Source organism: Bufo gargarizans, chromosome 1 (assembly GCF_014858855.1).
Source record: "Bufo gargarizans isolate SCDJY-AF-19 chromosome 1, ASM1485885v1, whole genome shotgun sequence".
NCBI classification, from domain to species: Eukaryota; Metazoa; Chordata; class Amphibia; order Anura; family Bufonidae; genus Bufo; species Bufo gargarizans.
In genome coordinates this window covers 488444617-488732974 of record NC_058080.1, presented here as the reverse complement: position 1 = coordinate 488732974, position 288358 = coordinate 488444617, and the positions used below count along the sequence as shown (strand labels likewise).

Sequence of the window (288358 nt, the reverse complement as noted above, 5' to 3'; positions counted from 1 at the left end):
GAAAGGGTTAAAAGCAGAGTGTGCCTGGCGTGCATTCTGTACCTGCGCTCCCTGGACTTTGTGTGGCTGTCATGGCCCATAACAGGTAGGAACTAGTGTTAGGGACCACTCATAGAGGCGACCTTGACGTGGTGAGTGGCTTATTATGCTTTGGCCAAAATGTACACTAATGCCTCATTCAACATCCAGCATGGAGGCAGGGCAGAGTGCGGGTTGCAGAGTGCCATTGCATTTGTGTTTTTGCATTTGTATGTGTATTTCGCCATAGCAATGTGCACCTGCATACAGGGTTGTGCTGACTGAACCCCCCCCCCCCCCCCCCCACATCATTCATACTTAGTTACATAGTTCTATTACTGATTCAGTTACTGTACACTATGGCCAACAGACAGTTGACTAGCCCCTCAAAAGGAATGGGCAGTGGTAAAAATGTTGCTGTAGCCGGCACAAGTAGCAGAAGAAGGGGTAGTGGTAGCAGCAGCCACAGCAACGGGCCAAAGCTGCCACTGTCATCCAGCGGTTGTGCTTTGACCAACAATCCAGCTGTACTGGAATGGTTGACTCGCTGTTCAACATCATCTCAGCTGACAACAGATACACAGAGCCAGGAATCAGTGGATTCCTCTGACATGGCACTTTGTTGGCATGGCCCAGGAACAACCTCTGTGTCCTCACCTGTCAAATAGGTACGGGTCCCTCCTCCTAGCAATATGCCCCCATTGTCTTAGATGGGAATATCCCTTTAATCTGTTCTTTTATACACTTACTGTGCGTCAGACTCATTGTCAACAGGCCGTCTAATATATAGGCGGCATTCAAGCTTAGTAACATAGTTATATTACTGATTCAGTTACTGTACACTATGGCCAACAGACAGTTCACTAGGCCCTTAAAAGGAACAGGCAGTGGTAAAAATTTTGCTGTAGCTGGCACAAGTAGCAGAAGAAGGGGTGGTGGTAGCAGCAGCCACAGCAACGGGCCAAAGCTGCCACTGTCATCCAGCGGTTGTGCTTTGACCAACAATCCGGCTGTACTGGAATGGTTGACTTGTTGTTCAACATCATCTCAGTTGACAACAGATACACACAGCCAGGAATCAGTGGGTTCTTCTGACATGACACTTCGTTGGCATGGCCCAGGAACAACCTCTGTGCCTTCACCTGTCCTGCAACTTCTTTCTTTTGCTGCTCCTTCTGCTTGGAAAGTAATGCATGCTGTCATCTCAGCTTAGGGTCCATTTACACATCTGCAAAATGGATCCGGATCCATTCCGCAACGTTGCGGAACGGATCCGGACCCATTCATTTTCAATGAGTCCGGAAAAGATGCGCACAGCAGTGTGCTGTCCGCATCTGCACCTCCGTTCTGCAAAAAATAGAACATGTCCTATTCTTGTCCGCAGACAGAAAAGAAAAGGCATTTCTATTAAATGCCAGCCATGTGCAGTCCGCAAAATGAAGAACGCACATGGCCAGTGTCCGTGTTTTGCTGATACGCAATTTGCGGACCGCAAAACACTTGCGGACGTGTGAATGGACCCTTAGTGAGGACAGTCAGCAGCTACAGGCCAGCAGAGACTTGGAGGAGAGGTCTGTCGGTGATGCGTCAGGGATGCATCTATGCGCACATGTTCAATCTGGTTGTCACCTGGTTCCTGAAGTCTTCCACCTAACTGCAAGACATCTTGAAAATGTCAAGGAAACTGTGCATGCACTTCAGTAGTATATGTCAATCTGAAGTCAGGTTCCAAACCCGGTACCAAACCCGACTTCGGATTGCTATTTTAAAATGTTTTTAAAGACGCAGATGTGATTACTGAATTAATTCACCGAAGACTTGCTCGACTTTGGATGAGACAAATTTTGGCTACACAGAGGCAATACATTTTAATGCTGTGTGTGGAGACAGCATTAAAACCGAAGTTTTTGAACAAATCGAATCCGAAGCTCGATTCGCTCAATACTACACTCTTACTACACTCATACTACACTCAGCCACTCTTACAGTGCAAAAGACGCCATCCTTGAACAGCAAAGGCAGAATGGTGTTCATCTATAGCGCCTCATATGCCTCATATGCATATGGGGGGAATGATGGCAGTTGCCCCAGGCGCCAAATTGCAGGGGGGGGCAGGCAGCAGGCACTTCAATGAGGGCCACAGGAGCCTATGGCTCCCATCTCCTCCATTCTGCCTTATAGGCTTCAGGACTAGGCAACTGTTTGTGACAGCCTGTGCGTGGCCTAGCTTGCATGGCGTGAGGAAGCAAGAGTGGAGAGCTCCTCCAGAATCCTGAATTTAAACTCCTGCACACCCAGCAAGTGTATACTGGCCAAATATACTCTTCTAAAGCACCTGGACCCTGGGGTCCAGAATAGAGGAAGGCCCGGCGATATAATGCAGAAACCGGAGCCCCGACAGAGAAGGGGAGAGACTCTGTGGAGAGAGCGGCGCTGCTTGGGCAGCCTAAATCGGACAGCGCGAAGTACAGTGAGGTACCTGACAGGGGCACCTTAACGGTGATACTGCCAGGAGTACTTCTAGAGACGGGGAGGTCGGCAGCAAAGCGGGGAGTCCAGAAGCGCCGGAGTGAGTGGACACACGTAGTGGGCGCCATCTTGGTGGCAGAAAGTGACTGGTGCTGTGACCCTATATCAGTGGGGAAGAAAGGCTGCAGTGTGGTGGAGAGTGAAGAAAGATCCATCATAGCCCCCTACAGGAAGAGAGATCTCCAGGTTGCAATCCCTACAATCTTCAGAGGTTCCGCTCCTGTACTGCCAAGGGTGAGACCTCCTGGGGCAGTTCCACCTGGGAGACATGCTATCTTAGACAAAAGGACTGGTGAAGGCTAAGCCACTGGGGTGTCCTCATACCAGCACAGTTTCATACACTTTATTCTCTGCTGCTGTAATACAGTCCTAGAGTCTGGCATATCTAGATAATATCCTGAAGATTGACACTTAAAATTAATTGTTGTGCCGCAAGAGCCTTGATTGTTGAGAAGTTGAATCTTTTTATGTTGTTCTCTTTATCTTACTTTCCATCTTGCTGTTGAACAAAACAAGCAATGCAACAGCTCACTGCAAACCAAATAAAGTACAAAATTGAATCATGATATCAAATGCTGAACTAATAAGTTAGAGATACTTGGCAAATCGTTTTGTACAAAATTATTTGAGCCCGTCTGCCGAACGTTAAGGCAATCTCTAGTTAGACGGGTTCCTAACACTAAATATACCTGTTATGTGCCATATCGGCTATCATATAATTCAGAAAGTGTAGGTTCCACTTACATGCTGGATCCGCCTGAATTTCTGTCTGAATGACAGTGGACGGTTTTACCAGTGGAGAGTGGCTGTCATGAGGCTATGGAACATTACTGGAAAGAGAATAAGGGGTCGATGAACCCTCTGTTATAATAGGACGCTTTTAAGTCAGTGATAAAGGGGGCGTTAATCCATGCGATAGCATATTATAGGAAGGAATCATGCATAAAGCGGACTAAGTTAGAGACAGCAGTGTTGGAAAAAGAGCAGGAGTTTTCAAAGGACCCGAGTAGTGGGAAGCAGCGCGATTGGTTTGAAGCACAACGCCTACTCTGCCTACATCTTACTAATTATACTCAAAAGAAACTCCTGGCTCAAAGGCAAACTATCTTCTCAGGCGGGGATAAGAATAGTAGGGCTTTAGCGTATTTGGCCAAATTGGAAACCCCCCGAACGGTGGTTGCTGGAGTTATGTCTGACCAAGGTGTACTATTGATAGAGCCTCGAGATGTGTGTCCCCAATTTGCTTCCTATTATGCTGATTTATATGCCTCGAAAGTCACATGTTCTCAAGGGGATATATCCCTCTTTTTGTCTGGGACTAAACTCCCTACACAGCAAAAATAAGGGGACCCTGGTGGTGCACATCACGGAGTCTGAGATCGAACTTACTATTAGATCCTTAGCAGCGAGGAAGTCTCTGGTTTTCCGGCTGAATGGTACAAGTTATTCTCAAAGGAGCATGGTACCAGACTTAGGAAGCTCTTTGATTATGCATTTGAGCATGACTCCCTACCTCCTTCTTTTTCAGAAGCGACAATAGTGGTGATCCCAAAACCGGGTAGACCTCCAGACCAATGTAGCTCCTACCGACCTATCTCGCTCCCGAATCTCAACGTTAAGATTGTTGCAAAAATACTGGTGTGCGATTGAGGAGGGTATCCTTTCCTTTGTGGGGGTGGACCAGTCAGGGTTTATGCCAGGGAACACTACTGGTATAAATTTGAGACGTTTGTACGCTAATTTACATGTCAGTCATGATAATCGGGGTATGAGAGTACTAGCTTCATTAGATAATGAGAAAGCCTTTGATTTAGTGGAATGGGAGTTTATGTGGGGCGACATATGAACGGATGTGTTTTCCTACGGAATTTACGGCTACTTTATAGGTCCCCCACAGCAAGGGTCAAAGTAAATGGATATGTCTCGGACTCCTTCCCTCTGGGAAGCAGCACCAGGCAGGGCTACCCCCTTTCTCCCTTGTTGTTTGCGCTGATAATGGAACCCTTATCCGTGCTCATATCCTCCAACTCGTATATAGAAGGTTGTGAAGTGGCTGGCATTACAGAAAACTCTCTTTATATGCGGACAACATGTTGGTATACTTAGCGAACACAGAGAATTCCTTAGATGCACTCTTAGATACTGTAGACAAATTTGGTAGTTTCTCGGGTATTCGGGTGAACTGGGCCAAATCGAGTCTTTGCCTAATTTACGATTTTGATCCAGTTCACATCTCTCCAATATCCAAACTTCAAGTAAAATTATTAAACAATATTGGTCACAAAATACACAAAGATTTACGTTCACATATAGTGATCCTATGTGAAAAGAGTACCCTAAAATAACGTACCCACTCAGTGTACATCAACATACACGAACCAAAGATAAACTGAGACTAAACAGGTTTTTGTAGCAAAAAATGGATAAATAAAAATAGATGTAATACATCGGATAAAAAAAGTGGACTACACCTGAGGGGATATAACACAATAAACCAGTAGGTGGATGACAATAAAAAACAACCACAATTGGCTGAAATACACACTAGGTACACTGATGTATACAAAAATCACACAAATTTGCAAGTCATATCAAAGTGCAAGTGCATATCTCTGTAAACATGAAGGAAATAACCATCAATACCCTGGAATGGGGCCGTAAGCAGAGATGTATACATACATATAAGTTAGTCACTTAAATGGCCGTGTCCACTGTGAACACAAACTCTATAACAAAGGGATCGCAACATGTAAACTTATATGTATGTATACATCTCTGCTTATGGCCCAATTCTAGGGTATTGATGGTTATTTCCTTCATTTTTACAGAGATATGCACTTGCACTTTGATACGACTTGGATATTTGTGTGATTTTTGTATACATCAGTGTACCTAGTGTGTATTTCAGCCAATTGTGGTTGTTTTTTTTTTTATTGTCCTTCACCTACTGGTTTATTGTGTTATGCCCCCTCAGGTGTAGTCCACTTTTTTTATCCGATGTATTACATCAAATATTTTATGACAATTATTCAATAAAGTATATCTATATTTTACTACAAAAATCAGTTTAGTCTCAGTTTATCTTTGGTTCGTCCAAACTTCAAGTAGTAGAGCAGTTTAAATATTTAGGGATTAATATGCACAGGAAGGCTGCAAAATTCTACCAACTTAATGTCATTCCCACCATGCAATATATCACCAAGAAAATTGAAGCATGGGAAAACCTGCCATTAACCCTGATAGGTCGTATTAACATTATAAAGATGATTCTCCTCCCTAAACTATTATATCTTGTGTGTTTTCGCTCTGGTAGACAGGATTAGCGGATGCAGTATAGAGGCAACAACAAGTTCTTTGGATCAAACAGCTCAGTCTTTTATTCACACTTTAGGCAAGTGACAAAACAATTAGTCACTAAACAAATAAAAAGTCGCCTTGCGGTGTTGGTGGTAATTCACACCATGTGGCAATTCTGCCTCAAAGAGTCTTTGACCATAGCAGCACCAACCTGTTTTCACGCCATACAGGTAGCAAGCCTTCATCCAGACACAATGCTCTCAGATCACAACATAAAGACCTGGATTCTGAGCCCATCTGCCTATTTAAGGACAGTCAGGTGCTGCCAAAACCCGGACTGGTACTTCAAATCCGGTCCGGTATTTTACCTCACCTGGCTGTAAATCAGCCCAGCAGCACATGCTGGGAGGAAAATACAATTTTTTCCAGACAAAACCTCTCACTGTGTCACATACCCCCCTTTCCTTTGTTCAACCCTGAGGGGGTGAACACACGCCAGACAGTGTACCCGGGACGGGGCATCCACGTTTCCCTGTGCCCTGTGTTCCACCGAAAACATAAAGTTTTGTAGGGAGAGAAACCATCGGGTGACCCGGGCATTTCTGTCCTTGGCCTGGCTCATCCACTTGAGAGGGGAGGGGTCAGTCACCAGGTGGAATTTTCTCCCCAATAAATAATAGCGGAGAGATTCTAGTGCCCAATTGATAGCCAGGCACTCTCTCTTCACTATACTATACTGGGTCTCGGCTGGGGTGAGCTTACGGCTGAGGAAGACAACGGGATGCTCCTCCCCGTTGACTTCCTGAGACAGTACAGCACTGAGGCCTACTTCGGAGGCATCGGTCTCTACTATAAACTCCCTTTTGAAGTCGGGCATCACCAAAACCAGGGACGACTTCAAAGCAGAGAAAGCCTCTTCCACCCGATCATCCCAGCGAACCATCATTGACTTGTGTCCCATCGAGGGTCCTGCAAGGGCGTGGCTAGAGTATCAAAGTGGGGAACAAACCTCATGTAATAGCCCACCATTCCCAGGAATTACTTTATTTGCCTAGTGGTGACAGATCAGGGCCAATTCCGTATCGCCTATATTTTGTTCATTGGGGTTTGATAACTCCACGCCCAATGACATACCCCAGTTACTTAGTCTCTTCTAACCCTATCGCACACTTTTTTGGGTTAGCGGTTAGGCCAGCTTTCCGAAGGGAGTCCACTACAGCCTGCATTTTGGGTAGGTGACTTTCCCAGTAGTTACTGTCGATGGCAATATCGTCCAGGTAAGATGAAGCGTACCAACAATGGGGACGAATCACAATGTCCATTAGTCGCTGAAAAGTGGCAGGGGCGCCATGCAGACCAAAGGGTAAGACCTTATATTGATAAAGCCCCTGATCTCCCCCCTTTCGGGAGGTCCAAAACGGAAAAATACCGGGCTTGTCCTAACCTCTCGATGAGTTTATCCACCCGGGGCATGGGATACGCATCGAATTTGGAAACCTTGTTAAGTTTTCGAAAAGTCGTTACAAAACCGCAACGCCCCATCTGGCATGGGTATCAATACTATAAGACTGGCCCCCTCACTTTTTGAATCCTTAATGACGTCTAGCTGCAAAATTTGCTGCACCTCCTCCGATATGGATTGTCGCCGAGCCTCGGGTACCCGGTATGGTTTTAATCTGACTTTTGCCTGAGGCTCAGTGACAATGTCATGCTGGATTATGGAAGTGCGTCCAGGGAGGTCCGAGAACACATCCGTGTTCCGACTAACGAACTCCCTGGCCTCCTGAGTTTGTTTAGAGGAGAGGCTGTCCGCAATTTTTACTGTGGCAGTCGCCTCTCTTGCATCAGACAGAGGGGCCGGTACCTCTTCTTATAGAAAACCCAGCCACGGGCTGTCTTCTATACAGGTTTCCCTATCCTTTCCATGGTTTGAGTAAATTCACATGGCAAACCTGCTCCGGCTTTCACCGCCCTGGCTGGTGTACCTTGTAGTTTACATCTCCAATTTTCTCGAGTACTTTGTAGGGCCCCTGCCACCTAGCCAGGAACTTACTATCCATGGTCGGCACCAGAACCAAAACCCGATCACATGGGTTAAAGATTCAGACCCGAGCCTGCCTTATATATACCTGACTCTGGGCTTGCTGAGCTGCCTCCATAAGCTCCCTAACAAGAGGCAACACTGTCTCTATCTGATCTTGCATCTGGGTAACGTACTCAATTACACTTTTATGTGGGGTGGGTTGTTGTTCCCACGCCTCTTTGGCCACGTCCAAGAGACCGCAAGGGTGTCTGCCATATAGCAGTTTGAAGGGCGACATGAGATAGGGAAGAAAAAGGTCCAAGTCCTTCCCATCTTTAGCCACCACCCTTTTCAACATATTTTTTAATGTTTGGTCAAACCTTTCTACCACGTCTGTTTGCAGATGGTAAACAGACATCCGTAGCTGTTTTATGTGCAGCAACTCACAGAGTTCCCTCATCACCTTGGACATAAAAGGTTGGTCAGAACCTCTTTAAGTAGTCCTACTTGGGAAAACATCTCCATTAATTCCTTAGCTATGAGTTTGGCCGAGGTATGTCGCATTGTCACTGCCTCCGGGTACCGAATGGCATAGTCTAGAACAGGCATGTCCAAACTGCGGCCCTCCAGCTGTTGCAAAACTACAACTCCCAGCATGCCTGGATAGCTTACAACTATTAGGGCATGCTGGGAGTTGTAGTTTTGCAACAGCTGGAGGGCCACAGTTTGGATATGCCTGGTCTAGAATGACTAAGATGTGTTGATGCCCTCAGATGGACTTTGGTACTGGGCCTATGAGGTCCATAGCTATTCGGTCAAACGGTATTTCGATAATCAGGAGAGGTACTAGGGGACTACGGAAATGTGGCTGGGGGCTAGTTATCTGGCAGGGAGTGCAAAAGCTACAAACCTCTTCCATTTCTTTGAATATGCTGGCCCTGTAAAACCGCTGTAGAATACGATCCTGAGTTTTCTGCAGCCCCAGGTGACCCCCGAGAACATGTTGGTGGGCTAGATCTAACACAAGCTTGTGATAAGCCCTGGGCACCACCAACTGTTCAATAGGCTCAGCCCGTAGTTGGTTTACCCGATACAACATATCCTGATGAACCACAAAACGGGGAAACACTGACTCTGCCCCAGGTTGCTGTGGTTCACCATCTACTATTAACACATTTTCCCAGGCGCGGCATAGGGTTGGGTCCCGACGTTGGGCGGTACCAAAATTATGCCTGGAGACATTGAGGTCTGCCAATTCAGGACACGGCGGCAAGTCCTCCACGTCTCCCACCATCACACTTAGCGGGTTTGTCTCCCCCTCTTTCACCGAAGTGGCGGTCACTTCTTTCGCTGGCCCTTCGGTCTCAGGTTCTCAGGGCTCTGGTCTCCCCCCTGAGCCGGGCCACTCTGCTAGGGTTACCCCTGTCTCATGGGTATCAGTCACTCTCATAGCAGGCCACAGTGCCAGGAAGCCCATTAGACGGCCATGCTCTACATGTGTCCGACCCCATGGAATATCTATTTTTATATAAAGTGGATGTATCGCTTTGTCCCTGTGTTGTAGTCTGTGTGTGAGACATGATTTTGTCCCCATTGACACAAATAGGCTGAACGGTGAGGTTCGTTGACAGGACCTTCCAGGTGGTTGCATCTACATGTGTGCAGAGGACCTTGCGCCCAACACGTGACCATCATGTGACTTGATGACACATTATGCACGTGACTTATGGCAGCGCGATGACGTCATGGACATGCGCACTGCGATTGGCCAGACACCGAGGTGGATGTGAATATGTCTAGCGCTATTGGACGATGTCTTATATGTTTCAGGTACACATTTATATCATTATATGTTTTAGATGGCCTGATTACTTAAGAGGCTGCTTTTAATAGTACTGATGCATTGAGTGGGCTGAGCCTCCTAACGATTGGCTCCAATATGTTGTGGGAGTGGTCACATATATGTATTTAACATTGCCAGTTTTTACCTTTTGTATACTTGACAAAGGCTACAGCTTAGCCGAAACTTTGTACTTTGTTTGTGTGTGCACTCAAGGCTTCCATTAAAAGACGCACTGGATATGCTGCTGTGACTTCCATTTTTCATTGCTGTTCCTGGACTGCTGTGGATCTGCTGTCCTATTGCGGCTGTTGCATTCTGGTTCTGGTCTAAAGGTCCGGTTGTGCTGCTCTTCCATTTTTGTTTGTGCAGGAAGCCCGGGAAGTCTCTCCCTATTATGAGTTCATAATGTAGATTTGTGGCGACAGCCACCTCGTGGGTCCATCTACTGGCCACCGTAGTTAGAGACACCAGTGCAGTGAGGTAGTCTTTTAAGTCTCCATGGATGCACCCCGAATTTCTGGCCAGTATATTCAGGGGACTGCACCAGGGTAGCCCTTACTAGGGTCACCAGACCCCCTGAGTCCAGCAGAGCCCCCGCCGGAGTGTCTCCCACTTCCACCTGGCACAAATGATCTAGAGACTCTGGGGTACCTGTTGCACACAGCCTCCTGGCATATAGTGACTGACGGTACCATAGTTAGTGTCCATGGGCTCAACCTGATGGGGACAGTCCGCCTTTACATGGCCAGGCTCCTGACACTGCCAGCAGACTATCAGAGCCAGGTCTGCCATGGGTACTTCCCGGGCAGGTTTTATTGGTTCAAATCTCTGGGCCTGGGGTGGATATTTCCGAGGTTTGCCGACCCCCCTCCCGACAAAACCCTCCTTTAGATTCCTGGTAGCTTTATAGCGGTCCACCTATTGGCTACATATTGGCTAACAGACAATCCAGCATAGCAGTGGGACTCAGCACATCAGGCTGTAGCCATTTTTGCAAGAGGTGAAGTAAGTTATAATACTGGGGTCTTACAGGTTCAGTTGGGTTAAACCCTCATTGATGCACCCACTGGGCCCGGACCAACACATTCACCCCCAGTCTTGCCAGAATCTCACCCTTGACATTCTGGTAGTCTGCCACTTGATCGTCCAGCAAGTCGAAATACACCCGCTGGGAATCGGATGCCAGGAACGGAGCGACGACCTCAGCCCACTGGTCACGGGGTAGCTTTTCCCTGATGGCCACTTTCTTGTACATTGCCAGGTAGGTTTCGATGTCGTCTGCGGGGGTCATCTTAGGAATCGCGGCATTAACAATATTTTGATGTCGCTTGTTCCGAGTGGCAGGCTTTTCTTATTGTACAATTAACCTTGTACTGAGATATTGATGCTGCTCAATGGACATACTAGACTCAATGTACTGATTTGACTGCCTGTTTTATTGTTCTTGGAGTTGTTGTATGCTCTTTGATTCTTCAATAAAAAGATACGATTGAAATAATAATAATACAGAGGGGGCAATAATAATAATACAGAGGGGTCAATATAATAATACAGAGGGGGCCATAATAATAATATATATGGGGTAATATAATAATAATACAGACGGGGTAATCATAATAATAATAATAATAATAATAATAATAATAATAATGAGGGGGCCATAATAATAATAATAAAACAGAGGGGCCATAACAATAATACAGAGGGGATCATAATAATAATAATACAGAAGGGGCCATAATAATACAGAGGGGTTATTATATATTATAATAATACAGAAGGCATTATACATATGGGTACTACGGGGGGGGGTCTTTTATCTAGTGGCACTGCAGGGGGCATTATAACTACATGGGGCACTGCAGCAAGTCTTTATAAATACTTGGACCACTATAGGAGGTATTTTAACTACTACATACATTATACATTTATTACTACTACGGACTCCTATAGGGGTATCTTATTTATACTAGGGGTTCTATGGGGGCATTATTATTGAGCACATATTAATGGGGTTGCTATTGGAGGTACTGTAGGGCAGTGTTCCTCAACTCCGGTCCTCAGGGCCCAACCATCTATGATTTGAGAATATCCCACAGAATGAATACCTGTGGTAAGTTCTGATGCATTGACACTAATTATATCACCTGCCCAATACTATGGAAATCCTGAAAACATGAAAAGCATCACCGGCAGGACTAAAGTTGAGGAGCACTGCTGTAGGGAATGCTATTACCATTGAGGACAGTTTGGGAGCATTTTATTATGGGGGACTATCTGTCTGGCTCTTCTGGGGAGTTAGCTCTACTCTGGGGGTCATTCACACAAGTATCATCGGCAGACACCAAGTTTCAGGTCCAAACATAGCTTTATTTGGCACCTCAGCACACCAAACATAAATTATAAAAAATAAACACCTGCCCAGCTGGGCTGTAACTAAACATATAATAACCTGACTCACCTAAAGGACCGATCACACGGTCATAACACGCGGCTTTCCCAGCCCAATGTCCATCAGCCTCCTGGCTGTACAGAGCACCGTTCACACATGGTCTAAAGTCCAGTGCCTTTATGGTGGAGTGTGGCCCAGTAGTCATCCCGACTCCGGCCTTGTGACCACTTGCGTCCAAGAGTCACGGCGTCCCCCAACAATCCGGCTAGCACCTATCTCCGTGGCCCCTCAGCCAGCCCAGCTGAGACCACTCTTCCAGAGCCTCCTGCAGTGCTGCGTTTCCCAAAGACTCTGTCTCCTTCCCTAGACTGGAAGCCACACCAAAGTCCAGCAACAGGATTAAATACCATCCCTGGACATGGGCATATTCCAAATTCCACGACTGGACCATGGGGAACAGGCACCCACCCAACACATTGCCTGTTCCCAGTAAAAGCCCGCCCCGGACTAGCTGGAGCCAGCTAAGCCAAGTAGCTTGGTGTCCACCAACTAGCTTAGTGGCCACCTATATCTAGGGCCTTTACTCCACCAAGGGCAGGCCCCTTTGTGACACGCTCCTGGTGCAAATCATCCGTTTTTCATGCTTCCCCAGGACTTTACTGCACCCATCACTATTCACATTGTCACACTCTACACAGTATTGGGGGTAGCGGCAGGATGACAGTGTTGAGGCACTAGGAGGGGGAGGATGATAGTAAAGTTAGGAATCCAAAAATTCTGCTGACACAGATCGATAACATCCTCTCCCTGCAGCAGAAGCTCCACCAACACAAGCAGCTCCACGGTCATGTCCCTTATTTGATGCTCTCCTCATTCTTTGAGGGCACCCACAAAATTAACAGACTAATTAACTATACTATTACAGTGTGACGGATGCAAAGGAGGTGCTTTGCGCCCCAGAAAATGGGTTTATGTCACTGACAGAATTAACAGACTGATTAACTATACTATTACAGTGTAACCCCCCACACCCAGACGAAGGTTCGCCGGGGTTGGCGCCATCCCGGAGGAGGCACATTTTGGGTAATTGATCCTGTCTCTGTAATTTCTAGTACTGTTTTTAATTGCACTAACAAATCTATGCTCCTGCTGGAGGATCAGGAAAATAGAAGCTGCAGGAAGAATGTAAGAATCCGCAGTATTCCTGAGGCCAATGATAAAGAAGATACGGCTGCAGTAGTGCAGCGTTTGTTTGCTGATCTATTAGGAAATGAAAGAGCAGATGCTATTATTATCGAGAGAGCGCATAGAGCCCTACGCTCCAAACCAGCACCTACTGAGCGACCTAGACACATCATCAGTGACCTCTTGTCATTCTGCGGCACAGCGGACATTTTAGCCAGAGCAAGAGAGCTAGGTGAAACACAGTTCGAGGGCACTAACGTACAAATCTTCCAAGATCTGGCACCATCCACCTTGCAGAAGAGGAGACTCCTGAAACCCCCCACAGACAAGCTCAGAGCCGAGGGGCTGTTCCCTTTTGGGCTTCTCATCATCCAAGGTGGCTGACCGTCAGGACACCAGAAGACTTACCATCAATCTGGGACTCCCTTCACTTTTCGCCAATGGACATCACATCATGGCTGCCACTGCCGGAAGGTCCAGTTTTCCATAATCTTTCACTGTCCTCCGTGTGGGAAGTGTCCAAGAAGCAGAGAACACTGAAAACCTGGAGGAATGCACCAAGAGATAATATGACTTGAGCCCACTACTAACCACGTGAGGGCCTTATCTGAAGTGCCGTTGATCTTTTTTGATGCTCACCTTTCTTTTCCCACAGCCTTTTTCTTTTATTGTTCAATCTTTCTATACATTACTTGTGGAATTGTATACACAGGGAGATACATTTATTATTTTTATTAATGGGCTTTTGGGATGGGGGTCTGATCGATCAGGCTACTTATGCTACATCATTGGCAAAAAAAAATGAATATACCTTATGAAATTTATACGCCCCCAAATAATAACACGGTGAAATGGCTGAGGGAGACGTTAGGTATTATATCTCTCTTTGCTTCAGGTCTTATTATTTTGGGCGGCGATCTCAATCTTACATTAAACCCGGTTGTAGATTCCTCTTCTCGGGAATCAGCAATCTTTTATAAAGCCTTGGGGGAGATCCAACGCCTTTTGCAGGATCTTCACCTGTGTGATATCTGGCGCACCCTCAATGCTGATGTCAGAGACTACACCTTTTACTCTAACCCACACAAATACTATCAAAGATTGGATTATTTTCTGATCAGCAGCAGTTGTCTTCCTCTGGTGTTAAAGCTGAGATACAAAACATTACTATTTCAGATCATGCTCCCAAAAATTTTACACTGGAGCTCCCAGATCTACCCAAAAGGATGTGGACGTGGAGACTTAATCCAACTCTGATAGACTTCCCAGATAGAGTTCAAGCATTCTCTGAGAAAATACGAAAGTATTTCGCAGAAAATAATTCTTTGCAAATACAAAAATCAGCTATATGGGAAGCCCACAAGGCGGTGATTAGGGACGAGTTCATAGTGTTAGCCTCCTTTTTTTAAAAACAGCTCTCCTCCCAGATCAGTTCCCTCCTCCAAAGCATAGCCAGATTAGAAAAAGCACACGAAAGAACTTTAGCAATACAGGAATACATACTTACTAAACTACGAAATTCCCTTAAAGACCTACTAAACACTAGAGCGGCCAAAGCTTATATGATGATTAAGCATAAACACTATGCACATGGTGGGAAAGGAAAGAAGATCATATCTGCCCTTATAAAGAAAAGAATAGAACAAACGCATACAAAATCCATAAAAATGGCATCTGGAAAAATAAGCTCTGACACACCAGATATTGCCTCCGCGTTTACCACATACTACCAGTCTTTATATAATATAAGGAAGGGAGAGACCCAAACAGACCTTATGGAAATATCCTCCCTCATTGAAAAATTTCTAGATTCTCTACACCTCCCCGCCCTGGAAAATGAGGACATCCTAGCCCTCACAGCCCCAATGCAATTAGATGAAATAAAACAGCACTTTTTTCCACTCCATCTGGGAAAAGTCCCGGACCAGATGGTTTACCCATCTCATATTATAAAAGATTCTTTCCCACACTAGGTCCTCACATTGTACATCATTTCAACGCACTATGGGAAGTAGCACTGCCTGCCAAACAGTCTTTGGAAGCGCATATAGTGGTGCTTCCCAAACTGGGCAAAGATCCAGAAGAAACAACCAGCTACAGGCCTATATCACTATTAAATGCAGATACCAAACTCTGGGCCAAAATACTGGCCTTGTGCATTGCCCCTTTGCTTAAAAAAGAGAGAGGGTACGGTTATACAGGCCATAGAACTTGCCAACCGCACAGGTACCAGTCTGATGCTCCTCAGTACGGATGCTGAAAAAAGGCGTTTGATAGGGTAGATTGGTGATTCATGGAACTAACGCTACAGAAAATTTGGATTCCCGCCTTCCCTTATCAAAGCAATAATGTCCCTTTACTCATCTCCCTATGCCAGAGTTCGGGTAGATGGTATCCTCTCCCCAACTTTTAGTATAAAAAATGGCACAAGGCAAGGTTGCCCTTTGTCCCCCTCTTTGTTCATCTTATGCCTTGAGACTTTAGCATAAGCCATCAGGCAGGATGCTACTATCCAGGGACTGACCATAGGATCCTTCACACACTCTGTCGCAGATTTTTCTGATGACATGTTACTTTTCATAAGGAACCAATCTAGTGCATTCCAGGCCCTTTTAAACCTATTCGATAGATTTTGCTCACTGTCGAACTTCAAAATTAGCTTCTCAAAGTGCTCGGCGTTAGCAAAAAATCTGTCTCGGTCGGTAAAAGAAGAACTATCCCAAACATACCCCTTCCGATGGCCCCAAACACATCTGTCCTACCTGGGCATCAACATTACTCCCAAAACGGACGCAGGAAGCAAAAACTTACTGAAAACCTATATAACAACGAAACTATTATATCTCATGCAAACGGCTCCGATCCATGTCCCATCAAATTTCTTTGCCTCAATTAAAAAACTATTCTCTGCGTTCGTCTGGAAAAACTCCCGTCCTCGCCTGTCATATAGACTTTTGACTTTGCCCAAGAATAAGGGAGGATTTGTTCTCCCGGATATCGCAAACTACTATAGGGCGATCCAACTACACAAACATATAGAACTACTTAATCCCCACACTAACAAACTAGGTGTCAATATATCTTCTCGGCTTCCATCTGCATCAGAGATGTCTAACTTGTGGAAAACCCCTAGTATACCTCAGCCACCCCCTATTTAGGGGAGTGCTCCACACGTGGCAAAACTTAGCTACTTCTCTAAAATTACTAGACCCCTTTCCTTACATATCTCAAGCCAAACTATTACCTTATTTAATGTGGTTTGATTACAAAGATGACCTGAGGGTTTGGTCCACACTGTGTACTACTCCCATCAAAGACTTATTAATAGGCAATTTGATCCCCCTGTTAGATAAGATTAATGACACTTATAGCTCAAAACCCTGGTTCGAAAGCCACTATGGACATTTCCGTAAAGTATGTTCCTTATTACTAGGAAACCAGACAACATGTAAACCTCAAACATGGTATGAAAAATTGTTAGTCTCCACATCACAACGTAAAGGCCTCATTTCCTTTCTATACAAAAAGATACTAGACAACTACGCTGTAACTGAGCCTAACTACCTCGTACAATGGGAAAAAGAACTGGGCATAGTCTTCTCAGACTCTGACACTAAACAGATCCTCCAAAACTTACATGGCATTTCCAAATGCGTGCGGATTCAGGAAAACGCTTTTAAAATAGTCACCAGATGGTACGGCACCCCTGTGATAATACATAAAATGAACCCGTTAACTTCAGCAGAATGCTGGAAATGTCATGGAACCCAAAGTTCCATGCGTCACATGTGGTGGGACTGCCCTCGTATATCTGTATTTTGGGAGGGAATTACAGCAGCAATTAATCAGATATGCGGTTCCTCTATCACACTCACTCCATCCCTGGTATTACTTAATAAACCGGAGCAAGATTTTCCTCTCAAAAAACTCCATCTTCAACCAATGCTCATAATGGCAGCCAAATTATTGATTCCCAAATATTGGATAAGTGAGCAACCCCCCTCGATATCTAATTGGGTAGTAAAAAAGCAGGAAATCTGTAGAATAGAGGAACTTAGCAGTTGGTCATCACTTTCGCACAATAAATTCTGGTTAACATGGTCACCCTGGCTGAAATGGTACTCAACTTACTCACAGTGAACTGGCCTAGATCCAGTGATCCAGTGTTCCGGGCTCAATGTTTGCTCTTTTCTCTATTGTGTCTCGCATATTATGTGATTATCCTGTAAGCTCCATGCTTACCTGGACATTAAGTTTTCAAAGTACTGTAAGCTTTATATGTAAGAATTTTCTATTCAAAAGCTTGACATGTGCATGATCTTCATTCTCATGTGACTTTGTTTCCTGTTATTTGATTATTTTCCTTGGTATTGACGTCCTTTGCTGTCTAAACAAAGATTTGCAAAAAAGAAATAACAGACTGATTAACTATACTATTACAGTGTGATGGATGCAAAGGAGGTGTTTTCCACCCCCAAAAATTAACAGAATTAACAGCCAGATTAAGTATTGTTTTTCTGTGTCACGGAAGCAAAAGAGGTGTTTTGCACACACAAAAAAATGGCTATAGGTCACCGACAGAATTAACACCCAGATTAAAGCCTCATGCACACGGCCGTTGTGCAGCCGTTCCGTGCATTGGGGACCGCAATTGCGGTCCCCAATGCACGGGTAACATCCGTGCAGCGGGCCGTACCCATTCAACTTGAATGGGTCCGTGGTCTGTCATATTTATTTGCGGTGCGGAACAACAGAAAGAAACACCACGCAAGCACTCGTTGTGCTTCTGGTGTTCCGTGACTCAGTTTCGCATCTCCAGAATTGCGGATACCGTGGATTGCCGACCGCCGTTTGCGGGCCGCAATACGGCCACGGCCGTGTGCATGAGGCCTAAGTATTGTATTTCTGTGTCAATGGTTCAAAGGAGGTGTATTGCACCCACAAAAAATGGCTACAGGTCACCCACAGAATTGAAAGCCTGATTAAGTATTGTATTTCCGTGTCACTGGTGCAAAGGAGGTGAATTTCACCCACCAAAAATGCCTTCAGGTCACCCACAGACTTAACAGCCACATTGAAAGCCTAACACTGTCCCTCACCGCAACATTATCCTGTCCTTATACTAGATAGGGACATGCTGGCCGGCCAATCACAGCCATGCCAATACTAGGAATAATTGAGATGGCTTCAAAGGGCCCACAGCTTAAAAGCTTGTTGATTGGCTGCGCTGCAGACTTTCAACAAGCTTTATTTTTCACCCGAACACCCGAACCAGAACACAGACTTTCACGCCAAAGTCTGAACATTACGGTATAGGATCGCTCATCCCTACTTTCCAATACTGATTAAATACTGATACAAAAAAAACTGACCAAATACTGACACGTGTAATAGAGACCATTAGAGTCCTACATGCAGGACTTCTCTTCCATCTGAATAAAACTGATTTCAGACGCAAATTGCCAAAACCCACACAGTGTGCTGTCTGCATTTTTTGCGGACCCATTGAAATGAATGGGTCTGCATCCTATCCCCCCAAAAAACGGAACGGATAAGGAACAAAATACGTTTGTGTGCATGTAGCCTAACAGAAGGGATTTAAAAGCATGCTTTTCCACTGCTACAATAAGGATTAAAAGAACCTTTTTTCATCTCCTTATTTTGTTCCAATAGTCATTGGGGCGCCTGAAGGGGCGCGTAGTGTTTTTTTTTTCCACTTTACTGAAGGCGTCTGTATGCTTTTTTTTTGTTTAGCTCGAGGTTAGCTAGGAATATGTGCACGCATCGCAGCAGTGAGCAGGTGTAATTAAAGCTCCTCTATCCCCTTTCACTTCAATGAGGAGCAGATGGAGTGTAACTGCTTCTTCCCATTGAATAACACATGCTTGCCACTGCGCTGTCGCAGTTCATAGGCGCAATCCATTCTTTTTAAACAGCTGATCAGTGGGGTAGCCACTCCTGGACCCCGGGCAATCAGATTTTGATGACCTATCCTGAGGATAGGTCATCAATATAGGAAACTGGCCAACCCCTTTGACTGAAGAAATGCCTAATTGAAAGAAAGGATTTGCCATTTTTGGGATATACCTTATCCTATATAGGTCTACAAATGGGTCCTAAAGAAGAATCCACAGATTCAGTGGTCTTTAGAGATTCCTGGGTTTTGCCAATTATTACAGTCCCACCTTCTCTGCTCTTACAACCTATTTTTCCTGGAATTTAATGCATCTTGCATAGGCGTTGAAGCTGTACTATCTCAGTCTATCCTCTTCGAACTTCTCAAAAAAAAAATCCTGCAGAGAAGAATTTTTCTGTCAAAGATGATCTTTTGCAGTCAAACTCACCTTATAAAAATGGTGCTATCCGGAGGCAGCTAAATTTCCTATAGCCATTTATACTGACCATATGATTCTTGAGTATTTGAAATCAGTCCACAGATTTAAAAGGATTATTCAACCATTTGTTGCTGATGACATGTCTGCTGGATAGGTCACCAATCAGCTGTTTGAGAAGGCCTGGTGCTCCTATAAGCACTGTGGCCTTCTTTTTGCTTACCCTAGGCCAGTGATGTCACATCTATCATCATGTGGCCTAGGCGTAGCTCATCACCTTCACGTCATCAATTACAAATGGTTGAATAACCCCTTTAACCCTTGTAAATCTTGTTGAGTGCTCTTCTTTTCTGTTTTTGACTTCATCCTCATCTAATGACCGGCAGGGAAGAACCATAGAGGGAACGCTCTATCTAGGTCATTTTATTCCTCTGATGCCTCTGAAGAGTCTCCAGCTAACATAATTGCTCCAGGTTCCATTCTTGTAGCAATTGATATGTCTCCTGACAGTTTCACCAGACGATGATCTCTGGTTCCTGAGGGCCTTTGCCATGAAGTATTGTTGCGGGCGTACTCTCCCTTACATGTTGTTCATCTCGAAGTTAAACATACTGCAGAACTACTTTTCTGCTGTTATTGGTGGCCAAAGTGGTGACAAAATGTAAAGGAATTTATAGCAACATGTACTCGGTTTAAGGCTTCTGGCAGTCACTTCTTGGTCCTCAACCCATTTCTCTAGAATGCTAGTCCAAGTTATCTATAGATGTATAGATAACAAGATGGTATGCTTCCTTCCGCTATCTTGTCTACCTCCTGCTCTACAATTGGCTTTAGTTTTTGTTATCATGGGCTCTCTTCCCAGATTGTTTAGGATTGGACAGTTCAATTTGTCTCAAAGTTCTGGATTGCTGTCTGTAAATAGTTGAAAATGTCCCAGGACTTCTCTTCTGCATATCACCCTCAGAGTAATAGACACACAGAGAAAAAGAAGCAATCCATGGAAAAATATCTCCGATTTTTTCTAATGTCCATCAAAACCATTGGCCTGATCTAATCTTTTGGTTACAATTTGCTCATAACATATACCCTGCTGACAAAGTCTGATGTGGCCATCAATGACAAACAATAGTGTTCAGTGATGAAAGTACGGTAGGTTCTGCCTTGGTACTAATGATGGCAACCATGGCCAGCTCTATTACCAGGTCTCTCCCCCACTGAGAATATCTGGGACTGGATTGGGTGATGGATCTCCCAAGCACAACAGCCAAGAACCACCTTGACTAAACTATGGGTCCAAGTTGAAAGACCTTGAAATGACATACTACAGGACGATATCCAGCATCTGTATGGCTGAAGATGACACCGAGCATTAATGTGACCCTGACTTAATATATACCCTTCTGCAGAACCCAAAATAAAGGGAGCACCACCTTGGTTTTGTGATCATTGACCAAGCACCCCTAGCAGTTTACACTTTTTCAGTCTCAGCACCATCGCTTTAATTTATCAGGTGTTCTTCTTTCATTTTCTGATAGTGTCTATGGACTGAAGTTCAAATGAATTTATCTTCAGATGCAGCCAAGGCAAAGAAAAAATGCATAGATGTCCTATTCCCAATCTCTCTCTGGGTCATAGAGTTTCCCTCTGTACTAAAAACATACTCTGATCCGAACACAATAAATTTCCTCCAAGATTTATTGGTCCCTTCAAAGTAGGAAATATCCTCTTAATCTCAAGATGCCTAAAAGCTTTCATATCTAGGTCCATTACCTTCTGGTGCTCAATAAATTCTTAAATTCAAATTTTTTGCAGGATTCAAACACGGAGTACAAAATCAACCAAATCTTGCATTGCAAAAAGATTATTTGTAGGTTACTTTATTTGATTAGAAAGGATATGGTCATGAAGATAAAAGTTGTGCAATGTGCACCTAAAAAGGACATTAAAACACCAATTTGTTTTGCTTGCAATTACTGCAACTCTGATACATTAGTCATGCCACTACATGGGAGAAATATGTTTAGAAAACATGGTTGGAACACAATTTAAAAGTTGTATCTGCCCTTAATACTTTCTCTCCTGATTCAACCCTGAAGTTGGCTTCAAAACTCCATCAAAAGACATATACAAAAAGATTGCAGCTACTATAGGGAACACGGTTGACTCATATCCAAAGTTGTGGCAACCCTGGCTGCCCTCCTCCTACTCATCTCACAGGCTACCATATTTGACATTATAGGAATTGAGGGGGGGGGGGGGCAGGTTCTGATCTTTTACCTGCATCACTTATGTAAACTGTGGGTTGTACAGTCAGGTCCATAAATATTAGGACATCAACATAATTCTAACATTTTTGGCTCTTTACACCACCACAATGGATTTCAAATGAAACGAACAGGATGTGCTTTAACTGCAGAGAGTCAGCTTTAATTTGAAATTGATATTTACATCCAAATCAGGTGAACGGTGTAGAAATTACAACAGTTTGTATATGTTCCTCCCACTTTTTAATGGATCAAAATGAATGGGACAATTGGCTTCTCAGCTGTTCCATGGCCAGGTGTGTGTTATTTCCTGATTATCCCAATTACAATGAGCAGATAAAGGGTCCAGAGTTCATTTCAAGTGTGCTATTTGCATTTGGAATCTGTTGCTGTCAACTCTCAGGATGAGATCCAAAGAGCTGTCACTATCAGTGAACCAAGCCATCATTAGGCTGAAATAACAAAACAAACCCATCAGAGTGATAGCAAAAACAGTAGGCGTGGCTAAAACAACTCACCGGTGAGCTCAGCAACACCAAAAGACTTGGAAGACCACGGAAAACAACTGTGGTGGATGAGCAAAGAATTCTTTCCCTGGTGAAGAAAACACCCTTCACAACAGTTGGCCAGATCAAGAACACTCTCCTGGGGGTAGGTTATGTCTGTCAAAGTCAACAATCAAGAGAAGACTTCACCAAAGTGAATACAGAGGGTTCACCACAAGATGTAAACCATTGGTGAGCCTCAAAAACAGGAAGGCCAGATTAGAGTTTTCCAAACGACATCTAAAAAAGCCTTCACAGTTCTGGAACAACATCCTATGGACAGATGAGACCAAGATCAACTTGCACCAGAGTGATGGGAAGAGAAGAGTTTGGAGAAGGAAAGGAACTGCTAATGATCTTAAGCATACTACCTCATTAGTGAAGCATGGTGGTGGTAATGTCATGGCGTGGGCATATATGGCTGCCAATGGAACTGGTTCTCTTGTATTTATTGATGATGTGACTGCTGACAAAAGCAGCAGGATGAATTCTGAAGTGTTTCGGGCAATATTATCTGCTCATATTCAGCCAAATGCTTCAGAACTCATTGGACGGCGCTTCACAGTGCAGATGGACAATGACCCAAAGCATACTGCAAAAGCAACCAAAGAGTTTTATAAGGGAAAGCAGTGGAATGTTATGCAATGGCCAAGTTAATCACCTGACCTGAATCCGATTGAGCATGCATTTCACTTGCTGAAGACAAAACTGAAGGGAAAATGCCCCAAGAACAAGCAGGAACTGAAGACTGTTGCAGGAGAGGCCTGGCAGAGCATCACCAGGGATGAAACCCAACGTCTGGTAATGTCTATGCTTTCTAAACTTCAGGCTGTAATTGACTGCAAAGGATTTGTAACCAAGTATTAAAAAGTTTGATTTATGATTATTATTCTGTCCCATTACTTTTGGTTCCTTAACAAGTGTGAGGCACATATGCAAACTGTTGTAATTCCTACACCGTTCAGGATGTAAATACCCTCAAATTAAAACTGACTGAAGTTAAAGCACATCTTGTTTGTTTAATTTCAAATCCATTGTGGTGGTGTATAGAGCCAAAAATGTTAGAATTATGTTGATGTCCCAATATTTATGGACCTGACTATGTACTTACCCTCTCCGGCTGCCCGGCATATGTACATTTATATTTAACTGACATAATCCCCAAAGTCATGCTCTTCATGGAATATCTTCATGTTTGATGTTTTTTTTGTTTTGTGCTTTGATTGACTGTGCATTGATGTGTCTGCCATCAGCCACTTTCTGCGTAAGGCTTTTCATTTTGGCACTGTCTTTGGTTGTGTTCTCCATAATCTGTTCAATCCTGCAATAAAATCATTTTGAAACTAAAATTCCAGCAATAAGCCTTAATGTGTAGCAGCACCCTAACAGTTGTGATTGCAAAAAGGATCACAGGTACAGGTGGTTACTGACAGCTATATATATGCCTTAGGCCTCATGCACATGGCCATGGCCATATTTTGGTCCACAAAGAACAGGTCTATCCCTCTTGTGTGCATTCTGCATTTTTCTCACTCCCATCAATAGAAAGGACGATTCTTATCTGCCATTTAAATAAGAATAGGACATGTTCTATAATTTTCAGAACGGCCATACGGATCTGCAAAATATAAGGATGTGTGTGCATGGCCTCATATAAAAGAATGGATCAGTGTGCTATCTACAAAAATGCAAATGAGACATGGATGAAAAATACCGTCATGTGCATGAGGCCCTAGAGAAAGGCAGGCATATTTCTTTACCATTTCTGCTTGCTTTGTACTAAGAGTTCATTGAGAACTTTATAAATTTCTGTGTAAAGTGTAAATTGAGGTAGTACTGTGTAAATTGTGTAAATTGAGGTAGTACATCAGTCACCTGGGGGTGGGGGGTGACTGGGACAGGAGAATTTTGTGCGAAGAGGCTCAGTGGATATATTGTCTTAGAACGGTGAGCCCACTTGCACTAAATTAATAGATCTCCTTTGGCAGTTTTTTATGAATCTCTCTCTAGTAGCCCACACTCAGCCTTATGTATTTAATTTTTATCTGAAAAGGTACCCTGATATAATTTTATTTTATTTTTATCAGCAAATTATCCAACCGTGAATTGTTCTCTATATTTGTATCTATGAATAGAGTTGAGCGAACACCTGGATGTTCGGGTTCGAGAAGTTCGGCCGAACATCCCGGAAATGTTCGGGTTCGGGATCCGAACCCGATCCGAACTTCGTCCCGAACCCGAACCCCATTGAAGTCAATGGGGACCCGAACTTTTCGGCACTAAAAAGGCTGTAAAACAGCCCAGGAAAGAGCTAGAGGGCTGCAAAAGGCAGCAACATGTAGGTAAATCCCCTGCAAACAAATGTGGATAGGGAAATGAATTAAAATAAAAATTAAATAAATAAAAATTAACCAAAATCAATTGGAGAGAGGTTCCATAGCAGAGAATCTGGCTTCCCGTCACCCACCACTGGAACAGTCCATTCTCAGATATTTAGGCCCCGGCACCCAGGCAGAGGAGAGAGGTCCCGTAACAGAGAATCTGTCTTCATGTCAGCAGAGAATTAGTCTGCATGTCATAGCAGAGAATGAGGCTTCACGTCAGCCACCACTGCAACAGTCCATTGGCATATATTTAGGCCCAGCACACACACAGGCAGAGGAGAGAGGTCCCGTAACAGACAATCTGGCTTCATGTCAGCAGAGAATCAGTCTGCATGTCATAGCAGAGAATCAGGCTTCACGTCAGCCACCACTGCAACAGTCCATTGTCATAAATTTAGGCCCAGCACCCAGGCAGAGGAGAGAGGTCCCGTAACAGAGAATCTGGCTTCATGTCAGCAGAGAATCAGTCTTCATATCATAGCAGAGAATCAGGCTTCACGTCACCCACCACTGTAAGAGTCAATTTTCATAAATTTAGGCCCAGAACCCAGGCAGAGGAGAAAGGTCCCGTAACAGACAATCTGGCTTCATGTCAGCAGAGAATCAGTCTTCATATCATAGCAGAGAATCAGGCTTCACGTCACCCACCACTGTAAGAGTCAATTTTCATAAATTTAGGCCCAGAACCCAGGCAGAGGAGAAAGGTCCCGTAACAGACAATCTGGCTTCATGTCAGCAGAGAATCAGTCTTCATATCATAGCAGAGAATCAGGCTTCACGTCACCCACCACTGTAAGAGTCAATTTTCATAAATTTAGGCCCAGAACCCAGGCAGAGGAGAAAGGTCCCGTAACAGACAATCTGGCTTCATGTCAGCAGAGAATCAGTCTTCATATCATAGCAGAGAATCAGGCTTCACGTCACCCACCACTGTAAGAGTCAATTTTCATAAATTTAGGCCCAGAACCCAGGCAGAGGAGAAAGGTCCCGTAACAGACAATCTGGCTTCATGTCAGCAGAGAATCAGTCTTCATATCATAGCAGAGAATCAGGCTTCACGTCACCCACCACTGTAAGAGTCAATTTTCATAAATTTAGGCCCAGAACCCAGGCAGAGGAGAAAGGTCCCGTAACAGACAATCTGGCTTCATGTCAGCAGAGAATCAGTCTTCATATCATAGCAGAGAATCAGGCTTCACGTCACCCACCACTGTAAGAGTCAATTTTCATAAATTTAGGCCCAGAACCCAGGCAGAGGAGAAAGGTCCCGTAACAGACAATCTGGCTTCATGTCAGCAGAGAATCAGTCTTCATATCATAGCAGAGAATCAGGCTTCACGTCACCCACCACTGTAAGAGTCAATTTTCATAAATTTAGGCCCAGAACCCAGGTAGAGGAGAAAGGTCCCGTAACAGACAATCTGGCTTCATGACAGCAGAGAATCAGTCTGCATGTCATAGCAGAGAATCAGGCTTCACGTCAGCCACCACTGCAACAGTCCATTGTCATAAATTTAGGCCCAGCACCCAGGCAGAGGAGAGAGGTCCCGTAACAGAGGATCTGGCTTCATGTCAGCAGAGAATCAGTCTGCATGTCATAGCAGAGAATGAGGCTTCACGTCAGCCACCACTGCAACAGTCCATTGGCATATATTTAGGCCCAGCACACACACAGGCAGAGGAGAGAGGTCCCGTAACAGACAATCTGGCTTCATGTCAGCAGAGAATTAGTCTGCATGTCATAGCAGAGAATGAGGCTTCACGTCACCCACCACTGCAACAGTCCATTGGCATATATTCAGGCCCAGCACCCAGGCAGAGGAGAGAGGTCCCGTAACAGAGGATCTGGCTTCATGTCAGCAGAGAATCAGTCTGCATGTCATAGCAGAGAATGAGGCTTCACGTCAGCCACCACTGCAACAGTCCATTGTCATAAATTTAGGCCCAGCACCCAGGCAGAGGAGAGAGGTCCCGTAAAAGAGGATCTGGCTTCATGTCAGCAGAGAATCAGTCTGCATGTCATAGCAGAGAATCAGGCTTCACGTCAGCCACCACTGCAACAGTCCATTGTCATAAATTTAGGCCCAGCACCCAGGCAGAGGAGAGAGGTCCCGTAAAAGAGGATCTGGCTTCATGTCAGCAGAGAATCAGTCTGCATGTCATAGCAGAGAATCAGGCTTCACGTCAGCCACCACTGCAACAGTCCATTGTCATAAATTTAGGCCCAGCACCCAGGCAGAGGAGAGAGGTCCCGTAACAGAGGATCTGGCTTCATGTCAGCAGAGAATCAGTCTGCATGTCATAGCAGAGAATCAGGCTTCACGTCAGCCACCACTGCAACAGTCCATTGTCATAAATTTAGGCCCAGCACCCAGGCAGAGGAGAGAGGTCCCGTAACAGACAATCTGGCTTCATGTCAGCAGAGAATTAGTCTGCATGTCATAGCAGAGAATCAGGCTTCATGTCAGCCACCACTGCAACAGTCCATTGGCATATATTTAGGCCTAGCACACAGGCAGAGGAGAGGTTCATTCAACTTTGGGTAGCATCGCAATATAATGGTAAAATGAAAATAAAAATAGGATTGAATGAGGAAGTGCCCTGGAGTCCAATAATATATGGTTAAGGGGAGGTAGTTAATGTCTAATCTGGACAAGGGACGGACAGGTCCTGTGGGATCCATGCCTGGTTCATTTTTATGAACGTCAGCTTGTCCACATTGGCTGTAGACAGGCGGCTGCGTTTGTCTGTAATGACGCCCCCTGCCGTGCTGAATACACGTTCAGACAAAACGCTGGCTGCCGGGCAGGCCAGCACCTCCAAGGCATAAAAGGCTAGCTCTGGCCACGTGGACAATTTAGAGACCCAGAAGTTGAATGGGGCCGAACCATCAGTCAGTACGTGGAGGGGTGTGCACACGTACTGTTCCACCATGTTAGTGAAATGTTGCCTCCTGCTAACACGTTGCGTATCAGGTGGTGGTGCAGTTAGCTGTGGCGTGTTGACAAAAGTTTTCCACATCTCTGCCATGCTAACCCTGCCCTCAGAGGAGCTGGCCGTGACACAGCTGCCTTGGCGACCTCTTGCTCCTCCTCTGCCTTGGCCTTGGGCTTCCACTTGTTCCCCTGTGACATTTGGGAATGCTCTCAGTAGCGCGTCTACCAACGTGCGCTTGTACTCGCGCATCTTCCTATCACGCTCCAGTGCAGGAAGTAAGGTGGGCACATTGTCTTTGTAGCGTGGATCCAGCAGGGTGGCAACCCAGTAGTCCGCACAGGTTAAAATGTGGGCAACTCTGCTGTCGTTGCGCAGGCACTGCAGCATGTAGTCGCTCATGTGTGCCAGGCTGCCCAGGGGTAAGGACAAGCTGTCCTCTGTGGGAGGCGTATCGTCATCGTCCTGCCTTTCCCCCCAGCCACGCACCAGTGATGGACCCGAGCTGCGTTGGGTGCCACCCCGCTGTGACCATGCTTCATCCTCATCCTCCTCCACCTCCTCCTCATCCTCGTCCTCCTCGTCCTCCAGTAGTGGGCCCTGGCTGGCCACATTTGTACCTGGCCTCTGCTGTTGCAAAAAACCTCCCTCTGAGTCACTTCGAAGAGACTGGCCTGAAAGTGCTAAAAATGACCCCTCTTCCTCATCCTCCTCCTCCTCCTCCTGGGCCACCTCCTGTTCCATCATCGCCCTAAGTGTTTTCTCAAGGAGACATAGAAGTGGTATTGTAACGCTGATAACGGTGTCATCGCCACTGGCCATGTTGGTGGAGTACTCGAAACAGCGCAACAGGGCACACAGGTCTCGCATGGAGGCCCAGTCATTGGTGGTGAAGTGGTGCTGTTCTGTAGTGCGACTGACCCGTGCGTGCTGCAGCTGAAACTCCACTATGGCCTGCTGCTGCTCGCACAGTCTGTCCAGCATGTGCAAGGTGGAGTTCCACCTGGTGGGCACGTCGCATATGAGGCGGTGAGCGGGAAGGCCGAAGTTACGCTGTAGCGCAGACAGGCGAGCAGCGGCAGGATGTGAACGCCGGAAGCGCGAACAGACGGCCCGCACTTTATGCAGCAGCTCTGACATGTCGGGGTAGTTGTGAATGAACTTCTGCACCACCAAATTCAGCACATGCGCCAAGCAAGGGATGTGCGTCAAATTGGCTAGTCCCAGAGCTGCAACGAGATTTCGCCCATTATCACACACCACCAGGCCGGGCTTGAGGCTCACCGGCAGCAACCACTCGTCGGTCTGTTGTTCAATACCCCGCCACAACTCCTGTGCGGTGTGGGGCCTGTCCCCCAAACATATGAGTTTCAGAATGGCCTGCTGACGTTTACCCCGGGCTGTGCTGAAGTTGGTGGTGAAGGTGTGTGGCTGACTGGATGAGCAGGTGGAAGAAGAGGAGGAGGAAGCCGAGAAGGAGGAGGTGGCAACAGGAGGCAAAGAATGTTGCCCTGCGATCCTTGGCGGCGGCAGGACGTGCGCCAAACAGCTCTCCGCCTGGGGCCCAGCTGCCACTACATTTACCCAGTGTGCAGTTAGGGAGATATAGCGTCCCTGGCCGTGCTTACTGGTCCACGTATCTGTGGTTAGGTGGACCTTGCTACAGATGGCGTTGCGCAGTGCACACTTGATTTTATCGGATACTTGGTTGTGCAGGGAAGGCACGGCTCTCTTGGAGAAGTAGTGCCGGCTGGGAACAACATACTGTGGGACAGCAAGCGACATGAGCTGTTTGAAGCTGTCTGTGTCCACCAGCCTAAATGACAGCATTTCATAGGCCAGTAGTTTAGAAATGCTGGCATTCAGGGCCAGGGATCGAGGGTGGCTAGGTGGGAATTTACGCTTTCTATCAAATGTTTGTGAGATGGAGAGCTGAACGCTGGCGTGTGACATGGTTGAGACGCTTGGTGACGGAGGTGGTGGTGGTGGTGTTGGTGGTACATCCCCTGTTTGCTGGGCGGCAGGTGCCAACGTTCCTCCAGAGGCGGAGGAAGAGGCCGAGGCGGCAGCAGCAGAAGAGGCCGAGGCGGCAGCAGCAGAAGAGGTAGCAGGGGGAGCCTGAGTGACTTCCTTGGTTTTAAGGTGTTTACTCCACTGCAGTTCATGCTTTGCATGCAGGTGCCTGGTCATGCAGGTTGTGCTCAGGTTCAGAACGTTAATGCCTCGCTTCAGGCTCTGATGGCACAGCGTGCAAACCACTCGGGTCTTGTCGTCAGCACATTGTTTGAAGAAGTGCCATGCCAGGGAACTCCTTGAAGCTGCCTTTGGGGTGCTCGGTCCCAGATGGCGGCGGTCAGTAGCAGGCGGAGTCTCTTGGCGGCGGGTGTTCTGCTTTTGCCCACTGCTCCCTCTTTTGCTACGCTGTTGGCTCGGTCTCACCACTGCCTCTTCCTCCGAACTGTGAAAGTCAGTGGCACGACCTTCATTCCATGTGGGGTCTAGGACCTCATCGTCCCCTGCATCGTCTTCCACCCAGTCTTGATCCCTGACCTCCTGTTCAGTCTGCACACTGCAGAAAGACGCAGCAGTTGGCACCTGTGTTTCGTCATCATCAGAGACATGCTGAGGTGGTATTCCCATGTCCTCATCATCAGGAAACATAAGTGGTTGTGCGTCAGTGCATTCTATGTCTTTCACCGCTGGGGAAGGGCTAGGTGGATGCCCTTGGGAAACCCTGCCAGCGGAGTCTTCAAACAGCATAAGAGACTGCTGCATAACTTGAGGCTGAGACAGTTTCCCTGGTATGCATGGGGGTGATGTGACAGACTGATGGGGTTGGTTTTCAGGCGCCATCTGTGCGCTTTCTGCAGAAGACTGGGTGGGAGATAATGTGAACGTGCTGGATCCACTGTCGGCCACCCAATTGACTAATGCCTGTACCTGCTCAGGCCTTACCATCCTTAGAACGGCATTGGGCCCCACCATATATCGCTGTAAATTCTGGCGGCTACTGGGACCTGAGGTAGTTGGTACACTAGGACGTGTGGATGTGGCAGAACGGCCACGTCCTCTCCCAGCACCAGAGGGTCCACTAACACCACCACGACCATGTCCACGTCCGCGTCCCTTACTAGATGTTTTTCTCATTGTTATGGTTCACCACAACAACAAATATATTATTTGGCCCAATGTATTGTATTCAAATTCAGCGGGATATAAATTTGAGGCCTAGTATTTAGGCGCTGGGTGACCGGTATGGATTTAGTGACAGAATTAGACTTGGAAATGCACAGAAGCGTGTGTGTGAAGTTATTCTGAATGACCCAATGTGCACCTTGAATATTATATACCCTTTTTGGGATAGATTTCAAATAGCTCTGATATAGCAGGAACCACTAAATTATGAAATTGCTAAATTGGGAATTGTACTTCAACCCAGAACAAAAAATGTGCTTTGACGGGCACTAAATAACTTTCCCAGCTACAACAGGACAGCGGTAACGAGAGATTTAGAGGGATTTAAATTTGAGGCCTAGTATTTAGGCGCTGGGTGACAGGTATGGGTTTAGTGACAGAATTAGACTTGGAAATACACAGTAGCGGGTGTGTGTGAAGTTATTCTGAATGACCCAATGTGCACCTTCAATATTATATACCCTTTTTGGGATAGATTTCAAATAGCTCTGATATAGCAGGAACCACTAAATTATGAAATTGCTAAATTGGGAATTGTACTTCAACCCAGAACAAAAAATGTGCTTTGACGGACACTAAATATCTTGCCCAGCAACAACAGTACAGCGGTAACGAGAGATTTAGCGGGATATAAATTTGAGGCCTAGTATTTAGGCGCTGGGTCACCGGTATGGATTTAGTGACAGAATTAGACTTGGAAATGCACAGAAGCGTGTGTGTGAAGTTATTCTGAATGACCCTATGTGCACCTTCAATATTATATACCCTTTTAGGGATAGATTTCAAATAGCTCTGATATAGCAGAAACCACTAAATTATGAAATTGCTAAATTGGGAATTGTACTTCAACCCAGAACAAAAAATGTGCTTTGACGGACACTAAATATCTTGCCCAGCAACAACAGTACAGCGGTGGGTAACGAGAGATTTAGAGGGATTTAAATTTGAGGCCTAGTATTTAGGCGCTGGGTCACCGGTATGGATTTAGTGACAGAATTAGACTTGGAAATGCACAGAAGCGTGTGTGTGAAGTTATTCTGAATGACCCTATGTGCACCTTCAATATTATATACCCTTTTAGGGATAGATTTCAAATAGCTCTGATATAGCAGAAACCACTAAATTATGAAATTGCTAAATTGGGAATTGTACTTCAACCCAGAACAAAAAATGTGCTTTGACGGACACTAAATATCTTGCCCAGCAACAACAGTACAGCGGTAACGAGAGATTTAGAGGGATTTAAATTTGAGGCCTAGTATTTAGGCGCTGGGTGACAGGTATGGGTTTAGTGACAGAATTAGACTTGGAAATACACAGTAGCGGGTGTGTGTGAAGTTATTCTGAATGACCCTATGTGCACCTTCAATATTAAATACCCTTTTAGGGATAGATTTCAAATAGCTCTGATATAGCAGAAACCACTAAATTATGAAATTGCTAAATTGGGAATTGTACTTCAACCCAGAACAAAAAATGTGCTTTGACGGACACTAAATATCTTGCCCAGCAACAACAGTACAGCGGTGGGTAACGAGAGATTTAGAGGGATTTAAATTTGAGGCCTAGTATTTAGGCGCTGGGTCACCGGTATGGATTTAGTGACAGAATTAGACTTGGAAATGCACAGAAGCGTGTGTGTGAAGTTATTCTGAATGACCCAATGTGCACCTTCAATATTATATACCCTTTTAGGGATAGATTTCAAATAGCTCTGATATAGCAGAAACCACTAAATTATGAAATTGCTAAATTGGGAATTGTACTTCAACCCAGAACAAAAAATGTGCTTTGACGGACACTAAATATCTTGCCCAGCAACAACAGTACAGCGGTAACGAGAGATTTAGAGGGATTTAAATTTGAGGCCTAGTATTTAGGCGCTGGGTGACAGGTATGGGTTTAGTGACAGAATTAGACTTGGAAATACACAGTAGCGGGTGTGTGTGAAGTTATTCTGAATGACCCTATGTGCACCTTCAATATTATATACCCTTTTAGGGATAGATTTCAAATAGCTCTGATATAGCAGAAACCACTAAATTATGAAATTGCTAAATTGGGAATTGTACTTCAACCCAGAACAAAAAATGTGCTTTGACGGACACTAAATATCTTGCCCAGCAACAACAGTACAGCGGTGGGTAACGAGAGATTTAGAGGGATTTAAATTTGAGGCCTAGTATTTAGGCGCTGGGTCACCGGTATGGATTTAGTGACAGAATTAGACTTGGAAATGCACAGAAGCGTGTGTGTGAAGTTATTCTGAATGACCCAATGTGCACCTTCAATATTATATACCCTTTTAGGGATAGATTTCAAATAGCTCTGATATAGCAGAAACCACTAAATTATGAAATTGCTAAATTGGGAATTGTACTTCAACCCAGAACAAAAAATGTGCTTTGACGGACACTAAATATCTTGCCCAGCAACAACAGTACAGCGGTAACGAGAGATTTAGAGGGATTTAAATTTGAGGCCTAGTATTTAGGCGCTGGGTGACAGGTATGGGTTTAGTGACAGAATTAGACTTGGAAATACACAGTAGCGGGTGTGTGTGAAGTTATTCTGAATGACCCAATGTGCACCTTCAATATTATATACCCTTTTTGGGATAGATTTCAAATAGCTCTGATATAGCAGGAACCACTAAATTATGAAATTGCTAAATTGGGAATTGTACTTCAACCCAGAACAAAAAATGTGCTTTGACGGACACTAAATATCTTGCCCAGCAACAACAGTACAGCGGTAACGAGAGATTTAGCGGGATATAAATTTGAGGCCTAGTATTTAGGCGCTGGGTCACCGGTATGGATTTAGTGACAGAATTAGACTTGGAAATGCACAGAAGCGTGTGTGTGAAGTTATTCTGAATGACCCTATGTGCACCTTCAATATTATATACCCTTTTAGGGATAGATTTCAAATAGCTCTGATATAGCAGAAACCACTAAATTATGAAATTGCTAAATTGGGAATTGTACTTCAACCCAGAACAAAAAATGTGCTTTGACGGACACTAAATATCTTGCCCAGCAACAACAGTACAGCGGTGGGTAACGAGAGATTTAGAGGGATTTAAATTTGAGGCCTAGTATTTAGGCGCTGGGTGACAGGTATGGGTTTAGTGACAGAATTAGACTTGGAAATACACAGTAGCGGGTGTGTGTGAAGTTATTCTGAATGACCCAATGTGCACCTTCAATATTATATACCCTTTTAGGGATAGATTCCAAATAGCTCTGATATAGCAGGAACCACTAAATTATGAAATTGCTAAATTGGGAATTGTACTTCAACCCAGAACAAAAAATGTGCTTTGACGGACACTAAATATCTTGCCCAGCAACAACAGTACAGCGGTAACGAGAGATTTAGAGGGATTTAAATTTGAGGCCTAGTATTTAGGCGCTGGGTGACAGGTATGGGTTTAGTGACAGAATTAGACTTGGAAATACACAGTAGCGGGTGTGTGTGAAGTTATTCTGAATGACCCAATGTGCACCTTCAATATTATATACCCTTTTAGGGATAGATTCCAAATAGCTCTGATATAGCAGGAACCACTAAATTATGAAATTGCTAAATTGGGAATTGTACTTCAACCCAGAACAAAAAATGTGCTTTGACGGACACTAAATATCTTGCCCAGCAACAACAGTACAGCGGTAACGAGAGATTTAGAGGGATTTAAATTTGAGGCCTAGTATTTAGGCGCTGGGTGACAGGTATGGGTTTAGTGACAGAATTAGACTGGGATATGGCCAAAAAATAAACAGACTATTGCTGGTTAAATGCACTTGGTGTGACAGCTTCACCCTGATGTAGGCTTTAGCCAAAAAACAACCACACCATTGAGGGTTAAATGCACTTGGTGACAGGCGCAGCTTGCCCCTGATTTTGTATATGGCCAAAAAATGAACAGACTATTGCTGGTTAAATGCACTTGGTGTCACAGCTTCACCCTGATGTAGGCTTTAGCCAAAAAACAACCACACCATTGAGGGTTAAATGCACTTGGTGACAGGCGCAGCTTGCCCCTGATTTTGTATATGGCCAAAAAATGAACAGACTATTGCTGGTTAAATGCACTTGGTGTGACAGCTTCACCCTGATGTAGGCTTTAGCCAAAAAACAACCACACCATTGAGGGTTAAATGCACTTGGTCGCAGCTTGTGCTGGCGCACCACAAGACACAAAATGGCCGCCGATCACCCCAGAAAAATGAGACTGACAAACGGTCTGTGCAGCCTAAAAACAGTGAGCAATTGAGGATCAGCAGCTCAATGATCCACAGCTGCAGATCGATCAGTTAATCAAGTCCTTTGGAGGAGTTAATCTGCCTAATCTCGCCCTACTGTCGCAGCCGCAACCTCTCCCTACGCTAATCAGAGCAGAGTGACGGGCGGCGCTATGTGACTCCAGCTTAAATAGAGGCTGGGTCACATGGTGCTCTGGCCAATCACAGCCATGCCAATAGTAGGCATGGCTGTGATGGCCTCTTGGGGCAAGTAGTATGACGCTTGTTGATTGGCTGCTTTGCAGCCTTTCAAAAAGCGCCAAGAAAGCGTCACAAAAGCGCCAAGAAAGCGACGAACACCGAACCCGAACCCGGACTTTTACGAAAATGTCCGGGTTCGGGTCCGTGTCACGGACACCCCAAAATTCGGTACGAACCCGAACTATACAGTTCGAGTTCGCTCATCCCTATCTATGAATACATTTCTGGGACTCTGTGAATATCATATAATATGATTTCACAGAATTATATCATTTGCACCCAATTATTCACCCTTTCTTTAGCACCTTACACTTGCCAGGCAACAGGAGTGCTCCATTGACCTATGCACATTAGTACAGGTGCAGTTATGTAATTGAACACTTGATCCAGCTTCAAGCCGGCTTTGCGTTCCACCTTGCAACGCATGTACCTTTCCTCATGGTGACGTAATTTCCGGCAGTATACCGATATCTATTAAAATGAGTATCTATTTCTGGGGAGTTATAGTAATATAGAACCCTGCTTTCTTATCAGTGCGAACACCTTATATTTGTATCTTAACCTACTGGAGTTCAGCTTATTCAGATCCACTAAGGCTACTTTCACACTAGCGTTCGTCGGTCCGCTCGTGAGCTCCGTTTGAAGGGGCTCACGAGCGGACCCGAACGCAGCCGTCCAGCCCTGACGCAGTCTGAATGGAGCGGATCCGCTCAGACTGCATCAGTCTGGCGGCGTTCAGCCTCCGCTCCGCTCGCCTCCGCACGGACAGGCGGACAGCTGAACGCTGCTTGCAGCGTTCGGGTGTCCGTCTGGCCGTGCGGATCCGTCCAGACTTACAATGTAAGGTTACTTTCACACTAGCGTTCGTCGGTCCGCTCGTGAGCTCCGTTTGAAGGGGCTCACGAGCGGACCCGAACGCAGCCGTCCAGCCCTGATGCAGTCTGAATGGAGCGGATCCGCTCAGACTGCATCAGTCTGGCGGCGTTCAGCCTCCGCTCCGCTCGCCTCCGCACGGACAGGCGGACAGCTGAACGCTGCTTGCAGCGTTCGGGTGTCCGCCTGGCCGTGCGGAGGCGTGCGGATCCGTCCAGACTTACAATGCAAGTCAATGGGGACGGATCCGTTTGAAGATGCCACAATATGGCTCAATCTTCAGGCGGATCCGTCCCCCATTGACTTTACATTGAAAGTCTGGACGGATCCGTACGAGGCTATTTTCACACTTAGCTGTTATATGCTAAAATAATGCAGACGGATCCGTTCTGAACGGAGCCTCCGTCTGCATTATTATGATCGGATCCGTTCAGAACGGATCCGATCGAACGCTAGTGTGAAAGTAGCCTTACATTGCAGTGATGTCACTTCCGGTACACGTTCCAAAGACCGGAGGTTACGCATGTGAGCGCCGGAAGTGACGTCACACATTTTGCGATCCTCAGTTTTAGCGCTCCTTTCACAAGAGCCAGTATTTATTGCACCGCCTGAGCCTTACTCAGTGCGCCATCATTCATCAAGATGCCACTATCTTGTTTCAAATATCACACCTTGGTCCCCTGTAAGGGGTTGTCTGACAGAGAATATTCTACAGTTTTCAAACCAGCACCTGGATCTGAATACTTTTGTAATCACATGTAATTAAAAATGTTGTATAGCCACCGAGTTATTCAATTAGGCTACTTTCACACTAGCGTTCGGGGCTCCGCTTGTGAGTTCCGTTTGAAGGCTCTCACAAGCGGCCCCGAATGGATCCGTACAGCCCTAATGCATTCTGAGTGGATGCGTATCCGCTCAGAATGCATCAGTATGGCTCCATTTGTCCTCCGCTCCGCTCAGCAGGCGGACACCCGAACGCTGCTTGCAGCATTCGGGTGTCCGCCTGGCCGTGCAGAGGCAAACGGATCCGTCCAGACTTACAATGTAAGACAATGGGGACGGATCTGTTTGAAGTTGACACAATATGGCTAAATTTTCAAACGGATCCGTCCCCATTGACTTTCAATGTAAAGTCTGGACGGATCCGTCTGAGCAACTTTCACACTTAGAATTTTTTCTAAACTATAATGCAGACGGATCCATTCTGAACGGATCCCATCGTCTGCATTATAGGAGCGGATCCGTCTGTGCAGACACCAGACGGATCCGCTCTGAACGCAAGTGTGAAAGTAGCCTAAAATGTATCTGTATCGTGCCACTTAATTTTTAATTTTTTTGACCGCCTCATTAAGAAGGCCACACATGCTCAGTTTCATCCTTCAACTACCTCCTGAGCTGTGATAGGCAGAACATGGACACGCCCCCTTAACTGCAGCAGAAAAGACACTCCCCTTAAGCGGTCAGCTTGATATAAATCTAGCAGAACAATGAATGGGGAAATCTCTTGTTCTAGTTTTGTTAGAAAGGTATTGTCATGGACTATATGATGTCTGATTTTCATTTTTTACATTATTCATGGGATAACCCTTTGAAGAACCAATACATTGGGGAAACGCGTTGGAACAAGCTCACTACAAATCAATCAATTCCTAATTTTTAGGGCATTATAGGTTACAAGATAGGGTTTAGCCACCGATAAGTGGGGTCGCCCCTTTCGGGGCGGGTGCTCTGCTTTCAGGCAGGGGTAGCCACAGGGATTAATTAGGGATATATTTTTCCCAATCCCGACCCCACTTTGCTAAACCCCACCTTTTGTTTGAGATCATCAAACTGTAAGTAAAGCTATTTATTGTCTCTGTATAATAGTACTACCAGATATACACTGAACAATACTACGTATTATTATGTATGCTTCAAGTTGAATAGGCCCGGCCTGCTGCACAGATGTTGCCCGTGCATTGGGGATCGCAATTGAGGTCCCCGATGCACGGAACGGCCGCACAACGGCCAGTGTGCATCAGGCCTTATTTATTGGGGGGTGATTTGTTCCTTTTATAATCATGCAAAAAAGTAAATGTTACGTTTTAGAGGGATTATATTTTTCCCAGTTATATTTACTACTGTGTAAAGTTCACCAAAAATTATGTCATGAGCTTGGTGTTGGTGCATTTATTTATGTACCGTACTTTTTGCCCCATAAGGTGCACCTAGGTTTTAGAGGAGGATAATAAGAAAATATTTTTCAATAGACCTCAAATCAGACCACCAATCAGGCCCCCAATGTTAATTAGACTCTCAATCAGAACACCAATGTTAATAAGACCCTCAATTGGACCTCAGATCAGACCCCCAATGTTAAAAAGACCCCAATAAGTCCTCAGATCAGACACACAATCAGACCTCAGCTCAGACTCCAATGTGAATGACCCCCAATCAGACCTCAGATAAGAGCCCCAATATAAATGAGACCCCCATTCAGACCTCAGATGAGACCCCCATACCCATATGAGCCCCAGCCTCATATCAGCACCCAGTCCCCAGCCTCAGATCACATGCACCATGCAGCCCTCCCATGGCCGATCATGTTTTATTGGAATTGCCAAGTGGTGTTGTGCAACCTTAATAGTCTCTGTCTGTCACGGTGCTCCTACCTGGAAACAGTCACCCTCCAGGGTTAGGCTCCAAAGCAATAAAGGGGAGAGTAATGAGGTGGAGAATAAGTCAAGTCCAGACTTAAGGAAAGTTCAACAGCTTTACTTGAATCAACTTGCAGCCATACAATATTCTGCCTTTCTCTTGGTCCCAGCAGGTTTTGGGGTAAATTGGCAGGAAAACTTGAATATCCTGCTTTAACTCTCTGCTGTGCTAAACTCAGCATTTTTCTAGTAGCTGGACTTTAGGCCTGGTCTGATACCTTCAGAGTGGGGTGCCTTTGACTGTTGACTATAGTTCGGGTTCGTACCGAATTTTGGGGTGTCCGTGACACGGACACGGACCCGAACCCGGACATTTTCGTAAAAGTCCGGGTTCGGGTTCGGTGTTCGTCGCTTTCTTGGCGCTTTTGTGACGCTTTCTTGGCGCTTTTTGAAAGGCTGCAAAGCAGCCAATCAACAAGCGTCATACTACTTGCCCCAAGAGGCCATCACAGCCATGCCTACTATTGGCATGGCTGTGATTGGCCAGAGCACCATGTGACCCAGCCTCTATTTAAGCTGGAGTCACATAGCGCCGCCCGTCACTCTGCTCTGATTAGCGTAGGGAGAGGTTGCGGCTGCGACAGTAGGGCGAGATTAGGCAGATTAACTCCTCCAAAGGACTTGATTATTGATCGATCTGCAGCTGTGGGTCATTGAGCTGCTGATACTCAATTGCTCACTGTTTTTAGGCTGCCCAGACCGTTTGTCAGTCACATTTTTCTGGGGTGATCGGCGGCCATTTTGTGTCTTGTGGTGCGCCAGCACAAGCTGCGACCAAGTGCATTTAACCCTCAATGGTGTGGTTGTTTTTTGGCTAAAGCCTACATCAGGGTGAAGCTGTCACACCAAGTGCATTTAACCAGCAATAGTCTGTTTATTTTTTGGCCATATACTACATCAGGGGCAAGCTGCGCCTGTCACCAAGTGCATTTAACCCTCAATGGTGTGGTTGTTTTTTGGCTAAAGCCTACATCAGGGTGAAGCTGTCACACCAAGTGCATTTAACCAGCAATAGTCTGTTTATTTTTTGGCCATATACTACATCAGGGGCAAGCTGCACCCGTCACCAAGTGCATTTAACCAGCAATAGTCTGTTCATTTTTTGGCCATATACTAAATCAGGGGCAAGCTGCACCCGTCACCAAGTGCATTTAACCAGCAATAGTCTGTTCATTTTTTGGCCATATACTACATCAGGGGCAAGCTGCGCCCGTCACCAAGTGCATTTAACCCTCAGTAGTGTGGTTGGTCAAGCTATCACACCAAGTGCATTTAACCAGCAATAGTCTGTTCATTTTTTGGCCATATACTAAATCAGGGGCAAGCTGCGCCCGTCACCAAGTGCATTTAACCAGCAATAGTGTGGTTATTTTTTGGCCATATCCCAGTCTAATTCTGTCACTAAATCCATACCGGTCACCCAGCGCCTAAATACTAGGCCTCAAATTTATATCCCACTAAATCTGTCGTTACCGCTGTACTGTTGTGGCTGGGCAAGTTATTTAGTGTCCGTCAAAGCACATTTTTTGTTCAGGGTTGAAATACAATTCCCAATTTAGCAATTTCATAATTTAGTGGTTTCTGCTATATCAGAGCTATTTGAAATCTATCCCTAAAAGGGTATATAATATTCAAGGTGCACATAGGGTCATTCAGAATAACTTCACACAGACGCTACTGTGCATTTCCAAGTCTAATTCTGTTAGTAAATCCATACCGGTCACCCAGCGCCTAAATACTAGGCCTCAAATTTATATCCCGCTAAATCTGTCGTTACCGCTGTACTGTTGTGGCTGGGAAAGTTATTTAGTGTCCGTCAAAGCACATTTTTTGTTCTGGGTTGAAATACAATTCCCAATTTAGCAATTTCATAATTTAGTGGTTTCTGCTATATCAGAGCTATTTGAAATCTATCCCTAAAAGGGTATATAATATTCAAGGTGCACATAGGGTCATTCAGAATAACTTCACACACACGCTACTGTGCATTTCCAAGTCTAATTCTGTTAGTAAATCCATACCGGTCACCCAGCGCCTAAATACTAGGCCTCAAATTTATATCCCGCTAAATCTCTCGTTACCACTGTCCTGTTGTGGCTGGGAAAGTTATTTAGTGTCCGTCAAAGCACATTTTTTGTTCTGGGTTGAAATACAATTCCCAATTTAGCAATTTCATAATTTAGTGGTTCCTGCTATATCAGAGCTATTTGAAATCTATCCCTAAAAGGGTATATAATATTCAAGGTGCACATAGGGTCATTCAGAATAACTTCACACACACGCTACTGTGCATTTCCAAGTCTAATTCTGTTAGTAAATCCATACCGGTCACCCAGCGCCTAAATACTAGGCCTCAAATTTATATCCCGCTAAATCTCTCGTTACCGCTGTCCTGTTGTGGCTGGGAAAGTTATTTAGTGTCCGTCAAAGCACATTTTTTGTTCTGGGTTGAAATACAATTCCCAATTTAGCAATTTCATAATTTAGTGGTTTCTGCTATATCAGAGCTATTTGAAATCTATCCCTAAAAGGGTATATAATATTCAAGGTGCACATAGGGTCATTCAGAATAACTTCACACACACGCTACTGTGCATTTCCAAGTCTAATTCTGTTAGTAAATCCATACCGGTCACCCAGCGCCTAAATACTAGGCCTCAAATTTATATCCCGCTAAATCTCTCGTTACCGCTGTCCTGTTGTGGCTGGGAAAGTTATTTAGTGTCCGTCAAAGCACATTTTTTGTTCTGGGTTGAAATACAATTCCCAATTTAGCAATTTCATAATTTAGTGGTTTCTGCTATATCAGAGCTATTTGAAATCTATCCCTAAAAGGGTATATAATATTCAAGGTGCACATAGGGTCATTCAGAATAACTTCACACACACGCTACTGTGCATTTCCAAGTCCAATTCTGTTAGTAAATCCATACCGGTCACCCAGCGCCTAAATACTAGGCCTCAAATTTATATCCCGCTGAATTTGAATACAATACATTGGGCCAAATAATATTTTTGTTGTTGTGGTGAACCATAACAATGAGGAAAACATCTAGTAAGGGACGCGGACGTGGACATGGTCGTGGTGGTGTTAGTGGACCCTCTGGTGCTGGGAGAGGACGTGGCCGTTCTGCCACATCCACACGTCCTAGTGTACCAACTACCTCAGGTCCCAGTAGCCGCCAGAATTTACAGCGATATATGGTGGGGCCCAATGCCGTTCTAAGGATGGTAAGGCCTGAGCAGGTACAGGCATTAGTCAATTGGGTGGCCGACAGTGGATCCAGCACGTTCACATTATCTCCCACCCAGTCTTCTGCAGAAAGCGCACAGATGGCGCCTGAAAACCAACCCCATCAGTCTGTCACATCACCCCCATGCATAACAGGGAAACTGTCTCAGCCTCAAGTTATGCAGCAGTCTCTTATGCTGTTTGAAGACTCCGCTGGCAGGGTTTCCCAAGGGCATCCACCTAGCCCTTCCCCAGCGGTGAAAGACATAGAATGCACTGACGCACAACCACTTATGTTTCCTGATGATGAGGACATGGGAATACCACCTCAGCATGTCTCTGATGATGACGAAACACAGGTGCCAACTGCTGCGTCTTTCTGCAGTGACTGAACAGGAGGTCAGGGATCAAGACTGGGTGGAAGACGATGCAGGGGACGATGAGGTCCTAGACCCCACATGGAATGAAGGTCGTGCCACTGACTTTCACAGTTCGGAGGAAGAGGCAGTGGTGAGACCGAGCCAACAGCGTAGCAAAAGAGGGAGCAGTGGGCAAAAGCAGAACACCCGCCGCCAAGAGACTCCGCCTGCTACTGACCGCCACCATCTGGGACCGAGCACCCCAAAGGCAGCTTCAAGGAGTTCCCTGGCATGGCACTTCTTCAAACAATGTGCTGACGACAAGACCCGAGTGGTTTGCACGCTGTGCCATCAGAGCCTGAAGCGAGGCATTAACGTTCTGAACCTGAGCACAACCTGCATGACCAGGCACCTGCATGCAAAGCATGAACTGCAGTGGAGTAAACACCTTAAAACCAAGGAAGTCACTCAGGCTCCCCCTGCTACCTCTTCTGCTGCTGCCGCCTCGGCCTCTTCTGCTGCTGCCGCCTCGGCCTCTTCCTCCGCCTCTGGAGGAACGTTGGCACCTGCCGCCCAGCAAACAGGGGATGTACCACCAACACCACCTCCGTCACCAAGCGTCTCAACCATGTCACACGGCAGCGTTCAGCTCTCCATCTCACAAACATTTGAGAGAAAGCGTAAATTCCCACCTAGCCACCCTCGATCCCTGGCCCTGAATGCCAGCATTTCTAAACTACTGGCCTATGAAATGCTGTCATTTAGGCTGGTGGACACAGACAGCTTCAAACAGCTCATGTCGCTTGCTGTCCCACAGTATGTTGTTCCCAGCCGCCACTACTTCTCCAAGAGAGCCGTGCCTTCCCTGCACAACCAAGTATCCGATAAAATCAAGTGTGCACTGCGCAACGCCATCTGTAGCAAGGTCCACCTAACCACAGATACGTGGACCAGTAAGCACGGCCAGGGACGCTATATCTCCCTAACTGCACACTGGGTAAATGTAGTGGCAGCTGGGCCCCAGGCGGAGAGCTGTTTGGCGCACGTCCTTCCGCCGCCAAGGATCGCAGGGCAACATTCTTTGCCTCCTGTTGCCACCTCCTCCTTCTCGGCTTCCTCCTCCTCTTCTTCCACCTGCTCATCCAGTCAGCCACACACCTTCACCACCAACTTCAGCACAGCCCGGGGTAAACGTCAGCAGGCCATTCTGAAACTCATATGTTTGGGGGACAGGCCCCACACCGCACAGGAGTTGTGGCGGGGTATAGAACAACAGACCGACGAGTGGTTGCTGCCGGTGAGCCTCAAGCCCGGCCTGGTGGTGTGTGATAATGGGCGAAATCTCGTTGCAGCTCTGGGACTAGCCAATTTGACGCACATCCCTTGCTTGGCGCATGTGCTGAATTTGGTGGTGCAGAAGTTCATACACAACTACCCCGACATGTCAGAGCTGCTGCATAAAGTGCGGGCCGTCTGTTCGCGCTTCCGGCGTTCACATCCTGCTGCTGCTCGCCTGTCTGCGCTACAGCGTAACTTCGGCCTTCCCGCTCACCGCCTCATATGCGACGTGCCCACCAGGTGGAACTCCACCTTGCACATGCTGGACAGACTGTGCGAGCAGCAGCAGGCCATAGTGGAGTTTCAGCTGCAGCACGCACGGGTCAGTCGCACTACAGAACAGCACCACTTCACCACCAATGACTGGGCCTCCATGCGAGACCTGTGTGCCCTGTTGCGCTGTTTCGAGTACTCCACCAACATGGCCAGTGGCGATGACGCCGTTATCAGCGTTACAATACCACTTCTATGTCTCCTTGAGAAAACACTTAGGGCGATGATGGAAGAGGAGGTGGCCCAGGAGGAGGAGGAGGAGGAGGAGGAGGGGTCATTTTTAGCACTTTCAGGCCAGTCTCTTCGAAGTGACTCAGAGGGAGGTTTTTGGCAACAGCAGAGGCCAGGTACAAATGTGGCCAGCCAGGGCCCACTACTGGAGGACGAGGAGGACGAGGATGAGGAGGAGGTGGAGGAGGATGAAGATGAAGCATGGTCACAGCGCGGTGGCACCCAACGCAGCTCGGGTCCATCACTGGTGCGTGGCTGGGGGGAAAGGCAGGACGATGACGATACGCCTCCCACAGAGGACAGCTTGTCCTTACCCCTGGGCAGCCTGGCACACATGAGCGACTACATGCTGCAGTGCCTGCGCAACGACAGCAGAGTTGCCCACATTTTAACCTGTGCGGACTACTGGGTTGCCACCCTGCTGGATCCACGCTACAAAGACAATGTGCCCACCTTACTTCCTGCACTGGAGCGTGATAGGAAGATGCGCGAGTACAAGCGCACGTTGGTAGACGCGCTACTGAGAGCATTCCCAAATGTCACAGGGGAACAAGTGGAAGCCCAAGGCCAAAGCAGAGGAGGAGCAAGAGGTCGCCAAGGCAGCTGTGTCAATGCCAGCTCCTCTGAGGGCAGGGTTAGCATGGCAGAGATGTGGAAAACTTTTGTCAACAAGCCACAGCTAACTGCACCACCACCTGATACGCAACGTGTTAGCAGGAGGCAACATTTCACTAACATGGTGGAACAGTACATGTGCACACCCCTCCACGTACTGACTGATGGTTCGGCCCCATTCAACTTCTGGGTCTCTAAATTGTCCACGTGGCCAGAGCTAGCCTTTTATGCCTTGGAGGTGCTGGCCTGCCCGGCGGCCAGCGTTTTGTCTGAACGTGTATTCAGCACGGCAGGGGGTGTCATTACAGACAAACGCAGCCGCCTGTCTACAGCCAATGTGGACAAGCTGACGTTCATAAAAATGAACCAGGCATGGATCCCACAGGATCTGTCCGTCCCTTGTCCAGATTAGACATTAACTACCTCCCCTTAACCATATATTATTGGACTCCAGGGCACTTCCTCATTCAATCCTATTTTTATTTTCATTTTACCATTATATTGCGAGGCTACCCAAAGTTGAATGAACCTCTCCTCTGTCTGGGTGCCGGGGCCTAAATATATGCCAATGGACTGTTCCAATGTTGGGTGACGTGAAGCCTGATTCTCTGCTATGACATGCAGACTGATTCTCTGCTGACATGAAGCCAGATCCTCTGTTACGGGACCTCTCTCCTCTGCCTGGGTGCTGGGCCTAAATTTATGAAAATGGACTCTTACAGTGGTGGGTGACGTGAAGCCTGATTCTCTGTTATGATATGAAGACTGATTCTCTGCTGACATGAAGCCAGATTGTCTGTTATGGGACCTCTCTCCTCTGCCTGGGTGCTGGGCCTAAATATATGCCAATGGACTGTTGCAGTGGTGGCTGACGTGAAGCCTCATTCTCTGCTATGACATGCAGACTAATTCTCTGCTGACATGAAGCCAGATTGTCTGTTACGGGACCTCTCTCCTCTGCCTGGGTGCTGGGCCTAAATATATGCCAATGGACTGTTGCAGTGGTGGCTGACGTGATGCCTCATTCTCTGCTATGACATGCAGACTAATTCTCTGCTGACATGAAGCCAGATTCTCTGTTACGGGACCTCTCTCCTCTGCCTGGGTTCCGGGGCCTAAATATCTGAGAATGGACTGTTCCAGTGGTGGGTGACGGGAAGCCAGATTCTCTGCTATGGGACCTCTCTCCAATTGATTTTGGTTAATTTTTATTTATTTAATTTTTATTTTAATTCATTTCCCTATCCACATTTCTTTGCAGGGGATTTACCTACATGTTGCTGCCTTTTGCAGCCCTCTAGCCCTTTCCTGGGCTGTTTTACAGCCTTTTTAGTGGCGAAAAGTTCGGGTCCCCATTGACTTCAATGGGGTTCGGGTTCGGGACGAAGTTCGGATCGGGTTCGGATCCCGAACCCGAACATTTTCGGGAAGTTCGGCCGAACTTCTCGAACCCGAACATCCAGGTGTTCGCTCAACTCTACTGTTGACCCCCTCGTAATACTCTGTCTCTTAATCTGTAAGGAGTCATGGTGCTCTAAGAGCTGCTTCCCTCTGGAGAGACTCCTGGTGCAGGAGAGGTAACCTTCCACTCACTGCTACATATTGACACATCTGCTATCAACCCTAGCATCCACTAAGACTGACTAAATACTTCCTACAGCCCCTCCCTTGGTAGGAACTAGCCCACTTCTGCCCAACAGGGGGGAGAATGGAATGGTAAGTTCCATTCTATCTAAAGATCTCTCTCTCACTCTGTCAGATACACACCGCCATCTGCTGGACAAGCAGGCGCATTACATGAAATACAACGAATAACAGTTACATAGCAATAATAGGAATGCACAGTGTAAAGGACCTGGAATAAATGCAAAGATTACATTATTGTTAGCATTTAGACACAGTAGCAGTGTGTAGCTTAGGGTATGTTCCAGGGTTCCCTTTTAAAGTTAGAGTACTGCTATATACTACTTTCTGTTATCATATACACAAGCTGAACTAGCAATGGCTACCTACAGGTCTCTGCCCTTGTGAGTAGGGTGTCTTCTTTACTGTTTCCGTCTCGGTATAACCAGAGAACCAAAAGACTGCACCAAGCAAACATTTATTACATGACATGGCCGTATATGGAACATGCATTGTATTCCCTCCACGATACACAGAAGGCCCACAAATAGAAGGGTGGCTTCATGCTGTAATCCCATCCCAGCACCAAGCTCTAATCATGCTTTACGCTTCGTCACCTTGATGACTAAACTGGTAGCTTTTCACATTTTCCCTAAGGCAGTGCACCATGCTATAAGGCATCTAGAACTAGGAGGAGAAACTGGCCCAACTTCCATAGCTCCTGAGCCTCTCTTAACTCACAATTTTAGCAGAGATTGCTTGCGACTCTACCACACTTAATCCCAGAGACACAGGACATACTGGCTCCTTCCCCTCCCAAGTCTGTGGAGAGAAAAAGGTTAAAGGGATTCTGTCACCAGGTTTGGGGCTATAGAGATACAGATATGCACGGCTAGATCGCCGCTAGCATGTCCGCAATATATGTGACCTATAGGGCTGTGTGGTTTTAATTTCTTTAAAAAAAGGATTTTATAGATATGTAAATGAGTGTTGAATGTGTCCAAGGGGCTGTGCGAACCTTACTTGTGCCCAGCCACGCCCACCTGCGAAGGAGCCCAGCACCGCCTATGTCTCCTCCTTTCATCAACGATAGATAGCCGCGAGCTCGCGCATGTGCTGTGACGGTATAGTGTTCCTTCCCTGTGCTGGCATCAGCCTCAGGGAAAGAACGGCGCATCGCGGGATTACGGCTATCTATCGTTGATGAAAGGAGGAGACATAGGCGGTGCTGGGCTCCTTCGCAGGCGGGCGTGGCTGGGCACAAGTAAGGTTCGTACAGCCCCTTGGACACATTCAACACTCATTTACATATCTATAAAATCCTTTTTTTAAAGAAATTAAAACCACACAGCCCTATAGGACACATATATTGCGGACATGCTAGCGGCGATCTAGCCGTGCATATCCGTATCTCTATAGCCCCAAACCTGGTGACAGAATCCCTTTAATGGCATATGCAAACCATACAATATAATACCTGGGCTTTCTACACTGACACAAGGAAAAGTGGGATCATTAGTATTTTTGAGTCCTCAGAGGCAGTCCATATGAGCAAAGAAGCAAGGGTGTTAACTGCATTATTTTTACCAAAGTCTACTCAAAAGTGCATCAAAAATCACATTGTTGTCAAAAAGAGTCCATACAATGGGCTTAGGTGCTTAAAAGTTGCAACACAGTAAAACGTTAGTTCCAAAAAATAGTATAACCATATGGAAGGCTCCCGACCTGTGGATGGAAGGTGCTAACAAAAACACAGGTGAGGCTCCCACTATGGATCTCCTGAGTTAGTTCAAAGTTACAATTCACAGAAATATCATTAGATTTTTAGTGAGAACCTTTTAGGCAGGTGGAGTTCCCACTTAACCTGAGAGGGGGGGGGGGGGGATTTGGCGCTGTTGAGCGCACCTGGGAGACAGTTTTTAGCAGATGGGCAAAGTCCTAACAAAACATGACCCTCACCCTCTGGGTGAAGACCAACAAGGGCAACAAAACAGAAAATGGGCCAACCAGTTCTCACCCTTTACATTTAGTCTATGTAGTAACTCCAAATGTCCTTAATCCCTGCTTATTGTAGAATGAGCAGCTCTTTAGAGCAAGAAGGACTTGAAGTCCTTCTTGCTGCTGGAGCTTCTGAATGACATAAGGGGTCTCTCTTTCCCCTTGCCAGCAATGGATGCTGCAGATGTAGAGGTCCACTGCCAACTAGTGGACACTCCGTGTGTGCACAGGCTGCGAAACTGGAGAGAACAGCAGCAGAGACCTTTTCTTGGTGGTGCCTGATCCTCCTGCTGGAACAGGGGGGCCTAAGGACCTCTGGCTGCAGCGGTGGTTGCAAAAGGGCCTCTGGGGGCCTGGGGAAATGGGGTCCTCCATGTCCTGCGGACGGCATCTTCCAGGGCAGCTGGTAGCGCATGATAGTCAGGCAGTAGGAGAAGGCTGTGGTCAGCTTGGAACATAGGTGGTGGGGGCCCGGGATCAAAACCTCTGGCCGTGGCTTCTTCTGGAAACATAGGATGCCCTTGGTGGTTTCTTGCAGAAAGCATACTTGGGACAATTCTCCTAGTTCCTCCTGCCAAACTTCGGATGCCAAAGCTGGAACCAGGTGCTGGGATAGCAGGGTCACCCCGGAAGCAAAGCGGCCCATTGCAGAGCCCATGGGGGTGTATGCCATTCGATCTTGCGCATAGAGGCTGTGTTGGGCCTGGGGTATGTAGGTCCACTTGATGGATCTGCGGCCTACAAACAGCTCCTCTTTGGTCTCATCATCCATGAGAAAGCCACTCCCCCGCTCTACGGAGAACCAGATGATGGTCCCCAGGTGACATCTGAGCTGCGGATTGCCCTGCTATGGATGGTCCAGTACTTGTATGAGCCATTCTTCAATAGCATTCTTATATTCCCAACTGGCTTTGGCGTTGGCCACAATGTAGGCTGAGACATCAGGGTTCAGACGGGTGGTGGGTACTGCAACTCCGGCCGGCGGAGTGGATGCTCCTGCTGCCTCTGCCGGTATGGCGGACACTCCTGGTTCTCCAGGGCATCCTGGATTTTAGTAAATGCCTCTTCTACTTTGTGCTCGTAGCCCCACATCATTTCACACCAGTTGGGTTGCAGCTGACGCGCAGAGTCTTTGCTGCCCATTCTTGAGCTGGGCAGATCCCTCTCTTCCTGCACTAGCTGGATGAAAACAACATACGCCATACATGGCCAAGTGTTCAATTAACCCGCCTTGTACCGGCACACACCTGATGGCTGATGGCACAGTTTTGCCCGGAATAACAGCAATTAAGTCATTTTTCAGGGGTCTGCAATTACTGTAGGCCTTCAAGTAGCAACAAGATAAAAAAGGAACATCCTGTTCGTGACACCAATTGCAACGTGCCACCCCCCAGGCCGATCGTGTCCCAGGTTTATAGGAATTGCCAAGTGGTGAGGCGCGGCCTTAATAGTCTGTGTCACGGTGCTCCTACCTGGATACCATTGCGCCCCAGGGTTAGGCTCCAAAGCAATAAAGGGAAGAGTAATGGTGGAGGTGGAGAAGTCGGGTCCAGAATTAGATAAAGTTCAAAAGCTTTACAAGTTTTTAACTTGCATCCAGACAATATTCAGTCTTTCACTTGGTCCCAGCAGGTTTTGGGGTAAATAGGCAGGCAAATTAATATTCTGCTTTATTTCTCTGCTGTGCTAAACTCTGCTTCTGTCTAGTAGCTGGACTGTAGAACTTGTGTGATACCTTTAGAGTGGGGTGCCTTCAGCTACTGACCCCCTCATGATACTCTGTCTCTTAATCTGTAAGGAGTCATAGTGCTCTATGAGCGGCTTCCCTCTGGAGAGACTCCTGGTGTCTGAGGGGGAACCTTCCCCTCACTGCTACATCTTGACTCGTCTGCTTCCAATACTAGCATCCACTAAGACTGACTAAACACTTCCTGCAGCCCCTCCCTTGGTAGGAAGCAGGACTAGCCCACTTCTGCCCAACAGGGGGGGGGGGGGGAGAATGGAATGGTAAGTCCATTCTAAAGATATCTCTCTCACTCTGCCAGATACACATCGCCACCTGTTGGACAACCAGGCACATTACATGAAATACAACGAATACCAGTTACATAGCAATAATAGGAATGCACAGTGTGAAGGACCTGGAATAAATACAAAGATTACATTATTGTTAGCATTTAGACACAGTAGCAGGGCGTAGGAGTGGTAGTACCACTCTGGGGTACTACACACATAATAAAAAAATCCACTTACCTATCCTGTTCCGGAAGCTGCAGCTCCTCACTGTCAGCGCTCTTCTTCTTCCTGCCGTTAGCTGTGCTGTGACCCAATACGTACAGCGTGAGGTCACAAAACCCCCTTACACTGCCACGGTACGCTGTGCAGCCACAGTATAGCAGAGAGCAGAGCACCAGGAAGCGGCGAGTACAGAGCCCGTGGAGCACTGCATTTACCGCTTCCCGGTCCTCCAGTACTAATGCTTGGTTATATGCTTGGTTCTGGTGCTATATTTGCAAATTGCTGCTCAGAAACAATGAATCTGTATGAGGATGTATGTAAACCTCTACTGACGAGCAGGCAGTTATCAGGAAGGAACGGTTCCTTCCTGATAAATGCCTGCTCAGTTGGGCCATCAAAAATCCACCGTAAAAGGAAATTTGTCATTAGCGACCTTCCTATCCCAATGCTTACATGGACACATAGCTGTGGTTCACCTGATTAAAGAATGGTTTCTTTTATTGATCCGAGACTCGAGTTGAGTTTTGATACTTTTTCTTAATATGCCAGTTTGATACAATGGGGGAGTCATCATTGGTCTCATTGCTCCCAAGCTCCACTCATTTCTGTAGCCAGTGTTTGCCACTGCCTTACCCTGTCAATCAAAGCAGCCAGGGAGTGACTGCCTACGGAAATTATTGGAGCTTTGGTGCAACACGCGCAATGGTGACACCATTTCCATGTTAAGAAAAGATGATAACTCAGAAATGGAGCCTTGGATAAACAAAAGAAAAACAGCGTTTCAGTCAAGTGAACCACAGCTATGTGTCTATTCAAACAATTGGATAGGTACATTGATAGTGACAGATTCCATTTAAGTGAATTGGCTGTTAATGCCTATGATGCATATACAGGTCTATATGTATGTATTGGTTACAAAGTTACATAGTTGTTAAGGTTAGAAAAAGACAAAAGTCTATCAAGTACAACCTGTAATCCTGCTATATTGATCCACGGATCAATGTTAATCTTCCTTTTAAAAAGGGGTTGGGCCAAAGGGAAAGGGTGTGTGGAACAGGATTTCTATACATTGTCATAAGCCACAATGTTATTTTGAATTAAAAAGTAATCTAAACCTTTTTTGAAGCCATCTACTGTATTTGCTGTGACCAGCCCCTGTGGGAGATTGGAAAGAAAACAGTGGGGTTGCGCGAAAGCGCAAAAAAGGACCACAAAGGGGGCGCCAGTATCCCTAATGTCTAGGGTTATGATGGTGTAAAGCACAAAGGTAGAGGCTTATCTTTTTTATGGGTTATGTGTGTACACTCACCGGATATTGTAGTTGATTGGTATACAATAGGTTATTAGTAGTTAAGAATAAGATAACAATAGCGATAAAATATATATAATCAAGGTATAAGATCCAATAATGGGTTTTAAAAGCAAAAAATCAAAATTTGAGTGACTCACTTCACCCAGGAGGGTAATGTGGGATAAAGCTCAAGACACCCACATCACACCTCCTGCGCCTGGATCGCCAGTAGAATCTCAGAAACGAACAGTGATCACTCTGGAGTCCTTGTTCTTTCTTTCAGTCTTTTATTTCAAAGCCAGGGTGGGGGAGTGAGGAGCTCAACGCGTTTCGGGGCCTCTTAGTGGGTCCCCTTCATCAGGAGCAAAGATAATTACAACATGGTACACATAGGGTTTAAGTAGCAATGAAGGAGCAAAAAAAGACCGCCAAAACGGTTTGTAAATTCGTCACTTCCGGTGTCTCCATGCGTTCCACTGTGGAACGCACCGGAAATGACGTCCTGATAGTTACAGGGTTGATAATTTTTCTATAACTCGTTAGTGCAGGTGTCCCAATGCTAGCCCGTTATAAAAATAATCAGCACTGGGACACCCGTGAGGCTGGTGGAGGGTCTTGTTATGCCTCCTCACCGCTTCTCTGTAGTTCCCTGTGGGAGCGCTCGCGGTGGAACGCATATCGAACTTCCGGTGCGTTCCAGCCTGGAGCGCATCCGGACCGGAAGTCAGCCTCTAGTCTGAAGTATTAGTTTCATTGGGTTGTTAATAAAAAGTTAAACAGGTATATCTGGCGTCTAAGGATATAAATATAGATATTGAAGGGGCATATAAATTTTATATAGAATACATCTTTTTGCAAAAATATATAGCAGATATATCTAGTGTCTAAGGATACAGATATGTCGATTTTGTGTACAATCCATCTTTTTGCTAGGGTAACTTTGGGGATGGGGGAATCACATCGTGGAAATGTATCTGTGTTTGTGGATATAGTCTGCACCAATCATTAATATTATTAGAGGAATAAAGGGGAATTTTTATTTTATTTTTTTTATTTTTTTTATTTTTAAGGAGGAGATAAAATAAAAGGCAATTAAATAAATGGATTACATATTAAAGGATAGAAAGTTTTAAAAATATATAATATATAAAAATATAAGAAATATTATTAATAATACATTTTGGCTTAAAATGATCATAATAATAGAGAAAGATCGGAGATATGTACATATCGTAAAAATGTATAGAAATATAATAAAAATATATATATATGAATGTACATACCATAGATATTAACATGAAATGGTTTAAATTGATGTGTTGAAAACATATATTAAACACACATTCAAATATATATTAATAAATGATGTATTAGAGAAATATATTATATATAAAAAAAAAAAAAAATTATATAATAATTAAAGATTATATTATTATTATGTATATATGATTATGTTCATTTAGTAATTGGAATATTCTAGACATTCATTTAGGCCGAAGGGGGATAGAGTATTGAGTGTGAAGATCCAGTACATCTCTTTCCGGCATAACTGTTGATAAGATGAGGTAATGGTTTCTATAGGGGTGACTTTGAGGCCGGTTATGGAGCCCTCATGTTGTGTAGAAAAATGGCGAGATACGCTGTGTGTCGGGACCTTGCGTTTGATGTTGGACCTGTGTTCGCACATCCTTTCCCTAAGGGTCTGTGTGGTCCTACCCACATATTTTAAACCGCACGGGCATCTCAGAAGGTAGATGACATTTCTTGTCCCACAGTTTAAGTCTTGTTTTATTGTCCAAGGGCCTGAGGGGTCTCCAGTTTCGATAGTATTAGTGTTATGTGAGATCATCACACAGCATTTGCATTTTTTAATGTTGCATCTGAAGCACCCTTTTCTCGTTGGTAGTGGGAAAATTGTTTTTGTTGGAGCTTCCAGTTTGGGGCAGGATGGGGCGATAATATTTTTAATGGTTTTGGCCCTTCTGAATGTTATGGATGGTGCTTGGGGTAGTATATTTTTAAGGATGGGGTCCTTTAGTAGGATATACCAATGTTTCATAACTACCTTTCTGATATTAGGGTGGTCTTTATTATATCTGGTAATAAGATTGTATTGGTATCCTTTTGGATCTAATGTTTTTGTGGGTGGTGGGTTCAGAGCTTCTCTTTGGTCTGTTTTTAGGACCCTCTGGATTGATGCTTTAATTAAACTTTTCGGGTAGCCTTTTTCTAGGAAGCGTTCTTTTAGAATTCCAAGTTGTGTCCTCAGGATCTTTTCATTGGAGGAGTTCCTCTGAATTCTCTTCATCTGCCCGTATGGTATGTTCCTCTTCCATTTTGTATGGTGACAGCTAGAATATTCCAGATAGCTGTTGGCGTCAACTTTTTTAAAATGGGTGCTGGTTGTGATCTTGTTGGCGATGGTTTTGATATGTAGATCTAAAAACGTTGCTTCCTTGGAGTCAGATTCGTGTGTGAACTGAAGACCCCAGTCGTTTTGGTTTAGCACTGATATGAACGGATGTTAATTCTTCAATGGTCCCCCCCCCCAGATAAAAATGATGTCGTCGATATATCGACGGTAGAAGTGCACATCCTTATGGGATTGGAGACCTGAAGATTCTTCAAAAAGGACTACGAACAGATTTGCATAGGAGGGTGCAAATTTTGTGCCCATGGCAGTACCCCTAGTTTGGATATAGAAGGTTTCATTCAACAGGAAAAAATTGTGTTCTAAGATGAATTGTATTGAGTTTAAGATAAAATCTTTCTGAAGGGGGGGCATTTCGTGGTCTAGCTCAAGAAAATGTTTGATTGCGCGTAATCCTAAGTCATGACGGATGTTGCTATAAAGGGATGCCACGTCAAGGGTGACCCAGATATAGTGGTCCTCCCAAGATATATTGTTGAGGGTATTTATGAGATCTGTGGAGTCTCTCAAATAAGAGGGGAGTTTTTGTGCATATTTTTGTAAGAAGGTGTCAACATAAGCAGAAAGGTTTGATGTAAGGGAATTTATACCGGAGATAATTGGTCTACCAGGTGGGTTAATAAGGGTTTTGTGGATTTTGGGTAGAAAGTAAAAACGAGCAGTGGTGGGATGGTTGGGGGTGAGAAAAGTTTTTTCTTTTTTGTTTAAGATATTATGATTAGAACCAGAGTCTACAAGTTCAAGCAGTTTTTTCTTGAAGGTGGCCGTTGGGTCATTAGCTAGCACTTTATAATAGGTTGGGTCAGACAAGATTATTTTTGATTCCTGTATATAATATTCTAGGTCCATAATTACGACTCCCTCTCCTTTATCAGCGTTTTTTATTACGATGTCCCTATTCTTTTTGAGGTCCGTCAAAGCTCTTTTTTCTCGGGCATTGAGATTATTCCGACTATCTGAGGTAATGGTTGCTTTTGGGGTTTTGAGGTCATCTAGGACTATATTGAGGAAGCTCTCTAAGTGAGGGCCTCTACTTTGTAGGGGATAGAATAAGGATTTAGTCTTAAGACCAGATGGTATGTAGGCAGTGGTTTTATCTTCCGTTAGGGATGATACAGAAGGATCTTCTGTGGTGGGGGTGGTTGGCTGTATGGTAAGAATGGTATTGGTGGTATCCGATACTGCTGGTGGGTTTTCATTTCCTCCTGAACTGATCTCTTGGATTGCAAAATGTCTTTTGAGTGTTAGCTTTCGGATCCATTGATTGATGTCGACAAATAGTTCGAAAGGATCAGAGCTGTTTGTGGGGCAGAAGGAAAGTCCCTTACTGAGTAGGCCGAGTTCGGTTGGTTTGAGTTTGTATTTTGATAGATTGAATATTCCTCTAGTATCTTAGGTGTGTCGGTCTGTGGGTTAATGAGGGAATCTTTTAGTGTGTTAGGGACTGTGGGGTTGGGTCTGTCGTCATACTCATTAATGTATTGGGCGGTTTTAGTTTTCTTTTTTTGGGGGTGTTTGGTTCTACCCCCTCTGCATCCCCTGAATTGTTTTTTGCTCTTTTGCGGGATGCCGGGATCGGACTGAAGAAATGAGTGATCTTGAGATTTGGGGTGAGGGTGGGCATGGAGGGTAAGGGTCCTGTTGGAGTGAAGAAGGGGCTCAGGACTTGAAGACTTGATATTATCTGTCTGGCAGGTGGAGTGTGATTGTGGTCGTTCAATGAAGGTGAGATTCTCCCTAAAAAAGGGCTTTCGGAAAGGTTGGGGGGTAGGGCTAAAAAAAATTCTGATTGGGTGGTGGAGACTGAATGTGTTGAAATATCGTTTATAGAAAGTTTTGATCCAGTGGGGGTGGTAAAGGAGCGGGATTTGTTCTGTGGGGTGGGGGATGGTGTTTGACTTGGACTGGAACAGATGGGTTTGGAGGATGACCTTGGTGGAATGGGACTCTTATTGCGTAGGGCAGTAGAATCAGAGCAAGAGGGGCTACTATTTGGTGTGTGGACTGAGGGGGTTTTTCCCTTTGTATTTTGGCCTTTGGATTTCGGTCGACAGGAGGTGTCCTGTGTCAGGGTGGAGCCTCGGTGGAATTTTGGGGGAATTGCTGTCCTGGGTATCTGTTCTTGGTCTTTAACTGGTTGAGGGTGTGGAGTAGGGGTGTGAATGGGTCTTGATGGCCCATATTTATTGCTATTGTAAAAAACTCTGTTATGAGAAAATTGTTGTGTTGGCATGGAGGTGGGTCTGTAGTGGGACTCTAAGTGAGTTGATCTGGTGTAAGGATTTTTTGAGAGGGTAGGTACATTATTGGGAGCATGGGGGGAAGGGTGTTTTCTTTCCCAGGATCTGGTCTTGTTTAGATTATAGTCTCTGATGTCCCTGGAAAGTTTGTTGCATTTTCTAAGTACCTCATTGTATTCAAAGCGTCTAAGAGGGTCCCAGTGGGGATTTGTTCTCTCATTGGCCTTGAAATGCGGTCTGATTAGGGACCAGGTTTTGAGCTTTTGCCCCAGGTGCATACATGTGGCTTTCCTTTTGGCGATTAAAAGCCTCATGTATTGTTGTGAACATTTGTCACTTGTATTTATCCAATTTTTTACAAATTCTGGGTCATTTATAAAAGATGGTTTTATAGACAGTCTTAGGCCTCGGGGAATGATCCCCATAAATTCATAAATGTAGAGAAAATACCAGTCAATTTCGTTCTTTACAAAGTTCTTAATGGTGTCCAGTATCTCAAGGTCCTCTTTGGTGGTGTTCAATCTTCCGATTTCAGGTGTTGGGGGAAGTTGTTCCTCGATGGACTGCCAGGTACCACTGATTGTGTTTGGGGAGGGTAGCCTTAGTTCGGTTGTGGTGGGAAGTCTTCTAATTTCCTCGTCATTAAGCCATGGATATCTCTATCCAAATATGCCGAACCTATGTCAGCCGCTGCTCCTCTGGTCGGCCGTTGGTCACCCATCGGCCGAACAAATGTAAGTCAGAGACAGGGGAAGAAAAAAAGAGGGTTAGTCACCGGACCTTCAGGAGTGGTATAGTGGCAATATTACATCCCTGTCCCACGAGTCCATACCTCTTTTAATACAAGATAACATTCTGTTGGCCTTAGAGACAGCTGACTGGCATTGCATGCTGTTATTTAGTCTATGATCTACTAATACACCCAGATCCTTCTCAACAAGTGACTTTCCCAGTTTTACCCCCCTAGGACATATGCTGCATGCAGATTGTTAGCCCTCCAGGTACATAAATTTACATTTATCTATATTGAACCTTATTTGCCAAGTGGAGGCCCAATTAGTAAGTTTATCCAAGTCAGCTGGTAACTTATCAACAGCTTCCATACATAGACTGTACCATATTACAAAGTTTGGTGTCATCTACAAAAAAAAAAAAAAGGAACAGCACAACTAATCCCATCCACCATGTCAGGGATGCTCAACCTGCGGCCCTCCAGCTGTTTCAAAACTACAATTCCCAGCATGCCTGCACATATTACAGCTATTAGGGCATGCTGGGAGTTGTAGTTTTGCAACAGATGGAGGGCCACAGGTTGAGCATCCATGCTCTAGGTCATTAATGACTAAGTTCAATAATACCAGACCCAGCACATAACCTTGGGGGACACCACTTTGTCAGGTCCATAAATATTGGGACATTTACACAATTTTTGGATTTTAAATAAAACAAACAAGATGTGCTTTAACTGCAAACCGCCAGCTTTAATTTGAGGATATTTACATCAAAATGAGGTGAACGGTGTAGGAATTACAACAGTTTGCATATGTGCCTCCCACTTATTAAGGAACCAAAAGTAATGGGACAGAATAATAGTCATAAATCTAACTTTCACTTTTTAATACTTGGTTGCAAATCCTTTGCAGTCAATTACAGCCTGAAAGCATAGACATTACCAGACGTTGGGTTTCATCCCTGGTGATGCTCTGCCAGGCCTCTACTGCAACTGTCTTCAGTTCTTATTTGTTCTTGGGGCATTTTCCCTTCAGTTTTGTCTTCTGCAAGCGAAATACATGCTCAATCGGATTCAGGTCCAGTGATTTACTTGGCCATTGCATAACATTCCACTTATTTCCCTTAAAAAACTCTTTGGTTGCTTTTGCAGTATGCTTTGGGTCATTGTCCATCTGCACTGTGAAGCGCCGTCCAATGAGTTCTGAAGCATTTGGCTGAATATGAGCAGATATGGCCCAAAACACTTGAAAATTCATCCTGCTGCTTTTGTCAGCAGTCACATCATCAATAAATACAAGAGAACCAGTTCCATTGGCAGCCATACATGCCCACGCCATGACACTACCACCACCATGCTTCACTGATGAGGTGACATGCTTAGGATCAGGAGCAGTTTCTTTCCTTCTCCATACTATTCGCTTCCCATCACTCTGGTACAAGTTGATCTTGGTCTCATCTGTCCATAGGATGTTGTTCCAGAACTGTGAAGGTTTTTTTAGATGTCGTTTGGAAAACTGTAATCTGGCCTTCCTGTTTTTGAGGCTCACCAATGGTTTACATCTTGTGGTGAACCCTCTGTATTCACTCTGGGGAAGTCTTCTCTTGATTGTTGGCTTTGACACACATACACCTACCTCCTGGAGAGTTTTCTTGATCTGGCCAACTGTTGTGAAGGGTGTTTTCTTCACCAGGGAAAGAATTCTTCGGTCACCCACCACAGTTGTTTGCATTGTGCTTCTGGGTCTTTTGGTGTTGCTGAGCTCACCGATGCGTTCCTTCTTTTTAAGAATGTTCCAAACAGTTGTTTTGTCCACGCCTAATGTTTTTGCCATCTCTCTGATGGGTTTGTTTTGTTTTTTCAGCCTAATGATGGTTTGCTTTACTGATAGTAACAGCTCTTTGGATCTCATCTTGACAGTTGACAGCAACAGATTCCAAATGCAAATAGCACACTTGAAATGAACTCTGGACCTTTTATCTGCTCATTTCAATTGGGATAATGAGGGAATAACACACACCTGGCCATGAACCAGCTGAGAAACCAATTGTCCCATTACTTTTGGTTCCTTAACAAGTGGGAGGCACATATGCAAACTGTTGTAATTCCTACACCAATCACCTGATTTGGATGTAAATACCCTCAAATTAAAGCTGACAGTCTGCATTTAAAGCACATCTTGTTCGTTTCCTTTCAAATCCATTGTGGTGGTGTATAGAGCCAAAAATGTTAGAATTGTGTCGATGTCCCAATATTTATGGACCGGACTGTATAATCTGTGACCAGAGTAGAAGTCATTGATCTTGAAGCCAATTTTCAATCCAATTACAAATTATATTTTCTAGATCAATAGACCTCAATTTACCCATTAGGTGTCCGTGCGGTACAGTATCAAACAAATCTTTGCAAAGTCCAAAAACACAATAGACAGCCTTCCATTTGTCCAGGCTTCTACTCTCCTCCTCATAAAAACAAACCGGTTAGTTTGACAGCTTCTGTTCTTAGTAAAATCATGTTGGCTATCAATTATTATTTACTGTTACATAATCCTGTATGTAGTCCCATAGAAGGCCCTCAAACATTTTTCAACTATTGATGTTAAATAGGGATGAGCGAATTGACTTCGGATGAAACATCTAAAGTCGATTTGCATAAAAGTTCATTCGTACAGTATTAGAATGTATTGGCTCTGATGAGCCAAAGTTATTGCTTCACGAAGTCTCGCGAGACTTCACACAATAACTTCATAAATTCATTTGTACTGTAAATTTTTTTTCCCAAACTCGTGTTCGGTTCCAAGGTGCCACTTGGAACCGAACCAGAGTTCGAGAAATGTTTTTTTACAGTACTAATTAATTCATGAAGTTATTGCACAAAGTCTTGCGAGACTTCGCGAAGCAATAACTTTGTCTCATGGGAGTCAATACATTCTAATACTATACGGAGCTCCTGCTCTGTACAGTATTAGAACAATGTTTTATGCGAATCGACTTGGGATGTTTCATCCAAAGTCAATTCGCTCATCCCTAATGCTAAGCTTACTGTTCTGTAATTTCCTGGTGAAGACCTAGCCTTTTTGAAAATGGGCACCACATTCGCCTTTGCGCCAGTCTTTTGGTTCAATGCCTGTCATTAAAGATTATGTAAATATTATGAACAAAAGTAAAGCAATAAGTGAACTGAGCTCCTTTAGAACTCTAGGGTGTAATTCATCTGGACCTGGGGCCTTGTTCACTTTTTTTTAGCATCTTAAAGGGTTATTCCGGTTACCATAAATATAACTTATGTTTTAGACTAATTCATCATCGATAATTACCTAATTTAATGTAATTTTCATATATTTACTGTTCAGTAGTTATAAAAGTAGTTTTCTTCCTCTGCTACCCACTGTGTTTCTTCATAAATGAACCTGTAGTTCTGAGCCTTTGTTAGGTCGAGCATGCTCAGTGTGTTGCTATCAACACTCTAGTTAAATGTCTTGTGAAACAATGGGCATGTTAATGTGGTGGTGATTACTGAGCAGATGGGGCGTGACTGGACTGTATATTAGGCAGCCAATTAATAAACATCAACACTCATGAACAAGCACAAACTAACAGCAGGAAAGCTAGGGATTGTAGTCTTTAAAGTTTAGTGAGGGAAGATCAGGCACCATGATCCTCTCAGTGTGTTGCAGGCTCACACAGGAGTTAGACAAATGGATTGCAAGGTAAATTGAAACTCTAGTTATATGTATAGGTGTGGGTTCTGGTTGGGTCACAGCTTGCCGCCTTAATGCCGTTTTTCTAAAAATTAAGTTACTTTACCGGAATACCCATTTACGGACCATGTCTACAGTCAGCCAGTTATGTATGCTATTTGAGGTATTCACACCAATTATTTATAAGATGTTCTCTCTTCTTTTGTATATACAGATCTAAAAACGACATTTAGGAGCTCTGCCTTCTCTTGATCCCCAGTGACCAACACCCTGTTACCATCATTTAGTGGCCATAAATGCTCTGATCTTGTTTTTGTTTTTTACATTTATGTATTTCGGGTTGGTCTTACTTTCTTTGGCCACCTGTATTTGATTGTGTATTTTAGATGATTATTACCCCCTTACATAATTTATTTAGTTCTTTGTACTTTTTAAAGACTACAGCTGACCCCACATATTTATATTTATTAAAGGCCCTTTTTTGGTAATTTTTCCCTTTTTACACTATTTGTAAGCCATGTACGGTTTAATTTTATTTGCTTGTACTTGTCACCTCTAGGAATGTATTTAACAATATACTTATCCAAAGTAGATGTAAAGCACTCCTATTTAGCATGAGTGTCATTATGCGACAATAGTTGCTCCCAGTCTAATGTCCTGAGGTGCAGCGCTCAAACCTGGGAAATTCTCCTTTTTAAATTTTTTTGTGTTTTTGCCCTCCTGACCAGAGTTTGTTTTTTAAAGTTTAGTTAGAATATAATTATGTTGTGGTCACTGTTACCAAGGATTTCATGGACAGTTACATTTCTCACAAGCTGTTAGAAATTACTAGTCCAGAAGAGCATCACCTCTAGTAGGATCTTCTACAAACTGGCCCATAAAATTATCATGCAAATAGCTGAGGAATTTTCTCCCTCTTGCGCACAGATGCAGAACCATATTCCCAATCTATGTTTGGATAGTTAAAATCTCCCATTATCACTACTGTGACAGCCTGTGCCACCCGCTCCATTTGCACACAGTTGATCTTCTCCCTCCTCAGTGATATTGGTGGGTCAACATTCTCGCAAGACATACACCACCGCCTTTGCAGTTAGGCCTATCGTTTCTAAAGAGTACTCACACAAAACAATAGTTGATCTTGAGGAGACCAGCTACAAAAAAAAGCTCTAATGCTTAAGCATGTGGCAAGGGATAAAACCTAAGCCAGTTATCTATCCACAGACAGCTGTTTTGAGGTGTTGACCCTCATCGGTGTAGAGTAGGATTCTCGCTGACCATGAGCAATGCCTAGGGGACTACTCAAAGAAAATAATAGCTGATCTTGGGGAGACCAGCAACAAAAAAATACTGGGGAGCCTCATTTAAGAGTGTCAACACAGAAATCCAAAGTGCAAAGCTCCCTGTGAAACAGTAATATGCAAAATAACTGTGGAGCCCCAGTTATGGGTCTTCAACACAGTGAAAGCCAGATATCCCTCAAAAGGAAGGAAAACCAAGCAAAGGGGTTTCTCCGTTTTAGAGATCACCATATCCTCCATATTAAGTGGCCCCTATGTCAAGATTCAATTACAAGCCTTAAGCATGTGACAAGGGAAAAAACCTAAGCCAGTTATCTATGCACAAGCCTCTTTCACACGGCCGTTGTGCTCTCGTGGCCGTATTGCGGGCCGCATACGGCGGTTCCACAATACACAGGGAATCGGGATTGTGCATTTCGCATCACGGATGCGGACCTATTCACTTGAATGGGTCCGCAAATCCAGAGGTGCATGCGGAACGGAACCCCACGGAAGCACTTCCGTGGGGTTCCGATCCATGCTTCCGTTCCGCCAAAAAATAGAATTTGTTCTATCTTTTTGCAGAACGGACGCATCATGAACCCATTCAAGTTGAATGGATCTGTCCTGGCCGCCGCACAGATGTTGCCCGTGCATTGGGGACCGCAAATTACGGTCCCCAATGCACGTAACGGAACAACGGCCATGTGAAAGAGGCCACAGACAGCTGTTTTGGGGTGTTGCCCCTCTAAAGAGTGTAAAGCCTTGAGGATTTACAGTGCAATTATGAGAAGAGTACAACCACGTCTCAGCAACACCAACTACATCAATATGTTTCCCCAGTAATAATGCCTCTGGCTCTCCTTGCTAGACGTCTAGCATTTGTGAACATACAGTGCTGGCCATAATTATTCATACCCCTGGCAAATTTTGACTTAGTTACTTTTATTCAACCAGCAAGTAATTTTTTTGATGGGAAATAACATGGGTGTCTCCCAAAATATAATAAAACAATGTACAAGAGGCATTATTGTGGAAAAAAATTAATAATGCTCAGCTTTTATTTACATTTGAGCAAAAAATACAAGATGTTCCGCACTGTGGAAAATCTCAGAGGATGTGGTCGGAAGCCAAAAGTGACACCTGTGCTGGCCAGGAGGATAGTTAGAGAGGTGAAAAAGAATCCAAGGATCACTACCAAAGCCGTCCTGGTGAATCTGGGCTCTGCTGGTGGCAATGTCTCAAGGCAGACAATCCAACAGACACTGCACACTTCTGGGTTCCACGGATGCAGACCAAGCAGGACGCCACTTCTCCAGATAAGGCACACAAAAGCTCGCTTGGCCTTTGCAAAAGCTCATCTGGACAAAGACGACGACTTCTGGTCTCCTGTGTTATGGTCAGATGAAACAAAAATGTAATTGTTTTGTCACAATGATGTTTCCTTCATTTGGCGTAAAAAAGGAGAAGCCTTCAACCCAAAGAACACCATCCCCACTGTCAAACATGGTGGTGGGAACCTAATGCTTTGGGGGTGTTTTTCAGCCAATGGACCAGGGAACCTAATCACAGTAAACGGCACCATGAAAAAGGAGCAATACATGAGGATTCTCAACGACAACATCAGGCAGTCTGCAGCAAAACTTAGCCTTGGGCACCAGTGGACATTTCAGCATGACAATGACCCAAAACACTTCAGTATTTCTGAAACTGACACCCTAGCACCATCGCCCAACTTGGCAATTTTGCTTGGAAGCACAGAAAACAGATTGGCCTTCCACTTCTGGGATCCATTTCTACATTAACTCAGCTACTTGCCTGTTCCTGCTGATCCACCACCTGATCTCCAACTTCCATATCTACCCTAGTAACTGCTTGCTCAGTGAGCAGCCTGCTTCTCTCAAGATTGTCAAATCGCCCTCAGTGTTGCATTTTGCTCTTCCAGATCTCTAACGTGAGCTTCCAGATGGGCAACATGCTCACATCTTTCACAGCGGTATTCACAGTGGAACACCTGCTTCAATCGTGCATACATATAGACTGTGCACTGAAGGAAACTTCCAATGTTGCTAGCCATTATCCCAGTTATACATAACATTGAAAAAGTAGATTACTTACAGGCTCTTTATGCCTTTAGCTCCTTGCCTTAAACGCTTTAACTCCACTTATTCACAAGCCACTTAGTGCAGCAAGCCCAGTGAGAGCAAGCTCAGCACTCACACTCAGCACCAACACTCCAGTTCATTAACTAATGCAATTTAATGAGTGTTTTCAGTAGGTATGTATGCGGATGTATTTATATCTATAGTATACACCTGTGAATGTTCCTAGAATGTCCTGGAGGCTTGTGGAAAAACTAGAGACCTCCCAGACTCCTGGAAAAGTTGGCAAATCTTCTGCACTGCACATGGTCGGCTGCTTTATCCCAGAAAGCATTGCTCCATGAGCACTAATGTGGCACTGGGATACATCAATACCAGCAACCATACATGATGTGAAGGGCATGTGTCATGAAAGGGGCAGGGCCTGTACAAAAGGGGTGGTCTTGTGGAAAGAGATGTCCATGCATAAAAAAACAAAACAAAAAAAAAACCAGCACAATTCTTTAAACACTGCAATCAGTGTTGCCAAATATGATATGGTGTACACTATACGGAAGAAATCCTCCTTGTATACTATGGGTCTTATTTAGTATTCCCCAGTATGTGGTAGAAGGCCTCAAGTTAGCTCAGTGTCTCTAATAAATGACTGCTCCATACTCCTGGACAGTGATGTTCAGTTCGCAGACGAACACATGCAGGCTGCCATCTTGACTCACCTGTCCGGCGATGCACAGGTAAGCCCTTTCCTGTGCCAGGAGCCGGTCTGAAATCAAATGCGGTCACCGGGAGCAGGCACTTCCGAGAACAGCCACCGGGGGCCTTTATCGGGCTGCTCTCGGAACTGCCTGCTCCCGGTGACCGCATTTGATTTCAGACCGGCTCCCGGCACAGGTAAGGGATTACCTGTGCATCGCCGGACGGGTGAGTCAAGATGGCAGCCCGCATGTGTTCGTTGGCAAACACTGCGAACTGACCATCACTGCTCCTCGACCCTTAATCTGAGATGGAAGCTGGATCAAACAAGACCCATATCAGGTTTCATTTGGATATAAGGAGATTTTTATGGTACCCCCAATAAGTGAAAATATTAATAAACCAGCCTAACTATCCATGCGCGTGGGGCACCCTGACGTCACTCTGAAGAGCCCCGGGAGCTGCACGGACGGTAAGTATACTGCTCCCCCGCTCCCCACTACACTTTACCATGGCAAACAGGACTTTAGCGTCCTGGCAGCCATGGTAACCATTCAGAAAAAGCTAAATGTCGGATCCGGTAATGCGCCGAAATGACGTTTAGCTTAAGGCCGGATCTTAATGCCTTTCAATGGGCATTAATTTCGGATCCGGCCTTGCGGCAAGTGGTCAGGATTTTTGGCCGGAGCAAAAAGCGCAGCATGCTGCGGTATTTTCTCCGGCCAAAAAACGTTCTGGTCCTGAACTGAAGACATCCTGATGCATCCTTAACGGATTTCTCTCCATTCAGAATGCATTGGGATAATCCTGATCAGGATTTTTCCAGCATAGAGCCCCGACAACGGAACTCTATCCTGGAAAAGAAATACGCAAGTGTGAAAGAGCCCTTAGTAAATATGCTTATTGTCCCCTGACTGTGTTATGGTTGCAACATTCAAACTAAATCAGTTCCACTGAACCAAATTTAGATCAACATTCACTTCTATGGAGCTGTAAATGCAGTTTATTAGAACTGGGGGCGGGGGTGTTACAGTCATACTATAGATGCTAAATGTGTGTAAACTCCCCAGACCTTTTGGTAGGTAAATCTATTTAATAACATATAGGTACTGATCCAGACTTTGTGTGTGTGTGTGTGTGTGTGTGTGCTCCTTGCAATGTTATCTTATTCAAACTTTGAAACACAAACTAAATTTTGATTAGGGATTGATCTCATTTCATGGGAAATATTAGCTTACCTTGAAATCTTGGAGCATGCTATCAGTAGCAAAACAGTAGCTACGTACAAGCTATTCAACTCTACAGAAAATGTGTATCTTTGCACATTTTATGCCCAGGTATTATATATTCATAGGAATTGTGATGTAATGGAAATGGAACTTAGTACCTAAAGGCAATAGTCAGATTGGCCTAGATTTACTAATCCTATCTAATTTGCACACTGGGCACCCAGACAGATTCTTAAAATGGTACCTAAAACTTTGTTTAAACCATGAAGGGTCTGAAATGCTGCTCTGAGCACTCTGCACTTTTGGTTTTAATCCCCTCTGCTTGGCTGCCTGTACGCGTTGTGTACGGATTTCATATGCTTTTTATGGATTGGTAGGCTACTTGCTTAGACAGACAAGCAGAGACGATCAAAGATGCAGAACACTCACGGCAGTGCTTCTGTTCAAGTTTTTTTTCTGTATGATAAACATAGCACATATTTAGCATGCCTAGTTTATACCACCTATATGTAGGCGTTGGCATACATCAAGAACCTGTCCACATGCTCTAAAAATGTGTCCCCATGCACCAACGCGCAAAAATCTGCCCACCAAAAACATTAGACCATGCTACCCTAAATGATACCAGAAAATGATGTTCAGCAATAGGGCATCCATGTCTGACATGTGCAAAGTCTCCTAACCTACAATACTTTGTCTTTATGAACATATACAGTACAGACCAAAAGTTTGGACACACCTTCTCATTCAAAGAGTTTTCTTTATTTTCATGACAATGAAAATTGTAGATTCACACTGAAGGCATCAAAACTATGAATTAACACATGTGGAATTATATACATAACAAAAAAGTGTGAAACTGAAAATATGTCATCTTCTAGGTTCTTCAAAGTAGCCACCTTTTGCTTTGATAACTGCTTTGCACACTCTTGGCATTCTCTTGATGAGATGTGTTTTGATGCCTTCAGTGTGAATCTACAATTTTCATAGTCATGAAAATAAAGAAAACTCTTTGAATGAGAAGGTGTGTCCAAACTTTTGGTCTGTACTGTACGACAACCCATGGAAGACTTGATCATCCCATTTCATCATCCTCCTCCCTCGCCCTCAAATCTCTGGGACCAGGAGAGTAACTGGAACTTAGCCTTTTATTTGTATTGCATGACCCATATCTTTCTTATTATTGGTTACATGTTTATTGCTCAACAGTTTTGTTGTCTGAGGCTACTTTCACATTAGCGTTCGGGGTTCCGCTTGTGAGTTCCGTTTGAAGGCTCTCACAAGCGGCCCCGAACGGATCCGTCCAGCCCTAATGCACTCTGAGTGGATGCGGATCCGCTCAGAATGCATCAGTCTGGCACAGTTTGTCCTCCGCTCCGCTCAGCAGGGGGACACCCGAACGCTGCTTGCAACGTTTGGGTGTCCGCCTGGCCGTGCGGAGGCAAACGGATCCGTCCAGACTTACAATGTAAGTCAATGGGGACGGATCCGTTTGAAGTTGACACAATATGGCTCAATTTTCAAACGGATCCGTCCCCCATTGACTTTCAATGTAAAGTCAAAACGGATCCGTTTGCATTATCATGAACAAAAAAATAAAAAAATAAATTTTTTTTTGTTCATGGTAATGCAAACTGATCCGTTCTGAACAGATCTAAGCGTTTGCATTATAGGTGCGGATCTGTCTGTGCAGATACCAGACGGATCTGCACCTAAACGCAGGTGTGAAAGTAGCCTTACTCGTGGTCAACTTAATTCGCTTTATATATCATTGGATGCTTATACTCATTTACTTCCAACATACTCTGTGTTCATTTATCCATTGTAAAAAAATAAATAAATAAAAATTATCCATTGGATAAAAAATAACTTTACTGGACTGTGCAGGATACAAGAACGTGGTGTGCGGTGCTTTTATATCTTTTTTTTTCTCTAACATATATGCGAAAAGAAGGCATACAACGTGATGTTAACCCACCCCAAGTTGTTCTAATTTGCACCACTTTTTTTTTTTTTGCACCAGAATAGTGGATATCAGCTTCATAAATGTATCTAATTGACAGATGAAAGAGGTTCATGCCCACATTCTAGTTTAAAAACAGGAAATGTCAAGGATGTCTGCATAAGTCACTCTTTTTGGCGCATCTGAAAAATACATGCGTCAATGAGATGCACCAAATGCAGCGCACTTAACATAGTAAAGGTGGCCCACTGTGTGATTAGGTCAGACATGCATTCCTACAGGAAGAGGGAACCATCTATTCAAAATTAATGCTCAATTGTATAAAATGACCATGTAAAAATTGAAATTCATGACACACAGAAGGCATAATGCATCACTGTTTAATTTGATACTAAACAATTAAATAAAAAGTATAATTTCAAAGTTTAAGCCAAATTAACTAAAATTGAAAATAAAAATTAACAGATGCTTGATTATCGATTTGAAACGTTTACCACATTCCAACATCTGTCTTCTGTCTAGTTTAAGTTGTGGCAACATGACGACGTCCCAGAATAACATACTGAAAGCATAGCAAACCATGTAGTGCACATACATGACTGCATATGTGCCATAAAATTAACATATACATATATACACCCAGAAGCACAATTTGTGAATCTTTGGTTGGATGTATAGTTATAAAACATTTTTGAAACAATAATGGTCCGTGTTAATAAAAAGCAGAATTGGAGACATCTGTCCTTAAAGTCAAAAACATCATACAATGCAAACCACTGAATTCAATTTTATTAGGAGTGGCAAGATGCCATTAGTGATGCAATACCAGAAGGAAAGGAAGGAAGAGCTTTAGTTGTGTACAATGTACCACAGAAAGATAGTAAAAATGAGCAAAGCCACATCCTGCAGCCCTTGCATCCCATTTCTCCACATTTTAACTCATACCAATCCCAAAAAATAATATTTTTTTTTTTTACTTGCACATTTAGAGAAACATATGTACGTCACTCACTGAAGTGCTGTAAGGACCAGCAATGCAATTATATGCGCCCCTTCCCCCACACATTATATATCCTCAACACTGAGGCAACTGATGTGTGCCAGGAGAACCTAAAAAATTAACACTTGAACCCCAGCACATCAAGATAGCCTGCACTTAAAATGTGTATAGTAACCTACCCTCACCAATGCAGTACAGCGCATTCATTGTTATTTAAAATAAAAATAAAAAAACACTCATATTACAGTTTCCTTGTGCTAGCAATGGTCTAGGTTCCTATGCAGGGCATAAAAAAAAAAAATCACCCCATTTTGGCAATATTTTAAGGAAAAAAAAAAGTTTTTTGCCTACAATTTAGGTTTCAGGCACAAATATCAATTCTGGAGCTCTATAAGGCATGACTGTTAGATCTGGAAACACTGATACATTCTTAGTGGGAACCCCTGTGCATTAAATTATTAGTTTTGTGCAAGAGTTGGTTACCTACATAATAAACAGATAAAACAAACTGGAAGAGGGGGATTAAAAAGGAAAAAAAATAAAAAAAATCACTGGTCACTTTCTCGAAATTTGTTCGCTTTTTGGAAATCATTATAGCCCCAAGAACATCCAGAGATGTCAGTCTACTTTTTTGCAGTGATATATGTAGTTGAAAAATATGACATGTAACAAATCTCAGCCTCTGGGCCTGCTCTTTTAGGGTTCGGTTAGGAAATGTCTTTGCAGTTAGCACTTAGAACACAGCACTGTTTTCCTATCCTCAAGAAAGTTAACTGTAGAGAAATTGGTGCATAGAAATCTAACGACCCCTACCCCCCGAAACAAAAGCAACTACTGCAAAATTTTGTGAAGCTTCAGTGTCAATTTTCATTTATGTCACAGCATCATTGAAAAATAAAAGAAAAACAAATATATATTCATATTTTCACTGACTAGAAATTCAACATTGGTGACAATTATATACAATAGAAGTGTGCTAACACCTTGTAGAATATACTGTACGTATGTGATATACTTTATGTTACTGAAATACTTTTAGCAAAAAGTAATAGGTGTGCAACTAGGACCATGGAAAAAGTATATATTCGTTTTTATATTCTTTTTTCACGAGGATGTTTATACCCTTCTAAAAAATCAGGTCCTTCCAATGGATTGTGACAAGCTTCCAAACCTCTCAGGACTGAAAAGATGTTGAACCCCCACACTTGTGCTGGTAGGTAACCACTATACTATGTAATCCATTCACATTCTGTACATTAACAGAGTCCTCCAAATAGAAAGCTTTCATGTTGGCAATTAATGAACACTTCTCTTTTTATCTTTTTTTTTGTGTTTAGATATCCATTATAAACTGTACCCATATTTAGAAAGAGTTTAGATGACATCTGTTACCTGGGTACCAGAGCTATTGTTTATAGTCAATATTTAAATGGTGGGAAAGGAAAAAATATATAAAAATTAATCCCGACGGTAAACTAATAAAATGTACATTCTCCTTAAAAAACAAAAACAAAAAAAAGGAAACATATTTGAAATGTGAATAAGCTATAAGACATACAATACAATTACATAGATACATATTTATCAATACAGCACATTCAGTTTGCCAAAAACTAATGATTACAAAGCCAATATGGATGCTGCCATATATATATATATATATGTATAGAAATAGAGAGATGTATGTACAATGATTATAGCAATTATAATTGCACTATACCTACAAACAGTGTTTTTCTTCAACTATACTTGTTAAATTACATGTATATTCTTGGGGAGCAAAAAAAAAAAAAAAAAAAGTTATGGGGGGATTTTTGGGATAGAGAGTAGTAACATATAATCCATTTAATCCTTCCAGCTGTGGACATTTCCAAATGTCAGGACTGAATGGGTTAAACGTGAACATTCTGCATTCAGTGTTTTCTTAATTCTCAGCTCATCTCTGCATCCCTGAGGCAGTGGCTTCAGCATTCATGACCCTCTTCCACCCCCCACATGCTGCATAGCAATGAAACAAATGGCACAGCTGAGCACCCCCCCCCCCTCCATTTGAACAGCTTGCAAAAACTCCACAAACTGTATACTGCAAAAAATAAAATAAAAACAATAATAATAAAAAGTAGAAAACGGCAAAGCTGTGCAAAGGAAACTGTGGAAAGACATTATTCGGTGCATTTCATAATCATTAAGAACTAATACTTGGATTTCTTTTTTTTTTTCTTTTTTAATATTCTTTCTCATATAAATCACATAACAGCAGGTCTGAACATATTTAAAAAAAAAATCTTGGATTACTCTATTTTTATTTGTAACTGTTCTTATTAACAAGGTCAGGAAATGAGTGCACTTAAACTGTGTTGCAGGTCCTTCGAGGCTCACAGTAAGAGCTTCATTTCAAATAAAAATCCATATGGCACCTCACCTCAACATACAGGGCACCAAAAACATCTTTAAATACAAGGCTACCTGCGTAGGTAATTCATGCACAGACTGTTTGGCAAGTATAATGGAATACTAGGAATTAAAATACCTACTGTATGAAAGTGAAATGGCTTATTTGGCAGGCATCAGATGCAGTTGGAACCTAATCAGTCAGTTTTGGCATTTTAATGGTCTATGTACAGTACAAAAAAAAGAGCCAAATTTGGCAACTGGATATTGGTTTTGCACAAATTATTTAGTAAGCTCTATAACACCACCTTAAAAATCCTAAAAAAAGAAATGTATCGGTATAGTGGAACACACTGCACTAAGTTGGGGGGAGATGTAGTGTTCAGTGTTGAAATATCTCCAATGGTTTAATCCCCCTTCCCTTAAAAGAAAAAATGGCACGCTAAGTCCCCTCTCGTCTTCTTTTTTTTGCACACATAAGCACTCACCTATCTGCCATTTTGTCATCTCATTATGTGATAGCTGAAGAGTGAACTCATGTACCTACTGCTTAATGAGTTCATTGAATCTTACCTCAAAGTGACAAGACAGTACCAAAAACCAAATCTACTTTATACATGTTAATAATTTAAAAATCACAGTATCAATACTTTTTATCCTTCAAAAAGTATATAAATTAGCAAAGAAGATGGCTTGAATTTAATCATAAAAAAAAAAAAAAAAAAAAAAAAAGTTATGCCTAATTGTTTTCTTCTAATGTAGGTGGCTCAGAAAGGGATTCTTGAACGGGAAACTTTATGGTAATTTTAAAGTTGAAAAGGTTAAAATACTTTAAAGAAGGAGCCCAAGAGCATCCTGCTCTCTTCTGAAAAATTAAAAAGCAATACAAATTAAACAGGCCCTTGTGAGTGCACGACTTACAATTCAAAACAAAAGTCGTTTTTCTCCTACAAAATTGGTGCCGCCATGTTAGTGCAGCAGTTTTTCCTCTACATAGTTTAAATAAAATAATAATTACTACAAACTCTGTGATCATTCACAGAGCTCAGGACGGCAATAAATTAGTATTATGCAAATTGTTTCTTTTCTTCACTGGTAAGATAATACAGTCCTTTTTGCATTTCTTCAATGGCCCAAAAGGGGTTGGGAAAGCTAGCAGGCACAGTTAGACCAGGTTGTATTCCTTCAGGTTCAGCTGTAAGATAGTGTCCTTGACAGCAGCAAAGACAAAGCGAATGTTCTCCGTATCTGTGGCGCAGGTGAAATGAGAGTAGATTATTTTGTCACTGTCTGGATTCAGATCTACGAACATCTTTAAGATGAATTCTCTTGCTGCTTGTGCATCTCGCTGTGGTCCTTTGAAGATGGAAAAGGAGAAAAAGACAGAAAAATTAGGAATGATCAAATGGACCAACACAACTAGGGATGAGCGAATTGACTTCAGATGGAACATCCGAAGTCGATTCGCATAAAACTTTGTTAGAATACTGTACGGAGTAGCGCTCCGTACAGTATTAGAATGTATTGGCTCCGATGAGCTGAGGTCATTACTTCCAAGGTACCACTTGGAACTGAAACAGAGTTCGGTAAAGTTTTTTTTTTTTACAGTAAAAGTTAATTTTTGAATTTATTCCTCGAAGTAGCCAATACATTCTAATACTGTATTCTAACAACGTTTCATGTGATTCGCTCATCCCTAAACACAACCCATCCCACACATAAATGGGAGCCGAGTTGCAGTACCCGAGAATCATTCAGCTATTTTGCATTCCACGACCGGGCACTTCCGGCCGCTGGAACGCAACTTCCGGTTCCGATGCATTCCACGGCCGATGCGCATCCGGCGGGTGGAACGCACGGCGTCCCACATGTTTAGAACAGGTTCTGCCCACCGATTTGGGCGCGATCCTGCCTCTTTTTAAATAGGGCTTGTGGACACATAGTATTACACCCACTGTGAAGTGCTTTGGAGCATAGCTCCGTTTCTTCTGGCGTGACTACACCACTACTTTTTTTACTGTATCCACACTTTCTGCGGCACAGGTAAGGGATGGAAGGCCTTGTTCTTATATGTTCCTGTATGAAAAGTATATTATATGGAAATGTGGTTAGGTCTTTTGAGGATGTGAGAGTATAGGAGTCATTATGGTAGTATGCAGCCTTATTAAATACAGCTTTATTCCATTGAGACAAAATATGCACTAGATCCAGATATTGGGATTTGAAACTGGACATTTCTTCCTTAATATATGATTTCAAGTTGATATGACGCCTCTGCGAGACGTGTAATAGGTCGACACAGTCTTCACCTTATATGAAAAAGTGACTTCTGACTCCAGACGACCTCGGGATCCGGACAAGTGTATCCTACTAGATTCCATAGTGTCGACATCTGCATTTTATGTTATTTTCTTTTTTTTTTTCCTAGAACTATATGCTGTCAATTGAATATAGTATCTACATATGGCTTTATTATCATTTTTGTTATTTCTTAGTGTCTGAGGAAGGCTTTGCATAGCCGAAAACGTTTACACTTATTGCCGTATGTTGCTTTGCTTCGATTTGGAAACAAAATAAAAGAAAAACACAAAGAACATCACATTTATCTGCTGTGATCTTTGAAAAAATAGTACCCGAGAACTGCCACTACACAGTGTATGGAGCTGTGGTGTTCCAGCTCCATACACTGTTTACTTTGGGAACTCCTGCAGTTGCCACTAACAGCTGGTCATGGAGGGAGAGGGTTTGCCGGACGGCCACCCATCCTATCCATACTGATGAACTACTGATGACGCTATGAAATTTGTGTTTTTTGCAATGTTTTTTTTGACCCCTGTACATTTCAATATGCATTTTTCTCCTGTAGAAAAGTCTAATGGAGACACCTGAAAAGTACACCATACCCAGACCTGGCTGTGTTTTAAAAAAGGAATACGCAATCTAGCAAAAAAAAAACAAACACAAAAGTGATGGGTACAAAAATGCAGTTTGTAGCGAGTTTCATAATTTTGTATTGACTTACAGCTAACATCTGGTCATGCATTTTTCTACAAGAATGCCACGTTTCCTTCAGTCAGTAGGGGGTGTCGAGAGTTTGAACCCCATTTCATCTGATATTGATGGACTACCCTAACAATAGGCTATCAATACGCAAGTCCTAGAAAACCGCTTTAATTGAAATAGCTGTCCATCCTCTTAAAATATACAGTATACAAATATAAATTATTTTATGAACAGTAAATTAAATAAATCTACTCCCAAACACCAAAAAGAAAAAAAAAAGAAAAAATTACGCCTGATCTGAGTTTTCTCCGATGTCAGTGGACAGTTCTAGAGCCCTCATACTGCCACGGTTCAGGGCTGAGGGGGAAACTGTAGGTGGTCACTGAGGAATTGTGTTACGTGGTGCCCATCAAAATTTGTAATGGATGAACGAACAGGTTGTCAAATCTGCAATGGCTCTCTGATACAGGGGTGTGGGGCCTGATATATACCTGGAGAACACATAGTGCTGGTATTTGCAATCAGATAATATTTAGAATTCAGTGCAGCGAACACAAAATGGTAAACCTATAAAGCATCCACTTGGTCAAAGAGGTAAAGAGAATCTAGTCTTAATTTTCTTATAAGGATTAAAGAAGATGGAAGTGAACGAGTAGGTTGCTTGATTTTGATATGCCTTATATTTTATTACATAGGTGCTGTTATAAGGGAGGGGGCACACATACTGTCCAAATAACAGTATGTGCTTTAGAGCAGCTGTAATCACCCCAGCATAAGGAGCTGCATAGAAAACCATGTATTTATACACACACCCCCTCCCCTGCGCTACATATAGAGTCTGCAGCACGGCTATACATCTGTTATTCAGTCATAACGCCCTGTAACCATATAATAACTCAGTAACAACAAAGATAGATAAACCAGGAGCTTTTAAAAGAAACCTGTCGGGAGATTCAAGCTGCCCTCATCACAGGGCTTGAAAAAGAGTTGAGCAATGGGAGAAGTGTGCGCTGGCGGTTCATCTCGGGCTTACCCCTGCCAATCTAGATGAACAGGTCCCTACCCATCTGTGTAAAGTCAGCGGGGAGCAGCGCAGCAGACACTACTCCCACAAAAAGTTCTGAAAATGGCGACATACATTTACAATTGACAGTCCTAAAGTGGGAAGTAAAGATTTTGTCACTTATAATAATGAATTATTACCATCATACTCCGGAAAATAATCAACTAGATGGGAGTACATAATTTTCTCCTCAAGGAGATCTTTCTTGTTTAGAAAGAGGATGACTGAAGAATTCTGAAACCACGGATATGTGATAATCGTCCTAAATAGTGCTTTGCTCTCTTCCATCCGGTTCTGCAAGAACAAGTTAAAAACATATTAAGGATACTGAAGTGCAGCACATGGGTGAGGATGTCAAGACACAAGAAATCTCCCGGCTAATTCTTACATTTTCATAAACAGTAGCAACACTATTTCCACGTTAGGCTTGTTTCACACTTGCGTTCTTGTAATCCGGCATTGAGATCCGACAGAGGATCTCAATCCCGGAAAAAGACGATTCCATTTAGTCCTCATGCATTCTGAATGGAAAGAGATCTGTTCAGGATGCAGCAGGACGTCTTCCTTTTCGTAAGCATTCCGGTTTGCGTCCAGTCATAAAACCGGAAAAAAACAAAACTAAAACGGGTCACTAAAAACAATGTAAGTAAATGGTGACTGATCTTTTTTTTTTTTTAAAGGAGCCTAAAAGACCGGATCCATTTTTTTCGATTTGATTTCACACAACCACATCCTAACTGAACAGATGCATCCTGATGTGCAAAATCAGAGCGGATCTGTTTAATTTCCGGTATTGAGATCTTTTGCCAGTGGAACAGGCCTTGGATCCAGCAAAAACGCTTCTGTTACAATACAAACATCTGCATCCAATTGTATTATCTTTAACATACTCAAGACGGATCCGTCATGAACTCCATTGAAAGTCAATGGAGGACGGATCTGCTTTCTATTGTGGCAGATAAAACTTGCTTTGTGGGTAATGACAGATCCGTCTTGCTCCGCATCCCAGGACGGAAAGCAAAGTGCAACATGCTGCGATTTGCTCTCCGGTATGAGAACGGATCGGAATGCATTTTGAAGCACTCCGTTCTGCTCAGTTACGTTTTGTCTGCATTGACAATGAATGGGGACAAAACTGAAGCGTTTTTCTCTGGTATTGAGCCCCTATGACGGATCTCAATACTGGAAAATATTAACGCTAGTGTGAAAGTAGCTTTAGTCAATGGTGCCAGATTCGGGTTTTTTTTCGTTACAGGAAAAAACTGATCCGGCGCCCATTGACTTACAATGATTTTCATGCCTGATCAAGTTTGTTCAGTTTTGATTTAACAGAGCCATTAGGATGAATTAAATGGAAAGAATCCTTTGAATTCAGGTTTTGAGATCTTCTGCCGGATCTCGAAACCTGAATTAAAAAATCTCAGATGTGAAATCCATTCTACATGAAGTGGAAAGCTTTTAATCAAAGTGAATTTCACCCAGCTTTTCTTACTCTGAGCAACAGAAAAAAAAAACTATTCTAAAAGTAAGACAAAAACAAACCCCCCAAAAAAAACTAAAAAACTCAGCATATATTACACAAAGTGAGGGCTCTTTCACACTTGCGTTCTTTTCTTCCGGCATAGAGTTCCGTCGTCTGGGCTCTATGCCGGAAGAATCCTGATCAGTTTTATCCTAATGCATTCTGAATGGAGAGAAATACGTTCAGGATGTCTTCAGTTCCGGACCGGAACGTTTTTTGGCTGGAGAAAATACCGCAGCATGCTGCACTTCTTGCTCCGGCCAAAAATCCTGAACACTTGCCGCAAGGCCGGATCCGGAATTAATGCCCATTGAAAGGCATTAATCCGGATCCGGCCTTAAGCTAAACGTCGTTTCGGCGCATTGCCGGGTCCGATGTTTAGCTTTTTCTGAATGGTTACCATGGCTTAAAGGTATGTTCTGCAAAACATGGAAGTGGTCTGTGTGCATCCTGCACTTTTTTGGGGGTAAAACTACATATTCTTGTCCACAAAACAGACAAGAATAGGACATGTTCTATAAATTGCGGCTAGATGACATGCATGTGCTGTCTGTATTTTTTGCAGCTCCATAGAAATGGGTCTGTGTGCCTCCGCCCCCGGCCGCTGATTGACAGTTTTTTTCCAACTGAATTAGCTGCAAGGAGCTCATGAATATTCAGGACTCGCCAGCATGCGCTGGAGCTGTTCAATATAAGATTTTAACAAAATGGCAATTCTAGAAAGGGACAACGCATTTTGCTAAGGGGATCTGTCACTAGTTGTATACTAGATGTGTCTTTGTAATTGTAGGCTAATAATTTGCCATTTTATAAACAAAATGTGGCTTTTTTTTTTTACACTAAAGTGTTAAAATGAGACATGTAATTGTATTTGCAACTATCCATCTGTACTCAACTGATGTTGCAAACGCGACTCCTTGAAGGCCGATACGCAACATTTAATTGTTAAAATTGCAACTTTTTGAATAAAAGTCGCATCTATCTGCCGTGCGCCTTTTTAACAAATTACACTACCACTGAAGCAAGCTTAATCTAATGTTACATTTTGTGCCTTTTAACCTGAACATAAGTTGATAAATGTGGTATTATATACGCCAATTCTGTAGCCCTGCGCACTTTGACATTTAAAACACTTTTCTGGCATGTTTCATTCTTTCTGGTGAAAAATAAGGAAAACAGTTGATCTATTTGGCGCAAACCTAAATGCCATTATTTGTGACACATTTTAAACCATAATTCTGGCCCACTGATTGATAAATGTCCCCCACTGTTCTTGTTGAATGTCAATAAATTAAACTTTTAATGATTTACTTTAAAGCTGTAATTGTGTATATAACGTGTTATGAGGTCACTTATTGGGGTAAAGGTTGCTACATGATGTATTATGCAATGGCTCCCAAATAAAGTGACCCCTCCATTATATACAGTTAGGTCCATATATATTTGGATAGAGATAATCCACGGCACTCCAATATTTCTTTTTCTTTTTCAAGTTTATTTTAGGTACAAATTTTTTTTTTCAAAATGTCAATATATGACTATTGGCGCCAAAATCATAATATACATTATTTATAATTCATAAGCCATAGTATGTCCCATATATATTTGGACACCAACACAAATTTTGTTTTTATTAGCCATTTACTAAAACATTTTCAAGTTATAGTTATATAATGGACATAAAGTCCAGACTTTCTTTCATTTGAGGGTATTCACATTAAAATTTGATGAAGGGTTTAGGAGTTTCAGCTCCTTTACATGTGGCACCCTGTTTTTAAAAGGGACTAAAAGTAATTGGACAATTGACTCAAAGGCTGTTTCATAGGCATGTGTGGGCAATGCCTTCATTGTTTCATTCTGAATTAAGCACATAAAAGGCCTGGAGTTGATTTGAGGTGTGGTGCTTGCATTTTGAATATTTTGCTGAGAAGTAAACATGCGGTCAAAGGAGCTCTCCATGCAGGTGAAAACAAGCCATCCTTCATCTGCGAAAACAGAAAAACCATCTGAGAAATTGCTACACTATTAGGAGTGGCAAAATCTACAGTTTGGTACATCCTAAGAAAGAAAGAAAGCGCTGGTGACCTCTACAATGCAAAAAGACTTGGACGCCCAGGGAAGTGGTGGATGATCGCAGAATAATTACCATGGTGAAGAGAAACCTCTTCACAACAGCCAACCAAGTGAACAACACTCCAGGATATAGGCATATCAATATCCAAATCTACCATAAAGAGAAGACTGCATGAAAGTAAATACAGAGGCTTCACTGCACAGTGCAAGCAACTCATAAGCCTCAAGAATAAGAAGGCTAGATTGGACTTTGCTAAAAAAAAAAAAAAAAACATCTTAAAAAAACTGCACACTTCTGGAAGAACATTCTTTGGACAGATGTACCAGAAATCAACCTTCACCAGAATGATGGCAAGAGAAAAGTATGGTGAAGGAATGGTACAGCTGATGATCCAAAGCATACCACATCATCTGTAAAACACGGCTTAGGCATGCATGGCTGCCAGTGGCACTGGGTCCCTAGTGTTTATTGATGATGTGACACAGGATAGAAGCAGCCGGGTAAATTCTGCTCAAAACCAGCCAAACTGATTGGTTGGCGTTTCATAATACAGATGGACAATGACCCAAAACATATAGCCAAAGCAACCCTGGAGTTTATTAAAGCAAAGAAGTGGAATATTCTTGAATGGCCAAGTCAGTCATCTGATCTGAACCCAATAGAGCATTTCACTTGTTAAAGACTAAACAAACAGCAACTGAAAACCGCTGCAGTAAAGGCTTGGCAGAGCACTAAAAAGGAGGAAACACAGCGTCTGGTGATGTCCACGAGTTTAAGACTTCAAGCAGTCACAGCCAAAAAAAAGCTTTTCAACCAAGTATTAGAAAATTACATTTTATTTACAGTTGTTTAATGTGTCCAATTACTTTTGATCCCCTGAAATGAAGGGATTGAGTTTAAAAAAATGCTTTAGTTCCTCACATTTTTATGTAATCATGTTGTTCAACCCACTGAACTTCAACTGCATCTGAATTGTTTTGTTCAAAATCCATTGTGGTAATGTACAGAACAAAATTTCAAAACATTTTGTCTGCCCAAATATACATGGACCTAACGGCATATACTACATTTCTATTCTATAATGATAGTTTATTTTATTAATGATTAAAACCCCTTCCCGCAATATCACATGCATGTACGTTGGGGAATGTGGTGCCTTACCGCATCCTCACGTGCACTGCGCTGACAGGGGGCCGATGGTTGCAATGGCAGCCCCATAGGCATCGGGGCTTGCCAGCTACGGAAGCTTAGGAGATCCAGCCTGAGGGCTGAGTCTCATAGGCCAGTGTTTCCCAACCAGTGTGCCTCCAGCTGTTGCAAAACTACAACTCCCAGCATAACCGGACAGCTTGGCTGTCCGGCATGCTGGGAGTTGTAGTTTTGCAACAGCTGGAGGCACACTGGTTGGGAAACGCTGGCCTAGGCAACGGTCAGCATCTTACTGTGTAAGACACTGACAGTTCAATTCAGTATAAGGCTACTTTCACACTTGCGTTTGGTGCGGATCCGTTTGGTAATCCGGTATCTGCACAGACGGATCCGCACCTATAATGCAAACGATGGTATCCGTTCAGAACGGATCAGTCTGCACAACAGCTTTTTCAGATCAGAGTTTTCAAGATCGTGAAAACTCAGATCCGACAGTATACTCTAACACAGAGGCGTTCCCATGGTGATGGGGACGCTTCAAGTTAGAATATACTAAGAACTGTGTACATAACTGCCCACTGCTGCCTGGCAGCACCCGATCAGGTGGGTGTGATCCGCACAATTAACCCCACAGGCTCCGCACCTGAGGGGTTAATTGGCCAGACCCCCTCCCTCCCCAGTATTAAAAGCATTGGTGGCCAGTGCGGCCCCCCTCGTATTAGCATTGGTGGCCAGTGCAGCCCCCCCCCCCCCCCTGTATTAGCATTGGTGGCCAGTGCGGCCCCCCCACCTCCCTCCCCAGTATTAGCATTGGTGGCCAGTGCGGCCCCCCCCCCCTCCCTTCCTCCCCAGTATTAGCATTGGTGGCCAGTGTGGCACCTGAGGGGTTAATTGTGTGGCTCACAGCCCCCTGTAAGAGATCGGGTGGTGCCAGGCAGCAGGGGGCAGTTATGTACACAGTTTTTAGTATATTCTAACTTGAAGAGTCCCCATCACTATGGGAACGCCTCTGTGTTCGAATATACTGTCGGATCTGAGTTTTCACGATCTTACTCAAATACGATGGTATATTCTAACAGAGGCGTTCCCATGGTGATGGGGACGCTTCAAGTTAAAATATACCATCGGATTGGAGAAAACTCCGATCCGATGGTATATTAATAGGGACTCCTGACTTTACATTGAAAGTCAATGGGGGACGGATCCGTTTGCAATTGCACCATATTGTGTCAACGTCAAACGGATCCGTCCCCATTAACTTGCATTGTAAGTCAGGACGGATCAGTTTGGCTCCGCACGGCCAGGCGGACACCAAAACGCTGCAAGCCTGGTTTGGGTGTCGGTCTCCTGAGCGGAATGGAGGCGGAACGGAGCCAAACTGATGCATTCTGAATGGATACGCATCCATTCAGAATGCATTGGGGATGTACGGATCCGTTTGTGGCCACTTGTGGGAGCCTTCAAACGGATCTCACAAGCGAACTCCAAACGCAAGTGTGAAAGTAGCCTAATATAGAATGTATTGTACTGAACTGAAACAGAGAACAAACACTGAAAAGGTGAAGTCCCACAGTGGGACAAATATAAAAAGTAAAAAAAAGTGATAAAAAGGTTTGCATTATAGGTGCGGATCCGTCTGTGCAGATACCAAACGGATTCACACCTAACGCAGGTGTGAAAGTAGCCTAACCTGTCAGATGAACATTGTAAATAACAAAAAATAAAAACTGGGCCAATACAGCTATTTTTTGTTACCTTGCCTCACAAAAAGTGTAATAGAGCAACCAAAAATCATATGTATCCTAAAATAGTACCAACAAAGCTGCCACCTTATCCCATAGTTTCCAAAATGGGGTCATTTTTTGGCGTTTCTACTCTAGGGGTGCATCAGGGGGGTCTTCAAATGTGACATGCCCCTCCAAAAACCATATGGCATTCCTTTCCTTCTGCACCCTGCCGTGTGCCCGTACAGCAGTTTACGATCACAAATGGGGTGTTTCTGTAATCTACAGAATCAGGGTAATAAATATTGAGTTTTGTTTGGCTGTTTACCCTTGCATAGTTACTGGAAATGCAAAAAATTGAAAATCTGCCAAAAAAGTAAAATTCTGAAATTTCATCTCCATTTTCCTTTAATTCTTGTGGAACACCTAAAGAGTTAAAAAAAAAAGTTTGTAAAATAAGTTTTGAATACCTTGAGGGGTGTAATTTCTAAAATGGGGTAATTTTTGGGTGGTTTGTATTATGTAAGCCTCACAAAGTGACTTCAGACCTGAACTGGTCCTTAAAAAGTGGGTTTTGGAAATCTGAAAAATTTCAAGATTTGCTTCTAAACTAAGCCTTCTAACGTCCCCAAAAAAATAAAATGGCATTTAACAAAATAATCCAAACATAAAGTAGACATATAGGGAATGTAAAAGTAATAACTATTTTTGGAGAAAATACTGTCTATCATAAAAGTAGAGAAATTGGAATTTGAAAACTTTTTGTAAATTTGGTATTTTTTTTATAAATAAAAAAGAAATTTTTTGACTCAATTTTACCACTGTCGTTAAGTACAATATGTGACGAGAAAATCTCAGAATAGCTTGGATAAGATAAAGTGTTTTAAAGGGAACCTATCACCGGGATTTTGTGTATAGCGCCGAGGACATGGGTTACTAAATGGCCGCTAGCACATCCGCAATATCCAGTCCCCATAGCTCTGTGTGCTTTTATTGTGCATAAAAACCGATTTGATACATATGCAAATTAACCTGAGAGGAGTCCTGTACGTGAGACGAGTCAGGGACAGGACTCGTCTCAGGTTAATTTGCATATGTATAAAATCAGGTTTGTTACACAATAAAAGCACACAGAGCTATGGGGACTGGGTATTGCGGATGTGCTAGTAGTCATCTCGCAACCCATGTCCTCAGCTCTATACACAAAATACCAGTGACAGGTTCCCTTTAAAGTTATCACCACATAAAGTGACTAGCTTGGTCTTCAAGGGGTTAAAGGGGGATGTGCTTCTTAATAAATTAGTTGCATCTTTCGCTAGTGGAGTTTTCACTAAGACTAGTGCGGGTACGTCCATATTGTTTTATAGCAAAGATAATTTAAATGTACATATTCAACAGGGAGAAAAACACTGGAGCAGATTTGATGCTAGTGTGAATGGAGCCTGAAAAGGTGCTTACTTCTGCACACCACCAGTCTGGAGAGCTGTTTATTATACTGGATATTAGAGTAGAATGAGCATCCGGAGCCATAGCTGAATACTGAATAGCTGCAGTGTGTTTTCTGAACAAAAAGGATTACAATCAGACCTGCTAACATCAGGAAATCTCAGTGTTGCGTTCCAGGCTTCAGTAGATTTAGGTCTACATTGCAAACAGTTATAATAAGTGGAAAGTGCAAAAAGACAGATTGCATGGTAGCTACTGTATATGTTAGTTTAGGGTTACACAGCAATTTTGGCTGTGACTAGCTGCATGGTCAAACATATCGATAAAGCGCTGCTTGTATCGCAAGTTGGGCGTCATGCCCAAGATGATGCGACAACAGTTAGATATCACAACCTGCTGAATTTTGTGCGACTGTGTGTTGCGGCAACTTTCAAGTTACAAAGCAACTCCATTTAAGGTACTTTCACACTTGCGGAAGAGGATTCCGGCAGGCAGTTCTGTCGCCGGTACTGCCTGCCGGATTCGGCATCCCGGACGCAAAACACATGGCATTTGTCAGACGGATCCGGATCCGTCTGACAAATACATTGAAATACCGGATCTGTCTCTCCAGTGTCACCTGGAAAAACAGATCTGGTATACATTTTTTTCACAAATTGAGCCCCTGTGACGGAACTCAATACCAGAAAAGAAAAACGCTAGTGTGAAAGTACCCTTACTTTTATTAGCTGTGATGCAGACAAACAGTCAGGTCCATAAATATTGGAACATCGACACAATTATAACATTTTTGGCTCTATACACCACCACAATGGATTTGAAATGAAACGAACAAGATGTGCTTTACTGCAGACGGTCAGCTTTAATTTGAGGGTATTTACATCCAAATCAGGTGAACAGTGTAGGAATTACAACAGTTTGCATATGTGCCTCCCACTTGTTAAGGGACCAAAAGTAATGGGACAGAACAACAATCATAAATCAAACTTTCACTTTTTAATACTTGGTTGCAAATCCTTTGCAGTCTACAGCCTGAATTCTAGAATGCATAGACATCACCAGACGCTGGGTTTCATCCCTGGTGATGCTCTGCCAGACCTCTACGGCAACTGTCTTCAGTTCCTGCTTGTTCTTGGGGCATTTTCCTTTCAGTTTTGTCTTCAGCGAGTGAAATGCATGCTCAAATCGGATTCGGGTCAGGTGATTGACTTGGCCATTGCCTAACATTCCACTTCTTTCCCTTAAAAAAACTGGTTGCTTTTGCAGTATGCTTTGGGTCATTGTCCATCTGCACTGTGAAGCGTTGTCCAATGAGTTCCGAAGCATTTGGCTGAATATGAGCAGTTAATATTGCCCGAAACACTTCAGAATTCATCCTGCTGCTTTTGTCAGCAGTCACATCATCAATAAATACAAGAGAACCAGTTCCATTGGCAGCCATACATGCCCACGCCATGACACTACCACCACCATGCTTCACTGATGAGGTGGTCTGCTTAGGATCAGGAGCAGTTTCTTTCCTTCTCCATACTCTTCTCATCACTCTGGTACAAGTTGATCTTGGTCTCATCTGTCCATAGGATGTTGTTCCAGAACTGTGAAGTTTTTTTTTAGATGTCGTTTGGAAAACTCTAATCTGGCCTTCCTGTTTGTGTGGCTCACCAATGGTTTACATCTTGTGGTGAACCCTCTGTATTCACTCTGGTGAAGTCTTCTCTTGATTGTTGACTTTGACACACATACACCTACCTCCTGGAGAGTGTTCTTGATCTGGCCAACTGTTGTGAAGGGTGTTTGCTTCAGCAGGGAAAGAATTCTTCGGTCCACCACAGTTGTTTTCCATGGTCTTCAGGTTTTTGGTGTTGCTGAGCTCACCGATGCGTTCCTTCTTTTTAAGAATGTTCCAAACAGTTATTTTGGCCACGCCTAATGTTTTTGCTATCTCTCTGATGGGTTTGTTTAGTATTTTCAGCCTAATGATGGCTTGCTTCACTGATGGTGACAGCTCTTTGGATCTCATCTTAAGAGTTGACAGCAACAGATTCCAAATGTAAATAGCACACTTGAAATGAACTCTGGACCTTTTATCTGCTCATTGCAATTGGGATAATGAGGGAATAACACACACTTGGCCATGGAAGAGCTGAGAAGCCAATTGTCCTATTACTTTTGGTCCTTAACAAGTGCGAGGCACATATGCAAACTATTGTAATTCCTACATCGTTCACCTGATTTAGATGTAAATACCCTCAAATTAAAGCTGACAGTCTGCAGTTAAAGCACATCTTGTTAGTTTTGTTTCAAATCCATTGTGGTGGTGTATAGAGCCAAAAATGTTACAACTGTGTCGATGTCCCAATATTTATGGACCTGACTGTATGACACATGCCGTGGCTAAGGTCGCTGTGTAGACCTTGCTTTACATTTACAGATTACAAACTTTAACGTTAACAAGTGTTTAATACTGTCAATGCCAACAGATGGCTTCTTTCTCATCTCAGACATCTTTTATTTTACATGTGTTGCTTCAAAACAGGGAGTTGCAGTTTCCTAACAGACAAATGATCCCCAGACATGTCCGATTTCTTTTATGGTCTCTTTTTTTCAATTACAGTGACAATGGCAAAGAAGTGGTGTATCTAGGTCTTAAAAAATCTGCAAAAGTTACAGTACAGGGATGGCCAACCTGTGGCTCTCCAGCTGTTGTAAAACTACAACGCCCACCATGCCCTGCTGTAGGCTGATGGCAGTTTTGCGACAGCTGGAGAGCTTTGGGTGTATAAATATGTATAAAATTAAAAAAAAACAGAGTGCCCTTTTAAGCCTCTAAATGCCTCAGTTTTGATTTTCTAAATTCTTGGGAAGACCTGGCAATGCGTACGGTGCAAGTGCAATACAATAAGCTGTCCATAACATAATCTTATAAACTTTAAACGTTGTAATAGAAACCGTTCATTTGTTGCACAAAGTTCTACAGCTGAATGGGGCTTGCAGAAATCCATGCACATTCTGCATAAAAACCATTTACCTTTACTAGTAAAATCATGGCCTGCTAAGTAAAATGAGAGATCACTTGCCTCATTGTCAGACTCCACGAGCACCTGATCATATTCACTAAGGGCTACAAGGAACATTATGGAAGTGACATTTTCAAAGCAGTGGATCCACTTCCTCCTTTCTGATCGCTGCCCTCCTACATCCACCATTCTATAAAAAGAGAGCAATGGTTACTGGCCAGGGACAACATAGCTTTAATTTGCGTATGCACAGTTTAATTAACAGCAGGTGAAAATGTGATAAGGGCATATAGGAATACACTGAACAAAAACACTTTTGGTTTTGCTCCCATTTTGAATGAGCTGAACTCAAAGATCTGAAACATTTTCTACATACACAAAAGACCCATTACGCTCAAATATTGTTCACAAATTTGTGGATAAACAGAACTGTAAAGAAAGCAATAAATGACAAAAAGAAAGCATATAATTCACTGAAACAGGAGGGTAGCATGGAAGCACTGAAAAACTATAAGGAAAAAAATAGAACATGTAAAAAACAAATAAAAGCGGCCAAACTAGAGACCGAGAGATTAATTGCCAAAAGAGAGTAAAACTAACCCTAAAATGTTCTTCAATTATATAAATGTTAAAAAGTATAAATCTGAAGGTGTAGGTCCTTTAAAGAGTAATAAGGGGGAAGTCGCAGAGAGCGATGAGGAGAAAGCAAAGCTGTTAGGCCCCATGCACACGGCCGTGTTTCACAGCCGTGTGCGGGCCGTGGAACCGCGGCCTGGATCCCTCCTGAGAGCAGGAGCGCACGGAGTCACTGGTTGCTATGACGCCGTGCGCTCCTTGCTGCCGGCACAGTACAGTAATACACTGGTATAGATCATACCAGTGTATTACTGTATTGCGGCGGCAGCAGGGAGAGCACGGCGTCATAGCAACCAGTGAAACACGGCCGTGTGCATGGGGCCTTAAAGGGATTCTGTCACCTCTCATAACACAAATTCAGATTTTAAACCAGTCATGCTCCACAGATTACCTTGAATCGGCTTTGCTGTTCTATACTGTAATCCGTCGAGTAGTTTTGCAGAAAAACGACTTTTATAATTATGCTAATTAATCCGGAAGGTGCCCAGAGGGGCGTTATGTTCCACTTTGTGTGCCCAGTAACGCCCCCCCTGCAGTGCTCAAAACACCTTCCTCCTGAATCCCTAACCGCCCACAGCGTCTCATCCCTGGTTTAAAATCTGAATTTGTGTTATGAGAGGTGACAGGTCCCTTTAAATATTTTTTTCTCCAATGTATTCACTGAGGAAAATAAACTGTCAGATGACATGCAGAATGTAAAAATAAATTCCCCATTAAAAGTGTCCTGTCTGACCCAGGAAGAAGTACATCAGCGACTTAAAAAGATTAAAATAGACAAATCGCCAGGACCGGATGGCATACACCCCCGTATCCTAAAGGAATTAAGTAATGTCATAGCCAGACCCTTATTTCTGATATTTGCAGACTCTATACTGACAGGGAATGTCCCACAGGATTGGCGCATGGCAAATGTGGTGCCAACATTCAAAAAGGGTCCAAAAACAGAGCCTGGAAACTATAGACCGGTAAGTTTAACATCTGTTGTGGGTAAACTGTTTGAAGGTTTTCTGAGAGATGCTGCTATCTTAGAGCATCTCAATGAAAATAAGCAAATAACGCCATATCAGCATGGCTTCGTGAGGGATCGGTCATGTCAAACTAATTTAATCAGTTTCTATGAGGAGGTAAGTTCTAGACTTGACAGCGGTGAATCAATGGATGTCGTATATCTGGACTTCTCCAAAGCATTTGACACTGTACCACATAAAAGGTTAGTATATAAAATGAGAATGCTTGGACTGGGAGAAAACGTCTGTATGTGGGTAAGTAACTGGCTGAGTGATCGAAAACAGAGGGTGGTTATTAACGGTACACACTCAGAGTGGGTCACTGTCATTAGTGGGGTACCTCAGGGGTCAGTATTGGGCCCTATTCTCTTCAATATATTTATTAATGATCTCGTAGAAGGCTTGCATAGTAAAAGTATAATTTACACTGATGAGGACAGTATACTACTACAGAGGGATCTGGATAGATTGGAGGCTTGGGTAGATAAGTGGCAGATGAGGTTTAACACTGATAAATGTAAAGTTATGCACATGGGAAGGAAAAATGCAAGTCACCCGTACATACTAAATGGTAAAACACTCGGTAACACTGACATGGAAAAGGATCTAGGAATTTTAATAAACAGCAAACTAAGCTGCAAGAAACAGTGTCAGGCAGCTGCTGCCAAGGCCAATAAGATAATGGGTTGCATCAGATGGGGCACAGATTCCCGTGATAAGAACATAGTCCTACCACTTTACAAATTACTAGTCAAACCACACATGGAGTACCGTGTACAGTTCTGGGCTCCTGTAAACAAGGCAGACATAGCAGAGCTGGAGACGGTCCAGAGAAGGGCATCTAAAGTAATAACTGGAATGGGGCAACTACAGTACCCCGAAAGATTATTAATATTAGGGTTATTCACTTTAGAAAAAAGACGACTGAGGGGAGATCTAAGTATAAATATATCAGGGGTCAGTACAGAGATCACTCCCATCAGCTATTTATCCCCAGGACTGTGACGAGGGGACATCCTCTGCGTCTGGAGGAAAGAAGGTTTGTACACAAACATAGAAGAGGATTCTTTACGGTAAGAGAAGTGAGACTATGAAACTCATCCTGAGGAGGTGGTGATGGTGAGTACAATAAAAGGAATTCAAGAGGGGCCTGGATGTATTTCTGGAGTGTAATAATATTACAGGCTATAGCTACTAGAGAGGGGTCGTTGATCCAGGGAGTTATTCCGATTGCCTGATTGGAGTTGGGAGGAATTTTTTATTCCCCTAAAGTGGGGAAAATTGGCTTCTACCTCATAGTTTTTTTTTTTTGCCTTCCTCTGGATCAACTTGCAGGATGACAGGCCGAACTGGATGGACAAATGTCTTTTTTCGGCCTTATGTACTATGTTACTAGGTTAAATCTGTGTTAGTGAGCACTTCTTTGTCGAGATAATCCATCCCACCTCACAGGTGTGGCATATCAAGGTGCTGATTAGAGAGCATGAACATTGCACAGGTGTGCCTTAGACTGTCCACAATAAAAGGCCACTCTGAAATGTGCACCGTTTTGCCTTACTGGGGAAGGGGGGGAATTAGAAAACCAGTCAGTATCTTGTGTAGCCACCATTTGCCTCACGCAGTGCAACACATCTCCGTCGCATAGAGTTGATCAGGTTGTTGATTGTGGCCTGTGGAATGTTGGTCCACTCCTCTTCAATAGCTGTGCGAAGTTGCAGAATATTGGCAGGAACTGGAACACGATGTCGTATTAAGCAAACATGCTCAATGGGTGACATGTCCGGTGAGTATGCTGGCCATGCAAGAACTGGGATGTTTTCAGCTTCCAGGAATTGTGTACAGATCCTTGCAATATGGGGCCGTGCATTATCATGCTGCAACATGAGGGCAACATGAGGTGATTGTCGTGGATGAATGGCACAACAATGGCCCTCAAAATCTCGTCACGGTATCTCTGTGCATTCAAAATGACATCAATAAAAAGCATCCGTTTTCGTTGTCCATTACATACACCTGCCCATACCATAATACTATAACCCCACCGCCACCATGGGCCACTCGATTCACAATGTTGACGTCAGCAAACCGCTCACCCACACATGCTGTCTGCCATCTGCCCTGAACAGTGAAAACCAGGACTCATCCGTGAACAGAGCACCTCTCCAACGTGCCAGACCCCATCGAATGTGAGCATTTGCCCACTCAAGTCAGTTACGACGATGAACTGCGGTCAGGTCCAGACCCCGATGAGGACGACGAGCATGCAGATGAGCTTCCCTCAGACTGTTTCTGCAGACCGATTGTTGCTGCAGCTGTCCGCGTGGCTGGTCTCAGACGATCATGGAGTTGAACATGCTGGATGTGGAGGTCCTGGGCTGGTGTGGTTACACGTGGTCTGCGGTTGTGAGACCTGTTGGATGTGCTGCCAAATTCTCTGACACGCCTTTGGAGACTGCTTATGGTAGTGAAATTAACATGTATTGCACTGGCATCAGCTCTGGTAGACATTCCTGCAGTCAGCATGCCAATTGCATGCTCCCTCAAACGTTGCAACATCTGTGGCATTGTGCTGTGTGATCAAACTGCACATTTCAGAGTGGCCTTTTATTGTGGGCAGTCTAAGGCACACCTGTGCAATATTCATGCTGTCTAATCAGAGTTTTCTTTATTTTCATGACTCTGAAAATTGTAGATTCACACAGAAGGCATCAAAACTATGAATTAACACGTGGAATTATATACATAACAAAAAAGTGTGAAACTGAAAATATGTCATATTCTAGGTTCTTCAAAGTAGCCACCTTTTGCTTTGATTACTGCTTTACACACTCTTGGCATTCTCTTGATGAGCTTCAAGAGGTAGTCACCTGAAATGGTTTTCACTTCACAGGTGTGGCCTGTCAGGTTTAGTAAGTGGGATTTCTTGCCTTATAAATGGGGTTGGGACCATCAGTTGCGTTGTGGAGAAGTCAGGTGGATACACAGCTGATAGTCCTACTGAATAGACTGTTAGAATTTGTATTATGGCAAGAAAAAAGCAGCTAAGTAAAGAAAAACTAGTGGCCATCATAACTTTAAGAAATGAAGGTCAGTCAGTCCGAAAAATTGGGAAAACTTTGAAAGTGTCCCCAAGTGCAGTCACAAAAACCATCAAGCGCTACAAAGAAACTGGCTCACATGCGGACCGCCCCAGGAAAGGAAGACCAAAAATCACCTCTGCTGTGGAGGATAAGTTCATCAGAGTCACCAGCCTCAGAAATCGCAGGTTAACAGCAGCTCAGATTAGAGACCAGGTCAATGCCACACAGAGTTCTAGCAGCAGACACATCTCTAGAACAACTGTTAAGAGGAGACTGTGTGAATCAGGCCTTCATAATAGAATATCTGCTAGGAAACCACTGCTAAGGACAGGAAACAAGCAGAAGAGACTTGTTTGGGCTAAAGAACACAAGGAATAGACATTAGACCACTGGAAATCTGTGCTTTGGTCTGATGAGTCCAAATTTGAGATCTTTGGTTCCAACCACCGTGTCTTTGTGCGACGCAGAAAAGGTGAACGGATGAACTCCACATGCCTGGTTCCCACCGTGAAGCATGGAGGAGGTGTGATGGTGTGGGGGTGCTTTGCTGGTGACACTGTTGGGGATTTATTCCAAATTGAAAGCATACTGAACCAGCATGGCCACCACAGCATCTTGCAGCGGCATGCTATTTCATCCGGTTTGCATTTAGTTGGACCATCATTTATTTTTCAACAGGACAATGACCCCAAACACACCTCCAGGTTGTGTAAGGGCTATTTGACTATGAAGGATTGTGATGGGGTGCTGCGCCAGATTACCTGGCCTCCACAGGTCACCGGACCTGAACCCAATCGAGATGGTTTGGGGTGAGCTGGTAGAGTGAAGGCAAAAGGGCCAACAGGTGCTAAGCATCTCTGGGAACTCCTTCAAGACTGTTGGAAGACCATTTCAGGTAACTACCTCTTGAAGCTCATCAAGAGAATGCCAAGAGTGTGCAAAGCAGTAATCAAAGCAAAAGGTGGCTACTTTGAAGAACCTAGAACATGACATTTTCAGTTGTTTCACACTTTTTTGTTATGTATATAATTCTACATTAATTCATAGTTTTGAGGCCTTCAGTGTGAATCTACAATGTTCAGAGTCATGAAAATAAAGAAAACTCTTTGAATGAGAAGGTGTGTCCAAACTTTTGGTCTGTACTGTACAAATGTTATACTCTTTAGGCTCTGCTTAGGTCAGAAATTTAGCCACACACAACAGATTTTTTATGATTTTTTGTGTGCAAAATTCACATTGTGGCAGGCGTCTGCATTCAGATAATATGTGGGTATGGTGGTGTAAGGTGATTAGTCAAAACTGAAAATTGTTGGGGCAGTGAAAGGGCTAATTTTGATATGTTACCACAGCACTGCATTATGATCTGCATAGTGTCTGAAACATTTATTCACTTAAAGCTTTCCCCAAGTGTCTGCTGTATACTGTTAGTTTAATACTTATGTATTCTTTCAGAATTGGCAAGAAAGTTAAATAATTTATTAGATTTTTTTTGTAATAAAACTAGGCCTATGTAATAAAACACAGCAAAATAGTAAAAGACTAATAATGGAGTATAACAACACTTACTGCCGTTTTATGGATGCTGAAGTAGTGAGTATTTCTATACACGAATACATAAATTTCCTCCACTGTATAAATGTGTACACATAGATAGCTAGTAAGTCACTTTAAAGGGGTCCGATACCCGGCACCTGGGAAATAACATAATGGATGGAGCCAGACGCAGACAGCTCCATCTACTGTAAAGTGGTTGTACCAGGCTGTTGCAGCTCTGCTCCCATTCACCTGAATAGGAGTTAAGCTACAGCAACCCAGCACAAAGTAACTTAAGGGCCCTTTACATGGCGCCGACAATTGAACAAATTATTGCTAATTTGTGCAGCACAAAAGATCATAATTTCCCAGTGGCACAATCTGCTGCTGGGAAACAAGACAGTATGGGGAAGAACAATGGCATTAGCGATCACTCCTCCCCATACTGTGGAGGAGATCGGTGCATGTAAATGTACCAGTCTCCTCCGCCAGCGATCAGCAGATTGTCGGGAAGTAACTCTTCCTTCCCGACAATCTGCTTGTACATTGTCCCGTGTAAAGGGACCTTTATTAACATTACGTTATAAGAGATTAGCGTCAATGTTCTCATTTGTAAAGCATCACCTCCTTCTTTAATGGGATGAGCTGTATTTTTTTTAATGACATCACTTTGGGCTACATATATTGTATGGTATGGTATGATTAGAAAAAAAAAATATAGCAAATCCTCCGCTGTTTTTGGAGTTTTGTTTGTATAGCATTCATTGTGCAATATGTGACAAAATACTGTATTGAAGAGGCTAAACAGTCTTCTAATTCAGCTACATAAAAGAAGTTAAAGTGGTTGTCCAAGTTATTATTTGTGCAGCACCTAAGAGGTTAACTGCCACTGATCGCAGCTCCCAGCTATGCGATTCTACTGCCAGCACCCGCCTCCTGTCTTAAAGGTTATCATTGGTGGCACAGTGCACCCTCCCCCTCCCCTCTCCCCAGTATTAAAATCATTAGTGGCAGTGGCCACAGCGTCCCCTTCCCGCCTCGGTGGTGCAGTGGCAGCTTCTGATCGGAGCCCTAGCAGTGTAATCGCGGGGCTCCGATCGGTTACCATGGGAGCCAGGACAACGGAAACAAAAAATGGAACAATGGATATGTAAAAAACAGACCGACAAAGCCATACGGTCATGTGCAAGAGGCCGTAGTGTGAATAGGGCAAGGGATGACAAGATCCCAGGTTCTAGCCCCTAAGGGGGCTATATAGTTATTAAATAAAAAGTAAAAAAAAAGTTAAAAAAATAAATAAATAAAATAATAATAATAATAATAATAATAATAAGTATAAATCACTGCCTTTCCCAATTTGACATATAAAATATATAAACAATAAATAAACATATCGCATATCGCCACGTCCAAAAAGTCCAAACTATTAAAATAGAAAAAAAATATGCGGTGAACGCCCAAACAGAAAAAAAAAAAAGAAAAATTAAGGCTGCTTTCACACTAGCGTTCGCTGGTCCGCTCGTGAGCTCCGTTTGAAGGAGCTCACGAGCGGACCCGAACGCAGCCGTCCAGCCCTGATGCAGTCTGAATGGAGGCGGATCCGCTCAGACTGCATCAGTCTGGCGGCGTTCAGCCTCCACTCCGCTCGCCTCCGCACGGACAGGCGGACAGCTGAACGCTGCTTGCAGCGTTCGGGTGTCCGCCTGGCCGTGCGGAGGCGTGCGGATCCGTCCAGACTTTCAATGTAAGTCAATGGGGACGGATCCGTTTGAAGATGCCACAATGTGGCTCAATCTTCAAGCGGATCCGTCCCCCATTGACTTTACATTGAAAGTCTGGACGGATCCGTACTAGGCTATTTTCACACTTAGCTGTTCTATGCTAAAAATAATGCAGACGGATCCGTTCTGAACGGAGCCTCCGTCTGCATTATTATGATCGGATCCGTTCAGAACGGATCCGCCCGAACGCTAGTGTGAAAGTAGCCTAATACTGCGGGATTCACCTTTTTTTTTTTTAATGCAGAATCAACGCGGCGTTTTTGGTGTTTATTTTTTTCAGTGTGGTATTGAATGGTATCGAGTATCGCAATACTTTTTTATGGTATCGAATTCAAAAAAAAAAAATTGGTATCGCAACAACCCCAATTTAAACAAAAGTAATGCATTTTCTGTTGATTACCTTCTTCTACAGTGGCCCTCTGTCATATTTGACATCAGCTTCTTTGCCTGCTCTTAAGACGACCCGTGCCTCAGGAGGGGGCAGTTCTGCCCTGTACACGTAAGGTCACTGAAGCCTGATCTGTGGGCTGTGCTTGCTGGAGGGACAAGCCTTGCCCCCTGTGCACAGGTCATAACTACTGAGGTCAGCAGGCATGTCTAGTTCATTCAAAAGGCATCCTCATTGAGACTTACTTGCCAGCTGCCTGTGTATATGGGCCATAGGAACATCAGGACTGAGGTCCGAAAAGTGGGTGGAGCTTATTGACACAAAGCTAACCGCCCCCAGCCTCCCACAGCCTCTCATCCCTCTCCTCTCCCTCCCTCACGGCCGAACGAACTCTCGCACAGGCGCAGTACCCACTGAGGACTCAGTCAGCAGGGAAGAGCGAGCATCGGACGTCACTGGGCTCAGCGCATGCCCAGTGACGAGGATGAAGCTCCTGCCCTCAGTCTCCTGCAGATCGCACTGGCGCAGCCCTCAGTGGGTACTGCGCCTGTGCGAGAGTCCGTTCGGTGTGAGGGAGGGGGAGGAGAGGCTGTGGCAGGCTGGGGGCGGTTAGACAGTCGCAAGGAAGGCGGGCTGGGCACTGTAAGAGGGGCGTTACTGGGCTCACTAAGGGGAACAAAACGCCCCTCTGGGCACCTTCAGGGCTAATTTGCATAACAATAAAAGTCGCTTTTCACATAAACTACTGGACGGATTACAAGATAGAAGAACACAGCCTATTCAAGGTAAGCTGTGCTGCATGACTGCTTTAAAATCCGATTTTGGGTTAGGGGAGGTGACAGAATCCCTTTAAAGGAACACACTTGTCTAAACAGATACAATAGGAAAAGGCACTAAAAACTTTTTTTACATGCCATGCGCCAAATCTAAAACGTGCTTTATACACTTTATATGTCTCACTAGACGACTTTGAAGTAGGAAAAGGAGGTATGGCTAATTGGAGTTACAGATTGTGCACCAGATTTATTAATGATGTGCTTTATTATTTTGGAGCAAAATGTTAGTAAAATGTTAGCCAACCTAGAGCTGGCACAAGAAAGAAGTGTTTAAACATGTCTAGAAATATGTGCCAAATTTATCACAAGGCATAGAAAACTGTGATAAATTTGGCGTATTTTCTGCCTGGTCTAGTTTTATGCTGATTTTAGGAAAGTATTAATAAATCTGCACCAATGTGTTGCGCATATTGCAAGTTCAAAAGAGGACTCTTTGAACCAGAGTCCTTAAAAGGGGTATTCCCATCTTAGACAATGGGGGCATATCGCTAGAATATGCCTCCATTGTCTGATAGGTACGGGTCCCACAGCTGGGACCCGCACCTATATCGAGACTGGAGCGGGGAGCGCTGTGGCTGGAGGACCCCAGATTTCCCGGGGGCCGTCCACCACCAAGCGCTAATCCCCACCTCTCACATAGAAGTGAATGGGAGCGTGCCCCACATGCGCGGCCCATGCTCCCATTCATTTCTATGGGGCAGACGGCAATAGCCGAGCCAGCGCTCTGCTATTTTTGGCGGCCCCATAGAAATAAATGGGGACGGCTGTGCATGCGCAGTGCGCTCTCCTTCACTTTCGGGTCACCTTTCTCGATATAGGTGCGGGTCCCAGCGGTGGGACCCGAGCTTATAAGACAATGGGGGCATATCCTAGCGATATGCCCCCATTGTCTCAGATGAGAAAACTCCTTTAAGCGAGAACTACTTTAACCATAAAGGCTGCACAGACTTACACAGAAAGGCCTCTAAATTAAGAAACCACACTAGGAACTTCTAGTGATGATACCATTAATAACCAGGATTCTAGTCCACTAAGCAAATAGATAAGTTATGGGGCAATCTGTAAAATCAAGTGCAACCCCAACATAAAAAGGTCTGACAATACCCAAGCAATATTACTACTCTACCTGAAGATGACACTCTGTAAATCAAATGGGTATTCAATTATTCCTGTTGTGGGCACTCTGACCCTGAGCACATCTTGTTGGGAGGGTAGATATCCATAATCTGCGATACGGTCCAAGTCATTGAGATAACTATAAATGAAACACAGGACAGCAAACATTGCCATTATAAAGATCATTATGCAAAGCTGTAGTATATGTAAGTTATATAGATATTATAACATCATAATATGTTTCATAAGCCAGCAAGCTCCATCATAAATAGTTCAACTAGTCTCCAGCATAGAAGAGGTTATGTTCTTACAACGAGCATGCGACAGGCTAGTATGGAAATGTGACTTTTCACAAGAGCAGCAGTGTGAAACTATGTAGCCGTAATAAAATATAACGGCGAAGGGACTGTTGGATTACAACATTCCTGATCCTTTGTTCTCACAGAAGAAAAGTTGCAGCTAGAGATGTCTGGCTAGACTTATAGCCCGCTCCCTATTGAGAATACATGCATGCTTGATTCTGCCATATTATATGGTTGGCCAGTCCCACCAAATGTTGGGTGCAGCCAATGTTCTTCTAGTGTGTATGGCCACCTTGAGATTATAAGCAACGCAAAACCATTACTTACTATTTTGTAGAATCAGACAATTGATATTCCCGTCTCCGATCGTAGCACTCTTGTATGCCAGGGTCATTCCATAAATATTTTATTGCATCTACGTAAGGGTTCTCAAATGAGGACACCTTCTCTACATCAACTTCCCGAATTAACAGTGCATGTCCCTTTAAAAAAAAGAAAAGCATAGAGCATAGTAAGTAAATTAAAACCACAAAATATTTTTTAAAACTTTTCAAATGGATATTTCAGATTACACACTATGTCCAACGATCAAATTTGTGAAACAAGGCATCATAAATGAACTGAAAGCTCAAGACCTGAATTAAAACAGAGGCAATCTTATTCACGGGATATTTCTCTTATTCCAGCTGAGTCAAGTTTACTTGGAAGCAAAAGCTGGGCTGCAATACTAGATGTGACAAATACCACGCCTCGTGCCAGCTTGACGTCACCTACGTTGAGCTCACGAGACACAGTATGGTCACTTGTTACCAAAGCGTGATGTTATGCCCTCCAGACACCTCCTGTCCACGCAGGCACAGAGGCAACAAGCTGAGAGAGCCTTTTCAGTGCCGCAGTGAAAACAGCAACTCCTCAACACTGGAAATCTGCCACCAGCTTCTCGTTTGATAGAAGCCCGGTCCGCTAACGGGATTATATAGGGTGAGAAACCAACCCGCGGTAGCTTATAACTAGGCCGAAACATAGACGTGGGGATTCGTGATCGAGATACAAGATAGCACAAGATTAAATTATATATTTAATTGCCTTAAAGGCACACTAGATGACACAATATACAAAGAGAATATATACAGTGGTCTGAGGTTACAAATTCAGGTGATATAGGTAAAACAGGGTTAAGCAGAGCAAAAGTCAGTTACCGGGTAGATGAAAGTTCCTTTGGGTTATGAGGGTGGAAAAGTCCTTGGCTGCGGTCACGTGGGGGGAGTGATGTCAGCTGGTTCCCGGGCATCCTAGCATCAAGCCAGGACCACGTGGATGTTTGGCTTTGCCCCAGGATCACAAAAAGATAACCAAATTATGCCTGGGATGGACGGACAATTCATAATTCCTTATGAAATGTAGGTGCCAACATGTCTGGGAGGTATCATTGATCCTGGGGCTGAGACATCCTGCTGGGGGTTTTCCTGCAGGATTAGCTTGCCTCCAACATGTCCGTTTAAGGTGTGACTTTATATCCACCTGGGGCCTCCTTCAAGCCTTGACCCCTGAGGCTTTCTCCCTTGCTAACTGACAGCAGATGGCTGGGGGGTGAGAACATATTTTGCATGTACACTGACTGTGTACATGCTAAAAGGTGAATCAAATGACAATCAGGGCTGCCCGTAAATGATAATCCATATTCCTCACACTAGACATAACCCTTGGCCAAGAGTGGCATTTTCTAATCCTGGACAACCTCTTTAAAAAAAATGATTGTAGTTTCCCTTTAATCACATACCAGCAGTCTATATGTCAACATTCTATGTATTTCTTTTTTTTTGAAAAAAAGAAAAAAAAACTGGTGGGTGGTTTTCTGGATATCAAGTCATCTCTACTTCCTGTTTTGGCTCTTAAACTTCCTCCTTTGTTTGGACTTATAGCACTGAAGACAGCCTCATTTGACTTTCCCACTGACCAGAGAGGAAAGTGGGTGACCATTTCAGTAACACATATTACACTTTACCTAGGCTCATCAAGAGAACAAAAGCAATTATGTTATCCTAATTCTAATAACATACTATTTTACTAACAGGTACCATCTTTCTCTCGCAGCACCAGTAAACTAAAAATGGATTACCTAGCCACATAGTAATTTTATCTCTGTGCTGACTACTCAAAAAGGACAATATTTTATATTTAATTTTCAAAGGCATAGTGCTGCCAAAATTAAAAAAAAGCCAAAAGTTCTTAAAAATTTCATTTTCTATAAATATTAAATACTGCTTTCTAAAGACAGTGAGTGTCCCTTTAGCTTTTAGCTGTTGCACACATAGCTTATCGCTGTAGTCTAAGACTACTTTACTTACTAATCAGTAAAAAAAACATTACTATTTTTGGGCTAGGTCTAGCTATAAATCAGATTATCGTTATAATGGCCCACTTTATGTCTGTACTTTCATCCACGAGAGTGAAGGAAGAGGGAGGAACAGCTCTGATGCATACCTTTTGGTTCTCAAATAGTTAATACCCTTAATCACTTGTAATGGAATAAAAATCTCAATTTTTTTTTTTTAAATCTATTTATAATTTGGCATAGTGATTGTACCAGATCATTAAACATCCTGTACAAAAATGTAACTGATCACACTGCTGTTTTTCACTAGGACTACCTAGAAGCAAGGAAACGGGGAGGAAACATCATGGGGGATAGCAAAACTTTATCTTGGCAGGAAAGGAACATTTTTACACATGAAATATGTATGCAGATAAATACAGTGTTTAGATCTCAAAATCCAACTGGGTGGGAGTGGGGCACTCCTATTTAAAAACTGTCTTGGGGTATGACCACACATGGAGGGAAAATGCTGTAGATTTTCGGCAGCAGAATTGAACGCGAAAAATCTATAGTTTACAGTAGCATCCACACGCTGCGGAGTATTCACAATCGGATATGTACATAACCCTTTAATGAACCAGCCAATTTTTTCATGTGGGGACTTTTTTTTTGTGGGGCAAGTTATATATTTTTTTGAATGGCACCATTTAGTTTAGCATAGCTTGTATTGAAAAATTGTGTGTTGAAACTGGGGATTTGTTTTTACAGCATCCAAAGTGTGCTAAAAATGACATGATGACCTTATTTTGTGGGTGATTATGACTACAGAAATACCAAATGTATATACTTTTATTAGATTTTACTACTAAAAAATAAAAATCTTTGCATCATCATATTCTGAGAACCATAATATTTTTGTTTTACCTTTAGTCTACAGAGATAACTGAGGGATTGTTTTTGTAGCTGTAATTTTTACTGGTACCATTTTAGGGTTTATATGAGTTTTTCTTCACTTTTTATTTTTTAGGGGCAATGTGACCAAAAATGGCAAGTTGTGAATTTTTTATATTTTGTGTATGCTTTTTTATTTCATTTTTTTACTGTACCTTTTATTCTCCTTAGGGAACTTGTACATTAACTTTTGTGCCATAGCCTGCAATAGAATACTATTGCACTCTGACATTTTCACTGGCTGCCACTCATGCCTCGGGAACAGCTTTTCAGGCAGCTCACTATGACAGGCCTGGGAGCCTTCACAAGTCCCCAGGCAGTAATAGCAACCGACTGGAGCCCCAATCAGAGGACAAAGGGAGGCCCCTCCCTCTGTCTAACTGCTAAGATGCTAGAATTGCTATTGGACACAGCATCTGAGGGGTTAAATGACCGAGTCAGAGTCATCTCCAGTCTTCGGCATTGTGTATAGTAATACAGCCAGCACCCATGGAGTACAGAGAGGGATCACCTCAAGCCCATTCCATATCTGCCCCACCCACCCACCCACGATGACTATGTCAGTCATGGTTCGTTAAGGGCTTAAATCTGTAGCATGATAATATATTTTGTGGATATTTGGGTTTTTCATCCTTTTCAAATTTTTTTTTTTTTACTGTTCTAGGTGAACTTAGCTGCCATTAATGTCTGAAGATTTGGGCTTTACACCCAAAGCACTGTAGGATGAAATGTGCAGCAGTGGAAAACTTGGTAAGGAGGGCAAAAAGTTACCACTCGAAGAAGGACATAAAAGCATATGGCAGCAAACAAACAGGAACTATGACATAAATCTCCATGACAGCAATGTGCAAGAGGCAAGGGCAAAGTAAGGACACATCTGAGAATTTATTTAGCCAAGGAAGAAGTGCTGGATGCAATGGAGGGTTATATTTGTTTGGAAGCACCTAGATGCACAGATCCTAGACAGAGATAGAACTATAGATCTAATACTAGCACAGAATAGTCACAAGAGTGGAAAGGAGGTTCCTTTTACATGGGCAGATATATTGCCCATAAATAGCATTGACTATAATACAGTTATAGGTTGCAATTACTGTTTGCCTTTCTGTCGGGGGGTTCCAGTATTTTGCAGTCCAGGATAGTGTAGACTGTGGTAATGGGGTGAGGAGGCCAGGATATGTGGACTGTGCTACTGCTCCATGGATTTTATGTCATTCATTTAGACATTTGACTACAAAGAAACTTAGCTTTCTATGACCCACAGGACTTGTTAGTACAATGGATACACTTAGGATACATTCACATTGCCAAGCGAACTGAAGTCAATGGGACTATTCACAGCCAGTGGATATCAGCCGTTTAAAAAAAAAAAAAAAAAAAAAAAAAAAGAAGAGAGAGTTGTGCTATATTTGGCCGTTTTCACGGCCAGATGGACCCCACTGAAATCAACAGGCTTGTTTATAACAGCCAAACAATTTAGAGGAGCTCACCAGCAACCTACTGGAGCCCAGTCTTTCAGATACTAACTGAAAACCAAAGAATTTTGTAAAAACAATCAGACTGGCTCACAGTATTTTTGCATTTATTACACTTAATAAAATTACAATTAGTTACAATAACAGTTATAAAATAAGTGTAATAAATGCAAAAATACTGTGAGCCAGTCTGATTGTGTTTATAACAGCCATTTAGACAGGAATGCACCCATCTAACGGTCATTAAAAACAGGCATACTAGTGAAAAATGGCCTTTCAGGGGTTTAACCCCTTAAGGACCAGGCTCATTTTCACCTTAAGGACCAGGCCATTTTTTGCAAATCTGACCAGTGTCACTTTAAGTGCTCATAACTTTAAAACGCTTCGACTTACCCAGGCCGTTCTGAGATCGTTTTTTCGTCACATATTGTACTTCATGACACTGCTAAAATTGGGTCAAAAAAGGTAATTTTTTTGCATAAAAAAATACATTTTTTACCAAAAATTTAGAAAAATTAGCAAATTTCAAAGTTTCAGTTTCTCTACTTCTGTAATACATAGTAATACCCCCAAAAAATGTGATGACTTTACATTCCCCATATGTCTACTTCATGTTTGTAGCATTTTGGGAATGATATTTTATTTTTTGGGGATGTTACAAGGCTTAGAAGTTTAGAAGCAAATTTTGAAATTTTTGAGAAATCTTCAAAATCCCACTTTTTATGGACCAGTTCAGGTTTGAAGTCATATTGTGAGGCTTAGATAATAGAAACCTCCAAAAAATGACCCCATTCTAGAAACTACACCCCTCAAGGTATTCAAAACTGTTTTTTCAAACTTTATTAACCCTTTAGGTCTTCCACAAGAGTTAATGGCAGATGGAGAAACAATTTTGAAATTTCTATTTTTTGGAAAATTTTCCAATATAAACAATTTTTTCCAGGAGTAAAACAAGGGTTAACTGCCAAACAACACTCAAAATGGGTTGCCCTGATTTTGTAGTTTGCAAAAACACCCCATATGTGGTCGTAAACTACTGTTTGGCCGAACGGTAGCACATAGAAGGAGGGGAACACCATATGGGTTTTGGAAGGCAGATTTTGCAGGACTGGTTTTGTTTATACCATGTCCCATTTGAAGCCCCCTGTTGCACCTCTAGAATAGAAATTTCAAAAAAGGGACTCCATCTAAGAAAGTACACCCCTCAAGGTATTCAAAACTGGGTTTACAAACTTTGTTAACCCTTTAGGTGTTCCACAAGAGTTAATGGCAGATGGAGAAACTATTTTGAAATTTCTATTTTTTGGAAAATTTTCCAATATAATCAGCTTTTTCCAGGAGTAAAACAAGGGTTAACTGCCAAACAACACTCAAAATGGGTTGCCCTGATTCTGTAGTTTGCAGAAACACCCCATATGTGGTGGTAAACTACTATTTGGCTAAACGGCAGGACATAGAAGAAGGGGAGGAACGTCATATGGTTTTTGGAAGGCAGATTTTGCTGGACTGGTTTATTTACACCATGTACCCTTTCAAGCCCCCTGATGCCCCCCTAGAGTAGAAACTCCATAAAAGTGACCCCATCTAGGAAACTACGGGATAAGGTGGTTGTTGTTTTGGGACTATTTTTGGGGTAAATTTGATTTTTGGTTGCTCTATATTACTCTTTTTTGAGGCAATGTAACAAAAAAATTAAATTCGAAAATTGTTTCTACATTCGCTATTTAGTTTTGTGGAACACCTAAAGGGTTAACATAGTTTGTAAAGTAACTTTTGAATACCTTGAGGGGTGTAGTTTCTTAGATGGGGTCACTTTTTTGGAGTTTCTAGTCTAGGCTACATCAGGGGGGCTTCTAATGGGACATGGTGTAAAAAAACCAACTGTCCATCAAAATCTGCCTTCCAGAAACCGTATGGAGTTCCCTTCGTTCTATGCCCTGCCGTGCGGCTATATAGCCATTTACGACCACATATGGGGTGTTTCTGCAAACTACAGAATTGGGGCAATAAATGTTTAGTTTTGTTTGGCTGTTAACCCTTGCTTTATTACCGGCAAAATGGATTTAAATTTAAATTTTGCCCAAAAATAGGTGTTTTGGCACCGTTTTTATTTTATATTTTTAACACCGTTCATCCGAGGCGTTTGGTAAAAAGTTATTTTTATAGCGACGACTTTTACGCACGCGACGATGCCCAATATGTATGGCTCTCAGACTTTGGAGACACTAAGCAGGCATCCTAAAACTGCGGCCCTCCAGATGTTGTAAAACTACAATTCCCACCATGCCCTGATGATGGCTGTAGGTTGTCTGGGCATGCTGGGAGTTATGGTTTTACAACATCTGGAGGGCCGCAGTTTGAGGATGCCTGCACTAAAACTAATATTTTTTGGGGAAAGAAAAATTGTTTTCGTGTCTCCAAAGTCTGAGAGCCATAGTGGTTTATGTTCTCTAGTGAACTGTTGGGGATTATAAAAATTTAGTACTCCATGGAAGTGTGATACTCCCTGAAGCAATCGATAATGCAGAGGCCCGGATGATCGGGGCACGTGTCACATTGAGTGGTGGTGTCCTTCCGTATCCCCCTCTTGAGTACCTCGGGAACTGGACCCAAAAAAAGTGCAGAGTGTGTCACAAGAGGGGGATACGGAAGGACACCACCACTCAATGTGACACGTGCCCCGATCATCCGGGCCTCTGCATTATCGATTGCTTCAGGGAGTATCACACTTCCATGGAGTACTAAATTTTTATAATCCCCAACAGTTCACTAGAGAACATAAACCACTATGGCTCTCAGACTTTGGAGACACGAAAACAATTTTTCTTTCCCCAAAAAATATTAGTTTTAGTGCAGGCATCCTCAAACTGCGGCCCTCCAGATGTTGTAAAACCATAACTCCCAGCATGCCCAGACAACCTACAGCCATCATCAGGGCATGGTGGGAATTGTAGTTTTACAACATCTGGAGGGCCGCAGTTTTAGGATGCCTGCTTAGTGTCTCCAAAGTCTGAGAGCCATAGTGTTTTATGTTCTCTAGTGAACTGTTGGGGATTATAAAAATTTAGTACTCCATGGAAGTGTGATACTCCCTGAAGCAATCGATAATGCAGAGGCCCGGATGATCGGGGCACGTGTCACATTGAGTGGTGGTGTCCTTCCGTATCCCCCTCTTGTGACACATTCTGCACTTTTTTTGGGTCCAGTTCCCGAGGTACTCCGGCCTGCTCTTTCCCGGTCCGAAAAGATCAGGTCCTTGAGGACTGCCTCATAGAATTGGAGGAATGTCCCTGTGCTGCCAGCGCTTCGGGATAGTACAAAAGAGTTGTACATGGCAACCTGCACCAAGTAGACCGCAACTTTTTTTGTACCATGCCCGGGTTTTGCGCATGGCGTTATATGGCGTGAGGACTTGATCAGAGAGATCAACTCCTCCCATATACCGATTGTAGTCGACGATACAATCGGGCTTGAGGACCGTTGCCGCGGTACCTCGCACAGGGACTGGGGTGGTGCTGTTACCGTGGATTGTGGACAGCATAAGGACATCCCTCTTGTCCTTATACCTGACCAGCAACAGGTTTCCACTGGTAAGTGCACGGGTCTCACCCCTGGGGATAGGTACCTGGAGGGGGTAGGCAGGGAGGCCGCGTTGATTTTTCCGCACGGTCCCACAAGCGAACGTGGATCTGGCGGCAAGGGACCTGAACAAGGGAATGCTGGTATAAAAGTTATCCACGTACAAGTGGTAACCACTATCCAGCAGTGGGTACATAAGGTCCCACACGAGTTTCCCGCTAACACCCAGAGTGGGGGGACATTCTGGGGGTTGAATACGGGAATCTCGCCCCTCGTACACACGAAATTTGTAAGTGTACCCTGAGGTACTCTCACAAATTTTGTATAGCTTCACGCCATACCTCGCCCGCTTTGTGGGAATGTATTGGCGGAAACTGAGTCTCCCCTTGAACGCAACGAGAGACTCATCAACCGCGACCTCCCTTCCAGGTACGTAGGCCTGCTGAAATGTGGCCCCAAAGTGATCGATGACCGGCCGTATCTTATACAGCCGGTCATAGGCAGGATCACCTCGGGGTGGACATGCTGCATTATCGGAATAATGCAGACATTTCCGGATGGCCTCAAACCGGTGACGTGTCATGACCATACTGTACAGTGGGGTCTGGTACAGGACGTCCCCACTCCAGTATTGCCTGACACTGGGTTTTTGGACTAGACCCATATGCAGCACGAGGCCCCAAAATGTCCTCATTTCGGCTGCACTGACCGGCGTCCAGCCACCGGGTCTAGCCAAAACTGAGCCTGGGTTTTGAGCGACGAACTGTTGGGCGTACAGATTCGTCTGCTCCACCATCAAATTCACCAGTGGGTTACTGAAAAAAAAACTAAAAAAGTCTATTTCAGTAAACCCCACTGTGGGAATCTGGATTCCAGGATTGCCAGCGAAATCCGGAATCTCAGGCTCAAAGTCCACTGGGGGACACCAGCTAAGTTCATCGGCAGGGGGCTCCGGTGGACTTATTTGGTGGGCCGGGAAACCAGTACGAACCCCAGGGCGGCTCGTACTAGGGTGGGCCACAGGATCCCTAGCATGTGCGGCCCCTGGCTCCGCCTGGCGGCGTCTCCGCCGCCTTGGTGGCTCATCGTCATCCGATGATGATGAGGAGGATGCGGATGATAAAAGGAATGTGGGGTCATCCTCATCCTCACTGGGGCTCTTGGAGTCGGAGGCAATCTGGGCGTATGCCTCCTCGGCCGAGAACACCCGGCGGGCCATGGGTGTGTGTGCGTGTAGGTGTGCGTGTGTGGCAAACTTTATTATATGTGCGTGTGTGTGGGGGCAACGGGTGTTCGCGTACTAGAAAAGGCAAGAAAAAAAGGGCAAGTGATAGGAAAAAAAAAAAGTTAAAACTTGCTAATCAGCGGTACAACACTGATCAGCGGTGGGGCGGGCGATGCGGACAGTGGACGGACGCTAAAAAGTGCCGGCCAGTCAGCGCACGCAGAAAAAGTGGGGGGGGGGGGCAAGTGGCAGGGGGGGGTCGGGGTTAGGGTTAGATGGATAGATGGAAGTTTGGAATAAAAGTACTTTTTTTTTTTTTTTTTCCTAACTTACTTTTCCCTTCTTTCCCTGCCTAACGGTGCCTCTCCCTCACTGACCCTAACCTACCTGGGTGGCGATGGGTGCAGGAGGGTGATGGATGGCGATTAGGGGGACACAGGAGCTGGTGCTGGACGATGCTGCCGGGTGCTCGTGCAGAACAGGAAGAGGAGGGGAGAGAGGAGCGCAGGAAGTTTGAATCTCGCGCCTCTCTCCCCTGCACCAATCAGCACCCTGGACAGCAGTGTTCAGCACCAGGGCCAGCACCGCCTCCTCAAATCCTCGGACTGCGATTGGTGGTGTAAAATTACGCCACCGATCGCAGTCTTTTTCCGGTTCATCGGGTCACAGGACACCCGAATGGACCGGAAACGCAGAAAACCGCAGGTCTGAATTGACCTGCGGTTTTCTGCGATCGCCGATACGGGGGACCCCCCCCCCCCCTGCATTGTTACGGGATGCCGGCTGAATGATTTCACCTGAAATCCCGTTCCGATTAACCCCCGCGGCGCCGGAATTACATTTTTAAGTCAGGACGTACCGGTACGTCCTCGGTCCTTAAGGACTCGGGAAATAGGGCGTACCGGTACGTCCTATGTCCTTAAGGGGTTAAATAAAAAAAATATAAAAATTACCTCATCCACTTGCACACACAGAGACAGTCGCTCTTCACTTGATAAGGCCTCATGCACATGACCGTGGTGTGTTTTGCGGTACGCAAATCGTGGATCCGCAATTTGCGGAACGGCACGGACAGCCTTCAATATAAATGCCTATTCTTGTCCGCAAAGCGTGGACAAGAATAGGACATTTTATATTTTTTTAGCGGGGCCACGGAATGGAGCAACGGATGTGAACAGCACACTGAGTGCTGTCCGTATCTATTGCGGCCCCATTGAAGTGAATGGGTCCGCATCCGAGCCGCCGAAACGGCGTGTGCATGAGGCCTAAGGAAGGACCTGCCCTTCCACCCTGATCATGTTACCATAAGTTTTTTTTTGTTTTAGTTTTTTTCTTTACACAAGCACTAATGGACCATTATTAGTAATGGGAGCCATTAATAATCCTGGAGGGAAATAATGGGGGCGCACTATGGAGGTTTATGTGATGTCCAGGAGGCATTATGGTACTGGGAGGGTACTACAAAGGTTGTGATGTTAAAAAAAATAAAAAAGGCAATGAAATTGGATGCATAGTGCACAGTTTCCATGCTTAATCCACATCTCCATGAAAATACTGTGAAACCTGACATTATACACAGACTGCACAGATATTAATGACTTCTTTCTAAATACAAAACATGAAGATAATACGAACCATGCAGTTAAAAGGATGGTCAAAGTTATTTTTATTGATGACCTCAGGATAGGTCATCAATATCAGATTGGTGGGGGTCCAGCACCCCTGCCAATTTTTTACCTGCTCGCTGTCGACAGCGCAGCGGTAATCAGGTGTAATTACAAGAAGTAGTCCCAATTTTATAACAAGACACGGAGGCTTCGTATTGCTTTTCTCCTTCTTTACTGAAACCAACAGCAGCAAAGAATTAGCATAAAAAATTAGGGACAACCCCCAACAATCCCTCCCAATAGATAGTCCATAAATAGGTCCTCCTCTGAGATCTCATCCTCTTTCTTTGCTGCTGCCCACAGCAGATAAGTACCTCTCGTTTTACAGTTGTTTTAATTCCTTTAATTGGTCTTATAAGGGTTTATGTCCTTATATATGTATGGTTTACTCTATTGACCGCTATTATTGTCCCTGCGGTCGGTTTTATTCTATGATTTCGGTCCAATTGTGATTTTTTCCCACTCAGGTCTTATTGTATTGTTATTCATTCTTATTCATTGTTGTTTCATTGGTGTTTCATTGCGCCGCATCGCCGTTGCGGCACGTCTTCTATATTCCCATCCTGGTTGTTCCCCCCCCGCCCCTCCCCCTTCCACTTACTTCGGGCGCCATCTTCCTGCGGTCGTCAAGCCGTTCGCGCTTCTTGCCGCCCGAGGTCCCGCTCATCGCGGGATTTCGGGGGGCAGTTGCGGGGGAGGGCGGGGCGTACGCGCCTCGCGAGATTCGCGGGCACCATCTTACTCCACCCTGCGTCGCTACAGCGCTGGGTTTGGTCGCGGTTGCGACCATTTTAGCGCACCTTTTCGCAGCTTCTGTAGGAGGGGCGTGTCGGAGCTCCCTCCACCCCCTGGTTCAGTCGGCGCCATCTCGCTTCATCGTGTGACACGGTCGCTGTCCGCTCCTGTCTGCCTGGTATAGTTAGCTGCCATCGCTCTGTTCTGCCTCTACCAGGAGTGACTAACTCCTTCATCATGTCTCTCCCTGCCGATGTTCCCTCTGCCCTTGGGGATCCCCCCACTACTCCTGCCCTACTTCCTGCAGCTCCTAATGCCAGTCAGGCTGAGCCTCAAGGGATGGATTTGCAGCAGTCAATATCTGCAGCAATAGCTAATGCCATGGGAAATGTTTCTTCCATGATCTCCCAATCTATTTCCCAGGCACTTAGGGCGCAAAACCCTGTCACCACCCCACTGATCGATGCTACCCCAGCTACCTCCAGAATTGATTGTACCGATGGCTTAGCTCCATCAAAAGACGGCGTGCATAGGTCACGCAAGAGAGCCTGCCCGCGCCAGGCGGAAAAAGCGCGCCCCTGGAAATCGGCTCGGGCTCGTCCCGAACCCAGTTCCGACTCTGAAATTGAGTCTGAGGAGGAGGTTTTTGATGAAGATCAGTATAACTCTGATCTGGACCTTGAAGGGGTCCGGGTGGCTGACGAAATAGACCGGAATTCTTCCCCCCCCCCCTTCTAGTTTGGTTCCGGATGCTAACCTTCCAGGATCCAACCCCCTTACTGATCCGCAGGGCGAACCCCTGTTTGATCCAGACAACCTCCACCACCCAAGGTCGGCTGAATGGTTGCCTATTCCGCATGTGGCACAATACCTGGAGAATAGGGTTCGGAAACCTCTCTCTAAGGAGACCAGGAATAAGCTGAAGGCTGAATGCCCCCGTCCCTTAATCCCGAATAAAGTGGGCGAAACGCCCAACGTGGACCCTAAAATGGTCCAATTTCTTTCTAAGTCGGGTTTTAACCCCCGTAAGGGCCTAGACTCCGCTCTTAGAGCTTGCCAGGACAAGCTCTTGGACAGTCTAGGGCCCATGACAAAGATATTTGAATTGGCGGAAACCGCCAGGATTGAGGGTACGGCCATAGACCCAGAAGAGCTTAGTGGCTGGGCGCAACGCGCCATTTGTTTGATTGGAAACGTTAATACCTCGTTGTCCATTGAACGTAGGAAGGCATTGCTCATGAAAATTGAGCCCAAACTTACTAACATGGCCCTAACGGAAACGGGCAAGGAGGCTCAGGGGCTCCTGTTTGGCGATAGCTTTGTTAAAGATTTGGGTAAATTCGTAGGAGCATTTACTGCGCTTGATAAGGCGCAGAGTTCCATGCGTAGGGTCTTCCACGGGCGTGTCTCTAGCAGGGCCGGCAGTTTCAGGGGCCGACTGTCCGGCCGTGTCCATTTTCAGACGCGTGGAAACGCTCGAGGCTCCTATAACCAGAGATCACCATTCCAGGAACAAAGGCAACAGTCTTCCTTTTTCCCGTCCAGAGGTCAACAGTTTCGCTCCAGGGGATACAGAGGCAACCTTGGATCCAGACGTCCATTGGGTAAGTCCTCAAAACCTGTGTGTTTCTTCCAGCCATTACATCGGGGGCAGACTCCAACATTTTTTGGCCGATTGGAATCGGGTTACCTCCGATCCGTGGGTTCTGGCCACGATCCAAGGGTTTCGAATCGACCTTGTGGTTTCTCACCTGTCGCTGCCACATCCTCATCCGCTGATACTCTCGAGATCGGCCCAGTCTTGCTTAGACCGGGAACTGCATGCCCTGGCGGACAAAAGAGCAATAGAGAGAGCGCCTCCTCACTCCTTGGGGGTGGTCAGCAATATGTTTTTAGTGGAGAAGAAAGGCGGTCAGTTCCGTCCGGTGATAAACTTACGGAATCTGAACAGGTTTGTGTGTTACCGCCACTTCAAAATGGAAGGAATCCACCTGCTCAGGGACCTCTTACTGCCAGGCGACTGGATGGTCAAACTGGACCTGAAGGACGCTTATCTGACGGTCCCAGTGTCTCCACAGTCCAGGTCACTCCTCCAATTTTACTGGCACGATCTTCTATGGCAATTCACCTGCCTCCCGTTTGGCCTGTCGTCAGCCCCCTGGTGTTTCACCAAGTTAATGAGACCAGTGGTGGCTCGCCTGCGCAGCCAGGGTATCCGTCTAGTGATTTACCTGGACGATATCCTCTTTATGGCTCAATCCCCATCGGAACTGTTAACTCACCTACGGACTGCCATCTCTCTTATTACAGGTCTTGGATTCGTCATCAACACCGAGAAATCCTGCCTTCATCCGTCGAGATCAATGGAGTTCCTGGGTTTTGTGGTGAACTCCACCGAGCAGACCCTATGCCTCCCTGGAGCCAAAATCAGGTCTATACGCAAGGAACTTCGTCACGTCCTGAGACTCCCTCAGTTGTCCCTGCGTCACCTGGCGCGCGTCATTGGCCTTCTATCCTCATCGATTCAGGCGATTTTCCCGGCTCCCCTCTATTACCGGGCATTGCAGAGACTGAAGATCGCCCATTTACAAGCAGGTGCGTCTTATGCGGACATGGTGTCGTTGGATCGCGAGACAAGAGACGAGCTCACGTGGTGGATCTCCAATCTCGACGCGTGGAATGGCAAGGCCATCGTGGGTCCTCAGCCGGATCTGATTGTGGAGTCGGATGCCAGTCTTCTCGGCTGGGGTGCATACTGCAACGGGGTTTCCACCGGAGGACCGTGGTCAGGCAACGAGTCTCACCTCCACATAAACGCTCTGGAGCTGTTGGCGGGCTCCTTCGCCATCCGCAGTTTCACCAGCGACAGGATCTCGGCGTGTATCAGGCTCAGGATGGACAATGTGTCGGCCGTACGATATGTCAACGCCATGGGAGGTACCCACTCGTCAGTCCTTTCCCATCTAGCGAAGGACTTCTGGTCCTTTTGCCTGGACAAAGGCTTCACGGTAGTTGCGGAATACATCCCAGGACTACACAACACTTTCGCGGACTGGAGTTCTCGTCACTCATCGGACTTCAGCGACTGGAAGTTAGATCCGGCGGTATTCTCATCCATCGCATCGCTTTGGGGACCTCTCTCTATGGATCTTTTTGCTTCACGATGGAACGCCCAGCTCCCGCGTTTCTACAGTTGGAGGCCGGACCCTCTGTCGGTGGCCGTGGACGCCCTTCTTCAGGATTGGTCGGGTCAACTGACTTACGCATTCCCCCCTTTTGCGCTCATTCCTCGAGTGCTATCTCAGGTCCGTCGCCAGCTCGCGGACTTGGTGCTCATAGTTCCCTTCTGGCAGGCCCAGTCATGGTTCCCTCAACTCCTGGAGCTGTTGGTGGAGGACCCCCGTCTTCTTCCATCGTCCCCGGATCTTCTTCGCGGCCCTCTGGATCAGCTCCACCCGCTAGTGACGGACGAGTCTCTTCGCCTACTCGGGTGCAGAGTCTCAGGGAACGCTGGGGCGTCACAGGCTTATCGGGATCGGCTCGTGCCCTTCTGGAGAGCGCATGGGCCCCTGGCACCCGACGAGCGTACCAATCCGCCTGGAATCGTTGGTCTGGCTGGTGCATGGGGCGGAGTCTGGATCCCTCTTCAGCTCCTGTAACTGACATGATTGAGTTTTTGACATCACTTTACGACGAAGGCAAAGCTTATAGGTCCATTAATCTTTTTCGTTCAGCCATATCTTCTCGGCACCAAGGTTTTGCCGGTTGCCCGGCGGGGCAACATCCTTGGGTGTGTCGTCTTCTAAGGGGTTCTCGGTTATCTCGCCCACCTAGGCCACGTTTCTCTAGTTCTTGGGATGTTACGTTGGTTCTTCAATTTTTCTCTGGCTGGCCCCTCAACTCTCTTTTGTCTCTCCGGCAACTCTCGGCGAAACTGGTCACACTGCTGTGTTTGATCTCATGCAAGAGGGTTTCTGATGTTAGAGCTTTGGACTTCGATGCTCTCTCTTTTATTCCTAGCGGTGTCTTATTTAATATTTCTCGCCGCACAAAAACTAATATTCAATCGGTTTCTTACCTGGCCTTTCCTGAGAATCCAGCTCTTTGCCCTGTACAATGTTTAAAGGAATACTTGGATCGCACCACCCCCTTGCGTGCCCCTTCTAACCCGCAGTTGTTCATTTCTTTTCGCAAGCCTTTCCTTCCGGTTGCTAGTGTCACTCTTTCCCGATGGGTCAAGTGGATTCTTTCTCTGGCCGGAGTCGATACATCGATTTTCACGGCTCATTCGGTGAGGGGAGCTTCGGCTACCTCCATGACCAAGGCGGGTGCTCGTCTGGAGGATGTTTTACGTCTAGCTGATTGGTCTAGGGCTTCTACGTTTAGAGAGTTTTATTTCAGGCCACCTCCACATGCCTTTTCTGCGGTGATTTCGTCGCTTTAAACTTGCAATACGAAGCCTCCGTGTCTTGTTATAAAATTGCATGATTTTCCTATTTCATGACGTAAAGTCATGATTTTATTAAAGACACGGAGGCGAGTATTGCCCCCCCTTCTTTTGTTCCCTCCCTGTTGTTTCGCTTATGTGTTATAGCTAATTACCAGATGTTTGCATTACGTGATGTCTTGTGTTATTTATACTAGTATCTATTTATTGGGTTACCTGTGACCGCTATGGTTCTCCCTCATATCTGGTAAGTCTTTCGATTCGGAAGCTTCCTCCTATTATTTTATATTTTTTCTTTCCATAGGTTGACTCCCGATACGTACCTGCCTACCTTGCGGGGTTGCCAAGCAGTTTTGGAACCAGTTGGATTTGGTTTTTCGGTTGAACTTCGGCTCCAGTTCTCGGGTCGTATGCCAGGTTGAAGTTTCGGTGTGCTGTTCGGTCGGTTTTCAGGTGGTCCACATCAAAGAAAGAGGATGAGATCTCAGAGGAGGACCTATTTATGGACTATCTATTGGGAGGGATTGTTGGGGGTTGTCCCTAATTTTTTATGCTAATTCTTTGCTGCTGTTGGTTTCAGTAAAGAAGGAGAAAAGCAATACTCGCCTCCGTGTCTTTAATAAAATCATGACTTTACGTCATGAAATAGGAAAATCATGCAATTATTTCAATGGGATGGCTCATATCTATACAAGTGAATACTACAGTGCCGTCTCATTAACGTGAATGGGACAGCTTATAATTACTCCTGTACACCGCTGTGCAGTCGATGGCGAGCGGGTAAACAAAGAAAAGGAAGGCCAGCACAGGGCACACCTTCTCTTCAACCAGCTGATAGGCAGGGATGCCAGGTATCAGACTCCTGCCAATCTGATATTGATTACCTATCCTGAGCATAGGTCATCAATAAAAATAACTTGGACAACCCTTTAAACTGCATGGTTTATCATTTGCTCAGCATAATTAAATCCAGTTTCATTTGATATATTATATACAGTTATTGTACATTAATGTGGCACAGATTTAACAATATATCAACTATGACTAATAGCAACTGATTACAATCCAGCTGTATGTCTGGAACGTGTAGTACAATTCTCCTGAGGGGAGTTGAAATGGACCGTCTCTGTTTTCCAGAGCCTATGATGGTCACTCAAACTGTGGGATATATTGTTAAGGCTACTTTCACACTTGCGTTCAGAGCGGATCCGTCTGGTATCTGTACAGACGGATCCGCTCCTATAATGCAAAATATGGGATCCGTTCAGAACGGAACCGTTTGCATTATATTTCAGAAAAAAGTCTAAGTGTAATTTGTATTCAGACGGATCCGTCCAGACTTTACATTGAAAGTCAATGGGCGGCAGATTTGTTTGAAAATTGCACCATATTGTGTCACCTTTAAACAGATCCGCCCCCATTGTAACTCTGGACGGATCCGTTTGCCTCCGCACGGCCAGGCGGAGCCATGCTGATGCATTCTGAGTGGATCCGCATCCACTCAGAATGCGTTAGGGCTGGACGGATCCGTTCGGGGCCGCTTGCGAGAGCCTTCAAACGGAGCTCACAAGCAGAGCCCCGAACGCAAGTGTGAAAGTAGCCTTAAACTGGTCCTGGAGGAGGGGACACGTTGGTCCGCACATACCCCGCTTTGGCTCAATCCCCGACTTCCACATTTTCTGTAGTTCACTAATATGCAGATTTTGAAGAAGCATAGTATCCATACTTTAAATACATATTCGTGACAGAGGGTCCCTATGTTCCTTTCAGCAACTGCAGACCACTTATAATTTCCCCAGTAATGCGCTCTATAATTTATTATCAATTGAAACATGCTTTTCCAAGCACAATTTAGTGGCCCTGACCTCCTTCTCACAGCTCCGCTTATAGAGGCGCAGAATAAAGACTTTGGGAAACCACTGGCTGCTATTTACAGATCTACTATCCGGAGCCTCGCGCCCATGCAAGATACAATACCCTTCCCCTTAGGCTCCATTCACACGTTCGTAACGCATTTTGCGGATCCACGGATCTGCAAAACATGGACACCGGCAATGTGCGTTCCGCATTTTGCGGACCGCACTTCTAATAGAATATGCCTATTCTTGTCCGCAATTTTTTTTCGGGAATGGAATTGCGGACCCGGAAGTGCGGGTCCGCAATTCCGTATCCGGGCAGCACATCGTGCTTCCCCATAAAAATGAATGGGTCCGCAATTCAGTTTCACAAAAAGCGGAACAAAATTGCAGACGTGCGAATGGAGCCTTACTGTGGCTTTGCACACCTTGTTTAATTTATTACCGTACTCTACTCTAAAAAAAAAGTCATTTTGTATAATTGGAAACATCCGAAGAGACCAAACAAAAACACCTGGCTTAGAGGGGTGAATGTGGTGCTTCCACTGTATAAACGTACCTAATTGTCCAGAGGTGGCCCAGATAAATTTGACAAGGTTTGGGGACCTTGGTTGCGGGTTTCCCCCACTGGCCTGTGACCTATGACTCCCTGATCTCTTTTCTCAGACGGTTGTGCTCCCTTCCACCCCCACCCCACTTCCTCTTTATTTTCCTCCCTGTTTTCCTGTTATTTTATTTTACTTTTGTCATTTTTCAGACTTTCTTTCTATATGACTGTTGATAGCGGTCTGTTGATACAGATAAAATGTAAGTGATCTTCTATACCAGACACTGTCTTGGTGCCCATATATGCATTGTTTGGGCTGAGGGGAAAATAAAAAAGGTGGAAGAAACAGTTGTTACGTTTTTCCTTTTTTTTGCCAACTGTCATACTATCTGTGACTGTATATCAGACATGGCTGTACTTTATGCATATCCTATGTACTGTATGCATTTCATACTAGGTTTCTTTAAATAAACGTAAAAAATATTTATCAACTATATGATGACACAAAGAACACAATCATAACGAAAGAGCACAATGCTTCAGAAATGCTTTAGCTACTAAAATGAAATCTATTAATCCCTTTTATGCTAGGCACTAATGTTATCTACATTTTACTCTAGCAATTCTCTTGACACTACTGAAGGGTTGTGCTGGCTAGGACCTACAAAGTAAGGGTAAATTTAGTTTGTACAGTTTATCTTTGGAAAAGTGCCAGTCATCACTTTAAAACCAGCTTTAAGTGGTTGTTCAATAGTTTAGAAATATGAGCAATCAACGATATGGCAGAGTACACATAATTGCTTTTCCTGATGCCTTCCAAAGCCAGCTTTAGGCTTAAAGAGAGTCGTCACCACCATGGTCTGTTGGTACTGTAGGTCACTGCAGCTCTTGGTATTTTCAAATACCGGTATACCTTTCTGTCCCTATCTAGCCCCCCAAACAGGTTTTTATAGTCATCTTAACGAGGTGAAAAGAGCCTAAGTGGCTGTATTTATTGGTGCTGGAGCCCAGCTACTCCTGCTCTTCTTTCCACCATCTAGCCTCGGTGACGTCATCAAGAAGCCGTGGCAAATCTCACACAGACACACATCTTTATTTGTGACTAGGGATGAGTGAATCGACTTCGGAAGGAACATCTGAAGTTGATTCGCCAAAAACTTTGTTGTAATACTGTACAGAGCTCCTGCTCCGTACAGTATTAAAATGTATTGGCTCTGATGAGCCGAAGTTATTACTTCACAAAGTCTCTCGAGACTTCATGTAATAATTTAGTAAAGTATTACTGTAAAAAACCTTGGTACCGAACTCGGGTTACATTCTGCTGGCAATGACTTCAATAACTGAGCTGCACATACAGTTATTGAACCGTGGATTAGCTTTTAATGTGGCTTTTCATTTTCTGTTTGTTTTGGCTGTATAATTTGTTAAAAGAAAATTTTATTATAATAATGAAAAAACAAAAATGTGTTTGTCTGAATTACAGTTAGGTCCATATATATTTGGACAGACAACATTTTTGTTTTGTACATTACCACAATGGATTTTGAAGAAAACAATTCAGATGCAGTTGGAGTTCAGACTTTCAAGCTTTAATTCAGTGATTGCATAAAAATGTGAAGAACTAAAGCATATTTTAAACGCAATCCCTTCATTTCAGGGGCTCAAAAGTAATTGGACAAATTCAATTACTGTAAATAAAATGTTCATTTCTAGTACTTGGTTGAAAATGACTGGCTGTAGTCTTGAACTTATGGACATCACCAGACGCTGTGTTTCCTCCTTTTTAGTGCTCTGCCAGGCCTTTACTGCAGCAGTTTTCAGTTGCTGTTTGTTTGTGGGCTTTTCTGTCTAAGTTTAGTCTTTACAAGTGAAATGCATGCTATATTAGGTTCAGATCAGGGGACTGACTTGGCCATTCAAGAATATTCCATTTCTTTGCTTTAATAAACTCCTGGGTTGCTTTGGCTTTAAGTTTTGGGTCATTGTCCATCTGTATTATAAAACACCGACCAATCAGTTTGGCTGCATTTGAGCACACAGTATGTCTCTGAAAACCCCAGAATTCAACCGGCTTTTTTTGTCCTGTGTCACATCATCAATAAACACTATGGACCCAGTGCCACTGGCAGCCATGCATGCCTAAGCCATCACACTGCCTCTGCCCTGTTTTACAGATGATGTGGTATGCTTTGGATCATCAGCTGTACCATGCCTTCATCATACTTTTTTCTTTCCATCATTCTGGTAGAGGTTGATCTTGGTTTCATCTGTCCAAAGAATGCTCTTCCAGAAGTGTGCTGGTTTTTTTAAGATGTTTGTTTTTTAGCAAAGTCCAATCTAGACTTCTTATCCTTGAGGCTGATGAGTGGCTTGCACCGTGCAAAGAACCCTCTGTATTTACTTCCATGCAGTCTTCTCTTTATGGTAGATTTGGATATTGATACGCCTATATCCTGGAGAGTGTTGTTCACTTGGTTGGCTGTTGTGAAGAGGTTTCTCCTCATCATGGTAATTTTTCTGTGATCATCCACCACTGTTGTCTTCCATGGGCATCCAGGTCTTTTGCATTGTTGAGGTCACCAGTGCTTTCTTTCTCAGGAAGGTACCAAACTGTAGATTTTGCCACTCCTAATAGTGTAGCAATTTCTCAGATGTTTTTTTTCTGTTTTCGCAGATGAAGGATGGCTTGTTTCACCTGCATGGAGAGCTCCTTTGACCGCATGTTTACATCTCAGCTAAATATTCAAAATGCAAGCACCACACCTCAAATCAACTCCAGGCCTTATGTGCTTAATTGAGAATGAAACAATAATGATGGAATTGCCCACATCTGCCCATAAAACAGCCTTTGAGTCAATTGTCCAATTACTTTTGGTCCCTTTAAAAACAGGGTGCCACATGTAAAGGAGCTGAAACTCCTAAATCCTTCATCCAATTTTAATGTGGATATGCTCAAATGAAAACTAAAAGTCTGGACTTTATGTCCATTATATAACTTTATATGTTTTTAGTAAACAGGTAATAAAAAAATGTTTCGTGTCAGTGTCCTAATATATATGGACCTAACTGTATATTGAAACATTTTTGTACATTATGGCACAGTAATAAAGGCTGGATAAAGGCAAATAGAATTTGTGTGAAGTGAATTGCCAACATATCAGGCTCCATGGACCGTGGCACTAAATGGTAAATGTTGTCTCTTAAAAGGGGTATTCCCATCCTAGACAATGGGGGCATATCGCTAGGACCACCACTGGGACCCACACCTATATAGAGAACGGAGCGGGGAGCGCTGTAGCTGGAGGACCCCAGATTTCCAGGGGTCTGTCCACCATCAAGTGCTAATCCCCGCCTCTCCCATAGAAGTGAATGGGAGCATGTTGCGCATGCGCAGCCCATGCATTTCTATGGGCAAGACTGCAATAGCTGAGCCAGCGCTCTGCTATTTTTCGGCGGCCCCATAGAAATGAATGGAGGGCAGCTACGCATGCGCAGTGTGCTCTCAGTCACTTTTTAGGCTCCGTTCTCGATATAGGTGCGGGTCCCATATCCTAGCGATATGCCCCCATTGTCTGAGATGAGAAAACCCTTTTAAAGGAAATGGGCTATGAAATGTTTTTTTTTTTTATAGTTAAAACCAGATGGCAACACATTTCCTTTTTTTTTTTTTTTCTGATTGCAGATTTTTTTATTCTATTTTCTGAACATCATTATGGGGGCTGCTATCTTACCGGGACTGTTCTTAACAGCATTTAGAAAGCATTAAGGAAATTGCTTTACGGCAGCCACATGGCAATAGACACAATGGTCTGGAGGGGACCTCATTGACTTCTATAGGAGAGTTCTCTAGACATGCTGTGACCTGTGCAGAGATCATTGTACAAGGAAAGAATAGATAAGCTCTGACAATCACCTATTGTGAATGGTGGATCCAGTCTTATCTGCCATTCTAATCTTGCCTGTAATGAGATCACCTTTGTATACAGATAAGCAGGTAACTGCAGTAAAGGAATCTGTACAGACCAAGAAGTTGAGCCTCTTATTAGGCTTAGTGGCCAATGCGAAAACTGCAGGAATTTATGGTTTTGGTTTAAACATAGATATAAACATGGAAAATTAAAATAACATCAGCAAAAATTATTCAGGCCACATACACAGTCGACATCAGCACAGGTCCTGTTGCTACAAAAAGCTAAGATGAAGACAGAAGGAGATGCCGGCTACGCGAGCAAGTGGACTAAGGTGAGTTAAAATTATTTTTAATTTTTTTTTAACCCCTCCAGCACTATTTTACTATGCATTCTGTATTCAGAATGCTATTATTTTCCCTTATAACCATGTTATAAGGGAAAATAATACAATCTACAGAACACAGATCCCAAGCCCGAACTTCTGTGAAGAAGTTCGGGTTTGCGTACCAAACTCGCGCGATTTTTCTCACGCGAGTGCAAAACGCATTACAAAGTTTTGCACTCGCGCGGAAAAATCGTGGGTGTCCCCGCAACGCACCCGCACATTTTCCCGCAACGCCCGTGTGAAAGGGGCCTAAGACTTTTAAGTACTTCCCTGGCCCCCTAATTCTCCAGACTTGAACCCAATTGAGCATCTCAAATGTCGTGTTCACCTCCCCCTCGCACCCTCAAAACCAAAATTACGTCATCCTGTATAAGAGGTTGGTGGCAAGTAGACCATGAATGAAAAATATCAGGAGGAATGTAAAGACCAGCCATTCCAACAATGACTCAGGGATGAGCGCACAATAGCTCTGCAACACTTTCTGCATTTCATGCCCTCTGATACAGTCTACTTTAGATCGCTCATAGTCGTCATACACAAACAGGAATTTGGTTTCCCGGTGGAATAGCTGTATAATTAATTAGTCATCGCTGCATTGTGGATACGAGAGATGGATTAGAAAGGAAGTATAATTGACCACAGTATGTTCACAGTTTGTCCTTTCAGAAAGAAAGCATAAGTGAAGATTTTGCATGAAGTGCAGCATTTCCACTGGAAGAAAGCCAAAAAGGAATGGTTTTGATTTAATAAAAAGGGAGTGGTTCACCAAGAAAGAAATCAGAAAAACAATAGAGTCTGTAACAGAAGAATCCTATGTTTTTATCAAGCAGATGTCCTTCCTGATGTCCCTGCCACCAAACGCAACGATAACCCATAGCTAAAGCAGCCTGCAATGCCACAGCACATATGGCAGGGGACAATAAGAGGCAAAAATGTCTGCTAATTAATTCATAGGAAATGTAGTGAGAAACTATTCACAGTACAGTTTATTATTAACCCCTTCTACCCCGGGCCAGTTTTCACCCTCCTGCCCAGGCCATTTTTGGCAAATCTGACATGTATCACTTTATGTGGTAATAACTCTGGGACGCTTTTATTTATCCAAGCCATTCTGAGAATGTTTTCTTGTGACACATTGTACTTTATGATAGTCAGAAATTTAAGCCAATATATTTCACCTTTCTTTACGGAAAAAAACACCCAAATTTACCAAAAATTTAGAAATTCACAATTAAAAAAAATATATATTTCTCTGCTTTTAAAACAGAAAGTGATACCTCATAAAATATTTATTACTTAACATTCCCCATATGGCTACTTTATGTTGCAATCATTTTGTAAATGTCATTTTTTTTTTTAGGATGTTAGAAGCTTTAGAATTTTAGAAGCAATTCTTAAAATTTAAGTAAATTTCCAAAACTCACTTTTTAAAGGGACACTGACAGGCCCAATAACCATAATTAGCTATATATATGCATGCACAGGTCTTCTAATGTGCATTAAAAACATATAAGTATAACCCCTGTCCACCTTATGAATACAGTAAACTCATGTTTTATAACCTGAAGTAATCGCTTTTCTTCCTGCCCAAGGGGCGGCGTTTTAGCTCCACTTGCGCCCAGCCAGCCGCCCCCCAACCGCCGTTTTGAAGTGCCGCCCAGCTCATCAATATTCACTTCGCTGGGCGGCTTCTGCTGTCCCCGACCTTCCGAGATCCGGCGCATGCCCAATAGAAAGCTATGGGTGCCGGGCGCATGCGCAGAAGCTGAAAGAGAGTCCGATGGTCATGGTCAGATGCATGCTGCCTTAATTTATTCTTTTTATACCTCTGCTCGTTCGTGGCTTAGGAGTCACATGGATGGTCCCATCAGCGACTGATAGTCTTTCTCGTATGCTTAGTCATGCAGAACTACCAGTTACTGTATGGGACTGACCACATGACACTTGGGGTGCATTCACACGACCATATGTATTTTGCGGTCCGCAAAAAATACAGATGACGCATCTGTATTTTTTGCAGGCCCATTGTAACCAAGACTATTCTTGTCCACAAAACAGACAAGCATAGGACATGTTCTTTGTTTGTGGGGCTAAAAAATGGACATACAGATGTGGACAGCATGCTATGTGCTGTCTGCATTTTTTGGGGCCCCATTGAAAGGGTCCACATATGATCCGCAAAAAGAATTAAAAAAAATACTGTTCTTGTGAATGGGCCCTTAAGCACAGAGGCAGCAAATGTTTAAATAAATTGAAAGTCTCTGTATATCCTCTCCGGATACTGCTGCCTTCCCTCCAATAGAGATCTGGCTGCTACCTGGCAAATATACCTGAAATCGGTCAGACAAGAACTACAGCATGCAAGGTTTTTTTTTGTCAGGCCTATTCACGGCACACTCTGCTGGAACAGCCTGCCGGAGATGTGAAAATAGCCTTATACTGATTCTTTTCACATAAGGCCCTATTCACACAAGAGAGTTTTTTGTGAGGGTGGAATGCGTGAAGTGAACACATAGCACCCGCACTGAATTCACTCATTTCAATGGGTCTGTGTACATGAGCGTTGTTTTTCACACATCAGTTCTTCGTTGTGTGAAAATCGCTGCATGTTCTCTATTCTGCGTTTTTCACGCAGCCCTGGCCCCATAGAAGTCAATGGGGCTTCAGTGAAAAACGCATTGCATCTACAATCTGGATACAATGTTTTTTTAATAATGATTGCTAGGAGATATTGTTTGTAATTATTCAGTTTTTCTTTCATGTGCGTGAAAAACACATCAAAATTGCCCCGCCCCAAAAAAACAAACACTGAATGCAATTGCAGACAAAACTGACCGAACTTACTTAAGAAATCGCGCGAGTTGCACTGAACGCACCCTGAGAGAATCCGTAAAGCTTGTGTGAAAGAGGCCTAACACTATATATCAATCTGCTCAGCTCCTCCTGCACTTTCATGGTGAAAGGGGCTGTGCAGGTCAATATATATTAATGACCTAATGCTCAGGATAGATCAATATCTGATGGACAGGGGTCCGACAACTGGCGGCCCCGCTGGTCAGCTGTTTGAAGAGGAGGCAGTGCTCCATAAGAGCATAGCTTCCCCTTAATTACACTGCCCATCATCTACGTGCAGTGGCAGAGTAGGGTAATTACAAGGACTCGCTCCATTCATGTGATTACACTGCACCACTGAGGCGATAGGCAGTGTAATGAACAGGAAGTAGCACTCACATGGAGCGCCGTCTCCTCTTCAAACAGCGCATTGGTGTGGGTGCCAATCAATACTGCATGCACAACTCAAAAGCTTACAGGCTCATTATTTGTATTTCACAGTTCATGCCAGCAGGTGACAGCACTGCAATGTGATATAACAATTTCTGTACAGAATAATGGAGCAAATGATTCTATACAAGTTGCAATCTGATGACAGAAAGTTATGGTCCACTTGGGGACCTAAACAAAAGTATTAAAAAAAAAAAAAAAAATTCAAAATAAAAAGGAAAAAAAAATTTTTAAAGAAAAAAACAACATCATAGGCAACGCTGCGTGTTAAAATGTCCGTACTATTAAAATAATAAATAACATCTTTATGGTTAAAAGCGTAATGGAAAAAAATAAAAAATGGCCGATTCAGTTTTTTCATCAGTTTACATCCCAAAAAAGGTGATCAAATCTTGTATGCACCAAAACCAAAAACATTGTTTGCTGCCAGCACACCAGGATATGTATAACAGCAGTAATGACTGTTCATTCCCCATGCAGAGGAGATGACAGCTGTATGTAAATGCTGCTATCACACTCGCTCACGGTCAGGCAATTATCAGGAACATTTGATTTAGGGCTTATGCACATGACCGCGGCGTGTTTTGCGGATCCACAAAACATGGATGCCGGCTGTGTGCATTTCGCAATCTGCAGAGCAGAACGGACCATGCATTCCACATGTAATTCTGGAGCATCTATTCCTATGGCTCTATGTTGTACCATTCCTTTATTATTTCTACTAGAAGTTATGTATGAATTGCTATCAGTCTGCAGTAAGCGTACAGGGGGAGGTAACCAGTTGGGAGGGGTGTACCTGCACAGACTCACTCTATCCAATCAGTGCTGCCTGACTGTGCAGGTACACCCCCCCAACATGTTACCACTACTCTGTACCCTTACTGCAGACTGCTAGCAATTCATACATAACTTCTAGAAGGAGTAATAAAGGAATGGTACAACATAGAGCCATAAGAATAGATGCTCCAGAATTGTTATTACATGGGGAATACATGTAGCTATTAAAACAGGCATGTCAGGAGCGGCGAAAAGTCCTCTTTAACCCCTTAAGGACTTAGGACGTATCGGTACGGCATGGTTCCCGAGTCCTTAAGGACCCATGACGTACCGGTACGTCATGAGTTTAAAATAAGATTGCGGCGCCCCGGGGGTTAATCCGAACGGGATTTCGGCTGAAATCATTCAGCCGGCATCCTGTCACAACGCCGAGGGGGGTCATGTGACCCCCCGTATCGGCGATCGCAGCAAACCGCAGGTCAATTCAGACCTGCGGTTTGCTGCGCTTTTAGCCGATTCTGATCCCCGCGGTCTCTGACCGCGGGGATCAAACGTTAAAATGCCAGAAATTAAGTTTTTATTAACCCCCCCTGCACCCCTGAATGATATTATGTGGGCGGGTGGTGCAGGGGGGGTGTCGCAGGCGGTGCGGGAGGCGGGCGGTGCGGGAGGCGGGATCACGATCCCCCGCCCGCCTCCCCTTGAATAATCGTTGGCTTCTAGTGGGTATACCAGGGTGCCAGCACATTGCTGGCACCCTGGTATAAACGGCTGACATCGGTGATGCGATGTCAGCCGTTTAACCCTTTCCATACAGCGGTCCGTACGGACCGCTGTATGGAAAAGGTTAACAGGTCAGGGAGCTCCCTCCCTCTCCCATCGGGGGCTGCTGTGCCTTTGCAGCCCCCCGATGGGAGAGGGAGAGAGCTCCCAGGCAGCCCCCCGACAGACCCGTCCTTACCCTTCCCCGTCTGCGAAGTTCTGAACACTACTGAGCAGACGGGGAAGGTTCCCATGGCAACAGGACGCCTTCTCAGGCATCCTGCTGTCCATGGTGCTGAACAGATCTGTGCTGAAAGCAGAGATCTGTTCAGACAAAGTGGTAAGTAAAATACAGTACAGTACAATATATATTGTACAGTACTGTATTATACAGACATCAGACCCACTGGATCTTCAAGAACCAAGTGGGTCTGGGTCAAAAAAAATGTAAAAAAAAAGTGAAAAAAGTTAAGATAAAAAAAAAACATTTATCACTGAATAAAAAAAAAAAATAAAAAAAAAATACACTACACATATTAGGTATCGCCGCGTCCGTAACGACCTGATCTATAAAACGGTCATGTTACTTTCCCCGCACGGTGAACGCCATAAAAAAAAAAAAAAAAACTATGAGAAAATTTGAAATTTTGCCCACCTTACTTCCCAAAAAAGGTAATAAAAGTGATCAAAAAAGTCGCATTTACGCCAAAATAGTACCAATCAAACCGTCATCTCATCCCTGCAAAAATCATACCCTACCCAAGATAATCGCCCAAAAACTGAAAAAACTATGGCTCTTAGACTATGGAAACACTAAAACATGATTTTTTTTGTTTCAAAAATGAAATCATTGTGTAAAACTTAAAAAAAAAAAAAAAAGTATACATATTAGGTATCGACGCGTCCGTATCGACCAGCTCTATAAAAATATCACATGACCTAACCCCTCAGATGACCACCGTAAAAAATAATAATTTAAAAACGGTGTAAAAAAAGCCATTTTTTGCCATCTTACATCACAAAAAGTGTAATAGCAAGCGATCAAAAAGTCATATGCACCCCAAAATAGTGTCAATCAAACCGTCATCTCATCCCGCAAAAAATGAGACCCTACTTAAGATAATTGCCCAAAAACTGAAAAAACTATGGCTCTTAGACTATGGAGACACTAAAACATTTTTTTTGTTTTAAAAATGAAATCATTGTGTAAAACTTACATAAATAAAAAAAATTGTATACATATTAGGTATCGCCACGTCCGTGACAACCTGCTCTATAAAAATACCACATGATCTAACCTGTCAGATGAATTTTGTAAATAACAAAAAATAAAAAGGTGCCAAAAAATCTATTTCTTGTTACCTTGCCGCACAAAAAAGTGTAATATAGAGCAACCAAAAATCATATGTACCCTAAACTAGTACCAACAAAACTGCCACCCTATCCCGTAGTTTCTAAAATGGGGTCACTTTTATGGAGTTTCTACTCTAGGGGTGCATCAGGGGGGCTTCAAATGGGACATGGTGTCAAAAAACCAGTCCAGCAAAATCTGCCTTCCAAAAACCGTATGGCATTCCTTTCCTTCTGCGCCCTGCCGTGTGCCCGTACAGCGGTTTACGACCACATATGGGGTGTTTCTGTAAACTACAGAATCAGGGCCATAAATAATGAGTTTTTTTTGGGCTGTTAACCCTTGCTTTGTAACTGGAAAAAAAATATTAAAATGGAAAATCTGCCAAAAAAGTGAAATTTTGAAATTGTATCTCTATTTTCCATTAAATCTTGTGCAACACCTAAAGGGTTAACAAACTTTGTAAAATCAGTTTTGAATACCTTGAGGGGTGTAGTTTCTTAGATGGGGTCACTTTTATGGAGTTTCTACTCTAGGGGTGCATCAGGGGGGCTTCAAATGGGACATGGTGTCAAAAAACCAGTCCAGCAAAATCTGCCTTCCAAAAACCGTATGGCATTCCTTTCCTTCTGCGCCCTGCCGTGTGCCCGTACAGCGGTTTACGACCACATATGGGGAGTTTCTGTAAACTACAGAATCAGGGCCATAAATAATGAGTTTTTTTTGGCTGTTAACCCTTGCTTTGTAACTGGGAAAAAAATATTAAAATGGAAAATCTGCCCAAAAAGTGAAATTTTGAAATTGTATCTCTATTTTCCATTAAATCTTGTGCAACACCTAAAGGGTTAACAAAGTTTGTAAAATCAGTTTTGAATACCTTGAGGGGTGTAGTTTCTTAGATGGGGTCACTTTTATGGAGTTTCTACTCTAGAGGTGCATCAGGGGGGCTTCAAATGGGACATGGTGTCAAAAAACCAGTCCAGCAAAATCTGCCTTCCAAAAACCATACAGCGCACCTTTCCCTCTACGCCCTACTGTGTGCCCGTACAGTAGTTTACGGCCACATATGGGGTGTTTCTGTAAACGGCAGAGTCAGGGCAATAAAGATAAAGTCTTGTTTGACTGTTAACCCTTGCTTTGTTAGTAGAAAAAATGGGTTAAAATGGAAAATTAGGCAAAAAAATGAAATTCTCAAATTTCATCCCCATTTGCCAATAACTCTTGTGCAACACCTAAAGGGTTAACGAAGTTTGTAAAATCAGTTTTGAATACCTTGAGGGGTGTAGTTTATAGAATGGGGTCATTTTTGGGCAGTTTCTATTATGTAAGCCTCGCAAAGTGACTTCAGACCTGTAGTGGTCCCTAAAAATTGGGTTTTTGTAAATTTCTGAAAAATTTCAAGATTTGCTTCTAAACTTCTAAGCCTTGTAACATCCCCAAAAAATAAAATATCATTCCCAAAATGCTGCAAACATGAAGTAGACATATGGGGAATGTAAAGTCATTAACATTTTTGGGGGTATTGCTATGTATTACAGAAGTAGAGAAACTGAAACTTTGAAATTTGCAAATTTTTCAAAATTTTTGGTAAATATGGTATTTTTTTATCCAAAAAAATTAACTTTTTTGACCCAATTTTTGCAGTGTCATGAAGTACAATATGTGACGAAAAAACAATCTCAGAACGGCCTGGATAAGTCAAAGCGTTTTAAAGTTATCAGCACTTAAAGTGACACTGGTCAGATTTGCAAAAAATGGCCAAGTCCTTAAGGTGAAATAGGGCTGAGTCCTTAAGGGGTTAAGGACAGCGTTGGTAGCTAGCCAGTGTACAAGCTATATAGGTAACTAATACCATACAGGGGCTTCACAGGTCTCAGAAGATTGAGTATCCATTGTTGAACTGGTCATGAACTTTATCATACAATAATCTTGAGCCCGTTCTTGGCAGGTCTGATGCAACTAAAAATACACTACTGGAAAATGAAAGAACAACACTTGAAAAACTTAACGTTATTGAGCAGAGATTGACAAAGTATAAACTGCTAGTGGTGCTTGGTCAATGATAACACAACCAAGGAGCCTTTATTTTGGTTTCTGCAGCTGGGAATATGGTAAAGCAGGGTCAAATTAACCCCTTCCCGACTTCCTCTGTACACCAGGTGTTTAAAGATGGCGCCCACTCGTAACAGGGTGGGGGGTGTATTTTTGGAAGAAAAATTGAGGATTTGCAGTTTTTTCATTGCTTTACCTTCTAAAAATATGAATAAAAAGTGATCAATATGTCACACACTCCCACCCCCAAAATGGTATTAGTAAAAAGTAGATCTTCGTTCTGCAAAAAATGAGCCCTCAAACAGGTCCGGAGACACAAATATGAAAATGTTATGGCGATCAGAATAAGGCATTAAAACGCAAGAAAAACTATATAAATGTGGTATCGCCGTAATCATACTGACCGGGAGAATGAAGAGCACAGGTCAGTTTTAAAGCATAGTGAAACAAAACGCATAAAACTAAGGCTAAATTGTGTTTTATTCCAATTTGGCTCCATTTGGAATTTGTTTCCAGCTTCCCACCACATCCCATCCTATGCAATATTAAATAGTGCCATTATAAAGTACAATTTGTTCTCCAAAAAACTCATGCGGCTACGTGAACGTAAATACAAAAAAGTTATGGTTCAGGAAGGCAGGGAGTGAAAAACAAAAAGAAAAAAACATGGAAAATTGCTCAATCGGGAAGGGGTTAATACTGGGGATACAGGCTGCCATTCTGGAATGGTAACAGTCATACAGATGTTGTATATCCTCCTGTAGTGTCATTTCAGGCTCTTTCAAATTGGACCTGTAGTTCAGCCGAGGTGGTGGTTGGCTGCTGTGCATGGGAGATCTGTCACCTCATCCAGTCCCAGACATTGTCAAAGGGGGAGAGATCTGCTGATTGAGCTGGCGAGGGGAGCTCTTGAAGAGCATGTTGTGTAGTGCAGGCAGTGTGTGTGGGAGGGTGTCATCTTACTGCAAAACCACATCTCCTAAGGCCTCGTTCACACTTCAGTGTTTGGTCAGTGATTTCCATCAGTGATTTGTGAGCCAAAACCAGAAGTGGAGCCTCCACAGACATGAGGTAGAAGGGAAAGATCTGCTCCTGTTCTGTGTTTAGAGTTGCACCTGGTTTTGGCTCACAAATCACTGATGGAAATCACTGACCAAACACTGAAGTGTGAACGAGGCCTAAGTGAATCAAAAAAGGCAGAAGGAGTGGTTCCACAAGGCCCTGGGCGCACCAAAGTCTGGTCAATGTTCCCTCCACAAATACCACATGAGAATGGTCATGGCAGTAGGCGCTCTACAGTCCTCCTGCTAACTCTGATACGGCCATGATTCGTACCAAGGCAGAACCTGCTTTCATCACTGAACACTATTGCTTGCTACTGATGGCGGTATCGGATTTTGCAGGAGGATTGTAGAGCGCCAACTCACGTCATCCGTAGCACTAAGACACGCAGGACCAACATCAGGTGCCATGGTCTGTGGATGTCTGTTCTCATCTGGTATTCCTAGAGATAACATTGAAGAGCTAGAATCCGTTAGAAGATGTGGTGTTCCAACAAGATAATTACCATGCCACACAATGTACTCTTCAGGGCATCCAGCAGCTCCTCTGACCTGCTCTATTGCCAGATATCTCCCCATCAGAAATGTCTGGCGCTATGGATCTGCCATGCACAGCAGGCAACAACCACCTTGTCTGAACTACGGGCCACTGTAATACCACAGTGTGGTAGCCTGCGCGTGGTACTGAAGCTTTGTCCTATGCCATCCACTTTTAAAACCTGGATAACACCTTTAAAGCACCTTTATTTCTCAAACAGTTTTGCTCTTTGTGGACCTCACTAGGGTTGTTGCGGGTATCGAAATTTCGATACCCAATCGATACTTTTGTCCCGGTATCGATACGATACCGGGATTTCCGTTTTTTCGATACTGGGCTGCGCTTCTGCGCAGTCTAGTATCTCTGAACATGAGCGCGCTGCTATCGGCGCGCTCATGTTCTCTCTCAGCAGCACGGGGAGAAGGAAGCTGTCCTCCCTCCCCCTGTGCTGCTGCTGCCGCTGCCACCAATGAGAAGCGAGGGGCGGAGGAGGGGCGGCAATGAGAAGCGAGGGGCGGAGGAGGGGCAGCGCCGGCAATGAGAAGCGAGGGGCGGAGGAGGGGCAGCGCCGGCAATGAGAAGCGAGGGGCGGAGGAGGGGCGGCGCCGGCAATGAGAAGAGAGGGGCGGAGGAGGGGCAGCGCCGGCAATGAGAAGCGAGGGGCGGAGGAGGGGCAGCGCCGGCAATGAGAAGCGAGGGGCGGAGGAGGGGCGGCGCCGGCAATGAGAAGCGAGGGGCGGAGGAGGGGCGGCGCCGGCAATGAGAAGAGAGGGGCGGAGGAGGGGCAGCGCCGGCAATGAGAAGCGAGGGGCGGAGGAGGGGCGGCGCCGGCAATGAGAAGAGAGGGGCGGAGGAGGGGCGGGCGCACTGCGCCACCAATGATAGGATTATTTCAACACAGAGCTGCGCCCAGCGATGCCCCAGCACTCACCATTAGTCCTGGGCGCCGCTCCGTTCGCCTGCAGTGCCCCATTACTGTCTCCTCTCCTGCTCCACATGCTGCTGATTACTATCGGAGCGATGGGAGGAGACATCAGCTTCACTAGTAGGCGTTCCTTCTCCCTGCGCTGCGATTGGACAGCGCTACAGCCAGGGAGAAGGAACGCCCACTAGTGAATCTGATGTCTCCTCCCATCGCTCCGATAGTAATCAGCAGCATGTAGAGCAGGACAGGAGACAGTAATGGGGCACTGCAGGCGAACGGAGCGGCACCCAGGACTAATGGTGAGTGCTGGGACATTGCTGGGCGCCGCTCTGTGTGGCCTGATAGTGAAAGTCTGGACTCATATACAGTAGTCAGTCTTTAACACATACAGGAGGCGGGTGCCGGCAGCAGAATCGCATTGCCGGCACCCTGCCCCTGACAGGGAGCTCGCTGATCTGCCAGTACCCGCCTCCTGTATAAAGAGGTAGTTATCATTGCCCCCCCCCCCCCCCCCCCTCAACCCACCCATCCCATTAAAATCATTGGTGGCACAGTGTGCCGGCCCCTCTCAACCCCCCAGTATTAAAATCATTGGTGGCAGTGGCCACAGGGACCTCTTCCCCCCCCCCCCCCCCTCATTGGTGGTGCAGTGGCAGCTTCTGATCGGAGCCCCAGCTGTGTAAGCCTGGGGCTCCGATCGGTTACCATGGCAGCCAGGACGCTACAGAAGCCCTGGTTGCCATGGTAACATCCCTGATGCTGTGTGCACAGAGCAGCAGGGACAGTGTGGAGTCCTATTCACCCTAATAGAGATCTATCAGGCTGAATAGGAAAAGGGATGAAAGATCCCAGGTTCTAGCCCCTAAGGGGAAAATAGTCATTAAATAAAAAGTGTAAAAAAAACAAACAAAAAACACTAAAATATGAAGTATAAATCACCCCCTTTTCCCAATTTCACATATAAAATATTTAAATAATAAACATATTACATCGCCACGTCAGAAAAGTCCAAACTATTAAAATATATAAAAAAAAATCTAGGTGGTGAATGCCGGAACAGAAAAAATAAAATAAAAACTGCGCGATTCGCCATTTTTAAAAATGAGGAATGCACGTGGCTTTTTTTGTTTATTTTTTTCGCGTGGTATCGAATGGTATCGAGTATCGCAATACTTTTTCATGGTATCGAAACCGAATCAAAAAATTGGTATCGCAACAACTCTAGACCTCACTACACTAAATATGCAGCATGATGGTTTAGGGCCTAACATTGTTTAATTGCAGTTCAAGGTCCATGAGCAGCAACAACATGGACTTTTTGGTTAATTTTATCAACCAGCTCATCTCACAATACACAACGGCATCATCGGCTTACATACAGTTGCAAGAAAAAGTATGTGAACCCTTTAGAATTATATGTATTTCTGCACAAATTGGTCATAACATGTGATCAGATCTTCATCTAAGTCACAACAATAGACAATCACAGTCTGCTTAAACTAACACCCAAAGAATTTAATGTTACCATGTTTTCATTTAATACACCATGTAAAAATTTACAGTTCAGGTGGAAAAAGTATGTGAACCCCTAGACTAATGACATCTCCAAGAGCTAATTGGAGTGAGGTGTCGGCCAACTGGAGTCCAATCAATGAGATGAGATTGGAGGTGTTGGTTACAGCTGCCCTATAAAAAAAAAAAAAAAAAAACAAAAAAAACACACACCAGTTCTGGGTTTGCTTTTCACAAGAAACATTGCCTGATGTGAATGATGCCTCGCAAAAAAGAGCCCTCAGAAGACCTATGATTAAGTATTGTTAACTTGCATAAAGCTGGAAAGGGTTATAAAAGTATCTCCAAAAGCCTTGCTGTTCATCAGTCCACGGTAAGAGAAATTGTCTATAAATGGAGAAAGTTCAGCACTACTGCTACTTTACCTAGGAGTGGCCGTCTTGTAAAGATGACTGCAAGAGCACAGTGCAGACTGCTCAATGAGGTGAAGAAGAATCCTCGAGTGTCAGCTAAAGACTTACAAAAGTCTCTGGCATATGCCAACATCCCTGTTAGCGAATCTACGATACGTAAAACAATAAACACAAATGGATTTCATGGGAAGATACCACAGAGGAAGCCACTGCTGTCCAAAAAAAACATTGCTGCACGTTTACAGTTTGCACAAGAGCACCTGGATGTTCCACAGCAGTAATAGCAAAATATTCTGTGGACAGATGAAACCAAAGTTGAGTTGTTTGGAAGAAACACACAACACTATGTGTGGAGAAAAAGAGGCACAGCACACCAACATCAAAACCTCATCCCAACTGTGAAGTATGGTGGTGGGGGCATCATTGTTTGGGGCTGCTTTGCTGCGTCAGGGCCTGGACGGATTGCTACCATTGAAGGAAAAATGAATTCCCAAGTTTATCAAGACATTTTGCAGGAGAACTTAAGGCCATCTGTCCACCAGCTAAAGCTCAACAGAAAAGGAGTGTTGCAACAGGACAACGACCCAAAGCATAGAAGTAAATCAACAACAGAATGGCTTAAACAGAAGAAAATCTGCCTTCTGGAGTGGCCCAGTCAGAGTCCTGACCTCAACCCGATTGAGATGCTGTGGCATGACCTCAAGAAAGCAATTCACACCAGACGTCCCAAGAATATTGCTGAACTGAAACAGTTCTGTAAAGAGGAATGGTCAAAATTACTCCTGACCGTTGTGCACGTCTGATCTGCAACTACAGGAAATGTTTGGTTGAAGTTATTTCTGCCAAAGGAGGTTCAACCAGTTATTAAATCCAAGGGATCACATACTTTTTCCACCTGCACTGTGTATGTTTACATGGTGTGTTCAATAAAAACATGGTAACATTTAATTCTTTATGTGTTATTAGTTTAAGCAGACTGTGACTGTCTATTGTTGTGACTTAGATGAAGATCAGATCACATTTTATGACCAATTTGTGCAGAAATCCATACCATTCAAAAGGGTTCACATACTTTTTCTTGCAACTGTATATTATTAATGAGCAATATCACCGCCACAGTTCTGTCAATGGAATTCTTGATCTTTATAAACTTTAGGTCTTTAAATCTGTATTTTCTTTCCAAAATCACCACCACCCTCAATCTCACAAGGCAGCCAATACAAATTCCCATCTCCCTTAAAGATGCTTTTAGGGTGTGAGCAAATGCAATAGCTTGGGGATTTAGAAAAAAAACAAAAAACAAAACTCCAGCAGTAATATCCTCCCCATCTCCAGACAGATCCCTAGTCAGCAAAATGCAGCTGCTATCACTAACTGGACACTGCATATTTCCAAGATGGTGTCAAAATCTGGATGATAAAAACACTCCCAAGCCAAGAATCCTGGACTCTGATAAAGTCATTGCACTTTCAAGCCAATTATTTTTTAACAATGCCATTGTTCTTTTATACTTCTAAGCAACAAGCAGATAGAAATAGTCTACAAGCGTAGACTCATCGTGGTATTAAATGGGTTGTATGAGATCATTCAAAATCTCTGACAACCCATAGAATAGTTAAAAAGTTTTTTTGGTTTGTTTTTGTTTTATAAAGTGCCACTTGCATTTTGAAGATCTAGTGGGGCTGATGGCTGTACTATACTCTGCAATACTCATATTGTAAGGTATAGCACTGTCAGTTCTATGCCTAATGCCTCATTCACACATCAGTAACTTCCATCAGTGATTGTGAGCAAACTTCGGCACGCCAGCTGTTGTGAAACTACAACTCCCACCATGCTTGGCTGTTCTCACAACTCCCGCTCTGATTGGTCCTTTGCAGCAGCTCTCGTGTCTCCTCTGTCGGGAAGAACGGAGAGTCCGGTGTTGTGACACAAAGAGTTTTGGTGTAAGGGTATATCCAACTGCGGAAACTATCATGCAATCTGGATGCACAGTTACGCCCATATCGGTAACGGGTTAATTAACGAATTTTATGAATTTCTCCAAATGGTCCAAATGTGTTTTACAAGTCTTGATGAATCTTTAAAGGTTTAGAATACATTGACACTGGCAGAAAGGGTTTAGGCTACTTTCACACTTGCGCTTGATCGGATCTGTTCTGAACGGATCCGATCATATTAATGCAGACGGAGGCTCCGTTCAGTACAGATCCGTCTGCATTAATAACTTAGAAAAATTTCAAAGTCTGAAAGTAGCCCGAGTGGATCCGTTCAGACTTTCAATGTAAAGTCAATGGGGGACGGATCCGCTTGAAGATTGAGCCATATGGTGTCATCTTCAAGTGGATCCGTTCCCATTGGCTTACATTGTAAGTCTGGACGGATCCGCACGCCTCCGTACGGCCAGGCGGACACCCGAACGCTGCAAGCAGTTCAGCTGTCAGCTGTCCGCCTGGCCGTGCGGAGGCGAGCGGAGCGGAGGGCTGAACGCCGCCAGACTGCATCAGAGCTGGACGGAGGCGTTCGGGTTTGCTCGTGAGCTCCTTCAAACGGAGCTCACGAGCGGACCGACGAACGCAAGTGTGAAAGTAGCTTTAGTTATGCGGTAGAATGACACTGCAAAAATGAGTTTCAAATGAAAGTGGCTGCTTCCTAAATATTTTACACCCTAAAAAAGTACCAAGTACTATAATAGTAATCTAAGCAGGAAGACGAACGCTCAACTGTCACCATTTATCTCCTGCAGGAAACCACTCAATTAGTTACCATGTCTGTCACTACAGAGATAATGAACATTTCCTCCTAGTTCATTAAAAATACACATTCACAGACAAACGAAAAAATATTTTCTTCTAAATTCTTATCCACCTGTGGTGTCTATGGAAAAATGGATGACAAAATCTAAACCATTATTTAGATCAATTCTATAGCGTCACGGAATGGAAAAACATATGGAGAAGGGTGGGATGCCTCCGCTTTTATTATAACAAATGTTATGCAACTATTCTTCATGTATTGTATCTCGTTTATAAGACTACTCTGGTGACCACAATGTAATATCCATTAGGGTCCAATCCAGTCAACTGGCCACCAGAGTTCCAGTTATGTGAAGTTAACAATTAGATCGGTGGGGATCCTACCACTGCGACCCCCAATAGAGCAGCTGGTCAGGCATGAGTGCAGCCGCTCAGTTTATTTCTGTGGTAGTTACTCGAGTACAGCTCTCTGCTATGTCCATAAATCCCATAGAAATTAATGGAGCGGCTCTGTTCATTCTGTGTGTGACACTTCTCTGGAGATAGAGGCAGGTACCAGGGGTAGGATCCACATCTATCAGAACTTTGAGAGAGTGGCTTTCCAAAATTAATTAGCCTTTACAAAATTTCTGATACCTTCATAAATTATTTAATCTATTTGACCTTTATAGCTCCTATCTTCTGTTCTGACCTGTGGTCACATGACATGCAGATCTCTCTCATTTCCTGTGATGTTATGTCCATGGTCGTGTCAACAGGGCAGTAACTAGCTGGGTGGGAGGAGCTATAAACCGGTTAAGTGGTGTTAGAGGCGGTGCTGGAGCTGTGGCAGAGGAAGGAGAAGTGCATCATGGGTTTGGTTGGATATAGCAACAGGAAGTTCAAGATGGAAGCATGAGTAGATGTTTTCTTTTCGGGGGGCGGTCATAGCCATATGAATAGCTGCCAATTGAAAACAATACAGGGAGGATTCTGTGCAGCATGCCCGGCAGCTATTTGCACCAAATCCACACCAAATTCTGCCTTCAGAAAACATTGTGAAAATGGACCCTAATATAGTAATACCCCTGCTAGCCAAACAGAAGAAGTAGCTGATGGATGAATGGTTTTGCTCATGATATTTTTCACAATACGTCACAATAAATCACTAAAACATGAAGGTACAAAATGTAATATGTAAAAGACAAATAAAGACAGCCAAGCTGGAGACAGAGAGATTCATTTCCAAAGAGTAAAACTAACCCTAAAATGTTCTTCAAATTATATAAATATTAAAAAGTTTATAAGTGAAAGTGTTGGCCCTTTACGGAGTGATGAGGGAGGATTTGCAGAGAGCGTTGAGGAGAAAGCAAATCTATAATTTTTTTTCTCCACTGTATTCACTGAGGAAAATAAACTGTCAGATGAAATGCAGAATGTAAAAGTAAATTCCCCATTAAAAGTTCCCTGTCTGACCCATTCAAAAAGGGCTGAAAAGCAGAGCCTGGAAACGATAGGTCGGTAATTTGACATCTGTCGTGGGTAAACTGTTTAAAGGTTTTCTAAGAGATGCTATCTTGGAGTACCTCATTGAAAATAAGCGTATAACATGGTATCAGCATATCTTAATGGAGAATTGAACATCATACTAATTTAGGCTACTTTCACACTAGCGTTTTTTGCGGTTCCATCATAGATCTGGAAAAACGCTTCCATTACAATAATACAACCGCATGCATCCGTCATGAACGGATCTGGTTGTATTATGTCTTCTATAGCCATGACGGATACGTCATGAACAACATTGAAAGTCAGTGGGGGACGGATCCGCTTTCTATCATGTCAGAGAAAACAAGTAATGCATGTATGCATCTGTCATGAATGGATCCAGTTGTATTAGGTCTTATATAGCCATAACGGATCAGTCATGAACACCATTGAAAGTCAAATGGGGACAGATCCGTTTGGGGATGCAGTGCTATTCTGTCCGCGATGGGGATGCAACCAAACGGAACAGAATGCATTTTGGAGCATTCCGTTTCGTTCAGTTTTGTCCCCATTGACAATTAATGGGGACAAAACCAAAGCGTTTTCTTCCGCTATTGAGACCCTATGACTGATCTCAATAGCGGAATTGAAAACGCTAGTGTGAAAGTAGCCTAAATCAGTTTCTAGGAGAAGATAAGTTCTAGACTTGACAACAGCGAATCAATGGATGTCGTATATCTGGACTTCTCCAAAGCATTTGATACTGAACCACATAAAAAGAATGCTCGGACTGGGAGAAAATGTCTGTAAGTGGGTAAGTAACTGGCTGAGTGATAGAAAACAGAGTGGTACACACTCAGATTGGGTCACTGTCACTAGTGGAGTACCTCAGGGGTCAGTATTGGGCCCTATTCTCTTCAATATATTTATTAATGATCTTGTAGAAGGCTTGCATAGTAAAATGAAAAGTTTGGCAGCTGGATCTGGATAGATTGGAGGCTTGGGCAAATGAGGTTTCACACTGACAAATGTAAGGTTATGCACATGGGAAGGAAAAGTACAAGTCACCCGTACATACTAAATGGTAAAACACTGGGTAACACTGACATGGAAAAGGACCTAGGAATTTTTGTGAACAGCAAACTAAGGCTGCTTTCACACTAGCGTTCGGGTTTCCGTTCGTGAGCTCCGTTTGAAGGAGCTCACGAGCGGACCCGAACGCAGCCGTCCAGCCCTGATGCAGTCTGAATGGAGGCGGATCCGCTCAGACTGCATCAGTCTGGCGGCGTTCAGCCTCCGCTCCGCTCGCCTCCGCACGGACAGGCGGACAGCTGAACGCTGCTTGCAGCGTTCGGGTGTCCGCCTGGCCGTGCGGAGGCGTGCGGATCCGTCCAGACTTACAATGTAAGTCAATGGGGACGGATCCGTTTGAAGATGCCACAATGTGGCTCAATCTTCAAGCGGATCCGTCCCCCATTGACTTTACATTGAAAGTCTGGACGGATCCGTCCCAGGCTATTTTCACACTTAGCTTTTTTTAGCTAATATAATGCAGACGGATCCGTTCTGAACGGAGCCTCCGTCTGCATTATTATGGGCGGATCCGTTCAGAACGGATCCGCCCGAACGCTAGTGTGAAAGTAGCCTAAGGCCTCTTTCACACGGGAGTCTTATTTTTGGCCCGGATAAGAGGCGGGTGCGTTGCGGGATCACGCGCGATTTTTCTGCGCGAGTGCAAAACATTGTAATGCGTTTTGCACTCGCGTGAGAAAAATCGCGCATGTTTGGTACCCAAACCCGAACTTCTTGACAGAAGTTCGAGATTGATGTTCTGAAGATTGTATTATTTTCCCTTATATCATGGTTATAAGGGAAAATAATAGCATTCTGAATACAGAATGCATAGTACAATAGTGCTGGAGGGGTTTAAAAAAAAAAAAAAAAAAAAAAAAAAAAAGCCAACTCACCTTCTCCTCTTGATCGCGTAGTTCCCGGTCTGTCTACTTCTTTAACGATGAGCTGTGGGCTAAATGACCTGTGGTGACGCAAGATCACATGCTCCAATCATATGGTCCATCACCGTGGTGATGGAGCATGTGATCTGACTAGGGGTGCACCGAAATGAAAATTCTGGTCCGAAACCGAAACCGAAAATTCAGGATACCCCTTGACCGAAACCGAAACCGAAACTGCCGTTTTGCCCAAATACTTTTAAAAGACCCCCCACCCCATAACAGTGCCATCCACAGACCCCCCCACCTCATAACAGTGCCATCCACAGACCCCCACCCACCCCATAACAGTGCCATCCACAGACCCCCACCCACCCCATAACAGTGCCATCCACAGACCCCCACCCACCCCATAACAGTGCCATCCACAGACCCCCACCCCATAACAGTGCCATCCACAGACCCCCCCCCACCTCATAACAGTGCCATCCACAGACCCCCACCCACCCCATAACAGTGCCATCCACAGACCCCCCCCCCCCCAATTGTACAATTAATAGAAAATAGCGGGGATGGACTGGGAGGAGGAGCTGGGGGCCGGTGCGTTCACTGTGCTCCGGCCCCCAGCTCCAGTAGTTATAAAATGTTGTACAATTAATTCTATTCACGAGGCCCCCCTCTGCAGTATTACATTCAATACAGCCACTTCCTACTCACAGGGCTGTGCTGGCCGGCCGGGCAGAGGAGCGGCAGCGTCACGACTGACGTCATGTGCCCGGCCTACTTTCTGAATGAAGGAGGCGGCGCAGGCATGTGACGTCAGTCGTGATGCTGCCGCTCGTCTGCCCGGCCGGCCAGCACAGCCCTGTGAGTAGGAAGTGGCTGTATTGAATGTAATACTGCAGAGGGGGGCCTCGTGAATAGAATGCTTATTAATTGTACAACATTTTATAACTACTGGAGCTGGGGGCCGGAGCACAGTGAACGCACCGGCCCCCAGCTCCTCCCCGCTATTTCCGGCCGATATGTAAAAATATCGGCACAAACAGATTAGGTGCATTTTCGGCCGATATTTTCGGCCGCCGAAATTTCGGTGCACCCCTAGATCTGACGTCACCACAGGTCCTTTAGCCCACAGCTCATCATTCAAGAAGTAAAGAGACCGGGAACTACGCGATCAAGGGGAGAAGGTGAGTTAACTTAACCCCTCCAGCACTATTATACTATGCATTCTGTATTCAGAATGCTATTATTTTCCCTTATAACCATGTTATAAGGGAAAATAATACAGTGAATAGACTGTCACCTAGCAACCATGCGTGAAAATCGCAACGCATCCGCACTTGCTTGCGGATGCTACGCAATTTTCACGCAACCCCATTTCTATGGGGCCTGCGTTACGTGAAAAAACGCTGAATATAGAACATGCTGCGATTTTCACTCAATGCAGAAGTGATGCGTGAAAATCACCGCTCATGTGCACAGCCCCATAGAAATGAATGGGTCAGGATTCAGAGCGGGTGCAATACGTTCACCTCACGCATCACACCCGCACGGAAAACTCGCCTGTGTGAAAGGGGCCTAAGGCTACTTTCACACTCGAGTTTGGTGCGGCTCAGTCATGGAAGGATCCGTTCAGATAATACGACCGTCTGCATCCGTTCAGAACAGATCCGTTTGTATCATCTTTAACATAGCCAAGACGGATCCGTCTTGAACACCATTGAAAGTCAATGGGGGACGGATCAGTTTTCTATTGTGCCAGAGAAAACGGACCCGTCCCCATTGACTTACATTGGGGGTCATGCCGGATCAGTTTGGCTCAGTTTCATCAGACGGACGGATTTTCTTTGCCTTCCTCCGATTCAACTTGCAGGATAACAGGCTGAACTGGATAAACAGATGTCTTTTTTCAGCCTAAGGCTACTTTCACACTAGCGTTCGTCGGTCCGCTCGTGAGCTCCGTTTGAAGGGGCTCACGAGCGGACCCGAACGCAGCCGTCCAGCCCTGATGCAGTCTGAATGGAGCGGATCCGCTCAGACTGCATCAGTCTGGCCGCGTTCAGCCTCCGCTCCGCTCGCCTCCGCACGGACAGGCGGACAGCTGAACGCTGCTTGCAGCGTTCGGGTGTCCGCCTGGCCGTGCGGAGGCGTGCGGATCCGTGCGGATCCGTCCAGACTTACAATGTAAGTCAATGGGGACGGATCCGTTTGAAGATGCCACAATGTGGCTCAATCTTCAAGCGGATCCGTCCCCCATTGACTTTACATTGAAAGTCTGGACGGATCCGTCCGAGGCTATTTTCACACTTAGCTTTTTTTTTGCCATTTTAATGCAGACGGATCCGTTCTGAACGGAGCCTCCGTCTGCATTATTATGAGCGGATCCGTTCAGAACGGATCCGCCCGAACGCTAGTGTGAAAGTAGCCTAAGACTATGGGGGAGATTTATCAAACCAGGTGTAAAGTAGAACTGGCTTAGTTGCCCATAGCAACCAGTTTCCACTTTTCATTTTCTAAAAGGAGCTGTGAAAAAAGGAGGAATCTGATTGGCTGCTATGGACAACTAAGCCCGTTCTACTTTACAGCAGTTTGATGACTCTATGTTACAATGTGTTTTAGTCACAACCTGGTAATGCTTTTTTCTCCACATCACTGGGAGAGGGGTGTTACCAAGCAGCTACAGGAACTTTGGCTGACCAGTGCCCTACCCATACTGGCAGCACCTTTGTGGGCCTGTGTGTGAAGCAGGAACCATAGCCCTATTGAGAAATTGCTCATAAAAAGTTTCTTTATCTGCAGGGAAACATACCATCAGTATAAGGGCTCATGCACACGGCCGTTGTTTTGGTACGCATCCCAGCCGCAGTTTTGGCAGCTCGAATGAAGACCTATTCACTTCAACGGGGCCGCAAAAGATGCAGACAGCAATCAGTGTGCTGTCCGCATCAGTTGTTCCGTAAAAAATATAACATGTCCTATTCTTGTCCGCGCTTTGCGGACAAGAATAGGCAGTTATATTAAAGGCTGTCTGTGCCATTCCACAAAACCACATGGCACGGACGCCATCCATGTTTTGCGGATCCGCGATTTGCAGACCACAAAACACACAAGGGTCATGTGCATGTAGCCTAACGCTATCAGGAGGGGTTGTGTTTAGTGACTCTCCAGGTCTCAGAAACACGTGATAAAACCCATTTAGGTATACTGTGACCAAATTCTAATTTCCTGAATTTAATTAAGGGAAACTGTGCCCAAAAGCAAAGTTTGCCACGTGTGCCATTAAGGAGCTCCACGTCTTCATTTCAAACCTGTTGTATTTCTCGCTGCTTCTACCACCAGATACCAGGTCTGCCATACTGGGGCCGCTGCCTAGCAACACTGTGAATCCGTCCTGTGTGACAGACGCTTTCTCCTTGAATTAATGAGGATGAATCTGTGTCACTCGTCCAGGCACCAGGACGCCATGTATCACATTATTACATGGCTTCTTACACACAGGCTCTCCACAGGGGAGGACACAAACCAGCAGTCATGTCACACAGGCCTCATTCACACTGCATCCATTTTATCTATAGCCAAAACCATTGGTCAATTTTACATGCAGAATCATGTAATGCAAACATTTATACACCTGATATTTTTGCATCAGGCTCTGATTTTGGTTTAAAGGAAATGTGTCACCAAAAATGTTATCTGCCAGTTAAAACCAGATAGTAACACGCATCACTTTTTCTAATCTGCTTTTATTTGCCGATTGTAGATTTTTAAAATTCTATTCCCTCAACACGATTATGGGGGCGGACATCTTGCCTGAGCTGCATTTACACAGCATTAAATAAATTGCTTCACGGCAGCCCCATGGTCCATAGGCACAATGGTCAGGAGGGGACCTCATTGACTTCAATGGGACAGTTCTCTAGGCACGCTCTGATCTGTGCAGAGGTCATTGTACAAGGGAAGAACAGATAAGCTCTGCCAGTCATCTATTGTGGAAGGTGGATCCTGTCTTATCTATACACAGAGGTGATATCATTACAGGCAGGATTGGAATGACAGATAAGCAGGTAATCACAGTAAAGTGATCTGTACAGAATACTACAGACCAAGAAGTGGTGCTAATTATTAGACATAGTGGCCAGTGGAAAAACGGCAGGATTTTATCTTTTTTGATTAAATACCGTATATGGAATACATGGAAAATTAAAAAAATTCATAAAAAATATATTAAAAAATAAAAACCTGATATAAACATTTTCTGATGACACATTCCCTTTAAAAAAAAAATAGATGCAAAATACTGGTCAATATTTAAGAGTGAGTAAGGTCTCATAAAGAGCTCGTTATACTTCTAATCCCTTATATATTTATTTAGGAGAATACTGATGGGAGGATGAGCATACCTGGGGTAGACGCTGCTGCCACTAGGGTAGCATTGGATATGCCGAGCTTACGTGAAGCTGTATGTGGGGGATTTAGGAGATATTGGAGATATAAGAATATTACATTTAAGATTGTTGACTTATTTGAAGCACACAGAACGCTGGACTTTATGTATCGAAGTGCACCACATATATTTGGGATGACATTCATAGACACATTACAGGTAAAAGCAAACACTGCCCCAGATTTACCAATGCACTATTATCTGTCTAAAACATAGTGCAATTTAGCGCCCATACAATTTCTGGAACTTTTTCCAACTTGTCCAAAATGGAGGTGTGGCTTAGCAGGAAGGGTGGGGTTTCAGGTGGCCAAAATGATGCTACAGTTCTGGCATACAATTCTGTCTCAAAGTAAACCAACTAATAGTTGGTACAGAGTTAGACAAGTCACTGTCCCTGCATCAGATTTGTCATCCTTCCTGAGCCCCTGCGATAAGTCTGGTACAGGTCTAGACGGCCTGTCTAAAGGTCCCTTTACACGGGCCGATATACAAGCAGATTGTCGGGAAGGAAGCTTTCTACTGATCACTAGCGGAGGAGACCGGTGCAGTGATCTCCTCCACCTCCTACAGAGTATAGGAGGAGTGATCGCTAATGCCATGGCTCTTCCCCATACCGTCTCGTCGTTTCCAGGCAGATCATGTTCTCACAGCAATATCTGCTGTCAGGAAACAAGGATTCTTGTGCTCCACTAACAACACAATAACCCGATGAATGAGTGAGTGTTTTGCTCATCCATCGGGAAACTGGTGGTACATTTCCACCGCCAGATCATCGCTACTATGAATGCTCGTTAGCGTTGATCTTTTCAATTCTCAGCCCGTCTGAAGGGTCCTTAAGTGTACGCCATCTATACATCTAGTAAACCTGCCCCAGTGTATTTATCACCAAAGCTAATGTGGTATACTTACCTTGTTGTGTTCATATTTGTATGGAATTTTAAGGGTCTCCATTGCCTTGATCATAGCTTGCATTGCTGTGAATATGTTCTGGTACACAAGCTTAGTGAAGCCCCTCTTGTCTTCATCAGAGTAGCCAGATCCATGAATAATCCTCATTTGCTTGATAAATGTGCTTTTTCCACTTTCTCCAGTGCCTAAAGAACATAAAAGAAATACTTCATCAAAGTGAAATCACCTAGTACATAAATACGAATGTGCATTTCAGACAAATGGAGCCGCTGCCTTACAGAACAATAAGAGAATACAGAAGACACCTATCTGTATGTAGCCTTACCTGTGTATGCATACATATACACAAGCATCCGACTGCAACTTTGGGGAGCCTTCTGCCAGTCGTGCTCAATAGAATCGAGTAGGGGCCACTGTTCCATACTACACATTTTTACTAAATTGCAGACAATGTGTAACAGCATTTCTTGAATGTGTTACATGTACAAGGGGTGTAAATACAATCAGTAAATTACTGTATCATTTCTCATTAGAAAGTTGAAGATACACATTTCTTGACGTATAATATAAAAAATAATCAATGGAGGTAGACAAAAGAATACAGCTTGCAGACTTGAATGGGGTCCATGATCCACAACGGACGGTCAACAACGCAAAAAAAGTAAAAAAAGTAGAGCATGCACTTTTTCTGGAGGCACGGACAGAAACCCCAGGGAAGCAATCCGTAGTGCTTCTGTGCTTCCTTTTCACACCTTCCACTGAAGTGAATGGGTCCACATCCGTGATGCGGTGCACAAAGGCCGTTCCCTGTATATTATGGACCCGCTGTTTGCGGGCCACAATACAAGTACTGGCTGACAATGGTCGCATTCAGTGTGAATACTGCCATTGAATATGACCTGCACACAATCGAGCCTCCAACACAAGTTAATAAAATCTAGCTTACAGCCATTAAAACTGTCAATTTTTAATAGACTTTTTCGCTGATGCCTTTCTGAGAAACCGGATGTTAAAACTGCACCTTCAAAGTGTATGGGGGCTGCCAGTCCGTGAAAACAGACAAGATAGAACATGATTTACTGGGCGTAAAAAAAAATGCTGTGTGAATAACCGCATAGACAACCATTGGTCTTAAAACTGGTCTTAAAACGGATATGTGATGGCAGTTAAAAGAAAAAAAAAAATTTCACACCCCTGTTTTCACCTCGTGTGAATGTAGTCTTAGGCTACATGCACATGACAGTGAAAAATGGACGTGCGATGGCCATCACACATCCATTTTAAGACAAATGGTTGTCTATGGGGTTATTCACACAGCAGTTTTTTTGACAGCCAGTGAATAACGGACGTAAAAAAAATAAAAAAATAAAAAATAGAACAAGTTCTATCCTGGCCTTTTTACACTACCGACTGCCCCCATACTATTGAATGGGTTCGTTTTTAGCCTAAAGGTGGCCAAACACTTCAAAATAGGTTGACGGTAGAACAACCACTGAAAGAACAACAGTCTGGAAATTGCTACATCAAGGCAGCCGGACACATTTTAGTCCCTAAAGGCCTTTCCAGTCCTTCAAAGTGGTCATATGTGTTCAATGACACCGAAGGGGAAGAACTCTCCTGGAGGAAAGTCCAGGCAAAGGTCTGCAAATAAAGGACGCTACAATGTTTCTTTAGTGTAATGGTACAACACATGAATACAATAACAGTATAGTATATGGAATTGATTTGTGCTTATATCCAACATTATTGTTCTAAAAAAGCTATGCACCGATGAGGGGCAAAAAACCCCTAAACAGCTGCCTGCAGATTGATGTCTTTTCCTTGGGGGAAGAGATTCTGTTTCGACTTATATCCCAAATTATTTTTCCAGGGTCAAACAGTAACTTGTAGGGTAGCCATCCAATAGGTGGCACTAGAGAGCCAGCTTTTATCCACCTGGATAAAAGCCTAGGGTTGAGTCATACGGTCCATGTGTTGGCCGCATCTCCCTGACCGAAATTGACTGCATCATAGTGTTTTATGATAGTCAGCTCCCAACAGATTGCGAGGATGATCTTGTGAGTACAGTACATTAGACCGCACTTCCCGGACCAAGCACAATCACGTGAATCAGCCCAAAGACCTCCAATGCCAAATTACCAGTCTCCAGAAGGGGAAACTTAAAGGGATTGTCCAGTTTGAAGAGGAAACCAGACAAGTCAGGGGATCGATCTGTATTGAGAGACAGCATATATATTATTATGCAGAGAAAGGTAATACAAGCCACTTACTAATGTATTGTTATTATCCACATTTCTTCTTTTGCTGGCTTCATTTTTCCATCACATTATACACTGCTCGTTTCCATGGTTCCGAGCACCCTGCAATCCAGCATCGGTGGCCGTGCTTGCACACTAAAGGAAAAAGCATCTGCCTCTCTGGTGGTCAGGACCCTGGGAGCTCACATAGGCTGGTGCTTTTTCCTATAGTGTGCAAGCAGGGCCCACTCAGGTCTATGCTGAAGATCCCTGTACAGGGAATTTCTCCAGGGCTACTGAACAGTCAGGACTCTAATTCCCAGCTTAGGAGCCCCTGCTCTGACTCCATATATGGCTTTGTCCATATATGGAGTCAGTGCTATGAACAAGCATAATCAGCATGCTTGGGGACAGCCAAATAGCTTCTATTTCTGAAATGTTTCGGCCGGGATTTGAACTCAAAACTTTCTATATTAGAGGCAAGAACCGTAACCACTGAGCTATGAAGTGCAATGCTAAAAACTGTGCTAGAAAAACCTCATAGTAGTTTCTCTCGTATTAGGTATTCCTATACAGTAGAAGTATAATTTTATATTTTTTGGGGTAATTGTAAGAAAAAAAAAATGTATGGCACAAAATAAATGTGTAATAAAAAATAAATAAAAAAATTGTATATATTTCATCATACTTCTGATATATATGAATGCATAATATGTGGGATATTACTACTGAGGTTTTTAGCCATAATATATGTACAGCAGGTTAACATGAAGCTCTATAGACCAGTGGTTAAGATTCTTGACTTTAACCCTTTAAGGACCTCCACCCTACATGTACAGTGGAATTCCGGTCCCCAAACATGCATGTGCAGCGGTTGCCATAGCCGCCGGGTTTCTACTATTTTAAATATAAAGTAAGGCTGATCGCATACATTTTCCCTTTCGCAGATGCCGTGGTCACATTTGACCACGGCATCTGCACAGTCTGGAAGCGGAAGTTTCGCACTTCCGGTCTGGTAACAACCTTCCCCAGCTGAGATCAGGGAACCTGTTACATTGATCAAATAGGTTAAAGCCTCAAGCAGGCTTCGGTGCCTATTAGATGACTATACCAATACAGGCCAGCATTGTATTGGTATAGTGCAGGGATGGGCAAACTGCGGCTCTCCAGCTGTTGTAAAACTACAACTCCCAGTATGCCTAGTCTGCCTACACCTTTCAGCCTACAGCAGGGCATGATGGGATTTGTAGTTTTACAACAGCTGGAGGGCCTCAGTTTGCTCAGCCCTGGTATAGTGCAAAAGAAGTGTTCAATCAGTGAACACAATAGGCAAAATAGGAAATCTAATGATTGGCAGTTATTGTCACCCAAGGTGACTTACAAAAAGTAAAAAAAAGTTCAAGTCACCCCCCTTTTCTTAAAATAAAAATACTTAAATAAAAAACAAACATCATGGGCATCGCCGCGTGCAAAAATGCCCATACTATTAAAATATTACATTAATGGCATACGGCAAATGGCGTAACGGGAAAAAAAAAATATATAAAAAACAGCCCATTTGCCATTTTTTGGCACTTCAATAATTTTGTTTAATAAAAAAATGATCAAAAAGTAGCACACACTTTAAATTGGTATCACTGAAAAGAAGAGATTGTCCCGAAAAAACTAACCCTCACACAGCCCTGTACACATAACTACAAAAAAGTTATAGGGGCCAGAATATGGTTATAAAACAAATATTTTTTCCTCAAAAGGTTTAAAATATTTTTTTTTCAGTAATAAACCTTACTAACGTACTAACCTGGAGAATGAAGCTAACAGGTCAATTTTACCACATAGTATACAGTGTAAAATAAAATAAATATTTTTTATCAGAAGTGGCATTGCCCACTTATACGACTTTCTGGGAACAGGTGGAACATAAAACGAAATTTGTGGCACCTCCATTGAACTGACCTCTAAATCAGTACTGCTTTAGCTCGCCTCGAAAAATTGGCGTCCTTCCAGGTATAATCTTCCAACTATTCTCATTCAAGCAGCAAGACTGTTAATACCCCATAATTGGCTAAACACCTATCCTCCCTCAGTAGATGATTGATATAATAAAATTGACCAAGTCTATTCAATGGAGGAATTAGCCAGTTGGGCAAACAGATCACACTCCAAATTTGAGAAATTATGGAAGCCGTGGTCGGAGTTTAGGGCCAAAATGCCCGACTAGCCGAAGTGTGTAGCCTTGGGCGTTTGGAGACATACACCCCACCCCCAGGCACATTGAATAGTAGTGAACCCCCACTCCCCCCTCTAGCAGCAATATAGGTTCAGGTATAACATGCAAGACAAGTGTCAGTTGTTTGTGTCATTTCCAGTTCTCTTAATTTCTCTTCCCCGGTTACCCATAAGCCCAAAAGGTTGGTAGTTGCAAATGCTAAAGCTATGGCAGGTCTACTTCATTTAGGGGATTCTGAGTTGCTCATTTGCTTGCATATCCGATACAGCATCACATGTTCTACAGTATCTTAGATTATTTTCATCATTTAAGTCTTAAGCTGTAAGTTATAAAGGTTGGAATGACTTACCCCTATATTTTATGGATTCTACAATGTCTTTATGTCCTGCATTATGTATAATGTCTTGCACTACTATCCTTTTAATAAAAAGAGATTTAATATGATTTTTTTTTTAAATTGAGTTATTTCCCAATTCTACCCCATTTGGAATCTTTTTCCCGCTTCCTACTACATAGTATGCAACCTCAAATGGTGCAACTTGTCCCGCAAAAAAGAAGCCCTCAAAAAATGGAAAATCCCAGGGTCCTTAAGAGGTTAATGTAGAAGGCTGCGAGTTCGAATCCCAGCATAATCATTTAAAAAATAGGAGGCTAAATAAAACTTAAATAGGACACACCAACCTTTTTAATTTGTGTAACCATTATTTCTTTGTTGGGAAAGGTGGCAACAGAACCCCTGCTCCTCGGTAACCTCCATAACTTTTTTTTTATAGTTATGTCTACAGAGATGTGTGGGGACTCATTTGAGGGAAATTTGTCTTTTTTTTACAATACCATCGTGACAACGCTACTCCGATCAGATCGGCATAGGGTTGTTTTGATACCAAAATTTTGATTCGTTTTCGTCACCATAAAGTATTGCGATACTCAATACCACGCAAAAAAAAAAAAACACACCAAAAAAAGCTGCGTGCATTTTGCATATTATGAAATGTTCGGCCCATAATAGAGCAGTCCTATCCTATTTTTTGGGGTGACAAGGTGACTAAAAAATGGTGAATGCTCACCGCATAGGAGATATTTTTTAATAATTTAATAGTTTGGACAGCGCTATGTAATATGTTTATTTATTCTTTATATATTTTATATGTAAAATTGGGAAAGGGGGGATTTAAACTTAATATTTTAGGGTACTTTCACACTAGTGTTTTTCTTTTCCGGCATAGAGTTCCGTCCTAGGGGCTCAATATCGGAAAAGAACTGATCAGGCATATCCCCATGCATTCTGAATAGAGAGTAATCCGTTCAGGATGCATCAGGATGTCTTCAGTTCAGTCATTTTGACTGATCAGGCAAAAGAGAAAACTGCAGCATGCTACGGTTATATCTCCGGCGAAAAAAACCTAAAGATTTGCCTGAATGCCGGATCCAGCATTTTTCCCATAGGAATGTATCAGTGCCGGATCTGGCATTCAAAATACCAGAATGCACCCGCACTAAATCCAGACCCATTCCCTTCTATGGGGCTGTGCACATGAGCGGTGATTTTCACACATCACTTGTGCGTTGCGTGAAAATCGCAGCATGTTCTATGTTGTGCGTTTTTCACGCAACGCAGGCCCCATAGAAGCTAATGGGGCTGCGTGAAAATCGCAAGCAAGTGCGGATGCGGCTGATTTTCACTCATGGTTGCTAGGATGAAAGTCTATTCACTGTATTATTTTCCCTTACAACATGGTTCTAAGGGAAAATAATAGCATTCTTTAATACAGAATGCATAGTAGAAGGTCAATATAATAAACATTGGTGGCGCAGTGCCGCTCCCCCAACACCCCAGTATAATAAACATTGGTGGCGCGGTGTGCCCCCCTCAATATAATAAACATTGGTGGCGCAGTGCGCCCCCCCCCCCCAGTATAATAAACATTGGTAGCGCAGTGTGGCCCCTTCAATATAATAAACATTGGTGGCGCAGTGCGCACCCCCCCAACACCCCAGTATAATAAACATTGGTGGCGCAGTGCGCACCCCCCCAACACCCCAGTATAATAAACATTGGGGGGCGCAGTGTGCACCCCCCCCCCCCCCAACACCCCAGTATAATAAACATTGGTGGTGCAGTGTGCCCCCCTCAATATAATAAACACTGGTGGCGCAGTGCGCCCCCCCCCCCCCTCAATATAATGAGCATTGGTGGCGCAGTGGGCAGTGCCAATGAGGGTTAAAAAAAAAATAAAATTAACTCACCTCCTCCAATTGATCATCTCCTGTTCTTTCTTCATGAACTGTTAAGAGGAGACTGTGTGAATCAGGCCTTCATGGTAGAATATCTGCTAGGAAACCACTGCTAAGGACAGGCAACAAGCAGAAGAGACTTGTTTGGGCTAAAGAACACAAGGAATGGACATCAGACCAAAGCACAGATTTCCACTTGTCTAATGAGTCCAAATTTGAGATCTTTGGTTCCAACCACCGTGTCTTTGTGCGACGCAGAAAAGGTGAACGGATGGACGCTACATGCCTGGTTCCCACCATGAAGCATGGAGGAGGAGGTGTGATGGTGCTTTGCTAGTGACACTGTTGGGGATTTATTCAAAATTGAAGGCATACTGAACCAACATGGCTACCACAGCATCTTGCAGCGGCATGCTATTCCATCCGGTTTGCGTTTAGTTGGACCATCATTTATTTGTCAACAGGACAATGACCCCAAACACACCTCCAGGCTGTGTAAGGGCTATTTGAACATGAAGGAGAGTGATGGGGTGCTGCGCCAGATGACCTGGCCTCCACAGTCACCAGACCTGAACCCAATCGAGATGGTTTGGGGTGAGCTGGACCGCAGAGTGAAGGCAAAAGTGCCAACAAGTGCTAAGCATCTCTGGGAACTCCTTCAAGACTGTTGAAAGACCATTTCAGGAGACAACCTCTTGAGGCTCATCAAGAGAATGCCAAGAGTGTGCAAAGCAGTAATCAAAGCAAAAGGTGGCTACTTTGAAGAACCTAGAATATTACATATTTTCAGTTATGTATATAATTCCACATGTGTTAATTCATAGTTTTGATGCCTTCAGTGTGAATCTACAATTTTCATAGTCATGAAAATAAAGAAAACTCTTTGAATGAGAAGGTGTGTCCAAACTTTTGGTCTGTACTGTGTGTGTGTGTGTGTGTGTGTGTGTGTGTGTGTGTGTGTGTGTGTGTGTGTGTGTGTGTGTGTATATATATATATATATATATATATATATATATATATATATATCTCATAAATTTTTTTGGCCACCTTGCCTCACAAAAAACATAATATAGAGCGATTAAAAATCATATGTACCCCCAAAATAGTATCAATAAAACTGTCTCTTTATCCTGTAGTTTCCAAAATAGGGTCACTTTTTGATTGTTTCTACTGTAGGGTGCATCTGGGGGGCTTCAAATGGGATATGGAGTCTAAAAACCATACGGCGCTTCTTTTCTTCTGTGCCCTTACAGCAGTTTACGACCACGTATGGGGCGCTTCTGTAAACAGCAGAATCAGGGTAATAAATATTGAGTTTTGTTTGGCTGTTAACCCTCGATGTGTTAAAAAAAAATGGATAAAAATGGAAAATCTGCCAAAAAAATATTAATTTAGAAATGTTATCTCCATTTTCATTTATTTTATGTGGCATACCTAAAGTTAACAAAGTTTGTAAAATCAGTTTTGAGTAACTTGAGGGGTGTCGTTTCTACAAAGGTGTCATTTATGAGAGGTTTCTACTATGTAAGCTCCACAAAGTGTCTTCAGACCTCAACTGGTCCTTAAAAAGTGGGTTTTGGAAATTCTTAAAATGTTTAATTTTTAATTGCTTCTAAAAAGGCAAACGTACATAAAATAAAATAAAAATGACATTTACAAAATAAGGCCAACATAAAGTGGACGTATAGGGAATGTTAAGGAATAAAATTTTATGAGGTATCACTTTCTGTTTTAAAAACAGAGAAATTGAAATTTTGAAAATTGCAAATTTTTTCTTAATTTTTGGTAAATTTGGGATTTTTTCACAAATAAAGTTGAAATATATTGATTCAAATTTAGGACTGTCATGGAGTACAACGTGTCACGAGAAAACAATCTCAGAATGGCTTGGATAAGTAAAAGTGTTCCAAAGTTATTACCACAAAGTTACACGTCAGATTCTCAAAAATAAGCCTGGTCACGAAGGTGCAAAATGGCCTGGTTATTAAGGGGTTAATGACTTATCAGATTGCTAAATGCAGTGTTTGTATGATTTTTAGCAGTCTTCAAGCAGGAGACATAGCCACTGGTCAGGTATTATTCTGTGCATTTTTTTCAGCATTCCTATGTATTAAAGTGTAGCCAACCACTGTTTTGAGCAGAGTAAGAAAATACTGGCCAACATACGTCAGACACTTCTTTAGGATATATTTGTCTACAAAAGCCTATAGGCATGTTAGGGTACATGCTAAGTGCACTTTACAGTCATGCATGATATGTATATATTTGTATGCACACAGTACAGTAATCTATGGAATTATCCAATGCAGATTTCTGTAATATATTTTTTATTTCTTCCCTAAGGATATTTTCACACTTGCGGCAGAGGATCGCTGGAACTGCCCGCCAGATCCGGCAATACGGACGCAAACTGATGGCATTTGTCAGATGCATCAGGATCCTGATCCATATGACAAATGCATTGAACTGCCGAAGCAGTCTCTCTGGTGTCATCTGGAAAACAGGATCCAGCATTTATTTTTTTCAAATTTTTCCTCAGGCTGATGTTAAAAACTGAAACTTTAGCCAATGTAGTCCTGTCAGGAACACATCGGAGCCCTTTTGCACCACAGTCAAGGTATCTCAGTGTGGCATGGGTTCCTACCACTAGACTACCTACGGTGTGTGAACACGGTCTGAGAGGTGCCAAGATACAACTTACAGCCAAGTTCCCACATACCTCCATAGTGAAATCACTCAGCTAGTGGGAGAGATAAGGCTGTAAGCCCCACCTATAACAGGCCATGTGACACAGGCTACCAGGTGCACTGGTAACCTTCTAGTGCACCTGGGGTAGCCTGTGTCACATGGCCTGTTATAGGTGGGGCTTGCAGCCTTATCATCTGAGTACAGAACTGCCGCCTCTTTTACATCCATATACCCTAATAAGTAAATGAGGTTCTTTAAAACAAGCCCCCTTTAAATGAGCTATTAAACAGATAATGTAAGCGAAAATAAATGCAAATATCTTACACTTTAGCACGGAAGACAACCAAATATTTGCATAGTTGAAAATACTCCTCACTTCTCGTATTATTGCCATCGCAGTTGAGGCCGGGTTCACATCACCGTTTAGTTTTCCGTTGTTTTGATCCATCAGAAGAACAGAAAAAAAATATAGATCCTTTATTTTGACCATCCAGTATACCCACATTGCATCTGTTTTTGTCAGTTCCGTCTGAGATTATCTGTTACAGAGCTCAGCCCCGCCCAGGCCAGTTGATATTAGTCGTGACGTCAATGGGCCTGCGATAAACAGTGAGAAGGCTGTGCCGCCGGGTTTCGGACCCCCGCCGATCAGATGCTGATGATCTATCCAGAGGATAGATCATCAGTTTAAACAAACTCCAGAACCCCTTTAAAATATGTAAAACAGTTGAATCGTTTTTAAAAAATCTTAAGCACCTCACAATTCTTCTAAAGTAAATTTCTGGCATTATAACAATAGTTCTCTCCTAAACTGGAAAAAAAAATAAAAAAATCACTAAGACCAAACCCAACATTCTGTCCATTTATAGCTTCAGATTCCCAGCCAAGAGTCAACAAACAAGGGTTACCAGAGACTACAAAAGTTGCTCATATCTTTTGGAGTCACACAGCAGAAACGCTGGAGGAAGTATTAACAACTTATGTTCTTTAATATTTGAAAGCAGAAGAAGCTTTTCATGTCAAGATCTACAGATTACAGAAAAAACAAGGATTCCAGAAGGGTTTTTCTGCCAATATTACACAATCCGAAAATGCTAGCAGCTAGGCCTTTCATAAAATGGATCTACAATCCCCAGACCAGTGATAAATGGCACAAAATAGTAAGAAATTGTAAGTAAATGTTATACATAGCGAAGTGTGGGTTTTCTATTTGGCACTGTCCTCCTCGCCAGCATTACACATTTATTAGGCTTCAGCACAGTCTCTGTACGTGGTTAAAGACTACGAGGGAAATGGTAGTCTGAAGCAATGGCAACATACAACAAGTTACAATCTAAAATTCATTTCTGCGGACAGCACGTGTACCCACTGATTTAAATGTTTGTTCACACATCAGTATTTTTTTTATTGACCACTGGTCAGCAAAAAAAAATAAAAAATATTCTGAGACATGTACTACTTTGCTCCGTGATGTGGACCAAACACGCCTATTGAAGTTTGTGGGTCCATGAAAATCACATGACACAGTGGACATCAATGTTTGGTCGATCTTTCACTGACCACCGATAGGAGATGCTCTGGAAATTAATTTTCAGCAGTATCCTTGGAATACGTATGACTCACGGAGGGCAAAAAAACAGACAGGGACCAAACAGGGATCCTTCATGGACGTCAAATGGACAAGGAAATGTGAACGAGGCCAAAATGTGTAGGGTATAGCAACACAGTACCGTTTACTTGAAAAGGCCTGTGCTCCGTTTCCTGCACAGCAGCAAATAAATACTGTCTGACCACAACAGAAGATGTTGGGGGGGGGGGGTTCCTTTGGTTCCCCAGGAGATAAGGTGCTAACAGGAGGTGTCTGGCAACAGCTTACTTCCATCTCCCTATTCAGAACACATGCATGTGTAAGGAAAAGGTGGTGAAGAGAAGAGCTTGCATGTGTTGTGCATCGGAGGAGGGAAGAAAGTCGCTGCTAGACACTTCTGGCTGCAGCTTATCTCCATGAGAACAAAAGAATCAGGCAATTGGATTTCATCTGCCATCAGGAGGAAGTCTGGAGGCCTTCATACACATTAGAGGGTTGGCTGGTCCCACCGGAATCATCATATTTGGACTAAAATCTAATGAAAAACCCTAAAGGTGCATTTAGATGCTGAAAAGAGCAGCCTGTTGTCGGGAAGGAAGTGTTCCTTCCTGACAATCGTCTGCTCGTTAAGTGGAGGTGAAAAGCTGTGTTTACCCCTTGAACTTTTCCAAATTTTGTTCACGTTACACCAACAAACTTAATGATAGACCAACACAAAGCAGCAAGTATGTTTGAAGTGAAAAGAAAAAAGGATGCATGATTTTCAAAATTTGCAATAAATAAAAATCTGGAAAGTGTGGTGTCAATACTTTGTAGGACCACCTTCACTGCAATTACAACTACAAGTCTTTAGGGGGTTTTCTCTACCAGCTTTGCACATCTAGGAGGCTGACATTTTTTAAATTCTTTGCAAAATAGCTCAAGCTCAGTCAGATTGGATGGACAGCGTCTGTGAACAGCAATTTTCAAGTCTTGCCAAAGATTCTCAATGGGATTTAGATCTGGACTTTGACTGGGCCATTGTCATCCCAACTGTTTTATTCACATCTATACTGCTCAGTACTTCTGTATAATGCACTACATGCTGCTTCAGGATGAATGAGAGTTAGTTGCTGTCTCCCTGTGTACTCTATGGATAGACATGATAACCAGCTAGTATCCACTCACCAATTTAGAGAAAACTGAAAATTATAGATGCAGCATGCAAAGGTGAAAACTGCTAATAAATGCTAGATACCAATCATATAATGGTCAGATATAGTGCTATCACTCATATGTACACACAAATGGCAGCTTATTCTGAAAAGTATTCAGAAAGTTTAGGTACGTTTTAAAACACATTAATCCAGCAACTTAAAATGGACGTAGGGAATGAGGATATGAAATACTATCTTACTGAAGATTTATTCAAATGCAAGCATAAATAAAAGGATCCACTTCACATATGCTAACAGTTCTGTAAACAGAAGATTATTCAGTTCCATAGCATCCAGCCAACAACCACGAGACGCCCTTCAGCCTGAGTGACTGAAGAGGAACAGAAAAATGTCTTCAGTACAAGTTTAAATTCTTCATCTAAACACCATATTTAAATAGTCACTAAGGTCATTAAAAGCCAAGGATTTATGAGTGTCCTAAATTGTTGTTCTATTTAAAGGGGTTTTCGGAGACTAAATACTGATGACCTATCCTTTCCATTAGATTGCAAGGGTTCAGATCCCAGCACCCTTGTGGATCAGCTATTTGCAGGAGCCGAAGTTCGTTGAAACCAGACCCTTCTTGATCTGATATTGGTGACAAATCCCAAAGATAAGGAATCCATATTAAAGCCCTGGAAACCCACATTAATAATAGAAAAATCTCTAATAAACGTCCAAAACAAAACTGGAAAAATGTATTTAAAATGTAAGAAAAAATGTTTGCTGAAGAAACCAGAACTGTGCTCAACCCTCTAACTAAGGCCTCATGAACATGACCGTGCTGTGTTTTGCGGTCCGAAAATTGCGGATACGCAAAACACGGTTGCCGCCCGTGTGCATTCCGCAATTTGTGGAACGGAATGGGCGCCAATAATAGAAATGCTTATTCTTGTCCGCTAAATGGACAAGAATAAGATATGTTCTATTTTTTTTTTTGCGGGGCCACGGAAGGGAGCAACGGATGCGGACATATATATATATATATATATATATATATATATATATATATATATATATATATATATAGCAGTGCCATCCACAGATCCCCCACCCCATAATAGTGCCATCCACAGATGTCCCTCCCCATAAAAATGCCATTGACAGAACCCCCCATAACAGTGCGTCATTCACAGATCCCCCATAATAGTGTAATGCACAGACCACCATTAGTTCAAAACCCACCAAAAGCACACCTTTTGGTTAAATTTTTTCTTCTTATTATTTTCCTCCTCAAAAACTGCGTCTTATAGGGTGGAAAATACAGTAATTACAAATTTAGCCTAGCCACTGAGTTATTCATTAAAATGTACCTGTATAGTGCCACCTGGTGTTTTTTTATTTTTCTTATTTCTTTGACCTGCTCACTGAGAAGGTCGCACATGCTCAGTTTCATCTTTCAGCTGCCCCCTGAGCTGTGATAGGAAGAGCATGGACACGCCCCCTGAGCTGCAGCAGAAAATACACTGCCCTTGAGCTGTCAGCTTGATATAAACCTAGCAGAGCAAAGATTGTGAAGCTCTCTGGATCCATGTGAGGCACAGCGCTGGTTCTGGCTTTGTTAGAATGAGGCTGTCATGTAATGTGTGAGGTCCGATTTTAATTTTTTACATTAAATCATGGGATAACCCCTTTAATCATTTTGTGGACTAACTGACTTCGCACATTTGTATGTCCGTTCCGCAAAAGACAGAACATGTGCTGTACTTGTCTGGAAGATGCTTACAGTCATTTGAATGAGGCCTAAAATGGTGAGTTTTATAGGGAACAAAAGCAGAATATTCTAGGATCATACAATGGCTTTAATGAAAGCCATTTACTTAGTGTATCAAGCAGATTTCTAGAATGAGGTAATTTCTGGAATAGGAAAGTATAATTTTTTTCTCCTAGCCACGTTTCTAGTCACTTTAAAAGAGGTTGTCCAGCCTTTACCAAGTGATGGCCTATCTTCAGCTGATCAATGGGGTTCTGATGCATCACACCCCCGCCGATCAGCTGTTGGGGTGTAGCCAGAAGTCTACGCCAGAAATACACAGCTGCATCAACCTTGAAGTGAAGGGAGCGCTGCTCCCATTGTACATTTCTAATATTTTATTTTCAGTTGGTCATTATAGGGTACTGTGTGCAGAATGATGGGGAAAAACTTTTTTAAATTAATTTTAGACCACCACCACCACCACCACCACCAGGAAAACGTATTGCTATCGATTAGATAGTGACAAAGTACAAATTGCCAGTGGTACTTGGTAAATGATCACACAACCTAGGTGGTGCACCCTTTATTTAGGCTTCTACAGCAGGACATATTGTGAGGCAGGGTGGCATCATCCCTTGCTGCGATACAGGCTACCACTTTAACATGGTAACCGTCATACAGGAGCTGGATATCCTCCTGTAGTGTTATTTCAGACTCTTTCAGCTTGGACACATTTTTTTTCTACTGACCCACATTATGGGGGTTTTACTATTGGAAGCAATACAGGTGGGCAATGTTGCTTCTGCGGCATACTATGAGGGCATTAATACTACTGTGGGACATTATGGTGAGTGTCATTAGTACTGGGGCACTATAAGTGGCATTAGTACTACTGTGTTGAGAACCGCTAGGTTAAACCATAGGTCTCTTTATGATGACCCCATTCTCTTTACTATTTTTGGGACAAAAAATTATGATGTAGCCCAACCCTATGAAGCGGTGGGATACAGACTAAAGCCGGCTGTAGACCTGCCAGACCCGTTGGCCGAAATGCAGTCTCATCGAATTTTTAAAAAAATGTTTATTTTTTATTTAAAGACACCCACACACATTCAATGTAAGCCTACAAATTTTAACAGTCAGAAGTATAGGGAAAGAAGGACTAAGGCTCCATTCACATGTCCACAATTCCGTTCATTCATTTCTATGGGGCTGCACAATGTGCTGCCCGGATCAGGAAATGTGGAACGCACATTGCCGGTGTCCGTGTTTTGCAGATCCGTAAAACACACACATAGGTGTGTGAATGGAGCTTAAGGGTGCTGGATTTGAAAATGTCTGATCCTTTACTCCCAACAAGAGTCTGGCAGTGGTACATTCTCTATAACCTGAATATACACATGTATGAAGGTGACAGGAGGAATAGCTGCAGTTATTATAGCACCATTTATTCCGTGGTGCTCTACATATTACATATGGAAAAGGGGTACAGGTACAATATGCATGAGTGAGATCAAACTGGACTAAAGTGTATGAACACAGTCTTTTAGGCTCACAACTAACAATGCAACTAAACTACACAACCTGTAGATGTTACCTGCAGCCATGAACAACATTACCACGCTAACATTACCCATAGGAAGTTTAATAGAGAGCATAGTTTCCCTCTGAATAAATACTGAATCATTTGCTCGACAAAGCAGCAGCACGACTTAAGATGTCCATATATAGTAGTCTAAAATTCATCAAAATGGGACGATTTCCATCAAAACAATCAATCAGGTAAAATTTAAATGAGAGACTAAACGCATAAAAAATTGAAAGCAAGCTGCAACAGTTTTACTGAAGTCTCGCAGGCAGAGAAGAGCCCTTCTCTCCCCGTCTCCACCATCTTTGCTGAAGACAAAGACAAAACCGGAAATTTGGGGACCCCCACTGACTATAATTGAGACCTTAGGATCTACAGGAGGGGACCAGAGACGCTCCAAGGCAACAAGAACACCAGGGATAGGTGAAGATTGTAGTTTGCATTACTTTGTGGTCAGATCTTTTAGAATTTTAGCCTAAAAATTATAGGGGGGGGGGGGGGGGGGAGACCTATAGACCTATAAAAGCTATATACTGCATGCTCACTGTAATTGTATTGCTCTACAGAATTATGTTATGTCATTTTTAGGACAATGAATGCTGTAAAAACAAAAAACCCTAATAAAAGTGGCAATTTTTATTTTTTACTTTATCCCACAAAGAATTTTACAAGATATGGTAAGCTGAATGGAGCTAATAAAAGACAACTTGCACCTCAAAAAAACCTCTCGTACAGTATAGCTATGTGAACAGAAAAGTAAAAACATTATAGCTCTTGGTAGGCAGGGCGTAAAAACGTAAGACGACAAAATGAAAACTGGTCTAGTCCTGAGGGGGTTAAGAGGTTATCATCACCTAGGAATAATAATTTTACTTCAAAAGGTAAAAAGAAGTGTAATAAGATTCAAACAGTATATTCAAGTATGCTGCCCCCTTTGCAAGTTTTTCTGCTCCTTCTGTCCCAGCTTGTCAACAGCCGATTCGACAGGAGTCATGTGTGCCACTGCAGCCAATGACTGGCAGTAGTGAACTCTCCCCCATGTGTCATGTCATTGGGACACATCACTGCTGTGGCGAATCATAATTTGCAGCAACACACATAATTCCCATCAAACTAGATGTTGGTGCGCTGGGCAGGGAGCTGACGGAGCCGGAACCCAGCATCATGGAACAGGTAAGTATGCTTTGGTCCTTTAAACATAAAAGACTACATATAAAGTGAGGCAGACTGGCATCAGAACAGATGTAAAGTACATACTGTTATTACAGGGTAACAGGAGTACAGTAGACTGTCCCCGCAATCCATAAGACTAGTACTAGAAAGTGAGAATAACGAGCCTGGAAATCTAGATAAAGAGATGTCCCATACGGTGCTTGATGGCAATGGTGCAATCTGGCTTTTAGAAAAAAATCTTAACATTTTAAACATACAAAAATAAAAAGAAAAGAAAAGAAAAAGAATGGAAAGAGCATGATCTCATCATACACATATCCCATAATGGCACTTTACTACTGCAGTAAATATTCCATTTAGTCTTTGTTAGCAAGGAAACAAACTCCAGCACTGCCATTATGACATCATGGTTTCATCATTTATGAAGTCTCCTAAAAGCTTTCTAAAGAACTATAGAAAAGACTATAGGAAGGCGGTCTCAGAAGGCCGATTCCTTCAATGTCTCCTATATATAATTAGGCTGCATAGTAAATCAACCGTATAAACCTAACTCAAATATACAGAAGACGCAACAGAGCGCTATACTTAGTTTGCTTCTGAGCCATTTCTATGGACGTCAATCACAGGGGAGCCTAGCCTACACACAACCGGATTTTGCATCTGTGTGCTATCTGCATTTTATGTGGATAACACACTGACCTATTCATTTCCATGAAGCCATGCACAAATTTTTGGCAGATCAAAATGGCCAATCTACAAATTATACATGTTCTATATTGGTCCATATTGTGGACCAGGATAGTCCTTTTTATTTAAAAGAGTGAAAAAAATAAGTAATGCACAAGAAAAGTACCCATATTCTGTATCCATGAAACAGACATGGCTGTGTGCATGAAGTCATAATGTGAAAGATCAGTGCTGTCATTTGAAGGGAACGTAGCTGAGCTGCTTTCTTTGCACGCTTGTGGGGGCAGCCATCTTGCCGGAGCTGCTGCTGAGATGGGAATAGCAGCTCCATCGAATTTCATTACTACAGTCACAGTAAGAATGATAGAAACAAAACAGGTTATTTTCTGACAACACTTTATTCCTCATCCCTCAAGACAAATTGTTAGGGCCCTATTAGGCCGGACGATTTTCATAGTGGCCACTATAACTGCCCTGTCGATCTGGCTGTAAACAATGCTTGTTTGTCGTCTGATTCGCACCATTCATAAAGATAAAATATGCAGGATTACATTAACGCAGATTTTTTTTTTTTATCATTTGAGAGCAGGTTGAAAGACGGCAAACGAGAAGCACAAAAGACTTTCAAAAATGATGCCAACTAGTATGTCAGGAGAAGTCAGTTGACATTTTTTATCGGTTTGTATATACAAGAAAAAGGGCTGCAGAATGTCCCAGAAGCTGCATCTCCTTTATTCCCATTCAGATGTCTCCCTATGAATTGCAGTAGGGTTTTCACCAGGCTATCGCAGTCATTCATTGGAGCCCTGCAACGTTGGCAGATTACTGCAGGGTGGCGCCCCCGAAACGGAATACAAAAGACAAACAAAAAGGACATTATTTGAATCATGGCTGGGCGTGCATTTTCCTTTCTAAGGCTAGTTTCACTATCCAGCCTGCTAGAGACCCCACTGACTAGAATGGACCCAGTGGAGATTTGTATAATGCCCTTAGTGTTCTTTCCTTTTCCCCCCCTTATTTTTGAGATCAGTTAATGAGGTCTTCGTCATAAAACCTGTGTAGAAGAGCGTTAGCGGCAGCACATATCGCTGTGTAATCAGGGATCTGCTGCCGATAATGAATAGAACTGACTGAGGGAGGAATGACTGTGGTAGCGATCATTCCTTCCTATTCACTTTGCATCAGACTGTGTAATAGGCCAGTGCAAATGAGCACCGATGGACGTGATTATTGTTGATCGGCAATCATCCTGCTCAACATCGGGCAGTCTAATAGGGACCTTCATCCTAAAATTATTTGTGATTTTGCAGCACATGCCCTATTCTTGCTATGATGATCTGCTCCCTGACACTATACTGCTCAATGTCCCACAAAAAGTAATAAAAAAGGGAAATGGCCCCTGATAAAGTATTCCTAATACAAAAAGCTATGGGGACTGGGTATTGCAGATGCACTAGCGGCCATCTAGCAGCCCGTGTCCCCAGCTCTATGGCCAAAATCCCGGTGACAGGTTCCCTTTACGGTGGCCATACACATTAGCCTAAAGTTGATCAAAATGGACAATTTCAACCAAAACATAAGTTCGGCAGCTGAAATTTAGCAATGAACGATTGTTTTAGCCGACCCATGACAGACCATTATCGTGTGAAAAGAAGTCAGCTATGCTTTATAATTTCATCGGGCAGTTGGACGAAAAATCATTGGTTCAAAGATATACAGTCCTGATCAAAAGGGGGGGGGGGGGAATCATATTTTACATTGTTGAATCTTAACAAGGTTCCAAGTAGAGCTTCAACATGCAACAAGAAGAAATGGGAGTGAGACAAAACATTTTTTGAGAATTCAATTTAATTAACACGAATAAACAGGCTGTTTTTCAGCTGATCCAAAGTTTAGGACCAAATGCCTTTAAAAGGCCAAATCTGTGCAAAGATGTGGATTTATTGTCATTTTCTGTCAGGTAGTCACACGTTGTGATGGCAAAGGCAAAAAAAAAAATCTCCCTTTTTGAACGTGGTCGGTTTGTTGAACTGCATAAGCAGGGTCTCTCACAGCGCGCCATCGCTGCTGAGGTGGGATGCAGTAACACAGTCATTTGGAATTTCTTAAATGATCCTGAGGGTTATGGAGCAAAAAAGTCAAGTGGAAAACCCAAAAAAATTTCATCAGCACTGAGCCAGAGGATCCAATTGGCTGTCCGTCAAGACACTGGACGATCCTCGACCCAAATTAAGGCCCTTACTGGTGCTGACTGCAGCCCCATAACCATCAGACGGCATCTGAGACTGAAGGACTTCAAAAACAAAAAACGTCTTCAAAGACCTCGTCTCCTTGAACGCCACAGAACTGCTCGTTTGGACTTAGCAAGAGAGCACCAAACATTGGACATTCAAAGGGTGGAAGAAAGTTTTATTCTCTGATGAGAAAAATTTTAACCTTGATGGTCCTGATGGTTTCCAACGTTACTGGCATGACAAGCAGATCCCACCCGAGATGTTTTCTACGCGCCACAGTGGAGGGGGCGCCATAATGGTCTGGGGTGCTTTTTCCTTCAGTGGAACAATGGAGCTTCAGGAAGTGCAGGAGCGTCAAACGGCCGCTGGCTATGTCCAGATGTTGCAGGGAGCATTCCTCATGACTGAGGGCCCTCGTCTGTGTGGTAACTACTGGGTTATTTAACAGGACAATGCTACAGTACACAATGCATGCAGGACAAGGGACTTCTTCCAGGAGAAGAACATCACTCTCTTGGCCCATCCTGCGTGTTCCCCTGATCTAAATCCAATTGAGAACCTTTGGAGATGGATGGCAAGGGAAGTTTACAAAAATGGACAACAGTTCCAGACAGTAGATGGCCTTCGTGCGGCCGTCTTCACCACTTGGAGAAATGTTCCCACTCACCTCATGGAAACGCTTGCATCAAGCATGCCGAAACTAATTTTGGAAGTGATCAACAATAACAGCGGAGCTACTCATTACTGAGTTCATGTTTGGAAGTTGGATTTCATGTTTTTTTTGGGGGGGGGGGGGGGGGTGTTAAGATTTTTTGGGGAGGTGTGGTCCTAAACTTTTGATCAGCTGAAAAACAGCCTGTTTCAGTTTATTCGTTGTTTTCATTAAATTGAATGCTCAAAAAATGTTTTGTCCCACTCCCATTTTTTCTTGTTGCATGTTGAAGCTCTACTTGGAACCTTGTTAAGATCCAGCCATGCTAAATATGATTTTCCATTTTTCAAGTGGTCTTATAATTTTGATCAGGACTGTGTATATATATATATATTTTTTTTTTAAACCAAGCAGAACTAGAGACTACTAAATACATCAAATGAGTGGTGACACATTAGAGCAGGCATGCTCAACCTGCGGCCCTCCAGCTGTTGCAAAACTACAAGTCCCAGCATGCCCAAACAGCCTACAGCTATCAGGCTACAGCAGGGCATTGTGGGAGTTGTAGTTTTACAACAGCTGGAGGGCCGCAGGTTGAGCATGCCTGCATTAGAGGTATTACTTGTGAGATTTTCTAATGATCAGACAACAATGTAGAATAGGCATCCTGAGAAGGTTCACCACCACTGGTAGCTATTGCATTCTTGAACAGTACGATCTCTAATAGCCACTACTAACATGGGAAGTAGGGAGTGGACGAGAGGGAGGGGAACTGCTGTCCTTCATGTGAGTGTATCTGTACATAGACTTAGGCCTCATGCACACGACCGTTGTGTGCATCCGTGGCCGTTGTGCCGTTTTCCGTTTTTTTTCGCGGACCCATTGACTTTCAATGGGTCCGTGGAAAAATCGGAAAATGCACCGTTTGGCAGCCGCATCCGTGATCCGTTTTTCCTGGCCGTGAAAAAAATATGACCTGTCCTATTTTTTTCACGGCCAACGGTTCACGGACCCATTCAAGTCAATGGGTCCGTGAAAGAACACGGATGCACACAAGATTGGCATCCGTGTCCGTGATCCGTGGCCGTAGGTTGCTTTCATACAGACGGATCCGAAGATCCGTCTGCATAAAAGCTTTTTCTGATCTAAGTTTTCACTTCGTGAAAACTCATTTCCGACAGTATATTCTAACACAGAAGCGTTCCCATGGTGATGGGGACGCTTCAGGTTAGAATACACTGCAAACTTGGTACAAGACTGCCCCCTGCTGCCTGGCACCACCCGATCTCTTACAGGGGGATATGATAGCACAATTAACCCCTTCAGGTGCGGCACCTAAAGGGGTTAATTGTACTATCATATTCTCCTGTAAGAGATCAGGGCTGCCAGGCAGCAGGGGGCAGACCCCCCCCCTCCCCAGTTTGAATATCGTTGGTGGCACAGTGTGCGCCCACCATCGCCCCCCCCTTCCTCCCTCTATAGTTAAAAATCGTTGGTGGCACAGTGTGTGCCCACCATCGCCCCCCCCCCCTTCCTCCCTCTATAGTTAAAAATCGTTGGTGGCACAGTGTGCGCCCACCATCGCCCCCCCCCCCTCTCTCTATAGTAGTAACAACCATTGGTGGCAGTGTGCGGCCTCCCATCTCCCCCCCCCCCCCCCCATCATTGGTGGCAGCGGAGTTCCGATCGGAGTCCCAGTTTAATCGCTGGGGCTCCGATCTGTAACCATGGCAACCAGGAAGCTACTGTAGCCCTGGTTGCCATGGTTACTTAGCAATAGTACAATAGTAGAAGATTCATACTTACCTGCTTGCTGCTGCGATGTCTGTGACCGGCCGGGAGCTCCCCCTACTGGTAAGTGACAGTTCTTTAGCAATGCACCGCACAGACCTTTCACTTACCAGTAGGAGGAGCTCCCGGCCGGTCACAGACATCGCAGCAGCAAGCAGGTAAGTATGAATCTTCTACTATTGTACTATTGCTAAGTAACCATGGCAACCAGGGCTGCAGTAGCTTCCTGGTTGCCATGGTTACCGATCGGAGCCCCAGTGATTAAACTGGGACTCCGATTGGAACTCCGCTGCCACCAATGATGGGGGGGGGGGGGGGAATGGGAGGCCGCACACTGCCACCAATGGTTGTTACTACTATAGAGAGAGGGGGGGCCGATGATCTCTTACAGGAGAATATGATAGTACAATTAACCCCTTTAGGTGCCGCACCTGAAGGGGTTAATTGTGCCATCATATCCCCCTGTAAGAGATCGGGTGGTGCCAGGCAGCAGGGGACAGTCTTGTACCAAGTTTGCAGTGTATTCTAACCTGAAGCGTCCCCATCACCATGGGAACGCCTCTGTGTTAGAATATACTGTCGGGAATGAGTTTCACGATGTAGCTCATATCCGACAGTATATTCTAACGTAGAGGCGTTCCCATGGTGATGGGGACGCTTCAAGTTATGTTCGGGTGTCCGCCTGGCCGTGCGGAGGCAAGCGGATCCGTCCAGACTTATAATGTAAGTCAATGGGGACGGATCCGTTTGAAGATGACACACTGTGGCTCAATTTTCAAACGGATCCGTCCCCATTGACTTGCATTGTAATTCAGGACGGATCCGTTTGGCTCCGCACGGCCAGGCGGACAGCAAAACGACTTTTTTTTCATGTCCGTGGATCCTCCAAAAATCAAGGAAGACCCACGGACGAAAAAACGGTCACGGATCACGGACCCACGGACCGTGAAAAAAAACTGTCGTGTGCATGAGGCCTTAGGGTGATGGGACACAGCACTGTTTTAACATGCATTCAGGATGCAGTTTTTTATTGTAGCTAGCTGAAATTAATTAAATCATTCCTAATATGCAGAACACCAGGGGTCAACGAGGCTTCTGAACTGGCTAAATTGAAAACTGCATCCTGAGCACATGTCAGAACCGCACTGTGTGCCAGCACCCTTAGGCCTCGTTCACATTTCAGTTTTTCACTGATGTGTGTGGTCCACATTTTCTGCGGACAGCACACGTACCCATTTATTAAAATGTGTCTGTTCACGTTTATTTTTTTTTATTTTTTTTTTTAAACTGACCGTGGGTCAGTTAAAAAAAAATAAAAAAAATCAAGGGGACATGCACTACTCTGATCCATGATGCAGACCAAGCTAGGGTTGGGCGATATACCACGGTATTAGGAAACAGCGATATGGCGATATCGAAGTTTCCTAATAGCTGTATTTTGTGATGTCATAGAAGTGGCCATGTGCGCTGACCGCTTCAAAATATGCATCCTGTACTTTATTACATAGCTATAATATCCTGCTGTGCAATCACTAAACACTGCACTACATACATCGCGCTGTCACCTTGTACTGCACATCAAACTGGATGTCTGGGCTGGGTTGTAGTCATCCACCACTCCAGAATCCACTACAGCTCCACTGCCGCCATGTCCACAGCTCCCCTTAGGCCCCTTTCACACGAGCAAGGTTCCTGACCGTGTGCAATGCGTGACGTGATGTTCACGCATCAGTTCTGCATTGCATGAAAAATGCAGCATGTTCTATATTCAGCGTTTTTTCACGCAGCCCAGACCCCATAGAAGTGAATGGGGCAGCAAGTTCGGATGCAATGCGTTTTTCACTGATGGTTGCTAAGAGATGTAAACCCTCAGGTTTTTTTTATCACACGCGTGAAAAACTCATCAAAACGCATTGCACCCGTGCAGAAAAAAACTGAACAACTGAATGCAATCGCAGAAAAAACTGCGCGTTTCACTGATTGCACCCTGACGCATCGGGAGCCAATCAATCAGTCACGCTATTACTCCTGCCAGCTATAGTACATGATATTGCTCCAGCAGCTTTGTTATTGGCGTGGCATTCACAGCGTGTCCTGCACTGTAAATGGCAGGGGAAAGTCTATCATATAATGGTACAAAGACTTTTTTTTGGGGGGGGAAAGGGGGGGGGGGGGGGTGTTTATCGCATTATCAGTGATTTGTATTTTCTGACAGTTTAAAAGGGGTTGTCCCCTTGTCCTGAAGCTGCGGGCAACCTCTCATTTCTTCTTCAGTGTCAATGCAAGAAAATGGGTGAACATGTAATGCATGGTTTTGGGGAGTCCTACAAAATGGGAAATTCTATAACAGGGCTCCAGATGGCGCCAATGCGCCTTAGGCTAGTTTCACACTAGCGTTCGTCGGTCCGCTCGTGAGCTCCGTTTGAAGGAGCTCACGAGCGGACCCGAACGCCTCCGTCCAGCCCTGATGCAGTCTGAATGGAGCGGATCCGCTCAGACTGCATCAGTCTGGCGGCGTTCAGCCTCCGCTCCGCTCGCCTCCGCACGGCCAGGCGGACAGCTGAACGCTGCTTGCAGCGTTCAGCTGTCCGCCTGGCCGTGCGGAGGCGAGCGGATCCGTTCAGACTTACAATGTAAGTCAATGGGAATGGATCCGCTTGAAGATGACACCATATGGCTCAACCTTCAAGCGGATCCGTCCCCCATTGACTTTACATTGAAGGTCTGAACGGATCCGCTCAGGCATCTTGCGCACTTAGAAATTTTTCTAAGTTATTAATGCAGACGGATCCGTACTGAACGGAGCCTCCGTCTCCATTAATATGATCGGATCCGTTCAGAACGGATCCGATCAAGCGCTAGTGTGAAAGTAGCCTTAAAATTTGCAGATGGCGACAAGACTTTAGTCTTGTCGCCATTTGCGACTGTACCGCCGCGATCCTGCACAGCCTAAGTTCTCTTCAGTAGAACACTGCACAGTGTTCTACCACCAATGGGGAGATAGCAGGGAGGAGGAGGGGAGGAGCTATCGCCACTGCGCCACCAATGAACGTAAAACATAAGTATAGGCAGCGGTATCCCAGACCCAGCCTCAATAGCAGAGCATGCGATACACGGCAATTAACCCCTCAGGTGCCACAGATCGCATGCCCTGTTATTGAGGCCAGGTGCCAGGTCTGTGATACCGCTGCAGACAATTGTATAAATTAGTTAAAGAGGATCTTTCATGGGTCCAAAGAATATGAACTTAGTAGCAGCCTGCATAGAGCGGCGCCCAGGGATGTAAGTGCACTTACTATTAGTCCTGGGCGCCGCTCCGTTCACTCGCTGTGGCCCCCGGTATTTTCAACATTCGGAGCAAGGAGGGGGAGATGCCAGTGTTTCTCAGTCTCCATGACAGCAGCGCTGTCTACTAAGTTCATATTCTTTGGACCCACGAAAGGTCCTCTTTAATTACATTAATTGGTGATGCAGCCCAATTGGTGGCAGTGGCAGATTACACTGCTGGGGCTCAGATAGTTACCATGGCAGCCAGGACGCTACTGAATCCCTGGCTGCCATGTTCAGCTCCCTGCTGCTGTGTGCACAGAGCACAGGGCAGCAGGGAGATGTGTGAGATCCTACTCACCCTGATAGATCTCTATCAGGGTGAATAGCACAAGGGATGAAAAGATCCAGGTTCTAGTCCCTAAGGGAAGAAATGGTTATTAAATAAAAAGTAAAAAAAAATAAAAAAATAAAAATAAAAAATATATTAAAAAAGTTTAAGTGGCCCCCTCCCCAGTTCAACATATAAAATTTACAAACAATAAAGAATAAACATATTACATATCCCCACGTCCCAAAAAGTGTGAGCTATTAAAATATTAAAAATATTTCCGCTCTGAGAAAGCCGTAACAGAAAAAAAAAATATAAAAAAAATCTAAACCACGCAATTCGCCATTTTTAGTCACCTTGTCCCCCAGAAGATGTCCCTGGATGTGAGAGCTATGTGGTTTTCCCCTATATGTAGTGCTGGCTCACTACTGTGACCTAGGTCTCATCTTCTCAAAGTCTTTTTTTTTTTATTAAATGCATTTTAAATTTGGCGACTAAAAAAATTTAATTTGGCTCCTAAATTTTTTAGTTTAGGAGCCAATGGTTCCTGGTCATTTTTTTTTTGTCTGGAGCACTGTATAAGGGTTGTCCAAAGACTGTGGGGTCACTGTGACCGAGCAAGTAGGTTGGGATAGTGGGTCTGGGCAGTTTGGGGCTGCACGATCTCCGTTTATGTGTAATGGTAGTTGTAATCCTGACACAGCACAGTTCAAGCACACCAAAGTTAGATCACAGGGATCAATGGTGACAGTGACTGGTGACATCCTCCATGAACCCTGCGCAAAGACAACCTATGATGCCAATGTCAACAAGACCGAACGAAAACAAAAACTGCCCATAATCTGTAAATACAGCCGTATCCAGGAATTGAGAATTTTTCCAATAGGATAAAGAGGTTTCAACTGGGCGAATACAAAGATTTATTGAAGAAAACAAAGGATATGCTCATACTGTATGACGCAGAGACCCATCACCCGGCAGATTTCTGAGACTGATGAGGGCACAAGCATCCCTGAACACGTTGCTAAATAATGGATGCCAGCTATGTGAAGATACGGTGCAGTAATTGTACAAAGGAACTGAAAATGATCAGTTGCCAGGATTTGTTCCAAAGACACCTCCCCGCATAGCACATATAATGGATTAACTGTATTAGAACATTCAAGGTATTATGACATTCATAGCCGGATGGCATCTTTTTGTGCTTGCCAATTTAAATATTTATAACGAATGTCTCAAATAATTCAATTAGATTAAATTTAGAAATAAATGTCAATAAGCATTTGATAGAAACCCAATAGAAGAAAAAGTCCTAATTGATCCACCAAAATGACCATATTTATACAATATAAAATCCAGAGACCTTTCAAAATTGGCTGAGCCAGAGCCTTTTGATATACCGTATTTTTCGCCCCATAAGACGCACTTTCCCCCCCAAAAAATCGGGGGGAAATGCCCCTGCGTCTTATGGGGCGAATGCGGACAATTTAACATCGCTGGATGCGATGTAGCGTACGCTGGGGCCGGGGGAGGGACGGGAGGAGGAGCTGGGGGCCGGGAATAGCGGCGGGGCGGTGCAATCAATGTACTATAGCCCCGCCCCGCCGATATACTAATATTAAATGTCTTATTCGATTAAAATGTATTAGATATGCCCACTCACTCCTATATTGCTAATTGTACCTTAAATCCTATTCCTAGCTTCTGTAATGCAGGACGGGCGGGCGGCAGCGTGACTCCCTGATGTCACGTGCCTGCGCCGCCTACTTTATGAATGAAGCAGGCGGCGCAGGCAAGTGACGTCAGCGAGTGATGCGCCGGCCGCCCGGCCTGCATTACAGAAGCTAGGAATAGGATGTAAGGTACAATTAGCAATATAGGAGTGAGGGGGCATATCTAATACATTTTAATCGAATAAGACATGTAATATTAGCACTGGGGGCGGCAGAGGCGGGGGCGGCGGCGGGTGGGTGAGCTGATCTGTAGATGGCACAGTTAAGGGGGGGGGGGGGGGGTGTCTGTGGATGCCACTGTTATGGGCTGGGGGGCTGTGGATGCCACGGTTTTGGGCTGGGGGGCTGTGGATGGCACATATATAACAGTGCCATCCACAGATCCCCCCCTATAACAGTGCCATCCACAGATCCCCCCCTATAACAGTGCCATCCACAGATCCCCCCCTATAACAGTGCCATCCACAGATCCCCCCCTATAACAGTGCCATCCACAGATCCCCCCCCTGTAACAGTGTGTCAGTCATCCACAGATCCCCCCCCCTCATAACAGTGTCAGTCATCAACAGATCCCCCCCATAACAGTGTCCGTCATCCACAGATCCCCCCCATAACAGTGTCCGTCATCCACAGATCCCCCCATAACAGTGTCCGTCATCCACAGATCCCCCCATAACAGTGTCCGTCATCCACAGATCCCCCCATAACAGTGTCCGTCATCCACAGATCCCCCCATAACAGTGTCCGTCATCCACAGATCCCCCCCATAACAGTGTCCGTCATCCACAGATCCCCCCCATAACAGTGTCCGTCATCCACAGATCCCCCCATAACAGTGTCCGTCATCCACAGATCCCCCCATAACAGTGTCCGTCATCCACAGATCCTCCCCATAACAGTGTCCGTCATCCACAGATCCCCCCCATAACAGTGTCCGTCATCCACAGATCCCCCCCATAACGGTGTCCTTCACAGATCCCCAGTAATAGTGCCACCCACAGACCACCATTAGTTCCAAACCAACCAAAAGCTAAAAATAATTTTTTTCTTATTTTCCTCCCCAAAAACCTAGGTGCGTCTTATGGGCCGGTGCGTCTTATAGGGCGAAAAATACGGTAAGCCACAAGACTCAGAGAGGAAGATGGAAAACCACACTAATTGTTCAGGGGAAAATACAGACAAGAAAATATTCAGGACATATGGACAAAAAAAAAAGGGGAAAAAAAAAAGTTTTTCTTCATCTGATCTTTCTGAATATGCTGCATATATGAGTGATGAGTGACATCACTATATCTGGCCATTATATGACTTGTATACTGTAAAATCTTAGGCCGGGATCACATGTGACTGATTAGCTCCGGAGGCATGGACCCAAAGGCCCACAGAAGCGTTTCAAAGTGTTTCAGTGGACTTCCGATCCGTGCCTCTGCTCCGCAAAAAAGTATCTTTTGTCGTATTTTGCAGATCACGGACCCATTCAAGTCAACAAGTCTGCATCAGAGTGCACACAGCTAGTTGCCTGTATATTGTGCACCTGCCATCCACAATACGGCAAGGAGCCCTTAGTTTGTCCGAATGAGCCCTTAGGGTACAGCTACATGGCGACATTTTGTAAAATGTATTTCAACGGTGTCCCAATTCTATATTCTCACCAAAACACTCTCCATACTGTTTTCAATGGGAAATCCACTCTACTTTATACAATGTGGATATTTAGATTTTTCCATGTGCAGGAAAAAAAAATAATAAAAAAAAAATAATTGCATGTGCCTTCTTGACGTGGAAGATATCTGAAGATCAGCATTGGATTTCTGCCACAGATCCCAAGGCAAATGAATGCAGCATAGTCAATTTATATACAGATTGTCACCTCAGATTTTGTACTTTGTAGCAAATTTGCAGCAGGTTTTCTTTGTTCAATTTATTGACATGGCCTTAGGGCGAATTTACATGCAGAGTTTAGACATTTCTGCCATTGCCCCATTCATTTGACCCCTTCCTTTTTATTCATTTTTTTTATTGTTGCATTCCAAGAGCTGTAACTTAAAATCTTTCCGTCTATGTAGCCGAATAAGAGCTTGTTTTTTGTGAGACAAGTTGCAGTTTTTAATAGCACCATTTTGCGGTACACCGTACACATAACTTACCGATTCGATTTTAATAACTCTTTCTGCAAGGGGGATGGGGCAAAAAACAGCAATACAGCCACTCAGCTTTTACGTTATACATTTTTTCAGTGTTCATTTTTTGGCATAAATAACATTCCTTTATTTTCTGTGTCAGTACTTAAAAAATAAAAATAAATTTAGTTTTTTTTCCTACTTTTGCAAAAAAAAAAAAAAAGATACGTTTTTGCATCGCCGAATCCCAAGATCCATAACTTTTTTTTTTTTCCTTTTTCTTCCTATGGAGCTGTGTGAGGCCTTTTATACCAATGTGGGATACATAACACTTTAGCACGTTTATACCATTTTTTGTTAGCAAAAAAAACTACAATTCTGGCATTGTTTTTTGGTTTACAGCATTCATCATGCCAGATAAATTATATTATAAGGCCTCATGCACACGACCAGTTTTTTTGCGGCCCGCAAAAAAACAGAAGCCGCCCGCGTGCCTTCCGCAATTTGCGGAACGTAACGGGCGGTCTTCAATATAAATGCCTTTTCTTGTCCGCAAAGCGCGGACAAGAATAGGACATGTCTTTTTTTTTTTGCAGGGCCATGGCCCCATTGAATTGAATGGCGGCTCGGATGCGGACCCAAACAACGGCCATGTGCATGAGGCCTAACTGTGTAGTGAGAGTTGTTACGAACGTGGCGATACCAAATATATGAAGGTGTTTTTAGTCTTGCGATTTTTTAAAAATTGAATTTTCTATGGAAAAAGTAGTATTTTCTAACTTGGATTTTTCTTTCATAAAACTAACTTTTATTTTTACCACTTACCAGTCCCACAAGCAGACTATATCTCTCTATATCCCTCTGATTTCTCACATAGTACATTGCACTATACACTCACCTAAGGAATTATTAGGAACACCTGTTCTATTTCTCATTAATGCGATTATCTAGTCAACCAATCACATGGCAGTTGCTTCAATGCATGTAGGGTTGTGGTCCTGGTCAAGACAATCTCCTGAACTCCAAACTGAATGTCAGAATGGGAAAGAAAGGTGATTTAAGCAATTTTGAGCGTGGCATGGTTGTTGGTGCCAGACGGGCCGGTCTGAGTATTTCACAATCTGCTCAGTTACTGGGATTTTCACGCACAACCATTTCTAGGGTTTACAAAGAATGGTGTGAAAAGGGAAAAACATCCAGTATGCGGCAGTCCTGTGGGCGAAAATGCCTTGTTGATGCTAGAGGTCAGAGGAGAATGGGCCAACTGATTCAAGCTGATAGAAGAGCAACATTGACTGAAATAACCACTCGTTACAACTGAGGTATGCAGCAAAGCATTTGTGAAGCCACAACACGCACAACCTTGAGGCGAATGGGCTACAACAGCAGAAGACCCCACCGGGTACCACTCATCTCCACTACAAATAGGAAAAAGAGGCTACAATTTGCATGAGCTCACCAAAATTGGACTGTTGAAGACTGGAAAAATGTTGCCTGGTCTGATGAGTCTCGATTTCTGTTGAGACATTCAAATGGCAGAGTCCGAATCTGGCGTAAACAGAATGAGAACATGTATCTATCATGCCTTGTTACCACTGTGCAGGCTGGTGGTGGTGTAATGGTGTGGGGGGTGTTTTCTGGGCACACTTTAGGCCCCTTAGTGCCAATTGGCCATCGTTTAAATGCCACGTGCTACCAGTTCTGAAGGCAAAAGGGGGTCCACACCATATTAGTATGGTGTTCCTAATAATTCTTTAGGCGAGTGTATACTAATGGGCAGCGCTGATAGGCATACACTGCAGGCTTTCATTAGGCCTCCAGCTGCCATGTTCTACACCCACCAGGCATCCTCAAAATGCGGCCCTCCAGCTGTTGTAAAACTACAACTCCCACAATGCTCTGCTGTAGGCTGATACCTGTAGGCTGTTCGGGCATGCTGGGAGTTGTAGTTTTGCAACAGCTGGAGGGCCGCAAATTAAGGATACCTGCCATAGATGGTTTAGATAGCTCCCTCTCACTAAACCACTTAGATTCCATTTTCTCTCCTCGTTCAATTGATCAGTAGGGGGTCTCAGCACTCAGATCCCCAACTATCAAAGACTTTAATAGGTCACTATGCAGGTACACTTTAAAGTGTTCGGACCATTTTTTTTACCATTTTATTTTCCCATCAGGTAGTTGCTACCTGTGTGGGGTTTTTGGATGTGACAAAAAAGCAGTTTATTTTATTATACAAACAGTGAAACAGATAGGTCCCAAATGTGTGTCATGTCTCCAGCATCTCCTGCCAAGAAGCAGCAGCATCATCTTACCTAGGTTACAAAGCAATTCATTTTCTAAGAAAGTATCCATTAAAATGGCAGTGACCAAGCAAGAAATCAAGCAGAACCAAAAGAAAATAAGACTAAGCAACACGTAACGTCTGCTATGCTTCCTGTGAACGGTTAAAGTTGCTAGCATCGATCGCTGAAAACACAAGACAAATACTTTCTTGACAACAAAATGAAAGGATTTCGACTTCATGGCTTTGCTGTATTTAAACAGAATGGATTACCTCATCTGTGGGTGAAATTGGGATATAATGAAATATAAGATTCTAAGGCCTGACATTAATCATTTTAAATGCTAGATACTTGGTAAAATTTAGGCTAGCTTCACATATGTGTTTAAAGGGAAGCCGTCACCAGTTTTATGGTGTCCTAACTAAGAGCAATATAAACTACTGACAGCCAAATGCTGGGTCACTTTCTTTAATTGACTCAGCCGTTTTACTAAAATATTATCCTAAACAGCTCCAGCACATGCCAATAAGTCCCCATATTCATGAGCTCCTGGCTTTCCCTGCCCACCAGCCCCCGATTCATATGGCAAAAAACTGTGAATCAGGGCAGGGGGCTCATTGGCATGCGCTGGAGCTGTTAGAACCTAGCAGCAGACTGGTGACCGATTCACTTTACCCGATCTGGCAGGCATTTTTAGAAGTGGAACAGCCTGCTGGAGTTCACCAGATCCCGTCTAACCAGATACTGCATTCAATGCTGGACCCCAGTAATGGAATCTGGCATTATAGTCAATGGGGTCCAGCAGTGAACGGCAGTATCCAACTGAACTCCGGCAGGCTGTTCCTCTGCTGTGTCACGGCCTATGCTGTGTTTGGTGACACTTTCCTTCACTTGGTTGCCCGTGGCAACGTGTGGTGTTGTGTGCATGTGGTGGCAGTGTCTTAGCCCTATGGCTGACCCCCCAGGACATGATTGCCATGCATGCCGTTGCCCGCGGCAACAAGTGAAGTATGGGTTTATGTGTGTACTTCCCCTTTAAGTGGCCGTCTTCCCTTGCCTTGTGTTGGAAGGGTTAATTCCCTTCTGTGTGTGTGAATACTGGGTGTGTCCGTTGGGTGTGGCTACTTGGGCCTATAAAGCCTCAGTGTATATCTCTAGTCTGGGGGGTTCCCGTGTGATGTCTGTTGTGGACAGCAGCAGATGCACGTGGGTTCCAGGTTGTGTGTCTGTGGCAGGTAAGTGTGGTACTAGTCTCACTTACCTGTCATTGCCATATGTCTGTTCATGTTCCCCTTTCTATGTAGCTTGGCCAGTGAGACTCCTGTTCCTCCGTGTCTAGGAGGAACAGGTCGTCTTACCCTGCTCCTAGTCCAGGGCCACCCCGAGGGCTAGCAGGAATATCAGGTTCCGGAGTATGAGCCCTCCTACCTTCAGGGTTGGCTCATACGGATAGGAGACAGGGTCAGAATTAGGGATGTGTAGGAGGTGACCCGCTTCCCGATTCCTGTCCTGGCCTGGCATTGACCATCCGCCGCCTGATACCGCACGGCTGAGCGTTTTCCCCATCCTCAGCCGTGACATGCTGAAACAGCCTGCCAGATCAAGTAAACGCAGATGCAACACTAGAAGGGGTTGTCTCACTTCAGCAAATAGCATTTATTATGTAGAGAAAGTTAATACAAGGCACTTACTAATGTATTGTGATTGTCCATATTGCTTCCTTTCCTGGCTGGATTCATTTTTTCCCATCACATTATACACATTTCATATTCATGGTTACGACCACTTGCAATACAGCAGCGGTGGCCATGCTTGTACACTACTGCATAGGAAAAGGCGTCAGTCTCTCTAACTTGAAAGCAGGCGGCAAGGACCAGCACAACACTACACTCTTTTTGTCACACTGTTGTTGCCTATGTGCTTGGCTTAGCAGAAGCCCATGTGGGCAGCAGACTACAGCCCCCATCTTGCAATGCTGACATCTACTCAGGGTGGATTTGATTTAAATCAAAATGATTTAAATCACGATTTAAATCACTAGTCAGGAAGGCTTGATTTAAATCATAGTTTTCTACATAAAGACTAATTCTTGCTGGTATAACTTATAATATGCAAGTAAATGAAGATTTTTAGAATAACAACTTTTCATATTAGTTTGATTAGGTTGATTCTGTATTCATAGGTTTGTAGAAGTTAGGATTAAAGGGTCTTTTTCTCAACTCTGTCCATGTTATAACATTTTTGCTGTGAAGAAAAGGCATGTGATCTCTGCTGAGTCAAATACAGTTTTGAGAACTGCAAAAGTAAACCAAGCATCTGTGATAATATCTTGTAGGCAGAGAAACTGCCCAATAATCTTACAAAAACCTCTGGAAGAGCATGACATTGTAAATCGATTAATGGAAATTTTCTTTTAAATATTCTCTCCTCTTTTACCTTGTTGATTCCCTTTATGTATTTAAAAGTTTCTATCATATCCCCTCTGTCTCGTCTTTCTTCCAAATTTTATATTCTGCTCTTGGGTTTTTACGCCCCAGGTGCATTATCTTGCACTTAACATAAAACTTTAGTTACCAGATTTTTGACCATTCCTCTAGTTTTCCTAAGTCGTTTTCCATTTGGTGTATCCCTTCAGGAACATCAACCCTGTTTTAAATCTTTGTGTCATCAGCAAAAAGACACACCTTACCATCGAGGCCTTCTGCAATTTCACTGATAAAGATATTAAACAATATGGGTCCCAGAACAGATCCCTGAGGTACCCCACTGGTAACAAGACCATGGTCTGAATATACTCCATTGACTACAACCCTCTGTTGTCTGTCCCTCAGCCACTGCCTAATCCATTCAACAACATACAGCCTTATTCTACATAATTAAAAAACTAACCTTTATTTCATGATGTAATAACCTTTGGATGGTAATCTATTTTCCTCAAAAAGCATTATTTATATATCAAATTTAAATAAAAAAAATCTGATTTAAATGGAAAAAAAAGATTAAAAAAAAATGATTTAAATAAAATTTTATCATTGATTTTTATCCATCCTGCATCTACTCCAGGATGTTTTCCTCCCCCTGTATTCCCCTGACTGCTGAAGAGCATTTCAGATTGTGCTGCTGAGCCTATTGGATTAGTTTCCACTTACAGCCTCCTATAACTTCCTAGCGATGGAACTGCATGCTCGACCAGCAAGGTAGCTTATAGGTCTTAAAGGGGCTATCTACTAAAATTATACTGATGACCTATCCTCAGTAACCCGCCGATCATCTGTTAAAAGGGGCCAGGCAAACCGTGAGCGCTGCAGCCTTTTCCTTGACCATGAGACGTCACTATACATCGGTCACATGGCCTCGTTGCAGCTCAACCCCATTGAAGTGAATGGAGCTGAGGTGAAATACCAAGCACTAACCACTATACAACGTATGGCGCTGTCCTGGGAAAGCTGCTAGGAGGCCACAGCTCTGGTGAGCTCAACGGCTCCCTAAAGCAGCTGATCGATGGGGGTGCCGGTACTTGGACCCCCACTGATGTGATAATGATGACTGATCCTGAGGATAGGTTATCATTATCATTACCAGGATAACTCCATTAGCTCCAGTCGGTGAGCTATAAACATCACATTTTGGATCAGTAATTGAAAAGTGATTACATGGGTAACCACTGAAAATGGAACTATAAAAATGATTACATGGGTAACCACTGAAAATTGAATTATATACAGTATTCACAGTTTTTACTTTGGACCACAAACTTTCACTAGAAGCTGAGTTTTGTATACAAGAATAGCCCTTTGCATGTTGAAGTGAAGGGACTTCACAAAAATAACAATGGTGCAGGACTATACGACCTGTTGGTAAATCTAAGGAAATAAGGGCTCTTTCACACTTGCGTTGTTCTTTTCCGGCATAGAGTTCCGTCGTCGGGGATTATCCCAATGCATTCTGAAAGGAGAGAAATCCATTCAGGATGCATCAGGATGTCTTCAGTTCAGGACCGGAACGTTTTTTGGCCGGAGAAAATACCGCAGCATGCTGCGCTTTTTGCTCCGGCCAAAAATCCTGAACACTTGCAGCAAGGTCGGATCCAGAATTAATGCCCATTGAAAGGCATTAATCCGGATCCGGCCTTAAGCTAAACGTCGTTTCGGCACATTATCGGATCCGACGTTTAGCTTTTTCTGAATGGTTACCATGGCTGCCAGGACGCTAAAGTCCTGTTTGCCATGGTAAAGTTTAGTGGGGAGTGGGGGAGCAGTATACTTACCGTCCGTGCGGCTCCCGGGGCGCTTCAGAGTGACATCAGGGCGCCCCACGCGCATGGATGACGTGATCACATGGGGCGCTCTGATGTCATTCTGGAGCGCCCCGGGAGCCGCACGGATGGCAAGTATACTGCTCCCCACTGCTACTATGGCAGGACTTTAATAGCATCCTGGCTGCCATAGTAACACTGAACGCATTTTGAAGACTGATCAGTCTTCAAATGCTTTCAGTTCACTTGCGGTGTTACGGATCTGGCGGGCACTTCCGGCAAATGGAGTACACGACGGATCCGGACAAGGCAAGTGTGAAAGAGCCCTAAGAAAATATCAATATGTTCTTGAGAGAGAGGAGGAAGATAGTCCAAGTTATATGGCATTGCCAACAACTGCATCTTTTTTTACCCAAAAAGGGATTTACAATATTATAAACTTGAGGGGAGACATCCAGTATTTCTGTACACTCGGCAAGTGTTTCTTGATATACCCAAGGCTCTGTGTTCAAAGCATAGCATAAGTACAGTGAGAATTCCCCCTACAGACCTGGTATGTACTCCTTGGGGTACATGTACCGCAGGTTGAGAACCAAGTCTATATGCTTTCCACAATAATCTAATGTGGGGTAAAATAAATGCCCTTTTACGTTATAGGAGCATAGATCAGTTGTCTGGCATGTGTCCGTTGACGAGGTCAATTGTTTCCAAAAACAACCAGCAGAACTGCAAATGCAGCTCTGGAGTAGATTACAGGTCCGGGATCAGCAACCTCCGGCACTCCAGCTGTTCTGAAACTACAACTCCCAGCATGCACACTAACTCACACAGAAATGAATGGAGCATTCTGGAAGTTGTAGTTTCAGAACAGCTGGAGTGCCGGAGGTTGCTGATCCCCCTTATAGGTTGCAACACAGGATCAGAGCAAGAAAATAATGCTGAATATTTCCAAAGACACAACTATTTATGTAGATTGCATTGAACAAAGTGACCTTCAAGGTTAAAACATACCTTTAGGCCACCTGCGTACATTGCAGAATACATGCATACTTTTTCTGCGCCGATTCCCATGCAGAAAAACGCAGTGTAGTACAGTACCAGCAAACTGTATGAGATTACACAAATCTCATGTACTTTGCGTACTGACTTGCTGTGCGGACTTCCAAATCTGCAGCGTGTAAATTATGTTTGCGGTTTTAGCTATATTAAATGAAGGGTGAGAGGCGGCAAAACCAAATCTAATCCGCTGCAAAAACCGCTGTTAGATATTTTGGTGCATATGCACACATAAATCCTCACTGTTCAGTTTTTATTTTTTTTAATCCCTCCGCCCCAACCTGACGTTATTTACGCCGAGATGTCTAACCAACTCCCTACCGTTCCCACTGAAGTGAATGGGTCTGCATACGACCTACAAAAAAATGCAGATTGGATGCGGACTAAAAATACGTGTATGCGCATGAGCCCTTACTTAGTCACTACGCCATAAAATGATACCACTGGCAATTGAATTTTGCATCTAATGTTCTGTTGCTCAAGCCAAGTGATCACTTGAGAACCTCGCCTAGTCTCTTCCTTATTCCAAGACAAGAAAGGACATTTATTCACTTGGCTTTAGATTGCCATGTACATTTCACTGCCAAAGATCTGTGCCAAGTTTGCAATGAGGTGGTCTGAAAATTCTCGCCAGAAGGTTGATGCAAAACTAATACGTAACATACTGTGAAATACAGAAAATCTACGTAATAGACAGTCAGGTCCATAAATAAATATTGGGACATCGGACACAATTATAACATTTAGAAATAAAAATAAAACGGGCACTCAACAGCTGGTATGTCTATAGTAGAATATTTATATAGTAAAATTTGCAATAAAATATCACATAAAAATTATAAAACATATAAATATAGCATAATCATGAAAGCACTGCGCTTGGTTTAGCTTATCTGTGGTTAACAAGTACTGTTGGGGTTCAGAAAATTGCTTACATCAATAAATGCATTGTGATATTAATAAGTGACAATTTGTGAAACATAAATGAAAATATAAGAAAAATTAATCCTTGTGGGAAAAAGAAGAAAAGATAGATGGTGATGAACTGTGTCCATATAAAATTGTTGTAGCAACTTGTTTTAAGTCCAGTATTTGGTAACACTGCTGTAGCAGAGTGAAGATACAAATGTAGCAGCACACAGAGTCCGCACTCCAAGTACAAGGATATAGGTAATATTCGGGTTATTTGAATGGGGCGTCCCCCTCACTGTAAGCCCTCTTACCTTGACTTTCAAAGTGCTTGTTGCTGTGTATAGGGTACTTTGTAGCGCTCGGTTGTAGAACTTTTAAACTTCCCGCTTGTTGCTCTCCGGTCTCGGCGTTACCACGTGATGTTGATACGTGTCACCTTCCAGGAAGCAGCGTGCAGGGATCGCGTAGTCTCGCGATAATTCCAATCAGCTCCTCTATCGCTGGTATCAAGAAGCTTTTGTTCGCTGATAATATTGCCGATGATTTGTAAGTCTCTTTCCTCGGGTTCGGATGGGTAGTATATCACTCGCAGGACCAGCCAGACGCGTTTCGAGGGGTCTCCCTCTTCCTCAGTGGCTATAATGTTCCTCAGTGGCTATGATATAGCCACTGAGGAAGAGGGAGACCCCTCGAAACGCGTCTGGCTGGTCCTGCGAGTGATATACTACCCATCCGAACCCGAGGAAAGAGACTTACAAATCATCGGCAATATTATCAGCGAACAAAAGCTTCTTGATACCAGCGATAGAGGAGCTGATTGGAATTATCACGAGACTACGCGATCCCTGCACGCTGCTTCCTGGAAGGTGACACGTATCAACATCACGTGGTAACGCCGAGACCGGAGAGCAACAAGCGGGAAGTTTAAAAGTTCTACAACCGAGCGCTACAAAGTACCCTATACACAGCAACAAGCACTTTGAAAGTCAAGGTAAGAGGGTTTACAGTGAGGGGGACGCCCCATTCAAATAACCCGAATATTACCTATATCCTTGTACTTGGAGTGCGGACTCTGTGTGCTGCTACATTTGTATCTTCACTCTGCTACAGCAGTGTTACCAAATACTGGACTTAAAACAAGTTGCTACAACAATTTTATATGGACACAGTTCATCACCATCTATCTTTTCTTCTTTTTCCCACAAGGATTAATTTTTCTTATATTTTCATTTATGTTTCACAAATTGTCACTTATTAATATCACAATGCATTTATTGATGTAAGCAATTTTCTGAACCCCAACAGTACTTGTTAACCACAGATAAGCTAAACCAAGCGCAGTGCTTTCATGATTATGCTATATTTTATATGTTTTATAATTTTTATGTGATATTTTATTGCAAATTTTACTATATAAATATTCTACTATAGACATACCAGCTGTTGAGTGCCCGTTTTATTTTTATTTCTATTACGCAATTATTATATTGGATGATCAGGTGAAACATCCTCAAAACAGAGCACCTTGACCACACTAACAGACACGGGTGAGCCACGTTATATTTGTGTCTTTTAATTATAACATTTAGGCTCTATACTCCACCACAATGGATTTGAAATTAAATGAGTTTGCATATGTGCCTCCCACTTGTTAAGGAACCAAAAATAATCTGACAGTCTGTAGTTAAAGCACATCTTGTTCATTTCATCCATTGTGGTGGTGTGTAGAGCCAAAAATGTTAGAATTGTGTCGATGTCCCAATATTTATGGACCTGACGGTAACTGATATAGTACCCTTGTTTAAACCAGGACATATTACCCAGGTCACAAACAAACAAAAATTCCAATCCTTCAAGCAGAGTGCCATGTGAGATCACTAACCCTGGTTTCACACCTAGGCGTTTCTCAAACGCGCGTTTCTATGCGCGTTTTTGTCGCGCGTTTTTTTAATAGTGAACGCGCGTTTGACGTGCGTTTGGGTGATTGACAGCAGTGTTGTCCAAAGAGTCTATGGCCCAAACGCGCGTCAAACGCGCCAAAAAAAGCTCCTGTACTTGTTTGAGCGTCGGGCGTTTTACAGCGCGATCGTACGCGCTGTAAAACGCCCAGGTGAGAACCATTCCCATAGGGAATCATTGGTTTCTCTGTGTTGAGCGTTTTACAGCGCGTAGGAACGCGCTGTAAAACGCTCAGGTCTGAACTTAGGGTAACTCTGTACATTCCTGGGCACTGTCTGCCAAAGCACAGGAATTAACTCATATTAACATACAATGCATGGCGCTCTTCTGTGCCCTCTGCTTTACCCACAGCAGGAAGAACTAGAAGAGTTCACATATTACAGGCCTAGTGGCTAGTGCAAAAAGTATGGTTGTGAAAATGTGAAACAAAACAGCTTTAAGGCTACTTTCACACTAGCGTTCGTCGCTCCGCTCGTGAGCTCCGTTTGAAGGGGCTCACGAGCGAACCCGAACGCAGCCGTCCAGCCCTGATGCAGTCTGAATGGAGCGGATCCGCTCAGACTGCATCAGTCTGGCGGCGTTCAGCCTCCGCTCCGCTCACCTCCGCACGGACAGGCGGACAGCTGAACGCTGCTTGCAGCGTTCGGGTGTCCGCCTGGCCGTGCGGATCCGTCCAGACTTACAATGTAAGTCAATGGGGACGGATCCGTTTGAAGATGCCACAATGTGGCTCAATCTTCAAGCGGATCCGTCCCCCATTGACTTTACATTGAAAGTCTGGACGGATCCGTCCGAGGCTATTTTTTGCCATTTTCATGCAGACGGATCCGTTCTGAACGGAGCCTCCGTCTGCATTATTATGAGCGGATCCGTTCAGAACGGATCCGCCCGAACGCTAGTGTGAAAGTAGCCTTAGGGTACTTTCACACTTGCGGCAGTGTGATCCGGCGGGCAGTTCCGTCGTCGGAACTGCCCGCCGGATCCGCCGCTGACTGAAAGCCGGATCCGGATGCGGATCCGTCTCACAAAATGCATTGCAAGGACGGATCCGTCTCTCCCCTTGTCAGGCAGACCGACAGATCCATCTTGTACATTTTTACCGATCTGCGCATGCCGGAACGACGGATCCGGCATTCTGGTATTCTGAATGCCGGATCCGGCGCTAATACATTCCTATGGGAAAAAATGCCGGATCCGGCGTTCAGGCAAGTCTTCAGTTTTTTTTTCGCCGAAGATAAAACCGTAGCATGCTGCGGTTTTTTCTTTTGCCTGATCAGTCAAAACGACTGAACTGAAGACATCCTGATGCAAACTGAATGGATTACTCTCCATTCAGAATGCATGGGGATAAAACTGATCAGTTCTTTTCCGGTATAGAGCCCCAGTGACGGAACCCTATGCCGGAAAAGAAAAATGCAAGTGTGAAAGTAGCCTTAGGGCTCTTTCACACTTGCGTTCTTTTCTTCCGGCATAGAGTTCCGTCGTCGGGGCTCTATGCCGGAAGAATCCTGATCAGTTTTATCCTAATGCATTCTGAATGGAGTGAAATCCGTTCAGGATGCATCAGGATGTCTTCAGTTCCGGAACGGAACGTTTTTTGGCCGGAGAAAATACCGCAGCATGCTGCGCTTTTTGCTCCGGCCAAAAATCCTGAAGACTTTCCGCAAGGCCGGATCCTGAATTAATGCCCATTGAAAGGCATTGATCCGGATCCGGCCTTAAGCTAAACGTCGTTTCGGCGCATTGCCGGATCCGACGTTTAGCTTTTTCTGAATGGTTACCATGGCTCCCGGGACGCTAAAGTCCTGGCAGCCATGGTAAAGTGTAGCGGGGAGCGGGGGAGCAGCATACTTACCGTCCGTGCGGCTCCCGGGGCGCTCCAGAGTGACGTCAGGGCGCCCTACGCGCATGGATGACGTGATCACATGGCACGTCATCCATGCGCATGGGGCGCTCTGACGTCATTCTGGAGCGCCCCGGGAGCCGCACGGACTGCAAGTATACCGCTCCCCCGCTCCCCACTACTACTATGGCAACCAGGACTTTAATAGCGTCCTGGCTGCAATAGTAACACTGAAAGCATTTTGAAGACGGATCCGTCTTCAAATGCTTTCAGTACACTTGCGTTTTTCCGGATCCGGTGTGTAATTCCGGCAAGTGGAGTACACGCCGGACCTGGACAACGCAAGTGTGAAAGAGGCCTTACTTATTACCTTTAGTAATTTTCAAGAACCCATGGATCGCCCAGTGTAGCCAGGCTTCCCTTTCCCTGAAACTAACCCTGGGTTCACACCTGAGCGTTGCGCAAACGCGCGTTTTACGCGCGTTTTTGTAATAGTAAACGCGCGTTTGTGTCATTGACTGCAGTGTCCTATGGCCACAAACGCGCGTCAAAACGCCCCAAAGAAGCTCAAGTACTTGTTTGAGCGTCGGGCGTTTTACAGCTCGTTCGTACGCGCTGTAAAACGCCCAGGTGTGAACCATTCCCATAGGGAAGCATTGGATTTCATGTCTTGAGCGTTTTACAGCGCGTTTGAACGCGCTGTAAAACGCTCAGGTGTGAACCCAGGGTAAGGTTTTTTAGTAAGCCCTGCAGAGCAGTACATGACCAGTGACGCGATAAAGTGCCTGCCTGACCCAGTTCATTAGTAACTGCCTGCTGTATGAACACTGAGTCCTGTATGTAACTGACCAGACTCCCCGAAAGTCAACACTTTCTGTTGGTTCCTTCCCACAATTTCCTATGGCAGAATATGGAGTCAGATGATCAGTAACAGTGACAGTCAGTAAGATTTTGCAGTCCGACTCCATACGGAGGTTGGGGACTAAGGATTTTTAACATAAAACATATACAGGTGAAACTCGAAAAATTTGAATATCGTGCAAAGTTCATTTATTTCCGTAATCCAACTTAAAATGTGAAACTAACATACGAGATAGACTCACTACATGCAAAGTGAGATATTCCAAGCCTTTATTTGTTACAATTTGGATGATTATGGCTTACCGCTTATGAAACCCCAAAGTCACAATCTCAGGTACCTTTGCTCAGGGGGTATGGATTAATTAGCTGACTAGAGTGAGACACTGAGCCTAGAATATTGAACCAGACACCGGACCCGGAGATGAAGAGGAGCCGCGGCGCAGGAGAGGTGAGGAGTTTTATTTTATTTTATTCATCTGAGGTCTGATAGGGGTTAATAAAGTCAGTGAGAAGGGGGAGATGTTGTGGAAATTGGCATTTGGCACTAGTATATTATAAATGTAAATTATAAATTGACTACCAACTAAGGGCTTTATTTATAATTTACTGTACATTTATAATATACTAGTGCCAAATGCAAATTTCTACCACCTCAGTGACTACCAACTATAATATAGGTATAAATTATCTGCTATCGGCCTGAAAGTTCACCGATTATGGGTATCGGCTCAAAAAATAAATAAATATATCGGTCGATCCCTACTTTACATTACTCAATGTGACCTTCTCTAAACTTTTGAATGCACATGTCCAACTGTTCAGTGTTTCAGTACTCTTTTCACAGTACAGATGGAAGCTCTCATTGCTGGAGTGCAGGGAGCTGATGTCCTGTCACTCACTGCTCAGCTCCCCACACTCCTCCCTTCCTTCCTTCAGGCCGGCGGCGCTCTGAATGGTAGAGCAGGAAGACTTCTCACCGCTCCACCATTCAGTCTGCAGGCACAGATCAAGCTGCCAGCCTGTGTGGGCGGAGCCTGCAAATCTGTAAAAGCTCCGCCCACACAGTGCTGCAGAACAATCTGTGCCTGCACGGAAGAGAGGTATGCGAGCTTTCAGGAACTGGAGGGGGCACAGAGGGCATTACTATTATTGTGTTAGACAACTGTTCACATGGTGCATTACTGCGTGGTGGCCTTTGTTTTTGTGGTGCTGTGCTGGTGGGTTGGTGGGACCTAGTGCCATGGCTGGCATTGTCAGACAGCAGGGTTGCTGTTTGACTCTTGGGTCCCGCCGCCTACTAGGGCAGTGCCTCTGTCACCGCATTGTCGCTGCGCCTTTTTGTCAGAGTAGGTCCCACTCAAAGAGGCGACCTTGGTGTGGTGAGTGGGCTTATGCCTTTTGATCAAAATATACACGAATGCCTCTTGTACAGCATGCACTATGGGGGGGCTGTACACTTCAATATCGCGCTGAGAAGAGAGTTTAATTAGATAAAAGCATAGCATTGTGGATGTGCAAACAGTTCTGTTTTTCTCCCCCTGTTACAGAGGGCATTACTACTCTGGAGGGGGCACAGAGGGCCCTATTGTGTGGCCTAGTATCAGAGAACATGGCGCGTGCTTCTCTCAGCGTGCACCATATTCTCCTCAGCAGCACCGGGGAGAAGGAGTTTCTCTCCGCCTCCTCCCGTGTGCCGCTGCTGCAGTCACCAATAATAAGAAGAGAGAGGGGCGGAGGGGCCGTGGCCACTGCGCCACCAATGATGATAACTCCCCCATTAATACAAATATAGGCGGCATGTACCGGCAGCAGAATCACATAGCTGGCAGGTGCGGCACCTGAGGGGTTAACTGCAGCAGATCGCAGCGCCCTGTCATAGAGGTCGGAAGCCGGCTATGTGATTCTGCTTCCGGTACCCACCGCTTATATTTGTATTAATGGGCGAGTTATCATTGGTGGCGCAGTACGCTTTCCCCTAGTACTAAAAACATCGGTGGCGCAGTGCACCCCCCTTCAGCATTGAAATCATTGATGGCAGTGACCACAGGGTCCCTCCCCTCCTCCCTATTCATTGGTGGTGCAGTAGCAGCTTCTGATCGGAGTCTCAGCAGTGTAATCGCGGGGCTTCGATCGGTTACCATGGCAGCCAGGATGCTACTGAAGCCCTGGCTGCCATGGTTATCTCCCTGCTGCTGTGTGCACAAAGCACAGGACAACAGGGAGAGAGTGTGAGGTCCGCACCCCGACCATAGTGAGTGCGGAGATGAAAATTACTGTTGTCTTAATATTTGTCAAAAGTAGTTGTGTTTTTAACATGACGGTATTATAAAGACTTTTACATGAAATAATAGCCATGTTCTATTAGGGTTAATAGGACCTCACACTCTCTCCCTGTTGTCCTGTGCTTCTGGACGGGAGTGGCGGAGGACGGGAGTGGCGGAGGATTGGTAATGTTAGTAGCACATCTTTATTTTACAGCGCTCTAGTCCTCTCTGCACATTGCATGAGCACCCCGCTCATGCAATGCGCAGAGAGGACTAGAGCGCTGTAAAATAAAGATGTGCTACTAACATTACCAATCCTCCGCCACTCCCGTCCAGACCCTTCCCAGATTCCCCACCAGTCTCTGTACTGGCCATATTCCTGAGCTGCTGGTGGTCATATGGGAAGGATCGAGAAGTACACAGACCAGTGGGGAACTGGTAAAGTGTCTGAATTGGAACAGAATAACTTATATTAGACTCTCCTGGGCGATTTTCATACCATTTTAAATGGCCAGACAACACTTTTAGAGTACCCGCACACGAGAGCAAACTTCAAAACAGAAATTCTGTGCCGTGCAGATTTCTGTGCATTTCCACAACAAATACTGCAAGTGTAATTGCGATTTTTAGTTTGGATTTGATGCGGTTTTGCTGCATATCTCCCCCTTGCATTGAAATAGTTAAAATCTGGCCAAAAGATCAATTGACATGCTGCAGATTTCAAAATCTGCACAGTAGGTCAATTTCCACATTTAAAGGGGTTGTTATTGTATTTTCGCCGGCCCCATAGAATATGAATGGAGAGCGTCTGCGCAGTGTGCCCTCCTTTACTTGCGGGGCCCCGTTATTGATATAGGTGCAGGTCCCAGTGGTGGGACCCGCACCTATAAAACAATGGGGATATATCCTAGCGATATGCACCCATTGTCCATGATGAGACAACCCCTTCGAGAAAAAAAGCTAAGTGTGCATGAGATTTGTCTAATCCCACTCACTTTGCCGGTATGTTTTTGTGTGCCTATACACATGGCAGATTTTGTGGCAGAATATTCCACGACTGAAAATCAGTTCCATTCACCTTTATAGTACAATGGTGTTTTTGAGCTGAGGGTCTTTTCACACTGCATGCAGTGTGTTTAATATATGTGTCCATAAAGCTCTCAGTGCAAACGTCAAATGTAACCACAGGACGACACTGTACCAACGAAGGCCAAAGTGGTGTTTTTATTTATTTTTTAACTGCAGAGAATAGAGTAATGTGCATTTTCTATTCAGGCTTTGAGATCCGGCAGTTTTGTTCCCTGCAAGCTGTGGTTTTATGTCCGGTTATAAAAACCTAAAATAAAAAAAATAAAAATTGGCACCCATGGACATGTATCTAGTGACAGATCCGTTTTTTTTTACCGTATTGATTTCACACAACCGCATTCTAAAGGAACAGATGCATCCTGATGTGCAAAATTAAAATAGATCCTTTTAATTCCGGTACGTAGATCCTCTTCGGGGCTCCGCTTGTGAGTTCCGTTTGAAGGCTCTCAAGCGGCCCCGAACGGATCCGTACAGCCCTAATGCATTCTTAGTGGATGCGGATCCGCTCAGAATGCATCAGTGTCCTCCTGGCCGTGCGGAGGCAAACTGATCCGTCCAGACTTACAATGTAAGTCAATGGGGACGGATAAGTTTGAAGTTGACACAATATGGCTCAATTTCAAACGGATCCGTCCCCCATTGACTTTACATTGAAAGTCTGGACGGATCCGTCTGAGCAACTTTCACACTTAGAATTTTTTCTAAACTATAATGCAGACGGATCCGTTCTGAACGGATCCCATCGTCTGCATTATAGGAGCGGATCCGTCTGTGCAGACACCAGACGGATCCGCTCTGAACGCAAGTGTGAAAGTAGCCTTAAAGAGGACCTTTCATGGGTCCAGACTTGCTAAACTAAGTATCAGGGTATGTAGGGCATACAGAGCTTACTATTTTTTCTGGGCGCCGCTCCGTTCGCCTGCTGTGGCCCCCTTTAAATTCTCCCACCAGTACAGGAGGAGGAGACTGCCCTGTTTCTCAATGGGCGTCTCCTTCTCCCTGACTGTGGCGCTGTCCAATCACAGCAGAAAGCGTCACAGCCATGGAGATGGTGAGGTTTTTTTTTCTCCCTGGCTGTGACGCTCTCCGCTGCAATTGGACATGTCGTAGTTTTATTCCGGCCGTCTCTCGGCATGTTTGCTGTGCGTCCGCCGAAACTCCAGCCCGCCCCTATTATAGTCAACGGGGCCGGAGCGGTAGTCCGGGGGCACGTGTGCACTAGCGACAGCACAGATTCAACAGGCTGTTCACCCACCGGAAAAGCCTGCCAGACTTCCTTGCCGCTAGTGTGAAAGTAGCCTAAGCCAATGGTGCCTGATCAGTTTTGTTTTCTGTAACTAAAAACACGTATCAGGCGCCCATTGACCTACAATGATTTTTATGCCTGATCAGGTTTGTTACGTTTTGATTTAATAAAACCAGATCCGGCTGAAACTGAGCCACCAGGATGTAAGTCACAAAGCTAGAGGGCCATAATCTCGAGATGCGTGAGCTAGTGCATGCGCAGTGTCGGCATAGTGTTCCTTCCCTGTGCTGGCATCACCCTCAGGGAACAAACTGCGCATGCGCTAGCTCGCACATCGCGAGATTACGGCGCTCTAGCTTTGTTACGTCGTGGAGCAAGGAGATTCGGAGGATGCGGGGCGGTGCTGGGCTCCTTCACAGTGGGCGTGGCTGGCCTCAGAGTCAGAACGCTGGACTCATCTCTGAAGGATGGAGGAGACAGGCCTTATCTAAGGTTCATTTCCATATATATATAAAATCGTTTTTTTTACACAATAAAAGCACACAGAGCTATAGGGACTGGACATTGCAGATGTGCTAGCGGCGATCTAGCAACCCATGTCCTCAGCTCTATACCCAAAATCCAGGTGACAGATTCCCTTTAAATATTACAATCATTAGGAAAAATAAAATGGCCACCATTCTAGTAGTCCACACAAAACCTATCCTAATAACACAGGAGGACAAGTTAAAGAGCTTTGCCACCTTCCTCTCTTACTTGTCAGAGATTATAATCCTGAATAGAGTTTAATATGATCTTTCAGATGAATCTTTGTAGAAATGGAGTTCATTAGGAGACATGAAGTACAGAGAGGATAGTGGGGGTGTAGATAATGAGCAGCAGCTCTTGTATGCAGTCTGCATTACCACAGTCTGTCCTCTCTGTACTTCAGGTCTCCTCATGATCTCCATTCCTACAGAAATTCAGCTGAAGATCTTATCTGTATTCAGGATCATAATCCCTGACAAGCAGAGCAGAGAGGAGGGGAGGATGAGGCAGCTCTTTACCTCAGTGTTGCAAAGTAAGGCTACTTTCACACCTGCGTTATGTGCGGATCAGTCTGGTATCTGCACAGACGGATCCGCACCTATAAATGCAAATGATGGTAGCCGTTCAGTACGGACCCGTCTGCATACACTTAGTCAAAAAAGACTAAAAGTCTAAGTGCAAGTGAAACGGATTCGTCCTGACTTTCAATGTAAAGTCAATGGGGGGCGGATCCGTTTACAATTGCACCAATATTGTGTGTCAATGTAAACTGATCCGTCGCCATTGACTTACATTGTAAGTCAGGATGGATCCGTTTAGCTCTGCACAGCCAGGCAGCGTTTTTGTGTCCGCCTCCAGAGCGGAATGGAGGCGGAACGGAGACAAACTGATGCATTCTGACTGGATCCGCATCCATTCAGAATGCATTGGGGCTAAACTGATCCGTTTGGGCGGCTTGTGAGAGCCCTGAAACAGATCTCACAGGCGGACCCAGAAACGGCAGGGTGAAAGTAGCCTAACTTGTCATGCTGTGTGATTAGGACAGGTTTTGTGTGTACTAATAGGACGGTCGCCATTTTATTCCTCCTAATGATTGCTCCCTAGACAAAACGAGCGATTATAACTAATTAAAAGGTATTTGGGAATATATTTTATAATAAAGAAATATTTACGTATTTTAATTTTTTTAATTCCCAGATTAGCCCTTTAAGGAAACCTTAATATTTTAAGTAAATTTGAGAATGAATCTCACAAACAATTACCAATATTACAGCTAAATACTAGCAGTGCCTTCACATGCTGCAGATTTTGTGGCAGAAATTTCCGCAACTGAAAATCAGTTCCATTCGTTTAAAAAGGCAGCAAGAACATGGATTTCGGCAAGCCTCAGTCACTGAATTTTCTACCACAAAATCTGCAGTGTGTGAAGTCACCCTGAAGGTACAGGTCTGTGGTAGTAGAACATATAGAAAATGGTTAGTACTCGTGTGCCTCAGCTATTCAGGTAACCAAGTAAAATTATCATTTAGCCAGTTAGAACACTTTGCCGTGGTAAAGATGTCCAAGCAGCATTCTCCCCTCTCCGCAATCACAAGACATTTATGTAAGGTACCGCAGAGTTTGTGGTCATTACTACACAGCTCCATCCATTGTGTAACAGCTAAATCGGTGAGGGTGCGGGCCATTAGACGTTTGACTATCAGATACTAATTGATTAGATTTTTTTAAAGAATTCTGCCGCAATGTATCACATTTTGGGCCCTGCCCCTCCCCACCAGGGCCCTCTCTTCCTTTTCAGCAAGTCCGAAAAAAAAAAAAAAAAAGCTGCTTGCATCAAATTGGCCACTTTTTTTTTAAATCAAAGTCAGGACACAGACATATTAGTAAATGTGGGTCACTTAAGGGGTTGTGCAGCCAGAACATGAGACCTATCCTAAGGATAGATCATCAATATCTGATAGGTTGGGTCCGACTCCCGGCACCCCTGTCGATCAGCTGTGAGCGCTACTTCCTTTTCAAGATTACACTGTACCTCATCTCAGAAGCACACTGTAATTACAAGTGCTTGTTCCATTCATTTGAATGAAGCGTGTACTCATAATTGCACTGCGCCGCTGCCGCGAGCGAGACGACGCATAGTGCAATAAAAAGGAAGGAGTGCTAGTATGCAGCCCCGCCTCCTCTTCCAACAGCTTATCGGCAGGGGTACCAAGTCCCCGCTGATCTGATATCAATGGCCTATCCTAAGGAGCGAGCGTCACCTCCTCTCCAAACTGCTGATTTGCAGGGACATTAGGAGTCAGACCCCCACTGAGCATAGGTCATCAATATGTACTGCCTGCACAACCCCTTTACGTTCACAAGGGTTAGGTATCATAATAAGGCCTCTTTGAAATGGTGGTATGCGGCATCATTATTTTTAAGCCAAACCAAGGGTAGTTTCAAAATAAATTAAAAAAAAGGTATAAATTGTCTCATTTTTTCTTCTCTTTTTACGCTTCTTGTTTTGGCTTACAAATACTGCCCAAAGTACTGCCAACTTAAAGTGGCCTCAAGTTATGTTTAAGCCTTTGGCATATCTAACGTGGATATTTTTTAAAGAATCTGTAGCAAAAACCCAAGGATTAAACTCAGCGCAGAGTCTGTCTGCCCTGCTAAAGAACATGTTGTAGATTTTAAAATCTGAAGCCGCTTGGAAGTGGTATAAAACAATTCACTTGCATTAACTGTGACATGTTTGATTGAGTCTGTCAGGATTTAGGCTTCAAATTTGTGGCCTAAACAGTTCCCACTTAACTTTCCTCCCTATATAACCTCATGCAAGGTAAGGACAGTGCGCCCCTCCTCTAAGGTCTAAGAAAGAAAATACTAAAAGTAAACAGTTTACATCAGTGTCCAGGCTTCTGTCACTGACTTCATCAAAATACTGGCCACATTTTTTTGTCCAGTAAAATGACGGACTCCCGAATCAAGACTTGATGCAGAGTGCCGAATGGAGGACAGAGGGAGCTTCATCCCTCTAACTGCTTAGATGCTGCCTTTGCTATTGACCTTAGAATCTGGGGGGTTAAACTGCTGGGATCTGAGTTAACTCCAATCCTAGCAGTTAGTAAGAGCCACGAAGCTGCTGTATAATACAGCTGGCAACTGCAAACGATGGCGCAGGTAGGTCCAGTGCCTGAGGCCGGGCCATCACCATGATGTACTACTATCGCACAAAGCACTCTATGATAAAATAGTACATCACAGAGCCGGACAAAAAACATCTACTGGGAAATTGCTCATTGAAAGAAAATTTAATAGGTTACTAATAAAATAAAAATAAATTTTGAAGTAAAGTAATTCCCTAACCTATCTAGATTTGAGAAGCATGATCCAAACTAAGTACAGCTAAGGCTACTTTCACACTGGTGTTTTGGCTTTCGGTTTGAGATCCGTTCAGGGGTCTCACAAGCGGTCCAAAACGGATCAGTTTTGCCCTAATGCATTCTGAATGGAAAAGGATCCGCTCAGAATGCATCAGTTTGCCTCCGTTCCGTCTCCATTCCGCTTCGGGGGGCGGACACCAAAACGCTGCTTGCAGCGAAACTGAGCTAAACGGATCCGTTCTGACACACAATGTAAGTCAATTGGGACGGATCCGTTATTTTAAGACACAATCTGGCACAATAGAAAACGGATCCGTCCTCCATTGACTTTCAATGTTGTTCAAGACGGATCTGTTTTGGCCATGTTAAAGATAATACAAACGGATCTGTTCTGAACGGGTGGAGATGGTTGTATTACTTGAACGGATCGGTCTGTGCCGCTCAACAGACACCAATTACACACTGATCCTTTTAAGATAGATCATCAATATAAGGCCCGATGCACACAAACATATGTGTTTTGTGGTCCGCAAACCATACTGGCCACGTGCATGCTGCCATTTTTTTCCACCTCCTGTAGACAGAAGTGTTGAACTTAACCTCTTAAGGACATAGGGCGTACAGGTACGCCCTTGTGCCCTGGTACTTAAGGACACAGGGCGTACATGTACGCCCTGTGTATTTCTGATCACTGCCGTGCGGCTGGCAGTGATCGGAACCCGGTGCCTGCTCAAATCATTGAGCAGGCACCTAGGCTAAATGCGCGGGGGGGTCCCGTGACCCCCCCATGTCGGCGATCGCGGCAAACCGCAGGTCAATTCAGACCTGCGGTTTGCTGCGATTTCTGCAGTTTCTGATCCCCGCGGTCCCTGACCGCGGGGATCAGAAACTTTAGGATTCCAAAAATGTTCCTGCATCCCTCCCCCCTGCACCCCTAAGTTATTTGAGCACGGTGGGAGGTGCAGGGGGAGGGTTGCGGGCGGTGCGGGCGGTGCGGGAGGCGGGCGGTGCGGTAGGCGGGATCGCGATCCCCCGCCCGCCTCCCCTTGAATAATCGTTGGTTTCTAGTGGGTATACCAGGGTGCCAGCACATTGCTGGCACCCTGGTATAAACGGCTGACATCTGTGCTGCGATGTCAGCCATTTAACCCTTTCCATACCGCGGTCCGTACGGACCGCTGTATGGAAAAGGTTAACAGCGCAGGGAGCTCCCTCCCTCTCCCATCGGGGGGCTGCTGTGCCTTTGCAGCCCCCCGAATGGAGAGGGAGAGAGCTCCCAGGCAGCCCCCCCAGAGCCCCGTCCTTACCCTTCCCCGTCTGCGCAGTTCTGACCATAACTGAGCAGACGGGGAAGGTTCCCATGGCAACAGGACGCCTCTCAGGCGTCCTGCTGTCCATGGTGCTGAACAGATCTGTGCTGAAAGGCATAGATCTGTTCAGACAAAGTGTAAAATACAGTAAAGTACTATATATTGTACTGTACTGTATTATACAGACATCAGACCCACTGGATCTTCAAGAACCAAGTGGGTCTGGGTCAAAAAGAAAGTGAAAAAAAGTGAAAATAAAGTAAAAATCAAAAAACACATTTATCACTGATTAAAAATAAAAAAAATTAAATTCCCTACACATGTTTGGTATCGCCGCGTCCGTAACGACCTGATCTATAAAACGGTCATGTTACTTTACCCAAACGGTGAACGCCATAAAAATAAAAAATTAAAAACTATGATGAAATTGAAATTTTGCCCACCTTACTTCCCAAAAAAGTTAATAAAAGTGATCAAAAAAGTTGTATGTACTCCAAAATTGTAACAATCAAACCGTCATCTCATCCCGCAAAAATCATACCCTACCCAAGATAATCGCCCCAAAACTGAAAAAACTATGGCTCTTAGACTATGGAAACACTAAAACATGATTTTTTTTGTTTCAAAAATGAAATCATTGTGTAAAACTTACATAAATAAAAAAAAGTATACATATTAGGTATCGCCGCGTCCGTATCGACCGGCTCTATAAAAATATCACATGATCTAACCCCTCAGGTGACCACCGTAAAAAAAAAAAAAAAAAAAACGGTGTAAAAAAAGCAATTTTTTGTCATCTTACTTCACAAAAAGTGTAACAGCAAGCGATCAAAAAGTCATATGCACCCCAAAATAGTGCCAATAAAACCGTAATCTCATCCCGCAAAAAATGAGACCCTACTTGAGATAATCGCCCAAAAACTGAAAAAACTATGGCTCTTAGACTATGGAGACACTAAAACTTTTTTTTGTTTTAAAAATTAATTCATTGTGTAAAACTTACATAAATAAAAAAAATTGTATACATATTAGGTATCGCCGCATGCGTGACAACCTGCTCTATAAAATTACCACATGATCTAACCGGTCAGATGAATGTTGTAAATAACAAAAAAAAAAACGGTGCCAAAAAAGCTATTTCTTGTTACCTTGCCGCACAAAAAGTGTAATATAGAGCAACCAAAAATCATATGTACCCTAAACTAGTACCAACAAAACTGCCACCTTATCCCGTAGTTTCTAAAATGGGGTCACTTTTTTGGAGTTTCTACTCTAGGGGTGCATCAGGGGGGCTTCAAATGGGACATGGTGTCAATAAAACCAGTCCAGCAAAATCTGCCTTCCAAAAAACGTATGGCATTCCTTTCCTTCTGCGCCCTGCCGTGTGCCCGTACAGCAGTTTACGACCACATATGGGGTGTTTCTGTAAACTACAGAATCAGGGCCATAAATAATGAGTTTTGTTTTGCTGTTAACCCTTGCTTTGTAACTGGAAAAAAAATATTAAAATGGAAAATCTGCCAAAAAAGTGAAATTTTGAAATTGTATCTCTATTTTCCATTAAATCTTGTGCAACACCTAAAGGGTTAACAAACTTTGTAAAATCAGTTTTGAATACCTTGAGGGGTGTAGTTTCTTAGATGGGGTCACTTTTATGGAGTTTCTACTCTAGGGTTGCATCAGGGGGCTTCAAATGGGACATGGTGTAAAAAAAACAGTCCAGCAAAATCTGCCTTCCAAAAACCGTATGGCATTCCTTTCCTTCTGCGCCCTGCCGTGTGCCCGTACAGCAGTTTACGACCACATATGGGGTGTTTCTGTAAACTACAGAATCAGGGCCATAAATAATGAGTTTTGTTTTGCTGTTAACCCTTGCTTTGTAACTGGAAAAAAAATATTAAAATGGAAAATCTGCCAAAAAAGTGAAATTTTGAAATTGTATCTCTATTTTCCATTAAATCTTGTGCAACACCTAAAGGGTTAACAAACTTTGTAAAATCAGTTTTGAATACCTTGAGGGGTGTAGTTTCTTAGATGGGGGTCACTTTTATGGAGTTTCTACTCTAGGGTTGCATCAGGGGGGCTTCAAATGGGACATGGTGTCAAAAAAACAGTCCAGCAAAACCTGCCTTCCAAAAACCAAACGGCGCACCTTTCACTCTACGCCCCGCTGTGTGGCCGTACAGTAGTTTACGGCCACATATTGGGTGTTTCTGTAAACGGCAGAGTCAGGGCAATAAAGATACAGTCTTGTTTGGCTGTTAACCCTTGCTTTTTTAGTGGAAAAAAATTGGTTAAAATGGAAAATTAGGCAAAAAAATGAAATTCTCAAATTTCATCCCCATTTGCCAATAACTCTTGTGCAACACCTAAAGGGTTAATGAAGTTTGTAAAATCAGTTTTGAATACCTTGAGGGGTGTAGTTTCTTAGATGGGGTCACTTTTATGGAGTTTCTACTCTAGGGGTGCATCAGGGGGCTTCAAATGGGACATGGTGTCAAAAAAACAGTCCAGCAAAACCTGCCTTCCAAAAACCATATGGCGCACCTTTCACTCTACGCCCCGCTGTGTGGCCGTACAGTAGTTTACGGCCACATATAGGGTGTTTCTGTAAACGGCAGAGTCAGGGCAATAAAGATACAGTCTTGTTTGGCTGTTAACCCTTGCTTTGTTAGTGGAAAAAATGGGTTAAAATGGAAAATTAGCCAAAAAAATGAAATTCTCAAATTTCATCCCCATTTGCCAATAACTCTTGTGCAACACCTAAAGGGTTAACGAAGTTTGTAAAATCAGTTTTGAATACCTTGAGGGGTGTAGTTTATAGAATGGGGGCATTTTTGGGTGGTTTCTATTATGTAAGCCTCGCAAAGTGACTTCAGAGCTGTAGTGGTCCCTAAAAATTTGGTTTTTGTAAATTTCCGAAAAATTTCAAGATTTGCTTCTAAACTTCTAAGCCTTGTAACATCCCCAAAAAATAAAATATCATTCCCAAAATAATTCAAACATGAAGTAGACATATGGGGAATGTAAAGGCATCACAATTTTTAGGGGTATTACTATGTATTACAAAAGTAGAGAAACTGAAACTTTGAAATTTACAAATTTTTCCAAATTTTTGTTAAATTAGGTATTTTTTGGTGCAAAAAAAATATTTTTTTTACTTCATTTTACCAGTGTCATGAAGTACAATATGTGACAAAAAAACAATCTCAGAACGGCCTGGATAAGTCAAAGCGTTTTAAAGTTATCAGCACTTAAAGTGACTCTGGTCAGATTTGCAAAAAATGGCCTGGTCCTAAGGTGTAAAAAGGCTGTGTCCTTAAGGGGTTAAAGATCCACCAAATTTATCAAATCTGTATTGGAACAAATTATGGCAACACAGATTCCTGGAAAATTGACTTTTCATATTCCCCTTGTGATAAATCTTACCCTAAGGCCCTAATTATGAAGGGCAACATGTGCTACACCGCCCTTGAGGGGCCCTGCGCTGTCAGAGCAGGCATTTAATTTGGCAAGACCTAGTCATAAATTAAATGCCCCAAACTAAAATCTACCCCAGTTTGTTTCAGTCATTATTTATGCCAGCTCTCACCACGTCCACAGGAAACCGGTAAGGGCAGCATAAAAAAAAAAAAAAGTCACTTGCAACTAAATCTAGTCATTTTTGAAAATGTTGCCAAACTGGGTTTTTGGACTTTTTGACATGAAATCCAAGGAGTAGGAGCATGATAAATCTGCCCCTAAGTGGACAGACAGCCAAGACAATAATTTTCTATCATAGCCTAATTTTTTTCTACTAAAGTCTGAGAGAGATTTTACTGCCATATCCCGAGATTATCTGGCTCCTACAGTGTTGTGTCCTTGCTACGTGGCTTCACAACAGTGTCCTGATACCTTTGATTGGCAGAAATAAGGATATGACCCATCTAATCTTTGACTATAGAGAGTACCTAAGGCATGAATGTGTAGGTACAATGATTTGCAGTCTAAATAGCACAGTATTATATCCAGACTGGAAACGATGGGAGACGTCCTGGAAGAGACTAAAACTATGTTCTCCCTCCTAGTCTCTAGGCCTTGTTTTCTGGAAGTACATTACTGATGACTTCCCTCGGCATAGGTCATCGATATCTGATCAGTGGGGTCTGACTCTCAGCACCTCGATGATCAGCTGCTTGAAGAGGCAGTGGCGCTGCAGTGATCACCAGGCTTCTTCCTGAGCTAGTCAAGTCACGTTCATTGGTCACAGCCTATGTGCAGCACAGTCCCATTGAAGTGAATGGGCCTGGGCCGCTATACAATGTACAGAGCTGTGAGAAGCCTGTGAGAACAGCTGATGGGTGGCAGCCTTGGGATCAGATATTGATCACCCAGGTCAGAGGATAGATCATTAATATTGTACTCTCGGAAAAACCCTCATCTGAATATGAACACACAAGCTGCATAAGAACGGGGTCATACTTGTGTTATCATTTACAGCTTCCTGACGAATCCTAACATTTTACCGGTTAAAAGGAAGTATTTTTTTTTTTTTTTTACAAAGATGACAGAATCTGTGATGGAGTGTCACATAATAATAGAGAGCTAGTCAGCATGCCAAGTTAGGCCTGTTTCACACTTGAGTTGTTTTCCAGTATGGAAATCCAGCAGAGGATCTCAATATCGGAAGAAAAACGTTTCCGTTTAGTCCTCATGCATTCTGAATGGAAAGAGATCTGTTCAGGATGCAGCAGGGTGTCTTCTGTACCGTTTTGTGACCGGACACACAACCACTGCAGACTGCAGTTTTGTGTCCGGTCATAAAAACTAAAAAAAACAGAACCATCACTGAAAAAACAATGTAAGTCAATGGTGACGGATGCATTTTTTTTTTTTGGAGCCTAAAAAACGGATCCGTCAACCATTGAATTTCAATGTATTTACTGACGGATCAGTTTTCATTTCACACAACCGCATCCTGATGTGCAAAATCCTCTGTCGGATCTCAATACCGGAATTAACAACGCAAGTGTGAACGTAGACTTAAAAAGGGCATTCCCATCGCTAGTTATTTCCAGCAGTCCCCAAGCGGTGAATGGAGAGGTGGCCGTGCATGCTCAGTGAGATCTCCTTCACTTCGGGGGGCTCACTCTGGAGACCGGCGAGAGGCCCACTGCTATCTGACAATGATGGCATATCCTAGCGACATGCCGTCAGTGTCTGTGATGGGTGTAACCCTTTAATAACGAACACTAAGGGCTCATGCACACAACAGTATGGCTTTTTCAGTGTTTTGCGGTCCGTTTTTTAAGGATCCGTTGTGCTTCCGTTTTATCATATGCCATATACAGTATACAGTAATTACATAGAAAAAAATTGGGCTGGGCATAACCTTTTCAATAGATGGTTCAGCAAAAACAGAACGGATATGGAAGACATACGGATGCATTTCCATATGTGTTCTGTTTTTTTGCGGACCCATTGACTTGAATGGAGCCAAGCACCGTGATTTTCGGACAAGAATAGGACATGTTCTATCTTTTCACGGTACGGAAATACTGAAACACTTCAGTTTTTTTAGCTGAACCATTGAAATGAATGAATGGTTCAGTATATGTACCGCATACTAAACTAAAAAAACGGCCAGTATACTGAACGCAAAATACTGTCGTGTCCATGAGCCCTAAAACAGAGAAAAAAGCCTGCATGAGACCACGCCTCTTATAACAAAGTATATTCCTTATTCGATAATATTAGGAACACAGATAAAAGCATTTAAAGGGAACCTGTCACCGGGATTTTGGGTATAGAGCTGAGGACATGGGTTGCTAGATGGCCGCTAGCACATCCGCAATACCCAGTCACCATAGCTCTGTGTGCTTTTATTGTGTATAAAAACCGATTTGATACATATGCAAATTAACCTGAGATGAGTCCTGTCCCTGACTCATCTCACGTACAGGACTCATCTCTGGTTAATTTGCATATGTATCAAATAGTTTTTTTTACCCAATAAAAGCACACAGAGCTATACCCAAAATCCCGGTGACAGGATCCCTTTAATATTGATGACCTACCCTGTAAGAAGGGAAGGTGCTTGCTGCTGCACGTGCCTTCTCTTCATACAGCTGATCTGCAGGGGTGCCGGGTGTTGGACCCTAACCGATCTGATATTGAAAGCCTGGAGAACCCCTTCAATACAAGGCACTTTCTAATGTACTGTGATTGTCCATATTACCTCCTTTGCTGGCTTAATTCATTTCTCCATCACATTATCCACTGCTCGTTTCCATGGTTACAGACCACCCTGCATTCTAGTAACGGTGGCTGTGCTTGCACATTATAGGAAAAAGCACCAGCCTATATGCGCCCCCACGGTTCCCGCCACCAGAGAGGCCAGTGCCTTTTCCTATGTGTTAGCACGACCACAGCTGCTGGATTGCAGGGTTGTCGTAACCATGGAAACGAGCAGTGTATAATGTGATAGAAAAATGAATCCAGCCAGCAAAGGAGGCAATATGGACAATCACAATCCATTAGTAAGTGCCTCGTATTAACTTTCTCTACATGATCAATGCCAGTTGCTGAAGTGAGACAGCCCCTCTAAGGTAACATGCACAGGGCACTATAGTTTATGCCGATTTTCCAAGTGCATTTCTTAGCTTTTCCGCCTCAGCTACACTTGTTACTTGCAGGTTTTGACTTGGATTTGCCCCAGATCTCACCCAATAATTTGCAAAGAGTGAAATCTGCTTTTAAAATCCACATCACAAATCAATTTTAGCATGGAAACTTTCTGCACCATGGGCGTGTACATGAGATTTCGAAAATCGGATCTACTCAGCTGGTACTATATCACACTGCAGATTTTCCTCGCGAAAACCTGTGCATAATACGCACCGCGTGCGTGTGGCCTGACCGGTACGGCTCCTGACAGTTTAGGCTATAGGAGGTCCACTATAGAAGAGGGTAAGTTCTGCAGATACACCAGGCAGAAGGGTGCCATGTCTGACTACACTGCCTCTGCTTCTACACATTCCCTTGAAGTGCCCAGTCCATGCCACGGGCATAACACAAGTTGGGGACACACCAGGAGTCAGATTGTGATCTGAGCATGTTTAATGTGGCAGCGTATAACAAGGACATGATTTCATTACAGATGCTTCACTCCACAGCCAGGCCATGAAAGCGATGCATTAGCAGAGCATGCTCAGCTCCATTTTGATATTCATCCTCACTTAACGGCGCTTCCTTGCAGACCATCCATCTTTAATGCACACATGTATGTTACACACCAGCCCGGATCAATAGATCGGCCGCCGCATACAAAGCACTCCTAGATACACATCCTGGGGGTCCTCTACGTACAAAATACTGCACAATACAGCCACTGTGGCATCATACGCTTGGCATTGTGACACATCCTATATGAGCCAAGCACAACATTTCTTTCCTGGAGGTGCCATCTAAAACCACCCACAGTAAACTGGATGTCCGTATGTCTGTATACCAATAAGGGTCTATGGGATACATGAATCTGGATGGATGATGATGATCAGCCTCCACATCACACACAGGGCTGATGATCAGGGAAGCAGTTACCTTCCAGGATGGAGAGATGGATGGGGTGTGACTGTGTACACATCAGGCCTATGCCCAGCACTGACAGGGGGGCGTACTGTACATGTGGGCTGATGAATGGACACCCATGAGGCACACTCACCCAGCAGCAGCAGCTTCAGCTCCCGGCGGGCGTCCCTCTTGTCTCGGCGAAGCTGCCTCTCGATCTCGTCGTTGATCCTTCGAGCTTCCTTGGCCTCCTCGCTGAGGCAGCACGCCATGATGGACTCCAGAGTCATGTCTCCTGACTGCTGGTGGTGCTGGATAGAGACAGACCCCCACCCTGCAAGTCACAGCTTCTTCTCCTCGGATAAAAGGGAGGGGGGGAGACGGGCAGCTCTGGTGCCCCCGGTAACCGGCGGATCTGATGGCACCCTGAAGTGGGTGGGTGTTTGCTGCCGTTGCCCGTGCGCAGGGGGACACCTAACACCCGATCTGCTGTCACTCGCCCGCTCCAACTCCGCCTCCTCTCAGAACCATGCACCAAACAACATGGTGACATCCATGGGAAGGAGAGCGCTAGATCTCGGCAGACGTGCAGCGGGGCTGGTCCCGGCTCCCAGTGAGGCGCAAACCTGCTGCGGATGTTGGGAAGTACCCGGTAGTGAGGGAGCTAACAGCTTGCGCCCTTCCCCCTCTCACACATTATTTTCCTTCCTCCCGATCCTCTAGTCGCTTCACGTTGAGCGAGTTCGGTTTATTCCTGGGAAAATGCCCCTTTCATGCCCGCACACTGCCAGTGTATTGTCGGTGGCATTCACTGTGTCTGTCTCCAATCATTTCCCCTGCCAGCCTTTTCAATGGCTCTGCTCCCCGGGCGTGGTAAGGCAGAATATGGCGGACCTTCTCCCAGCGAACAGGAATAGACAGTTAGACAGGAGCGCAAATCCCAGGGAATATCACACGGCGACGGGTCTCACTCACTGTGCACGACTCTCACTGTCCCCCCTGCATCCTGTGGGCTTTGTGCCTGCCATGTCCTCCGCCGTGCCGTCTACTTCATACAAAGAGCGAGGTTTTTCGCTTTCGCCTAGTCCATGCATGTAATTCTATTACAACCAATTCACTGTTGGATCATATGACGTTGAGAAAGCGGGGAGGAGAAAGCTGCAAGTCAAGGGGAGGAAAAGAATCACTTCTGCTGCATTACAAGCCCTGCTCTCAGCATTATTAAGGAGACCTTTAGTCATTTTACTGGGTGCTGTCTCCTCAAAGTGCCGGCATGTTGGCGGGAAAATGCACCTCCTTATCTGTGACAGGATTTTCAGGAGGTTTAGCTATGTCATTTAGGCATACGTTCAGTATGGGTTGTGGGTCATTGGGAGTACACATTCCTCACAAGGTGACACCACAGGTAAAGCAGTTTCTGTACACATGTTCAAGGGGGGGAAATTATCTAAGTGAGGAGAGATAATCACATAAAATGTGCCCTGACAGTGCTTTCTGACTGAAAGGAAGAAGACCTTTCCTATAGAATTAGGGCAGCAAGTGACAAGTGTATTCTATCAGAGAACGTCTGAGGTAAAATGTCAGGGAAAAAGGTGAAAGCATAAGTGGTTGTATTACCTTTTTACTATACACTACTCGCAAAAATGGATATTTGGCTTTTGGGTGAAATTTACGGAAAACGTAAAAAGTTCACGCTACAGTGATAGTGTATTATGAAAGTAGGGCATTTAAGTAGAAGCATTCAATGGTGATTTCCACATCTGAAACAATTTATTGAAACAAAAGCCAACAACAGTGGTGGGTATACCCCCTCAAATATGTCAATGTCTCAAAAATTCTCATAGGGCCTTGAGCATCAATTACAGCTTGACAACGACGTCTCATGCTGTTCACAAGTCAACTTATTGTCTGCTGAGGCATGGCTTCCTACTCTTCTTGAAGGGTGGCCCTCAAGTCATGGAGGTTCTGGGGCTACAGAGTAACGAGTGTCTCTATACGGCGATTGGGATTCAGGTCTGGAGAAAGTGCAGGCCACTCCATTTGAGGTGCCCCAGTTTCCAGAAGCCGTTCCCTAATGATGCGACCTCGAATCACGAAATGTATTGGGCGATTCATGGCTCAAACACCTGTTGTGAATTTTGCTGTTAAAGGGATTCTGTCACCTCGTTTTAGCCTATAGTGATGCGGACATGCACGGCTAGATCGCCGCTAGCATGTCCGTAATATACCTGTCCTATAGCGCTGTGTCCTTTTATTGTGTTTAAAAAATGATTTTAGAGGTATGTAAATGAGCCTGGTAAGGAGCCCAAGGGGCTTTACTAACCTTCTTGAAGCCCAGCCACACCCTCCTGTGAAGGAGCCCAGCACTGTCTGTGTCCTCGGAATCTCCTCCTTGCTCACATGCGCAGTTTCTTCCCTGAGGCTGATGCCAGCACAGGGAAGGAACACTATGCCAACACAGCGCATGCGCGAGCTCGTGGCGATCTAACTGTGAGCAAGGAGGAGATTCGGAGGACACAGATGGTGCTGGGCTCCAAGAAGGTTAGTAAAGCCCCTTGGGCTACTTACCAGGCTCATTTACATATCTCTAAAATCATTTTTTAAACACAATAAAAGGACAAAGCGCTATGGGATAGGTATATTGCGGACATGCTAGCGGCGATCTAGCCATGCATGTCCGTTTTACTATAGGCTAAAACGAGGTGACAGATTCCCTTTAAGCTTCTTGTTAGAGAACAGCAAGATGTGCAAAAAGTACTGAGACACTGAACAGTTAAACATATGCATTCAAAAGTTTAGAGAAGGTCACATTAAATTCACCTGTAAAGGTTAGAGTGCATTTTAGTTTCATCCTGAAATTTCACCCACAAGCCAAATATCCCTAACTTTTTGGGAGTAGTGCACCTTTGTGTCATTTATGTTTTTTGTATTTTATATTTATTTTTTTAATGTGTAGCTCATAGTAGATTAAAAATAACAAAGGAGTTATACTTATTTCCTGAAACCCCAGGGCTACCATTCTGGGGCTGCTTCAGTCAACTCGACACACAGGAAAGGGCTATTCAGCCAATTACTGGCTGAGGTAGGGCACCGCTACTATCAGTGACTAAGTGGGCTTTTTCTGAATATAAAGCTGAGAGCATGAAATGGAAAAGAGTGGGAACCATAGCAGAGTCAGAATGGCAGCAGCAGAGAATTGGTGAGGTGTTTTTGTTTTTATAACCCACCATGAACCACACATAAAATGTAATATTGCTGGACAACCCAACTCCTTTTCCAACATTAAAGGGGTTGTCTCACTTCAATCAATGACATTTATCACGTAGACAAAGATAATACTGTTACGCTTCGGTGTGGGAGGGAAGCACCACACCGAGCATAGGAGGGAAGGGGGGCAGGGAATCAGGCCTGGAAACTAGGGAAGGAAAATGGACACCTCCTAGTGAAAATCCTGACTGACTACCAGTATGCATAGACCCCAAAGGTAGGTGAGTTCATATGCAGGAATACCTAGAGTCCTATCAAGCGCTATAGGACCCTGGTACTAATGGCAGGGACGAGACTACCTGTTCCTACAAAAGGAAGGACGAAAAGGAGTCTCTTTCAGGCCTAATACAAACAATAGGGAAATGCAACACAGAACCCAAACAAAAGTGAAGACTTAACTTCAAAGGAGCAATGGAAGCACCAGGAACTAAGCCGAGATCCAACCACAATCTATCCAAAGGTCCAAACAGAATCTACAAACCGCACAGCATTGTGGGAGAAGCAACTATAAATCGAAAAGGTTAAATTACCCTAATAGCCACACCTGGGGAAAGACGGTGTGGCAAGCACCCAAAACAGCACAGACGTCATTTGATCCAAACAGAAAACATGTCAGATCAAACCACTTGTTGCCAGTCTCACAATCTCCTGCCACTTGTTGCGGGAACGTCTGTTCAAGATGAAAAGCTACAGGATTAATCATGGCAGTGATCTTATATGGACCACTAAATCTTGAACCCAACTTCCAAGAAGATACCTTCAACTTAATGTTTCTTGTGGACAGCCACACAGAATCACCGACTCTTAGGTCTGGACATTTTATACGTTTCCTGTCAGCCACACATTTATACTTGTTGCCCATATTCATCAAGTTATCTTGAATTTTCTGCCATATAGATGACAATGATGACGAAAAACGTTCCACCTCAGGGATACCAGAAGTATCTGAACCAGAAAATGTGCCAAACTGTGGGTGAAACCCATATGCCCCAAAAAACAACGACTTCGCTATCTACGATTTATTTATGGCAAACTCTGCCAAAGACAAAAAAAACGAAGACCATACAAAACATCTCAAGTAAGTCTCCAGACTCTGACTAGTGCTCTCCTTCTGTCCGTTCAACTGAGGATGAAAAGCCGAAGAAAAGGACAGTTGTACCCCCAGTCGAGTACATAACGCTTTCCAGAATCTGGAGTCCCACAATCCGAGACCACGTCAGAGGGAATGCCATGGAGTTTCACAATGTTGTCAACCTCAGACCAAAGTCATAAAGACATTTTAGGGTGAGTGGTTCGCCTCCTTGCCGCAACAGCCGTTCGCATGCAAGGAGCCATTCCGATGCTGTATGGTGAAATCGTGTTGTTGGAGAGCTAGACTCCAACGCAGGAGTTTGTCATTCTCCCCGGAGACACGATTCAACCAGTGCAAGGGATTGTGATCAGTGATCACTGTAAACTTCTGGGCGTACAGGTACGGCTGGAGTTTTCCCAAGGCCCAAACTATGGCTAGGCACTCTTTCTCGATGGTGGCATAGGCCACCTCCCGGGGTAGTAACTTCCTGCTCAGGTATAGGACAGGATGCTCCTCCCCGGCCTGATCTACTTGGCTCAGCATGCTTCAGTGCCTGTAAGGCCTGCTCACAGTCTGGTGGGGTCCACGCCACCAACTTCGGCAATTTCTTCTTTCTCTGGAAATGCACCGGCGCTAGCACAATGAATATAACTGACGCTGCGGTACCGCAACGGTATCGCCACCGTTGGGAATCAAATAAATGATGTGTATAGTATGTATATAAAAGGTACTGCACGACGTATACCCCCTTGGTTTTCCCTGCCTCTCGGCACTACAAAGATCAGCAGTGTATATATACAGAAGCTCGCAGATTTTAGAATACCTTATCTTGGGTTTTTGTCTGCGAGGGCTGTTTCTCCTGCGTCTTTCTTGATTTTCTGGATCTTCTTTTTTTTCCCTTATTCTATAGTGCCGTTCGGGATGGGGAAAGGTATAGGGGGCTGGACCCTAGTAGTTATTAAAATATTTTACAGTTAATAGTACGTAGACTTCAGAGCTTGCCCCGGCCGGTGGCAAAGCTCGCTGTTTGAAAAAACCGCTTTCTCGCGCTCGCATGGAGCGCTGCGTGACGTCACGGCAGAAGCTACGGTAGGCTAGGAGGACCAGAGTTTCTCCAACGCATTTCGATTAGTTCGCTAATCTTCGTCAGGGATGCTGCTACTTGTACCTGATGCTACTTTTAAAGGTCCGTATCTCCTCCCTTCCTTAACCCCTTCATTCCTGGCATTCTAGTTTATTGAAAGGCGAATAATTCTATCTCTGAGTTTAGTCCAGAGGGTACCAGAGTGTTTAAATTAAATATCCACCTGCTTTCTGTTCTAGACATTTTTTTGATATAGGAGTATAAATATAGGGCGGCTCACTACGACCCAAAGAATGGAATAAGGTGCTCTATCCGAACGGAGCGTACCCAACGCTTGTATGTAAGGAGTTTTTAGGATAAGTAAAGGGATGGCACTCTAGTCATAGGTACTGCATAAAAAAGAATATTTTATTAGTGGGCTGGTATATGCCAGCTGTTGGAAAAAAGATATATAACTAGTAAAAGATACCGTTCTCCTAGAAGTATAAAATATGGACAATATAATATCAATTCACAGATTGTGGACTAAAAAGCAATAATGCATAAAACAGTAACAATGCATAAAAAGGAGTAGATTGCTGACATAAGTATGTGGCTCGTCTCCGTCAACTACTACGTGTATAAGTAGTGATGGATCCTAGGCAAAAAATGGCGTTCTCCTTTGAAGTAAAAAAATGTAGAACAGTAGAATAATAGTGTATACAGTACATACAATATATTAATGGTAGTATGAAAGGTGAGGTAGTATAAATCACATCTTGTCATATAAGGAACAAATATAGATGAGAGGTGGGGGCCCCCTTTTTTTTGAGGGAATTAGTGTCCGATCTGAATTTGCCCCCTTTGTTTCAGATGGGTATGAAGTTTCACCTCCGGTTGGTGATAATTTGTTTCCACAGTTGTCTCACAATAATGTTATGATAGAGTACTGCTGTTTTTAGCAGGTACGTTACCCTCCTGTAGATGAGATGTGGGTTGGTGAGCGGCTCCTGGCGGGCGAGTGGCGTCCACGTGTGTTCTTCCCGCTCAAAGACTTACTTCCTGCTTGCGGAGCTGTATGCTCGGCCCGTCTACTGCTGCGGCTGTGCGTGACTTATGGTGACGTCACCTGCGCTTACTGACTCTCCCGCTCAATTTTCATCGGCGTTACACGTGCTGTCCGATGGCGGGAATAAGAGGCTGCGGTTTTTTTCAAAAGTTAGGCGTGCTCCGGAGCTGTTGGAAGTTCGGATCCTTTTAATTTTAGCTAGCTTGGTATGGGTATGGCTACCTCAAGTTACCCCATACGCGTTTCGGAGCTCACTGCTCCATCAGTGGGAATGGGTAGCCTATTTTCTTTATCCTATATATGTGGTCTTGATTGGATCAATTAAGGTTCTGGGGGCGTGGTTATAGACCTCAATTAACGGTGTTAAGTGACATTAGTCCTGGAATTGTAAGTAGAATGGATGAGGTTCAGATGGAACAATGTGATACTTATGAGGAGACGGACAGGATACGGTCATATTGTGTCTCAATATTTCATTCATAATATTTGTAATTTAAGAATAAGAATAAAACAGAACGGAATAAAAATAGGATAAAAATAAAACGGAATAAAATTCATAAAATCTGTATAGTTCTGTGTGTGTCAATACATTTTCATATACATCTGGATATACATATATATCATCAATTTATCGGGAAGTCCATACGTTATAATAAGAAAGTGAAAGATGAATATAAATATAAAAATAAAAATAAGAACACTAGGTTGAGAATGTTCTCGACAATGTGGGATATATTATACTGGAGATAGATTATCAAGCAGTGTGGTTCCCTAGTTCCATATGTGTATAAAGAGGGGGATTGGGGATCTAGGGGTTCTTTAATAGGATGATTATTGTTTTTTGTTTTGTTTTTGTTGGGGAGACTTCTATCTGTATTGTGATATGTAACTGAGTTGTCACTTCAAATTAGAGGAGGATGTTGAGAGAGGAATAAGGGGGAGGAGCCCTCCCGGGAGGAGGGGTCGGAATGCTGGTAGACAGCCTGACTACGACTCCTGATCCCAGAGGGGGCACCCCACCCACATGTTCTATCTGTGGTATAGGTTAATATTCATAGAAACCCGAATATTTCCATTTCCGCGTTGAGTCCTTTTGGGATCATTGTGTTGAACTCGAATATTTTTCTAGACTCTGATCTGGACATTGCCGCTATATGGTTGCCTCCTCTCCATTGGCGTGTAATTTTAATTAAAGCTGCATAAGTGAGTGATGATGGGTCGCAGTTGTGTTTTTCTTTGTAATGTCTGGAAACAGAGTGTAACTCGTAACCTTTTTTGATGTTCGATATGTGCTCTGCTATTCTTGTTTTAAGGAGTCTTTTTGTGCGTCCAATGTATTGCTTGGAACAGGGACATTGCAGGACATAAATCACATTGCTGGAGTGGCATGAAAGATGTTCTCGAATATGATGTTCATGTGTGCTATTGGTTGCCTTTACGGTGGTTGTTTTTTTCGGAAAGTTTGTGATCTTACAACTGTAGCATTTTCCACATCTGAAGAAACCTTGCAATGTTAGCCAGCTTGGGTTGGGTTTAGTTGTTATCTTTTTTATTGTTGGTGCTACTTTAAGGCCGAGATTTGGGGCTCTAGTATATGTGATCTGCGGTTTGTCTGGTAGTAGTTGACCGATGATTTTGTCTCTCAGGATGTGATGCCAATGTTTCTGGATGCTCGTTTCTAGTTTCTTGTAGTGGGTATTGTATGGTAAGATGATTCGTGGGGTTTCTTCTTTTGTAGTCATGTTTGCTGTGGTTTGGTCAAAGAATGTTGTTCTTTCCATCGCCCTTACTTTATCTAGTGATTTATCTATTATTGTCTTTGGATAATTTTTGACTAGAAATTGCATCTTCAAACTCTCTGCTTCTATTTCGAATTGGCTGTCTAGTGTACAATTCCTCTTAAGTCTTCTGAATTGACTTGTCGGAATATTAAGTAGCCAGCTAGGGAGGTGACAACTTGAATGTAATATAAAATTGTTCTTCATCACTGGCTTTTGATAAGTGCAGCAGTGTATTTTATTGTCTGTTATTTGGATCAATAAATCGAGGAATTCTACTTGTGTTTCACTTATTTTTTTACTTCAAAGGAGAACGCCATTTTTTGCCTAGGATCCATCACTACTTATACACGTAGTAGTTGACGGAGACGAGCCACATACTTATGTCAGCAATCTACTCCTTTTTATGCATTGTTACTGTTTTATGCATTATTGCTTTTTAGTCCACAATCTGTGAATTGATATTATATTGTTCATATTTTATACTTCTAGGAGAACGGTATCTTTTACTAGTTATATATCTTTTTTCCAACAGCTGGCATATACCAGCCCACTAATAAAATATTCTTTTTTATGCAGTACCTATGACTAGAGTGCCATCCCTTTACTTATCCTAAAAATTTTTTGATATAGTCTCCTCCCCTTGTGTCTTTTTTAACCATTTCTATTCCGCAAACGATGGTGCCGCTATAATTTCCCCCATGTTTTTCTTTGTAGTGTCTAGAGAGTGGGTGACCCTCATATTTTCTTCCTATATTATAGATGTGTTCCCCTATTCTTTTGCTTATTGTTCTTTTTGTGCGTTTAGATATGTTTTTTTTTGCACGGGCATGTTATGGCATAACATAACAAAACTCTAAAGAAAGACCCCACAGAAGGGTTTAAAAAGGAATTAAGTGAACTGGTCAAGAAGGGGAGAACAGAAACCATTTTGAATACAAAAGAGGCCGAATACATAGAGACAAAACAACCAAGAATTGCCGCATTCTATCGCAACCCAAAGATACATAAAAGTATAACAGATCCCCCGGGAAGACCAATAGTATCAGGGGTGGAATGCCTGACAAGCAATCTATCTGAATATATAGACTGCTTTCTACAACCATGTGTAGAGCTACTACCAACACACTTGAAGGACACTCAACACATCCTGAACATCCTAAATCAGGTGAAATGGGAACCAAATTACATCCTAGGAACCTTGGATGTCAAATCCCTTCGTCGAAAACAAGAAAGGATGTGATGCAGTAAAAATGTGTCTACACAATCAGGGAATACTCGCAGACAAACAAATCAACTACATCGGCGAGTGCATCATGTTCATCCTAGAACGCAATTATTTTTTATTCGAGGACAAGTTTTATATGCAGCAGTGGGGCACCGCGATGGGGACGAGATTCGCACCGGGGTTCGCAAATATATATGTAGGCCAGTGGGAACATCAGGTCATATGTCCCCACGGCCAGCTCCGGTCGAATCTCGTCCTATGGAAACGTTTCATTGACGATATTATATTCATATGGGCGGGAGAAAAAGAAGAATTAAATTCATTTCTCAATAAAATAAACAAGAATGAATACCATTTGGAATTTACACCAATGTTCAGTACCAATACAATTAATTTTCTGGACCTCACCATCTACATAGAGGACGGCAACATACACACCAGGACATATAACAAACCAACAGATGCAAATAGCTTTATCTCCCGTGAGAGTTGTCACCTTCCACAGTGGCTGGAAAATATTCCAAAAGGGCAATTCATGAGAATCAAACGTAATTGTACAAAGGAAGACGAATATCAAGTAGAGGCAGACAAAATACAGAAAAAATTCGAAGAGAGAGGATACAACAAGGAAAAACTATCCATACAGAAAGAACTAGTAGGAAAACTCGACAGACAGGAGCTAATCAATAAAAAGAAGAAGAAAATAGATAATAATACAAAAATGGAAGTATTTGAAATGCCACCCATCATCACACAGTTCAACAGTCAAACAGGAATATTAAGGAGAATCATCAAAAAACATTGGGAAACCCTGAAGGAGGACAAAATAATAGGAGACCAAATCCCCAAAAAACCCAAATTCATCTACAGAAAAGCAAAAAATGTGGGAAGTATAGTAGCCCCCACAAATAAATGCCTGAGTAAGAAAAATCACAACCATACAACAATTGTAAACTCAGGACAGAAACCGCAGGGAGGTTTCTTCCCATGCGGTCATTGTGGTGTCTGTAGGAAATTAAAAATAAACAGAAAACTGCATACATACATGGAAATAAAAAATGAATGGACAGGGGACACAGAAACGTACAAAATAAAAGATCACATGACCTGTAGAAGCCAGGACGCAATATATGCCATAACATGCCCATGCAAAAAAACATATATAGGACGCACAAAAAGAACAATAAGCAAAAGAATAGGGGAACACATCTATAATATAGGAAGAAAATATGAGGGTCACCCACTCTCTAGACACTACAAAGAAAAACATGGGGGAAATTATAGCGGCACCATCGTTTGCGGAATAGAAATGGTTAAAAAAGACACAAGGGGAGGAGACTATATCAAAAAAATGTCTAGAACAGAAAGCAGGTGGATATTTAATTTAAACACTCTGGTACCCTCTGGACTAAACTCAGAGATAGAATTATTCGCCTTTCAATAAACTAGAATGCCAGGAATGAAGGGGTTAAGGAAGGGAGGAGATACGGACCTTAAAAAGTAGCATCAGGTACCAGTAGCAGCATCCCTGACGAAGATTAGCGAACTAATCGAAACGCGTTGGAGAAACTCTGGTCCTCCTAGCCTACCGTAGCTTCTGCCGTGACGTCACGCAGCGCTCCATGCGAGCGCGAGAAAGCGGTTTTTTCAAACAGCGAGCTTTGCCACCGGCCGGGGCAAGCTCTGAAGTCTACGTACTATTAACTAAAAAATATTTTAATAACTACTAGGGTCCAGCCCCCTATACCTTTCCCCATCCCGAACGGCACTATAGAATAAGGAAAAAAAAGAAGATCCAGAAAATCAAGAAAGACGCAGGAGAAACAGCCCTCGCAGACGAAAATCCAAGATAAGGTATTCTAAAATCTGCGAGCTTCTGTATATATACACTGCTTATCTTTGTAATTTCTTCTTTCTGGTGAGGTTGGTCAGAGGTTTGGCCAGGGTGCAGTAACCCTGGACAAATTTCCGGTAATATCCTGCCGTCCCCAGGAAAGATTGTACCTGCTTCTTGGTTGGGTGGGGGGGGCAGTGGGTGATGGCCTCTATTTTACCCGTGTCAGGGCTTCTCGCTCCCCACCCTATGTCCCAGGTACTGGACTTCTGTCATTCCTAGCTGACACTTGCTCGGTTTGACAGTCAGCCGAGCCCTCCGCAGGCTATCCAGCACACACGGCAGGCGCACTAGGTGTTCCTCCCAGGCGTTGCTGAATACCGCTATGTCGTCTAAGTAGGCGACAGCGAACTCCTCCTGTCCCTCCAGGAGTCCGTTCACCAGCCTCTGAAACGTGGCAGGGGAGTTCTTCATCCCGAATGGCATCACAGTGGATTCATACAGGCCAAAGGGGGTGATGAAGGCCGAAAGTTCCCAAGCCTCCAGCGTTAGGGGAATCTGCCAGTATCCCCGGTTGAGATCCATGATTGTCAGATAGCTGGCGCTGGCCAGTCTATCTAGCAAGTCATCAATCCTGGGCATGGGGTATGCGTCAGAGACGGTAATGGCATTAAGTTTCCTGTATTCTACACAGAACCGGGTTGACTTAACTTTTTTAGGGTCCAGAACCATCGGGGAGGCCCAGGCACTGCAGGATTTCTGGATAACTCCCAATCCCAGCATCTACTCAATTTCCTTTTTCATGTCAAGACCACTGCCTGATTGGGGGATGTGTGCCTGTGTCCACGTGGTGGGTCGTGAGGTGGGTCTTCCCTGGCTTGCCGGAGAAGGTGCTAGCATAATTCGCCAGCACCTCCCGGAGCTGGCTTCTCAGAGTAGGTGAAAGATCAGGGTTGATACTCCACCCAGCCCCGGCCTCCCTAGTGTCCTCAAGCAGGTTCCATAGAGGTTCCACTCCTCCCCCTCAGGCATGCTACGTACTGCCAGGACATGTGCTGGCCGTTCATGGTGTCTTTTTAGAATGTTTACATGGAAGGTTTTGTGTCCCCTCTTCCCCACGTCAACCACATAGTGGATCCTGTCCTTACACTGTACTATGGGGTAGGGGCCCTCCCATGCAGCCTGAAGTTTGTTTTGTCTCAGGGGAAGCAGCACATACACCTGGTCCCCCTCCTCGTAGGTCCTTTCCCTGGCATGGTGATCGTACCAGCGTTTCTGGGTACGTTGCCTCTGTGCCATGTTCTCTGCCACCTGTTTGACCAGGGACTCCATCTTAGCCCTGAATCGCAGCACATAGTCAACCACAGATTTGTCAGGGCTGACACTTGGGCCTTCCCAGGACTCCCTAATGAGGTCCAGGGGGCCCCTTTCCCGTCTCCCGTACAGGAGTTCAAAAGGTGAGAAACCTGTGGACTCCTGTAGCACCTCCCGGTAGGCAAAAAGCAAGGGGGGCAGATATCGTTCCCAGTCCCTACCCTGGGACTCCACAAATGTGTGCAGCATTTGTTTCAGGGTCCCGTTGAATCGCTCACACAGGCCATTGGTCTGCAGATAATATGGACTGGACACAATATGCTCCACCTGTATTTTTCTACAAAGGCCCTGCATAAGGTCAGACATGAACTGTGGGCCTTGGTCGGCCAGGAAGCCGACGCATGTGAAGATCCCCAGCAGGGCATCCGCGACTTTGTCTGCCCGGGTGGAGGACAATGCCACTGCCTCGGGGTATTGAGTGGCATAATTGACCACTGTCAGTATAAATCGTTTGCCCGTATTACTTGAGATAGCGAGGGGACCAGTGATGTCCACAGCCACTCTCTGGAAAGGTTCCTCAATTATGGGCAAAGGATTTAGCGGGGCACGGGACATGTCGCCCGTCTTGCCGACACGCTGGCAGGTGTCACAAGACCGACAGTACCGCTCTATGTCTGAGCTTATACAAGGCCAGTAGAAGTTATACAACAAACGGGACCTGGTCCTTTTAACTCCCACCAGCCAAAGGGATCTCGTGCGCCACACGCAGCAATAGTCCTCGGTATTGGGTAGGGACAATCGTCCGCCTGGAGACCGGATCACTTCCACTGTCACCGGGGAGTACCGCTTCCTGGTACAACTTACCATTTTCCCAGAAGACCCTGTGCGTAGCCCCCTCCGCTGGGTGGCTCTCAGCAGCACCTCTGAGTTGTACCAGGCTGGGGTCGCTCAGCAGTGTCTGTTCAAAAGCAGTTCCCCAGGAGTCAGACAACTGTCCCGTGGCAAACGTGGACAGCGGTCTGGGGCCTGCAACTGACGGATCCGTGGGGTCCGAACAGGCCGGAGAGACAGCTCCTACCTGCTCCGACCTGGATGGCCGGGCAGCTGTCGCTTTTGAAGCAATACGGGTGACCGCCAGAACAGACACATCCCCACACACAACATTTGCATTAGGTTCATTACCCACAGATACATTGCAAGTATTACCACATTCAGTGTCCTGGTTCCCTGAATCAGTACATGCCTCCCCAATTACCTAGGGGCCCTCTGCTGCAAATGTCCCAGAGAGTCGCTCCCACCCAAGTCAAGATTCCCCCGCCCAACCATTCCCGCATCGAGGGCAGGTTTCCTGGATTGTCCTGGAAGTCCAGAGGAGTCCTGTGTGGTACCAGGCGGTTACCTGGGCTCCCGAGTCCAACAGTCCAGTGGTGCACCGGTTGCCTACGGTAACGACTTGCAGATTGGGCGCTAGATCTCCTTCCCGATGAGGAAAACTCCAGGCTGCTTGCGGACAGGTGCACCAGATGGGTTGCTGGCTGGCCTGCCAGTTGATGATGATGTGGGGTTCCCCTTCCTTCCGGGCACTCACGGCTGAGGTGACCCGGCTTGTGGCACCGGTAGCAGGTCCGGACCTCCGCTGATGCTGGCTTGGTTCCGTCAGGTCGCTGGGCAGGCCTCTGGAAGGGTCGCTTGGCGGGAACAGACAAAGCTGGCCTGGAGGAAGAAGCACGGGCAGGGTTTCCTCCGAGATGTGACAGTGTCCTTGGAGGCACGAGTGCTGGGCAAAGCAAGGAATTCATCGGCTAACTCGGCCGCCTCTCGCGTACTCTTTGGCTTGTGTTTGCATACATGTACTTTTGCACCTCAGGGGGGCAATTGGAGACAAATTGTTCCCGGACTATCAGCCAGGGACTGCTTGGTGTCCTGGGTGAGGGGATCAGACCACTGTTTGAAGATGGTCTGCAATTTGCCAAGATAGTCCATAAATGTATCCTCAGGCCCTCTCCGTAGGGTACGGAATTTCAAACGGTATGTCTCTGGGGTAAGCATGTATTTGGCCAGGATAGCCTCTTTGATGGCCTTGTAACTAGCCCGCTCTGCAAAGGGTAGTCCATCAAGGGCATCTATGGCTTTGCCCTTCAGTGCAGACATAAGGTGTCCCGCCCACTGTTGCTCTGGCACTTGGTACTGATGGCAAGAGGTTTCAAAAGCATGCAGGAAGATGTCAATGTCACAGTTCTCAGACTCCATCATCGGCAGTTTTGGCTTGACCACAAGGGAGGGTCCTGTGGGGGCAGCAACCCGGTCTGGCCGCTGAAGCCGTAATTGCCAGTTCGTGACGTTGGTCAGGCTCACGCCGATGGTCTGTGGCATCCAGCAGCCGAAGATACAAGTCTGAGTTAGTGTGGAGTAGCTGGTCCATACCACTTGGGGAGGGCATACAAACAGAGCTATGCTCAGCTGGAGAACTGCAAGGCTCAGCAGGATGTCCGCTTCCCAGTTCATCATCCTCGGTCTGGGAGGGGTTATCCAACCCAGTGGCGTCTGAGTTTTCTCCATTCAATAACTCCTGGGCCCTCTGCATACTTCAGGTTTAAAGGCCCTGTGGTGCACTCATTGTTGCCAAATAAAAGAAAGGAAAGAAAACAAAAAGGGGGGCTGGGGTACACTCCCAGCTGCTATGTATGTATAAACCAAAAAATGCACTGTGTCTTTTTCTTAAAAAACGGTTAGGACACACTGGCGCACTAAGGAAGCTGCAGTCCCACTTAGCTGCCACCAATTCTGTCACGACCGCCCCCGCTTAATTCAGACTTACAACCGCCAGGACGCCCCAGCGGGGAGAAAAGCCCAACCGGGCGTGGACCGAGACAGGGGGGAGGTACAGAATTAACCAAACAGTCAATCCTGGACACCCCTTATTTTCTGCTACCACCACGTTCGTGAGGGAACGACTCTGTAATTGTAGGGTTAGGGGTTCGGACCACTCACAGATCAGCCCCGGTACCACGCTACAATCTAACACCAATCAAGTCACAACCCAGTTATGACTCTAATACCAGTCGACTATAAACAGGTAGGTCTCTTCAAGGCATAGTACTTTGTTGCAGTGGGGCTTAGAGCGACGAGAGAGAGACAATTTAACAGATACTAAAATATCTTTCTCGTGCATGGCATTGGGGGACACAGCACCATGGGTATATGCCCAGCTCACACTAGAAACAAAAAAGCGTTGGCTCCTCCCAGGTGGGCTATACCCCAATGCCAGAGCCGAGAGAGATCATTCTAGTTCTAGTGTCCGTAGGAGGCAGACATGACCTGCTTTATTTTATTTTTTTCGCAGGTCAGGTCATCCTGCTAATTTTTATTTTTTATTTTATTCCTTCTTTTTTCTCTGCAGGTTTCCGCCTGCTGCAGGGGTGGCTCCATCGTGTTCCACTTTAGTTTCCCCTCTGCGGGCGCGTACTCAGGTACCTGGCAGCCACCCAGTCCCCACTTAGAACTGCTTCCGCAGTGGAATTCCGGTGGTCCCATGGCTCTCGTGTTGAGTCCGCCGAGGGGGTGGTCATTGCTGCGCCTAAAGACTCCGGAAGGTAAGTAGAGATCCTGGATCCATTGCAGGGACCCTGTAGCCCCTTCCCCCCACCATGCCAGGGGCCCTTCCTCTCACCTCTTCCCCCCACCCCCAGGGGCCCATCCTCTCACCTCTTCCATGTGCCTCCTGCACTTCTCCAACCTCTTGGGGGCCATTTTGGAGCCTGGGCTCCCGCTGGAGGTCTTTTTTCGTCCGGTCCGTCATTTTTTGGGTCCGGCCCCTTTAAGTAGAGGTGCGCTCCTGACATGAGGCGCGATCCTGCAAGGGGGCAGCTTTCGGATAGGGGAGACTTTGCTTTCTTTTTAAGGAGTGCTCTCTGTCCACTCCGGTTTTTGGCATTACTTCCTTCCAGCCTGTACCTCTCGGCGCTGTGTCCCCCCCGCCCTGCGGCTGCCTCCGGATGCTCCCGCTATCGCGGGTGTCCGTTTTCCGGCAGCAAGTTTCCAAATTTAGGCCCCGGTTTTTCGGCCGACTAGTCCGCTGGTCACATGGGGCGGAGCTTCCTCTCCGCCCCCTTCTGGCTTCCCGGGCTTTTTTCTTTTACTCCCTCCCCTTTGTGGGAGGCGCTTTGCTTCCTCCAATCCCGTACCAGCGCGGGCTTCTAAGGGGGCGTTCTTTTTCCTGCCGGCTCCTCTGCAGTGCTCCGTTCGCCATCTTCCTGCTCTACCTGCGTTCGGTTCCTCTGTCTGGGACACAGCACCATCGGGTCCAGTAGGCAGCCTTTTGGCTGACTTCTTTTTTCCTTACAGGCTCCATCCTGCCATCATGTCTTCTTCTGGTCGGGACCCCACTCCCCTGCCGCGATTTCTACCCATTACGCATGTTCCCTGTGTAGTAGGAAGTTCCCATGCGGCCAGTCTAACTCCCTCTGCGCACAGTGCCTCAACCCCAGGGCCGCCCCAGGCCTCCCCTGCGGGCCCCTCCGTGTCGGTCCTTCCGGAATGGGCTGCTACCCTGTCCCAAGCCATAGGAAACCTGGCCAGCCTCTCCCAATCCTTGGCGCAGTCTCTGAACCGTCTGCCTGCCCAGATTGCTGCCGCCTCTAGCAGGGACTCCCCCACTGGGGACGTCCGTTCTCGTTCTGGCACGAGTTCCCGCAAGCGACCTCGTACGGTCTCTGCCGGGTCCCACTCCTCTTCAGCTACCCCGGATCACTCCCCGGATAGGTCTGAGACGGGTGAGATTTCATCTTCAGCTGCTTCCGCCACCCCTGGGGACTCTTCTGATTCTGAATCAGAGCGGTGCTCGGCGATTTCTGCGGCCATACAGGATCTTATTAAAGCCGTCCGGGACGCGCGCCATATACAGGACGACCCTTCTTCCACCTCCCAGGAGTCGGTGTCCTTCCGCCGTTCTAGGCGGTCCACTGTGGTGTTCCTGAATCACGAGGATCTTGACGCACTTCTAGCTAAGGAGTGGCGTCACCCTGATCGGCGCCTTCACCTTACCAAGGCCTCAGATGTCCTTTATCCCTTTTCTGAGGAATCCGTCAACCTCTGGACAGTTCCTCCTCAGGTAGACCCTCAGGTTGCTCGTCTGGCGAAAGCTACTACCCTTCCCCTGGCTGACGCGGCTTCCTTGTCGGATCCCGCTGACAAACGGGTCGACTCTTTGGCCAAGTCTGTTATCGTGGCAGCGGGTGCCGCCATCCATCCTGCGTTTGCCGCCTCTTGGGTAGCTAAGGCCTGCGCTATCTGGGCTAAACAGCTTGTCCGAGCCTTACCTCCAGACTCGTTCCAGGGGGATTTGGCGGTGCTTGCGTCTCAAATTTACCAGGCATCGAAGTTTCTTTGCAATGCCTCTATGGAATCGGCCCGCCGCTCCGGCCGTGCGGCCACTAACTCTGTGGCCATTCGCCGCACCATCTGGCTTCGTCCTTGGGCGGCGGATTCCGCCTCCAAGAAGGCTCTGATTTCCCTTCCCTTTCTTGGCGGAAAGCTCTTTGGGAAGCGTTTGGAGGAGCTCATCTCTGAGGCCACTGGCGGTAAGAGTTCTTTTCTTCCCCAGAACCAGCCACGCCGCCGTCGCTTCCCTGGTTCATCCTCTCGGGCGCAGTCCATTCGGGCCCCTCCTGCCCGATCAGACAAGAAGTCCACCAGGCCTTCCTTTAAGGCCAAGCCCTCTTGGCATGCAAAGCCCAAATGTAACGGTCGCGTACACACACACACACAGGGGGGGAGGGAAGTGACCACTGCGCATCACCCTTACCCCTGGCCCTGCCTACTTGCCTCGCCAGTCCTAATGATAGGGGACAACTGGACGGCAATCCCTAGCTTGAACTAAGTGCAGGGATGACAGACAGACAAACAACAGAACGTGAACGGACTGAGTCAATACCAGGAAAGCTACAAAGTACAAATGGAGCAAGCAGAGAATAGTCAGGAGAAGCCGGGGTCATAAATACCGCGGTCTCCCGATCCGGGTTCAGACGGACAACTCCACCGCCGTGGCCTATCTGAACCACCAAGGGGGCGCCAGGAGTGTGATGGCCCTAAAGGAGGCCTCTTATATCCTGAGGTGGGCAGAGAGGCATGTCCCCGTCCTCTCCGCCGTACACATTCCTGGGGTCGACAATTGGGCGGCAGACTTCTTCAGTCTCTCTACCCAGAAGTATTCCTCCAACTTTGTCACCGTTGGGGAACTCCGGACGTGGATCTCTTCGTGTCGCGCCTCAACCACAGGCTCCCGCACTATGTCGTGCGATCCAGGGACCCTCAGGCTCTCGCAGTCGACGCCCTAGTTCTGGTTTGGTCTCAGTTCGACCTTCTGTACCTATTTCCCCTCTTTCCTCTCCTGCCCTGAGTCCTCAAGCGTCTCAAGGAAGCCCGTGTTCCGGCGATCCTGGTGGCTCCGGGTTGGCCCCGCAGGGCGTGGTACGCAGATCTGGTGTTTCTGCTCGCCGACGTTCCGTGGCGACTTCCTCTGCGCCACAATCTCCTTTCTCAGGGCCCTCTGTTCCACCCGAATTTACCTCAGCTTCGTTTGACGGCGTGGCTGTTGAGACCGCGGTCCTGAAGGCCCGTGGACTCTCGGATTCGGTCATCCGGACAATGCTCCACGCTCGCAAACCCCAGTCGGCCCGCATCTACTACCGGACCTGGAGAGCGTACTTTGCCTGGTGCGAGTCCGGGCATTTTCGCCCTCTCCGTTTCTCCATCCCTAACATTCTGGCCTTTCTTCAGGCCGGTTTTGAGAAGGGTCTTCGCCTGGCTTCTCTCAGGGGGCAGATTTCGGCCCTATCGGTCCTCTTCCAGCGACCTGTGGCCTTGCGGGCTCAGGTGAGGACTTTTCTACAGGGTGTTGCCCGTTGGGCCCCTCCCTTCCGTTTCCCGGTGGAGCCGTGGGATCTGAATCTTGTCCTCCACGCCCTTCAGTCTTCGCCCTTCGAGCCCTTGGCAGAGATCTCTCTGTCGTTTGTCTCGTTTATGGTGGCCTTCCTCGTGGCCGTCACCTCCATCCGCCGGGTCTCCGAACTGGCGGCGCTTTCTTGCCGTTCGCCTTTCCTGGTGTTCCATCAGGATAAGGTGGTTTTGCGCCCAGTTCCCTCGTTTCATATTAGGTGGTCTCCTCGTTTCATATTAATGAGGAAATCGTCCTTCCTTCTTTATGCCCTTATCCTTCTCGCCCTAGGGAGAAATCCCTCCATTGCCTGGATGTTGTTCGGGCTCTTCGCCTGTATCTTCGCCTCACGGAACCCTTCCGTCGCTCGGACTCTCTTTTTGTGGTCCCGTCGGGCCCTCGTAAGGGTTTGCCTGCCTCCAAGGCCACCATCACTCGCTGGGTTCGGTCGGCCGTCAAGGAGGCCTATGTCGCTAAGGGCCGTGCTTCCCCTTCCAGGTTGACTGCTCATTAGACTAAGGCTGTTGGGGCTTCCTGGGCGGTGCGTCATCAGGCATCGGCTTCCCAGGTCTGCAGGGCCGCCACCTGGGCGTCTGTTGACACTTTCTCTAAGTTTTACCATATTCATTCCCTGGCTTCTGCTGACGCCAGCCTGGGGCGCAAGGTTCTGCAAACAGCTGTGCTTTAAATTGGCGGCATGGTGTTTTTTCTTCCCTCCCTCTGGGACTGCTTTTGGACGTCCCATGGTGCTGTGACCCCCAATGCCATGCACGAGAAAAAAGGGATTTTTTGTACTCACCGTAAAATCCTTTTCTCGTAGTAGGCATTGGGGGACACAGGTCCCACCCTTTTTGAGTTTCTTCTTGTTTGTGGTCCCGTCGTTGCCTGCGTGGTCGTCGGGTCTCCCCAGTTGAAGATTTCTTGGCTTTCAGTTTTTCTTTTTGGTTCAGATGTGGTGTTCCTACTGCTTTTGTACCGACTGATCTCTCTAGGCTCTGGCAGAGGGGTATAGCCCACCTGGGAGGAGCCAACACTTTTTTGTTTCTAGTGTCAGCCTCCTAGTGGCAGCTGGGCATATACCCATGGTTCTGTGTCCCCCAATGCCTACTACGAGAAAAAGATTTTACGGTGAGTACAAAAAATCCCTTTTTTACTTTCTGTAACACAATAGTGAAACAAACAATGCATACCAAAATTTACAGAAAATAATACAATAGCAAGCTGGAGAGCATGTATAAAATAAACAGGGATAAAAAGAGAAATTACTATCTTGGACCTTGCCTATGCAAAATCCAGGCACAAACTTACGTTCCAATGGGCAGCCTATCAGCGGTGTGACCACAGGGCAAAAAAGCACTCTTTTTCCTTGTACAGGAATTTTTATGCCCCATATTCTGGGAGTGGCAGGGGTTTGGCCCAGCCAGTCACTGAACAGGGGATGCTATTCAGTGGGTGTTTCCTAAGGCAGATCTGCTTCGCCTCACTGCCGCCCCTGGGCAGAGTTTTCCCATCTTTACCAAAAGGGCCTATAATTTCGCCTGCGCAATAGTTATGGAAAATCGGGCACTTGGGCTGGATTCCCCATGAATTTATGAACAATTTCATGGGTGACATGCCACCCCTCTGCCTTACAGGAGACCGGTACCCCGTTTCTCATATGAGGGGGGCCCTAGCTCTGTCATGTCTGGGTTCTGTCTGCTCCCCTCGATACAAGCTTTGTTTTGAGGGGGCTCCCATGCCGGTACACAAATTCCGTCCTGAGTTATGGCCAAATATGTTTTCCTGGGTAACTAAAAGATTGGCTCCCAGGCGCTCCCTGCAGATACCACATGCCATTCCTTTGAAGTGGACAGTGGAGGGGAGTGGGGAATGAGCATTCGTTCACCCTGGGTGACTATCAAAGCAGTTGGGAGACACATGTCGAAGGGTTTCCTTCGATGCTACACTGAACGTGTAGTCTAGGTGTCGATTCTCTCCTTTGAAACTTGCCCCGAGTGTGAGATACTCTCAGCAGGGGGTAATACAGGGAGTGCAGAATTATTAGGCAAATGAGTATTTTGACCACATCATCCTCTTTATGCATGTTGTCTTACTCCAAGCTGTATAGGCTCGAAAGCCTACTACCAATTAAGCATATTAGGTGATGTGCATCTCTGTAATGAGAAGGGGTGTGGTCTAATGACATCAACACCCTATATCAGGTGTGCATAATTATTAGGCAACTTTCTTTGGCAAAATGGGTCAAAAGAAGGACTTGACAGGCTCAGAAAAGTCAAAAATAGTGAGATATCTTGCAGAGGGATGCAGCACTCTTAAAATTGCAAAGCTTCTGAAGCGTGATCATCGTACAATCAAGCGTTTCATTCAAAATAGTCAACAGGGTCGCAAGAAACGTGTGGAAAAACCAAGGCGCAAAATAACTGCCCATGAACTGAGAAAAGTCAAGCGTGCAGCTGCCAAGATGCCACTTGCCACCAGTTTGGCCATATTTCAGAGCTGCAACATCACTGGAGTGCCCAAAAGCACAAGGTGTGCAATACTCAGAGACATGGCCAAGGTAAGAAAGGCTGAAAGACGACCACCACTGAACAAGAAACACAAGCTGAAACGTCAAGACTGGGCCAAGAAATATCTCAAGACTGATTTTTCTAAGGTTTTATGGACTGATGAAATGAGAGTGAGTCTTGATGGGCCAGATGGATGGGCCCATGGCTGGATTGGTAAAGGGCAGAGAGCTCCAGTCCGACTCAGACGCCAGCAAGGTGGAGGTGGAGTACTGGTTTGGGCTGGTATCATCAAAGATGAGCCTGTGGGGCCTTTTCGGGTTGAGTATGGAGTCAAGCTCAACTCCCAGTGCTACTGCCAGTTTCTGGAAGACACCTTCTTCAAGCAGTGGTACAGGAAGAAGTCTGCATCCTTCAAGAAAAACATGATTTTCATGCAGGACAATGCTCCATCACACGCGTCCAAGTACTCCACAGCATGGCTGGCAAGAAAGGGTATAAAAGAAGAAAATCTAATGACATGGCCTCCTTGTTCACCTGATCTGAACCCCATTGAGAACCTGTGGTCCATCATCAAATGTGAGATTTACAAGGAGGGAAAACAGTACACCTCTCTGAACAGTGTCTGGGAGGCTGTGGTTGCTGCTGCACGCAATGTTGATGGTGAACAGATCAAAACACTGACAGAATCCATGGATGGCAGGCTTTTGAGTGTCCTTGCAAAGAAAGGTGGCTATATTGGTCACTGATTTGTTTTTGTTTTGTTTTTGAATGTCAGAAATGTATATTTGTGAATGTTGAGATGTTATATTGGTTTCACTGGTAAAAATAAATAATTGAAATGGGTATATATTTGTTTTTTGTTAAGTTGCCTAATAATTATGCACAGTAATAGTCACCTGCACACAGATATCCCCCTAAAATAGCTAAAACTAAAAACAAACTAAAAACTACTTCCAAAAATATTCAGCTTTGATATTAATGAGTTTTTTGGGTTCATTGAGAACATGGTTGTTGTTCAATAATAAAATTAATCCTCAAAAATACAACTTGCCTAATAATTCTGCACTCCCTGTAGAGTATCATAGCTACAGGAACTGCCATATATGGACATTCTGTTCCCTGGCTAAGGTAGAACTCTAATTTTCACTGGAAGTGGTTCATATTAAACGGACGGTCAATCGGACCTCAGTCATAAAGAAATTTGAGGTCCGGACGGTGGTGCGACATCGCGTCACACTCCCCAATCCAAAATCTGTCTAGCTTGCCAATCGATGGTTGGATTGTGCTTGCTTAACCACGGTAAACCCAGAACCACCAGAGTGAGACCCTCCAACACAAAACACAACATAAATTCTTGATGAAAGTCACCCACTCTTAATCTGATATCATGCACCACTTGAGATAAACATTTCTGAGTTAGAGGTGCAGAATCAATAGCAAAAACAGAAATGTTTTGTTCTAGTGCACTCGGTGACAACCCGTGCATACATATGAACTGAGCATCAATCAGGTTCACCCCAGCCCTGCTGTCGATAAACACCTCAATCCCCACAGTTTTTTACTCTAGCGCCACCTCAGCAGGGCCGATACAAGGAATTTTGCCAACACGAGCGAAGCTAAATTTTGGCGCCCCCCTCCCCCTCGCAGCTCACCTGGCCCTGATCCCGTCTGCAGCAGCTGGCTTCTCCTCTGTGTGGTCCTGGTATCTTCTCTCTGCTTCAGACAATCGCTGGTTTGAGGACTGTATTTTTCGCCCTCTAAGACGCACCAGCCCATAAGACGCACCTAAGTTTTAGAGGAGGATAATAAGAATTGTTATTTTCCATTGCACCTCAGGTCACATCAGCAATCGGACCCCCAAGGTTAATCAGACCCCAATGCCTCAATTCAGCCCCCTATGTCGGGCATCATGCCCCCCAAGTCAGCCATCATGCCCCCCCCCAAGTCAGCCATCATGCCCACTCCCAAGTCAGCCATCATGCCCCCCCAAGTCAGCCATCATGCCCGCCATCAGTCATGCAACCCCATGTCAGCCATCAGCGCAAATTAAAAAAATATATAATAACTTACTCTCCTTCTCATGGACGCCGCCGTTCCTCACCACCAGCGCTCTCTCTCTTCTTCCTGGTTCTCGGCTGTCAGCCAAGCGGAGGACCAGGAAGCGGTGAGTACAGATCCTTCAGCGCTTCCCGGTCCTCCAGTACTCCAGCTTAATTTGTATTCGCCCCATAAGACCCAGGGGCGAAAAATACAGGGTATTTAAAAAAAAAAGTAAATTTTTTTCCGCCCCCCCACCCATCTCTGCGCCCTAAGGCAGCCACTTGGTCTGCCTTATTATAGCACCGGCCCTGCACCTCAGCGGTCAGGAGAAATCGGGTACTACCAGTCAAAGACAAATGTATATTTTCTGACTCTCCTCTCACCCCTCCAAGAGTCAGACAGGAATTAAATGTCCCATTTTTTTCTTTTTGCCGTTGAATGTTTGGACATACTTTGATAAAATGTCCCTACTGTCCGCAGAAAAAACACACTTCCTTCCTATTACGTATGCTTAAAAGCGGATCCAGGAGTAGCTCCTCCTAATTGCATGGGTTCGTTCCTAGACATAAACCCAGGAGTAGCTTCATCCAAATTGTCAGAGGAGGACAATGCAACATGTGATAGTACGTCCTGAGAGTGGGGCCCCTAGCTCTCTCAGGCGTCTATCAATGCGTATAGCAAGAGACATAGCAGCCTCCAGAGACACTGATGTTTCATTAAAGACCAAAGCGTCCTTCAGCTTCTCTGATAACCCTTGACAAAACTGGCTATGGAGGGCAGGATCGTTCCACTCCGTATCCATAGCCCACCTCCTAAACTCAATAAATCTCAGAGCAATAAATCTCAGTGGAACGATCACCCTAACGAAGGCCACACAGCTTGGTTTCCGCTAGAGAGGTCCGATCCGGATCATTATAGATAAGACCCAAAGCTTTGAAAAATTAATCTACTGATTGCAGGCTCTCCAGTCATCAGAGAAAAAGCCCATGACTGTGCATACCCCTTAAGCAAGGAAATAACCACACCCAGATGAGTGTGGACATAGCCTAAAATACAGTTTGCACATCTCCCTAAACAAAATGAAATTATCATGTCCCCTAGAAAATCTGTCCAGGAGAGCAATTTTAGGCTCCAGTTAGGCCTGGTCTCCACCACTACCACTAGGACCAACAGCCTGTGATCTCTGCATCTGTGAGACGGTCGTGCGGAGGTCAGCTACCTCCAAAGATAGCCCTTGCCGCTGACCTGCCGATGCAGCAATAGGATCCATGGCTGGACACAAACAAACAAAAAATGACGGTTTTGGCGGTTTATAATGTCACGCTTCGGTGTGGGGGGGAAACACCCCACCGAGCATAGGAGGGAAGGGGAGAACAGGGAATCAGACCTGAGAACTAGGGAAGGAAAATGGACACCTCCTAGTGAAAACCCTAACTGACTAACCTAATCCTGACTGACTACCAGTATGAACAGACCCCAAAGGTAGGTGAGTTCATACGCAGGAATACCTAGAGTATCTAGAGGTACTAATGTCAGGGACGAGACTATCTGTTCCTACAAAAAGAAGGACGAACAGGAGTCTCCTTCAGGCCTATTACAAACAATAGGGAGATGCAACACACACAACCCAAACAAAATACAAAAGGGAAAGGGAAGACTTAACTTCAAAGGAGCAATGGAAGCACCAGGAACTCAGCCGAGATCCAACCACAATCTATCCAAAGTTCCAAACAGAAGCTATAAACCGCACAGCATTGTGGGAGAAGCAACTATAAATAGAAAAGGTTAAATGACCCTAATAGCCACACCTGGGGAAAGATGGTGTGGCAAGCACCAGAAAAAACACAGACGTCATTTGATACAAACGGAAAACATGTCAAATCAAACCAGTCTCAATGATCTCCTGTCACTTGTCGTGGGAACGTCGGTGACAAATACAAGGCACTTACTAATATATTGTGATTGCCCATATTGTCCCTTTTGCTGTCCTGATTCATTTTTCCATCACATTATATACTGCTTGTATCCAAGGGTTTCGACCACCCTGCAATCCAGGAATGGTGCTGCCACACTATAGGAAAAAGTGTTGGCGTCTCTGGTGGTCAGGACCCCCTATATTGTGCACCATGGCCGCCACTGATAGACTGCGGGGTGGTCGTAATCATGAATACAAGCAGTGTATAATGTGATGGAAAAATGAATCAAGCCAGCAAAGGAGGCAATATAGACATTCACAATACATTAGTAAGTGCCTTGTATTAACTTTCTCTACATGATAAATGACTTTTGCTGAAGTGAGACAACCCCCTTTAACATACCTGTACGTCATAATTCCAGAAGGAATGTCTGGTATTGGCTCATATACACAACATGAGCCTGTTGTCTAATACAGGTGACACCCATCTGCAGCGGCTGGGATAAGAGATAAGGGTTCATGCATATGACTGTGTGCAGTAAAAAAAGCATGGCCCTTGTATCATCCGCATCTCCCGAACCAATAGCGGCTGATCTTACTGCATCTTTGTGATTTATGATGGTAAGGTCCTATCTGACAACAGGTCTGTTTTACTCACATGATGATGACTCAGATCTACACCCCTTCAACACTTAGATTCCATGAGTTACAGCAATCACTGCATCTGATTTCAGTAACAAATTTTCAATAGATCCAGCTCCTTGGAATTGAAAACATAACTTTTATGTACATAAATAAATAAAAAAAACTCCATAGTGTCCTCGGGGGTTGCATCTGATTGGTCAGCTAGAGACAGTGTCACGAGGGTGTCAAGAGCCACTTCTGACTCCGTTATACCCGGGGTCAGGAAGTCGCAGCGGGTGGCTGCGCGCTCTATGTCTAAAGATCACGTTGTTTCTTAGTGATTGTTTTCTGTGTTTGCCTTGCAATCCTTTTTGTCTCACTCAGGGATCCGTAGCTTCTCCTCCTCAGCTGTTTCTTGTCTGCCACTCCCAACCTCCTTATACTCTCCTCTCAAACTTCTCTAGTTGCCAGTTATAGAGCTTCCTGCCTGGACTTCTATACTGACCCACTGGAGCTGTGAATCCTGGTTGTTGTTCCAGAGTGCTACCCTCCGGATCCCTGTTGGGCTTTTTGTTGTCTCCTGTTGTCGCCCACCTGGGATTATATGTTTAGTCTGTATTGTCTGTCCTCCCCTTGGTGTTTTCCTTTAGAGCTAGTGGTGCGGACTAGTGTTCCCACCGCCCTGTTCACTATCTAGGGCTCATCTTAGGGAAAGCCAGGGTTTTAGGCACGTGATCGGCGTACGGGTGAGGAACCCGTCTAGGGACGTCAGGGCAGCCAGGTGCCAGCCGCAAGGTGAGTCAGGGGTCACCACCTTCCCTCTCACTTGGGCAGGGCCTTCCTCTTTCCCTCCCTCTGTGTCACGTATGTGATAGTCACGCCGATCGTGATATTATAACTGGCCCTTATTTTTTGGGAGGAAAAAAAATAATAATAATATTTTTTTTTTTTCTCTCTACTTAGAATCCAATATGGATCCTATTGCTGCTTTGGCAAAACAGCTTCAAGGCCTGTCTTTGGAGATGGCAGGATTGAAGGCTTCTGTCCTCCAACAACAGCAGCAAATACAGCAGACCGCAAGCCCAGCGGTTGCTATGGGTAACCAGGTTGTTACAGAACCCAAGGTTGTTCTTCCTGACAGATTTTCTGGGGGAAGGGACAAATTTGTGACGTTCCGTGAGGCCTGCAAATTATATTTTAAGCTGCGCCCTTACTCCTCAGGTAATGAAGAACAGTGGGTGGGGATTGTTATTTCCCTGCTTCAGGGGGACCCGCAATCCTGGGCGTTCTCGTTACCCCCTGGTTCCCAGGCTCTCCGGTCAGTGGAGGGATTTTTTGGGGCTTTGGGTCTCATATATGATGACCCTGACCGAGTCGCCCTGGCTGAGTCGAAGTTACGGAGACTCCTACAGGGAGATCGGCCAGCAGAGGAATATTGCTCAGAGTTCCGTAGGTGGGCTACGGATACTCAGTGGAACGACCCGGCTCTCAGGAGTCAGTTCTGCTCTGGGTTATCTGAAAGGGTTAAGGATGCGCTGGCGCTGTATGAGACCCCCCTTTCCCTTGATGCTGTTATGTCCCTCTCTATCAGAATAGATAGACGTCTTAGGGAGAGATCGAAAATTTCTGAGCAATTGGTAACCTCTCCCAAGCAGCAGTTAGTCTGTACTGACTTAGATGAGCCTATGCAGCTAGGAGGAACTTCTCGTCAGGTCCGTCCTCCTGAGGTTCGCCGTAGGTGGGGGGCTTGTTTTTTCTGTGGGGGGAGGGGTCATTTCATTAATGTCTGTCCCTCCTTTCTCAAAAACAAAAGACCGCCGGAAAACTACTAACCCCAGGCTGTGCGGAGGATGTCAGCCGGGGGGTATACGTTTCCTCCATACGAACATCTCAATTTGTGTTGCCAGCGGTTATTGTTTTTGGTGTTAAGACGGAGTCTATTTCTTTTTTTCTAGACAGTGGAGCAGGGGTAAATTTGATAGATTGCTATTTTGCCCGCACTATGGGTTTGTCTCTCTGTGCGTTGCAGAGACCTATTCCCATATTCGCTATTGATTCTGCTCCTCTGTCTCAGAGAAACCTCACTCACATTGTCCATAACTTACACCTTCGGGTAGGGGACCACCATAATGAGTGTCTTTCATGTTACGTTCTGGAGGGCCTTCCCTCTCCTGTGGTATTGGGTCTTCCCTGGTTGGTAGCGCACAATCCAGTGGTGGATTGGCAGGCCAGGGAGATATTGGAGTGGAGTGAGCATTGCAGAGAGAATTGCTTAAATAACAATTGCTTAATCGCCTCCATAGCTTCCCTACCTACATTTATTTCGGACTTTGAGGACGTTTTTTCTGAAAAGGGTTGTCAGAAGCTACCACCTCATCGTCCTTATGATTGCCCGGTTAACCTGATTCCCGGTGCAAAATTACCCAAGTCCAGGTTGTATAATCTTTCGGGTCCCGAGAGACAAGCCATGAAAGATTATATCTCCGAGAGTCTGGCTAAGGGACACATCAGACCCTCTTCTTCACCCGTGGCTGCAGGGTTTTTCTTTGTTAAAAAGAAAGATGGGGGCCTGCGTCCTTGCCTAGATTTCCGTGAGCTAAACCGGATAACCATCCGAGACCCATACCCTCTTCCTCTCATTCCTGACCTTTTTAATCAGATTGCGGGTGCTAGGTGGTTCTCCAAACTTGATCTTAGGGGGGCCTACAATCTGATTCGTATCAAGGAAGGGGATGAGTGGAAGACAGCTTTTAACACCCCTGAGGGGCATTATGAAAATTTAGTCATGCCTTTCGGTCTGACCAATGCCCCTGCTGTCTTCCAACATTTCGTTAATGATATTTTTAGTCATCTCATCGGCAGGTTTGTAGTCATATACCTAGATGATATCTTAATTTATTCGGCTGATCTGAAAACACATGAAGTACATGTCAGGCAAGTACTGCAGGTCCTACGGACGAATAAATTATATGCGAAAATTGAAAAATGTGTCTTCGCCGTTCAGGAAATACAGTTCCTGGGATATCTATTATCTGCTTCAGGTTTCCGTATGGATCCTAGAAAGGTCCAGGCAATTTTAGATTGGGATCTTCCTGAGAACCTTAAAGCTCTACAACGGTTTTTGGGTTTCGCAAATTTCTATAGAAAGTTCATTAAAAATTATTCAGTGATCGTTAAACCCCTTACTGACATGACTAGGAAGGGGACTGATTTTTCTAAATGGTCTGACGCCGCTAAAATTGCATTTTCCTCTCTAAAAGAGAGATTTACCTCGGCACCTGTTCTAATTCAACCTGATGTCTCCCAGCCTTTTATTGTTGAAGTAGATGCGTCAGAGGTGGGAGTGGGGGCTGTATTGTCTCAGGGTCCGTCTCCTGGCAAATGGCGTCCTTGCGCTTTCTTTTCCAAAAAGTTATCTACAGCAGAAAAGAACTATGATATTGGAAATAGGGAACTGTTGGCGATTAAACTGGCGTTTGAAGAGTGGCGTCACTTCTTAGAGGGAGCAATCCACCCCGTCACGGTGATTACGGATCACAAAAACCTTGTGTACCTAGAATCGGCTAAGCGTCTCACCCCTAGACAAGCTAGGTGGTCGCTATTCTTTACCAGATTTAACTTTGTAATCACCTATCGTCCTGGGGCAAAAAATACCAAGACCAAGGCAGACGCATTATCTCGTAGTTTCCCTGGAGGGGGTAATGTTAGTGATCCTGTACCTATTTTACAAAGAGGAGTGGTTGTCTCTGCTGTACACTCTGTTCTAGAGGGAAAGGTGTTAGAGGCCCAGGGGGACGCCCCGGCCTCTTGCCCCTCAGAGAAATTGTTTGTACCGTTAAACCTGCGTCTTGAATTATTAAAGGAACATCATAATTCGGCACTTGCTGGGCACCCGGGTAGTAAAGCAACCTTGGAGCTATTATCTCGTCGTTTTTGGTGGCCAAGGTTGCGTCAGGATGTAATGGATTTCGTGTCTACTTGTTCTACTTGTGCACGCGCGAAAGTCTCTCATACACGTCCAGCAGGGTCTTTTTTGCCACTTTTCATCCCCAATAGGCCATGGACACATCTGTCAATAGATTTCATCACTGACTTACCGTTGTCTGCGGGTAAAACAGTTATCTTGGTAGTAGTAGACAGGTTTAGCAAAATGGTACACTTTATTGCGCTACCCGCACTTCCTAATGCTAAGACTCTTGCTCAGGTGTTTATCAGTGAAATCGTGAAGCTTCACGGGATCCCTTCCGATGTGGTTTCGGATCGGGGAACCCAGTTTATTTCTAAGTTTTGGAAAGCTTTTTGTTCCCGTTTGGGGGTACGCTTGTCCTTTTCCTCAGCTTTTCATCCTCAGTCGAATGGACAGACTGAGCGTACCAACCAAAACCTAGAAACATATTTAAGGTGTTTTGTGTCTGAAAACCAAGAGGTGTGGTCATCATATTTACCGTTAGCCGAGTTTGCCATAAATAATCGCTGTCAGGAATCCACTGGCAAGTCACCATTTCTTGGTGCATACGGTTTTCATCCCCAATTTTGTACTTTCAAAGAGGGGGGTCTTCTGGGGTTCCCGAAGAGGAACGGTTTTCTTCATCTCTTTCATCAGTATGGCAGAAGGTGCAAGCTAACTTGAAAAATATGAGTGGTAAATATAAATGCATGGCCGATAAGAAACGGTCGCCAGGTCCGGACCTAGGAGTGAATGACTATGTGTGGTTGTCTACTAGGAATATTAAGTTGAAGGTTCCCTCTTGGAAACTGGGCCCTAGGTTCATTGGTCCTTATAAAATAGTAGCCGTCATTAACCCTGTGGCTTTTCGCCTGGAGCTACCTCAGACTTTTAAGATCCATAACGTCTTCCATAAGTCGTTACTCAAGAAGTATGTTCCACCTCTAGAACCATCACCGCTGCCACCTCCTCCTGTTATTGTGGATGGTAATCTGGAGTTTCAAATATCCAGAATTGTTGATTCTCGTCGGGTCCGCCGCTCTCTTCAGTATCTGGTGCATTGGAGGGGTTACGGTTCCGAGGAAAGAATGTGGGTTCCAGCGTCAGAGGTAAACGCCAACAGGTTAATTCAGGCTTTCCATGCCTCTCATCCTGAGAGACCTGGTCCTGAGTGTCCGGAGGCCCCTCGTGAAAGGGGGGGTACTGTCACGAGGGTGTCAAGAGCCACGTCTGACTCCGTTATACCCGGGGTCAGGAAGTCGCAGTGGGTGGCTGCGCGCTCTATGTCTAAAGATCACGTTGTTTCTTAGTGATTGTTTTCTGTGTTTGCCTTGCAATCCTTTTTGTCTCACTCAGGGATCCGTAGCTTCTCCTCCTCAGCTGTTTCTTGTCTGCCACTCCCAACCTCCTTATATTCTCCTCTCACACTTCTCTAGTTGCCAGTTATAGAGCTTCCTGCCTGGACTTCTATACTGACCCACTGGAGCTGTGAATCCTGGTTGTTGTTCCAGAGTGCTACCCTCCGGATCCCTGTTGGGCTTTTTGTTGTCTCCTGTTGTCGCCCACCTGGGATTATATGTTTAGTCTGTATTGTCTGTCCTCCCCTTGGTGTTTTCCTTTAGAGCTAGTGGTGCGGACTAGTGTTCCCACCGCCCTGTTCACTATCTAGGGCTCATCTTGGGGAAAGCCAGGGTTTTAGGCACGTGATCAGCGTACGGGTGAGGAACCCGTCTAGAGACGTCAGGGCAGCCAGGTGCCAGCTGCAAGGTGAGTCAGGGGTCACCACCTTCCCTCTCACTTGGGCAGGGCCTTCCTCTTTCCCTCCCTCTGTGTCACGTATGTGATAGTCACGCCGATCGTGATAGACAGAGAACTTCCTTAATTCCCTGATTTCCCCTCCACAACACTATCACAGGGTGCCAATCTCGGCAGCCTGAGGCATAGTGAAGATCCTAAGGCTTGCAGGAGGCAGGGCTTAATAGAGTAACAGACATATTGCAGTGGATTGTGTAAGTGATGACACAACTACAGTCCCCAAAACATAAAAAGAACAATTTTCACGTATATAAAAAAATATTAAGAATTAAAAAATAAAATACAGCCATATATAATATAAAAAAGAACAAGCGTTTTTCAACTCAGCTCCTGGAATAACTGAATTTTTACACTATGCATAAGGTGGAGTTTTTTACATTATAATCAATGATGAAACTGAGCTTTGAATGTGGCTATAGCAGCAGAAAAGTTGTATTCCCATCTGGACCTTTTATGACATATTGATTGGATATGCCATAAATCTCCAATAGATGCAGGTCCAGACCCACTCTTATCTCAATAATGGGGCCTCTGAGTGTCTGGAGAGCATACTTAACGCTCTCTGCCATAATATTACATCATGACGATGGTGTGGTCTCAGGAGCTGGGCCTGTGCCATGGTTTACAGATGCTTGTTATATTATACAGCAGGCGCCTAGCTCTCACTTTTCAGATTGTGATAACTCTGATCCCAGCAGTTTAACCCTTCAGATGCAGCAGTAAACGCTGACCATTGATATTCTGTTCAGTTTTCTATATTGTCCACAATATTGTGCCGACATGTAGGTCTTGTCCATAAAATGGCTGCCATTGGCGTGTCATGTGACCAGGAAAATCACTTAGGCTGAGTTTACACTTCAGTTATTTGGGCAGTTATTTCTATCAGTAAGGCCTCATGCACACGACAGTTTTTTTTCACGGTCCGAAAAAACGGGGTCCGTGGGTCCGTGATCCGTGACCGTTTTTTCGTCCGTGGGTCTTCCTTGATTTTTGGAGGATCCACGGACATGAAAAAAAAGTCGTTTTGGCGTCCGCCTGGCCGTGCGGAGCCAAATGGATCCGTCCTGAATTACAATGCAAGTCAATGGGGACGGATCCGTTTGAAAATTGAGCCACAGTGTGTCATCTTCAAACGGATCCGTCCCCATTGACTTACATTATAAGTCTGGACGGATCCGCTTGCCTCCGCACGGCCAGGCGGACACCCGAACATAACTTGAAGCGTCCCCATCACCATGGGAACGCCTCTACGTTAGAATATACTGTCGGATATGAGCTACTTCGTGAAACTCATTTCCGACAGTATATTCTAACACAGAGGCGTTCCCATGGTGATGGGGACGCTTCAGGTTAGAATACACTGCAAACTTGGTACAAGACTGCCCCCTGCTGCCTGGCACCACCCGATCTCTTACAGGGGGATATGATAGCACAATTAACCTCTTCAGGTGCGGCACCTAAAGGGGTTAATTGTACTATCATATTCTCCTGTAAGAGATCAGGGCTGCCAGGCAGCAGGGGGCAGACCCCCCCCTCCCCAGTTTGAATATCGTTGGGGGCACAGTGTGTGCCCATCGCCCCCCCCTTCCTCCCTCTATAGTTAAAAATCGTTGGTGGCACAGTGTGTGCCCATCGCCCCCCTCCATCTCCCCCCCCCCATCATTGGTGGCAGCGGAGTTCCGATCGGAGTCCCAGTTTAATCGCTGGGGCTCCGATCGGTAACCATGGCAACCAGGAAGCTACTGCATCCCTGGTTGCCATGGTTACTTAGCAATAGTACAATTGTAGAAGATTCATACTTACCTGCCTGCTGCTGCGATGTCTGTGACCGGCCGGGAGCTCCACCTACTGGTAAGTGAAAGGTCTGTGCGGTGCATTGCTAAAGAACTGTCACTTACCAGTAGGAGGAGCTCCCGGCCGGTCACAGACATCGCAGCAGCAAGCAGGTAAGTATGAATCTTCTACTATTGTACTATTGCTAAGTAACCATGGCAACCAGGGCTGCAGTAGCTTCCTGGTTGCCATGGTTACCGATCGGAGCCCCAGCGATTAAACTGGGACTCCGATCGGAACTCCGCTGCCACCAATGATGGGGGGGGGAGATGGAGGGGGGCGATGGGCACACACTGTGCCACCAACGATTTTTAACTATAGAGGGAGGAAGGGGAGGGGGCGATGGGCACACACTGTGCCACCAACGATTTTTAACTATAGAGGGAGGAAGGGGGAGGGGGCGATGGGCACACACTGTGCCACCAACGATATTCAAACTGGGGAGGGGGGGGTCTGCCCCCTGCTGCCTGGCAGCCCTGATCTCTTACAGGAGAATATGATAGTACAATTAACCTCTTTAGGTGCCGCACCTGAAGAGGTTAATTGTGCTATCATATCCCCCTGTAAGAGATCGGGTGGTGCCAGGCAGCAGGGGGCAGTCTTGTACCAAGTTTGCAGTGTATTCTAACTAGAAGCGTCCCCATCACCATGGGAACGCTTCTGTGTTAGAATATACTGTCGGAAATGAGTTTTCACGAAGTGAAAACTTAGATCAGAAAAAGCTTTTATGCAGACGGATCTTCGGATCCGTCTGTATGAAAGCAACCTACGGCCACGGATCACGGACACGGATGCCAATCTTGTGTGCATCCGTGTTCTTTCACGGACCTATTGACTTGAATGGGCCCGTGAACCGTTGGCCGTGAAAAAAATAGGACAGGTTATATTTTTTTCACGGCCTCGAAACACGGGTCACGGGCGCGGTGTAAAAACGGTGCACAAGCCGAGTTTTCTACGGCCCCATTGAAAGTCAATGGAGCCGCAGAAAAAAACGGAAAACGGCACAACGGCCACGGGTGCACACAACGGTCGTGTGCATGAGGCCTTCTTGTGAGTCAAAACCAGGTGTGGGTCAAAAACACAGAATAAGTGCAGATCTTTACATCACACCTGATCTCTTAGCAGGCTTCTCTACTGGCTTTGGCTCAAAATAACTGATGGAAATAACTGACCAAATATAGAAGTATGAACTTTGCCTTAGTCTCCTTCATTCATATACACTGCACCTGTCATCTGCACTTGCACTGTTGGGAGTTTAGTGCAGGTGCAATATGAATTGAGGACGCTGAGTAATTTATCTGTTCACATGACTCACGATCAGCAGATATCTCATAGACAGGACCTCTATGCAGACAGCATAGCTTTCCCCAAGGAGGGGACATGGATTAAGAAATATAGCAAACGGCACAGAATGTTAACAAAGGCTTATATTAGTGTTATATAAATGTAGTTATTTTACATACACATTGGTCAACAATAGCCAGAAAGTGGCCAACCCCTATGAAGGGGTTTATTACAGTAAGGCTCCTACTTAGCGACTCTGAGACAGACTGCACTCTATGCTGCAGGGCATCTGATTCTCCTTGGTTGAATAGGTTGTTATTCTTCAGTCAAAAGTCGGCCAGACCACAATGCAAACCTTGATCCAGTAAATTGTTTCTTGTTAGGGGTTTTGTCCTGAGATGGGATTCAGTCATTTATTCCCTTATCCCTTTCTGTATGGTAAAAATATGAGTCCCGAAAAACTAAGGAAAGCAAAAGTTGTATCTGGCATAGTTCATGCAATACGATAATCCAAGCAGACAAGGTCAAAGAAAGCAGCAGAAGTTCAAGGTCAGAGCAATCCAAGTCAATCAAAGCACTAAAGAAATTAGATTCTGATTAGCTTGACTTAATTCAGTCTGAATAAATGTAACCTTTGAAAATGCTCCAACTGCCCTGAAAAGTTGTGTATAACACTGTGGCACCTCCTAGAACTATATCCAACCCCTGTCAAGCTCTTTGCAGAGGACCTTTCACCGCTCCTGACATGTCTGTATTGCACATGCATTGTATATGCATTCCCAGTGTAATAACATTTCTGGAGCATCTATTCTTATAGCTCTATGTTGTGCCATTCCTTTACTATTCCTTCTAGAAGTTATGATGAATAAATTGCTATTAGCAGGCAGTAATGGTACAGAGGGGAGGTAACAAGTTGGTGGGTGTACCTGCACGGTCTGAAAATGGCAGCACTGATTGGATAGAGTGAGTCTGTGCAGGTACACCCCCCCCCCCCCCCAACTGGTTATCTCCCCCTGTACCCTTACTGCAAATTGCTAGCAATTTATTCATAACTTCTAGTAGAAATAATAAAGGAATGACACAACATAGAGCCATAGGAAAAGGTGTTTCAGAATTGTTATTACACGGGGAATGCATGACGCTATTAAAACAGGCATGTCAGTAGTGGTGAAAGGTCCTCTTTAATGCCACATATGATTATAGGAAAACCCTGCACAAGGTAGCGGGTGGTAACAAATGGCCAATGGGTTTTTACAAAGCTGTCAAAAATTGATCCCTTTTGTTGGAGCAATTTCAGGTTTATGAGACTGTGCAGGGGTATGGTTCCCACCAGCAGCATTACAGTTTGGAATATAATGGACACGGCAGGAGATGTGCGGCTACGTAGAGGTAGTAGTAGCAACAGCACAGCACAGTATGGTATGTGATGGACAAAGCAGGATATGTGTGACTGTGTAGGGATAGTAGTCTCAAAAGAAGAACAGTATGAAACATGATGGACAAGGCCAAAGTGGAGCTGTGTAGGGGTAATAGTAGCTTCGACTAGCTTCGATCCACTACAATATATGGTAGGTACCTGTGATTCTTAACAATGTGTCAAGATAGGTACACTAATTGGAAGTGCTCAACTGAATTATTTTACTAAGCTTTGAAAAATATATTTTTTTCCCCCTTGTTGCACTGAAGCCTAATTTGCATATTAATAAATTCTTTGCAAGGCAGCCACAAATCTATAAAACAAGGGCAGCGTGTAATCTGGTCAGGAAAACTGATTTGACACTGCCCTTGGTTACATAGGGATGTCGCTGGTGACAGACTCATTGTAAAAACTTTTCTGAAGGACTTTACAAAGTGCTGCAGATTGGACACAAGATTGTTCTGCTCCCAAAGGAGAAATGTCAGGGCCGATTCTTTACAGGTCTGGTTACATGACCCTCCATCAGTGAGTATGGGACCAAAGCATAAGATTGTCAAAAAGACTGAATTCTATAACCATCCAACAATGGTTTAATAACAGTTACTCACTAGCTATCTTTATGTGCGTTTCCTATCACATTTGTAGAAAAAATATATATAAGCACTGATTTATCATAGACTGACGGCGTACGCCGGGCTATGATAACCAGGAGCACCGCCAGATCCTGCACCTGATTTATGACAAACTGTTAGCGTTGTCATAAATTAGACGCAGCATCCGAAAGTCCATATGCCTGAACTGAGATGTACGCCAGCCCCTGCATGGAGTAGATTTCTGTGTTCTACGCCAGAAAACTGGCGTAGAAGATAATAAATGTGGCAAGGCCTCTGGCGTAGTAACTGCACTTGCACAAAAATTCCTATTGTAGGGGCTTATTTTTTGCAGGATGAGATGATGGTTTTATTGGTACTATTTTTGATTGCTTTATATTAAGCGTTTTGTTAGGCAAGGTAACCAAAAATGGCTGTTCTTGCACAGTTTTTATTTTTAGTTTTTTACAGTGTTCATCTGACAAGTTAGATCATGTGTTATTTTTATAGAGCAGGTTGTTACGGACGCGATGATATCAAATATGTCTACTTTGTTTGTTTGTTTCAGTTTTACATAATAAAACATTTTTGATCGGCTAATATTTTTGCGGCAAGAGTTGACATTTTCATTGGTCCCAATTTTGGGTGCATATAACATTTTGATCATTCAATATTACACTTTATTGTTCAAATAGATTTTTATTAAATTTTTTTACGGCATTAACCTTTTGGCAGTGTGTGATATTTTTTTAAAAACAAGTCGTTACGGATGCAGCGATACCTACTGTAATTTGTCTATTTTTTTTATTTATCTTGGCTTTATACAATAAAAGCATTTTTGAAAAAAAAAAACATGTTTTTTTGTCTCCATTTTCTGAAGGCCATATTTTTTTCATTTTTGGGCCATTGTCTCATGTAGGGGCAAATGTTTTTCGGGATGAGGTAACTTTTATTGGTATTATTTTGGTGTACATACAACTTTTAAAATCACTTTTAATACCTTTTTTGGGAAGTGAGGTGGGAAAAATTTAATCTCCATCATAGTTTTTCTCTTTTTTTTTGTGGCGTTCACCGTGCGGGGAAAGTAACATGATCCTTTTATAGATCAGGTCGTTACGGACGCGATAATACCAAACATGTGTAGTGTTTTTTTTGTTTATTTTTATTTTTAATTAATTATAAATGTGTGGCTATAAGAAGAATTTTATTTTATTTTTTTTACTTTTTTACAGCGCAGCGCCCGATGGGGGAGGGAGCTCCCTCCCTTTGTTAACCCATCAAGCATCGGGCCACTGCCATAGCACAGCAGCAGCCCGATGGGAGAGGGAGGGGGCTCCCTCCATCTCTTAACCCCTCCATACAGCTGTCCCTGTGGACTGCAGCATGGAAGGGGTTAAATGGCCGACATCAGTGTCAACACCGATGTCGGCCGTTTCAAGCAGAGTGGGAGCTGTATATTATAGCTGACATTCTGCTAACCAGTCGGCCATCCTGAAACAGATCGGGCGGGAGGGGGGAGCGGAAGAGGGATCAGCAACGCTGCCGCTGGCCATCCTGAAATTAGGGAGGCACAATGGGGGCACTATGTATATACATACATTTTAGAAGGTTCTGATCCCCACAATCAACGACTGTGGGGATCAGAACCTTTCAGCCGGCATTAGGATCGTTTGGTTGACTAGTCTGTACAGACTAGCCAATCAGAGTGATCGTTGGGGGGCAGATTGGGCATGCGCTGCTCTTAGGCAGATTAGGAAAAGCAGCGCATGTGCAGTTGCAATAAAGGCATGGACGAGCTTTCTCTGAAGCTCCTCCATGTCGCGTGCAGCCATGGACGAACTGAATGCACGTCAGAGCGGGGCTCAGGGGGCGTGACTTACTATAAAAAGATTAGCAGACAGATTTTTTTTAAATAAAGTATATTTGGAATCTCTTTTTTTACCCTGCCTCCAACAATGTTGTGTAAAGTACTGATATAGTGGCCAACCCCTTTGTTCTGTCCTCCTTATGTGTGAAGGTTCATAGCTTGACAGACAGCTAAACCTTATCCCGGCAATGAATTGACAATGGAGTAACGTCCAACTTTATCTTTATTGCAAGGATGTAAATCAGTGTGGTAAAACAGCGATGCTACTGTGAGCTTGGATGTAGAGGATTTCTCAAGAGGCTTCCAAGCCATGTGCTATCCTCAGGCAGTGATGACTGTGAATGAAGAAAGTGGCTTCTATGTGCAGGGATGATGATGTCACTAAGATAAGGAAGCTGAAGTAGACCAAACTTGTAGTGTGAAATAACTGCAATTGTATGTAAAACGGCCACTAGATGGTGCTGTTACACAATCTACAGAGAATTATACAGAAAACATTAACTATGTATAAAAGTTACGCATAAATTAACAATAAACTTGCTGAAGGCATGACACTCCCCGTCTGGTATCTGTAGGATACCACATTAAGTCACTTCTGGAGAGAGCAACAAAATCAGTTCAGTAACAGGTCTGAGAAAGAGTTTAGGCTCATGTTGCCTGCATACTTTAACTTCCACCTTTCTGACCTTCCCATCTTCACTTGGGAACACCTTGGTTATCAGTCCCAAAGGCCAGTCATTTCTTTTTGATTGAGGGTCTTTAACAAGGACAACATTACCAACTTCCATGTTTGGTTTGCTGGTTTGCCATTTATTCGGGACATGAAGTGTAGAGAGGTATTGTTTCCTCCATTTATTCCAGAAGGCATCTGCTAGGGTTGGCACTCTTCTCCATTGACATTTGTACAAGTATTTAGTACCAGGAGGAGCTGATGTACTGACCTTTTGGGGGAGAAGAGTGGAAGGAGTGAGCAAGAAAGGATCCTCTGGGTGATTGGATATTGAGGTCAAAGGTCTGGCGTTTATGATCGCCACTACTTCGGCCATAAAGGTTGAGAGGGTCTCATAAGTGAGCTTTAAAGTTCCCAGCCCAAAAAAGATAGAATCAAGGATCCGGCGGACTAAGCCAATCATACGCTCCCAAGAGCCTCCCATGTGAGAAGAGTGTGGGGGATTGAATGACTATTTGCAGTCTTGGTCAGCAAGATATCTCTCTACATGACCACTGTCAATGTTTGAGGGGATATACGGTTCTTTGCAGGCTCCAACAAAGTTGGTACCCCTATCAGAGCAGATAAGTTTAACTGGGCCTCTAATGGAAATTAAATGTCTGAGAGCATTTATAAAGCTGGATGTATCCAAAGACTCGATAACTTCTATATGCACAGCCCTGATACTCATGCACGTAAATATGACTGCCCAGCGTTTACTGTTAGCATGGCCTCCTCTAGTGTGTCGTGTGGTGACAGACCAGGGGCCAAACACGTCAAGACCGACGTTAGTAAAGGGGGGTTCTGTACTGAGATGGTCAGCAGGGATGTTAGCTATCTTTTGTGACTGAAACATACCCTGTAGTTTTTGGCAAGTGACAAATTTGAAAATGAGACTACTCACAAGTCTTTTGGCTCCCATTATCCAGAATCCAGCCGTACGTAAAGCGCCTTCAGTGAACAAACATCCCTGATGTTTTGTATTGGATGCAATATGATTGCTTGGGAGTATTATAGGAGTACCATCATTACTCTCAAGTTTTGCATTTGAAATACATCCTCCAACTCTAAACAGTCCATTAGCGTCTATAAAGAGGTCAAGTCTCCTGAAGCAATTGTCTTTAGGAACACTCTTTTGATCTTGGATGAGTCCAAGTACTTGAGCGTAAACTTCGTGTTGGATACAACGGATGATAACGTCTCGTACCTGTGTGAGCTCGTCCACTGTATGAGCCTTGTGACAGTAATACCAACCATTGCAGTTCTCTGATCCTGTGGGTGTGGTTCTGAAAGATTTGGCTATGTGGATCAAGCCAGCTATAGCTCTGTTCAGTAATCTCCACATAGAAAACTTGTTGAATCATTTGGATCCAAGCTCTTTGTTAGAAACCTTTGTGGTGAGTACAGAAACATGAGGACGAATCTCTGCATCAACATTTGGTTCCAGTAGTTCAAATTTGTCTTTCTGAAGAGTGCCAAGGACAGGTTTGTAAAGGAATGGTGGTCCTGTGAGCCATGTGGTATCCTTAAGGTGGGCTGCAGGAACGGCTCTTGTAGCATGGTCTGCAGGGTTGAGGTCAGTTAGTACATAGTGCCATTGGGTAGGCTGTGTAGACCTCCTGATTCTTTGAACTCTGTTATGAACATAGACATAAAATCTCCTAGTCTCATTGTAAATGTAGCCCAACACTACTTTGCTGTCCGTATAAAAAACTGTACTATCAAGATTTACATCTATTTCAGACACAACAAGATCTGCTAGCTCTACTGCTGGAACAGCAGCACAAAGTTCCAATCTTGGTATGGTAAGCTCAGTACTTGGTGCCATCATTGCTTTGCCCATTGTAAAGCCAATTTGGACCTGGCCTTTAATGTCTATAGTTTTATGGTAAACGACTGCAGCGATTGCTTTTACTGAGGCATCACAAAACACGCACAGCTGCATAGTGGGCATATGGCCTATGTATATGCATGTTAGATAATGCTTTTAGAGAGTATCTCCATGTTACCCATAGTGTCTCTTTCTCTGAGGGAAGTGGCGAATCCCAATCACATACATCTGTGGTTAGCTTCCTGAGCAGAGTCTTACCTTGGATGATCACAGGAGCTGCAAATCTAAGTGGATCGTATAGACTGTTGATATTGGATAGGATTCCATGTCGTGTGAAGGGTTTCTGTTCTTGGTCAACCTGAAAGGTAAAGGTGTCAGACTTAAGGTCCAAGCTGAGTCCTAGGCTGCGCTGCATGGGTAATGGGTCTGTTGCCAAGTCTAGATACTTCAAATCACTGGCATGGTCTTGAGTAGGAAAGGCCTCCATAACAACTTTGCTATTTGAAGCAAAAATAATCTTATGCAGCCTGAGGTTTGAACAGGAAAGCATACTTTGAGTCCTTTTGAGTAGACCCGATTGCGGCCTCTGGTGAGGCAAGCGACTTTAAGCCATCATCTACATAGAAGTCTCTTTCAACAAACTTCTTAACGTCCTCTCCATATACTTTTTCACCTTCTTGGGCAGAAAGTCTGAGTCCATAAATAGCGACTGCAGGAGATGAGCTGTTGCCGAAAACATGCACCTTCATGCGATTGTCACAACTGAGAGTGGGGAAAACCCTCAGCTGTGCGATGTTAAACGTATAGGAAGCTGCTTGGCCAGGACAACAGAATAGGGAGCAGGTCACCTCCTATCGCACCCCTAAATCTGACCCTGACTCCTAGCTGTATGAGCCAACTCTGATGGTAGAAGGGCTCATACTCAGGAACCTCGGGTCCCTACTAGCCCTCAGCAGATCCATTAGCTAGGAGCTGGGTAAGACAACCTGTTCCTCCTAGACACAGAGGAACAGGAGTTTAAACTGGCCAAACTGTAAGGAAGGGGAAACATAAACAGCCTATGGATATGGCAGGTGAGTGAAAGCACTTCCACACCTACCTGCCACAGACACACTGACTGGATCCCGTGTTCAAATGCTAGTGTCCACACCAAACATAAAAAGGACACAGCACACACACATAAACACATAGGAAACCAGATCCATAGCTGCAGTGATAATAAACACCACACAAACATAAAATAAAGATCACGCATAACTTTTATGACCACAAGGGCGGCCCTCACTGGCAGATGGAATAAGAGACCAGGAGGATGACTCCAGTTTACAACAAGGCTGGAGTACCCCTCAGCTTCAGATCTCAGCAGAGGCTAAATAGCCCAAGTAGCCACACCCACACAGACACACAGTGGAAAGGGAATTAACCCTTCCAACGCCAAACAGGGTAGTGAAGCCACTTAAAGGGGAAGTGCACACACACACATAAACCCCGTGTACACCAAACAGATAAAAGGCACACCTACAAAGAAGGGTTGCCAGGTGCAACTGCATGCACCTGATAGCAAGCTGCCTAGCAACAGCTCAGGCTGCTATACTGCCAATACAACATGTTGCTGGCGGCAACCACACTTGAGGCAACGCACTTCAGCCCTCCCCTGTGATTGACCACAAGACAAGACCGCAGGCAACTGCAAGCGGTTCCAGGAGTCACGGCCATGACCATGGTCGTGACAGCGATATTCTATGATGTCTTGGGTAGGGTCGTTGTCCTTGAACCAAAAGAATCTTGAGAAGTTCCTGTGCTCTTCTTTAAATAGGAAACAGAACATTTGCATGTCTGCAACTACAGCAATGGGTTCTTTGCAGAATCTGATGAGGACACAGAGAAGTGTGTTGTTGAGGTCTGGTCCTGTCAAAAGAACATCATTGAGAGAGACTCCCTCATATTGTGAACTAGAGTCAAATACCACTCGGATTTGTCCTGGCTTCTTGGGGTGGTAAACGCCAAAGATTGGCAAGTACCAGCATTCTTCCTTTTCTTTTAGGGGTGGAGCTACTTCTGCATGACTGTTCTCCAGTATCTTGTCCATGAATAAGAAAAAATGTTCCATCATTTCTGGTCTTTTCTGAAAGTTGCGTTGGAGTGAACAGAAGCGTTTAAAGGCTTAATCTCTGTTGTTGGGAAGATGGCGTCTCTGTGTTTTGAAAGGTAATAATGCAACCCAGGTGTTCGTTTTATCCTTGAAGAATTCTTGCTCCATTATGTTTAAGAAGGCCTCATATTCAATAGAGGGAGCTATCTTGTAGTCTTCCTTTGTCCTCTGAACACCTTACACCCCAAGTGGTCTTGGTCTTCACCACAAGGATGGTTCTCGGTTTCTGAAAAGTCAGGATACAGCACACTTGTCGGCGTCTCTCTTACAAGAAATCTGTTAGGACAAGGCTGAAAAAGGGATGGGCGTCCGTTCTCCAAGGTATTCGTGTAAAGAGAATTCACTGTGGTAGGCTTGTGAACATTTCTTAAGCAGACATCACCTATAAGGACCCATCCTAGGTCAAGCTTCTGGGCATATGGAGAATCATGAGGACCGTTTATTTGTTTCCTCACCTTGTGGACTCTTATGATGTCTCTTCCTAGCAGAATAATTATTTGGGCCTCTGGGTCGAGTGCAGGTATGAGATGTGCTATGGATTTTAGATGTCCATGATGTAATGCTGCCTAAGGTGTAGGAATCTCTTCTCTATTGTTTGGCATCCGATTGCATTCGATCAAGGTAGGTAAAGGTAGGAATGCTTCAACATCTATGGATTCGATTTGGAAGCCAATAGTTCTTCTGCCTTTTTCTTCACTCACACCTGTGCAAGTTTTAAGTGAATATGGAGAGCTGTGTCCTTTAATATTGAAGATATCAAAGAAAGTCGAGTTAGCAAGAGATCTGTTACTCTGATCATCAAGGATGGCATACAACCTTATTGCTTTATATTTATGTCCAATAGGATAAACTGTGACAAGACAGATCTTGGAGCAAGATTTGTTACTAAGACCTTTTCCATAGACTTTGGTGCACTGGGGTGGTACTTCAGGAGGTACTGGGTCCCTCTCCTTCCCACCATGCTCTACAGCCTGTTCTGAGGGTGTGAAAGTCTATGGAGCTAGCCCAGAGTGTAAGGCTGTATTGTGCTCTTCACTGTTGCAGTCAGAGCATTTGATGTTTACGGTACAGTCTTTTGCAAGATGAGAGGTTGATGCACAACACCTGTAACAAATGTGGTTCTCCTTGAGGAAAAATTTGCGGTACCTGAGAAGTTTTTCTCTAACCCTCTGCATTTCAGCAATGAGTGTGGTTTCTTATGTCGGGGACATTCTGCATGGGTCTCTTGTTGAGATGTTCTCAGTCTCTGAGGTACTGTAGGTTTTGTTTGAGGGGTCTTTGGAAGATACACTGGTCTTGTGTACTGCAACAGGTATACCTTTCATGTTACGGAGTAAGACAGGCCTACCTGGTTTGGGGTAAGTGGTGTCAAACATCGAGAAGTCAAAGCTTGGATCATTCCTAGTCTTTGCTTGCTGGTGCACGAAGTCCACAAAGAAAGAGAATGGAGGGAATGGGACGTTGTTTTTCACGGATCCGTTGTTCCGTATCTGAGCTTTTTTTATGTTTTGAGTCCGCATCTGTTCCGTTATTCCACAAAACATATCCTCTCTGATAGTTTGAAACAAGTGGGAGGCATATATGCAATACGTTTTTTGCGGATCGTATACGGACAAAAGAATGAGTAAATAAAGAGTTAGAAATTTTATCCACTTTTTATCCAGTTTTTCACACACCCTATATACAGTCAGGTCCATAAATATTGTGACATCGACACAATTCTAACATTTTTAGCTCTATACACCACCACAATAGATTTAAAATGAAACAAACAAGGTGTGCTTTAACTGCAGACTGTCAGCTTTAATTTGAGGGTATTTACATCCAAATCAGGTGAATTACAACAGTTTACATATGTGCCTCCCACTTGTTCAGGAACCAAAAGTAATGGACAGAATAATAATCATAAATCAAACTGTAACTTTTTAATACTTGGTTGCAAATCCTTTGCAGTCAATTACAGCCTGAAGTTTGGAACGCATAGACATCACCAGACGCTGGGTCTGGGGCATTTTCCCTTCAGTTTCGTCTTCAGCAAGTGAAATGCATGCTCAATCGGATTCAGGTCAGGTGATTGACTTGGCCATTGCATAACTGTCCACTTCTTTTCATTAAAAAACTCTTTGAGTTCTGAAGCATTTGGCTGAATATGAGCAGATAATATTGCCCGAAACACTTCAGAATTCATCCTGCTGCTTTTGTCAGAAGTCACATCATCAATAAATACAAGAGAACCAGTTCCATTGGCAGCCATACATGCCCACGCCATGACACTACCACCACCATGCTTTACTGATGAGGTGGTATGCTTAGGATCATGAGCAGTTTCTTTCCTTCTCCATACTCTTCTCTTCCCATCACTCTGGTACAAGTTGGTCTTGGTCTCATCTGTCCATAGGATGTTGTTCCTGAACTATGAAGGCTTTTTTAGACGTTGTTTGGCAAACTCTAATCTGGCCTTCCTGTTTTTGAGGCTCACAATGGTTTACATCTTGTGGTGAACCCTCTGTATTCACTCTGGTGAAGTCTTCGCTTGATTGTTGACTTTGACACACATGCACCTACCTCCTGGAGAGTGTTCTTAATCTGGCCAACTGTTGTGAAGGGTGTTTTCTTCACCAGGGAAAGAATTCTTCGGTCATCTACCACAGTTGTTTTCCGTGGTCTTCCGGGTCTTTTGGTGTTGCTGAGCTCACCGGTGCGTTCCTTCTTTTTAAGAATGTTCCGAACTGTTGCTTTGGCCATGCCTAATGTTTTTGCTATCTCTCTGATAGTTTGAAACAAGTGGGAGGCATATATGCAAACTGTTGTAATTCTTACGCCGTTCACCTGATTTGGATGTAAATACCCTCAAATTAAACCTGACAGTCTGCAGTTAAAGCACATCTTTTTTGTTTCATTTCAGATCCATTGTGGTGGTGTATAGAGCCAAAAATGTTACAATTGTGTTGATGTCCCAATATTTATGGACCTGACTGTAAGATGGTCATGTGATTGCCTTGACAGCATTTTCTTTAGCTTGTTGCAGCATTGAGAGCTTTGTTGGAATACTGTGCTTTGCTGCTCTCCTGTGCTAGCTTATTTCTCTGAATTTCGGACTGCAGTCAACTATGCGGACTGAGGAACCGAGGGGGGGGGGGCATTGGGTTTACTCAATTGTCTCTCATCGGCGTAGGAAGGGCCACTTCCATACGCTGTACATGGATCTGCGACAGAATCCTGAGAAATTTCATGGGTTTTGTCTTATGTCCTGGAGCAGCTTTGCATCATGCCATCACATACCAGGACACAAATATGAGGCGCTGCATTTTACCAGAGAAACGGCTCATCATGACGTTGAGGAAGGTTTCCTAAATTAGTTTGTGTTTTAAATTTATGTTACCTTTTATAGTGTCATTTTCAATATATTTCCTGATGGCTATGAAATAGTCAAATGTAATTGTAATATTCTTTTTTTTTTTTTTTTTTTTTTTTTTTACACTTTGGCAATTTCTGGCAATCGGCAATTCATTTGCTTCACTGCATTTTGAGTGCTGGGCGTCTCAACCATTTCTCGGATTGTTCGTCAAACATGTCAAGTCATTTGGCAGCAACTCCAGGACACGGTGATGCCAGAGCCCAAGGTAGATGATTGGATACGAATAGCTGAGGGCGTTGAACGTGATGCGCAGTTCCCAAACTGCATTGGGGAAATGGATGGCAAACACATCCGTAGAAGCTGCCTCACTCAGGGTCATGGTTCTACAATTATTAACAATATTTTTCAGTAGTGCTTTTAGATTTGGCTGACAGTACCTACAAGTTTATCATTGTTGATATCGGGGCCTATGGGAGCACTGCAGATGGCCGCATTTTCGGGGCATTTAGAATGGGTGATCGGCTTCAAGTCAACCAACTTGCCCTCCGTTTGTAATAGTGGCTGATGAAGGGTTTGCTTTGACACCCCATGTCATGCGACCCTTCCCCAGACACGACATGGATGACAGCAGACGTATAGTGGATTTAAAAAGTCTAGTTGTTAAAATGTCAGGTTTCTGTGATGTAAAAAAATGAGACAAAGATAAATCATTTCAGAACTTTTTCCAGCTTTAATGTGACCTATAAACTGTACAACTCAATTGAAAAACAAACTGAAATGTTTTAGGTAGAGGGAAGAGAAAATATAAAAATAAAATAATATGGTTGCATAAGTGTGCACACCCATAAACTAATACTTTGTTGAGGCACCTTTTGATTTTATTACAGAACTCAGTCTTTTTGGGTATGACGTGGTGAGTGGCTTATTACGCTTTGTCCAAAATGTACACCAATGCCTTATTCAACATCCAGCATAAAGGCAGGGCAGAGTGCGATTGCATTTTGTGTTTTTGCGTTTGTATCTGTATTTCGCCACAGCAATCTGCACCTGCTAGGGGTTGTGTGGGCTGAATCCCCCATATTTTTTCTTTGTAGTATATATTGGAGGCGTGGCGATCTCCAAGCAGTCATGCACACCTGACCAGTTAGTATGCCCTGGAGGCTGTTTTTAAAGTCAGTATAAAACTGAGTCCGCTTATATAGCACCTACCAGTAGCCATTTGGCTCCAGGAGAAGTATATAGTGGGCCCAGCGTGCATGCTGGTACTTGCATCCCTGGATCCGATTAAAGCTGTAATGGCACCGGACGGGGTTAAAAGCAGAGTGTGCTTGGCGTGCATGCTGTACCTGCGCTCCCTGGACTTTGTGTGGCTGTCATGGCCCATAAAAGGTAGGAACTAGTGTTAGGGACCACTCATTAAGGCGACCTTGACGTGGTGAGTGGCTTATTATGCTTTGGCCAAAATGTACACCAATACCTTATTCAACATCCAGCATAAAGGCAGGGCAGAGTGCTGGTTGCAGAGTACAATTGCATTTTGTGTTTTTGCGTTTGTATCTGTATTTCGCCATAGCAATCTGCACCTGCTAGGGGTTATGCGGGCTGAATCCCCCATATTTTTTCTTTGTAGTATATATTAGAGGCGTGGTGATCTCCAAGCAGTCATGCACACCTGACCAGTTAGTATGCCCTGGAGGATGGTTTTAAAGTCAGTATAAAACTGAGTCTGCTTATGTAGCACCTACCAGTAGCCATTTGGCTCCAGGAGAAGTATATAGTGGGCTCAGCATGCATGTTAGTACTTGCATCCCTGGATCCGATGAAAGCTGTAATGGCACCGGACGGGGTTAAAAGCAGAGTGTGCTTGGCGTGCATGCGGTACATGCGCTCCCTGGACTTTGTGTGGCTGTCATGGCCCATAAAAGGTAGGAACTAGTGTTAGGGACCACTCATTAAGGCGACCTTGACATGGTGAGTGGCTTATTACGCTTTGGCCAAAATGTGAAATCTGAGAAACCAGCCACTGGAGATAAAGTGAGTTAATTGGAAAGCTGTTACATTTGCTCAGTTAGGAACATAGAAAGAACAAGAAAATAACTCGGATAACCCCTTTAACCACTTCAGCCCCGCTAGGTGAAACCCCCTTCATGACCAGAGCACTTTTTACACTTCGGCACTACACTCCTTTCACCGTTTATCGCTCGGTCATGCAACTTACCACCCAAATGAATTTTACCTCCTTTTCTTCTCACTAATAGAGCTTTCATTTGGTGGTATTTCATTGCTGCTGACATTTTTACTTTTTTTGTTATTAATCAAAATGTAACGATTTTTTTGCAAAAAAATGACATTTTTCACTTTCAGCTGTAAAATTTTGCAAAAAAAACGACATCCATATATACATTTTTCGCCAAATTTATTGTTCTACATGTCTTTGATAAAAAAAAAATGTTTGGGCAAAAAAAAAATGGTTTGGGTAAAAGTTATAGCATTTACAAACTATGGTACAAAAATGTGAATTTCCGCTTTTTGAAACAGCTCTGACTTTCTGAGCACCTGTCATGATTCCTGAGGTTCTACAATGCCCAAACAGTAGAAAACCCCCACAAATGACCCCATTTCGGAAAGTAGACACCCTAAGGTATTCGCTGATGGGCATAGTGAGTTCATAGAACTTTTTATTTTTTGTCACAAGTTAGCGGAAAATGATGATGATTTTATTTTTTTTATTTTTTCTTACAAAGTCTCATATTCCACTAACTTGCGACAAAAAATAAAAAATTCTAAAAACTTGCCATGCCCCTCACGGAATACCTTGGGGTGTCTTCTTTCCAAAATGGGGTCACTTGTGGGGTAGTTATACTGCCCTGGCAATTTAGGGGCCCAAATGTGTGAGAAGAACTTTGCAATCAAAATGTGTAAAAAATGACCGGTGAAATCCAAAAGGTGCACTTTGGAATATGTGCCCCTTTGCCCACCTTGGCAGCAAAAAAGTGTGACACATCTGGTATCGCCGTACTCAGGAGAAGTTGGGGAATGTGTTTTGGGGTGTCATTTTACATATACCCATGCTGGGTGAGAAAAATATCTTGGTCAAATGCCAACTTTGTATAAAAAAATGGGAAAAGTTGTCTTTTGCCAAGATATTTCTCTCACCCAGCATGGGTATATGTAAAATGACACCCCAAAACACATTCCCCAACTTCTCCTGAGTACGGCGATACCAGATGTGTCACACTTTTTTGCTGCCAAGGTGGGCAAAGGGGCACATATTCCAAAGTGCACCTTTCAGATTTTGCAGGCCATTTTTTACACATTTTGATTGCAAGGTACTTCTCACACATTTGGGCCCCTAAATTGCCAGGGCAGTATAACTACGCCACAAGTGACCCCATTTTGGAAAGAAGACACCCCAAGGTATTCCGTGAGGGGCATGGCGAGTTCCTAGAATTTTTTATTTTTTGTCGCAAGTTAGTGGAATATGAGACTTTGTAAGGAAAAAAGAAAAATCATCATTTTCCGCTAACTTGTGACAAAAAATAAAAAATTCTAGGAACTCGCCGTGCCCCTCACGGAATACCTTGGGGTGTCTTCTTTCCAAAATGGGGTCACTTGTGGCGTAGTTATACTGCCCTGGCAATTTAGGGGCCCAAATGTGTAAGAAGTACCTTGCAATCAAAATGTGTAAAAAATGGCCTGCGAAATTCGAAAGGTGCACTTTGGAATATGTGCCCCTTTGCCCACCTTGGCTGCAAAAAAGTGTCACACATGTGGTATCGCCGTACTCAGGAGAAGTTGGGGAATGTGTTTTGGGGTGTCATTTTACATATACCCATGCTGGGTGAGAGAAATATCTTGGCAAAAGACAACTTTTCCCATTTTTTTATACAAAGTTGGCATTTGACCAAGATATTTTTCTCACCCAGCATGGGTATATGTAAAATGACACCCCAAAACACATTCCCCAACTTCTCCTGAGTACGGCGATACCACATGTGTGACACTTTTTTGCAGCCTAGATGCGCAAAGGGGCCCAAATTCCTTTTAGGAGGGCATTTTTAGACATTTGGATCCCAGACTTCTTCTCACACTTTCGGGCCCCTAAAAAGCCAGGGCAGTATAAATACCCCACATGTGACCCCACTTTGGAAAGAAGACACCCCAAGGTATTCAATGAGGGGCATGGCGAGTTCCTAGAATTATTTTTTTTTTTGCATAAGTTAGCGGATATTGATTTTTTTTTGTTTTTTTCTCACAAAGTCTCACTTTCCGCTAACTTAGGACAAAAATTTCAATCTTTCATGGACTCAATATGCCCCTCACGGAATACCTTGGGGTGTCTTCTTTCCGAAATGGGGTCACATGTGGGGTATTTATACTGCCCTGGCTTTTTAGGGGCCCTAAAGCGTGAGAAGAAGTCTGGAATATAAATGTCTAAAAATGTTTACGCATTGGGATTCCGTGAGGTATGGTGCGTCCATGTGAGATTTTATTTTTTGACACAAGTTAGTGGAATATGAGACTTAGTAAGAAAAAACAAAAACAAACAAAAAATTTCCGCTAACTTGTGCCAAAAAAAATGTCTGAATGGAGCCTTACCAGGGGGGGGTGATCAATGACAGGGGGGGTGATCACCCATATAGACTCCCTGATCACCCCCCTGTCATTGATCACCCCCCCTGTAAGGCTCCATTCAGACATCCGCATGATTTTTTACGGATCCATGGATACATGGATCGGATCCACAAAACGCATGCGGACGTGTGAATGGAGCCTTACAGGGGGGTTATCAATGACAGGGGGTGATCAGGGTAATCAGGGTGATCACCCCCCTGTCACTGATCACCCCCCCTGTAAGGCTCCATTCAGACATCCGCATGATTTTTTACGGATCCATGGATACATGGATCGGATCCACAAAACGCATGCGGACGTGTGAATGGAGCCTTACAGGGGGGTTATCAATGACAGGGGGTGATCAGGGTAATCAGGGTGATCACCCCCCTGTCACTGATCACCCCCCCTGTAAGGCTCCATTCAGACATCCGCATGATTTTTTACGGATCCATGGATACATGGATCGGATCCACAAAACGCATGCGGACGTCTGAATGGAGCCTTACAGGGGGGTTATCAATGACAGGGGGTGATCAGGGTAATCAGGGTGATCACCCCCCTGTCACTGATCACCCCCCCTGTAAGGCTCCATTCAGACATCCGCATGATTTTTTACGGATACATGGATCGGATCCACAAAACGCATGCGGACGTCTGAATGGAGCCTTACAGGGGGGTTATCAATGACAGGGGGTGATCAGGGTAATCAGGGTGATCACCCCCCTGTCACTGATCACCCCCCCTGTAAGGCTCCATTCAGACATCCGCATGATTTTTTACGGATCCATGGATACATGGATCGGATCCACAAAACGCATGCGGACGTGTGAATGGAGCCTTACAGGGGGGTTATCAATGACAGGGGGTGATCAGGGTAATCAGGGTGATCACCCCCCTGTCATTGATCACTCCCCTGTAAGGCTCCATTCAGACGTCCGCATGATTTTTACGGATCCATGGATACATGGATCGGATCCACAAAACGCATGCGGACGTCTGAATGGAGCCTTACAGGGGGGTTATCAATGACAGGTGGGTGATCAGGGAGTGTATATGGGTGATCACCCGCCTGTCATTGATCACCCCCTGTAAGGCTCCATTCAGACGTCCGCATGTGTTTTGTGGATCCGATCCATGTATCCATGGATCCGTAAAAATCATGCGGACGTCTGAATGGAGCCTTACAGGGGAGTGATCAATGACAGGGGGATGATCAATGACAGGGGGTGATCAGGGAGTGTATATGGGTGATCACCCGCCTGTCATTGATCACCCCCCTGTAAGGCTCCATTCAGACGTCCGTATGCTTTTTGCGGATCCGATCCATGTATCCGTGGATCCGTAAAAATCATGCGGACGTCTGAATGGAGCCTTACAGGGGAGTGATCAATGACAGGGGGGTGATCAATGACAGGGGGTGATCAGGGAGTGTATATGGGTGATCACCCGCCTGTCATTGATCACCCCCCTGTAAGGCTCCATTCAGACGTCCGTATGCTTTTTGCGGATCCGATCCATGTATCCGTGGATCCGTAAAAATCATGCGGACGTCTGAATGGAGCCTTACAGGGGAGTGATCAATGACAGGGGGGTGATCAATGACAGGGGGTGATCAGGGAGTGTATATGGGTGATCACCCGCCTGTCATTGATCACCCCCCTGTAAGGCTCCATTCAGACGTCCGTATGCTTTTTGCGGATCCGATCCATGTATCCGTGGATCCGTAAAAATCATGCGGACGTCTGAATGGAGCCTTACAGGGGAGTGATCAATGACAGGGGGGTGATCAATGACAGGGGGTGATCAGGGAGTGTATATGGGTGATCACCCGCCTGTCATTGATCACCCCCCTGTAAGGCTCCATTCAGACGTCCGTATGCTTTTTGCGGATCCGATCCATGTATCCGTGGATCCGTAAAAATCATACGGACGTCTGAACGGAGCCTGACAGGGGGGTGATCAATGACAGGGCGGTGATCAATGACAGGGGGGTGATCAAGGACTTTATATGGGGTGATCATGGATGATCAGGGGTTTATAAGGGGTCAATAAGTGACGGGGGGGGGTGTAGTGTAGTGTAGTGTGGTGTTTGGTGCGACTGTACTGACCTACCTGAGTCCTCTGGTGGTCGATCCTAACAAAAGGGACCACCAGAGGACCAGGTAGGAGGTATATTAGACGCTGTTATGAAAACAGCGTCTAATATACCTGTTAGGGGTTAAAAAATTCGGATCTCCAGCCTGCCAGCGAGCGATCGCCGCTGGCAGGCTGGAGATCCACTCGCTTACCTTCCGTTCCTGTGAGCGCGCGCGCCTGTGCGCGCGCGTTCACAGGAAATCTCGGCTCTCGCGGGAGGACGCGTATATGCGTCCACCCAGAAGAGCAGGGCCGCCGCCAGGACGCGATCCTGCGTACGCCGGTCCTGAGGAGGTTAAGGACCGGGCTCATTTTCACCTTAAGGACCAGGCAATTTTTTTCAAATCTGACTAGTGTCACTTTATGTGTGAATAACATTAAAACGCTTTTACTTATCCAGGTTTTTTTGTCACATATTGTACTTCACGACACAGGTAAAATGGAGTAAAAAAAAAAAATCATTTTTATTTATAAAATTTTTTTTGAAAAAATTAGCAAATTTCCAAGTTTCAATTTCTCTATTTCTATAATACATAGAAATACCTCCATAGTAATACCTCCAAAAATAGTTATTATTTACATTCCCCATATGTCTGTTAACCCTTTAGGTGTTCCACAAGAGTTATTGGGAAATGGAGATGAAATTTCAGAATTTACATTTTTTGGCAAATTTACCATTTTAATCAATTTTTTACAGTAACAAAGCAAGGGTTAACAGCCAAACAAAACTCAATATTTATTGCCCCGATTCTGTAGTTTATAGAAACACTGCATATGTGGTCGTAAACTACTGTAAGGTTACAAAAAATGTATATCTGAAATTTCATCTCCATTTGCCAATAATTATTTTGGAACACCTAAAGTGTTAAAAAAGTTTGTAAAGTCAGTTTTGAATACCTTGAGGGGTCTAGTTTCTTAGATGGGGTCACTTTTATGGAGTTTCTACTTTAGGGGTGCATCAGGGGGGCTTCAAATGGGACATGGTGTCAAAAAACCAGTCCAGCAAAATCTGCCTTCCAAAAACCATATGGCGTTCATTTCCTTGTGCGCCCTGCCGTTTGGTCATACAGCATTTTACAACCACATATGGGGTGTTTCTGAAAACTACAGAATCAGGGCAATAAATATAGTGTTTTGTTTGACTGTTAACCCTTGCTTTGTTAACCGAAAAAATTGATTAAAATTGAAAATTTTGCAAAAAATAGCTGTTTTGGCAGTTTTTTTTACTGTGTTCATTTGAGGGGTTAGGTTATGTGTTATTTTTATAGAGCAGATTCTTACGGACGCAGCAATATCTAATATTTTTAAAATTTAAGTTTTTAGCCGATTGTCTTAGGTAGGGGCCCATTTTTTGCGGGATGAGAGGACGGTTTTTTTGGCACTATTTTGGGGTGCATAAGACTTTTTGATCGCTTGCTATTACACTTTTTGTGATGTAAGGTGACCAAATAGAATTAAAATTGGGTAAGGGGATTATAAATTTAGTACTCCATGGAAGTGTGGTACTACCTGAAGCAACCGTCAATGCAGAGGCCCGGATGATTGGGGCACGTGTCACACTGAGTGGTGGTGTCCTTCCATATCCCCCTTCTGTGACACACTGTGCACTTTTTTTGGGACCGTCCCTTCTTTCCAGTATGGGGGACCACACCTGGAAAGTGTTGGCCAGGGACGATCCGGGCGCCTTCAGTTCCTGAGGTACTCCGGCTTGCTCTTTCCCGGTCAGAAAAGATAAGGGCTTAGAAGAGTGCCTCATAGAAGTTCAGGAATTTCCCTGCGTTGCCAGTGCTCCGGGACAGCACAAATGAGTTGTACAAGGCAGCCTGTACCAAGTTCCAAGCCCGGGTTTTGCGCATGGCGTTATAAGGCTTGAGGACTTGATCAGAGAGATCAACTCCTCCTATATACCGATCGTGCTTAAGGACCATTGCCGCGGTACCTCGCACAGGGACAGGGGTGATGCCGTTACCGTGAATTGTGGACAGTACAAGGACATCCCTCTTGTCCTTCTATCTGACCAGCAACAGGTTTCCACTGGCAAGGGCACAGGTCTCACCCCTGGGGATAGGTACCTGGAGGGGGTGGGTAGGGAGGCCGCGTTGATTTTTCCGCACGGACCCACAAGCGGACGTGGATCTGGCGGCGAGGGACTGGAACAAGGGGATACTAGTATAAAAGTTATCCACGTACAGGTGGTAACCCTTATCTAGCAGTGGGTGCATAAGGTCCCACACAAGTTTCCCGCTAACACCCAGAGTGGGGGGACATTCTGGGGGTTCAATACGGGAATCTCGCCCCTCGAACACACAAAACTTGTAAGTGTACTCTGAGGTACTCTCACAAAGTTTGTACAGCTTCACGCCATACCTCGCCCGCTTAGAGGGAACATACTGGCGGAAAATGAGTCTCCCCTTGAAAGCAATGAGAGACTTATCAACAGCAACCTCCCTTCCAGGTACATAGGCCTCCAAAAATTTGGCCTTTAAGTGATCAATGACCAGCCTGATTTTGTACAAGCGGTCATAGGCAGGATCACTTCGGGGGGACATGGTGCATTATCTGCATAATGCAGGCATTTCCGAATGGCCTCAAAATGGGAGCTCGTCATGGCCATACAGTAGAGTGGGGTCTGGTAGAGGACGTCCCCACTCCAGTTCTGCCCAAGACTGTTTTTGTTTACTAGGCCCATGTGCAGAACGAGGCCCCAAAATGTCCTCATCTCGGCTGCACTGACCGGAGTCCAGCCACCGGACCTAGCCAAAAAGGAGCCCGGGTGTTGAGCAACGAACTGTTGGGCGAACAAGTTTGTTTGCTCCACCATCAGATTCACAAAGTGGTCACTGAAAAAAAAAACTAAAAAAGTCATATTCAATGAAGCCCACTGTGGGAATCTGTTTTCCTGGTTGGCCAGCAAAGTCAGGAATCACGGGCTGAAAATCCTCTGGGGTACACCAGACAAGTTCACCGGTAGGGGGCTCAGGTGGAATTATCTGGAGGGCCGGAAAGCTAGTACAAGCCCCAGGGCGGCTCATACTAGTGTGGGCCACAGGGTCCCTGGCATGGGGGTCCCCTTGCGCCGCCTTGGGGGCTCATCATCATCACTAGATGATGAGGAGGACGCGGGTGACAAGAGGAAAGTGGGGTCATCCTCACTGGGGCTCTCGGAGTCGGAGGCAAGCAGGGCGTATGCCTCCTCGGCCGAGAGCGTCTGGCGGGCCATAGGGGAGTGTGTGTGCGCGTGTGTGTAGGGGGACGGGTGTTCACATTCACTACCCTAACCCACCCTAAACCTAACGGGAAAAAAAATTATATATATATATATATATATATATATATATATATATATATATATATAGCGATGAAAAATCAGAGCAGCACTCCTGATGATAAATGTGTGGGTGCCAGCGGTGAACACACCTTACCAAGGTGTAAATTTAGAATAAATGAAAGACACCGCAGCACTCCATTTGGTAAGCTGCAGCAGCCCTGGGGGGTCTATGGTCACACAGCTGAGTGTGCTGTGGACCCCAGACACCCGATCAGGGTGAAGCCCAAAAATAAAACTTTTTTTTTTCCCTAAAGTCTCCCTGCCTAATCTAACCTATCCCTAAACCTGTCCCTAAACCTGTCCCTGCAAACTTTGGTGGCTCACGTGGGGATGCTGGGCTCAGTGATGGACAGACGGGCTCCTCTCTCCACGGAAGCAGTGTGGAGGAGGAGAGCAGAGCTTGGGGAAGTTAAATCCGTCCGTCCAGCCAATAGGATGTGATCTTGAGAGGTGATGTCACCACCACCTCTCAGGATCTATGGATGGTGATTGGTTATCGGTGGTATGATAATACACCACCATTCTATCGGGTCACTGGAGACCCGAATGACCCGGAAACGCAGCAAACCGCAGGTCTGAATTGACCTGCGGTTTGCTGCGATTGCAGATACGGGGTGGTCACAGGACCCCCCTCAGCATTGTCACAGAGTGCCTGCTGAATGATTTAAGGACTCAGACATCAGGGCGTACAGGTACGCCCTGTGTCCGTAAGGGGTTAAATGTGCTTACAGAGGGACAAGAGGCACATCATAACCTCAAACGTGCATCCAGAAATAATGCAGCCATCACTTAGAACGTGAAAGAACATGCAGTGAATAGAAAACACATGCAATACCTGCAAACACAGGTATTGATGCAAATGATGCAATACCTGCAAACACAGTTTACAGATGGGTCACACTATGGCGGTACATAAAGAAATCATTTAGGACATTACATGACAGTTGGTGGCTGAAACATACTGTAGGGTTTTGCTCTGGTAGGCAGGGTAAGCGGACGCAATACAGAGGCAAAACCACGGTTGAAAAGCAAAAGTCAGTGTTTATTCACACAAAAAGGCAGAAAAGAAACACAATACTTGGCAGGGCCTGGTGTTAATTCCCACCGCAGGAATCCTCATGTTAATTTACACAGCAAAAGTCCACAGAACTCAAAAACACATCACCTGGCATTTCACAGCAGGCTTTAGGGCGCCTGGCTTCTAGCTGGCAGCTCTCATGCAGCTCTCAGCCTTGCAGTATGGCAGAACTCCTCAGCTCCCAAAACACAGAGCTCCACTATCACCTGGCGGTTCATTCCACACCCAGCTGAGCTGCTGGCTGGGTTTTTAAAACCCAGCCCAAAACCAGACCTGGACGTGGGGAACAGCCACCCACCCTGCTCTTTGGCTGCTCCCAATAAGAACCGGCCCGGATTGGCTTTATAGTCACACTAAGTAAAACAGTGTCAGCGAGCACTAGCTGCCGCTGACACACAAAATTCCTGATTCTTATCTAACCGAGGCCAGGAACCTCGGTGACACGTACCTTCCGTCAATGACGGACCCTTGCGCCTTCCTACAATACTGAAAGACATGCTGATATTAACACTATGTTGGTGGCCATGATATGGAATGCCGCTGATTGCTAAATAATTTCAAAACATCACCTATACATTCTGCATTATATGCAAACATTGAAGATCTGCAAGATTTGGCTTACCAAGGCCTGTGCGTTTGGTTTTTGGGCATCCTTCCCACTCTGAGCCGAAGATGGTGCACGTCACCTCCACCCATGACCTGTCTTTCCGTACCCGGTCATGGTAGTGATCAGATCGGGTATCCCATAGCTCTGGCTGTACTTGAATTAATGAAATAAGCTCCTCTACATTCAAACGGAGAATTGTAAAAGCTTTGCTGTGGCCTACTTCACACTGCACCTATCTTAAAATCTTTATTTACAAACTGAAAGCACATGGCTATTGTGGGCCTGGCCTAAGAATCTACAGCATGGATCCGAAAAAAACTGATGAAATAAAGTTGTGTTCTGTGTGCGTTCCGTATTTTCTGCGGACCCATTGACTTGAATCAAGCGACGGACCGGGATTTGCGGACAATATTAGGACAAGCACTACTTTTTTGCGGAACGGCCATGCGGACATACCGACACGGAATGCACATGGAGTGGTTTCAGGTTTTTTTTGTGGACCCATTGAAGTGAATGGTTTCTCATACGGTCTGCAAAAAAACGGAACCGACACAGAGATAAAATAAGTTTGTGAGTCCTTAGACATGAAAATCCACTAGGAAAAGACACAGTTAATCTGCAACGTGTGCAGGTAACCCATGAGTTCTAGAAGGTAGATTCTGGAGTCTGGATACTTCTCTCCTTCAAAGAGTAGTGTCAGAATTCCATATATCACAGGGAATTATTTTCCAATTTTTTTTTCAACACTCTTTGAATCAAAAAGAACAGCTCCATACTATTGATGTTTGCAGTTATCCTATAACAATAGTAATTTAAAATAATCCATATATTCAGTGCTGCTGCATTTTATATTAGTTTGCTAGTGCATCCTGGTGCAATCTCTTCACTTGGTAAGGAGCACCTGGTTGTCCACATGATTGCTCATTGGTCCACTTCTGATACTCATGTGCCCATTGTGGCCACTTGCATTGTTTCAGTCGACGCTATGCAGCCCTTGACAGATGCCATTGAAATAAGACAATCAACTATATTTACTTGACCTGTGCCACAACAATGGCCAGCATGGAGAACATGGAGTCCTCACGGACGCACTGCTGCTAATGGCCAGCAAAGGGTGAGTAGGCAGGCATCATGGCTGCACTGCTGCTAATAGGCAATAGAGGGCAGCCACACAAAACCATTGCTGATGAACAGTCCATGTCCTTAAAAGAACCCCTTGCTGCAGATCATTTCTGTATTATTTTACTAGAAATGCAGATTCTCTGGTGTTTCTCTCAAGCTCTATTTGCTCTGACCTTTGTTTGTTTCATGGACTCCTGCTGTTATCATCCTGATTTTGTTCCCATTATGATACTGACTCGTTTTCTCCAATTCTTAAACTATTGTCTTTGGATCCGTTACTGTTGATTGGCTGCACTTTAGTGATCCTGTTTGCAAAATACTCATTGATGTACATACTGAAATATTATGATCTACATACATCTTGAATGAAAATGTGCTTGTGTGTTTTACTAAGCCTCAGAAATTCAAATTTTAGAATTATTTACAATAATTTAGTATTGTAATAACTTATACATTTTAAGCTAGTTTTTATTTTTAGTATTTCAGACAATTTCAAACCAGGATACTATGGCTAATTAAATATTTTATTCAATACATCTATTCATATATACTGTCTTGTTGCTTTTATCAGCTTAAATGCTGTTGTCTACATGATATGTTACCATTTAGACTGGACCTTGGCCAACCAAACCACTTAGACACTTTCTGATTTAAAGTCTGACTTTCAGAATGCCCTTTAGTGTTGGACAGTGCAATATTCTTAATTACATTTTCTTTCGATACAATGTGCCCATTTTTTTAAATAGCAAACATGATGAACTTAAATTGACATGAATATTTACATTTAAAGTCAAGCTTCACTTGACTATATAAATCTGGGCGGTTCGTGTTTTTCTCTGCATGGGTTTTCCTGAACATCATCGCAGAGACGGGTGCTGCACACCATTTCTGTGAGTCCGTTGTCGGTCAGCCAGGCTTCCTATAGAGAATGCAGAGATTTTTTATAATTTTTTTTTACTCCCCCTGCCTTCTCCTTTGCTGTATATACAGCGCTCAATGAGGAGATTTAGTAGTATTCGTACAAATGGAAAGTCATACAAATGGAACTATACAAAAAAAAGGTAATACAATTAGAAACAATCTTATATTTTAGATTCTTCAAAGTATCCAACCTTTGCCTTAATAGCTTGGCAATTTTCACTAGGTAGCCGTTCTTGTTGCAGTATTCTGCTGAAAATGCACTTTTAATCTAATTTCCACTATATGGAAATTAGTCTGTTCAAGTCAAGGAGGCAGGTTTTTTATTCCTCCAAGTCAAGGATTCCCCGTCCCCGCCTCCTGCAGCTTGACTGACGGAGCCTATATGGGACTTAATGAAACCTAGAGATAATGTTCCCTGCCTGAGAGAACATCAATCAAGGGACAGGAAGGGGGAAACTTTAACTTGGTGGAGTAAAAAGCCTGCCTCCTTGACTTGAATGGATTTATTTCCATACAGCAGGAAGAAGATTAAAGGGGTTGTCTGGGTTCAGAGCTGAACCCGGACATACCCCTGTTTTCACCCCTCCGCCCCCCTGATATTAGAATCGGAGCATTTCATGAGCTGATGCTCTCCCTTGCACTACACTGTATCGCTGTTTGTTTATATTTTTAACACTACTAGGCAGAGGCTCCCACCTCGCAGTGTTGCCGGTGACGACACCAGAACTGATTGGCGGGCTTTAGCGCTGCTGTAGCCGTTTTACAGGAAATGGTATGTTGCTAATATCAGAGAGGCTGTCTGGGTGAAAATAGGGGTTGTCCGGGTTCAGCTCTGAACCCGGACAACCCCTTTAAAAGTGCATTTTTAGCTCATTTACTAGCTAGAATACCACAATAAGATCTGCTTCCAGAGCTCCATAAGTGCATGAATAAGGTACTGTGGGCAGCTAAAATTGCATATCCGAGATGTTAGGCTCCCTTTAATGTTTTTCAAAGAAAGTTTGTCAAATTGTTACAGAAAATATTATTTCAGTGAAAAAGTAGGGACAAGCTCCTATTAGATGTGGTTAAGAAGTCTACAGTAAGTTATTTTAAACATGCCTGGAATAAAAATACATCTATTCTAAGATAAATAAGATATAATATAACAGCAGACTAGATGGACCAGGGAGACTTTTTCTGCAGTTGATCTTCTACATTTGTAATTTTATGTTTTAAATTACCTGCAATTGTTGGAGTAATGCCGGCTTGTCTATTCTATTTGCCTGGTTGAGCTTTTCTAGCCATATTGTGGATTATTTCAAGCTGACCCAAATAGGGCTATTTAGGACTCAGCTAGTGTTCAGATTAGGGATCGACCGATTATCGGAGGTACCGATATTATCGGCCGATATTCATGATTTTTAAAGTTATCGGTATTGGCATCTAACCTATGCCGATAATGCGTCCGCGCTATCAGCGCGCTCATGTTCCATCAGCAGCACAGGGGATATGGAGTCACTCTCTCCCTCCCCCTGTGCCGTGCTTCCAATGAGGAGAGACGGGAGGAGGAGGGGCGGTCGCACTGCGCCACCAATGATAATTAACGTCTAATACAAATACAGGAGGCGGTACCCAGCCTATACGACAGGAAGCTGCAATCAGCATCAGTTAACCCCTCAGGTGCCGCACCTGAGGGGTTAACTGCTACCGCTGATCGCAGCTGCCTGTAAGAGGCAGGGTGTCAGCTATGTGATTCTGCTCCGACACACCCACCTCCTGTATTAAACGTTAATTACCATTGGTGGTGCAATGCGCCCTGTAGGGGATATAAAGCAAAAGGCTTTATATAAAAAAAAAATCTAAGAAAAGATTTCAAATAAATATTGATCCTCGAGGTGGACATATATAACACCTCAAAAAGAGTTTGATCGATTATTTAATTATATTGTGCAATCAGTAAAACAAGGTACAAGCATCTATGCAAAAATATAAATGATTTATTATACAATAATTTAAAATACAATCAAAGATTAATCAATGTGAAACTCAATAATCTGCAATGATGCACAGTGATATGCAGTACCCAAAATTCCAACCAACACAAATACCAGCGTATACACAGTACCTCTCAGACATAAGATAAAATATAACGTCCCGACCACACTTTTGAGATATAAAAACTCGATAACGTTAATAAAAGATACGAATCCTTGCTCTGCACAAACTATGACAAATCTCGGATAATGGGGTAGCAATATAAATAATCAAGCCTGGTATTGACTATGGAATGAAATTATTTCAATCAGAAATCAATATTTAGGTATTTTATTCAGTAATATGCATTGTTACTGAATAGTGACAATATTGAAGTAGCACTTTTAACAACTATACATCTGCCAACAGCAGGGAGTTTGCTGAATATTAGGCTGATTAATTTATATCAATACTACACAAAGTAAGGTTACACATTACCGAGAATGCAGATGATGTGCAGAGACTAAGGGAAGTCAGCTCTAAGATACGATCTGGTCATTAGGATCTTTCTCCCGGCTTTTTTTTGTTTCTCTATGTTTTCTCTTTTTTTCTTGTTGTCTTTTTTTTTCTGTTCTGTTCCTCTCCCTCGTGTGTGTGGTTTATGATCACAAACTTATCAGTTAGACACAACTTCCTAGCTTGGAGTTTTTCAAACCTTGTCGGCTAGGCGTGTACATATGATAAGGACTGTGATGTCATTGTATTGCCCAAAATGCACTTCTGCTGTTAGCGTAATGTTACTCATTTACCCTTAGGTGACACTATTACCTAAGCTATTGGTATCATTCTATTAAGGGTTAAATATCCAATTATGACTTTATCTCACATTCTATACACATGACCTGTGGAACCTTAAATCAGAGCTCCAGGGATTAATTTTGACACAAAACTAACTAAAACACAGACGTTTGGGCACCATTTAGACTTTTCCCAGATTGTTAATTTATAGTTTCGATAACAAAATTATGAGCCTTGTTTTATCACAGAGATATCTGTGCCTCCTCTGCTACAACAACGGGTGATTGATGGTTAGTTAAAATAACACATATTTACAGAAACTCATTAACAAAGACCATACTTAAACTGTTCTCATCATATAATAGGAATATATGCGTTCCTATTGAGAAATATATAAGATAACAACATAAAACGATACATATGTCTTATTGATTTTCTTATACAAAAAAACCTAAGGTTTATTATACATATACCTTATACATATACCGATACATTATTTTCTGCTTCATTAATAAATACCAAACTGTAGAGGTAATTAGCACCAGCTGCTTCTAGAGAACATCCTTATCTCCTGTCATAAATTTATATGGAGACAAAAATGCCTCTTTTCAGACCGGTACATCCAGGAGAAGAAATTATCTGAACTGTCCTTCCCATGACCCTCTCTTGGCCATCTTTAAAATAGATAACATATAACAACATGGCCTCTTATAGGTATATATAATCAAATCCACTATAACTAGGATATTTAAATAAATGTTTTATAAACTTATGAAAAAGCACAACAGCCCTGCCCAGTATTAAAATCATTGGTGGCGCAGTGTGCCCCCCCACCTCCCAGTATTAATATAATTGGTGGCGCAGTGCGCCCTCCCCCCCCACCCCCCAGTATTAAAATCATTGGCGGCGCAGTGCACCCCCCAATCCCCTCAGTATTAAAGTAATTGGTGGCAGTTTGCAAAGGGTCCTCTCCCCTCCTCTTCATTGGTGGTGCAGTGGCAGCTTTTGATCGGAGCCTCAGCAGTGTAAGCCTGGGGCTCCGATCGGTTACCATGGCAGCCAGGACGCTACTGAAGCTCTGGCTGCCATGGTAAGCTCCCTGCTGCTGTGTCTGTGTGTACTATGCACAGGGCAGCAGGGAGAGTGTGAAGTCCTTTTCATCCTAATAGATCTCTATTAGGGTGAATAGGACAAGGGATTAAAAGATCCCAGGTTCTAGCCCCTAAGGGGGAAATAGTTATTAAATAAAAAGTACAAAAAAACGTACAAAAAAACATTAAAATATTAAGTATAAATCATCCCTTTTCCCAATTTTACATATAAAATATATATGTGTCAGAAAAGGAAAAATAATGGAGGGCACTCAAATGGCTGGGTATATAGATAGTTGTAATTACAACTATATTATCGGTTTATTAGATAAATGTATAATCACATAAGATGCTGGATCTGTCAATTTCAGGCAGATTTCAGGCAGATTTGAGGTATATATAAATAACAAATAATTTTATTTGGCTCACTAAAAATAGTCTTTTGGACTATAAGTTGACCTGCTTGTACAGGTGATCAGTCTGTACAGAGGTATTCCTTTAAAATAAAATCAAATAAAATAAAATAAAATTGTGCACATTAGAATTGCTGGTGTTGTCAGTATTTTTGTTCAGTTCCAGAGTTAAGTCTCTACGGCCATATATACTGAGAAAGAGTCTTACCCCGTCAGTAGCAAGTCTCCGAGGAGATTCTGTGTGTGCAGTGTCCCAATGTACAGGCGATGGTCCGGTCCTGGATGGCGTTGGTGCGCACGTGGTATGCTGCTCCCTCGGCGTCTCTCTCCGCTGCGGCGTCCTGGATCCCTGCTTCTGCTTCCTGTGCCTCACGTGATTCGGGGGGTGGTGTCTCACGTGATCGGAGAATCGACTTTGTTGTTCCGGTCGGCTCCGTGTGTAAATAGTAAAATCCTTGTGTAGGTTATCGGCTAGGAATTTTCTTTATGCAGTATTCTCAACTGACTCCGATATTCTAAGCCCGTATACTGTCTCTACCAAACGCGTTTCGGTGCACACTTGCACCTTCATCAGTGGTGGACAGTATTATTGGTCTCCATCCTATTTATAAGGGAGGGGTCATTGAAATATGGTGGTAGCTGGTAAAATGTGGGCTGGATCCGATCAATATCTTTCGTATATATGTATATATATATATAGTATAGAGGCTTATAATAAATGTCTGATTGTTCAAATCAGAGTGATAATGTTGCGACAGATATAGAATGATAAGAAATAGTAAAAATAGTAAAAAATAGTAAAAATAGGAAGATATAAAATTGTCAACACCAAAATCGGCAATAGAGTGTAATTCATAATAGAGGTTGATAGTGAATAATAATAAATAATAAAAGTAGTTTATGCTAAAGATAATAATATTCTTAATCGGCAGAGGAAATGTATATTCAATGTGGTATCTCAGAATTCTTTATTTGAGTATCTCGAAATTTTTTCGATTTATTATCACTGAATTTTTATCAATTTTAATATCACAGAATTTTAATATCTCAGAATTTTTATATCTCAAAATTTTCATATCTCGAAATTTCTATATCTCAGGATTTTCGTATTTCAGAACTTTTATATATCAGAATTCTTATCTCAGAATTTTTATCTCAGAATTTTTATATCTCAGAATTTTTATATCTCAGAGTTTTTATATCTCAGAGTTTTCATATCTCAATTTTTTCTCAATTTTTTCTCAATCTATTTATTTATTTTGTCTTCGAAAATCATAATTGTATAATATTGGTGTGTATGTAAATGGGGAGGAGGGCCCGACGGGGAGAGACCGTCGAGATGCTGGTAAACAGCCTGATCTCGACCGTCCTTCCCTGAGGGGCACACCCCCCTATAGAAATCCAAACAGTTCTAGCTCTGCATTCAAACCGGCAGGAATGATGGTCTCAAATTTTTTCTAAGGCTATATAAATTAAGCCTGAGGGATCTTGGTTGTGATGTGTTTTAAAGTGTTGAGACACTGGTGTGGTTCTCATAACCCTTTTTTATATTGCCGATATGTTCGGCTATTCTTTTCTTAAATAGTCTTTTCGTACGGCCCACATATTGTCTGTGACACGGACATTCCAAGATGTAAATAACGTCCATGGAGTTACAAGACAAGCTGTCTTTGATTGTGTGGCTAAAAGAGTTCTGTCTAGATTGGACCTGTAGGTTTTTTTGGGGGAATTGTGTTAATTTGCAATTGTTGCAACTTCCGCATCTATAAAAGCCCTTTAGATTCAGCCAGTTTGAGTTGGTACTTTTTTTTGGTTTTTTTATAGTGGGGGCAATCATCAGACCTAGATTGGGTGCTTTAGTATAGGAAATTAGAGGATAGTTTGGGAGGGAAGAACCTATAATTTTGTCTTTTTGTAAGTGGTGCCAATGTTTACGTATTAAGGTATTAATTTTCTTGTATTGTCCATGGAAAGGGAGAATTATCCGTATTTTGTCCTCTAATGTTTCTTGTTTCTTTTTGTTGTCGAAAAAGGATTTTCTTTCCATATTCCGAACTTTAGTTAGGGCCGAATCTACAGTTTCTACTGGATATTGTTTGGTTAAGAATTGTTCTTTTAATTTTATCGCTTCTTTTTCGAATTCTTCATCTAAAGTAGAAACTTTAGATGAAGAATTCGAAGACAAAATAAATAAATAGATTGAGAAAAAATTGTGAAAAAATTGAGAAAAAATTGTGAAAAAATTGTGAAAAAATTGAGAAAAAAAATCAGAGATATAGAAACCTTGAGATATGAAAACTCTGAGATATAAAAATTCTGAGATAAAAATTCTGAGATAAAAATTCTGATATATAAAAGTTCTGAAATACGAAAATCCTGAGATATAGAAATTTAGAGATATGAAAATTCTGAGATATAGAAATTTAGAGATATGAAAATTCTGAGATATAAAAATTCTGAGATATAAAAATTCTGTGATATTAAAATTGATAAAAATTCAGTGATAATAAATCGAAAAAATTTCGAGATACTCAAATAAAGAATTCTGAGATACCACATTGAATATACATTTCCTCTGCCGATTAAGAATATTATTATCTTTAGCATAAACTACTTTTATTATTTATTATTATTCACTATCAACCTCTATTATGAATTACACTCTATTGCCGATTTTGGTGTTGACAATTTTATATCTTCCTATTTTTACTATTTTTTTTACTATTTTTACTATTTCTTATCATTCTATATCTGTCGCAACATTATCACTCTGATTTGAACAATCAGACATTTATTATAAGCCTCTATACTATATATATATATATACATATATACGAAAGATATTGATCGGATCCAGCCCACATTTTACCAGCTACCACCATATTTCAATGACCCCTCCCTTATAAATAGGATGGAGACCAATAATACTGTCCACCACTGATGAAGGTGCAAGTGTGCACCGAAACGCGTTTGGTAGAGACAGTATACGGGCTTAGAATATCGGAGTCAGTTGAGAATACTGCATAAAGAAAATTCCTAGCCGATAACCTACACAAGGATTTTACTATTTACACACGGAGCCGACCGGAACAACAAAGTCGATTCTCCGATCACGTGAGACACCACCCCCCGAATCACGTGAGGCACAGGAAGCGGAAGCAGGGATCCAGGACGCCGCAGCGGAGAGAGACGCCGAGGGAGCAGCATACCACGTGCGCACCAACGCCATCCAGGACCGGACCATCTCCTGTACATTGGGACACTGCACACACAGAATCTCCCCGGAGACTTGCTACTGACGGGGTAAGACTCTTTCTCAGTATATATGGCCGTAGAGACTTAACTCTGGAACTGAACAAAAATACTGACAACACCAGCAATTCTAATGTGCACAATTTTATTTTATTTTATTTGATTTTATTTTAAAGGAATACCTCTGTACAGACTGATCACCTGTACAAGCAGGTCAACTTATAGTCCAAAAGACTATTTTTAGTGAGCCAAATAAAATTATTTGTTATTTATATATACCTCAAATCTGCCTGAAATCTGCCTGAAATTGACAGATCCAGCATCTTATGTGATTATACATTTATCTAATAAACCGATAATATAGTTGTAATTACAACTATCTATATACCCAGCCATTTGAGTGCCCTCCATTATTTTTCCTTTTCTGACACATATATATAACTGGCAATAGGTACTGCCATTTGGAGAGAGCACCAACCCGTGTATTGTGGACAGTCGAGCCTCTGCGACCTTTTATCTATCATATAAAATATATAAACAATAAATAAATAAACATCTCACATATTGCCACGTCCGAAAAGTCCAAACTATTAAAATATATTTTATCTCCTATGTGGTAGACGCCGTAACAGAAAAATGTTATTTTTTTTCAAAAATGAAAATGCACAGAATATCGGTATAAGTTATCGGCTATCAGCCTGAAAGTTCACAGGTTATCGGTATTGGCTCTAAAAAATCAATATCGGTTGATCCCTAGTTCAGATTTGTGCACACAACATGTGCTTGCGTGCGTCCTGCAACCGCTGAGCTCTGATCAATGCCGATCGCACCTGTGCTCAGTTTTGCAAAAATTGTAGTTAGATGTTCTATACAGGTGAAACTCGAAAAATTGGAATATCGTGCAAAGTTAATTTATTTCAGTAATGCAACTTAAAAGGTGAAACTAATATATGAGATAGACTCGTTACATGCAAAGCGAGATATTTCATTTATGGCTTACCGCTTATGAAACCCCAAAGTCCCCCTTTGCTCTGGGGGTTTGGATTAATTATAGCTGACTAGAGTGTGATACTTTGAGCCTAGAATATTGAACCTTTTCACAAAATTCTAATTTTAAGCTGCATTAATGCAATTCCTTTTAATTTGCATTACTAAAATAAATGGACTTTTGCACGATATTCAAATTTTTCGAGTTTCACCTGTATAATATATATACAGTATCTCACAAAAGTGAGTACACCCTTCACATTTTTAAAAAATATTTTATTGTATCTTTTCATGGGACAACACTGAAGATATGACATTTTGATACAATGTAAAGCAGTCAGTGTACAGCTTGTATACCAGTGTAAATTTGGTGTGCCCTGAAAATAACTTAACACACAACCATTAAAGTCTAAACCGCTGGCAACAAAAGTAAGCAGACCCTTAAGTGAAAATGGCCGAATTGTGCCCAAAGTGTCAATATTTTGTGTGACCACCATTATTTTCCAGCACTGCCTTAATTCTCTTGGTAATGGAGTTCACTAGAGCTCAGGGGAGGACTGGCAGCCTTAGTCCTGGGGGGCAAATCTAGTAAAGTGGCCCATTTTTAGCCCCGCCCATCATTAAAAGCCCCTCCTACATATAATAGGCCACTCCCAACACACACTGTACAGCTGACATTTTATAGTTGCGGCCTGTCTCTACACATCATACGGAGAGGGGAGGCCGTCCTGGCTGCACTGCCTGCTTATATAACAAGCTACAGCCAGGAAGCTCCTCCGCTCTCCTCCCTACCCTGATCCTGCTCAAGGCCTGTGGTTCCCCCCACCATCTGCCACCCGCCCGTGGCCTGCTGCCCCCTTTCGTCATCCTCACCCAGTTCTGAATCCTCCTTCTGCAAATGGCAGGAGGAGGAGCCGGAGCATCTCCTCTCCTACATAGCGCCCCATACCTCTTACATCCAGTGATGTCACCTTTGTTGTAGACGTTCTCTTTCCTCATCTTCTCCATTCAGACCAGACCGCCATGATGATTTTTCTGCCATCTCCCTTCACTGCAGAGATTGAGAAACAGACATTAGTTTCCTGCCACCCCCAATACTATACTGCAGAAACAGTCCCCCTGGAAATACAAACTACCACACAGATAGTGCCCCCAATACTGTACCCGCTATGCCCCCAATACTATACTGCAGAAACAGTCCGCCTGGAAATACTACTACCCCACAGATAGTGCCCCCTTAAACAATTATTGGCACACAGCGCTCTAAAAAATAACTGCGCCCAGACACTAATAGTATAAAGATAATGTCCCCCAAAAATAATTGTGCTAAGCTGATACTATGCCAGGGTGCCCCCAAAGTAACAATGATCCCCAAAATCCCACCAATAGAAATAATTCTCTGCCAGAGCACACTTAGTAGTAATAATGCCCCTATAGTGCCCTAGTAATCATGTTCTTCATAGCCCCTAGTAGTAGTAAAGCTCCCCATAATACCCCCTAGTAGTACTAATTTTCCCTATAATATGACAGTACATGAAATACCCCCGCTTAGTGCCCGCAGTTGAGCTAATGTCCCCATAATGTATGCCAGTATAAAATACCCCTATATAGTGCCCCAGTAAATGCCCTCATACTGCTCCTCTCCCCCTTCCCCATAGCGTCCCCATAATATGCCAGTAAAAAAAATGCCCCTTAGTGCCCCCAGCAGATGCCCCTATAGTGTTCCTCTCCCCCACAATGTACCAGTAAAAAAATGCCCCTTCTTAGTGCCACCATATGCCCCAATAGTGCTCCACTCCCCCATAGTGCCGCTCTCCCCTATAGTGCCTTCCATAATGTGCCAGTAAAAAATGCCCCCTTAGTGCCACCAAATGCCATAGTGCCCCCCATAATGTTCCAATACAAAAGGCCCCTTTAGAGCCCCCACTTCCCCATAGTGCCTCCAAATAATGCCTCTATAGTAGCACCAGATGCCCCATAGTGCTGCTCTCCCCTATAGTGCCCCCCAGAATGTGCCAATAATTAAAAAAAAAGCCCCTTTAGAGCCCCCAGTTACCCCCATAGTGCTCCTCTCCCCCATGGTGCCCCCGCATAATGTGCCAGTAAGAAATGCCCCCATAGTGCCAGCTCCTCCAATAGTGCCAGCTCCCCCAATAGTGCCAGCTCCCCCAATAGTGCCCCCCATAGTGCCAGCTCCCCCTATAGTGCCCCCCATAGTGCCAGCTCCCCCTATAGTGCCCCCCCATAGTGCCAGCTCCCCCTAAAGTGCCCCCCCATAGTGCCAGCTCCCCCTATAGTGCCAGCTCCCCCTATAGTGCCCCCCCATAGTGCCAGCTCCCCCTATAGTGCCCCCCCCCATAGTGCCAGCTCCCCCTATAGTCCCCCCATAGTGCCAGCTCCCCCTATAGTCCCCCCCCATAGTGCCAGCTCCTCCTATAGTCCCCCCCCATAGTGCCAGCTCCCCCTATAGTCCCCCCATAGTGCCAGCTCCCCCTATAGTCCCCCCCATAGTGCCAGCTCCCCCTATAGTCCCCCCCATAGTGCCAGCTCCCCCTATAGTCCCCCCATAGTGCCAGCTCCCCCTATAGTCCCCCCCATAGTGTCAGCTCCCCCTATAGTCCCCCCCCATAGTGCCAGCTCCCCCTATAGTCCCCCCCATAGTGCCAGCTCCCCCTATAGGCCCCCCCATAGTGCCAGCTCCCCACAGTGCCCCCCATAGTGCCAGCTCCCCCTATAGTGCGCCCCATAGTGCCAGCTCCCCTTATAGTGCCCCCCATAGTGCCAGCTCCCCCTATAATGCCCCCCATAGTGCCAGCTCCCCTTATAGTGCCCCCCATAGTGCCAGATCCCCCTATAGTGCCCCCCATAGTGCCAGCTCCCCCTATAGTGCACCCCATAGTGCCAGATCTCCCCCCCATAGTGACAGATCTCCCCCCCATAGTGCCAGATCTCCGCCCCCCCCATAGTGCCAGATCTCCGCCCCCCCCCCATAGTGCCAGATCTCCGCCCTTCCCCCATAGTGCCAGATCTCCGCAAAGAAGAAAAAAGAAGAAAAAATACTTACCTCCATCAGCAGCGTGTGCTGCCGGCTCAGGCGTCGCGATGATAATGACGTCATCGCGCTTCCTGAGCCGGCCTCTGATAGGCTGCAGGCATTAGTGCCTGCGGCCTATCAGAAGAACAGGGGAGGGACACGCCTCTCCCTCCCCTGCCCCACAGCCCGGCCGCAGCGCAATTACATCCAGGGCCGCGCCGCCTGTGGTGATCAGCGGTGCGGCCCTGAAGAATAAAAATTTTTTTTTTTTTTTTAGACGGGCGGCCTGGGGGGCAATTGCCTCCCTGCCCCCCGGCCCAGTCCGCCCCTGCTAGAGCTTCACAGGTGCCACTGGAAGCCTCCTCCATGACATCACAGAGCTGTTCTGTGTTAGAGACCTTGCGCTCCTTCACTTTCCCTTTGAGGATGCCCCACAGATGCTCAAAAGGGTTTTGTCACCACCAGACATCTGAGAAGCTCTGACAGATGTTCTTCAGAACCTTCTGCTTGAGGTTCCTTTTGTTTTGCTTTCGTTTTTTCATCTCGTTAGCCTCTCTCAGCTGTCATGTAGTTGCACTGATTGCATCCCTTTAAATCCCTTCCCATACTGCATCACTTTGCGGTTTATACAACTTCCTGGAGTGTGCTGATGCTAGAAGCTGTTACTACTGCATCCACAAGATAAGTCTGTTTTCTTTATTTCTGTTTGCCTGTGGGCTTGATCCTAGGTGACCCTGACTCCCTCCGTATTAAGTGTAGGGAGCCGGTGGTCGTGTCCCCTCACTATTATAGGGTGTTCAGGTGCATACAGTCGAGGAACGAGGATATGCAATTTTCTACCATTGAGATTTTTGCATAGGCTGAGCAGTAAGGGAGAGAGCTAGGGCTCTTACAGGGCTTACCCTCCTGTTCCTTAGTTTTGGATCAAGTCAGTCGGATCTTCATTTGTCTCTTCTAGTTTTCTGTAACACCATCCGTGACATTATAAACCGCCAAAACCGTCTTTAGCATGAATCCGGTTTCAACCTTGATTGACCGCATGCAGGGTCTTTCACTGGAGGTAGCAGATCTCCGGAAAACTGTCTCTCAGTTTGAGGTGACCGTTTCTGCTTGCGTTCATGGAATTTGTTCTGAGCCTAAAATCTCGCTTCCGGATACGTTCTCCGGGGGTAGTGAGAATTTTGTTCGTTTTAGAGAGGCTTGCAAACTCCATTTTCGCCTACTTCCCCATTCCTCTGGTGATGAGGAGCGGAGGGTGGGGATCATCATCTCGCTGCTCAGGGATAATGCTCAGTCCTGGGCCTTTTCGCTGCCGGTGGGGGCACGGCCCCTCTGTTCAGTGGATTATTTTTTTTTAGCCCTGGGTCAGATATATGATGATCCGGATCGTATTGCTCTGGCTGAGTCTAGACTACGTCTTTTATGCCAGGGTAAACAGTCCGCAGAGATATACTGTTCAGAATTTCGGAGATGGGCAGCTGATACTGGTTGGAATGATGCTGCACTCCGAAGTCAATTTTGCCATGGTCTTTCAGAGGGATTGAAAAATGCATTTGCCTTTCATGAGAGACCTACCTCCTTGGACTCTGCCATGTCTCGGGCCGTTCGTATTGACAGGCGTCTTAGAGAGAGAGGAGAGATTACTCCTTCCTGTCATACTCAGTCCAAGGACAGTGCGGCGGTCTCATTCAGTGCACAGGGGTCTCAGTCGCTCTCAATCCCCTCTGAGCAGGAGCCCATGCAGCTGGGTTTGATTGCCTCTGACAATAGAGGATTCAGCTCTCATAGGAAGGTTTGTTTCTGTTGTGGAGGTATAAATCATTTGGCAAATGTTTGTCCCTCCAGGAGATTTAGGCAGTTTTTTTTAGAGTAATAAAGAAACAAAAAGAAAAAAATCCTCTAAAAACATTCCATCTGTTACTATTGGCAAGGTTGATGCGGAAATTGAAGCTTTTTCCCTTTGCTTGTAGTTCCCATTTTGTCCTACCTGCCAGGGTGGCACTAGAGAGCAAGAAAAATTTTTGTGAGAATTTTGTAGATAGTGGAGCAGCTGTCAATCTCATTGATAATCAATTTGCTATAACTCATCGTTTCCAGGTATGCACTTTGGGAAAGGATATACCTGTTTTTGCTATTGATTCCGTTCCACTTTCTCAGAAATCGTTAAAGGTAGGGGTGCACCGAAATTCCAGCGGCCGAAAATGCACCTAATCCATTTCAGCCGATATTGATACATATCGGCAGAAAATAGCGGGGAGGGACTGGGAGGAGGAGCTGGGGGCCGGTGCGTTCACTGTGCTCCGGCACCCAGCTCCAGTAGTTATAAAATGTGTACAATTAATAAGGATTCTATTCATGAGGCCCCCTCTGCAGTAGAACATTCAATATAGCCACATCCTACTCACAGGGCTGTTATCTTAATGCTGGCCGGCTGGGCAGACGAGCGGCAGCGTCACGACTGACGTCATGTGCCCGGCCTACTTTCTGAATGAAGGAGGCGTCGCAGGCATGTGACGTCAGTCGTGACGCTTCCGCTCCTCTGCCCGGCCGGCAGCATTAAGATAACAGCCCTGTGAGTAGGATGTGGCTATATTAAATGTTCTACTGCAGAGGGGGCCTCATGAATAGAATCCTTATTAATTGTACACATTTTATAACTACTGGAGCTGGGGGCCAGAGCACAGTGAACGCACCGGCCCCCAGCTCCTCCTCCCAGTCCCTCCCCGCTATTTTCTATTAATTGTACACATTTTATAACTAGTCTGTACTGGAGCGGCAATGGGGGGGGGGGGGTCTGTGGATGGCACTGTTATGGGGTGGGTGGGGGTCTGTGGATGGCACTGTTATGAGGTGGGGGGGTCTGTGGATGGCTCTGTTATGGGGTGGGTGGGGGTCTGTGGATGACACTGTTATGGGGTGGGTGGGGGTCTGTGGATGGTGACACTGTTATGGGGTGGGTGGGGGTCTGTGGATGGCACTGTTATGAGGTGGGGGGGTCTGTGGATGGCACTGTTATGGGGTGGGTGGGGGTCTGTGGATGACACTGTTATGGGGTGGGTGGGGGTCTGTGGATTGCACTGTTATGGGGTGGGTGGGTAATATGATTTATTAAATTCATGAAAAAGAATTATTAATAAAATCATTTAAAAAAAAGTATTTTAAAAGTATTTGGGCAAAAAGGCAGTTTCGGTTTCGGTTTCGGTCAAGGGGCATCCTGAATTTTCGGTTTCGGTTTCGGACCAGAATTTTCATTTCGGTGCACCCCTAGTTAAAGGGCATAGTTCACAATATCCGTTTGATTGTGAGTGATACTCATGTTGAGGATGTGTCATGTTTCGTCCTAAGCGGGTTGCCTACTCCTCTAGTGTTGGGGCTACCCTGGCTCACTAAACATAACCCCACCATTGATTGGCAAGCGAGGCAAATAAATGGTTGGAGTGACTTTTGCAGAGAGAATTGCCTCACGACATCTGTTTCTGAGGTTTCTACTAAGACTGTGCCATCTTTTCTCTCTGAATTTTCGGATGTGTTTTCTGAGAGTGGTGTTCAGGACTTGCCCCCTCACAGGGAGTATGATTGCCCTATTAATCTCACCCCAGGCGCCAAGCTGCCTAAATCGTTTATACAATCTCTCCCAACCTGAAAGGGTCGCTATGCGTGCTTATATCTCTGAAAGTCTGAGAAAGGGACACATATGACCCTCGAAGTCACCTGTCGCCGCAGTTTTTTTCTTTGTTAAGAAAAAAGATGGTTCTTTAAGACCATGTCTGGATTTCAGGGAGCTGAACAGTATCACAATTCGTGACCCTTATCCGCTCCCTCTGATCCCAGACATGTTTAACCAGATTGTTGGGGCTAAAGTTTTTTCCAAACTTCGATAGAACTAACATAGACTTTTTAGACATTTCTAGCACTATCACAAACAACACCCTCATAACAAAAACATTTTTTAAACAGGTAGACACGAACAGCTACATACACTACAAAAGCTTCCACCATAAAAAATGGCTACAGAACGTGTCATACAGCCAATACAAACTGGTAAGAAGCAACTGCACAGAAGATTCAGACTTCAAAAAACAAGCAAAAATTCTACAAAAACATTTTATAGAAAAAAGTTACCCAAAAAGACTCGTCATACAAAAGAAGCATCAAAAATACTCAAAAAGAATGTCTGACCAGCAAAATAACAGAAAAGGAAGGAACCCAAATAGAAAGACATCTTAACCTCCTCACACAATACAATACATCCAACAATGCCATACGCGCAATACTAACAAAACACTGGTACATTTTGAAACAAGACCCTTATCTTGAAAAATATCTACCTAAGAAACCAATAATCATGTACAGAAGAGCCCCCACAATCAAGAGCACTGTGGCCCCAAACAAAACAAAACACTGGAGAAAAAAGTGCACTACACAGAAAGTAATGGGCAGCTATAAATGTGGAGAAAGACGCTGCCTCTGTTGTAATACCATCACACATAGAAGCACAATCTTCACATCAACAAAGAACGGTGCCACTTTGAAATGCACCTAATCCATTTCAGCCGATATTGATACATATCGGCAGAAAATAGCGGGGAGGGACTGGGAGGAGGAGCTGGGGGCCGGTGCGTTCACTGTGCTCCGGCACCCAGCTCCAGTAGTTATAAAATGTGTACAATTAATAAGGATTCTATTCATGAGGCCCCCTCTGCAGTAGAACATTCAATATAGCCACATCCTACTCACAGGGCTGTTATCTTAATGCTGGCCGGCTGGGCAGACGAGCGGCAGCGTCACGACTAGTCTGTACTGGAGCGGTAATGGGGGGGGGGGGGGTCTGTGGATGGCACTGTTATGGGGTGGGTGGGGGTCTGTGGATGACACTGTTATGAGGTGGGGGGGTCTGTGGATGGCTCTGTTATGGGGTGGGTGGGGGTCTGTGGATGACACTGTTATGGGGTGGGTGGGGGTCTGTGGATGGTGGCACTGTTATGGGGTGGGTGGGGGTCTGTGGATGGCACTGTTATGAGGTGGGGGGGTCTGTGGATGGCACTGTTATGGGGTGGGTGGGGGTCTGTGGATGACACTGTTATGGGGTGGGTGGGGGTCTGTGGATTGCACTGTTATGGGGTGGGTGGGTAATATGATTTATTAAATTCATGAAAAAGAATTATTAATAAAATCATTTAAAAAAAAGTATTTTAAAAGTATTTGGGCAAAAAGGCAGTTTCGGTTTCGGTTTCGGTCAAGGGGCATCCTGAATTTTCGGTTTCGGACCAGAATTTTCATTTCGGTGCACCCCTAGTTAAAGGGCATAGTTCACAATATCCGTTTGATTGTGAGTGATACTCATGTTGAGGATGTGTCATGTTTCGTCCTAAGCGGGTTGCCTACTCCTCTAGTGTTGGGGCTACCCTGGCTCACTAAACATAACCCCACCATTGATTGGCAAGCGAGGCAAATAAATGGTTGGAGTGACTTTTGCAGAGAGAATTGCCTCACGACATCTGTTTCTGAGGTTTCTACTAAGACTGTGCCATCTTTTCTCTCTGAATTTTCGGATGTGTTTTCTGAGAGTGGTGTTCAGGACTTGCCCCCTCACAGGGAGTATGATTGCCCTATTAATCTCACCCCAGGCGCCAAGCTGCCTAAATCGTTTATACAATCTCTCCCAACCTGAAAGGGTCGCTATGCGTGCTTATATCTCTGAAAGTCTGAGAAAGGGACACATATGACCCTCGAAGTCACCTGTCGCCGCAGTTTTTTTCTTTGTTAAGAAAAAAGATGGTTCTTTAAGACCATGTCTGGATTTCAGGGAGCTGAACAGTATCACAATTCGTGACCCTTATCCGCTCCCTCTGATCCCAGACATGTTTAACCAGATTGTTGGGGCTAAAGTTTTTTCCAAGTTGGATCTAAGAGGGGCATACAACCTGGTCAGGGTCAGAGAAGGAGACGAATGGAAGACGGTCTTCAATACCCCTGAGGGCCATTTTGAGAATTTGGTTATGCCTTTTGGTTTGATGAATGCTCCAGCCGTCTTTCAGCATTTTGTGAACAGCATTTTCTATCATTTAATGGGGAAATTTGTATTAGTGTATCTGGATGACATTTAGATTTTTTTCTCCTGATTTCAAAACTCATAAGGAACACCTACGTCAGGTCTTGCTCATCCTGCGGGAGAATAAATTGTACGCTAAACTGGAAAAATGTGTGTTTGCGGTTCCAGAAATTTCTGGGGTTTCTTCTCTCCGCTTCTGGTTTTCGCATGGACCCCGAGAAGGTCCGCGCTGTGCTTGAGTGGGAGTTTCCTGAGAATCAGAAGGCGCTGATGCACTTTTTGGGTTTTGCCAATTATTACAGGAAGTTTATTTTGAATTATTCCTCTGTGGTTAAACCACTCACTGATATGACTAGAAAGGGGGTAGATTTTTCCTCCTGGTCGGTAGAGGCGCGTAAGGCCTTTTCTAGTATCAAGGAGAGTTTTGCTTTCGCTCCCATCTTGGTACAACCTGATATCTCTCTGCCCTTCATAGTTGAGGTGGACGCTTCTGAGGTGGGTGTGGGTGCGGTCTTCTCTCAGGGTCCCTCTCCTGCCAAATGGCGACCGTGTGCCTTTTTCTCGAAGAAACTCTCCTCCGCAGAGAGAAATTATTATGTGGGAGATAGGGAGTTGTTGGCCATCAAGTTAGCTTTTGAGGAATGGCGCCATTGGCTAGAGGGAGCCAGACACCCTATTACCATGTTTACTGACCATAAGAATCTGGCCTACTTGGAGTCAGCCAAGCGTCTGAACCCGAGACAGGCCAGATGGTCTTTGTTCTTTTCAAGGTTTAATTTTGTTGTCACGTTCCGCCCTGGAGTTAAGAATGTGAAGGCGGATGCCCTGTCACGTTGTTTTCCGGGAGGTGGGAATTTTGAAGACCCAGGTCCCATTTTGGCTGAAGGTGTGGTGGTCTCTGCTCTTTATCCTGAATTGGAGGCAGAGGTTCAGGGAGCCCAGTCAGAGGCTCCTGATCTTTGTCCTCCTGGGAGGTTGTTTGTGCCTCTCGCTTTAAGACACAAGATTTTTAAGGAACACCATGATACTGTCCTTGCTGGGCACCCGGGGGCAAGAGCCACAGTGGATCTCAATGCTCGGAGATTCTGGTGGCCGGCGCTTCGTAAGTCGGTTGAGGGTTTTGTGGCAGCCTGCGAGACCTGCGCTCGTGCCAAAGTCCCTCATTCACGGCCATCAGGTCCTCTTCTTCCGTTACCCATTCCTTCCTGTCCTTGGACACATCTGTCCATGGACTTCATTACGGACCTGCCTCGTTCCTCAGGAAAGACTGTGATTCTGGTGGTGGTGGACCGGTTTGCAAAATGGTGCATTTCATTCCTTTTCCTGGTTTGCCCAATGCTAAGACGCTGGCGCAGGCAATTTATTGATCACATTGTCAAATTGCATGGTATTCCTTCAGACATAGTCTCTGATAGGGGCACGCAGTTTGTTTCCAGATTCTGGAAGGCTTTCTGTTCTCGCTTGGGGGTTCGGTTGTCATTCTCTTCTGCTTTCCACCCGCAGTCGAATGGCCAGACAGAGCGCGTCAATCAGAATCTGGAGACATATCTGCGCTGTTTTGTGGCGGAGAATCAGGAGGATTGGTGTTCTTTTTTGTCCCTTGCTAGTTAGCTTTAAATTACCGTCGTCAGGAGTCTTCTGATAAGACACCATTTTTGGGTGCATATGGGTTTCATCCGCAATTTGGGACATTCTCTGGAGAGGGGTCTTCTGGTTTACCTGATGAGGACAGATTCTCCTCGTCTTTGTCATCTATTTGGCAAAAGATTCAGGATAATCTAAAGAGCATGAGTGAGAGATATAAGCGTGTGGCGGATAAGAGACGTGTGCCTGGTCCGGACCTGAATGTTGGTGATCTGGTGTGGTTGTCTACTAAGAATATCAAATTAAAGGTTCCCTCCTGGAAGTTGGGTCCTAAGTTTATTGGGCCTTACAAAATCTTGTCCATCATCAATCCTGTTGCCTACCGTCTTGATCTACCTCAGACTTGGAAGATCCATAATGTTTTTCATAAGTCCTTATTAACCGCCTCCGGACCGCCTAACGCAGATCTGCGGTCCGGAGGCGGCAGCTCTGCGCAGAGTCACGCATATATGCGTCATCTTGCGAGAGCCGTGATTTCCTGTGAACGCGCGCACACAGGCGCGCGCGTTCACAGGAACTGAAGGTAAGCGAGTGGATCTCCAGCCTGCCAGCGGCGATCGCTCGCTGGCAGGCTGGAGATGTGATTTTTTTAACCCCTAACAGGTATATTAGACGCTGTTTTGATAACAGCGTCTAATATACCTGCTACCTGGTCCTCTGGTGGTCCCTTTTGTTTGGATCGACCACCAGAGGACACAGGTAGCTGTGTAAAGTACCACAAAACACTACACTACACTACACCCCCCCTGTCACTTATTAACCCCTTATGAACCCATGATCACCCCATATAGACTCCCTGATCACCCCCCTGTCATTGATCACCCCCCTGTCATTGATCACCCCCCTGTCAGGCTCCGTTCAGACGTCCGTATGATTTTTACGGATCCACGAATACATGGATCGGATCCGCAAAACACATACGGACGTCTGAATGGAGCCTTACAGGGGGGTGATCAATGACAGGCGGGTGATCACCCATATAGATTCCCTGATCACCCCCTGTCATTGATCACCCCCCTGTCATTGATCACCCCCCTGTAAGGCTCCATTCAGATGTCCGTATGATTTTTACAGATCCACGGATACATGGATCGGATCCGCAAAACACATACGGACTTCTGAATGGAGCCTTACAGGGGGGTGATCAATGACAGGCGGGTGATCACCCATATAGATTCCCTGATCACCCCCTGTCATTGATCACCTGCCTGTCATTGATCACCCCCCTGTAAGGCTCCATTCAGACGTCCGTATGCGTTTTGCGGATCCGATCCATGTATCCGTGGATCTGTAAAAATCATACAGACGTCTGAATGGAGCCTTACAGGGGGGTGATCAATGACAGGGGGGTGATCACCCCATATAGACTCCCTGATCACCCCCTTGTCATTGATCACCCCCTGCAAGGCTCCATTCAGACATTTTTTTGGGCCCAAGTTAGCGGAAATTGTTTTTTTTTGTTTTTTGTTTTTTGTTTTTTCTTACTAAGTCTCATATTCCACTAACGTGTGTCAAAAAATAAAATCTCACATGAACTCACCATACCCATCACGGAATCCAAATGCGTAACATTTTTTAGACATTTATATTCCAGACTTCTTCTGACGCTTTAGGGCCCCTAAAATGCCAGGGCAGTATAAATACCCCACATGTGACCCCATTTCGGAAAGAAGACACCCCAAGGTATTCCGTGAGGGGCATATTAAGTCCATGAAAGATTGACATTTTTGTCCCAAGTTAGCGGAAAGGGAGACTTTGTGAGAAAATACTAAAAAAAAAAAAATTCCCGCTAACTTGTGCCAAAAAAAAAAAATTCGATGAACTCGCCATGCCCCTCATTGAATACCTTGGGGTGTCTTCTTTCCAAAATGGGGTTACATGTGGGGTATTTATACTGCCCTGGCTTTTTAGGGGCCCGAAAGCGTGAGAAGTCTGGGATCCAAATGTCTAAAAATGCCCTCCTAAAAAGAATTTGTGTTGCTTTGCGCATCTAGGCTGCAAAAAAGTGTCACGCATCTGGTATCGCCGTACTCAGGAGAAGTTGGGCAATGTGTTTTGGGGTGTCATTTTACATATACCCATACTGGGTGAGATAATATCTTGGTCAAATGCCAACTTTGTATAAAAAAATGGGAAAAGTTGTCTTTTGCCAAGATATTTCTCTCACCCAGCATGGGTATATGTAAAATGACACCCCAAAACACATTCCCCAACTTCTCCTGAGTACGGCGATACCAGATGTGTGACACTTTTTTGCCGCCTAGGTGGGCAAAGGGGCACACATTCCAAAGAGCACCTTTAGGATTTCACAGGTCATTTTTTACACATTTTGATTTCAAACTACTTACCACACATTAGGGCCCCTAGAATGCCAGGGCAGTATAACTACCCCACAAGTGACCCCATTTTGGAAAGAAGACACCCCAAGGTATTCCGTGAGGGGCATGGCGAGTTCCTAGAATTTTTTATTTTCTGTCACAAGTTAGCGGAAAATGATGATTTTTTTTTTCTTACAAAGTCTCATATTCCACTAACTTGTGACAAAAAATAAAAAATTCTAGGAACTCGCCATGCCCCTCACGGAATACCTTGGGGTTTCTTCTTTCCAAAATGGGGTCACTTGTGGGGTAGTTATACTGCCCTGGCAATTTAGGGGCCCATATGTGTGAGAAGTAGTTTGCAATCAAAATGTGTAAAAAATGGCCTGCGAAATCCGAAAGGTGCACTTTGGAATATGTGCCCCTTTGCCCACCTTGGCTGCAAAAAAGTGTCACATATGTGGTATCGCTGTACTCAGGAGAAGTTGGGGAATGTGTTTTGGGGTGTAATTTTACATATACCCATGCTGGGTGAGATAAATATCTTGGTCAAATGCCAACTTTGTATAAAAAAATTGGAAAAGTTGTCTTTTGCCAAGATATTTCTCTCACCCAGCAAGGGTATATGTAAAATGACT

General features: G+C 44.4%; 1 protein-coding gene across 1 annotated transcript; it reads right to left on the bottom strand.

The window, feature by feature from the left end:
- Positions 1-68948: 68948 nt before the first annotated feature.
- Positions 68949-206023, bottom strand: LOC122923107 (guanine nucleotide-binding protein G(q) subunit alpha). Its single transcript, XM_044273836.1, has 7 exons — positions 205074-206023; positions 144952-145136; positions 97980-98134; positions 97361-97489; positions 87034-87163; positions 76182-76335; positions 68949-73331 (listed from the first exon to the last, which is right to left on the bottom strand). Exons 1-7 carry the CDS (start codon positions 205207-205209, stop codon positions 73141-73143), a joined length of 1080 nt encoding a protein of 359 aa, XP_044129771.1. The 5' UTR covers positions 205210-206023; the 3' UTR covers positions 68949-73140.
- Positions 206024-288358: the final 82335 nt, after the last annotated feature.

Bases quoted from the DNA above. Each gene is read 5' to 3' on its own strand.
- LOC122923107 (XM_044273836.1), bottom strand. From the start codon at position 205,209: ATGACTCTGGAGTCCATCATGGCGTGCTGCCTCAGCGAGGAGGCCAAG. The intron at 97,490-97,979 runs GTAAGTAATGGT...TTTCATTTATAG, and splicing joins TTGTCTGATTCTACAAAATA to TTATCTCAATGACTTGGACC. The intron at 73,332-76,181 runs GTAATAATTCAT...CCATCTTCAAAG, and splicing joins TTATTTTCCGGAGTATGATG to GACCACAGCGAGATGCACAA.